Source organism: Taudactylus pleione, unplaced genomic scaffold, assembly GCF_031769625.1.
Source record: "Taudactylus pleione unplaced genomic scaffold, aTauple2 ptg000127l, whole genome shotgun sequence".
Taxonomy (NCBI): Eukaryota; Metazoa; Chordata; class Amphibia; order Anura; family Myobatrachidae; genus Taudactylus; species Taudactylus pleione.
This window is the reverse complement of record NW_028284529.1, coordinates 1,619,198-1,894,999: the sequence shown is the minus strand read 5'-3', so window position 1 is coordinate 1,894,999 and position 275,802 is coordinate 1,619,198. Positions and strand designations below refer to the sequence as shown.

The window sequence follows — 275,802 nt, the reverse complement described above, 5'->3', positions numbered from 1 at the left end:
ATAGATAGATAGATAGATAGATAGATAGATAGATAGATAGATATAGAAACTTTGCCCCATGGCGCAAGAGATTAGGCAAATTAACACAAAATAGTGACTGTAGGGTTCAAGAAAAGGTAAAATATCTTTAACTATAGAGAAATAAAACTATATGCCTGCACTTGCTATGAAGTATTAAATGCTCAAATGTACCAATGATAATGAGAATTTATAATTATGATTAATTTTCATTGTTACATTTGAGAATCTAACACTTAATTGCAAGTGCAGGTTCATAATTTTATCTAACAAAGAGTTCTTGTCAACCTACAAGTACATATTTATTATAAAACAATATTACTGTTAGCATGGTCACTAGCTGCTGCCAATATGATTTATACTCAGCCTTTGCTTGTATACTAATTCTAAAATCAACTTGCAAATTTATTTTAGATACACCAAAACATGTTATTCAGATGTATTAACTTCCCAAATTTATTACGTAGGTCTTTCTGGGTTTTTATTTTTTGTTTATACAAAGGCTTAATGAAGATGTCCACATTTTACACTATAGTGATGTTATGTCAATACTTTACATTATACATAGCAAATCAATATCCTTATCAGTTGTTAGACTATTTAATTAATTCCTCAAAAATACATCCAGTCAAACTATTAGAATGTTAACAACAGCAGAGAGTATTTCAGCTCAAATAACTCATGCATATACAGTAATTAGTTTATTTTACTAACTGCTGTGTGTTGAGGAATTTTGGATGTTATTTTTTCTAGATAACCTCTTTGTTTCAAGCGCCTGACATTACTTATAAATCTATTGAGCAACTTCTATTTTTGTTTGATACATGTAGCCAATCCAAGCATTTAAGGGACCATACTCACAGGGCTTTCATTTACTGTAATTTAGGCCAGCACACATCAGAACGACGTGTATCCCAGGCGACCCGACACCCCATGGAAGGATATATTGGGCGGCAGTACACACTGCACTACCTCGTGTACGACCGTGCAATATACCCTTCCATCCTACATTCACCTGCATGCAGTCATCAGCGACATCATTCCATCTGATGTGCAGAACATTAGATGGGTCGACATCGCTGATGAGGCACGTGAACGCGGAATTGAGGGTACACACTAAGCAATATGGACAACATATCATTCCGATCCTCGTCGGAACGATATATCGCCTTATGTGTACCCGACCTTACTAAGTCTGTAGCATGGGGTTAGGGTTGGACTGGCCCTCAGGTGTTCAGGGGATATCCCCGGTGGGCCTCACTGCCTGTGGGCCCACCCCCTCCTATCAGTGTCAGAATCCAGACCTCAAATTATATATTGTTACTCTATTACATAGTTACCTGGTGGAGCAGGACCAATGATCAGCATCAGGGCTTAGTTCCCTTCTATAGAAACTACACCAAGATTTGCCTAATATTTAGCCAAGCATCTTTGGTGGCTGGCCACACCCCATCTGGTGGATGACCCCACCCCATAAGAATGGGCACTACCACTGCATTCCCCCAGTGGGCTCTTCATGTCCCAATCCGCCACTGCATGGGGTCTACTTGTTATAGTGATAACCAGATACCAGGCTGTTCGATTGAGAACTATATCATTCTCTTAGATGATGGGAGCCAAAACTAACGGTATGGAATCCCTGTTAGAGGTTATTAGCCCTGTACTGGAAAGTGCTGGGACTCTACTTAACCACGTGGGAAGAACCCTGTATAACAGTAGCAGTGCATACCTCCCAATGTTTACAAATGTAAAATTAGGACATAATAAGCCCCACCCCATGTCTGGGGATTGGGACTGTCACAGTAAAATTGGGATATTTGGGAGGTGTGGCATGTGCATCCTATAATGTTATTTCTTTTAAGTACTTTACACAGTGCATTTAGGCAACACTTTGCAAAAAGGTTACATAAAAATACAAAACATAAACCTTCAGACCAAGACATACACATTATACAGTCAGATTTTTTTATAACTTTAAAGGCATACAGATAAATTGATGTTAGATTATAGAGTCTAATCAATAGAAAACATAACTACTTACAGCTTTAACAAGGCGACGCTTAATAAACCCCAACTGTGTGACACTAACTGTCAACCCGTTTCAGTGACTTGTACAGAAGGACTGGCACCCTGAATCAGAAGGGCTACCACAGCATGTTGCAGCGCCATGCAATACCCTCGGGTCTACACCTAGTTACCCCAGAGTTCACCGACAGAAAGATAATGGGGTAGATGTACCAAGCCATGGAAATAGATAAAGTGGAGAGAGATAAAGTACCAACCAATCAGCTCCTAACTGCCATGTTATAGGCTGTGTTTGAAAATGGCAGTTAGGAGCTGATTGGTTGGTACTTTATCTATCTCCGCTTTATCACTCTTCAAGGCTTAGTGCATCTCCCCCAATGACACAAAACAAACCTCCAGGCTATGTCAGAACTACCTTCAAGAAAAAGAACAAGACGGTAGGCTTCAAATCATGGATTGTCCAGAACAGTCGCCAGATTTAAACCTCACTGAGCTGATTCTAAAACTTTTGACCGGTAGTGTATATGTACTAATTATCAATACATCAGCATACCTCCCAACTGTCCTGATTTTTGTGGGAACTTCCCAATTCAGAATTGGTATGGATTGAGGCAGGTTGGGCTGGATTAGGGATGGGTTTGCTTTGTCCAAAGCTAGCGCCTGGGCCAGTGGGAATTTCTGTACGAATCCCATCAACTGTACCATTAGCATAAAGCCCCATAGGTGCACACTAATGCAGCCGTCACTGCATCTTTTGCGCCAGAGCGACTGCATCTTTATGCTAATACCGCATCTGATGGGATTCATACAGAGACGTCCACCTACTGCGGTGCTAGTACGCAGCTGTGCATATTAAGATGCACCATCGGCTGCACATTGGTTGCCCCATTTAACATTGCACCAGCCCTATGGAGGTGAAGAACATCGCCGCAGAGTTGGTGACCGCAACACGTGCCCATGCCAGTCTAGCCATCCCTCTGTTATCACCTAGGCACACCCACTGAAATTGCCTCTTCTCGCATCTGAATTCATTCTGTGACTACTGGCGATACCATCAGGACACATACCACAGGCTGACAACATCAGCTGCTACCATGTGGCATCAGCACTGCGTGCACCCCTGAATCAGGCCCATACTTTGCTGTGGTTATATAATGGAACTGTACTGGCAGCATGCATAGAAGATGTGTTCCCTATTGAACAGATACCTATTAGAATTTTGTTGAATTGTATGGTGCCTCACAGTGGTAAAAACAATGTAGACAAAATAAATGGTGGTAGACCACTGCTTTCCCTCACGGCCATTAGACTGAGCCTCATATCAGTCATACTGTCCAATATCAGTTGGTGGGGCTGGCGGGAACATGGTCACACGTTGAGGTGAGTAGTGTGATCATATTTCTGTTTCTAAAGGGCACATCAGCAGCTGAAATTCATCGTCAACTTGTCAAGGTGTACAGTAACAACATGTCATGTAAACAGGTTTGGGTTTGGTGCAGTGACGGAACTAGAGAGTGGTGGGCCCAGGTTCAAAAATATGCTTTGCCCCCGCCCACTCCTGGCACTCTGCACGCCAACATTTTTTCACCACCCCTCACTGCCCCCCCCAGTCAGTAAATTTGTCCAGCCCCACTGTGTCAGCCTCATTTTCTCCCCCAGCGTGTGTCCCCCCCAGCGTGTGTGTCAGCCTCTCTCCCCCCCAGTGTGTGTGTCAGCCTCTTACCCCCCCAGTGTGTGTGTCAGCCTCTCCCCCTCCAGTGTGTGTGTCAGCCTCTCCCCCCCCCAGTGTGTGTCAGCCTCTTTCCCCCCAGTGTGTGTGTCAGCCTCTTTCCCCCCCCAGTGTGTGTGTCAGCCTCTCCCCCCCAGTGTGTGTGTCAGCCTCTTTCCCCCCCCAGTGTGTGTGTCAGCCTCTCCCCCCCAAGTGTGTGTGTCAGTCTCTTCCTCCCCCCCAGCATGTGTGTCAGACTCTCTCCCTCCCCAGTGTATGTGTCAGCCTCTCTCCCCCCCCAGTGTGTGTGTCAGCCTCTTCCCCCACCCAGCCTGTGTGTCAGCCTCTTTCCCCCCCCAGCGTGTGTCAGCCTCTTCCCCCCCCAGCGTATGTGTGTCAGCCTCTTCCCCCCCCAGCGCGTGTGTGTCAGCCCCAGCGTGTGTGTCAGCCTCTTACCCCCCCCATACCACCGCCACTTACCTTATTTCCTTCTTCCTCTTCTGCTCCTCTCGATCCGTGGCTCCTCTCCATCCTGCCCTCTTACTCCAGCAGCCCGGCCCCTTGTTATGACACGGCACGCGTGACGTCATGACGTCACGCGCGCCGTGTCATAACAAGGGGTCGGGCCGCGATGGGTGTCTGTCATAGTGGAGCCGGAGCGGCCGAAGCAGGCCCGCTCCGGCTCCAACTATTTACTTAATGGGGACGAGGTCGGCGGGCAGCGGCGCTGGCGGATGCAGGCGGCCATGGGCCCCTGCACCACAGCGGACCCCGGTGCAAGCACCTGCTGCACCGCTGCTAGTTCCGCCCCTGGTTTGGTGCACTGCCTTTATTAACGGCAGGACAGACATTCAAGATGAGCAGCGATCCAGCCGGCCAAGCACGTCCACCACAGATGTGGACAATTTGTGCCGCATTGAAGGTCTGATTCAGGAGGACAGATGCATTTGAGTTAGTGATATTGCTGACGAATTGGACATCTAAGTGGGTACTGTGCACAACATCGTTCATGTGCACAATGAATGCAAAAATAAAGTAGTTCACCTTCCTTCTGTTGTTACAGGTCCCTGTCATGGTCCTTAGTGGCAGCAGTTCCCACAGGTGTACATTTGTGGGAACTGTTGCCACTAAGGACCATGAAAGGGACCTGTAATAACAGAAGGAAGGTGAAGTGCTTTTAGGGTAGCAATATCTCCCCTGATGCTCATTACTATGCCTTTCTGCAAAGGATTTTTGCGGTACGCAGCCACTTTTTCCTATGATTAATTAATCAAATATTCACTAATTTGGCTTTTCTTTTTATAAAAGTGACATTACTATACTATAGGATATTCCCTGTTATGATTTCTTTGAGGTGCTGAAGGGGTTCTCATTTGTTGAAACACAATTTGAAGGATTCAGGATATTAAATTGTTTGATGAGGATCTACAGTATATCTACACAAATAACTGTCACGATCCAGACACTTAAAACCACTTTATTACCTCTCCGGTGCCTGTCCAGTCTAGTGCTGAGGTCCGGTCATTGCTGTGCATCACTCCCAGATAGTACAGAGGTCCATTCATGCTGCACGTCGCACCGACTGGTGCTGAGGTCTACTCCTGCCCGTCTGCTCAGTGTCCTGTCTCTGAGAATGGAGATGGCTCTCTGCTGTCACTTGCTCACAGCATATTTCCCCAGCATGATGGTATACAAACTGCACGCCAGAGTTCCCTCCAGAACAACAGTAAGGGCGCAGCCATGTTGAACTCTCTCTCCTGATGCTCTTCCTCCACTCAGAGCACTGTTCCCAGACCAGCTAATCGCAGCATCCAATCCCTGGGGATCCACCCCTATTAATTCCATTTCCTGACTGGCCCTCATTGCCAGTACAAAGTTGCTTCTTGGTGAAGTTACAGCTCAGTACTGAGCTCCAAGGTACTCTGTATCTGAACGGTCCCAGTCGGTTATATCCAGTTCCTAGATCTGGCAAATAAGACTCCTATACCATCTTACACACCAGTCTGGTTTTACCACTGAGACTTGTTCTTACAGCAACTATTAGTTCCAGCCAATACCTCCAACTATCGGTCTCATCCAATGCTTCCAACATCGGACTCTTAGCAATTAAGTTCTTCAATTCATCAACATCGGTCCCGATCGATTAAGTTCATCAATTCATTAATATTAGATGCATAGTTAAGGTCTTCAATTTATCAACATCGGTCTCAAACCGATCCAGCTCTCAATCCGATTCTGCTCATTAAATCAGTATTATATATTCAATTCCATTCCAACCTGCTGTTCAATAAAGACTTTCTAATCCTGTTCTCACCTTCAGGCCCATCATCCACTGACATATCTCTACCTCCTCACATCTATACATGAGGAGGTCCTGGCTCATACCACCTAAGTTCATCCACACCTCTCAAATCTTCTCTTCAGGATCCCATGCCTGATCCAACCCTCAGGCGTGACAATAACTATTAATGAATTTACATTTTACCTCTGTGAAGGAACATTTCATATATTTATTTTGCATGCATTGTTCTGTATTAGTATATATCACTTTTTATTGAGCTGCACTTTCCTGTGTGGAGTGCAGGAGATACTTTTTTTTGTTTATTGTTCGTGAGCAACTGGGGTACAGGATAAAAAAAATGTTCACACTGGGTACCAAAGCAACTCACAGTTTACAAAACCAATAAATGAAATGTGGGTGCATCATCAAAGACGAAGCAAGCTTCCATGACATGGCAGCACGCATCGTCTCCACCTTCAAAGAGACACAAAACAACTCCATCAGCAAAGAAGGTCTTGGCATCTTTGTTTTGGGTCTACAAGGCCATGCTTCTTTTTGATTTCCTCATCAAGAGAGCTACTGTGAATGCTGGCCACTATTGTGACACATTGAGCCGGTAGCGGAGGGTAATTAATCAAAACAAAAACGACCTGGGCTGCTGTGAATTGGCGATGTATTGCTGCACAATAACCCCAGGCCACACTCAGCCAACTGCACCTGTGAGTTATAACAGCGCTACCATTGGGAGGTACTGGACCACCATTTCTACAGCCCTGACCTGGCACAAAGTGATTTCCATCTCTTTGGACTATTGAAGAAGCACCTGGGGGGAAGGCAATACGCAGTCGATGGTGAAGTTTAGCAAGCCGTCATATCCTTGCTTCAGGCGCTTGACACTGATTTCTTCTATGGTGGGATAGATTCCTTAGTGTATCGTTGGATCCAATGCTTATACAAGTGTGGAAAAATAATCTGTACCGAGGCCATACTTTTTATTATACATAAATTATATGTATGAGTTGCATAAATTTACGCAATGAGAGGTCTTGTTACCTTATTTATTGAACCACCCTTGTATAACTGATTATAGAGCTATACTGTTAGACCATGGGAGTTACAGTGTAAACTCTGACCCACAGCTGACAGCTGTATTGTAGGAGTTGGTTAATTATAGTGAGGGGTCATCAGAAGGTGATAGATACCTGAAGTTTATTTTGTGCATTCTATGATATTATCTTTTGTTCATAAAGACTGTATTCTGTGGTACTGTATGTCTGGATGCATACTTTGCTACTATGCTTAACAATTTATCAAGCATGTACATAAATGGTCACACTAGGAGAACCCCTTTTGGCACTCTTAGATTTTCAAGAAGTTACACAGCAACATGGTAACAGCAATGTCACAATATCATGTGTTAAAGTATCAAGTAGCATGTCAAGTGGCTTTTTTCCAAGAGCTCTACAGATGACCATTCTATGTATAGCATATATTTATATCTAAGTATTGGTTTATAGTACTATGTTGAGTATTTCAACAGTGGCATTACATTGTTTGATTGGTGAAGACATCATCAACATTATAATACATATTATTTTAGAAATAAACTACAAATTCCATAAATGTTATGCAGAAAAAAGGAATAAGGAGTGATATACACTTGCCCATTAAAATCCCATATTGCTATTGTACCAGTTCTTGTCATATGGTGACCAAAACTAAGAACAGAATAAACTTAGGTAATTGGTAAAAAAAATAAAAATAAAAATGTAGCTTCATATAAATAGAGCTAATTATTAAACTGCAATCAGCAGGCTATCGAAGCACTTGCTGTAGTCTTTCAGTAACTGATTACTAAAATAATAATAAAATAGAAAAAAATATTAGTTTAATATAATTTGCTAATAAAAAATGTTTTATCTTACGTGATAACAGCACAGGAAAATATGTAAATAGGATATATGTGTGCCCTAGATTCCTTGCTTCTGTCTGGTGGACAGAAGCTAATTGGCAACATTGATTGTCAGACCAACTATGAGAGGCTGATATAAGGTGTGTCAGTTGCTAATCTCAGTCTCTCACTACTTAGGGAGCAGGCAGCAGACCTGTTGGGAGGCACTGTGTTTACCTACTGTAAAGGCACACATCCACTAGACGATTAAATTGAGCGATTGAACGATAACGATATCATTATCATTCGATAATCATTTGAAAATCTATCATCGTACAAATATGTTGTACAACCTGACAATATAGTCAGGTTCAACATGTTTGCAGATGATTGATGTGCCTTCACTGAACCTGTTGTCTAGTGGATGTGTGCCTTAGCACTGTGCTAATACTGTTATTTTGGGAGACAGATGCTGGCTCCCTCCACTCTGAAAGAGGGAATAATTTGTTTAGTAAGCACCAGATAGCTAGGCCCTTCTTCTATGTTTTATTTATCTTTATGCTGCAAATAAAACTAGTTGCAGTTACTTGTACCAAGGCCCTGGACTGGTGTAATATTAATTGGTTGCTATGTGAAAGTGCACCCATCTACAAAAGGAGACGGCGTCCTTACCCTGATTTGACACATTTATTTAAATAAAAGTATACGAAAACCATAGCTACTTAAATTGCTTCTTTAGTACCAGGAAAAATATTTGGGGCTTTTCTCACTATGATAAATAGAACCCTTGTCCGTGCACATTAGTTCCGCACTAAGGAAAACACTCTACTTGTGTGTTTTTTTTTTTTTTTTTCTAATGGAATATGTTCTAAATATGCTTTCTTGCTTTTTCCAAAGCATTTGGCTTCCTACCATGTTTGTATAATTTAATATGTCTAATTAGATTTCCTAAAACAGACATCTGGTGTACTTGAGTTTATATACTCTATTTTACACCAAAATTTTCCTCATCAATCACATTAATCCAGTGGTTCACAAACTGGGTGCCTCTGGACACTCTGGGTGCCAAAGATTGGTGGTCCAAGACCAAATCAAATTATTTATGGTCCATGTGATTGGGAAAACCAATGCAGGTGGCTGTCAAAAACATGCCAGGTAGAGTAGAGTTGTTAAGTGAGGTTTGGGTATCTTACCAGAAGGAATATATGCTTGGTCATACTCTTTTGAGACTTATCTTCACAGTAGAGGAGGAGGAGGAGTTCAATTCTTCACACAATGAATTTTGCCAATTAGTGTCAAACAAATTTCTATTTATTGACAGTACTAATTCATTAACACAGCTGAAATAATGTTAGGGATATAGCTTCAATACATATAAAAAAAAAATACATGCAAAGGTATTTCCCAGTAAGTAACATATACTGTATATAACAATGTAGCAAAGTTTCTTGTACTGGAACTATACTCTTGTTCCCAGTTTGGGCTATGGAACCCTGTGACCATAAGGCTGTTTTGACAGCTCCAAGGCAGGTAATCTTAACCCAACTTTTCCACATTATCAAATACCATTAAGTAATAATGTAATTTAAGCAGTCTCCATAGACTGAACCATTACAAGGTAACAGGTATAACCTAAAAGGCATTTGCATATAACACTTTCAGATTACTATAAATTTTAAATTGAATCATTGCTTTCTTTAATACAATTACCCTGCTGACTCTGTAGAGGTGGTGCACATATGTTGCAGAACTGATTAAGGGGCAATGGCAACGTTTAATGTTTGAGGAGTTTTGGCAAGACTGTAATAGGGGTCTTCCTAGGTACCCCCAAAGCACAACACTATAGAGTGTCTATGAGATCCTGCTTGGCTGCACTGCAGATGTAGAGGGATTCTCCTACTGATTTTAGTCTCAACAGTTAAGTATCCTGAGGTTAATAATTTAGCTCAATGTTTCCTTTGTTCTCCTCTGCTTATTTACTGCATTTGCTACAATTATTCTCTCCTGCAGCTGGTGACTACCTTCTCATACTTTTGCACTGTTACGGCGCATACACACCGGACAAGATTTATGAACGATTTGAATGATAACGACATCTTTGAGTGATATATCGTTCAAATCGTCCAGTGTGTATGCACTAAACGATAAATGATGCGCACTCCCATAGGTCGTTAATGATATACCCAGTCATCTGTACATACAGCTCAACCTGGAGATATCGTTAATGATGCCCCCCCCCCGCCATAGTTTGAAGTTGCCGACATCAGCAAGTGTGTATGCACTTACCGATACCGGGTCCCGCCGTTACCGATATCTCTGAATACACACATCGTCCAGTGTGTATGTGGCTTTAGATCTCCTTTATACCTTATTAAGTTCATATAATGAGAGTCACTTTCAATACTATGGGCGCAGTCAGGCAGGATAAGTTGATCCGTATTAGATGTCCCTGCGGTAGGAGGGCTAAAAGTTATACTGAGGCGTGAGTGATTCCCTTAGCACAGTATTTCAGCCAGTTTTATTCCTTTTGGCTGCACTGGGAAGGTAGCAACTATCCCCTTTTATTACTGGAGCACTACAAGCTTGGGCATGAGGTATTCACTGTGGTAAAACTATTTGTCACTGTGCAACCTGTTAGCTGGGGAAGGGTGCGTTCATGCAGGGCTGAGCACAGTGTTTTTATGAACCCCTCTGATGTTTTCCCTGATGTACTGAAGTGGGGGTTGGCCTCCGGCTGTCAGCACTGTCAACCATCAGGTCCCAGATGCACAGACAGGGAGCTCCGGGGAACAGCACTCCCATTGTGCAGCGCCTGTCTCTGGTCGCGGCAGAGCTTCAGGAGAGCATCGCAGTGCAGGTCCTCTCCTCAGCACATTTACCTCAGGACTCCCTGTAATACCCCTTTTCACACTTCCAGCTACAGTCTGAGTTTTTGCATGTGAATGTGCAGCAGCCTGGGTTACTGGGCAGTGTGAAAGGGACAGGTTGAAATAACCCAGTTTGCGGTGCAGTGTGAATGGGTAACCCGGGTCGATGTATAGGAAGAGCCGGCGCTTGAAGATTAGACCATCTCCAAAGGCTGGCTTATCACTTGATGCAGATGATGTAATCGACCTGGCATTAGTGCCGGTCAGGCCACCAATCTAAAAGGGGACTCAGACATGTCGCACCTGGGAGGGGCGCGTGAACACATACCCCCCAACATGACCCTCTCCAAGAGGGACACAATGCTTTGGTCCTGCACATCCCTGGTAAGAGGTGAGGCTGCAGCGCAGTTCAAAATTCAAATAGAGGAGCCACACCAACTGTCATTTCACACACTGCCCAACATCACTGGCTGGGACTCACTGGCAGTTGGTGTGACTCCCCTATTTGAATTTTGGACTGTACTGCAGCCCAAACTCTGGAGCCTCCACCAATCATAAATTACCAGGGAAGTCCAGGACCAGAGCATTGTGGACCTCATTCATTGTCGGTCGTTGCGGCCGCTCGGTCGTACGCCACCGATGTTCGCTAAACTTCGCATGCGTAAAATTCGCAATGCGCATGCGCAAACTAGCTATTACGATCAGAAATTGCTCTCTCCTTGAACACAGCCAGGTCGTTAGTTTGAGTGACAGGATGAGGCATTTGTGGGAGGTAACAGGGGAAGGCGCTTGTGAACGGGGGAGTGGAGATCCGAACGCAGGTGTGCCTGACTATGCAAACTGCGTTTTATGGAAGTGCATAATTAACTAAGTAGTGTCATGGCACATGTGACATGGGAGGTTTTTACACTGACTTGATCGTAGTGCTTAACAGAGGGTATGGTCAACCTTAAGCTCTACGAGCAGCTCTGATGGTTCCCAATGGTCTCGATTAATCCTTATATGCCCGGAGATAACGTGTAATGCGAACGAGAAGGGGGCGTATTTTTAGTCTTACGGCTGCATCCTCCCCTCACTCATCCAGCTAACGATCACATCTTAACGACGCAACTTGTGAGCGCTTCATTTGCATATCCGGCCCCTTTTACCTTACTGCCGTGCGGCCGCAACGACCAACTCTGAATGAGGTCCTGTGTCCCTCCTGGAGAGGGTCATTTTGGGAGGGGTGCGTGAACATAATCCCTGGTGCAACCTGGCATTCAGATGTAAAAGTGGTATAACTGACATAATTGCCAACTGCAGCTGGTTCCAGCAGCTCCTGAGTCATGTGATCTGCTGTCTCACCACATACTACCTGCACCAGTACATATATGTATAAGGGTAACTGTCTCCAGACTCTGATGAGGCATCAAGTTATCAGTCAGTTACAATATGGTTCCATATTAACCATTCTGTGCCACACAGTGCCGTAAATAGACCTTTTGGTGCCTGTGCCAGAAAGAGCATTGGCGCCCCCCCATTTTTCTAATAGGGACATAATGCACCCAAAAAAGGGGAATGGCCTCACAGGGAAGGGCCAGGAAAGAGATAGGAGAAGCCAGGAGATGCTGGGGATAAAAGAAGAGGAAGCTACAAGTGAGAATGATAATAAACAGAAATAAACATGCCTGAACAGCGCCCCTTCTCCTGTGGTGCCCTATGCCATGGCACAGGCCGCACTACCCTAGTTAAGGCCCTGGTGCCACATACACAGTGCACACTGTATTTTAATGTTATATATACAGTATTTACATATATACATTTTATATAGGACCCACCATGAGTGAGTACACCCAGGACTGGAGTACCACATGTCCACCACCATATAACTGAACCTAAAGCCACATAACAGAAATGTACTTAATTTTCTAATTTTTGCAGAATTTCTCAATAAGAAACTTTTGGCCAAGGGGTGCTGTGAAATAAAATGCTGATACTCTAAGGCACCATGATTCAAGAAAGTCTGGGAACCACTGCTTTAATCAATGCATATTTAATATAGATTTTTGACAGCAATTAAATGTTTCAATTCAATCTGCTTTTTCACAGATTAAACTCTTTTTTTTTTTAGTTTGATTTGTCGTACATTAATAAGTAAATGGTTAGTGTGTCAGATATAGGTGACTTGAGGGGTAACCCCCTTTTCTCTTGCTGACAGTAGGAGCTAGATGATTGGGCATTCCTTGCTGAATGTAGCCTGGCCACAGTATTGTGCATCATACTACAGTCAAATGCAAAAATGAGATTTGCCATTGTGGAACGTGTTATTTATAAATAAGCTTCAAGAGGTGACTTTTGCACAATTAGAATGGTGTCCCCAATTTAGCAGTTGTGCACATATTTATTTTATCTTTGCAAACCATTAGTTTTTATAGATTCACAGAGGTAGTTACTTGAAATCAGGTGGTGGCCATTCCTTACAGCAGGATTCCCTTTGGGGCTATACAACAAAGAGCATAAAGTTAAATTTTACAAGTTTAATACAGGAAGAAAATGTTCTTTGTTCTTAATCCCATGACATATTTATTATATAGATGAACAAGGAATGAGCAGTATTTTAGCAGTCAAAAAAGGAAAAAAAAGAAACATATTTAAGGACATGTGGGTCCATGGCTCACTTTCCTTTCAATTTAGTTGCCATTCCTTCCAAATTTGCATATATTGCAGTCATATCCCTTTAATAAATTGGTCAATTCATCAATTGATTGTAATTACTACCACAATGGTAGGAATGAATAGTGTGACTTTAGTTGATAATAACTCTCCCTATATAAATATCTAACACTACAAGATCCGGTCAGCATGTCAACATTTAAAATGTTGGCAACAAGTCCATGTCGACAGGTTCTGAATGTCAGCATGGACTGTAGGTCAACAAACAATATGTTGTCATTAAAAAAAATGTCAACAAAATGTCAACATGTTCATAATGTCAATATTTAACATGGCGACACCAGAATATCAAAATACAGTTTTTTTTCTTATTTTTAGGATTAGGCTAAAATAAGTAAAAAACTCTGTATGTCGGCATTCTGGTGTGGACATGTTAAATGTTGACATTTTAACTATGTCAACTTTTTTGATGGTCAACATATTGGTTGTCGACCTAAGGTCAGGGTGATTTATAATTAGGTTGTTGTATGAAAACTCAACATTCTGGTGTCAACATTCTGAATTTTTACTTCTCATACCGCACCCTAGTTATAACTGCCTTGAGTAACGCTCTCAAATCCCTACTGCTACCATAACATACTGTAAATCAATCACAACTTGACATTTTTTTAAAAGACATGCACTATACCTTATTGGATTAGTTCCTGTTGTCATCTTTGGACAATATACAGTATATAATCTTTCAGTTCATATAAAGTAGGAGCTTTCTTTGTAGGTCCAGAGAGAGGGTTAAATATTGATGCTATATCACTCCTCATTGCCATAACAGCAGACTCCAATAGGGAAAAACTTTGGAAAATTAATGTTAGCTAAGGTTGAAGCGCAAAGACAGTTCATCATGGGATGTGTCAGGGACCTGTACCTGGTATCCCTGATGTGGGGGTGCACCTCTGCTACAGACAGAGCGCCGTAATACAAACCTTACTTACCACACCAAACTGCCACCACCGATGGAAGCGATTTAAAGAGGCCACCGGTCCTCTATTACCCCAATAATTGCACTGACTCAGCAACAAGATTCCCATGCAGTTAATCTGTTGCTTCCTGCTTCTAACAATTATCACAGTTATTACATAACCTCTCCCCAAATGAGCAGACTTGGCGTCCCAGACGACCACACAGTTCGCTGAGACCAACCCTCTGCTTCATGTACTTACAATAGATGTAGCGTCACCCTAGCGGACTAATAATCTCTTCAAAGACTAGGTTTCGGAGCACATACGAAATAAACTAATAAAGAATACTTTATTTACAAAAAGGAGTACAATTCTTAAAAAGAATGTTACAAAGAAAAGTATGGTTACAAAGGTACATACATGTATAGCAATATAAAATAAAAATGAATACTTACAAATTAACTCAGCTAATTTTCCTGGAAGGAAACAGTAGGAAATGCAAGAACTGCAGGTTAAACTCCCATGTGATATGGATCCCTTAGTTTGAACCCAGAACCCAGGACTTCAATCCTTTTATCAGAAGATCATCACACCTTATATGATGTTCATCGCCGTCGTCTCTGATTGGTGGATTAGATAATTGGGGGACAGGAACCCCCCAGCTAGCTTCTAAATCCCTTTAAACTTAAAACAGAATAAGCCTAATAACTTCCCTTCAGATGGATTACCTAAAATATGGGGTGTTCATCTTACTGGTCATTATTTTATCTATTAAAGGAGTGTAGAGATGATGTGTTTGTGATGGTGCATTCTTGAGATATCTCATATCTTTAAAACTGTATGTTTCAGTGACTTGTGAATCGCACACAATCTGGATGTTGATTCCAGTTGTGCATATGATTTTCCAACCTTCCAGCTATCACTGATACATCACTTTTATCTCATAAACCATCTGAAATATGACTAATCCTTGATCCAGCCATATCTCATCACACCTGAATGTCAGCCTGTTAACTCTTTGTTTTACACCCCCTATGGTGCTTGCTTCCTATAGCCACAAACACAAAGGGCTGAGCAATCTACATGTCCTGGTGACAACGTTATCATAATTGAATGAACCAGCAGATGGGCTCTAAGCTAGACAAATCTGTTTAGTATTTCCTGACTTCGTTACCTGAGCTATTCCGACTAACGTTAACCAAAGTGCCTTCCTGCCCTGTAAACTTCAAAACAATAATTATCATGTGACAGTTATATGTTACACTTAACAATTCTTAAAATTAAGCTGTGGCTCCGTAATGTGAAAATAGGCCCTTTCAGGAACATAGAGAGCTAGGTTCCATTTGCATGTCAAATGGTTAGCTTTCCATCTTTCCAGCCTTTCATTAACTTGTAACGGGACTCAAAGGATACATGACCTAATAAGGACAGTCGGGTCTCCTGCCCTCTCATTTAGAAAACCAGTTATTCTATGGCTTTTAATTACCAATCTGTTATGACATGAAAACTATAATTTGCACTATGTGCCATATCATTATATTCCTCACAGGATGCAGTCAGGAAGCCGACGGTCGAAATGCCGACCGCTGGCTTCCCAGCTGTCTAATCCTGGCAGGGGTCTAATGATAGGCGTCGAAATTCCTACGCCTATTATTATCCCTACGTCGTGAGCCAGAAGCCCGGCATACCGACATCACTGCTGCCGGTCTTCCGGCGTCGGGATTTGAACCGCATGGCCATGCGGCCGGTGGTCATACATACTGATTCCTTCATTATACAAGGTAACTGTGAGTGGTTCTAGAGTTCTATTGTCACATATATGTGTGAGAACCATAGTCATTATGAGGTCATCAATATAGCAGTTATAGAAACAGAACAATTTATAACAAACTTATTTTCAAGTTGATTGTTAAAATATCATCTGAGACAAAGAATATATTCATATAACAACAACAAAAGAATTGGATGAAATATAAAATGACATAATTATATATTTCTCAAGAGATGATGGCACCTGAGACATAATTCCCTAGGGCAGTCGGAAATAGCAGTGGTCAAAGTGAGCTTGTATACAATGGTATAATAGGTTCCAGCCAATCAGCTCCTAACTGCCATCTCACAGGCTGTGTTTGAAAGATGACAGTTGGGAGCTGATTGGCTGGCACCTTATCACTTTTCACTCTGTCTCCTAATACTGCTTAGTAAATAGACCCCACAGTCTCTATTCTTCTGTAACTCACCACTTGTGGGCAGATCTCTAACACGTGGTTTGTCAAAGCAATGAAATAAAACAATATAAAAAATAGACTTATACAATTATTTAGCTATGTGAGAGTAATACACTGTATATTTTAATATGTACTGCTAATGCTGGGCATACACGGCCAGATAAAATGTCTGTCAGACCGACAGACATTTTATCTGGCAGCCTGCCAGCCGCAGATGTCGCCGGCATACACTGTGAGATTTCTCTCACAGTGCATCAGCCCAACATCCGCGCTCCGCCTCCGTAGGAAGGAACACAGGAAATGTCTGTCTGTCGGCCGCGGCTGGGCATACACTGCCCGATGCGACCGACAGTTTACCGGTAAATATCGCAACGGACGGGCATGCTGGACAATCCGGCATGCCCGACCGAGCAATATTTAACACTCGGTCGCCCCCCCACACGCTACAATTATCGGGGCGATTCGCCGATAACAGGCGGATCGCCCGATAATTGTAGCGTGTATGGCCAGCTTAAGTGGTACAACTAATTAAAAACAAAGATGTGTTATAATAATAATAATAATAATAAATAAAGAAAAAACCACACACAAATCACGCATAAGACCAATATCTATCGCAAGATGCAATCTATAAGTGTGGGCTTGAGGAGCACAGGCAATTGTCCCCTAAATAAACACATAAATTGTGTATTCCAATAAGGAAAGATGATAGTATATGTTGACACGTTACTCAGAAGATAGTTGGATGGTCGCTATAGTCCTTAGGATTTGAAGTGGTCTATGACCAAGGCTTGGCTCCAGAAATACATGTGTGACTGTGAGTGGTGCTCACACGCAGGGCTGCCATCAGAAATTGCAGGGCCCAGTACTGACAAGATAGGCAGCCCCCCCCCCCCCACCCGGAGGTGGAGTAGGGCAGAGGTGGGCAGAGCTACACTGGGGGGTGGTACATCAATTGGTGCCTTTAAGAATTCACAAACTCTGCGCTGTGGTTGTTGTTAGATTGACATGCTATAAAATATTATATATATATATATATATATTATATATATATATATATATTCATTACACTGAAAAAGCTGGATCCACAGAAAAAGCTAGAAGGGTAAGTGCAGAACACAGGGCAGGGAAGGCTGGCTGGACGGGGGGGCAGGGAAGGCTGTCTGGACTAGGGAGGGAGGCACACGGCATGAAAGGCTGGCTGACTAGGGGGGACTGGGCAGAGAAGGCTGGCTGACTAGGGAGGGCATGGAACACTGGCTGAACTAGGGGGGGAGGCAAAGGGCAGGAAAGGTTGGCTGATTATGGGGGAGACAGAAGGATGGCTGGACTAGGGGGCAGACAGGGAAAGCTGTCTGACTGGGGGGGACAGGGAAGGCTGGCTTAACTAGGGGGTAGGCACAGGGCAGGGAAGGCTGACTAGGAGGGGACAAGGAAGGCTTGCTGGGCTTGGGGGTAAGCACAGGGCAGCAAAGCTGTAACAGAGGGGGGGCAAGGCAGGGAAGACGGGTGAACAGGGAAGGCTGGCTGGAACAGGGGGGAGAGCACATGGCAAGGTCAGAGAGTACCTTATTTTCATGGTCTTTTCAGCTAGCTGCGCTGGTGCAGCCAGCCAGGTAGAGTTAGCGCTGACTGCTTTTCAGAGATGGGGGCCCGGGTGGCAGCGATGCTGCAAAGGCAGCCAGGAGAATTCCTGAACAACTCTGACGGCACTTCAAAAGCCAGCCGCGAGCCAATCACAGCTCCCGGACCACTAGAGCTCTATTCTTTCTGTCATACTCATTGTGAGGTCATCAATACAGCAGTTATGAAAACAGAAAAAAATTATCATAAACTGTATTAATCTTCAAGTTGATTGTAAATATAGTCACAACTTGTTGGTATATTTACTAACCTGCAGTTTGTGAAAGCAATTGGAAATGCAAAGCAATCAAAGAGTATAAAAAAATGTATATATAACATTATATAACTACGTGAGAGTAATAAACTGTATAGTTTAATATGTACTGCTAAGTGGTACAACAATTTAAAAACAAGGATGTTATAATAAGAATATAAACACACATAAATCACGCATTGTATGTGAGTTTATACATCTAAATATCATTAATATTATATCTTGCCTCATTCATGTAACCCAGCATATTGTTATAGTTCACGGATCAGGCAGGCAAGACAACAGGAAGATACAACTATAATATGTATTATATTTTAAGGTGGCAATACAATATAATATATGACACTAAATGGTACAGTATTTAAACAATTGCCTAATTAATCAGCAGTCCAGTAGCTCATATCTTACCCACACAGTGTTCGTGAGAGGAGGCTGCACTCCACACGCAAGTCCTGACCGATGTCAGTCACAGCAATCACCCCCAGTATGCCCATGCAGAGATAGGACTCCCAGACACAATGTTCTGCATCAGTGTGAGGGAGCTCCCTAGTCCAGCAGCAGGGCCGTAACTAGGGTGGTGCAACCTGTGCCAGGGCACCGCAGGGCAGGGGGCGCTGTTTGGGCCTGTAAATTTTGCTGTTTATTATCATTCTCACTTGTAGCTTCCTCTTTTATTCCCAGCATCTCCTGGCCTCCCCTGTCTCTTACCTGACCCTTCCCCATGAAGTCATGGCCCGATCTTATGTCCCTGTTTAAATAACAGGGGGGGTGGGGGTTTGGGGGGCGGCGCCAATGCTCTCTCTGACACAGGGCAACAAAAAGTCTAGTTACGGCTCTGTCCAGCAGCCTAACAACTCCAAGGCCTGGACTGTTTCCCATCTGTAGACACTGTAACACAATACATTCTGGTAGGGACCCATTCCATGCCCCACACACACAGAGCTGCTCTGTTCTTTTACTACAAACGGGTATCTTTATTCCTATGCTACCTGTGCCTACCCTGTGCTGATACCATATTATCATACATTCTGTTATTGGCTAAGTGCCCCTGAGGACAGTAAGATGTGTGTGGAAACCTTCTCTCATTTTGCTAAGGGTCACTTGCCATTTTGGAGTTACTAAGTCTATGTGCTTACCTGCTGGTACAATAAAGACTGATCAATGTTAATGAGACTGGTATTTATGGAAATGATGAGTCCCTTCTTATTAGGTATATTTTTTAAAAAACTTTAGTATAATTCTTTATAGTGTAGTTTGTGATGTCACAACCGCTTCAGCTGTTTAGAGCTTCCTGTCTCAGAGAGAAACAGAGGCCCTGATTCAAAGGTGACCGCAGTGTTGCAGAGACTGCTGTTGCAAACTGAGTGGCTTGTAATAGAGCTGGCGGTGGACACTCATGGGCGTTCCTGGGAGGTGGGTGAACGCAAAAGAAGGTTCTATCATGGTCGTATTATGGGAGTGGCAAGGGGCGTGTCAGTGAGCGTGGCTGCGTTCTCAAACGCAAAGCCGCAACTACAGAGTCCATAATTAGAGAAAGTTCTGAAGAAGACACTGCACCAGCTATAGGGTGTCATAAGTGTCGATGGTCAAAGCAATGTTGCGCCGATGGTGGAGTGTTTGAGTACACCAGTGGATTTCCACTGTGTGCACATACATTAGCGCCCTCCTCGGAATCAGGCCCAGGGTACACAGCCATATATAGACTTCATGCTAAATTAACCTGGCAACTTCAGAAACAAAACATGACACCCTAACTTACACACTGTACAATACAGTTATACTGTACACTCTATTACATGCTGTCTATAAGCCTTCACCCACACTATACCCACTACAAAAGTAATGTCTGAAGAGCATTGTCACAGTAATACAAACTTTTAAACAAACAAATTTACCTGATGCTCTACTGTCCTTATTCATTTAAAACATAAATTAAGCTAAACCTCAACATCACTGTAGGAGAAGAGTGTGTGTCTAAATCAACTAAAGACTTGGGGAAAATTTACGAAGCAGCAGCTTCTGTAAGCTGCTGCTTCCCGGCGGGTTGTGGGTCCATATTTAAAACGGCACCTGCAGTCAGTGTAAAGCCCAGCGCGTCTAACAATGACTCCGGGTGCCATTTTAAATACTCACTTGCAACCCGCCAGGAAGCTGCGGCTTCATAAATTCTCCCCTTGGTCTTAAAGTTTAAATAATTCCAAATTTTATTCAAATTTAAATAAATGGAAACAGCTCTCCAACCTTTAGATTTCAGGAGGGCTACTTCTGCATGGGATTCTTTATTTTGAGGTCAGACGGACGTCGAATTATGGCCGGCACCAGCATTCCAATCAATTTTTGCAGTCTGCAGCCCCTTTATGAACTGTGAGCCCGGCAGTTAGCAGTGTGGGCTACCCGCTGGAAGCTCTAGTGACAGCCTTGCCTGAGATTAGCACTATGAGCTTCCAATAGGAATCCACTACATGTACACACCTTCTATGGGACGGGACGGTCTGCTGCAGGGTCCGGGACCATCTCCACGCCAGTGGCAAATGCAGAATTTCTAGAGGGGGGTTCCAAATGCTTGATTTTAGAGCGAGTGTAGCAGGTCCATGAAGAGGGCATAGGGCCTGATTCACTACGAATTGCAATATGCTAATTCACAGCAAACGCAATGCCGCAGCAGCACTACGTAAATACGCCCACTTCACATACGTGCACATCCATAATGTTTAGCAAGACTGCAAAAACATTGGTGCAATCAAGTATCATCGAAGCCTCACGCACAGGTAAGTCAGGTCAGACCTTACTCAGGAATTGCTTACTTCAGCGCATGCTATGAGGCTTCAGGCTCCGTATGTACCATAGTGGCTAATTTATGCATGCCCCTGCAACACCGTTGAAACGCAGTGGCACGCCAGCCTTCGGCTACCACCCTGTCACCACCCACAAATGGCACTTCCTGTCAATCACTCTGCGATGGGTTTGCGTAGTCACTGTGATTACTGGTTTGCACACTGCGATGCATATGCATGCGCAGAACGCAACAATCGTCCGATTGCGTGCATGTAAGCAACTGCATTCCTTGCTGAATGAGGCCCATAGTTAGAATTCACAGGCTTTCACTGTAGTAGTAGATGGCTCCATTGGTTAGGTGACTGACTGCAAAGCATGAAGGTGCGAAGTTCGAATCCTAGGTACTGTATGACTATTTTAAATTAAGGAGAATGTGAAATAGCTTGATATAGTTAGAATTCACAGCAGAGGCAGAACTATGGGAGACAATGGAGGCGCCTGCCGCCGGGCTCCAGCTATGAAGGGGGCACCTCCTCCATTGTCCACAACATATTCACCCCACCTAGGACTGTAACTATGTACCCGGAATGTACCGTCATGGCCCTTCACGGCACCTGAGAAGCCACCATACACTAGTGGAGAGCTCCATGTCAGACCATCAGCTGCTGCCTTCCTCTATCTATAACCTGTCTGCATGAGAATTGCTACATTACAGTGTCAGCGGCTGTGACGGGGGGCACCTAATTATAACTTGCCTCCGAGCATCTGGGATGAACTTACGCCACTGATTCACAGGTTTTCATTGTAGTAGCAGGTAGCTCCAATGATAAGCTGACTGACTGCACAGCGTGAGGTGCTAAGCTCAAATATTACATGACTGTATTTTAGATCAATAAGACTGTGAAGTAGCTTAACATAGTTAGAATTCATAGTCTTCCTTTATAATGACAGATGGCTCATTGGTAAGCTGTCTCCACTCAGACTTTATTTTGAATTGTGAATATGACTGAAGGGGAGGAGATGTGATCAGACACAGAAAGGAGATGCCGGGACTCACAGAGCAGGAAGCTACATTGCAACTTCTGGATACGCTGCCCTGGCCGGCGTCGTCCCCTCTGCTGTGCCTGCCACGGAACCCAGAGCACATGCCTTGCTCGACCCCCCCCCCTAGTTACACCATGGGGTCTGAGAGAGGGGGGCCTGTGGCATTTGCCCCCTGTGCCCCCCTTAATCCGACTCTATTCATAGGGGTTAAAGGATACAGAGAGAGACACACAAACTCTGAATACTTGGAGATAAGGGAATAAACTTACCTTAAACTGTGATGTGTGGGAAAGAGCAGAGATCCAGATCTATTGGAGAAAGCAGAGCACTGGGTCAGGTGATGCAGTATGTGAAGATGAAGAGCTGTGCCACCTATGGGAATACAGTATCTGTATGCTGGCAATAGGTTAAATGCGGCTGTTCACTGGGCTTTTTCATTGGTGGTCATCTTTATACCCACCTGGTTCTGCCGCTGTTAACTAGGTGGGTACTCCCAGAGATCAATCACTAGAAATGTGGAATATAATCATGAGCAGTCTGCCACCTGGAACACACGCTCTACCAGTGGCGTAACTAGGGTATTTGGAGCCGAAGGCGCGCATGCCAAAAAAATGGGTGTGGTCACATGTCACAAGGGCCACAACATGACACACACCCCTTTCTTGTCACTCTGGAGACATTCCTTTCCACACCTTAATGCCCCCAGTAGTAGTGCCTCTCTTGCAATGCCCACTGTAGTAATGCCCCTTATGCAATGTCCCCATGTAGTAGTGCCCTTTATACAGTGCCCCAGTAGTGCACCATTATACAGTGCCCTTTATGAAGTGCCCCCTTATACAATCCCCCCTATGCAGTACCCCCAGTTTGCAATGCCCCCAGTAGTGGTCCCCCTTATGCAGGCCTTCTGCTCCATGGAAGGTTTCTGTCCTCCCTGAGCTCGCCTTAGGACACCTGCATTATGGTTTGACAGGTGTACCGCCCCAGTCCCTGTAGTGATACAATGCCAGTAATGCCCCTTACATACACACACAAAACACCTTACCTGAATCCCGGCTCCTGCCATGCCCGCCGGTGTCTGCTCCTCTGTCCTCCCGCTCAGTACTATGGGAGAGACGTCATGACTTCTCTCCCATCACTCACTGCAGGAGCCGGAAGGCGAAGCTCATGTGTGAGCTCCAGCCCAGCTCTGGCAGTAGGTGCAGCAGCGAATGAGAGTCTGTCTGACTCTCAATGACTTCTGAAACACACGCATCGCCGCCGGGTAGTACAAGTGTGTGTAAATGTGTAGTGTGGACCTCACTCACTGCGGTCAGCACTACACTAACTGACTAGGGCGGACCTCCGGGACCTGTACCGTGGCTGACTTTGCTCTCCTGTGCCACCGGTCCCATGGCGCCCAGGGCACGAGCCCCGGTAGCCCTGCCCTAGTTACGCCACCAGTTATATGCAAGACACACCCCTGCGTGTAAGGAGGTGAGGAGCGGGTTGGTATGGGGGTTGGATGCAAAAAAGATTGATTGATATTGTAACTTGTGTTTATCTGAACTGATGAATTTAATATAAAGACTAGTTCAAAAATAAGATCAGCAAAGATGGTGTTTAATGTTTATGTCTCTTAACTAATGCAAACGCGAAATGAAGATCTTATTACAATTATTTCTGACTGAAATGGGCTTTATCAGTTATGTTTATTAATCTTTTGAGGCTTTGGCAGTAGGTGACTGTGTTGGATATAATGGTCCATTCTGGGGGAGTGAAGTGCGAGGCGATGACATGCAGTTGAAGCAGAGACAAAAAGCAACTGTATTTAGATTCCTTGGTCAGTTAAGTATTTGTGTGGATGATATGTAAACCACTCTGAGGTAGCTGCCCTCTATATTGAACAATAGATACTAGGATGCCCTCTGTATTGTATGAAGGTCACTAAGATGCTTTCTATATTACTTAAGTCACTCTATTGTAATATGGTCACTAATATGCACTTTGTATTCTAAGGTGATCACTATGATGCTCTGTATATTGTTTGGAAGGCACTAGGATGCTCTCTATATTGTAGGGTGGTGAACTAGGATGTTCTATGTATTGTAAAATCAAATTCCTCTCACTCACCTTCTATGCTCTCAACCACTCCTCTCTTTCCTACACCACCAGCTTTATTCACAGACACTCCCTCCCGTCCCCTTTCACTTTTCCAATGACTGTTGCCTCTCCTTCTGCTGGATTACCTACTTCCACACCCAACTCCTGTGCTGCTTCTATCCTCTTGAATATCCTACCATGCTTTATCAGACACTTATTCAGAATCCCAGCCTTCCAGTGTGCCCTCTCAGCAAATTTATTCACCCAAACCCAACACCACTCCATATAAATCTCCAGTCTTTGCAGTACTAAACTCTACTCCCCTCTCCATTGATGTGTTCACCCATAGCCCCTCTAGAATATAAGCTCTTGCAGGTAGGGCCTTTTGTCATTACTATGGAATTAACTAGTCTGCAAATATAATTATGTATATTTGTCAAGTTAGAAACTCATATGTAATTGTCCTATATGATCACCCATGTATTGTGTACATTTTCTGTATGTTCTATGCACTATGTATGGGGCTATGAAACCCTAGTGGCACCATATAAATAAATTATATTAATAAAATAATATTCTGCCCCCAAGAAGAGCTATAGAGGAAATTGGGAGAATGGAACCTCTTCTAGAGAACAAGGGCATGCCCACCATCATGGCTGTTGCACTGAATTTTAAGAACAGGTACAGCAAGATAATGAGTTTTTTATATATACTATTAGCAAGAATTTAAAGCCAGTGAGAGAATGACAGTGGATGAGATCTCAAGAAAAACACTTTCATATGGAGAACAGGTTTCTCACAGTGATTTTCCCAATGTAATTAGTATTACTGCAGTGCTGACCCTGGGAACTCACTGCCTCTGGGGTAAGGTACACCACTCGCATAACAAATGCATGTACTCCAGCAAGTGTGCTAACTCTCCTTGCATTTGCTCCACCTACCAGTGCAATCTTATCTGTTGGCTCTGCTTACTACAGATTGAGTCTCCCATATCCAAATATTCCGAAATACGGAATAATTTTGGCTTGACTGAGATAATGAAACCTTTGATTTTTGATGGTTCAATGTACACAAACTTTGTCTAAGGCACAAATTATTACAAATATTATATAAAATTACCTTCAGGCTGTGTGTATAAGGTGTATATGAAACATAACTGAATTTCATGTATGAACACAAACTTTGTTTGAGCCACAAAATTATTGAAAATATTGGATAAAATGACCTGCAGGCTGTGTGTATCAGGTGTATATAACACATAAATGCATTCTGTGTGTATAATGGGGTCCTATTCCCAAGATATGTCATTATGATATGCAAATATTCAGAAATACGGAATATTCTGTTATCCAAAATACCCCTGGTCCCACTTTTTCTCAATGACAAGTAGAATCTAAAATGCGACATGGACAATGGAGGAATGGATATGAGTTGTATATAGTTGTGTCAAATGTAAGCAGTGTCTTTTGAGAGCTTAAACATATGTAGTTTATGTCAGTTTCTTTCACCATGGTTTTCTGAATAGAGGAGGTTTTATCATATTTATAACTAAAAAGCCGTTAATTTAGTGAAATATGCACATTTCTCAGTTGAAGCAGGGGCGGAAATACCGCCGATGCACTGCACCGGGGCCCATCGCAATGTAGGGGTCCATACTTCCTGTATGACAGGTGCAGTGCAGCTTCTTACCGGGCAGTCATCAAGGCTGTGACTGACCCGGCCGGCAGCTACAAGCAGGGGACCAGAGCACAGTGCAGTCAGGGCTCAGCACTGCAGTGCACTACTGGGTAATAAATCCCAGTAGTCTCGGCAGCGTGGTCAGAGGAGCATGTGCTGAGCTCTGATTAAATATGTGTGCTCTGACCCTGGGTTTCTAGTCTATTCTGCTGATTGCTGATTGACGGAGGTCTCTTGCTGATGCCAGAATCTGGTCCCAGAGCGCTTGCGTATGTATGACTGTATCTTGGGTCTGTATAATTCTTTGGGCTAAATTGTACTTAGATCACAGCGTGTAACTGACTGTACTTTACTTGAATAATACTTTGTGCTTTGGAACCACATGTTCGAAGTCTAAAGTCTTTATTTTACTGTATGACTGCATACGCAAATAGCGTCAATTTTAGAGGTTTATAGGCAGGGTTTAGAAGGTATAGGTAGGTGCTTATAGAGGTTGAAATTCAATATCCTTACCCTCTAACCCACTGCTTTTCCCTGTCACCTCTACATATCACTCACTCCGTCACCCACTGCCAATCCCCTCTCCCTTTCACCCATTGCCCGTCAACTATCCCTGTCACCTCTCACCCTCTCCCGTCACCCACTGCCTATCCCCTCTCCCTTTCACCCATTGCCCATCAAGTATCCCTGTCACCTCTCACCCTGCCCTCTCCCTTTCAACCATTGCCCGTCAACTATCCCTGTTACCCTCCCTGTCACCTCTCACCCTGTCACCCACTGCTTCTCCCTGTAACCCACGGCCTGTCACCTCTCCCTTTCAACCACTGCCTCTTCCCTCTCCCTGCCACCCACTGGCTGTTATCTCTCCCTGACACCCTCTCCTTGTCACCTTCTTGCCTCTCTTTGTCTACCTCTTGCCTCTCCCTGTCATCCTCTACCTCTCTCTGTCACCCACTGCACTTTGAAGTTGGAGTAGGGGGGCTCAAAGCAAATGTTTGCACCTGGGCCCACCACTCACAAGTTCCGCCACTGAGTTGAAGTATGTGCAAATGTGGGCAATCATGTATGCAGCATTTTCAGTGTTAGGAGGATTTGGTTCTCATTCTGCCTTATGAAACATTCTACTTTGTGTACACTAGAGAGCACTATAGATTGCAGAGTTGTACTATTCTAATATGTGAGACCGAAAACAAAGCAAACATTTTTCATATATAATTATTACCCAGCTGTGTCACAAACTTCTCAGCTAGGGTTATATGAATTCACCACAAAGGTAGGAATAGAATAAAGTCAAAGTGCTTTATAATAAAGTCAAATATAATTACAGTATAACACACAACCGCTTTTGTAATGGCACATTTGCTTAACATCAGACATATTCTCTGCACAAAAGTATTGATATTTATTCGATTACAGGTCACCTTGTTTATATGGTCATTCTTGCTGTGATACCAGTTTTGTCTGTGTTGTAAGCTGGTGTTATACAGCATTTTATGCTTGTAAATTAACTAACCATATGTGACATGAACAATTACATACTATAGAATAGACAACTAGGTTTTACATTATGATCTGTAAAATTATAAAAATAATCTTAGTTCTTTTAAATGTGGCACTAAAAAGTATGTGAACCCTATGGAATTACCTTGATCTCTGTATAAATTGGTCATAAAATGTCACAAAGATAGACAAACAGTCTGCTTATACCAACAACACACAGATTACATTGTTTTCTTGTCCGGATTGAATACAGCTTCTTAATATTCAAAGTATAGGTTGGAAAAAGTATGTGAACCCCACAGCACGTCGGGACATTTCCTACTGGGCCTGAACACCCCCCCCTTCCTTGCCACCCCGCAGGCTGATTCATAGCTGCCATGATTGGAGCACAGCTCCTATTAGGCAGCTTTCAGAGCATCTGTGCAGAAGCTCATTGCAGGGGCGGAATAATCAGCGGTGCACAGTGGCAAACGCAGGATTTCTAGAAGGGGTTTTCCAAATGCTTGATTTTAGAGCATACTTGCCTACTTTTGAAAGAGCATTTCAGGGAGATTGTGAAAGCGTGATCGGTACAAATCCTGACGCTGCAAGCCCGGCACCAGTGAAGATCCTGACTCACTAAAGGTAAGTACTAACTAACCTAACCCCCCCCCCGCCCTAACCCTCCTTTAGGGGTGGCTAACCCTTACCTCTCTCCCTACTGCCTAATACTAACCCCCCTCTAAGAGCTTAAACCTAACCCCCTCTTCCCTGCTGCCTAACCCTAACTCTCCCAGGGGGGTGCCTAACCCTAAGTCCCCACCCAGAGCCCCTAACCTAACCCTCCCCCCCCAGGCTGTTCGCGCCTGGCACCCGACTTACCTTCGATCGGTATGCCGGGCGTCAGGCTCCCGCCATAGGTAAAATGACAGGCGTCAGGATTTCGACGCCTGTCATTAGACCCCTGCCGGGATTAGACAGTCGGGAAACCGGTGGTTGGCATTGTGGCCGTCGGCTTCCTGACTGCATCCCGTGAAAGCAACTGGACGTGTACTGCTACATCTGAGAGGCGTGTCATAAACTTGCCTTATATCCAAATGGTAATGAGCCACATAACAGTTAGTAAGATCTACATGTATTGTGTTTTACAAGTGGTTCCATATAAGTGGACAAACCTTATACGAAAATGCTTGTAGCTTTTGGGATCGCTGTGCCTTATAACCAATGCAAGGAAATGGTACTAATTATACCATTTGAATGTGTATATCTCTTTATTTCCAAGCATATAACAACTACATAATGGGGGTAAGGTGCAATCAGGGAGATTGCTAGACTCTTCAGGGAGTTTGCTACTATTTCAGGGAGTCTCCCTGACAATGAGGAAGAGTTGGCAAGTATGTTTTAGAGTGAGTGTGACTAGTCCATGAAGAGGGCATAATTATCACTATCCAGCTTTAATATGCGTCATACAAAGTGTATTGTATGTCATAATCCCAGCATATACAGGACCAGCAATCACAGTAAGCAATTAGATGTGGCAGTAGGGCCATCCTGCTTGAGCTGAATGTTTTTATTTTAGATGTGAGCAACATTACAGGGCATGGGAGCAAGTCCGGGAGTCTGGGGGAGCAGCAGCAGAAGAACCTAACACTGCCCTGGACATATATGTAAATATTCCAGGCAGACGGAAACCCCCCTGCGTTTGCCTATGGTGCAGCTGGCTGACAGCTATGTCGCCGGTAAACTTTAACTAAAGCAGATGACCCAGGCCAGAAGCCAGGACAGCACACATATCGGCTGTCTGACATTGCCTTGCCACACAGTGGCTACCGCTTGCCCCTCCCCAGGGACCAACTAACCTACCACAGGGCTCAGAGTAGACTGTGCGTATCAGCCCTCCACTTCAGTCACTGCTGTGCGGTGTTCACTGGACTACTTGTGCCGCCTCCCGGGTCCACACCACTATCTCCTGGCTCCCTGCTCTCTACAGAAAGCCAGATACTGTAACATGAAGTAATATGGAGGTGCTATGTGTACTGAAGGGGAGGGGGGCTGTGTATACAGGAATGGAATATGGGGTGCTGTATGGGGAGGGCTATGTATAATGGAATGTAATATGGGTTGCTGTATAGGGGAGGGGTGGGCTGTGTATACTAGAATATAATATGGGGTGCTGAATGCGGGAGTGGAGGGCTGTGTATCCTGGAATGGAATATGAGAGCAGTGGCGGAACTCCCGGAGACAATGGAGTCATTTGCCGCTGGGCTCCAGCCCTTAAGGAGGAGCGGGCGCCGGGGACGGAAGGCAGCAGCACTGGAGCGGGGATTCAGGTATTTTTTTTTTTGTGTGTGTGCACACCAGGGGGGGGGGGGGGGCTCACTACAGGGGGCATTACTGGGTGCCCACTACAGGGGCATTACCAGGGGCTCACTACAGGGGGCATTACTGGGAGCATTACAGGGGTCATTAAGGGGTCTTACTACAGGGGGCTCTACAGGGAGTTTACTACTAGGAGCACTACAGGGGCCCTTACTACTGGGGTACTGCAAAGGCGGACCACTACTGGGGGGCACTACATAGGTGGCACTGCATAGGGGGACCTCTAAAGAGGGAACTGCATGGGGGGCAGCAGCTGGGGCTGGCATAGGTGCTGGGGGGCACCAACATTTATCTTGTCTCCAGGCACCTGGGATGAAGTTACGCCACCTGGGATGAAGGTAGCATGGGGTGGGGTGGGCTGTGTTTAATGGAGTGTAATATGGGGTGCTGTAAGGGGGGGGGTGGGTTGTGTATACTGGAATGGAATGAGAGGTAGCATGGGGGAGGGGTGGGTTGTGTATACTGGAATGGAATGAGAGGTAGCATGGGGGAGGGGTGGGATGTGTATACTGGAATGGAATATGAGAGGTAGCATGGGGGAGGGGTGGGATGTGTATACTGGAATGGAATATGAGAGGTAGCATGGGGGAGGGGTGGGCCATGTGTAGTCACTCTCTCACAGATCCAGCAGTAACACAGGAGGTAAGGGGCGGCTGACACTGCTGTTCTAACTGCATCACACAGAAGTGACCCGGGGCCTGATCCAGAGAAGGACGCAGTGCTGATGTTTACACAGTTGAGTGATTACTGTCGATCTGCGCATGCATTAGTTGTTCTGCACACACGTGGTCATTCATTAGCAATGATAGTTGTAGTGAGGACTTAATCGCAAAGTGATTCACAGGCAGATGGGAGAGAGAGGTTACCTCTACCATTTGGGGGGTGGTAACGGGGAGTGGCGGTATGAATGCAGGTGTGACGCGACTGTTTTGGGGGCATGTCTCAGCCTGCGGTTCCCTACACAATGAACATGGGATCTGCGTCTTAGACCCAGTGGCCACGCTGTGTGACCATAAGGCTCCTCAGAACTTCGAAAAGTAACTGATCTGCGACCGATGCTGTATCTTCGTTCGAAGCTGCTGGGATTAGCAAAGCCGCCAGTGTGCATCTCAATAAAAATCCAGTTATTAGTGGAACATTATCTGAGTACACAATCACAGCTGCATTAGTGTACATCTGAGTCAGGGCCACAGGCAGGAAACATTATATAATCTAGTATAGATAAATAATATTTAACATACAGTGCATCCGGAAAGTATTCACAGCGCTTCACTTTTCCCACATTTTGTTATGTTACAGCCTTATTCCAAAATGGAATTAATTTTTGTCCTCAAAATTCTACACACACTACTAATGACAACGTGTAAAAAGTATTTTTTAGATTTTTGCAAATTTAATTTAAAAAAAAACCTAAGAAATCACATGTACATAAATATTCACAGCCTTTGCCATGAAGCTCAAACTTGAGCTCAGGTGCATCCTGTTTCCAATGATCATCCTTGAGATGTTCCTACAGCTTAATTGGAGTCTGCCTGTGGTAAATTCAGTTGTTTGGACATGATTTTGAAAGGCATACACCTGTCTATATAAGGTTTCACACTTGACAGTGATTGTCAGAGCACAAACCAAGCATGAAGTCCAAGGAATTGTCTGTAGACCTCCAAGACAGGATTGTCTCGAGGCACAAATCTGGGGAAGGGTACAGAAAAATATCTGCTGCTTTGAAGGTCCCAATGAGCACATTGGCCATTGGCCTCCATCAACCATAAATGGAATAAGTTTGAAACCACCAGGACTCTTCCTAGAGTTGGCCGGCCGTCTAAACTGAGCGATCATGGGAGAAGGGCCCTAGTCAGGGAGGTGACCAAGAACCCGATGGTCACTCTGTCAGAGCTACATCATTCCTCTGTGGAGAGAGGAGAACCTTCCAGAAGGACAACCATCTCTGCAGCAATCCACCAATCAGGCGTGTATGGAAGAGTGGTCAGACGGAAGCCACTCCTTAGTAAATAGCACATGGCAGTCAGCCTGGAGTTTGCCAAAATGCACCTGAAGGACTCTCAGACCATGAGAAAAAAAATTCTCTGGTCTGATGAGACAAAGATTTAACTTTTTGGCTTCAATGCCAGGCATTATGTTTGGCAGAAACCAGGCACCGCTCATCACCAGGCCAATACCATCCCCTACAGTGAAGCATGGTGGTGGCAGCATCATGCTGTGGGGATGTTTTTCAGCGGCAGGAAGTGGGAGACTAGTCAGGACAGAGGGAAAGATGAATGCCTCAATGTACAGGCATCCTGGATGAAAACCTGCCAGACTGCTCTTGAACACAGACTGGGGCGATTGTTCATCTTTCAGCAGGACAACGACCCTAAGCACACAGCCAAGGTATCAAAGGAGTGGCTTCAGGACAACTCTGTGAATGTCCTTGAGTGGCCCAGCCAGAGGCCAGACTTGAATCCGATTGAACATCTCTGGAGAGATCTGAAAATGGTTGTGCACCGACGCTTCCCATTCAATCTGATGGAGCTTGAGAGGTGCTGCAAAGAGGAATGGGTGAAACTGCCCAAAGATAGGTGTGCCAAGCTTGTGGCATCATATTCAAAAAGACTTGAGGCTGTAATTGCTGCCAAAGGTGCATCAACAAAGTATTGAGCAAAGGCTGTGAGAATACTTATGTACATGTGATTTAAAAAAAAACTTTTTACACGTCATTATGGGGTATTATGTGGAGAATTTTGAGGACAAAAATTAATTTATTCTAGTTTGGAATAAGGCTGTAACATAACAAAATGTGGAAAAAGTGAAGCGTTGTGAATACTTTCCGGATGCACTGTATATGTCCAGTATATCTCTAGGGTAGCTTGCACACTCACGTAAATGAATCCAACATACGGGAGCTTTTTATCCTCCAAGGTAAATGCGCAGCACATGTGAAATATATATGAAAAATATTAAAAATGAAAGGCAAAAAGAACAAGGAGGTTCAGATAGTGTAGTAAGCTAAATGCACAATTGTTTACTTGGGATATATCACACGTGCATCAGAAAAGTTAAATAGTGGCATATCAGGGGGTAAAAAATCCTGTTGGTAGAAAGCTCTGTGGCTCTTTTTTCAAACCAGGAACCAGTTTCTGATATCCTCTGGACACGCTTTCTACTAACAGGCTTGTTTGCCCCTGATATGCCAGTTTTTAACTTTTCTAGCATAGGGCTTGTGCTAGTTTCAATGGTTCAACCGATGGTGGAATGTAAAGACGCACAAGGCATGATTGCAGCGTCTGTAGAGTGGGCATCTGAGTCCTTGCACATTCAAATGCATGGATGTACACCAGGGAAGGGCTTTGTAATGACATTAGCATAACATCGCAGACGCGACTTCAGCAAATGACACAAGGAACTGCCTCCCTGAGGATATTACTCTGTGAGGAGGGAGTATCCCACCCCCTCAACAGGGCTGCTTCCAGAAATGTCCCGCACTGGTTTTCCATCCCGATCCACCCCTGGACACAAGTTGGATTCACACACAGGTGTATACAAATTGATGGGGGTGGGAGTGGTATTTAATGGACCCACTTTCCCCATTTTGATCATACCTCCAATGAAGCCAGCATCCCTTTTGACAGAAATGTGTTCGGTTAAGAAAACAGCACTGTGCTCTAGTTATATGTTTTACAGTCGCTATGCCTGAATACTACAATAGATGGTTCTGAGGCCAACATCCTGCAACTGGACAGGTCAGCAACCTAATAAAGTCACACACAGACGGATTGGGAAGAAGCAGTAGTTCATCGGAAGCTACAATATTGATCTCTGTACAACCACCACTGTATGTCTGACAGATCATCTGCACCCTGGACCCCTCATGACTGAACCCACATTGTCTAATGTCTGGTTAGAGAAATTATTTTGTTTATTGAGCAAATTGATTTTTGTAAGGCCATGCATAATTAGAGGTTCAGACACCATCCTGAACTTGCACTGAGGACTATCTATACCAGGGATGGGGTACCTCAGTCCCAGGGACTGTATAAGGCCAGCGGAATCATTGGTCTGGCCCTCAAGAGCTTTTTTTCTGCTAGCCATTCTAGGCACCCTGCAGCCAGGATCTATGCAGCAGTGCCGCCTGGAGCGCCCTTAGGACGCTTCAGACGGTCACCCCACTGCTCTTACAGCTCCCCGGTTGCTCCGGGCATTGCTGTAATCACCGGCGATTGTGACCCCACCCCTGTGTGACATCACACAGATGGGGTGTGGCCTGCACAAGGTCCGCGAATAGGTTATATATATCAAAATGGCCCTCGGCTGAAAAAAGGGTCCCCACCCCTTATATATACCCATATGTACAACTTGCTGGCTCTGCTTATCAAATTATTCCATCTGACTTTGAATTTTGATACAGGGTCTTATTCTAGCATCTTATTCAGAGTCCTCTGAAGGGTATTAGATGACTAGTAACAGGGGCCATATATTTGTTTAATACATGTTTACATATTCATATAATTGAATGGGTTATTAAACTCCTGTCAAGATTGTCAGACCTCCGTATATTCATTAACATGTGCCAGAACAGTGTTTCCTAAACCCTCATAGCTACTCACGTTCTAGGTACTAATGCTATCAAAGTATGAGCAAAGGAGCTTATTACCTCAGTCAGTTTGATTTACCCATCTCTGCTGTAGTAGGGATATCCCTAATCTCTGGACGGTGAGTGGTCCATGAGGGCCAGGTTTATGAAACACTATGCCTTGATGACCTAACAGCCACAATGATGATGTGTGCCAATGGTCTTAACATATTCTAGTCATAAAATTTCTTATTCTTACTACACTGACAAATCTTATAACCATACATGTAAATATACATTTTAATAAGTGATTTTTATTTTTTTTAAGTTGACCACTTACCTGGCGAATATAGTACTGAAATTTTTTTTTTTTCATTATCAAGTTATGTAAATAGCCATTTAAAGCTGTCTAATTTTTTTTAACAAATATACAGATTTGTTAATACAATTATATTGAATCAAGTTTCAACAGTTATTGTTCCCGCATTTTGATAAAAAAAAAAATTGCGGGTATATTTTTAGGAAAAATGTAAAAAAAAACATGCAAGCATCGAAACCAGCAACAAGGGTGCACATTCCATCTCGCTGTGCTGTTGCCCTGGAGATGGAGGAGAGACTATCACTGGGTGGAGACACAGGTGCAGCTTAGAGCTCAGACAATAGGTGATCTTGTTAGCTGTTGGGCTCAGCTCGCCATAGCCTGCTGGAAGATTAGCTTCCAGCAGCCGCTAGTAGGCATTTCAGACATGGTTGCATCAGATGCGACCATGTCAAGGAAAGCACAGCTTTCCGTGGTCCAGATGCAACCACACCGGCAAGTGGTTATTGTTATCCTACAACAATGAAGATGAGTCCGCAGAGGACACGAGTACACTGGCCTCCATGCTCTGCAATGGCTACCATGAGACTCTGTACTGTATACTACTCACCAGGCTCTATTATATATAGCAGCAACCAAAGGTTAGGGTCTATATTATCATACATTGGTTAAATGTTGAGCTGTACAGTGCCACGGTGCAGTTATATAATGTAGGGATGACTTCTAGAATCATGTATAGGTTCACTGATTTAGTAGGTGAAATCACAACTGTAGGATATAAGATGTGAATAGTCATTTGTTGTACAATTGAAGGGGGGGGGGGTGGCATATTTTGTCACATCGGCCTTGGGTGCTGTAAGAGTTTGTCCATAATAAAGTTTTAGCATGAAATTTAAATGTTGTGAAAAGAAGAAAATAACTGAATAAAAATGAAGATGGAGAACACCCTCACCAACACACACATTTTAAAATTGGTGTCTCGTTTAAAAAGGAAGCAGTAAAGATTCAACAAATGTCATCATATAACATTACTGTACAATATCTTAATTCTGTAAACTAATGTTTACTTACTACATCTGAACAAGAAAAGTAGACATAAATGAAACTTCAGCACTTTTTTACTGCAAAAATGTTTTTATTTAATTCTTTTGTACATAAAAAAATCTATACATCTGTTAGACTAAAATACAGTTGCATCGATACTCTGACAAACAGTTAATCTGCAATATTGAGCAAGGTCATTCTCGTTATGCTACCTTCCACATTTTTATTTTTTTTATTAGAAAACAGTTCAGTTTCTGAAACAACAAATTACTGCTTTACCTAGTATTAAACAAAATTTTACAAGTCAGCTGCATTGATGGAAATTTAGTGAACATACCATTTTGGCAGTAGGTAGAGGCATTAAAAAGGTCACTAGATATACACAAAGCAATTAGACATACTGTTAGCTCGACTAATAAAACTATAACATGTTAACATTAATATCTTTATGCAGTTAATTTTCAAGATAGACATTATATTCCAGAATGTATCCATTCACATCATATCTGTGATTTTAGCAAGCATAATGAACATATACTTTCACAAATACATCTACCAATGTATATCTCCAATGGAAACTTTTGAAAAAAAAAAAAAAAGGGGAGGGGTGGGGAAAATATTAACTTCTGAGTATTATTACAGGTGCACTGGCATGTATCTATACTTTAAGTAAATAAACTTCAATCCGTTGTTTTTTTATATATATCTAAACATTTCTGATTTTTATAGACTTTAGATGAGCGTGTAATTTTTACATATTTAGCAGAAGATATTATAGTTGGGATTTCAGGTTATTATCACATACTCTGGCAACAGTGTATTTTATTTTATTGAAAAGCATAGGATGACGTTAAGCTTACTAGTAAAAAATATGTAAAGTACATTTGAGTGAGGAAATAAATAATTTTTTAACTTTTCTGAAAATAAAGCAATGCTATAGTTTTAATTACTTACCACTGATTCCAATGTAATTTGTATTATTATGTCTACCATAACGATCAATTTAACAAAACAATTCACCATATGAATAATAAGGGTAAAATACAATGTTGAGTCTACATTTTTAACCGCAGTGAAAATAAAGGGCAAGTATGAAGCACTGCATGTCTAATTTTCCTACCTTGCAGTGACATAATTGGCCATGCCTGTGTGAGAATAGACTAAATGGTATGCAGTCAGGAAGCCGGCGGTCGAAATGCCGATCGCCGGCTTCCCGACTGTGAAATCCCGGCACTGGACTAATGATATGTGTCGAAAATCCAGACGCCCATTATCACCACGCCTAAATCCCGGCATACAGAACAAAGGTAAACCAGGCATCGGGAACAGATAGTCGTGGGGGGGGATTGGGTTAGGCCTAGGGGCTCCCATGGGGACTTAGGGTTAGGCACACCCCAAGTAGTTAGGCTAGGGGAAGGGGTGGTTATGGTTAGGCACTCCCGGGAGGGGGGGGAGGTTAGTGTTAGGCACCCCCCCTGGGAGGGTTAGGTTCAGGGTGCGGGGAGGGGGGGAGGTTAGGCACCCCTAAGGGAGGGTTAGGGGGGGAAAGGGTTAGGAATAGCTTAAATACTTACCCTGTCAGGATTTTCATTCTTCTGCCTTCCGGCGTTGGTTTTACATCTGCCGGGCTTTAGTCCGACGGTATGTCATACCGATTCTGACTAAACTGCACACAGAAAAACTTCAAACAACTAGGAGGATGTACGTGTGACTCAGCAAAGAATAGTATGTTGGTTATGTCACTTCACCCTTGCACCAAGATCATTGACCAACCTCCCAATGCAAGGATATAAATAAATGTTCAACATGCAGGTCTCATTCTTTAGAATATAGATCTACATTAGTGACAGCCAAGCCAACAGGTACAGGTTAATTAAAAAAAAATAATGTTTTAGTAAAATCATTATACTGAGTAATAAAACATATTGGAATAACATATCATACTTGAAATTGCCTTTGGCAAAGTCAGAAAAGCACAGTTGCTGCCATTTGAAAGGTTGTGAACAACTAACCCTCCTAAGCAACATCTGTAACCATGGAAACAATCAGTGAAAGCTACAGTTTGCTCACACATACAAATGTGGGCAATTAGTTTGAAATTTATTTTGGGGTTCTCCGCATATGTATGCTTTTTACACCCCATAAAATGATGGGGTTTTTTGGATGGTGTAGCCAGGTTTACTCCCCTTATGGTATGTACAGAGATCAGTTACTCATGACCTATCAGGATATATAGCATATAAAGCAGTCTATTGTGTGTACACACTGCCAGAAGGACTAAATGATAGATTGTTTGTCGACTGCACATATATATCGCCTAGTGTGTACCCAGCATAAGAGAGTGTTAAAGTTATAATAAATTATATAAAAGCAAAATATACAGGTATGGGATCTCTAATTTGGAAGCTAGTTATGTAGAAACTTTAAAACTATGAAAAGGGGCTAAAAAAAAAAAAAAAAAAAAAGGAAAACTACAGTTGCATTTTGGTGAATTAGTAGTATACAAAAATATATTAAACAAGTGTCTCTTGTTTAATATAGAGAAGAATGCCACGGACAGTGTGTGGAAATAATTTTTTCTAATTAAAAAAACCCCCTCATTTTTGGAAAATTGGAAGCTTTAAGCATTCCAGATAACAGCACATCCATCCAAATATATATCATGCACAAAATAATGTCAGCACTCTCAAAAGAGCTAGAAATCCACAGAGAATGCCAGGAACAATTACAGTATATCCACCCTGAGCAAAGCAAGTTTCAAACTGTATATTTAAAACGAGATACTGTAGCCTAGACCATTCACCAGCAGAGGGCAGTAAAAGGCAAGTTCAAGGTGACAATTAGCAGGTCACGCATGTTTATTAGCTAGCTAGTACCATTCAATTAATGCAAACTAGATCTACTAAAAGCAGATGTACTTATTTTTGCACTGAATCTACAAAGGAAATCTAAGAGATAATATAACGGGTGTATGTTAAAAAAAAATAAGATTTGTTTTGGTAAAAAAAAAATATTTCCAACTAAAATTGATGCATTATTAAATAGTGAAATTAGGATTGGTCATGTAGGCAATAAATCCACTTCTAATTGTACATAAAGTGGAGCCTAAGAAATTGAATGCAATAATATCTGAACATTCATTATTATATAAATGCTATTCTAATCATGATATCCTATTCTCCCACATGTAATGTGCATTTGGCTGTGTAAAGTGAAAATTAAGCTTCATAAAGCAGATGTATATTTGAAAGGATAACCAATAAATAATTTTATAGTTATTATAGCCTAAATTAAATAAGATTTTTAAAGTAAGCCAACTGCTTTCTTTAAAGAGGTATAGTCTGTTAAATTGTATAAATAATAAACCTCTTATTGTAAATATGTATTTATCTATTTAAATTCCATTTTAGTCAGTGAACATTTCTCTGATTAACTACATAGTGGAGCACTATAATGGATTTGAGGCTGCTGAGATTATAGGTTTCTAGCTTGCTTACTCTTTATTAGGTGATACAGCTGAAATACCACAACATTCCACTGCTTCTGAGCCTGACTTTAAATGGGATGGTCTGGTTTTTTATTTAACATACAATACACCGTTATTAATTTAGCTACTTGTTTTTAAATTTGAATGTATTTACATTTTTGTAAAATCAAATAACTACTATTACTGCTTAACATTTATACAATTTGCAAATGTATCGCATTTAGAATATGGAACTGCTGTAGTAAACTCTTTAAAATTCACAATCAAACACTGATCCTTTATTTTGTGATCAGAGTGAATTTTGTACCAAACTTTTCTTATAATTAAGACACTTCCAGTAAGCTGTGGTCACCCACAGGTTCATCATTTATGTTGTAGCTTGAATGTGCCAAAGCAGACTTGACTTATAGTACATTGAACAATGCATAGTAAAGGGGCTACATTGATTGTTAAAATAAATAATGTCATTATGAATGAATTGACAACTAAACGTTGTCACATATTAAACTTTTCTAAGAAATTACATTTGGTGTACCAGATTATAATGGGACATGTTGTATAAAGAAAGTAAGGGGTAGATGTACTATGCCTTGGAAAGAGATAAAGTACCAACCAATCAGCTCCTAATTGTCATTTTTCAAATACAGCCTGTAAGATGGCAGTTAGAGCTGATTGGTTGGTACTTTATCTCTCTCCGAGGCTTAGTACATCACACCCTAAGTCTTAGATACAGTAGATTCAAATTACAAAATGGTAAACTTTGTTTAAGCAAGTTAAATATTTGAATTAAATATTGAGTGCAAAAAAAAAAGGGAATGTTTATTACCATTGATTTCAGGTAGAATACTAAAGGCACATACATGCAATTATATGTTACTGTATCTTATAATTCATATGCACCATGAATGTTTATTCTGTGTTTAACCACTTTGGGGGACCTGGCTGGTACTAGAATCTTTACGAGACTCCATGGGAGTGAGCGATATATAATATTTCTGCAGCAGGTTCGGTTTTTATCATTTCTCATTTGCATAGCTGTAATGCGCAAAGTATTTAGTGCCAATGTCACAAAGATTATCTAAATTCCCACAGGTGATTTTACTGAATTAATATGATTTGTCAATTGAAATAAGCATTTTATTGCATCAAATATTACCCCTAACATATATTGCAGTTTTCTTAGACAAGTACAATGATTATGACATATAGTTGCTATGATAAGTCTACCCTTCAGAGGTCAAGATACTTAAGCTGTAAGACTAAAATAACATTACATGAAGCTAAACTGTAATGTCCTTTTTTGCAAACTTGAAATCCAATCGTTTTTTAGTGCATTAAAATATTACTTGCTGTGTGGGCCTCTGAACAAGCTGTAACCACCAAACTAGGAATTCATATAGCCTAGAAGAGGCATTTTACCACACACCATCAAAATGAAAAAAATAAAATAAAACAAAAATGAAAACTTATGTCACAATGTGGGTGCAAATCAAAGATTCAACATTACTTTTTCTGAATAAGTCTATGCTTAAATTGTTTCTGGATTATGAGTGTTAAATTGTGCAATTTAGTGTTTTTTTTAATGTTTAACATTTTTAGTTTACACAAATACATACATTTTTATTTCATACCACACTCATACGGCAATGTCAACCTCAATGAACACATTCACGCTAATGACTTAAAATATTTGTGATTTTTTTAATTCAAAATAATAAAATTTCTGGCTGACCCACTTTTATTTTTCATTTTGAACATTGCAACTGCATTGCCCATCCTCCATGACTAGTACATAAAAAAAACCACACAAAATTTATGGGAAAAAAAAAAAAAAATGTTCTACGGGAAACTGTATAGAACAGATGCTAATTGCTCATAGTAACTCTAGAGGTTCAGCTTCATTTTCTCAACTTTACTAGAAATATGACAATTTAAACGGATTGCTTTAGTATGGACAATATGGCCTTATTATAGTTATCTGTAGAAAGTGTTTTTTTTTTTTTAAATTATAAATATCCTGCTTTGGAGATGTTTAGCATGTAATTCAATTTTAGTATATGTTAGATTACTTTTATTTTCTCTGCTGATATTTCTAAAATGTTACAAAAGCCTTCTTGTGACAAGGTACGGACATTAGCTAATTTAGACCAACCACGCTTACCCCACTGAAAAAACAAGTCCAAAAACAGGTTTTGTGGTGTGTAGACAACTCACTGCATGCAACTGTACGTCTCACAGTATAAGCAGGTTAGGAGGAGATTAAGCAGCCTCCACAATAAATAATGCTGCGAGAGCACCTTCTTGTAAGAGAAAGCAATCCAATATCTAGTTTATAACAACTATCTTTATCCATCTCACAGAACCACAGAATTGCTGTGTCAAGGTTTAATCCTTCACACTCAGGTTCTGTGGGATAAAGCCAGTTGCTATAAACCAGCGGTGAAAACCTTTTGTTATAAGAAGGCTCTTACTGCATCTATATTTATATTGGTGGCTAGAATATATTTTAGCACTGTCATCAGTAGAAAAGTCCATTGAGACTGGTAAAATTAAATTCCCTTTGGCCAGTGGACAGAACCAAACATCCACTACTACCCTAATGAAATTGGTCTCTTATATGCCCACATATCACCAAGGCTATCATCATGTAATCAAGACATTGGTAAAATCAATCTTAATATCAACATGATTTTGACAAAAGTTACATTCTTATCTGCATTAAAAGTAAATGAGGACCACAATGGTAATTTTTTTTCATACTTTTATGTTTTCCTACAAAAGTGGTTAAAAAAAAATATAAACATAGAAGACATATGCAAAAGTATATTTTCCTAAATAAATGCATTAGTCAAAGGTGAAGCATCATTAACAAGCACAGAAAAAAAAAAGGAGAACAAATTCACTGCTGTTGGGCTATTGATTTACTGTCTCGCTTCAGAGAGAGCGAAAATAATTGCATCAAGTTCAGTATATCATGATATTTCTCCTTTTAAGGAAACTTCAATAAATCTGCAAAAATAAGATATACAGACTTTTCAAACATCATAAATAAGGCTGTTTCTTCTAAAGCTTTTGCAGACCACTCAGAAACATGCCATTGACCAATAGACAAAATATGCCAAGCAGTGTTTGGCAATCTAGACTCCATTTGAAGTTTAATTGTAAAGAGACTGCAACTAGGAAGTATTGCTAAATAAGCCCTGTCAATAGGAGTATTCATCCAAAACTAAACCTTCCCCTTCTAGACACCAAGTTATGAAGATTTTCTCAGCCCTATTAGAAATATTATTACTCAAATGCCGCATATAGTGCATGCTAGCTATTTTACACCTCTTGTGATGGCATACCTATGTTCTGCATAGACACTCACCAGCAAACCAGTTGTCTGGTAAGGTTACAACTACAATTAAAACTAGAAAATAACCTGAGCTCTGCTGTGAATAGCAGTACTAAAATACAACAAAAAGGAAAAAAAAAATTAACATTGCCAATAAATGTAAGATGTAATACAGAAAAAAGCAGGCAAATCACTTTTAGAGTTGGAGAAATTGGAGTTGATCTTTTGTAAATAGTCAAGGTTAGTATATCTCTTGCTGCAACACACTGAACAATTTGAATTACAGTGTCTATAACTTTTGTAAACATCCTTCATTTTTCAATCTGTATCATACTTAACAAGATTGCATTTACATTTAGTGCAAAATACAGGAGTTTATAGAAATATGTCTAGGCTGGAAAGGGAACTAATTTGTTGCATGATATAAACATGAAAAATATATATGCATCTAATTCCCTCATTATTTCCAATTAGTGACACGTTATTTAAACCAAGCACTTTTATATAATACAAAACCAATAAAAGAAAACACCCTCCTGTATATATATTTTCTTGTAACAAAAAAACACAGAAGCACAGATGAGAGTGTAAAGAATGCTTCTTATGTATTAAAGCATCAAACCTGACTCAAAATAAGAGGGAAAAATACCCACTTTCACTTGGAAAGTTTATTTCCCTTACGTTAAGTAGCTTGACCTTTTGAAATGCTGCACACCTAGTAACCATGCTGCTGGCAGCAACCCATAGGATACATCAACCAAAAATATATATATGTATATATAAACAGGAAGATTATTAACCCTGCTTTTATTTTGGCTGCTTGTGTTTATTTTGGAATGTCAATGGGGTCCGATATTGCTGGGCTAGATTCAAGCTGTACTTGTTCCCGAAGCCTAGAAAACAAAGTCATATAGGGTGATCTTAGATTGAATTCAGCATTGGAGAACACAACACACAAAGGAGAGGACAGAGATGAAAGCAGAGTGTGTGCGGAGGGGCGCTTCCGTTGGACACCGCATTTAGGGCTGCGGAATAAATATTGGAAGCACATTAAATTGTTACATACCCTTGGTGGGATAGACATATCACATGATTACATTGTGCTACCGTAATTTCTTCTTTTTTTTTTTTTAAATTAAAAAAAGGTTGAAAACTAAATGTATCTACAAATTATTTCAGACATGAATAAACTTGCTTTGCTTTCAATAAAAGATAAATGGATATAAGGATTATTTTACCAAAGTTTTGAACGATTTGAAGGATTGAACGATTTTTGACTGCATTAAAACGAATGGAATCGTCCAAGTCTGACTGCAAACCCATCAGATGTCAGATATCGTTATCTGACAAACGGGAACGCGCATCGTTGATCGTCCATCGTTCAGGCATGTCAGATATGAACGATTTTCCTTCAGATATGAACGACTGAACGATTTTTAAATCGTTATCGTTCATATCTGAAGGAAAAATCTGATCGTGTGTATGCACCATAAGGCTCAACCTTAATAGGTCCCAATTTGGCGAAAGTGTTGATTTTTTTAGCTGATTATGCTGCGGTGTTTCTTTTAAAAACAAAACCAGGATGGGTCATGTCTTTCAAAAATAAACGACGAAAAAATCTTCACTTTTGTGAAATCTATTACATTCTGGCCCAAGTGGATTCCCATAAAAACATACATATGTAACTAAGCACCACAGGATCAGATGATAAAAGATATTAAAGGTCATCAGTTAGTTGTGTGTTTAGTGTAGAAAACATGCTGATAAAACAAGACTGAGAAATCATGCGTGATGTCACACCATATTATCCTGTTAGCAATTTCATGTATGTAACTTTTTGATTAAAAATAGAACAATTTGTGTCCCTTTAAATGCTCTGAAGCTACCTAAAATTGTGTAAATCAGAGAAGCCTTTGGTTCCCAGTCATACTGCAAATACATTAGATGGATCAGTTGATTTGCAGTTCAGAGGGAATTACAATATGCCCTCCGGATATAGAGCCTTCCTAGCCACACCCTGCCATGATGAAAACATTGCTGTCTACCTTGCACACTAATCTTCCATACATCCTCCATACTTACTCGCTATTGGTCACATCACAGTAGCTTGCAGAAGTGTTTTTTTATATTTGTAAATACGCGCCAAGTAGTCGCAAGAAAGCTTTCTAACTTCTAACTATATAAATTATGCCTTAAGTTTAATTTGATGGCAAAACAAAAAGTTTTAGCTTGTTATTTTATTAGGAATTTTAGGAAAAAGGAAGGCATAATTCAAGGTTGTTACAGTATAATGTTATAAAATCCTAAACAGGTAAGTAGAACACTGTCCAGCTTAAAGGCCTTAAAAAATACCAGATATGGTCAGGATTATTTGATTACTGTACCAGATACAACATGTGATTTTACCATGATTAGGAGCAGTGTTAATAAAAGTTACTCATCATACGTTCTAATCAGACAGTAATGTCACACTATACTTACTGTTCAGAATCAAAACTAGCTTTTATGTGACTTCACAATATGGAAATAGAGGACCATATAAGTGAATAGAAACAGAGCATTCTTATCTATTATGTAACATACGTGACATTTAGCATGGATTGGGGCCCCTAAAGCAATTTCTGCATAATGTTCTATACAAAGAAAGAAAACATACAAATACAGTGAAAACAAGCCAATTTGTACGAATGGTATGTTCTGGACAAGCTGAAAGGAACTTCTGGAATTTATTGCCCATGTGAAGAAAACTCAATGATGCTCTGTGGACTGCTGTACTCAGTGCTCAGTGGGTTGTTAAAAACAGTGACATTGATGTACCGTATCAAGCAGAAAAAAGAGTGGAGAAGTGGGCCAGTGAAGTTGTTGCCCAAGCAACCAGTCAGCATCTACCCATCATTTTATAGAATGTACATGATAAATGCTATCACAAAGGACGCTGCTAATTGGTTGCTATGGGCAACTGCTCCACTAGTCCACTTCACCACTCGCTTTTTCTCAAGATACAGTTTAGACAACGTTGTATATTCTCTATACTTTGTCATGCAATAACTTAAAGAATAAAGTTTTCTTTGATTCTACCCATTTCCCTGGGAAGAATTTTAATTTCTAAAGTCTGCTATGTCTCGCACTGGTATTCCCTCTTCAGTACTTACACCAAAGTTTTGTAGTCTAGCTGCCCGAGAAGATGATTAGCTGGATTGTTATAGCATTCAATATGCTATTAATCTGTGTGCCTGGCTAGATAATGGTTGGCTCCCACTGGGCCACAATTTCAAGAGTGGGTTTCTTTAGTTTATATTTGTTTTTTTGTCAAATATATACAGAGTTTGGCATATGTTAGTTTTTTTTTCTTATTTTTGTTTCTTTCTTCTCTGTATTCTATTTATTTTATATATTCTATGCTGTATTTTCTATATGTTATATATCTAGTAGCAGTGGTTTTCTTTTCTTTTCTTTATCTGAACTATATGTAAAACATTGTTTGTGTATTTCTTATTTTTGGAAGGGCAACTAATGCTGGGATTCTTATATTTGCTGACGATTTATGTATCCCAGATATAAGAAATAACATGCCCAATATCTTGACCTTGTATGGTTGAGTTGTTCCTATTATCTTTTTATAGGTGTATTGTATATGATGTTTGACAAATGTTTTCCCTTTTCTTTTCTCTGTTTACACTCTGTTTATTATATATAAAAAGTTATTAAAAATTACTTTATTTAAAAAAAAAAAATTTTTAATACATAGTGAAGAAAAAATAAACACTCTACTTTTTGCAATATTTTGCATAAATATTTTCCATTAACTTAATGAACATGTTCCCTCTACAAGAGGATATTCAGCAAATCTCAAATATAGAGCAGTGTGAAAAATCTAGTTCTCTTCCCACAAGAGGAAGGAGGACACAATTCCTTTCAGCTTGTTTTAACAGATGATGGTCTCAGCTGTGATAAGGACTCTGCTAGCCAGCTGATGGGCAAGCAGACAAGCAGGAAAAGAAGAACATCTTGAGTGACGCAGACAACAAATAAGTCACTAGAAGAAGCCCAGTCAGTGAAGAGAGATAGGGGCAGGAAGTAAAAGTGAAAGTCTTGGAGCATGGTCATCTCCTTGGCTGCACCTACCATCGGCTTCAGCTCCCTGCCCTCTGCTCCACTGCCCGTCTCTTTCATGGCTTTTCTACTGTTCTCCACAAATTCCTGTAACGACATATCACAAATTATCACAATAGAAATATAACTGAAGTGTTTTCAAGCAAAGCTGTAAAACTCTCTCACTAAAGGGGAGATGTACTAAGCCTTGGAGAGAGAGAAAGTACTAACCAATCAGCCCCTGCCACTTTACAGACTGGGGTTGAAAAATGTCAAGAGCTGATTGCATGGTACTTTATCTCCGTCCACTTTCTCTCTCTCCAAGGATTGATACATCTACCCCTATATGTTCAATATATAATTTTGTTAGTGCGTAAGAGCACAAATCATAAAGCTATATTATCAATGTAAAGAGAGGGAAAAGAATGTGCTGTAAAGTCTGCTAAACACATACGAGGGGTGTGCAATAAGTTTCTGGATGTGCAGTGCATAGGTAGACACAATCTGACTGTCCAGTTGTAAGCTGTAATCTCTGATTACACAGAACCATATATAAGCAGCATTGCACATCGAAGAAATCAGCTTATTCACTTCCTGCAAGAAACTTGTTATGGAACTCTCCAGTGGCCTCTGTTGAGTTCATCTTCTATGACTGCAAGAAAGGTGTGCAACAGCAGGTGAGTTTTGACCGACTGCGAGCTGCTTTTGGGGAGATAGCACTGTCCTGAACCACCGTGTTTAAGTGGTTTGCAGAACTTTGGCACGGGAGACAGTCCCTGGAAGAAGAAGGGCACTGCAGCCGACCAGTGTCAGCCATCATCCAGGACAATGTTGTTGCCGCCAGGGTAACCGTGGCCCAGTCAGAGAAGATATCTCATTGGGGTTCATCTGCTTGATATTCCACGAAAAGCTTGGTCTCTCAATGTTTCTGCATGCTGGATGCCCCATCAGCTTACTTGAGAGCAGGAGGCGGCTCAGGCGATGTGGAGCCGGATAATGCAGGCCAGGTTTGATGGCAGTCGCTCAAACTCTGTCTGGGAGATAATCAATGGAGATTAATCCTGGATCTACAATTTCGACCTCGAGACCAAACAGTCTGCCCAGTGGACCTCAGTTGGAGGTGCGCCACTACAGAAGTTCCGTCGTGAGCGCAGCGTAGCCAAGCAAATGGTGGCTGTTTTTGTGGCCAAGACTGGTCATGTAGCTACCATACAACTTGTGCAGCAGTGCACCGTCACTGTGGATTGGTACTTCACCCAATGCCTGCCACAAGTGCTGGAAGCCATTTCCAGGTGCCATCCAGGAACTTGTGCTCGTGGTGCCTTCTCTATCATGACAATGCACCTGCCCACAAGTCCAGGAAAGTGGTGGATTTTCTAGCCCATGAAAGCATCCAGGAGTCCAGTCCAGACCTGGCCCCCTGTGACTTCTTCATGTTGCCACAAATCAAGCGCAAGATACAGTATGTGGGATTCATTTTGAGTCACCGGAAGCTGCAGTGGAGTCCTTCATCCAGCATGTAGAAGACATACCTGCTTCGGACTAGTTCAGTTGCTTCACCAAGTGGTTTGAGAGCATGTAACTTTGCATAAACTCCTTTTTTGAACTTTGAAAAAATGTAATGTTCAATTTGTTTGTAAACAGAATACTTTTTGTGCATCCGGAAACTTATTGTACACTCCTCATATGGCTATAAAGTACATTTTAAGTGGCATCAAAATCTTGCCTAAGCAGTATGGTACTTATTAGTCATATGTGGGCATAAACATAGCATTCTGAACATAAAATGTGACAATTCCGATGTAAGTAAATCAAAACAAACACTGAAAAAAATGAACAACTCTACAACATGGCCTTATAAGATGACCTTGAACACATCAGGACACTGTGGGGGTATTTCTATTGTATGACGCGGTGGCCGTCAGTGATGGGGGCTCGACAAAGCAATTTAATTGTTGCTCTGTTTGGGCACGATAGCTGGCACCGGCATTTCTATTTGTCGTCTCCTGAGGTGTGGTTTGGGTGTCCTTTATGCTGTTAAACCAATTCTAATTATGCTCAACAAGCACTATAATTAATGGCCGCCCGTAAACAAATTGAAATTGTGCACCCATTAATTATTGCGACTAAAAAAATACAATTGAATCACCCCCTTAATGTGATGTATATAGACCAGAACAAGCACTCACCATTAGAACTTTGTCCATGTAGAATTCCTTCCCAGGACTCCCATCATTATATTTTGTATCAATAGCAAAACATAGGAACAGGACATCCACCACCATTTCGTAGATCGAAAGGAAGCAGTGAGCAACCAGAAAGGCAAATAGACAAACAATAATGAGTGGCAGCACCCATACTGTGTAATCCCTCTGGTAGTTAAGCAGCATAATGCCCGCCAAACCAGTTGTGCTCACAATCAAAATCTAAAGCAAAAAAAAGAGAAGAGAAACAGGTCATATTGTGGACATGGAGTTGGTACTTTAGTACTCTAGGTGACTTCACACAATTTCATGAATCTATCCTGAAGTACGTTTCCAACTGCACTGCACTCTATACCACCATATTGCAAAACTCAAGGTCTTGAATGATGGACACAGATAACATATTTAGCATATTTCTATCTAAAGAACACCTGAACCGTGATATACGGACCAAAAAAAAGAAGTTACTCTTCCTCGATTTTCAAAGTTGTGGAGCCCAGGTGAAAGTAATGCAGGTTCTGTGATGGCACCAATATTACACTAATTATTCTGTTAGACTGAACCTTTATGTCACGTTTGCTATAATTGCATTGTATGCCACAGTTACATTCATTGCCCATCTCTTTCTGTAAATTCAAATTTTAGGAAAAACCAAGGACATGGGTAACGGCTTTTAAAAATGGCACAGTGACAGTGACACACACACTCTAATGTAAAAACATTAGGCAAAGAACACAAACAGGACATAATACAAAGAGATGTAATACTAATTTATTTTATTTAAAGCGTAATACTCAAGAGATTTACTGCAAACATTGGAATTTAAAACTAGAATGCTCTGAAATGTGAAGCTGTAAGAACACTAGGAAAAAGGAATATATATATATATATATATATATATATTATAAGCTTGCATCATATTGATTTACTACTGTGGCTATAGCATTTGTCACCGAGCTCCTTAAGAAGGGAATGCTGGACCATTTGACAAATGTCAGTGTTAGTTCATGGCAGACTGGTTTACTGATCATTTGTGATTCATGCGCCATGGAAAGAAAAACAATATAAAATGCCTTTCCGCAGCTTTAGTCTAGAAACACAACATCATTTGTTACAGAAGCAGCTTTTGTGATAACGGCATTTCAAGGGGTTGCGCCCATGTCTAACGGCTTTCTTTTAAAACTATAGTCTTTTAGATTATAGATAAAATGTTTTGGTAGCTCATTTGCATACAAAGGTATGGTACAACTTTTGCTAAACCCTAGATTGGAATCTCAAGACAAGTATTAATGCAACAAAGTTAATTAAGAAAAATACTCAGTAGGAGATGTGCTGCCTTGGAGAGAGATAAAGTGGAGAGAGATATAGTACCAACCAATCAGCTCTTAACTGCCATGTTACAGGCTGTGTTTGAAAAATGACAGTTAGGAGCAGATTGGTTGGTAATTTCTCTCTCTCCAGGGCTTAGTACATCTCCCCCTCAAACAACTCTAACTTTGGCATAAAAATAAAAAAGAAATACATATATTTTATCATCAGTTAATTTTAAAAGCCACACAAATAGTAGTGACAAGCAGATTTAGCCCTGAATTTAAAACTTTCATAAAAATCACAGTCCAAATATTTCAGTTGTACAGTATATTTAATGGAAGCTGGAACTATGACATGTTCAGCACCTTTATTACTTTGTAATTGTATTGCTAGCAGACAGTGACAAAAGGACTGTCCTTTTCAGCATGAGTCTGAAGAATGCATGCAACCATCTTGAGGTCATTCCCAACACTCAAGATAAGTACAGGGAATTATCTGTCCTCGGATGTACACAGAAGAACTACTAATGGCATCACTGTTCGACAGGAAGCTTTGATTGTGATTGCAGAACTTCACAGCTGGAAATGACCTTTGTATCTTTAATTATGTGATTGCTCAAAGAAAATATAAATTTTATACACATAAAATGAGGTTGTTTCAGTAAATGGCATGTCTTGAAATGATCTGGGCTTAATAATTATTTTGGCTTCATTGAATGGTGTATAAAAATAATTTTGTTGATATATGTTTGTCCAGAAGTCTAAGGGCAGTATCCAATTAGCCCAGATCATTGTTCGGGCACTAATGGATCCCCCGGGGCTATCCAATTAGCCCTGAAGTGTTTTTTTTTTTTCGGGACGTGATGTGTCCCGAGAAAAAAAATCCACGAAAAGTGCAGTTTTTTTAGCCGCCGCAAAGTCCGTAAACTTATCACAGATCCTGTGTGTTTTTGTCCGAAATATCCTATTGGGATGTAGTTAAAATACCAACAATCGGGACACCGTCTGTTGAAATCCCGGCGTCGGAATCCCAAACCAGAACTAAACATAGGCGGCTAAATCCCGAAGCCAGCCTACACACCGATGCCAGAATCCGGACAGACGCCACCCCGAGGGGCGCCCTTTGCTGTTAGCCGTAAGGGGGGGGGGAGGGAGGGTTAGCAGTAGGCACCACTGGGGGGGGGAGGGAGGGTTAGCAGTAGGCACCACTGGGGGGGGGGGAGCTAGGCACCACTGGGGGGTGGGTTTAGGGTCAGACACTAAGGGGGGACGGTTAGTTTAGGCACCAAGGGGGGAGGGTTAAGGTTAGGCACTAACGTGGAGGGTTAGGGTGCGGGGTGGGGAGGGTTAGGAAGAGGAGGAGGGAGGGTTAGTATACTTCCCCGACCCCTGTCGGGATCCCATGCATCAGGATACCGCTGTCGGCATTTTGACAGCAGGTATCCCGACTGGCGGGATATCATACCCAACCCATCCTATTAATTTGTCTGAAGTAATTGGATAAAGGTGAAAAGCAGGGATGATAGTCTAAAAAAACCTTGTTTTTCACCATTCGCAGCTAATTGGATAACCCCCTAATTCCTGCATGTCTTAACAGTCATAAACTAAAATAAAGTGTAGATATGATAGAATATAGAATACAGAATGAAGTGTGTATACTGCACTCTCCTTGTTTTCAGGAATGTTTAACTTTGTTTTTCTTCTATATGCATCTAAAGAAATGCTATGTGTTAAATCCAGGGGTGATGGGACCCTATTTTGCCTTGAAATGATCTTCAGCTGGATTACTTACATTTTAAATGGTTTTCCAGTGAAAGATGGTGCTAAGGCATTGGAAGCTACAATTGGGGTGCATTAAAACTGCATATTTGGGATTACAGGAAGAGGTGTACATGTTTGCATAATTCACATTGGGCCTGGTACCTAAGCTATTACATAACACAAGTAAACATTTAATTTTTTTTTTTTTTTAAATTAACTAGTATGAGTGGAGGAGTTAATTCAGAGCTACAAAAGAGGTTGGTGTGCATCAGTAAAATACAAGTTGTTTGTCTCTAAGAAAGTCAGCATGATACCTCTATCATACCTTCTAACCTTCTAACAGGTACTGAGAGGCTGCATATAGCAACCATTAAGCTTCTACCTATTATTTTATAGAATATACTTGTTTAAACGATTGAAGCCGATTTGTTGCTATGGGCAACTTTTCCACCTGTCCTCTTTGGAAGGTTTGATACATCTCTCCTCTAGAGAGGAATTGTGCCGTCTCATTCCTGGAGGAAATTCAGGTTAACATGTATGGAAGTACTGAGAAACTTGTACAGAACCGGTAACAGAGTTATGACTGGTGTGTTGTACTAAAAAGACAAACCATTCAACCTGTTACTATGGCTACTTTAAGAACCATGGGTGGAGAGGGCAATTAAATAATCTAACTAAAGGTACTATCAATTAATGGAGGGCATGATTGCTGGCCGGGATACATGTGACCAATTAACATTTACCAGAACTACTGTATAATCTCTGTTCTAAGGTGGAAAACCTAGCACAAGTGATTTCTATGGAGCTCCAATATATTGTACTGTGTGTTGATGTCACCGACAATAATAAAACTGATGCAAACCAAGCAAACACCCGGCAGAAAGAATGTATGCATAGGTGCATTCACGTAAATAATTTTTTCACTAAGAACATTAAATTGTGGTTACCAGCACATTGAATATTAAAACATGTGTATGAGCCCTCCATCAGTTATTTGGAGATTACCTAAAATATGCAGACAAAACCAACTCTACCAGCTCGGAGAAATAAAAAACAAATTCAGACAGAAGTCTTTCTTAATACACTAACGAAAAGTATGAACATATGTGCGCTCCAGTTAGGCTGCATTACATGAATTACAATAGTTAATGTGTCAGAAAGAAACCCAATTCCTGGTTTCGTTACCAGATGAAGCCTTACCTTTCCAAGGAATAGTACAAAATCTCCCACTGTGTTGATGGTAGCAACCCTTAGAGCATTCTCCACTAAAATAACAAGGGCATCTTTTGCAGAAGTGCAGAAGTTAGTGCTGTTGATAGCAGTGGCTGTATAGGCATTCTAGAGCAAGAGGGAACAGAAGAGAATGTATACCTGGCATCACATAACATTTACACAAACAAATAAAACAATAGAGTACTTGTGCACTACATAAATAACAATCTATTTGTGTGCTCTCTGATCAGGAGAGAGCAAGGGAAAAAGTGTGGGGGAGCTTGTATGTAGCACCACTGCAGCCATGGGCTTAATTTCAACCGAGGCACTGCATGTTCTCCCCATGTATTCAAGGCTTTCCACCAGGTACTCCCAAACGGAATGGGTATGAAATACCGCCAGCCGCATGGCCGGCGGTTTGATTCCCGTCAGCGGCGGCCCGACATGAGCAGAGTTCGAAGCAGCGGAAGCCGGACAGCGCTGGAATTCCCGATCGTGGATAGGTGAGTATTTACTAACCTAACCCCCCTAACCCTCCTTAGGGGTGCCTAACCCTAACTTCCCCCCCAAGTGCCTAACCATAATCCCCCCTCTGTGCCTAACCCTAACCACCCCCTTCCCCGCTGCCTAAACCTAAGTCCCCCCGGGGGTGCCGAACCCTGACCCTCCCTCCCTCCCCCTAGCCCAGTGTTTCCCAACCTCGGTCCTCAAGGCACACTAACAGTCCAGGTTTTAGTGATATCCATGCCTGAGCACAGGTGGTAAAATCCAAATAACTGCGGTACTAATTAACACACTTGTGCTCAAGTATGGCTATCCTTAAAACCTGCACTGTTAGTGTGCCTTGAGGACCGTGGTTGGGAACCCCTGCCCTAGCCTAACCCTCCCGGGGGGTGCCTAACCCTAAGTCCCCCCGGGAGCCCTAAACCTAACCCCCCTGCGGCTGTCCGCTCGCGGCGCCCGGCATCACTACGATCGGGATGCCGGGTGCCGGTCTCCCGGCGTCGGGGAAATGCGGGCATCTACATCTAGACGCCCGGCATTTCACCCTTGCCAGGAAATGACAGTCGGGAAGCCGGCTGCCGGTATTTAGGCAGTCGGCTTCCCGATTGCATACCCTCCCAAACTCCTCCCACAAGCGAAAAAAAAAACAAACTTGACTCTTAACTGGCTTCTAACAAAAGTAGCGGTAGAGAATTTAGGGCCTGATTCAGACCCGCTCGCATGCGGGTCGATGGTGGCCCATTGCGCACGTGCGGAATGCGCAACGCGCGTGCCCCGTAGCGAGTGAGACTTTCACTCGCTCCGGCGCTCGCAACAAAATGGGGCGATGTCGATGTTGATCGACAGCTCGCCCCGTTTTGCAGGCGTGTAGGGGGGGTGGCTGAACAAACTGAGGCGTTCCCGAAGGAACGCCTGCCGTTTGTGGGCGTCCCTACTGACATCATGTGGACTTCAGGCTCTATTAGAGTTGGAAGTCCACTCAGCATTACGAGTGCTGAGACCCTACCTTAGGGTCTCCTCGCAATGCAGATGGTCGCGATAATCGCGACCATCTCCTCCCCACTCACACTAGCTGTGGGTGGGCACCCACAGCTTAGCGAGCGGACAGGAAAAAAAAAAATAAATACTCCCCGACCTGATTCAGAGCGTGCGCTCGCAAATTGCGAGTGGCTCTGAATCAGGCCCTTAGACTGTAAGGTTTGATCTATAAAGCTTGTCTGTCATGTGTTGGTGTCAGATAAAGGATTACACTAAATATTATAGCTCCTTTGCCTCGTAAGCACTCTCAAGGCAAGGAGTCCGAATGAATGCCCCCACTGTAACTCAGAATGTGTTAACTGGGTGCAGCTTTTTTCTCTCTAAAGTGACCACCAAATATATCTATATATTATCTTTAAATAAAAACTCCCGCCTAACACAGCATACAGACAGAAAGGCGGCACTGAGGGACAAGAATTTGATGGTGTTACCTACTATACGCCACCTCACAGTGGCGTATGGTAACGCTTACATGTTGTCAGCTGGGCATGTCCCCCGGTGTCTTCCTCCATCGCTCTGGACTCTCCTCTGGCTCCGTCTGCTATGCTGTCATGTGTTCTCCCCAGCAGAACACAGAGTTTAGAAAAAAAAATAATAATTTTTTTTTCTCTTCTAAACTGCTGAGTTCTGCTGGGGAGAACACATGACAGCATAGCAGACGGAGCCTGAGGTTGCTACGCGAGCAGGTAAGTGCGGGGACGCGGGGGAGGTGAGCGGAGGGGACACACACACACAAAATTACCGCAGTTGTAGGTAGTGCTGCGCATGCGCTGGGTTAATGAATGTAACAGCGCATGCGCAGCACGGATTCCAGGTGCGGTAAGTTAGAGTAAGTTAGAGTAGATAGAGATAACTACCTATTTCCTGAAAAGCAGTCATCGCAAAGATGACAGCTTTTTGGAATAGATACTTATGGAGAGGAGGAATGATGATTCCTCCGGTAAGTAGGTAGAACTCCATGCGAGTTCTAAACCTAATTACCTTCAGAGAAAGTTTAGGTATGATGAATAGGCCCCAATGTCTTTAATTCCTTATTTTTTATATAAACAAATTATGCAAATTACAGTCAGTGGCTAATGGAAATATGGTGAACAGAAAACACATTCTCAAAATGATCTAATTTGATAAAGATCTCCAGGACATGTTACTTATTCCACAACTGTCATTAAAGGATGAAAAAGACAATAATATAAATCAGTGGTTCTTAACTCCCGTTATCAAGTGCCACCAACAGGTGATGTCTGTAATCATGTTGCTGGGTCAGTATTTATCCCACTTGCTTCCATAGAGAAAAAATCCTCAAAACATGACCTGTTGGGGATACTTGAGGGTTGGAGTTGAGAACAACTGATTAAAAATTACAACTCTTTTACCAACTTTACATTTATGTGTAAAATTTGCTATGGACCACAGCAACCAATCAGCATTTATCTGAATGGTGAACATTAGAGAGGTAATGAAAGCAAATGTGTGATTCGGTGCCGTGGTTTAGTACAAATGTTGCACCTAATTGCAATGTGTCAAAGTGATTATCAAGTGCACTACCCTTTCATAATGTCAACTCAGGTCGAAATGGTTCAAGCTGTTGCAGAGGTTGCCAAACTCTGCCATTACAGTCCACATTTTAAGGATATGCATGCTTGAGCACAGACTAGCTTCGTCTAGTTTTACTTTTGGATATGTGATTTAATGCAAAGTTTGTGTATAGGAAACAAAAAACACATTAGGTAACTGTACAAAAACAACACTGCATACATTTACTTCTATTACTTTAAATATGTAATTTAAAAAATAATTTTTTTTTCTTGGTATGGATTTAGGGAAATAGAAAGGGTACATCTGTGTAAACAGGTCCCCTGTAAGCACTTGGTTGCTAGTTTATAAAATCAGTATTTTATCACAGACAGTTTAAATTATGTTTCTTTATTGTTTTTCTGCTTTACATTCGTAATTGTGAAAGGTTTTATTATTATACACGTCATTTATACACATTTTTTGCTTCCAGGCAGAATTGCGGAAAGTGTCTAGTTGTGGTTTCAGCATAACTTTCTTTTATTAATTTGAATTTATTTTAAATTAAATATAAACCAGCATATTTTGTTTGATGGAATTTCTTTAATATTACTCTGTCCTAAGGATATATCTAGTTAATATATGTTATTAATGCTTATGTTGAATCTGCTTATTTTATAAGGCCAAGTAAACATATTACTGCACATTAATATATAATGACTCTTTCTGAATAATTTAGTTAAATACATACCTAAGTAACAGAAGTGATTGCTCCTAACCATATGTGACTTGCAACCTATCAATCTCATTCCTGTACTCAAAACAGACATAATTAATGGTGGAAATATGCCATGTTACTTCACGGTGAAGGGATGGGTAATGCACAGAATCTTGAATAATTATGGGCCTTCGTTATGAACCACAATTTATTATTTAACAGATTAGTGCATTCAAGTATGGAATAGTGCAAGTGTGGTAGAAATTCTGAGCAACAAGATCACTAGTTTTAAAGTTTGCTTTAAATCTGAATCGATACAAAGTGTGCCCTGCTGCAGTTTGGGCAGTAGATGAATGGTCAAAGAAAAGTCTACTCAAAACGGAGTTTCCCATTCCACGCCACACATGTGCTAAAGAGGCAATGATACTGGTAAAATGAAAAATATTTTCAATGGGGCAGTGTTTCCCCGAAAGTAGCATGTGATTACTGTTATGCCTATTCCATTAATAGACACTTTTTAGGGCACACCGTCTTCAGTACATTACCCTGGAGCTCCACTCAGGAGGTAGCGATTGTGTCAAAGAGTAGGGAGATTTATGGGCTGGTTGTTGGTAATAGGCAAACTCAGTTTTTTAGTTTAGTTATTCTCTTACACATTTACAGTTGAAAGTCATGATAAGACAGTTTAACTTTTGACACAGTTTGCTTAGCTGACATGTGAAGACTATTTAAGTGATGTAATAGCCTACCACAGACCCGTTACACAAGTATATGTTATTTTGGGCAGTGTTAGCCAAGACTTCTATGGGTTGGATAACAATAAAAAAAAAGCATGCCCGAGGCAGCTAATAGTGTGGTGATGGCTACAATGGATTTGAAAGAGACTTGTTTTTCCATATGATAACCAATAGGTTAAGATTTGAATTACTGCATTATAGAACCTAGCACTTTCCATAAAAATAAAACAGATTACACAATACTGGACAATGCTACATTTAGGAGTTAATAAAAATGTTGCACAGAGTCAAACACAGTGAGAAGAATCACATTTTGAAAAATTACAAAAATAAAATAAATTTTTCTTTTGTTAGTAAAAAAAAAATGTCTGATGAAATGAAATCAGGTTATTACATTGAATTGGAAGTACTTAAGACAATCATTTTCTCACCTGATTCAAATATGTGAGGCACTTTTCTAGACACCAGAGGCAGCAGATGCAGGATTTCAGCATACAGCGAGCACAGGCATTTTCCTATAGATGAAGATTAAAAGGAGGTGAACACACACATTTCAAAGTAGAAATTGTATATAATTTATCTGGTGTCAGTACAGACACCAACCTGCATTGGGTCTGAAACAGAAGGTTTTATCAAAAATGCAACAAAAGAACAAAAATTTTTTATCACTGAGCAGAACTTCAGTTGTTGAATGCAGTTATGAAATTGCCCATCACTTCTTTGGTACACTGGTAATTGTGTAACGCATTCTAGCTGAGACAAGGTACAAATGCCCAAATTCACTTTTTAGTGTAAGGGCTTACTCATTAGATCAGAGGTTGCCATACTCGGTCCTCAGGGCACCCTAACAGTCCAGGTTTTAAGGAGTTACATGCTTGTACACAGGTAAATTAATTAGTACCTCAGTCAAATTGATTTAACCACCTGTGCTCAACAATGGATCTCTCTAAAATCTGAACTGTTAGGGTAGCCTTGAGAACCACGTTTGAGAACCTCTGCATTAGATCTTCCAGCCACTTCATTTGTGTCAGCTCGCTGTTCTGGCTTCATTTGATAAAATGCATACGGCACCGCAGAAGATACAAATATGCTTGTTTAAATCATTATCAGCTTACGTTTCATTCTGCTTCATGAAATGGGTTGGACAGAATCCCAACACCGGCATCCTGACAGGGTTAGGATCCCGAGACCTGTTGGTAACCCTACCTCTAACCCACCCCACATCCTAAACCTAACCGCCCCCTCTGGTGCCTAACCCTAACCCTCTCCTTAGTGCCTAACCCTAACCACCCTCCTAGTGCAGTGATTCCCAACCACGGTCCTCAAGGCACACTAACAGTCCTGGTTTTAGTGATATCCATTCTTACGCACAGATGGTTAAATCAAAACAACTGAGGTACTAATTTAGTCACGTGTGTTCAAGTATGGCTATACTTAAAACCTGGACTGTTAGTGTGCCTTGAGGACCGTGGTTGGGAAACCCTGTCCTAGTGCCTAACCCAAACCCTCCCTCTAATCCCACTACTCACCGTCCGCATGCCGGCGCTGGTATTCTGACTGGTGTCGGAATTCCGGCGCCAGCATTCTGAGAAACGACATCCCGACAGCCAGGATTTCAACTACCTCCCCATGGAATAATGACAGTTTAACTAAGTAGAATGCAGATAAATGAAAACATATATATATTTTTTGTTGTACATCATATACAATACTGTGTATGTAACAACACAGTTTAGCAAAACATACTTGTTACAGAAATAGTTTCTTACCATTCCCGCCTCAGATCACCACGTGAGATGGTAAGTAGATAACAATAAGTTGGGAACTGAATTAGAGGTGATGTTCTGACACAGGTGTGCTCTCGCAGGTTAAGCCCTAAATGCTATTCAATTAATACCAATTTTGGACAATAACCGCAACCTAAAACAGGTCTTCTCCAGTGTCGTTAGGACAATAGGAGGTGCAAGCAGGAATCAGAGAAGATTGGTCAACTGTATTCCCCCTAAGGAGGAGGAAGTTATCTGGCTTTGTTCTCAGTAATGTGGATACATTGCTTTACAGTCCCAACATATTATAGGATCCATCTTACAGCAGCAGAGTAATAACACGCAAAGCCTTACCTTTTCATGGCTCCCTCCTCCCCAATACACAAACACAATTGGATTGAAAAGAAAAAAAAAAAAAGATTTCCCTCAGACATTACATTTTTTTACAAATGACTTTTTCAGCTCTTGTCAATGTGCCAGCATGGTTTAGTACGTTGGCGGGTGACAAGCCGAAACTGTTATGTGACTCCAAGATTTGTTTTTATTTTGTTAAAATGGAAAGCAGGCTTTAGGGAAACTATGACAGAGATAGAAGTAGTATATATACGATTGTACCCTTTAAAATCACAAGACTTTATAAAACTAAACAAGCATGATTATATAATTAGCACATGTAATGAGACTCCAACAGAAAAACATTCATCATAGTTAAATCAGGACCAAAGTCATTTATATCCCCATTTGTGGGATGCTGATAAGCCTCATGATAATGTAAAAACACTTTTATGGCTAATTAACTTAATCTTTGGGCATTGTAAATAGGGAAAACATTGCCTAGACCCTAATGGAACTCACTATAGTCTGGTACTTCACAAAGAATGGCTTGTCATTAATCATATATACATTCCAAAGGCAGTACTCAGTCATTTGTGCAGCAAAGGTGTCAGGAAGCAAAAGCAGCTTTTAGCAGGATTACTACTAACATTAAACCAGGGCTTAGATACTTATGGAGGTTTTTAATGGATAACTAAATATACGTACACATATAGGGACATGTATTTATGACACATATAGGGTCATGTATTTATGACAGATACACATATAAAATTACTTAATAACAGAAATAATTCATATTGTTTTAACACGGATTACAGAACACTCCCTAATATAGGGGTACTGTTTTAAAAGTGTTTTAACTGACTGCTGACTGTAAATGCATATGTTTGCTCACCTTCCCCGTGAGCTGACTTTGAATGTACATGAGAATCATTCGTGGTATTTTCACAAGAGTAATAATAAATGCTCCTTTCGCCACTGTCCCAAGATGATAACATACGAGTCTATTTACAGAAGCCAGGATGGGGGTAAATGGGAGGTCTCTCTTGTTCCTGTACAAAGGACGGAGTTAGGATACATATGTCTCAATTAACTCTCAGAACATTAATGACACGTTAAACATACATGTAATGTACAATATGGACCAATGTTAGCATTCTGACACAAAAATAAGCTCAAATGTAGATACTGTCTCAGATTTATGAAAATGTTAAAATCACAGGATTGAATAACTAGCTACAGCAATGGGCATGGTGAATAGACTGTTCGTATAAAAGGGTGTGTGCAGACGAAAATTACAAACACAGAAAACATTCAAGTTGTTAGCAGAGAAGCCATTCTGTCCAGTTTAAAAATGCCATAAATGTGCACATTTAAATAAGCCATATGTTTTTGCTCAAAATTATAGGTCATCCAAAATGTTGGGCAGAAAAATAGCATAGTGGTTAGCATTACTGTCTCTCAGCACTAAGGTCACGAGTTCCCGAACAGGGCCGCTATCTGTGTGGAGACAGTTTGTTCTCCCAGTGTTTGCTCCGAGTGCTAAGGTTCCCTCCCACACTCCAAAAAACATACTGGCTCCAATGTGGCATGGACTGTTATGAGTGATAAATGTTCTCTGTACAATGCTGTGTAAGTTGTTGGCGCTATATAAATAAAAGATAATAATCGTAATAAGATACACAGGGCCTAATTCAGTAGTGCACGCTGGTGCGTCTGTTGTTGGAGTCACAGCTGCAAATATATGCAAATGCTAGTATCAACCTTCCCCTTGTGTGGCAGCCTGCATCTGATGTCCAAGCACTGAAATGTCCACTTTTAGCATCTCTGCACGTTGTAACACCACTGGTGATTCTTGACACACCACCATCGGCGCACCATCAACACTTGCACTAGCCCTTTGGCAGTTACGGTTTTCTCCGTATGCTCTTTGGGCTTGATTCAAACGCGCTCGCAAGCGGGTCGATGGTCCCCCACTGCGCATGGGCGCACCGGAGCCGGCTCCGGCGTGCACATGCGCGAGACCCGGCCAGCGACGGACGCTCCGTCGCTACGGGTCTCGCACCAAAACAGGGAGGCTGTCGATTGTGATTGACAGCTCGCCCCATTTTGGAGGCGGGCAGGGGCTGTGGCAACACAAACGGAGGCGGCCTCAGTAGTGAGCTTCCGGCTCACTGGGGCTCAGTAGGAAGCTCACTGGGGCTTGCGATGGACGAGACCATCACCTGGCCGCTCGCAAAAGCTGTGGGTGGTCACCCACAGCTTAGCGAGGAGCCAGGAGGCCGGTTCAAAAAAAAAAAAAAAAAGCCGCCCTGATTCAGAGCGAGCGCTCTGAAAGAGCGTCCGGCTCTGAATCAGGCCCTGTGTCTGCGGTCTGAGAAAACAGCTACTTTCACTGACACAGCCATAACAGGCCAATGAGACATTTTGTTTTGCGTTGACTCCCAATCACCGCCCAGGAGCGCCCATCAATTTGCCAACCCATTTCTGATACGTACTCTGTGTAACACAATAGTCCTAGGGGCTTTCAAAACTTTTTGTGCATGTCCCAGGCAAATAATTTGCCCAACTATGTGAACATGGGCATTGAGTTTGAACCACGTGCATCTCTGAATCATGTGGAAAGGGGGCCCTAGACTGCACACCCTGGAAATATATATAATGGGAGGTGATACTGTAGTGCAGCTATGGGTTGATTTTTGGGGCGTGGGTCCCCTGGATTGCTTTGGTTGGGCTGCTTCAGGGCATAGCATTATATACACACTTTTCCTTTCTTGCACTTTTAGCACTTCCATTGTTTGTTTAATATATATGTATTATTTTCACATCTTTCATTTTCACTTTACTATATGCAGCAGTAGCTTCTCTTATCTACAGTATCCTACACCTTTTTACACTTCACCTTTCCTTATTGGAGTGATGTCCTGGGGTGGCTCAGCTGGGCTGGTTTGGGGGTGTCCTGCGCTCTGGATTGCAATCCCAGTATGTTAGGGACCTACCCTCAGAGGTTACCTGGGCGAAGTGGGTAGGCCCACATAACCATGGCCATCATTATGCCAAAACCTCTTATTATTTGCAAAATTCTATAGCAAAATGTATTATATATAATGAGTAATGTTGGAGTTGTGCATCTGTAATTCTTTTTTGTGTGTTTGCAACAATAATCTCTGAATCATGCAAACAAAGAAGAAATAATAACTTTTTAAAATTAAAAACTACAATGAATGGAAACTGAATACAATTAGGGCATTTTCCAATGCAGTTGGAGTCTGCAGGGTCTTTATAGTAGAGATGAGCAGTTTTGATTCTCTTGGTTATGTTCGGATCTCAAAAACAGCATCTTATTGGCTATCCAGCGCTCACGTTTGTATAGCCAATAAATCCGAACTTGTGCTAATTTGGCAAAAAGAGACAATACCGAACCGCTCATCTCTACTTTATAGCTCCACATAACCATCATATTATATTAATAATTCCTAGCTGACTGTAACAACAGACTTACGTAAAGTGTGGTTCAAAAGTGATAATACACAACACCTTGAGGTGAGATTTTTCTCCTAGGGAGAAATACTGATGTACTAAAGAGCCTTTAAATAAATTAAATCAAGCAAAGTGAAGGGAAAAATTATATTGTGGTACAGTAAATGTGGTAAATCAATCACCCATGGATTTGGAGATGATGTATGTACTATTTGGTATTTTTGCCTGTTTGAATTCCCCTACACTTATCCAACACACTATTGATTAAACATCCCATCTACTTTCTATGTACTGTATATGAAACCGGTATCTCACCTGGTGAAATAATAGGTAACTACAGCTCCTGCAATGGTCATCTGCTGACAGGCTAATATGAATTCACTGATCCAGATGAGCCCTACTAGATGATACCACCACATGTACTGCAGGGGGCCACTGATCTTGAACTCCACAAACCCTTGCTCGTTAGTAAATGGATCACCTGAAAAGAGAATATGAGAAAGATAGGACTTTTTGAAGACACAGTGAATTTCAGGAATCAAAATATCTGACTAATAAGAAATGATTCTCTAATGTACAATCCACTATAAATAAAGGAAACCTTTATTTGAAAACACAAACATATAAAATGACGATATTGAATACTACTTAAAACCAATGCATTTTATTTGACTCTTGCTACAAAAATAGCAAAAAATGTAAAAACACTTTCAATCCATACCTGTAGTTCCCAGAAAAAGCAGGACCATGACCCAGTACACCCAGAACAGGAGAAGAGCGAAGAAGGTCCAGAAGGGCTGGAAGACTAGCAGCGGGAGATGGATGAAAACCTTTCCAGCCACATTAAACAAGGCAATAGTGAGGGCAACCCGCTTCCTCATTATCAGCATGATGAGTAACAGGATCACCTGCCGAGGATGAAAGAGCTCAGTCACAGAACATAAAGGAAAAATAGAAGAAATGACAAAGCTGTCTGCTACTGTGAATATACAGCAGCTCAGAAGGGTAAGATTTACTAATGTGCATCCCAGGTTTCCATATCAGACTCTCAGCAATGTATTAACCATAAGCTAAAACACATTGGTAACTACTGTATAATGAGAATACTGTAACACTGTATTATGCTGCATGTTTTTATTTATACAGAAATATACTTTATACTGCAGGAAGAGTTTTCTAGATTATAACATTACCTCTCCACTTATTTTCAATTATGTAAATTTACATGCAATGAAAACATTTCTCACAATGGCAAAAAAGAGGTTTAAAAAGCATTCTGTGGTTAATTCTGATTAAACAGATGCTAAAAGGCATACTATACAGGAGACCAAAATAGTACTTTATGGTCCCTTTATAATCACAACAAATCCATGCACAGCTGGAAATCAGCATCAGTGATGACATTAAACAATAATGACTCCATCAATGATGCCGGAGCTGGCATCTCTGCATTATATGTTCATATGGCAGTGCCAGGATACTTCAAGGACGAGGAAAGGTTTGTATGAAGCAGGTCTCAGTCAGAAGCATCTAGTAGTATGCTGGGATAGATATCAGTGAAGACAAGCCAGTCTTGTATGGCAGCAATTTAAAAAGCACTTGGATCATGTACACTATGCTTCTGTCTCTTTTAAAATGAAGACATAGTAAAATATATTGCTAAGTACTGCTAAAGAGAAGAAAGAAATAAGGTCCTTGGTTTATTTTATTTTTTGTAGGACTTTACAGACTTAATCTTTTTATACATTCTCCCTTGAGCAACTAATCCGAACTAACTAGTACTATATAAAGGGCAGGACCGGATTAAGGTTTGTGGCAGCCCCAGGGCAACTAAGTTGTGGGGACCCCCAACCCAGCCACAGTGAAACTAAGTTGTGGGGGCTGGGGCCCCCCCACCCCACACAAAGTCTACAAGCCACATGGAGATACTGTCTCCGTCCCTGATTACTCACCTCACAATTCTGGCAGAGCCGGTCCCTAGTTCTCTCATCAGCGTCACTGAAGTGATGATACACGTGACGCCGATGAGGGGACTCTGGAGCCGCTCTGCGCTGTATGCAGCAGCACTGCCTTAGAACATAGATGCGACAGATGAGCCTCCATCCGGGAACAGGTGCTACTGGAGACCTGTTCTCGGCAGGGTCACACCAACCCGGTGTGGAGACTCTTCTGTATGTGGGGGCCCCAGGGCAACTGCCCCGTCACCCCCCCTTAAACTGGCCCTGATACAAGGTGACAACCTAATAAACTCTTAGTTAGCTTCAACAATCCTGACATGCCCCGCCAAATGGTAGACACGATCACCAGGTGCATGAATAATAATGAAAAACCTTTTGTATCTGTTACAACATTGTAGTGAGAGACAAGAAAGAAAAATGTAAATAAATATGAAGGCGACAGGTTCTCTTAAGGAAGCTCTGGTTAAAGCCAGGAAAAAATACCAATGCAATGCAACTTATCAGTGAGCTGGATAATAGCACTACCAAGTTGGACGTTTATGATACAATGCTATATGTAATGTCCATACTTTTCCGTTTCATACAGGAAGCAAAAAGTCCAATATTAGATAGTAAATTATTTCAAAGCTTAATAAAAAAAAACAAAAACAAAAAACTTGTAGTAATGGAATCCCTACCACAAGACATTATGGTAAGGCGGCTAAAATGTAATCTAAACATCCCACACAGTAGGCTAGTAAAGGAATATCTTGCCAGATTTATTTTATCTGCACAAAAATACTGTTAACCCTATGTGAGGTTCCATCAGTCATCTGTAAGCTGCCATCTTTACCGCTCACAGACGGCTGCTAAAAACAACATGTGCGAGAGAGGACAGAGTTTTATGCATAGTCAGCAATAGCAACACAAAGCTGAAGCCTTACGGTGAAGACAGTAGCAGCAATGGCATAGATGAGCAAGGCTTGTTGGTTGTCTTTGGAAATTTGAAGCTGATCTGGTGGAAGATTTTCATTGAAAGACTTCCGGTGATCAGCATACATCCACCAGAGAACACCTGTACCTCCTGTATAACAGTGGGTCAAACACAAAAAAGCATGTCAAAAATAAATGCCACTAAATATCATTGCATGTGTGTACCTATGAAAACTACCTCCAAAACTGAACAATGATTCATTCTGATTTACACTTCACAATGTGAACAGTCAAGTTTTATATTTTGCCAAGACCATAAGTCTCTAAAATTAAATTTAAATATATTGAACGAGCCAAGTAAATGACAAAATAACAGCAACAATAATTGAAAAACAAAAGGGTGGACACATCAGCTATTACTAAGATCTGAGGACAGGGCTGAAGTTAAAGTATAATACTTTCCATCTAGTATTACGGAGCAACAGGGCCACTGAAAATGATCAGTCTGTGTTCTGTAACAAGTTTTTTATTATGAGGGAGCTTGTCTGCTTTGGTGTTGTACTTGTCCATGGTTTTATAACTGTATGTGACAAAAAGACATTCAGATTTTTTTCCATCTGCGCAAGGACCCCAATTATCCATGCTAGTAAAGCTAATGAATATGCCCCATGCTAAAATCAGACATTGTCTAATTCTCATGAAAAATTGCCTAGCTTGATATCATAAATAGACTCTTGGAATTCATATGAACATAAAGAACTTTGCCAAAATGATTTATTAAATCAATGAAATGTAGGTGTAGCCAGGGACACATTATTTGAGACTGGAAACTGCCTGCTAATGATATTCTCTCTCATCCATTCCACATTGTGAGCTTATAACATCACACTAGGACAAGTACAAATCACGTCATGTCTCAGAAATAGATTAGGTTCTCAAGTTTAGGAATAGCTCAATCATAATGTATCTATGTCCTTGAAACCATGGAGTTGAATTTTCTCCTCTAGTGACACTGGTGAGTTTGACAACCACATGTAAGATGACTTTCATAAAAGAGCTACAGGCACCATTTACACACAAAGCTGCTATTGCTTGGGGAGAACTTGGCTGGAAAAGCTTTGTGCAAATGAAACTCAACCTATTTAAAAAAAAAAACCAAAAACATAGCAATAATGGTTTTGAAATTCTGATTGAATCGATGTTTAGTTGGTCAACAGGGTAAGAATTTGATGCAAGTCAGCTAGCTTAACAAGTTTTGAAATATATACAATTAACACATCTGTTTATTTATACAGAGTGCCTCTTGAAGTAACTAAATAGCATCAAAAATGTCTTTAGGTGAGTATAGAAGCTCAATTCCTTCTTGTTTGTAACACGTAGTCTCACCCTTATTGTACCCTAGTTTTCAATAATTGTGCCAAGCATGGGGAGATGACTGTAAAAAAATTATAGACGGCCCGCCAAAATAACTTCTAGTATATTTAGCCATGATAGCATCTTCTAGATGCTTTCATACCTCATGTTTCTAATGGATTTCTGGACAAGGGGAGCTGCTTAATTTAGCACATATATTCAAACTAGGCGCCATATCATATACAGAGACTAAATATTCACTGTGTAATAAAGTAGGTGCTATATAATGAATGGTTTATAAATAAATAACAAAACCAGGGCAAAGTTTGCAGATAAACTTACATTTGAAGAGGCCTTCTGGCGTCCCCTTTGCCCACCACCTCCTGCAGGCACTTGCACAAGGGAACCAGTGAAACGCATCAGTGAATTAACTACCAAATACAGAAATGTCCTCACACATCTTTGCTGCACTTGCACCAAACAGCCCGTCGGTGCGCCAGGTCCCATGAGACTCTGCTAACATTGGGAGTCTTTTTTTTTTTTGCTGAAAAGGTGTCTGTCACAATGCGATGCGACTAGGACGCACCAGCACACTGTGCTAATTTGATGTGTGACACTTGTATATCTGTGTGCGACTAAGTCACTGGATTAGTATACAAAGTGCTACGATGCACCAGCCGCAGCTTTTTCCATAGCAAGTTCCTTTTTAAAAGCTTGCACACAGATATGTATATATAATTAATCAGTGCAGTCTCCAGGTGCGTCCTAGTCGCATTGCATGGGACCTGGTGGCTTACTCACGCCAGGCATCTCACACTGCACGGTGTATTGAGGCTAGATGTACGAGGACATGTCTGTAAGTATGTCCATCGTCTCACATGTAAGTATATAGGTTGGAAACATATTATAACACAAATTAGTGCATCTTATAGTCCCTAACACTACTTAACTGACCAAATATCATGAGTACATCACTTTATTGTTGCTGCACTACTATTAAGACTACTTTCTCTAGGAAGTGCCTTAGTTTAGCATTTATTACACTTTCATAGTATTTGTACAAGTAGCATCATATTTGGTGAAAAGAGTTAATCGATCCGTAAAACTTACCGAGTGATCCCAATGTGACCAAGATGGTTAAGATCCAAACAAGTACTCTAGAGATGTACCGGATTATAACCATCAAAATCATTGAAAGCACTGCAAAGAAGAAAGAAAATATTGACTATATTCTACATGATACATTTATAATTTATACTGCATTAAACTTTAGCTTCAAAGATTGGAGAATAACCATTTAAGATTTAAAATTAATATTTGTTATTTATACAAACTATAGACTGCATTACTGAGCTGGATAAGAAAACCGAACCCCAGGTAGATAACCATTTTACTTTATATTTTTTAATGTAGAATTCAACCCACTAATGAAAAATATAAATACAGTATGTCCACCATAGTTACAGACCAACAGAGCAGACAATAAGTGAATGACAGTTTGGCAACTTTGCACAAATGGACTACATAGGCCAGCCAATTCTTGCATGGTGTTAGGACCAATAATGTCACAGTAGCCTAGATGACTGAAGCTTCAGACCAGCATCAGTTCCCATTGTGATACAGTCCAAAAGATGTGTGAAGGGCTTCCGCTGTCTGTAATGCACGGATGTGATAAAAAGTTTATTTTTTAAAAAGATCTGCAGTTAAAATGTTATGGTTGAACGGAATCCATATGAATACAGGCACTGGAAGGCAGATGAAGCCATATCCCGGTCAGGGGCACGTAAGTACCCTAACCCCCCCTTAGTGGTGTCTAACCATAACCTCCCTGAAGAATGCCTAACCCTAACTACGCCCCTCCGGTGGTGCCTAACCCTAACTACCCCTTCCAGCACCCTAAACCTAACCCTCCCGTAGGGTGCCTATCCCTAAACTCCCCCCGGGCCTGCCTAACCCCCCATCCCCCTACCCTAACCCTCCCTGGGGGGTGCCTAACCCTAAGTCCCCCCAGGGATGCTTAAACCTAACCCGCCCTACCCCCCTTCCGCTCCACGGGAGGTTTCTGTCCTCCCTGAGCTCGCTAAGAGCTAGCTATCCCTGCTTCCCTTCTTTCGGGATGCCAGCCGTCAGGATTTCAACATCTGGCTAAAGATAGGCGTCGGGATTTCGACGCCCATCGTTAGTCCCGGGTCGGCCTTCCACTGAAGGGATTCAGACAGCCGGCATTCCGGGCGGCGGTAATGTAACTACATCCCGGTTGGACTGATCATATTTTGCCTTTATGGATCACATCTAAAAAAGTCTATTTTCAGATTTAATTGTACTTAAATTTTCAATGTAAACACAAAATAATTACAGGTAAAAAAAAAACAACATAATCATTAGTTTACACTGTTAATATATATTTTTTTTAGTAAAATTACAGAATTAGATGCCCCCAAAGAGTTTCATGACCAAAAGACAGAAGGATGCTCTAAAGAAGAACCGTCCTCATCAACTTATTTAAATTACATATAGCACACAGCCATGGGTCTATCTGACATGTGAGAGCATCAACAGCAGCTATATCTTGCTAAAACTTGCACAGGCTAGCTTTGTTGGCTTGATCTGATCTGCGGGTACTGCAAGTGATTGCTTATCAGTATACAGAGATGACAATGTGTCTGTAGGGTGTTATAGGTGGCCTCTTGCATCAGACATTACTACGGGCTGCCAACTATGGTATTGATTTTACCTCATGGCTTTGCCTGCAAATAATATTCAAATGCTCAATGCCGAGAGTATACAAGCACAGACATAAAAGTCAATATGTGGGAAGATGCAATCAAGCAAAAACGACTCTGTAATTGAGAAATGCACAAATACTATTTTATTCGACAAAGACAACCTTACTCAAGCTAGTAATGACCTTCTGACTCTCCTTGTTCTACCCAACTTAAAATAGCTTTTAATAAAAAGCAGTGTAGTGTAACTTAGCCTTTAACTTACAGATGCAGCTGAAAGAACAGTGCAAACAATTCTAAATCATCAAGGAGTTTAACGCTCAGTAATAACCATAGCAGTATAAATGTAATAAACGTATACAAAAATCAAAAGAATCCTTTTAAAATACATATACAGCATATTTTACGTTAATCTGAAATGATTTTAGACACCAGTAACAAAGGATATGGTGAAGAGTTCCACCTTATGTAAAAATAGTGGCCTTATAAAGAAAATTGGTGGATCTATGGTCAAAGGTTGGGAATTATATTATTGTACTAATAGGAGTTTTCCATTGTAATTAACAAATTTACTAAGTGCCATCCCTTCCCTATAATAGTACCCAAGTAATTAGCTGAGACCCACCACAATTTGATATAATTAGCACCCAGCAGCAGACATCTTCTGCCTCTCAACCTATGCCGCTCCTTCTTGTCAGCAGCCAGCCCAAGTGTAGGCATGCGTGACTCATGTTTATCATTCATCCAGTCAGTGTTGGATTAACTGTGGGAGGCAGCAATGGTGGTCGCCCCAGGGCCTCCACACACGGTTGGTTTGACCCACCAATTGTCGAGAGCAGGAGCCCAGTGGCACCTGTTATTGGATGGGGCTGGCCCTGCTGCTGAATGCATACTGCATACAGAGCAGTTCCCGTCCCCTAAGTGTGACGTTACTTCCTTGACACTTAAGGTACTCGGAAGCCGCTGTGTAAGTACTATGCATCCAGAAGCAGCCCCATCTGTTCTGCACAAAGTATATGTGCATACACACTTACCAATCAGCTACCCGATGTCGTCTGGCCACAGGAACCACTGGGGACATCATTGTCACTGGTTCCTGCAGCCAGCATATGGGTCGGTCGCTTGCACAAACAGGCAGATGTGCACAATATATTTTTCATATAGATCACATTTGGATACCGCACTTAGTATTGTTAAGTGGTTTGTCACATCCATTTGTGACTGTCATATGTGTGACACTTTTATATCTGTGTGCAACTGAGAGCTAGTGCACTGCTGAATGCAGATTCCCTATGGTCGGGAATATGCGCAGGCACCTGACCCGCACTGCGCATGAGCAGTACGGGTCCTGTGTGAATGCACGCAGAGCGGCAGCACTGTCAGTGACTGACAGTCTGCTACCGTTTGGGGGCGGGAGGCGACAGCTTCCGTTTCCCAAAACGGAGACGTGTCGCCGCCGTTGGAGGAGGTGGGAAGAGGCCAGAATCTCCGTCGGCTGACAGATATTTCCTGGCCTCTCTCATCTGCGGCGGCCGGCTTGCGCGACCCCATGGTGCGTTGGACAACGCAGCTCGGATAAGTAATGCATGCAGGAGACGTGATGCCTCCTGCTGCATTAACATAATTGCAAGGACAGAATTGCAAAGCTGGTTGCGTGCTGAATCAGGTCCTGAATCTGTATACGAAGCACAACTGACCATGGCATGGGAATGATCCGTGGCATCGTAGCACTGCGTATACAGATTCAGACTTGGATGATATACAAGTGTTGCATATCAAATGAATCAGTGCAGTCTCGTAAAGCAGTTTGTCACATCAGTTTGCAACTAGGATGGATTTTCAGGTGAAGGGCACAAGAAAGGTGCTCTACGTAAGTCAAGTCAGACAGGACCTGGTGCACCGAGAAGGGCTGTTTGGCGCAACTGCAGCAATAGTATATGAGGACCAGTGGCAGCTCTAGAGGGTGGGCTGAAGCGCAGTCCAAAATTCAAATATGGGAGCCACACCAACTGCCTTTTCAAATGCTGCCAAACATCACCGGCCGTGACTCACAGGCAGTTGGTGTAGCTCCCCCATTTGAATCTTGGACTATGCTGCAGCCTCACCCCTGGAGCCGCTACTGATGAGGACACCTCTGTATGAACGATTTATCATCCAGTGTGTACCCAGTATAAGTCTAGAAAAGTAGTATTTAAGCCTAATAAAATTAAATTACAACCAAGTTCACTAAGCATGTCATAATAAGTACTGCATGTGACAAGCTTAGAAGCTCCCGCCCTAAAAGCAAAGAATCCCTTAATATGGTCTTTTCGTTCCTCAAAATATTTTTATTTAAGAACTGTATGCAGTAATCGGTAACAGCGTGGCAATACAAGATAATATCAAAGAAGGAAAATACCCTTCATATTGTTTCACAATATTGAAAATAATATACTTATATTCCAGATACGGTAATGTTGAGTCGACTTTGCTCTACAGAACTCCATGTTGTGATTCCACTGCACATGCCATATTTTTGTATTAATAATAAATCTGAATATACCAAATAATATATACAATGGGGAAAACCCTGTCCCAGGACTAGCTCTGGAAAGCAGCCAAGCAGTTCTGAAGTTTATGGCGTCTTTTTTGTCTAATGATATAGGTGCCTGCAGGAAATCACTCAGATCTAATGTCCCATTTACACTGCAAGAGGGATTTTCTTTGCTAGCAGACAACAGAACAGTCTGACTATTTCATACAGTTTTTTATTTTTTATTTTATTTTAGAGTCACAGACATATTTTAAAATATCTTCAAAACAAGCATTGTATTTATCATACTTAACACTAATTTTAATTGGCCTATGAAGTCATACATTCTGAAGACTCACAGTGAGATAGGTACTGAGAAACCTCTAGACAAAGTATGAATAATATATAAGGCCATCTGGTAAATTTTCACTTTGGAAATTAGATAATGGGCCTGATTCAGAGTCTTTCTGCGTAGCAGCGGTGGCAATAATATACAAATGCTAGTTTTAGCTTTCCCTTTGTGTAATAGTGTGCGCCGAATTGTGCAAGCTCTGAGATCCCACTTTCAGTGTCTGTGCACGCTGCAACACTGCCCATGGCTCTTGACACGCCACCATCCGTACACCATCAACACTTGCACCCAGGGCCAGATTAAGGTCCAAATGCGCCTGGAACTGAAATTTGTGAAGGGCCTATAGTGTACTGCCATAGGGGGTTTGACCAGTACAGCAGGGGTGTGACTACTGTTGTGGGGGGTTTGGTCTGTACAGGGGATGTGGTCTATGCCGTGGGGTGTGGCTAGGACCATGAAGGGCAAAGCTACCAGCTATCGTCACCACCTCAAGCTCTCATTTTTTATTAATGTAATATGCAATATATATTATAATATACATATATATATATATATATACACATATATATATATATACATACACATACATACACATACACACAGTCAGGTGCATAAATATTGGGACATTGACAGAATTTTCATATTTTGGCCTCTATTCACCACCACAATGGCTTTGAAATGAAACAAACAAGATGTGCTTTAACTGCAGACTTTCAGATTTCATTTGAGGGTAATTACATCCAAATCAGGTGAATGGTGTAGGAATTACAACGGTTTCTATATGTGCCTACCACTTTTTAAAGGGCCAAAAGTAATGGGACAAACTAAACAATCCTAAATCTAACTTTCACTTTTTAATACTTTGTTGCAAATCCTTTGCAGGCAATTACAGCCTGAAGTCTGGAACGTATAGACATCACCAGATGCTGTGTTTCATCCCTGGTGATGCTCTGCCAGGCCACTACTGCAAATGTCTTCAGTTCCTGCTTGTTCTTGGGGCATTTTCCCTTCAGTTTTATCTTCATCAAGTGAAATGCATGCTCAATCGGATTCAGGTCAGGGGATTGACTTGGCCATTGCATAACATTCCACTTTTTAGCCTTAAAAAACTCTTTGGTTGCTTTTGCAGTATGCTTCGGGTCATTGTCCATCTGCACTGTGAAGCACCGTCCAATGAGTTCTGAAGCTTTTGACTGAATATGAGCATATAATATTGCCCAAACCACTTCAGAATTCATTCTGCTGCTTTTGTCAGCAGTCACATCAATAAATACAAGGGAAACATTTCCATTGGCAGCCATACATGCCCACGCCATGACACTACCACCACCATGCTTCACTGATGAGGTGGTATGTTTTGGATCATGAGCAGTTCCTTTCCTTCTCCATACTCTTCTCTTCCCATCACTCTGGTACAAATTGATCTTTGTCTCATCTGTCCATAGGATGTTGTTCCAGAACTGTAATGGCTTTTTTAGATGTTGTTTGGCAAACTCTAATCTGGTCTTCCTGTTTTTGAGGTTCACCAATGGTTTACATCTTGTGTGAACCCTCTATATCCACTCTTGTGAAGTCTTCTCTAGATTGTTGACTTTGACACATATACACCTACCTCCTGGAGAGTGTTCTTGATTTGGCCAACTGTTGTGAAGGGGTTTTTCTTCACCAGGGAAATAATTATTCTGTCATCCACCACAGTTGTTTTACGTGGTCTTCCGGGTCTTTTGGTGTTGCTGAGCTCTCCGATGCGTTCTTTCTTTTTGAGAATGTTCCAAACAGTTGATTTGGCCACACCTAATGTTTTTGCTATCTGGGTTTGGGTTTGTTGGTTTGTTTTGATTTTTCAGCCTAATGATGGCTTACTTCACTGATAGTGACAGCTCTTTGGATCTCATATTGAGAGTCGACAGCAACTGATTCCAAATGCAAATGTCACACCTAGAATCAACTCCAGACCTTTTACCTGCTTAATTGATAATGAAATAACGAAGGCATAGCCCACACCTGTCCATGAAATAGCTTCTGAGTTGATAGTCCCATTACTTTTGGCCCCTTAAAAAGTGGGAGGCACATATAGAAACCGTTGTAATTCCTACACCGTTCACCTGATTTGGATGTAATTACCCTCAAATGAAATCTGAAAGTCTGCAGTTAAAGCACATCTTGTTTGTTTCATCTCAAAGCCATTGTGGTGGTGAATAGAGGCCAAAATATGAAAATTATGTCAATGTCCCAAGTCATCAATGCGTGAGCCCAGCCGGGTACCACAATGAGGGATATGGCTCAGATGGGACAGCCTTAGGAGAGAACTGCCCGCTGGGGTAAGTATGGCAGCAGAGTTGTGACAGAATGGGTATGGGGTCAGGACGGAGCTGTGATGGGAAGGAGGAGGAGGAGAACAGCAGGGAGAATGGGCAGAGCCAATGGAAACTTGGCTGGCCCAGTGGTTAAAACAGTAACAGTACATATATATATATATATATATATATATATATATAATAATGCACAAATCCACGGCACTCATAATAATAATAATAATAATAATAAACAGTGGGGTTTTGGTTCATGAATTGACAGGGGATGCAAGCTTACATGCTTTGATCAATTCATGAACCAAAACCCCACTGTTTATTATTATTATTGTTGTTATTATGGTGAGCGCAGAGTCCCTGAGATTTCTATTTAAACACATACCATGTTGCACACCAAATTTAGGAATGATGAGTGCTGTGGATTAGTGCTTTTTGTTTATTTTATTAGCTTTTTAATTAATCTTTTTGTGATCACATTTTCTCATGCACCCATTTTAATCTGTTTAATCTGGCTTGTTTCAGCTGTTTTCCTAGGTGCTTTGCAACAGGTGTGCATTGTGTCTGTCTCAACTTTAAAAGCAAAGTTGCTGTTAGCTTTAAACCAGATAGTATACCTTGAGTTTATCACTAATGTGATAACTATTTCAATGTTATAATTCTGAGCAATAGAGGAGGGACTTGCAGTAAAGTGGGGTCCCTTGAAGGCAGCTGCAAGCTTAAATGCATTGATCAATTCAAGAACCAAAACCCCTGTTTATTATTATCGTGAGTGCAGAGCGCCTGTGAGATAGATATATATATATATATATATATATACATATATATACACACACACACACACACTGTGTTTGTGGGTCTCTCTCTCTCTATATATATATGTTTATTATACACACACACACACACACATACTGTATACACACACACATATGAATGTGTATATGTATAGGATCTGAGCTCCGAGTGGGGGTCAGCAGCTATGTGACATCATCACGCGCGCCAAGGCGCCAAGACATTTTTCGATGCAGGAAAATGGTTAGTGAAGAAGCCTTTCACTGTGTCCACCACAGCCCGCCATGTTTTGTGTTTGAACTGCAGGTGGTCGGGAGGGGAGGTGAGCAGCCTCCGGGGGGGGGGTTTGATTCAGTAGGAGGGGCCTCGGACAGCGGCCAATGTCAATGAGGCTCTAGCAGGAATAAAAACATTCCTATTTACAGCAGATGCTTTGGGCCTATTTTGATGGGGGCCCTGGAGCTGCAGCTCCACCCACCCCCTTACTAATCCGGCCCTGGTTGCACTAGCCGTATGGTAGGTGTAGTGTCTCCATCTGAACATGGCCTCTATAACGGCAGCTCTACGTCTAAGTAAGCAGCAGCTTTTACTGACACACCCGTCACACTCCCATTACACAACATCGGTATGTATTTTTCTTCTGTGTTTTCTTCAGGCCATCTTCCAGTCACCACTTAGGAAAGCCCATGGTTTTCCATTCCAGTTCTAATACCAGAAGTCCTGTAAGCAACAGCGCATTTGTGCGTACACTCAGCATATGCGCCGTAGTGGTTTTCAGAATATTTTGCGCAGTAGCAAATCTCTTAAGTACGTGAATATCAGCATGGCGTGCAAGTCTGAATCAGGCCCAATGTCATATTACACAAATGAAAATTTTCAAAGTTTTTTTTAATCCCACTAGATCAGGCTGAGGAATATCTAATAGGAAGCCAGCATTTAAACACTTAAGGCCAATTTTAATGTTTTCACACTATAGATTTCGAACAGGATGTAAAAAGTAGTCTTCACACTCTTCCCTGCAAACTCATAGGTGGACAATCCCACAAAAAAGCTCATCATTTTGCACTATTGCTAGCGTGCCTGACTATCACTGACCTTACTCTCAAAACATGCAATGTGATGTATAGAACACAAAATGCCATATATGTACAACTACAACAACTGGCTCCAGTATATTTAAAAACTGGAAAAAGGCAAAGACTTACAGAAAGAAATACAATATAACACGTTTACATGAGCATGTTTATTTTATGTGGTATAGAAAAGGGCACTGTTGGTAAAAAGAAAGCTCACTATATAAGACTGCTGATGAAAGTTGATGTGCACAGATTTACATTTTTCTTAAAACAAATAGTATATATATGAAATAGTTACAAAACTATATACGAAAAGTGTGCAAATAAAACATTAAAAGCATAAAATCTGGGAGAATTGCAGTGATTTTGAAATGAATTGAGAGCACACTTACAAATGCCACAAAGTGCTTAGTGAAAAAAACAAAATAAAACAATGCACATTTTCACAGATCCCACTTTAGTATAGCCCATAACGTACCATATAAATTTGTTAAAAGTCTCCTAAAACAGAGCTACACAATTAAGTCTAATAATTAGAAAAACCGTTACCTAGTGACAAAAAGCAAAGTCCAATTATAATTTCTTTGCTGGTCATTACTCCACTAATCAGCCTGTGTAGGACACTATTGTCACTGACAAAAGTGATCAGGGCTTCTGCAAACTTGGCATAGCAGGAAATGTTCACAGGAGCACAGCGATGGAAGAATGGAATAGGTGCACTGGTGACACAAGGAGAAAAAAAAAACAAAAAAGAAAAAAAAATTACTCCTACCGAAATATAAAATGAAAAAAATGTCACATCAACACACAAATGGAAAAGGTGAATGGAAGCCACATTCCTGACTGTAATAATATCAAGATATTGTGGTCAATAGTCTAGATTGCTTTTAAAATCAATAATGAAGGAATTTGGGGGAGGAAAATGGTGGGTGGTAATGTCGTCAATGGGACCGAATGGATGTGAAAGCCAAGGCTAAAACAGTCACAAAAAGGGGAGGAGGAGTGCAATTTGAAGGAATTAGTGTTTGACCAATATTAAATGGTTTGAATCATATAAAAGGAATTATACAATAAGAAATGAGACTTGCTTCCCAGTATCTTCCATGCATCAATTTGTTCTTCAACAAATATTTCACCAAAGTTATAAAGCTCATGCTTGTTGCTTTCTTTTTACATTGTCTACTTACCTTTATTGTGCATGGCAATATAGCTCATGTATTATTGCAGTAAATCCTCCTGTACAAATAATACTATGTTTAGATAGAATTATTTAACGAATAATAGATAAGTGTGTTGTCTACTACTATTGCTTAACAACAACTGGTTCCTTAACACACGGTAAATTATAATTATTAATGGGAAATGATTGGTGGTTAATATAAGAAACTATCACAAAACTCTATAATACATAGTGGCTGAAAGCCCATTTTATTATCATATAGAATAAAACGGACTTCTCTTAAAAAATTCTTATACAACTGATGAAACAATCAAACAAATCCATTACAATTTAAAAATAAGCGAATTCAGACTTCTTTGAAGGTCCATGCACCGCTGAGTGCTCATAAACTCAGCAGGTGCACAGATGATTTTCCATATAATATATACAAATACATCCAAAAATTTCAAGTGGCTATTTAGCTATTTTCTTTTAGCGGGACTGAAAGCACATGCTCTCTGGGAACTAATCATGCAATATCTACTCTTCAGCTGACATAAAGAGAAGTTAAAACTTAACCAAGCACCCTGCCAAACAGCAACTGTATTCACAGGCAAGACAACAGCTCTAGGTTACTAGCCTGTACTCGCTATAAATGTCCTGACCCAAGAGAGGAGAAATGTTACAATAAAAAATAATGAATAAAAATACCTTTTTTGTATACAAATAATTCAATGTGTCAGTATTAAGTAAAACCATCACTGTGATTGCTGTGCATCTGTAGTTCCTTTAAAATATTTTTCAGGGCGTTTCATTCACTTTTGGCCTCAAAGTTTTTCTTATAACTTTTATAACAATGGACGGAATTTGGTGAAACACAGACATACCTTGGTCTATGAGAAACATGAGGAAGTCATAGCAAGTGTTGAAAGGGGTCGCCATTAATATCTAGGCCAGCTGTTCATGCATGCGCGTAGTGAGGGCCAACTGTTCCTCACCCTAGTCAGTAGCGCAGTCCAAAATTCAAATAGGGGAGTCACACCAACTGCCAGTGAGGATATAACCAGTGAGGATGGCAGTTGGTGTGGTTCCCCTATTTAAATTTTGGACTGTGCTGCAGCCCCACCTCTGGAGCCGCTACTGCCAGTCAGTAGGTACTCCTGCTTCTGATAGTGGTGCTGTATACGGAGGTGACCACATACATTGTGTCTGTGTGTTATGTGCCTATATGATTTATCAACTCAGTTTTCCAGTATGTCTGGACAATACACCATTGTTCAGCTGTGCACCGGTTCATATCGATAAGTAACACAGACACGTGGTGCGGTATATCAAATTTCACTAAATTACGTCAATTACTTTTAAAAAGTTATAAGGAAAACTTTGGGGCCAATAGCGAGTGAAACACCTTGTAGTAAAACAATGCTATGTTTCACCAGAAATAATCTCCTTGTTAGTGTCAGCAGAACAACATCATTCCATAGTTGTCTGTATGGACAGGTCCCCATATTTCAATGGTTGAATTTTTGTGCTAGTCAAGAAAGTTCAAACATTGTATAAGGTAAACTTATACTTTACACTCCAAGTGGTCTAGAGAATAGGGAAGGCATGGATCAAGATTAAAATGATATGACTAAGTACCAACTGATTGAACAGGTGCATCACAACTGTACCTGCAATAGCTGGAAATGATGAACACTTGCTAATCCCATAGTGATTGAAAAAGAGAAAAAACATTTGAAGGACCTACCTAGAATATCATACAGGGCTTCTCATTTACACCAACCCCTCTGTACATTAATGGTCCTTTACCACAAGGCTGCTTTTCCTCATTACAGTGTATTAAACCTAATTCTGAGTCGGACGAAGTGTTGATGCCGCACGTAGTTGGCTAATCTCTTAATTCTGCGCAGGCGTCCCGAGTGTTAGCGCTCAGAGACACAGAACGGGTTTGGAGGCAGGATCTGTGGAATTCAGTGTGCGTTCCTGGGAGGTAACAAGGGGGAGGCTAAGCAGATGCAGGCGTGTGGCTGTAAGTGGCTGCATTCCAAGGACACACCGATGCTCACATAGGAGGTCATACTCAGACAAAGAAAATGCACCTGCCATAGGGTTGGTTCAAGCCGCACAGAGACGGAAATGGACTGTCGCAGGACGCTGGCAGCAAGCACTTAAGTATCACGACAAACGACTGCAGCATTAGCATAAGACGCAGACATAGAAAAAGATGCAGCTGCGTCTTTGTGTTACTCAGAATAAGCCCCACTGTTCATAACACCACTATGATGTCAGTATTGGCCTGTGCTTTAGGCCTCATACCACATGGTGCCAATTAATTACATACGTATCACCAGTGCTATTTTTCAGCAGGAACTTGCTCCTTAACCTCTCATTAACTGTGACGTCATGTAATGGGCCAAAATGTATTTTCTTCAAGATAAGTTTTATTTTAAAGGCCCTTGAGTGCCTTCTTTTCTAAATATTATTTAGATATATATATATATATGTAGATAGATAGATAGATTTTCTATAGCTCCACCCTCTTTAACTCCAGAAAAAAAGCCTTGCATATCACTGACTTTTTTATTGATCCATTGGCACATTTAGTAGCATTAGGTTCTATTCACTTGTAGGGGGACATAATTAACCCCACCCCTCCCTGAAAAAAATAAAAGCCTGAAAAAATGCTAAAATTTAAATCACTTGTGGTTTAGATTACGTTCCAAAAAAAAAAAAAAAAGAGCATGAGACCTTATTATTGTCTCACATGTTCACATTTATTCACTATTGCTCACCTAATCACTTCATTAAAAGCTTATAACAATGGAGGCAATACAGTTTTTGGAGACATGAGCATGTAATCTTAACTCATATGTATTTATCACAACCATTTCCATTTTCAGCCCAGGTCATTTCAAGGCAAGTTAGTGACTTTCTGGCAATGCATTACTGCATGATTTAGTAACAGACATACCTATTTTAGTTTCATTTTAAAGTTTCAAAAGGAATTAATTTACAAACTTTATAAATAAAAAAATTGGTTAATGTCAGCTTTCATGTTCATATTGAATGACTGTCCAAATGCTCAGAGTGCCTTTATCCAGCTCATCCTCTAATATCCATTTGTCTTGCTTGCATAATGATGAAATTACAGTTCCTTTCACTGCGTGCGTGTAAACTATTACACTGATCAACACATTTTATTCATATTACATTCGCATCACTGTGTGAATAAGACACATTTGAAGGTAAAAAGTCGCATGAAAGAAGCTCGGCACTACTGAGGCACACGGAGCTGCCGCAATGTGTGGGGCGCGAATTGTAGCACATGGAGGATAGATGTATGTGGACACAGCTGTATACGGAGGGGGAATATTCTAGAATGATCGCGGAATGAACAACTATAATATTTGCATGTCTCACCTTCTAAAATGTTCCAATAGATTCCCATATGGCTAAGTTCCCTTTTACTTGGGAGTATCCATTACTAGAGCAAATTCGAAAAAAACTACTTTCATTTTTGAATTCAGCAACCCCAAAATGCCTAAATTAGTTTAAAGATCCTTGGCAACTAAGCAACATTTATTTATTTTTTGTTATGTGTATTACTTCAGTATTTAGATTTCAGATCCTAATAAATATTTTTTCTTACTTGCTCCTCTTCTCATTCAGTAAAAATAATTAAAAACAAACACAAAGGGCTCCATTTACTAACGAGTTTTAGCTGTTTAAACTCGTTAGTGATGAAAAATAAGAGTTGCTTACATTCAGTAATGCATTTTTTAGCTTAATCTAGATTAGCGCTATTTCCTAGCGCATCGTCCATGATATCAGATGGCACCCTTTATTTAATAACGAACGGTAACTTACCATTTGTATATGTAAAATGAATTCCCCAGGCAGTGGCGTCTGTTAAACAGCGATCACAAGCGCTACTCACAGCTCCACTACACTGTAATGACAGGCTGCCTGTCACAAATTTCTTCTCCATGCTGCCGAGTTAGCAAAGACAGGCACCCGTCCCCACTTGTACAAGCATCCATCCCCTAGTGAAGCCATAAGCTGGACACCCTTACCCTCATACCGCCGCTGGATACTGGTCCCATGGACATCCACACAGCGCTCAGCCACCCTACCTCAAGCCGGATCAGAGCACCAGACACTGGCTCGCATTTAGGCCCTCACCCGCTTACACTTACCTTTGCTGTCCTTTGCTGGATTCTAATCCTCTTATGCGCATGTGCAGGACAACAGATTATTAATTTTTTTGTATCATTTACGTTCTCTATAAATGAAAAAAAAGCAATAGGAAGGACTGTCTTCATTAGCGCTCGCCCCACTCATATGTTTTAATAAATACTGAATAAAAAGTGAAAAATAACACAGTGAAACAAACAAAAATATCACTCCTACTGAAACTCGTTACTAAATGGAGCCCAACATGTCAATACTGTCACCAATATTTTCTTATAAATGCTTTATTTTTTTTTTAACTTTCCACTTCTACAGATTCATCCCTCTCTTTTGCATTTAGCGGTCTGCTAGTTTCTTTATGTGGCTGCCTATAAACAATTATCTAAAATATATACATGGCCTATGCCACTTTATCTTTCAGGAGCAGAAACTTAAAAATATTTGTTTTTGTTCCTTTTAATTCTTAGGAAACCGTTAACTTGATAAATCCTTACATTAAGCTTAAAACACTGTAATATGATTGTTTGGATGACAGACCTAGGTTATCAAATGACACCCGATTATCACAACACGTTTTAGTGCAACGACAACCAGTGGTTCTTCAGTTATTGCTGTATACTGGGAGTTCTGGTCCAGCAACACCTGAAAAGCCACAAGTCTGCTATTTCAGTTTGTCATACCCTATAATTAGTATAATTATACATGACAGCTGTACACAGAGAAAATATAGTAACATATGTTATCACTTGTATTTCAGAGGCACAAAGTATGTATTAAAAGTAGTCATTGAGACCAGGAGCAGAGCTTGAAAATTTATTTTACTAAGATGAAACGCGTCACTATGGTCTCTGAAAGCACTGCACACCTTACGCTCATTCGGGTATACACGGACCAGATCAAGTTTCCCGCTTCATGAACATTTACAGGTGCCCCCCCCCCCCCCAGAAGGGAACCTCTAGGAGCAGAAAGGAAGTGAATTCCCTGTTCTATGTTAATAAACATTGATTGGGCTACAGCTGTGTTGCAGATCGGCAGAGTTTTGCTAACTGAACATGACTAATCAGCAGGACATGTATCACAATACAACGTGATGTATTAAACTGTCGGCTTGTGACAGGATTATCTTACCAATATATACTCGTGTATGGTTCTAGACATGTTATTAATGGGACATTTACACTGGGACTTTGGTTTGTCTCTACTGTCAAGCAACATGCTTATTGGTGACAGAAGTGGGAAAGCTCATTTTCAATTGAATTAGCAACAGTGTGTAACACAGTTCTCCTGAAAACTGAAAACACCATACAGATTGCCTATGCCTAGGGCACTAAGGGCCTGATTCTGAGTCGCACGCAAAAGCAAATGTAGCAGCGTCTATTGGTGAGCGCAGCCACTTGCATTTACATGCCTGCAACACTCCCATAGTACGCCCACTCAGCAGACCAATTTTGCGTGCACTACTAGCCACCTCCCAGTCACCACCCAGGAATGCCCATCAGTTTCCAGTCACACATCTGACACTTGGAGTAACATATGCGCAGTAGAAGAGTTCAGAATTTTACACATTTTGCACTTTTTTTTCGACAGCTTTCATAGGCAAATCTTTTTCGCCTATTCCAATGCATTGACTTTCCGCACCGGTGAAAAGAATTTGGAATTGAATAAGGGGATAAGTTTTCGTCTGGCGAAATGACGTCACCGGCGAAACATTTCCGCAGAAACAGGGCCATATTCAATTGGGTGCGAAAAGCCAGTGTTATGATTTGCTAGTAATATGATCTAAAAAGGAGCCCTAACTTAATTGGTCAACCAATTAGCTCCTAACGGTCCTTTATCAAACACAGCGGTCTATGTACTAAGCCCGGGAGAGAGATAAAGGTGATGGAGATAAAGTACCATCCAATCAGCACCTGTCACTTTACAGCTGGAGTGAGCAATAAGCAGCCCTCCAGCTGTTGCTGAACTGCACATCCCAGCAAGGCCAAATAGCAAAACTGTGACAGGACATGCTGGTGGCTGCTTATTGCCCACCCCTACTTTACAGGCTGTGTTTGAAAAGTGACAGTTAAGAGCTGATTGGCTGGTACTTTATCTTCATCCTCTTTATCTCTCTTTAAGGCTTAGTACATAGACCCCACAGCCTATAAATTTATATTTAGAAGCTGATTGGTTGGTACTTTATCGTTCTCCAAGGTTTGATACATATACCCCTGAGTCTGTTGACTAATTCTGTTATGTAAGCTAGGGTTAGAACTCCTAATAAAAGATTTCTCAGCAACAGAATAGAAATATGTATTTTATTTTAATCTTGGAAAAAATTAATATTGAGTCTAGAGTGCACATGTATGGAAACTCGTATTAGCGGGTAAAAAAAAAATGCACTTTCTATTGCATTAATGCAGTGAATTTAGGTGTTTCAGTCTTCCAACCTATTTCAATAAATTCACCCCTCAGGACTTGGTGCCATAGATGTCTGTTATAGCATATATTACCTTATAATACAGAAAAGTCAATATATTGTTAGAGTAGCGGTCATTTTTGCCTATCATATCATAGTTTAATGTAATCTGAAGACAAAGATTTCCATGGCTATGTATGCTCTCTACAATGTAATCCACTGAAAGACCAAACAAGAAACATATCGGTCTATTTCTTATGCAGCATAATGGAGCGTACACACGGTCAGATTTGTCAGACTTGTCAGATTTGTCAGATGAACGATTGAACGATTAAACGATTTGAATGATTTGAACGATTTTACCAAAGTTTTGAACGATTTGAACGATTGAACGATTTTTGACTGCATTAAAATGAATGGAATCGTCCAAGTCTGACTGCAAACACATCAGATATCAGAAATCGTTATCTGACCATCGGGAACGCGCATCGTTGATCGTCCATCGTTCAGGCATGTCAGATATGAACGATTTTCCATCAGATATGAACGACTGAACGATTTTTAAATCGTTATCGTCCATATCTGAAGAAAAAATCTGATCGTGTGTATGCACCATTAGACTACTTGATAGTTGATACACACATAGATTGCAGAAACAATGACTGAAAATCAGCTCCCCAAAATAAAATGATCATAAACCTTCCCATACATATTGCCAAACAGATGGCCAGCTTTTCACACATACATTTTGTTATAATTCCTCAACTGATAGAATGAGGTTTCAGTACAGGATGGTAACAAATGCACTGGCATCAAACAAATTACTTAAGTGATGCCTGCAAGAATGGTACACAGGGAGGCTTGCATTCGTCCTACACAGAGAAGGAGATGCCTTGGTTACCTACCTTTCTGGCACTGGAAGCCGTGGGCACAAAAACGACGCTCTGTTATCCGTAGTGTACTGGTAAGGGGATAGTGCATAATCACAGAGTTGTGATCCTGTGGGGGCAAAAAAAAAAAAAAAAAGTAGATCCTGTTTATTGTGTCATTACGTTCAAATTGTATTTTTTTATTAACTGGGTAGTAAGCATAAATGGTGCGATTCTAAATTACATAATGGTGATATATTGTAGGCATCAATTACACAACAGTAATGAGCATTACCAAGTATAGTCCCTGAATAGTTATGCTGTCTAACATGGTATCTGTCCCACCTTTACAAAGCAATGAGCATCTTGCCATGTGCGATGTAACTGGGAAGATGTACTCCCACCACACTTTTTAATGTGGCTGCAACTGATCACCGGCAATCTTGAGAACTTGACACATCTGCTTCTTGAAAAAGCGGTCACATGCAGAGAAAGGCATTGAAGATACAGGTGTATGCTGCTGAGTTATGGCCGGGACTTTACTACTGGTATTGCAATTTGGATAGCACCACAATCCCTGCACACAGGACCACCGCGTCTATTGGGACCTCTATTGCCAGTGATCAGCTGGTTTGCTACAGCTATTAAAGGGAGACCCTAATACGTGCAACAGAGTTTACTCCAGCTGCTATCATTGGTACCGTTTGGCAGCCTGCAGCTGCATAATCCATCTTTGCCGCCAGAACATCACTGCGGGTATTCCCCGTTTACAGTTAGTGAGTACCTGAACTCTCTACTACATCAGAAAAGACTGAAACCAGGGGACCCTGTATAGTGAGTAAAACTATTAAGGATGAGGTGCTAATATAGCAACCACAATTGTATGTTCATATACTATTACAGCGGTTTTATCTAGCTGGACATAAATGTTTTATTTTTGATACTGCTAATGGACTATCAATTTTCCAACTATGAGCCGTATTCAATTTGAGCCGAGGCGCGATACTTTTTCGCGTCCCGGACTTTTCGCCTACTTCGCCTGTTTTGTAGGCGGAAAAGTATTGCGCGCGTGCCTGCTTTACCCCGTATTCAATTTCAAAGTATGCGAAAACGGGACCCGGCGAAACTTGAACAGGCAGAAAGTACTGTCAGTTTTGGGGAAATCAGCCTGACACCCCCCAAAAGATGCACTGACATGGGGGTTCCCTATTGTACCCCCTGATTTGGCTTGCTGAAGGTATTTGGTGTTTTTAAATGGGCTGAATAGCTGCTAAATAGTGTTTTTCTATACGTGATGCAGAATAGTATTCAGGAGTATTTTTTGCAGCAAATTTGGGGTACTTGAAAATGGGCGTCAGCATATTTAAAAGTTGCTAAAGTGAAGTTGAAAAAATCGTGAAAAATACACCTTCCGCAAGCACCTGCAATAAAAAAAAACACTTGGGGCATACTTGGGGACCCCCCCAGAGTCAAGTTCGCTAGTTTTTAACTTTGTCCTCCAACATTTTTTTTTTAGCCCCCAAAATTAAAAAAAAATGTGCCTTATCATTGGTCCTCCTGCTGGCGGCATTTAACATTGGTTAACAGGATTACAGTTCTGTATTACAAAAGGGCTGCATATAACAGCTACCAGAGAATAGGCAGAGGCCACCATAGAAAAAGTATTTTCCTAGATGGTAATGCAGCTTTAGGTCACCTTATTTGATCCACAACACAATTTTTAGTTGTGTGTGGAAATAGCCTTTATGTTATTACAGTACACAACTTAATAGGTTACTGCAAATCTGCTGTAACTCACAGCTTAGACTAATTCAGTTTACAGTAATGAAACAATAATTGGACTGGCTGTAAAAGGTTACTATAATTCTGTTTGTTCTGAGTTATTAAAGAAGCCCTGAAAGGATACTCAACTGTCCTAGCGTAAAGCCCATTAACTGTTTTGACAGAACTGTGGAAGACCTAAAAGTGGAAAGAGGATAATAGTAGAGAGAAGTAACTGGACCAAAACCATCGCTGACAAATCACAAGGAATGACACACTTCTGCTTTAGTAATGTCTCACTGTGGGAAAGCCCTATTTATCTACTGTACAACAAATATTTGTACAATATGCAATTTTAAGTGTAGCTAAATCAAATATGCTAGAGACAAGGACAAACCTACAGTGCCTTGCTAAAGTATTCACCCCTCCTTTGCATTTTTCATGTATTGTTGCCTCACAACCTGGAATTAAAATGGATAGTTTGAAGGTGTGCATTATTTCATTCACAGAACATGATAACAATTGTGCAGTTGTGTTTTTTTTTTTTATATTGTGAATCAAACAACATTTAGGACAACATAACAGAAAACTTCAGCGTGCATAACTATTCATCCCTCTAAAGTCAGTAGTACTATGTTGAGCCACCTTTTGCGACAATTACAGCTGCAAGTCGCTTTGGATAAGTCTCTATGAGCTTGCCACATCTTGCCCCTGGGATTTTTGCCCATTCCTCAAGGCAAAACTGCTCCAGCTCCTTCATGTTGGATGGTTTCCGCTTGTGAACAGCAATCTTCAAGTCTGACCACAGATTCTCAATTGGATTGAGATCTGGGCTTTGACTAGGCCGTTCCAACACATTTAAATGTTTCCCCTTAAACCACTCGAGTGTTGCTTTAGCAGTATGCTTCAGGTCATTGTCCTGCTGGAAGGTGAACCTCCATCCCAGTCTCAAAACACAGGCAGACAAACAGGGTTTGCTCAAGAATATCCCTGTATTTAGCACCATCCATCTTTCCCTCGACTCGAATCAGTTTCCCAGTCCCTGCTGCTGAAAAATATCCCCACAGCATGATGCTGCCACCACCATGTTTCACTGTGGGGATGGTGTTCTTGGGGTGATAGGATGTGTTGGGTTTGCGCCAGACATAGCGATTTGCTTGGTGGCCGAAAAGTTAAATTTTAGTCTCATCTGACCAGAGCACCTTCCTCCATACATTGGGGGAGTCGCCCACATGCCTTTTGGCAAACTGAAATAGTGTCTTCTTAACTAAGTAATGGCTTTTTTTCTGGCCACTCTTCCATAAAGCCCAGCTCTATGAAGTGTACGGCTTATTGTGGTCACATGCACAGATATACCAGTCTCTGCTGTGGAACTCTGCAGCTCCTTCAGGGTTACCTTTGGTCTCTATGCTGCCTCTCTGATTAATGCCCTCCTTGCCCGGTCTGTGAGTTTTGGTGGGCGGCCCTCTCTTGGCAGGTTTGTTGTGGTACCATGTTCTTTCCATTTGATGATGATGGATTTGATGGTGCTCCGGGGGATCAGCAAAGATTTGGATATTTTTATTTTTATAACCCAACCCAGAATTGTACTTCTCAAGAACTTTGCCCCTGACTTGTTTGGAGAGCTCCTTGGTCTTCATGGTGTGATGCCTCTTAGTGGTGTTGCAGCCTCTGAGGCCTTTCAGAAAAGGTGTGTTTATACTGACAGATCATGTGACACTTAGATTTTACACAGGTGGACTTCATTTCACTAATTATGTGACTTCTGAAGGTAAATGGTTGCACCAGAACTTTTGAGGGGCTTCATAGCAAAGGGGGTGATTACATATGCACATGCCAATTTTCAGAATTTTATAAAGATTTTTTTATATATATATATATATATATATATATATATATATATTATTTTTTTTTTCTCATTTCACTTCACCAAATTAGACTATTTTGTGCAGATCCATCACATAAAGCTCAGATAAAATAAAAAAAATTACAGGTTGTAATGTAACAAAAAAGGTAAAAAGCCAAGGGGGTGAATACTTTTGCAAGGCACTGTATATATGCTAACAACACTACTATAAATATCCTCTTTTTTTCCTTGAATTACATTTTACCCCATATTATCAAAGAATATCTAAAGCTACAAACAGCCCAAGGAGATGTTCTGTGAACATGTAAAGCACTGCAAGAATGCTTATGATCCACTGCCAAGAGAGATACACATAAGACTCATCATTACTTTAACCACTTGTCTGGCATGGTCCTATTTTTGCGACCACACCAAGCAGTGCTTTATCTGATTTGGTCGCAATATTTTGACCAGTCAGATAAACTGTGGCGGCTGCAGGAAGAGAATCTTCCCACAGCTGTTGCTTGCCTGCACCCTCTCCCAGTGTCTGCTGTGCTGCCGATCACTTCTGATCGGTCAGCACAACAGGACCCCCCACTCAGCGGCTGCAGAGATTAGCAGCCGCTGGGAAAAGGTAAATTAACCCCTCACCCCTTAAAGTGTACCTGGTGCCTGAAGCCACTGTGAAATAGAAAGTCACGATGGTCGCAGTGATTCCGATGGTGGTGATCAGATGTTTCAAAAAACGATTTTACTTTTTTACAAATATTTTTTTAAAAAATTATTTTTTTTTAATGAAATCATTTTGGATAAATTGAAATAGATACCACAAAAAGATTTTCCCAAGCGCTCCTAATGGGAATGATATTAATCACTGAAAAAGTAATATACAGGTGTCCAGAAACAATGTATTCAAAGTCCTGTATCTAATCGCAATCTGTGCTTCTAAATAGTCATTCAGGAATCTGTAACCATACTGTTCCCCCACAAATGTGGATATATTAATAAATGTGTAGAAAATATAAGAGCTTATTTAAAAGACTTAGAAAACTTAAAAAATGTAGTTCACCGCAGCTTTTAAATGTAAAAATCGTCACTCCAAATACTTTCAATTCTATTCCTTCATCCAAGGTGAATCCTCATGTATGCAGACACCTCAAGATGTGCGTGCATGCAAAACAAAAAAGAGGGTTGCCACCATACTGTAAAATCCTCACAATTTATTTGGAATATAAAACAGACAAATGAATGCGTACCAAAAATTACCTTTTGAGAAAGGTACACTATTACACATATAGGGGTATTAATAAACTCCCAATACACATTTTATTAATATATCCACATTTGTGGGGGAACAGTATGGTTACCGATTCCTGAATGACTATTTAGAAGCACACATAGTGTGATTAGATACAGGACTTTGAATACACTTTTTCTGGACACTTGTATATTACTTTTTCAGTGATTAATATCATTCTCATTAGGAGCGCTTGGGAACATCTTTTTGTGGTTTCTGTATATTAGTAGTGTGATCATCACCATTGTTCCATTTGCTGCCCTATTTAACGTGGATCGCTATTGTTTAACATATTTCTTTACCAAATTGAAATAGATGTTCTTCACTTAATCCACTCATGAAAAAACCCCCGACAATTTCTATGCAGTTTTTAGATACATTTTTAGTCAGTTAAGTGGTTAAATCCTGACTTACAGATATGTATGATAGAACCCCTCAGGGGAACAGCTAACCAGAGGAATTTGTGAGCGCTAATATTCATCTTTCTTCAGCGCTGCTAATTCTTCTATTATTGATTAATTACAAACAAGGACAAAACGTTATTTTACTTCAACAAACTATATATTATACAGTGCATCCGGAAAGTATTCTTCACTTTTTCCACATTTTGTTATGTTACAGCCTTATTCCAAAACGGAATAAATAAATTTTTGTCCTCAAACGTCTACACACAATACCCCATAATGACAACATGTAAAAAGTTTTTTTTCTTTAGATTTTTGCAAATTTAGTAAAAAAAAAAATATATATATAAGAAATCACATGTACATACCTCTAAGTATTCACAGCCTTTGCTCAATACTTTGTTGATGCACCTTTGGCAGCAATTACAGCCTGAAGTCTTTTTGAATATGATGCCACAAGCTTGGCACACTATCTTTTGCAGTTTCGCCCATTCCTCTCAAGCTCCATCAGGTTGGATGGGAAGCGTCAGTGCACAGCCATGTTCAAATCAAATTCAAGTCTGGGCCACTCAAGGACATTCAGAGTTGTCCTGAAGCCACTCCTTTGATATCTTGGCTGTGTGCTTAGGGTCGTTGTCCTGCTGAAAGATGAACAGTCGCCCCAGTCTGAGGTCAAGAGTGCCCTGGAGCAGGTTTTCATCCAGGATGTCTCTGTACACTGCTGCATTCATCTTTCCCTCTATCCTGACTACTCTCCCAGTTCCTGCCACTGAAAATCATTCCCACAGCATGATGCTGCCACCACCATGCTTCACTGTAGGGATGGTATTGGCCTGGTGATGAGCGATGCCTGGTTTCCCCAAACATAATGCCTGGCATTCACGCCAAAGAGTTCAATCTTTGTCTCATCAGACCAGGGAATTTTGTTTCTCATGGTCTGAGAGTCCTTCAGGTGCATTTTGGCAAACTCCAGGTGGGCTGCCATGTGCTTTTTACTAAGGAGTGGCTTCCGTCTGGCCACTCTACCATACAGGCGATTGGTGGATTGGTGCAGAGATGGTTGTCCTTCTGGAAGGTTCTCCTCTCTCCACAGAGGAATGCTGTAGCTCTGACAGAGTGACCATGGGGTTCTTGATCAACTCCCTGACTAGGGCCCTTCTCCCCCGATCGCTCAGTTTAGAGGGCCGGCCAACTCTAGGAAGAGTCCTGGTGGTTCCGAACTTCTTCCATTTACAGATGATGGAGGCCACTGTGCTCATTGGGACCTTCAAAGCAGCAAAATATTTTTCTGTACCCTTCCCCATATTTGTGCCTCGAGACAATCCTGTCTTGGAGGTCTACAGACAATTCCTTGGACTTCATGCTTGGTTTGTGCTCTGACATGCACTGTCAAGTGTGGGACCTTATATAATCCCAAAATCATGTCCAAACAACTGAATTTACCACAGGTAGACTCAAATTAAGCTGTAGGAGCATGGAAACAGGATGCACCTGAGCTCAATTTTGAGCTTCATGGCAAAGGCTGTGAATACTTATATACATGTGATTTCTTAAGTTTTTTTTATTAAATGTACAAAATTCTCAAAAAAACTTTTTATACACGTTGTCATTATGGGGTATTGTGTGTAGAATTTTGAGGACAAAAATGAATTTATTCTATTTTGGAAAAAGGCTGTAACATAATAAAAAGTGGAAAAAGTGAAGCGCTGGGAATACTTTCCGGATGCACTGTATGTATGTGTATATATATATATATATATATCGCTCTGATCGGGCCCTAAATCGCAACACAATTTATTTTAAAATTTGTAAAACACAATGCAATCTCTCCAAAGGCTTATACGTCTTCTTTTTCTTTTGAAGAGACAACTTCACCGTTACTCCTACTCGTTTTCAATTTTGATCAATTAGTCCAAACTATGAGTTCGCATTAAGTCCTCCTCGAGGTTCTAAAAAAAGATACCCTCGTACCAAGACACCCAAACACAGGCCCAAGGCCAACGTTAGTAAGATTTAGAAAAATAGAAAGTAAAATAATTCTTTATTAAAATTTAACAGTATGCTAGATGGACAATCTTACACAATTTGGTAATGCACAGCCTTCCAATCTTAGGAAAGGGAAATCATACACCTTTCGATCAGCAGATGTTTAAATGTAGTGTCCACCTTTCATTAAAACCCTACGCGTTTCGTCTCTTTATGAGACTTCTTCAGGGGTAGATCTCAATATTGATGTATACACATGTACTTAATGTATACCCAAAATTAGGCAATTCTTTGGATCAAACTGTAAGACCTCATACTTGATGTCTAAAAACTGCTACGCAGTGTAGCAGTTGGATTCAGAAGCATAAGCATCTACCCAGTTGCACGGTTTTGGTTCAATAAATTGACCACCAGATGGTCTGATAAACTACGGGTACCGTTTTTTAGACATCAAGAATGAGGTCTTACAGTTTCTGATCCAAAGAATTGGCTAATTTTGGGTATACATTAAGTACATGTGTATACATCAATATTGAGATCTACCCCTGAAGAAGTCTCATAAAGAGACGAAACGCGTAGGGTTTTAATGAAAGGTGGACACTACATTTAAACATCTGCTGATCGAAAGGTGTATGATATCCCTTTCCTAAGATTGGAAGGCTATGCATTACCAAATTGTGTAAGATTGTCCATCTAGCATACTGTTAAATTTTAATAAAGAATTATTTTACTTTCTATTTTTCTAATTCTTATTAACGTTGGCCATGGGCCTGTGTTTGGGTGTCTTGGTACGAGGGTATCTTTTTTAGAACCTCGAGGAGGACTTAATGCGAACTCATAGTTTGGACTAATTGATCAAAATTGAGAACCAGTAGGAATAACGGTGAAGTTGTCTCTTCAAAAGAAAAAGAAGACGTATAAGCCTTTGGAGAGATTGCATTGTGTTTTACAAATTTTAAAATAAATTGTGTTGCGATTTAGCGCCCCATCAGTAATCCATTTGTATATCTTTGAATTAGTCCTTCTAACAGGGGACTTACTGAAGGGTGCTGCTGTATGTGAATTGATCAGCGCAGTTTGGGATTTTTTGTGATATATATATATATATATATATATATAGCAAACAGGCAACGGTGGCACTCCAGATAAAGTACTGTTAAAGCCGTGTCAATAGACCACCGGCATGTTTATTGAAAATTCAACGTTTCGGTCCTATCGGACCTTCGTCATATTTTATTCCTGACGAAGGTCTATTGACCCGGCTTTAACAGTACTTTATCTGGAGTGCCACCGTTGCCTGTCTGCTATTTCCCCACTTTGCGGGGCCACCCACCCTACATTTCCTGGAGGAAGAGTGCCAAGCCCGTGGCAGCCTTATTATATAATATATATATATATATATATATATATATATATATATAGTCCTTTGTTTATATATCTATATTTAGCAAATGTTTGTAGCTGGGGTAAAGTAAACGGACACCCTTAGTTGAACTAATGATATAACTACATGGGATGACACAGAGGTTCCCAGACTCAATCCTCTATGCACCTTAACAATACAGGCTTTAAGGATATGTATGTTTGAGCACAGGTGATTTAACTAGTACCTCATTCATTTTGATATAACCATCTGTGCTCAGCTATTAATATTCTTAAAATAAGGACTGTGAGCGTGCCTTGAGGAGTTTGGAACCCACTGGTATAACGAATACATTGCTGCAAAATCTAAAATTAAACAGTGGGTGGCTGCATAAGTTAGGTTGTTAGGCAAATCTGCTAATTGATACAGTGGCTCTTGGAATTTGTCCAGCCTTGACATATAAATCCTAATATTAAACAGTTGTCTATTTCTAGTTATTCCATATGGAATACAAATGTTCACAGTAACTGTAACAACAGTCAAGTGTCCCAGTATTTGGATTAAGAAGTAACTGTTGCTGTTGTGTTTAAAAAATAACCGTTAGGAGCTGCTTGGTTAGAGCACCAAGAGAAGTAACAAATGATAACAGGAATATCACTAATTATTTAATATGCACCTAGATTTTTACTGAAAGCCACCAAGTTTTATCATCACTAAAATAACTTATGGTTGACGAGATTCACAAAATGGATACTTTGAGATATCTATAGGTGCTGTACGATAACAATATACTGGGCATGATAAGTTATATGGTCTTGCAAACTTACCATTAATTTCAGCAAATTTTTTCACATCTGCAAGAGTCTTCAGCTCTTCCCGTGGACACTCCGAAACACACAAAGCAACAGACTTTATCTTTCGGTTTATCAAGTCCAGCTTGCAAGGGTCCAGGAAAAAAACATACCTAAGTTACACGTAAGAAAAAAAAAAAAGTGAGCCTCACATTTAACAGTGTTAAAGAATGATTACATTACTTTTTGATTCTTGAATTATAGCAGAGGTTCCCAAACTCTGCCATAACAATCCACGTTTTAAGGATATACATGCTTGAGCACAGGTGACTTAATTAATACTTAAGTCAATATGATTTGACCATCTGGACTCAAGCATGGAATCCTTAAAAACTGGAATGTAGTGGCAGAGTTTGGGAACCTCTGGATTATACAGTTCCGGGCTGGATACCCACAGTGGACCCATTCTGGTAGCTGAATTAATATTCATAAAAAACAGTCTATCAATTCAGTATGAACCAAAACGATCACTGGAGGCATGAGGTTCAAAGAAAGTACTCATGGGAAGGAGCACAGCAGTGTGACGCTCCACTTGCCTTCCTGTCAGCATACAGCACACACTAAACTACAAACTCTTCCCCTGAAGCACTGGGAGAGAATGGGAGGTAGTTTATTTTCTTGTAATGGCATAGTGCTGAAGAGACTACATAAATAAATGAAAAATAAAAACACCACAACTCCTGTGGGAAGGAGGAGGGACACAGGAATTTAACCCAATCAGTAAAAGACAACTAGATTAGAGGAAAATCTTAGCAATTGTGAAATTAATTTAGATTTTTGTTAAAGAAAACTTCTAAATCACATTATTCTTATATTAATATTATTTATTATTATTATTAAGTATTTCACAACACTCCACATAAACAATCTTAAATACTGTACATAGTTATGCTGCCCATCCACTAGGCGATTATACCTAGCGATGGAGCGATAACGATGGTCGATATCGCTCCATGGCTTGGTAATCGCCCGCAAATCGGGCAGTAAAAGGTTAAAAACGACCAGCGATGCGCGCGCCTGCAGGTCGTTTTTAACATCAATCATCACCCGAACATGAAGGTCAACCTGACGACCGCCGTCAGATTGCCATGTTCAGGGATGATTGATCTGCATACACTGAACATCTGAACGTTGAGTGAATGCAGTTCACCCCGCGGGAGACGACGGCATCGTAATCGTGCCGTCATCCCCTGCATCGTTAAATGGATGGGCAGCATTACAGATATAGACTATTTCTGCATACCTGCAGTAAGCATTAAAAGAACCTTCTAACTACAATATTAAATATATATATATATGTAAAAGTTTCAGGAGTTTAGCAGAGTTTATAACACGTTGAGACCATGATGGCAGATGTTTTCATACATAACCGGCATGGTATGGTATGTCAACATGGTCATAATGTCAACATGAGAATGTGGACATGGTCGTAATGTCAATATTGACCAGGTCGGCATTCATCATGTAGGCACTAATGAAATGTCAAAAGAAGAAAAAGGAAAAAGCAGAGCTATTGTTGCAGTGCACTATACTGTCAGTTCATATTAATCTGTCCATTATTAAAACATATTAATCTTTTTTCAAATTAAAATATTAACATATAAGGGTTATCACAACTGGCGAAATATTTTAAAATGAATTTAACATTCAATAGAATAGAAAGATGTGCATAAAAGTATGAAATTAAGTGTAACGGGACTCGGCAACCAAACCCGCAATAGAGGGGAATAGGAGACACTGGAACCAATGGAAATTCAGGCGGCAACAACATATTTGAATGAACCAATTGTCATCTGACCTGGGGAATAAATGAGGGAGAACACGATCGCTTGGGCTGATGCCTTGAAAAAGCAGCCGGGCGAAACGCGCATTGGCGTTTCTTTTCACATGCCGACTGGCCGCATTCTACTATAATTATTAATATGTTTTGATGCAACAAATGTTTATATCTGCAGCAGTTTGAGGGAATACCACACGTAACATTCCTTCATTAGACAAATGGCAATGTCATTTACAGAACCCGATTAGCTGAATACTATTATATGGAGCTAGCTAGCCCAAACGCAATAACAGCATTAATGTGGTGTGAATAGACTACTGCCATATATTTATGTGAAGTGTTACATAAGTAGCTAAACTGAGATTGCTACTTTTGAATAGTTGCATTGGGAGTTTATTATAACAGCAACTGTTACATTTTAGCTGCTGCAGATAAACATTTCTCTCCCTAATATCACTGATAAAGGATAATGGATGTAGATTATTAAATCCATATATATCCACATATTACTATATTATAACAGTGATACCGGGAGAATAACATCAATTCTATTATACAAGAATATAAATACATACAACCAGCGGCATATATGATTTTCTTTTAAACAATATATATACATAGAGCTTGTAGTAGCACATCAGTAATAAGGACCAATAAAACTAGAATAATTCCAATTGGATATCACATTCTTTATTTACTGTGTCAGTGTTGTATATTATAATATAAATTCTAAGTATTATGAAACTAGTGCGGGATCACAAACCCTTTTTTGTATTACTAATGAAATGTCGACATATTAGAATGCCAACATATCATCCCTGGTGGCCCAGTGATGACTTACCTGCTTCCGATGGCTGCAGCGGCGGGTCCCGGCAGTCATGACTTCCGGGGGAAACATCTGATGGAGCAGTGATTCCAGTGTGTATTTCCCCCCTCTCTCTAACCCCTCCCCTAGTGCCTAACCGTAACACCCCTTCCTTAGTGCCTAACACTAATCCTCCAGTCCCGCAGCCTAGGTCTAATGTCAACATTTCACATAATATTTTACATAAGAATGTTGACATGTTACCTGTCAACATCGTGGTGTTAACATTATGAATGTTGACCGAATGACTACATCCCTAAAAGCAGATATCAGTAACCCCATGGAAAACGAACTTGAATTCAATTGTAAATAGAGTCTTATTTACATTTGGAAGTAAATAAATGTGTACCATGTAAAACTGAGCTTTGATGTACTGCACCATGCACCCAAAGTTACAGGTAACTTTCAACACAGCGCTTTGTTCATGTACTGTATATGCAGAGCAGAAGCATTCACATCAAGGATGCATATCCATAAGCAGGGAGCAAATTTATGTGGTGGTGATGGTGATGAGGACTGTGGCACCTTAAATGTATTGTTTTAAATGTGCGGCTCCCCACCACAATCCATAACCATAACCAGCTCTATAGACACTTGGCTGGCTAGAGCAGCAGAACCTGCAATCATTTACTTTCAAAAACAACACAAAATGCAATAGTCAATATTAAAGACCAAAGCTGCATTACAGAGGACAAATCTGTACACAAGGCATGCTGATAATGGTGACTGTCATATCTTTGTAGGCACATCTTTGCACTCGATTTTAGGTTGCATCATAAGCTACACATTATCTGAAAATATAGAAAGTGTGCATTCTCATCTTTATGTACAACTCTAACTGAAGCCAGGAGTGTCAAACATATGAAGGGAATCAGTATGACATGCCGATGCAATACCGATGCCGGAAAACAGAAGAGTGAAGATCCTGACAGGGTGAGTATTTTAACTATTCCTAACCCTTCCCCCCCCCTAACCCTAAACCTCCTTTAGGAGTGCCTAACCTCCCCCCTTAGTACCTAAACCTAACCTCCCCCCAGGGGTGCTTAAACCTAACCCCCCCCTTCCCGCACCCTAAACCTAACCTCCCCCTAGTGCCTAACCCTAACCCGCCCTTTCCCTAGCTTACCCCTCCCTGGGGGGGGGTGCCTAACCCTAAATCCCCCTGGGGGACCCTAAACCTAACCCCCCCCATCCCCGGTCTAAGTGTTCTATTAACCCGTCACAGACAGACAATCGGGATGGCGGAGGTCGGAGTTCCGGCATCAGGATTAACACAGGCGTTAGTATTTTGATGCCTACATTAAATCCCTTGCCATGATTACGCTGTTGAAATGCCGACCGCCGGCTTCCTGACCACATACCATTTGAAAAATCACAGTATAATATTTTTTATGTAAATATCTGTGAACATTATTAATAGGGCTTTCATTTGAGTAATAGTGGACATTCAAACAAGGTGCTGACAATCATTCAATCTAGCAAATACCCAAACAGAATTCACTGACCTGTTTATAAATGTACTTCAATAGACATTTCACTTACTTGCGGTTAATGTGATCTAGGCCACTGTTTTCAAAGCCCTCTATCTTAGTATTCTTCTGCCCACAAATATTTCCATAGCTGTCATAGCCATAAATCAAACGAGAGGCAGCTCCAGTGGCAATTGAGAAGCCACAAATAAACCCCTATTAAAAAAGCACAAAACAATAACATATTGACATGTAAAACATGTTTTTCTATAAGAGATTAAAGGGATTATTTATGAACTAACACATCTGAGGACCCTCAAAGTCTGTAAATGTAAATTTGCCTACATGATCGCTATAAAGCATTAGGATGCCCAGGAGAAAAATGTAACAGTGTTTCATATATCTGTGATAGCCTATGTAATGCGGCCCATACATCAACGCTGCAATTACCAGATACCCCAACGCCGATTAAAATCGCCGATTTGCAGGCATCAATGATCAGTGAGCCTTCGGGGAATCAGAGAAATTCTGCAACTCACTAATCACAATCATTTTTTGGTCAGGATTGGCAAATCAGGGAAATCCAGGCGTCAGGGGATCGGGGAATTGTGCCAATCAGTCGCAGATGTATGGGCCCCATTTGGCACAGAAGAGAGACATCACCACGTTCATCAGGCAACATTTCTATAGCCGATCCTAATAGGGCTGCATGAATAGTTATATAGACATCAATCAGCAAGGGGTTAAATTAAAAAGTAATAAACATATGTAAGGTGATGGTACTAGTATATAACCTGCTAAAAATGTTAACACCAACATAAAGACCAAGTGTGGCCTGTAAGCAACATAGTATTTAGTCTACCAATGCATAGAACTGTGCAGCGCCATTTTTCCACAAGCAAGTCACTCAAATGAACCCTAGTTTAAAACCAATTAAGCAGTCATTCTATAGCAGTCCATAAATGCTGAACTTGATTCAAAACTAGTGATTGAGTAGTCCATGACATATACTGTAGGTAACATAATGGTGCGTACACACAGTACGATATTTATAAACGATAACTATTTTGTGCAACGATAAGTCATTCATATCTTTCATTTTTATGCTGCGACTGACCAACAATCCCAAAATCGTTTGTCCCGCACTACAGAAAAGTTCAAGGGAAATCGTTCAGCGATATCGTTTGTAGTGCAGATAGTACCGTGTGTACCCAGCTTAAGGGCCGTATTCAATTGCAGGCAAAAAGACGTTCCCGGTGAAAAGTTTTCGCCAATGACGTCATTTTGCCTGCATTTGAATACGGCCCTTAAACTTTCTGCCCAATTCAATGGCAATGACTCCATTGCAATTGACTCCAGGGGGGTCCCCAAGTATGCCCCAGGTGTTTTTTTTTCTTTGCAGGTGTTTGCGGCAGGTGGTTTTTCCTTGATTTTTAAAACTTCACTTTAGCAACTTTTAAATATGCTAGCACCCATTTTCAGATGCCCCAAATTTGCTGGGACTAGTTATTTTGATGAAAATATATTGCTAAATGTTATTCTTCACCCCATATGCAAATACGCTAAATAGCACCTATTGAGGACATTTAACTACCCCAAATACCTTCAGCAGGGCTATTCGGGCTATTCATAGTGATCCCCCATGTCAGTGCATCTTTTGGGGGGTGTCAGGCTGATTTCCCCAAATCTGGCACGACTTTTCGACAACCTAAGTTTCTCCGGGACGCGTTCTCGCGTCCTTTGCAATTGAATAGGGCGAATTGCGGGGACAAGCGCAATACTTTTCCAGAGGCAAAACTGGTGATGACGGCAAAAAGTCCGGCATGCGAAAAGTCCGGGACTTCTCGCTGGCAATTGAATATGGGCCTCAGTATCACATGTGGATGGGTGCACTGCCATTCAGGAAAACACCCTTCCCATCAAGAAATGACTGCACCTAAACCATACCAGAAATATACATTCCTCAACAATACAACACCACCTGAACACTTTAATGTTGGAAACCAGTAATCAGATACTATGCTCTAGAGCAGGGGTCTTCAACCTTTAAGGCAGTGTGGGCCACGTTAAAAAAGTCAACGAAGCCAAGGGCCACTAAGCTATACTGCGGTATTTAAACTCTGGCCCCCTCCTCACACAATTATGACCCATAACTGTCCTCTCCTACAATAGTGGTCCTCCCTATTTAGTGCCCCCAGTAGTGGTCCCCCCTATGCAGTGCCGATTATATAGTGCCCCCAGTAGTAGTCCCCCAACCCTATGCAGTGCCCCCAGTAGTAGTCCCCCATCCCTATGCAGTGCCCGTATATATAGTGCCCCCAGTAATAGCCCCCCCATGCAGTGCCCCCAGTAGTGGTCCCCCTCTATACAGTGCCCCCAGTTGTGGTCCCCCCTGATGCAGTGCCCCCAGTAGTAATCCCCCACAGTAGTGGTCCCCCCTGATGCAGTGCCCCAGTAGTGGTCCCCCAAAGCAGTGCCCCCTGTAGTGGACCCCAAGTAGTAGTCCTTTCCCCCCTGATGCAGTGGTTCCCCCCCAACAGTGCAGACAAAGACACACACGTACCAAAATAAAAAACCCGTGAATCCCTGCTCCAGCCACCGTCCGCTCCTCCATCCTCCCGGGCCGACCTGCTCTGATTTATGGGAGTGACGTCATGACATCTCTCCCATCACCCATTACGGAAGCCGAAAGATGGAGCTAATGAGTGAGCTCTAGCCCGGCTCCTGCAGTGGGCGCAGCGGACAATGAGAGTCTGTCTGACTCTCATTGGCTGGCTGTCAAAACAAACACACTGCTGTCGGTGAGTATTGTTTCTGTGTATGGTGCAGACTGCATTTACTGTGGTCTACACTACAGTAACCATCGGCGGGCCACGGGGAAGGCCCGCGGGCTGAAGACCCCTGCTCTAGAGTATGTACTTCTGCCAACTGTTGCCCTTCACCTATAATGTTTTTCCATGCTGGAGTTACTTAGCAAACAGTTTCCCATGAAACATTAACAAGCTGAGCCATTATGGTCACTGAATCTGTTGCCAAACACATGCCCAACAATCACCCCTCTTTCAAAGTAAGTGAGGCCTCCTCTTGCCACCAAGCTGGAAATAAGTTTAAGCAATAAGCTCCAGCATTTTTATATATGACCTTCATCATGCTAGGATGTTATTTACCTAATTAATTCATGAGTTACACCTGCATGGAAGTCCTTAATTTCAATATACTTAACGTCCCCCATACAAACACGGGATTTCATTATTTGTGTATTATTTTCCACTACTTTAGATTAGTGAAAAAATGGTTTATAATATAGGTCAATGGCCTGATCTACTACACAGGGAGTGATTTGCATGTAAACACAAATCGCTCCAATTTTAATTTTTTTTTGCCCCAAACTGAATTTTATTTCTATGATATTTTCACAGTAAAATTGTTACACATCCATTATGCAACTGAGATGAATTTTGCACACATTATGCTTTGAGGGTCTAAATAGGCTGGAGTGGACAAAGTACAGTAAGGATGTGTTTGTGCAAAATGCATCCTATGCTGACCATAGGAAAGATGTATTTCTGCCTGTTAGGATATGGATCACTTGAAAGTGCCAATTGCATGGCTTTCTGGGGTACAAAATGAGCATGCTATGCCGACGGTCAGAGAACGCTGCATCACTGGTTGGACCAATAGGAAGAAATCAGTTCTGCACATGAGTAAAAAAGTTTTCTGACCACCCAACACCTCCCATCAGTTGCCCAATTTTCCATCAAGCATAAAGTGTAAAAAAAACCTCTAATTGCATTTAAAAGGAAATACCAACATTGCCTTCATTTACCTTGTGACTTCATCTCTGCATTATGATGTAAGCAGTCAGTATTCTATTGATTGCGGATAAACAAATATAATACAGTTTGATTTAGCAAATAGATTAAGGCTGGTTTTGACAGTGAATCATTGACATATAAGGGATCTTTCACCCAATAAGCAATTACTTTGTTTGCTATTATAACTACATGGCAGCAGTTACAAACAAGTAACCATAAATATTCAGCACTTTCAAGCAGAATAGCAGTGGGCTTGGTACACTTGAAATGTGAAATTTTATTGAGTAACTGAAAAGCAAAGTGATTGTGGCAGGGAGTACAAATAACATATGACCCCCACAGGACCTGTAGACAATGGAACCTAATCACTGCTTATTCACCCGCTATATCACTGAAAGTGTTATATGTAATCATGGGCTCCACCATAAAAGTGGTACATTCAAAGAAATTAACATATTGCCCATACAACAAGACTTGAGGGTCCTCAATTTACCTAGGGTCTGCGATTTTATGGGCAAAACTCTCTATCACTGTGGCAGAAGGTTCTGAATGAGGTATTCTTCAAAAAGACCATGGCATCCTTTACAGTATACCCAGAACAAGTCCAATATTCATATTAGTTACAGAGCTCCTTTATTCCGTTTAGGTACACAATATAGCCAGATGTATTAGTTGTATGTTCCTCAGGCTGGACATGTGTTCGCCAGGGAGAGAAAGGCTCTGCCTACTTCCCTCCAACGTTTTGCAAGCTTGGTCTGAGATTTATAGGGGTATTCAATATGGGTGCGATAACATCGTTTTTTGCATTTATATCGCACTTTTTAACTTTTTTGCATTAATATCACTGGTTTTAGTTTTACACCGTATTCAATTTCAAAGACTTATCACAGTTTTGAAAAGTCTATGATAAAAAACGGTGATAACTTTTCATCATTGAATAGGTGTCGAAAAAAAGTGCAGAATTGGGGTTTAGGGGTGTAGGCTTAAAAAAAATAGCCTGCACCCCTGAGATTGACATTTAAAAAAGAACTGTGTCAAAAAAAGTAAAAAAAAAAAATAGGGACACCCCAAAAAATGAATTTAAAACTTGGGGTGCAAAAAAAAAAAAAAATGGGATAAAATTGTTAAACAATAGGGTAATAGGTTCAGGGCTATTCTGCAAGGATGCGGCAGATGTTTTCTAGAATAGAATTATAGCGACAGGTACACAAATGCAGAATTTTTAAAAACTTTATTTAGGGACACCAAAATATGCTAGTACCCATTTTCATGTACCACAAATTTGATGGGACCACTTAAAAAAATGAAAATAATAACCTAAGTGCTCTTCTGCATCACTTCTTCAATGTCGGAAAAAAAACACCTGCTGCGGCTATTTAAATCCCCGACTTTCAATTAAAGGCTAAAACGGGGGTACCCATAGTGTTCCCCCATGTTTTTACAACTTTAGGGGGGTCTTACAATTATTTTAAGGAAAAATTCGTAACTTTACGCAAATCCAACTTCGGAGTTTCCTGTTTTCGTTAATTTTATTTTGAATACGGGGATAAGCGGGAGCACGCACCATATCTTTACGCAGAACAAAACTCCGCTATGAAACGTTAACTTCGCCAGGGAAGTTAACCTTTCATATTGAATACTCCTCTTAATCTTCTAAATTCCTCATCTAAAACACCCTCAGGAAGCTCTATGCCAGGACCTGGATCTCTCTTCTAGCCAAATGGGCTTCCAGAGTGAGACTGGCCATTCTACTGGGCTCCAATGTGGCAACTAGCCGGCTGGTACTCCCAGCCTGCTCTGCCATAGTAAGACCCTCCAGCAGATGATCATTTGTAGCTGCTACTTAGGGTCACTATGGGGTGGCTACAGAAATACCAGGAATATGGGGACCCCTTACAGGATCACTAGAGCTTCCTTTCCTGTGAATGGAGACCAGAGCACCAAACCCCGAGGCTTGCATCTCTCTACTAGGTGGAGTGTACATTTTAGAAATGTATTTATATATATTTAAATACAGCAGCCCAGTCGTTATGCTGGTACTTAAACCTTTCACTACCACAGTTGATGTACAGAGTCTAGTGTTGTGGCGCAATACATGCAAAAATTGCTGTGGCAGCCATCTTAACCTTTCCTAACAGGACAAAGAAGCTCTCATAAGGGAAAGTGGACTAGAACTAGAGTGTAACTTCTCTCAGTAGAGTTCAACATAAACATGCCAGAAGTCGTCAGGGCTGGAGCCAACCATTCCAGAAGGACAGAAACACAACCTACATATACAACAATAAACATCCTTTTTATTTTTTGTACAATAAATGCAAATCTGCATGACTATTGTAACAGTACAGTAATAGTCAGTAGCAAAATATTTTACTTCCTTGGCCTGTTTAATTGTTCAATTAATTTAAATTACTGAAGCAAAATGAAACAGTGCGAAAAGAATAATCTATACTAATATAATAAGAACGTTGTGTCTGTCGAAGTTGGCGCAAAAAAGTACTGAACAGAAGGTTTGTGAAAATTTATAGTGGACACCCCTAGAAATAATCTGCACTTTGTTTCATCTCGATCCGTCAAGTTAAAGCTGCACAATCACAAAAAACTAAAATTTATTGACATCATCAATGCAAGAGATAGGTGTGGCACCATGCGCGTGGCTGGTAAGGGGTGGGGGGGGGGAGAGGTGCTTTGGGACCGCATTCACTTGAATAGTATAGGATATAGTCTGTGCACAGGGCACACAGTGACATTGGTGTGAGTGGTGGGTGGAGGCGCTGCTGATACCAGTCTGTATATTACTGCTGGTACCATGTGCCACTCCACGCGACAGGGCCCCTATGCAAAGCAATACAAATATAACACCTTAAATTAAAAAAATGTTGGCAGTAGCGATTTCATTGTGGGTGAAGCCGCGGGCAACAGCTAGTTTACTTTAAAATCCAGCATTAAAAAGATTGCTGAGAGAGAACAAGAAATCCATTCTGAATCTATAAATTGTATTTATTGACCCATGAAAAAGCCTTGAAAATGGGTCAATAGCAAGACATATAGTTCTATTTATACACAATGTTCTTTCGACAAAGCACTGATGCTTACAGAAATCTCCCAATTACATAGCAATCAATGACTTCATTGATTCTACAAAAGCACAGGGCTCCTGCCAATGGGCTGCTATTACTTCAATCCAGAGATGTAGGAGAAAACGCTGACTATATATAGCTATCATAAAGAATTCCCACTGCATACTGATGAGACGTTTCTATGTCATAGGGAGTAACTGGTATTCCCCCAGGAGCAATCAATAATATCTGGACAAAAAATTACTTCTGACAAGCGCTCCAGAGTTACTTACACTAAAGGCCATCATGGGAAGACGGAGAGCGTGGAATTTATTCTGCCTAATCTGAGTTACTGAAAGTGCAATAACCCAATCATTATAACATAGGACTCCTTACTCCTAAATCTAGATCTGAAAATGTAAAAACAAAGACCCAGCAAAGCTGGCACTCTGCTCACTCATGCAGTTACATGAGCTGGCCATGCAGTGTGCATGGTTCGAAATGGTATTGAAATCCCGACAGCGGATGCCCGACAGGATGAAGATCCCGACTGTCCCCTGTCTGCCCCCTACCCCTAACCCTCCCTTAGTGATGCCTAACCCTAACCTCCCCTCCTAGTGCCTAAACCCTACCCCCCCCCGGGGGTGCTTAACCCTAACCCCCACTTACCGCTCCCTAAACATAACCCTCCCGGGGGGGTGCCTAGCCCTAATCTCTCCCTGGGGGTACCTACCCCCCCCCAACCTAATCCAGCTAGGCTCCCAAATCCTAACCCCCCCCGCGACTAATGCTAAGAGCGCCCCGGACTTACCTTCATTCAGGCTGGCGTCGAGATTAAGATAGGCATTGGTATTTCGCACGCCTATCTTAAATCCCTTGCTGGGATTCCGATGTCGGGAGTGAGACCGGCGGTAACTACATCCCCATAGATCTAAATGGGATAATTGGCCCGATGAATCCATCTATGGGATCACACTGCCCCTATCCATAAGCTTGTGGAAATAGCTATCACCACTATTGCGCCAACCGCATACGCACAACTAAGCATAGTCCACAATTCTGCCTAAAAGCCCTGGCTCAATTTACCCCACGTGTGAATGCACTGTTACCAGTTGTGCCCCTTTAGCTGCAAGTTGATATGAGATGGAGTTGCGTACCACCCTGAATCACACATGGATGCTCATAGTCACATGCACTTAGCTACATAGTATGCAGAGTGCTGGAAAGCACAAGACCGGGCCAGAAAATGGACTTGTGTGCAACTCTTCATCAGTCCATTGGTTTCTTTTTATTCTACACATGAAAATGTATTATGTACATATAATATACATAACCATGGGACCAATTAAGGCTGAAGCAATGAAAGCACTGTGAAATATGTATGCAGTATATAAATAACGGGTAATAAATAAATAAGCACTTTGATTATTTTTTTTTACATAGATTGAAAGGGGAGTGATGGCACATGGATGCATTTGGCAGCGCACAAAAAAAATGGGCATAATGCAAAATACATAAGTCCAGGTCTGCACAAGTCTCATAGAAAGTCAACAAGCACAATTCTACATTTAAAAAAATATGGCTACTATGCAAAGAGAAGTTTTCCTCAATCTACTTCTCAATAACACCCTGACATGTAGTCAAAATAAACCACAGTGACAGGCTTTTCTTGGTCCTAACTGGGGACACAACATAAGACTTGGCGTCTGACAGTTTGTAGAGTTTTGAACTCAAGCTTAACACAGAGGTTCCCTAAATGACACTGGCGGTACAGTAAAAAAGAAATGCTGTGTTACTTGATGTATGCTATTTAACAAATTGAACAGGCTGGAGCTGCGTCACATCATGACAGGGTGACCCCCAAGCTACGGGTTTCCTTGTAATATGTGACCACCGTAACCTGGCATAGCCTGGTACCAGTTGCTGCTTTAGCAGTTTTATTACTTATTTATTTAATTTTTTCTTTTCACTCTGCAAAGGGCTGTGTTGATGATCTAAATGACTCTCAATGGGGTAGATTAAATTGGCTGCAAACTAGGTCACACTACCTTTTTTCTTCGCCTTGGCACATTTTCGTAGCCTTTTAGAAAATCTCTTAACACACCTTTGAAGGTAGAAATCACTTTTAGTTTTTGAAAATGACAGAATATAGTCCAGTACTTTTGGTCCACCCCTCCTAATGAATAATAACGTATTTAAAAGGTGTTCAGTAAAATATGTCCATTTTTTTTTTTTTACTTGCACATAGTAGTCGCGACTATTTTTATGCACTCTTACAAAAGACAATATAGGGATTTACCCCAAAACACTTACTTACGCTCTAAAAATTATTAATTTCTGATGTCCCACCATGCATGCAACACAAGGATTGGGTATGGGATTCCAGCGGATGAGATGCCGACCGTCAGAATACCGACAGCGGCATCCAGTCAGTCAGAATCCCAACGCATGCAGGCAAGTACCCTAACCCTCTCTCTCCCCCTTATCCGAACGCACCTTTCCGGCAGCCTAGACCTAACCCTCCCGAAGCCTAAAGCTCCCCTACCGCAGCATAACCCCCCCAGTCTATCCCTAACCCTCCCCCTAGTACCTAATGTTAACTCGTACTTGCCAAAAAAATTTTCACTGCTGCGAGATGGGACTTTCAAGTGGGCAGTTATGGGGGCAGGTCCAGATTATTCACATCATTAGACCACGCCATCTCACAGAGGAAATCCCGCGATTCGTGCATATTTAAATAGGGGCGTGGCCAAATGACTATCATAAAACCGCACAATTAGGCTCCGCCTCCTATGCAAGGACCTCGGATTGCCGGTAAAATTCTCCCCATTCCTGCCCACTTCACTAGGAAGTGGGCAGGATGCGGGAGAAGTGCCTACTGACCAGAGGGGGCGGGGGGTAACCCGGAAAATTGGGAGCCTCCTGCAGGTCCTAAGACAGTAGGACAAGTATGCGTTAATGCCTACCCTAACCCCACACCTAATACTTACCCTCGGGGTGCCAGCGGTTGGGATTCTGAAGACTGAATTCTGACTGCTGTCGGTATTCCAGCGCCGGGATTCTGACCGTCGGGATGCCGACAACATCCTCAACACAACAACCTGCAGATGGACAGCATTTACAGCATCTGACATGTGGGAGATCATTCTATGTAGTTTGGTTGAAACATACAAACATACTGTTAATGAAATAGAAGCTTATTATCTTTTTCTCTTACAAATTGAGGTTACCTGAATTCTCTGTTCATTATTCCTTAAAGTCCACTTGGTAGAACCAGGACCGGTTTAATGTGGGGGGTGTGGGGGGGGGGGGGTGACAAGGGCAGTTGTTCCAGGTCCCCACACATACTGGGCCCCCACACCCACCAGGGGTTAAAGTGGGCCGGAATGGGAGACGGAACCAGTTCCGCCTCCTCCAGCCCACCTAACCCCGGTGCCGCAGGGAGACTCTGTATGTTGGACGCACACTGATATTTTGTTACTAGTGGTCGCCTGGCTCCCTCCCAGCAACTCCTGAGCTCCGGCTTCCGGCTCCCGCAGTGTGCAGTGCACTATGGGGGAGACGTCATGACGTCTCTCCCAGAGCTCCGAGGAGCGGCCAGCCGGGCGGAATCGGGAGCGAGGCTTAAGGTAAGTATTGGGTTTTTTTTCCATATAAGCGGCTTCACTACAGAGTGCATTACTACTGGGGGCACTACTACAGGGAGCATTACTGCTAAGCACTACTACAGGAGGCATTACAATTGGGGGCACTACTACAGGGAGCAATAATATTGGGGGCACTTCTACGGGGGGCATTACTACTGGGGCATGACTAATGGGGCATTGCATAGGGGGCACCACTCCTGGGGGCACTGCATAAAGGGCACCACTACTGTGGGTTCTGCATAAGGGGCACAACCACGACTAGGGACACTGCATAAGGGGCACTGCATAATGGGAACCACTACTGGGGGCACTGCATAAGGGGCACTACCACTACTTTGGGCACTGCATACATTGCATAAGGGGCACTACTGGTGTGAGTATAAGAGGCACTACTACTGTGGACATATTGTGTATTAGGGGCACTACTACTGTGGGCATTATGTAAAAGGGGCACTGCTGTGTGTCATAACAAGAATAAGGGACACTACTATGTGGTGTAATGTGAATCAGGGGCACTATGTGCGGTGTAATGTGGATAAGATTGCACAACTGGTGAGTACCGTAATATGTAATCTGGGTGCCTATATGTGTTTTTTTTCCCTGTGAGTGTATATTGTGTGAGTTTTTCGTGTGTGTGCCTGTGTTTTTTTTATTTTTATGTGGAGCCCATAGGCCCCATTTCACAATGAGACAAAACCTCTTTAGCACTCACTAAAGGGATTATGTCCTCCTTTCAGTATTTAACAGACAGCGCTGAGCTTAGCTTATCGCTGTTTGTCAATGTACCGCTTACGAGTGATACGGTCCTCACTGCACATACCCCCATTTCGTCCAGATTTAATAGGGGCCCAGGGGCCCCCACAGACCTTAATCCGGCCCTGACTAGGACTAAAATATTTAGAGGAAATGAAGCTCCAGGAGAAAGCTCGTCCCCAACACAAGGCCTCAAACGTTATAGCTTGGAACAATAAAAATAACTTGGCTGGGTCTTAAAATGTTTACATTTTAGAGGGAAAGTCATACAACGCATGAATAGATATTTCAAATCAAATTCTGACTTTCTCTGATCTTTTATGCCTTCCAATTAATGGTTTTGGAGTTCACTCTAGTAAACATGCCTCCCACATCTTTAATACCGCTAAATATTGAAAGGATCCAGCTCTGCATCCCCACTATCAATTAAAAAATAAAATGTGGTTTATTGCTTCGAAAATTATATTACAGATGTTAGGAAAAGTAGACAAAATGAACCCCTAATTCTGTTTCAGGAGGTTTGTATACATGTATTTCTCCCATTGATCCTACAGTGTTTCTTTTTATGGATAACTTTAATAGGCAAATACATTTTATTGTACAGTTGTATATTTATGTAAAATTGAAGCTCAATTAAATTTTAAAATTTTTAATTACTGGTTAAGGTGTGTAAATTATTTCTTATTGAAATTTGAGAATGGCAACCCTCACCCCTTCATCCCCTCTCTTTACATTGCCATCCTTCCACTTAGTACAGTACCCATATATGCAATTTAAAAAATCTGCCAAAATGATTTAGACATTAGTCTTTGATTAATACAGAAGTTCTAGTAAAAGTGACCCAGCCTATGTTGGGTCACCTCACTTTCAGTTTTTTCCACCACACACTATTCTGGCTGCCCCACTCTGCCTGCTGCTTCGCCCCCATTCTACTGTGCCGTCATCTGGTAAGTACGGTTTTGCCCCCTCTAGTCCTGCCCCCCTGCTCTGTATCGCCAGGCTTGCGTTGGCGCCGAGGCCCAAGACCGATGACTGGCGGCAATTGGGATGGCCAATGGTGGGCCGCTCATTGATGGTTCCATCGGTGATTACCATCAATGGCACAAAACCGTCAATTGATGGTTTTCACCCCTCGATGGCCACCAGTGCTGGGGTGGCTCGGCACGCCACGGGCCAATCAGCAGGAAAGAGGGGATTACCGGGCCATCGGGGGCAGGGCTAAGCATTGTGACACTGGGAATAAAAAAAATAAAAAATCAGGTCCTGATCTGCAATTGATGACAGAGAACCATTGGATTGCCATCTGAGAGTAACTTGCTAGGGAGGGAGCTACTGCAAGACGTGCCAGATGGGACATCTCCAGTTAGTGACTGCTGAATCCCTACTGGAACAAGCTGCAACACATCCACAACTGCTGCAGTAGGATTGATTCTGGGAATAGACATCAGTTTTCCTTTCGATGGTAGTGACCTCACCATTCGATGGCGCTTTTCGATGGTAGCTGCCATTGAATGGTGTGGAAGTGTCAGAGGACGATCGGGGTGGTGGGGGTCGGTTTTCCGGCGTCGGGATTAAGATAGGCGTCAGTATTTCGTCGCCTAACTTAAGTCCCTTGTCGGGCAGGAAGATTTAGACCGGCGGCATCGCGTCCACCGGTCTATTACCTGACTGCACTATTTATTTAATATACACATAGGTTAACTCATACAGACCCATACCCTAAACATACCACTGAAAAGTGGATCTCCTTTTTGCTATCCTTTTGTGAGGAAGGTGACCTCACCCCCATAGAGGCTCCTAAACACAGCCATTCGTGACTGTGCTCATATGAGTGCACCCATTCAGGTCAGTCTTCTGCATTTTCTTACAGTGGGGGCAATGAATGCATGTGTTTTTCCTGTGGGTGGGCGAGGAGGGGGCTGGGGAGGGGAGAGAGAGAGCACGAGAGAGAGGGAGCTGCAGTTTTTACTTATGCACTCTGAGCACATAAAAGATTACTTTAAAAAAAAAAATTGGCTATGTATATTTCAGTTAGTCTACATTAGTAGTTAGTTTTAAACATCATTACATCCATAGAATTCCATTTACAGGATTTTATCTATCCTGGTTTTATTACTTGGACGTTTGAGAGCTGAACTACATTTAGTGCCTAATTTACCATAATGCAATGAAACAGGAAAATCTTTTTTACATCCAATTTCATTATTTTCCTCTGTTTACATGCTATAGAACTTATTAAAGTTGAGCAAAAATACATACTGTGCGTGTGTTCTGTAAAATGCAACCTATACTGACCATCACTATTTTATACAGCATTGGTCGAGGAATGTTTAGGTGTATGACCCATTCATCTGTGACAAAAGAGCCTAGCAGTGACGGTTTTAGCAAAGCAAAGTCACAGAAAAAAGAATCTTGTGCCGGGCCCAGCAGCAGGGGGTGTGTGGTGACACTGGTGAGATGCAGGGAGCAGGAGTGAAGAGAAGGGCTGTGGTGAGATGCAGGGGACTGCTAGCTCTAATTGGCTCAGCTTCGGATGCTCTCTTGCTATTTCAGCACAATGACCTGCTCCTATACAAACTGAACGTGCCGAGGCAAAACCATATACGAAATCTCGCGGCTCGCGAGCTTTCGTCTCTATGATCTATGTAGTATATAGGGGCCACGCGGCGGACGGCATTTCACTCAGGCTGTGGAGACTGAACAGGGAGGGTGGGTAGTGTAGGGCTAGGAGAGGTGCTGTCTGCTGTGCTGATCCATTCTGGGCTGGTGCTGTGCTGTCTGCTGCATCCATCTGGGCTGGTGCTGTGCTGTCTCCTGCATCCATCTGGGCTGGTGCTGTGCTGTCTGCTGCGTCCATCTGGGCTGGTGCTGTGCTGTCTGCTGCGTCCATCTGGGCTGGTGCTGTGCTGTCTGCTGCGTCCATCTGGGATGGTGCTGTGCTGTCTGCTGCGTCCATCTGGGATGGTGCTGTGCTGTCTGCTGCGTCCATCTGGGATGGTGCTGTGCTGTCTGCTGCGTCCATCTGGGATGGTGCTGTGCTGTCTGCTGCGTCCATCTGGGATGGTGCTGTGCTGTCTGCTGCGTCCATCTGGGATGGTGCTGTGCTGTCTGCTGCGTCCATCTGGGATGGTGCTGTGCTGTCTGCTGCGTCCATCTGGGATGGTGCTGTGCTGTCTGCTGCGTCCATCTGGGATGGTGCTGTGCTGTCTGCTGCGTCCATCTGGGATGGTGCTGTGCTGTCTGCTGCGTCCATCTGGGCCCAAGTTGTGGACCCCCCCCCAAAAAAAATATTGTCAATTTATTTTGTGTGTGTGTGTGTGTGTGTGTATATGTGTGTTAGGCTTAGCTGCACAAGATACAGCAAGTTGCAACTTAGTGCTGCCCAGTCGTCATCAATTTGTGCTCTGGGCCCGAAAAAAAAATTGTCTTTTTTTGTCTAATATTTGTCTGTGTGCGCACGACTGCACGTGTGTGAATTTTGTAACCACACCTTGGCTACACTATTGGTGCTTGTGACACTGCTTCAAGACCGCAGAAAGCATGGAGGGCTGTCACATGACAGAAGAGCAAGGCCAAGAACCACATGTTGTAGTTGCCGCCAGCACTGCAAGACCATCAACTTCCTTGTCCTCTATGAAGGCCCATGCCCCAGGGCTTAACTCACGCCATCAATATGATAAAGCTTTAGATAAGCAAAAAATTAATATGCCATTCACTACACGAAGTGACAAGGAAAGGATAAGGCGTTGGCCTTTCTTTAGGAAGACTGCTGGTTCCGATTCTGATAGCCCTTCTGCTTGTAGTAGTAGTGGTATGACCATTAAAAAATTGAAAGTTGTTAAGATGAGTAAGACACCTCCGGAAAAACAAACTGTGTGCCCTGAGAAATCGAAATCCCAATCCCCGAGGAGAGTGCAAGTGTGTCCACGGTTGCCATGTGTGAGCCAGACCTAAATACTAGTGTACTGGAAGATGCTCCAAGTTCCAACATTTGTGTGCCCTCGGTAAATGTGGGGAAGGGCAGTCAACATCTTGCAGACAGTCATCGAGGATGCTTCTGTGGAATTGCACATTGAGGAGGAGGATATGTTGGTTGAAGGTGCCAAGGATGATGAGGATGTTGATGATGAAGATGTTGGTGATGAGGATGCCGAGGATGTCCTTTGTGTAAGTAAGGCAACAGCTGCTGCCCATGGATTGAAAAAGCCAAAGCCCATTGTTGTCATGCCGGGGCAAAAGACAAAAAAATCCACTTCTCACGTGTGGAATTATTTCCACCCCAATCCGGACAACAGTTGTCAAGCCATATATGACCGTTGCAAAGCAAAAGTGAGTAGAGGGAAGGACCTAAACCACCTAGGAACCTCCTCCTTGTTATGTCACTTGGAGCACATTCATCAAATTTCAAAGTGTATGTCGCCAAGTTCCAAAATGTAACAAGTCAAGTGTCACCTACCTGCTCCCTCTCTGTGGGATCCAAGCGCCTTCGAACTCCAATACCAACACCATCAACATCCTCATCGGGAGTAGTCCTGCTGCATCCAATGTTGTTATTCGAAGCATGATTGACTCCTCTCCTATCCGTGATTCCTCAGAAGGATCCTTGATGACTACGCCTATTGCTGCTGCTGTGAGTGGATCTTCATCCCAGAAGGGGACCAGGAGGAAGACTACTTGTAGCGTACCTCCAAAAGACAATTAACTGTCAAACAATCATTTGCATGGGCAAACAAGTATGACAGCAATCACCCAGTTGCACAGCGGATTACTAACGCCATAACAGCTATGCTGGTATTAGATGTACCCGCCATTACTGCAGTGGGTTTTCAACAGTTAATTGAAGTCCTGTGTCCTCGCTACCAGATCCCTTCTAGATTCCACTTTGCTAGAACAGCAATACCAAGTCTGTACAAGGACATTAAAAAAACCTTATTAATGTCCTCAGAAATGCCATTGTACCCACTGTCCACTTGACCACTGATATGTGGACAAGTGGGACAGGGCAAACTAAGAATTACATGACTGACAGCCCACTGAGTAGGTGTATTGCCTACAACAGCAACAGCAGCAGCATCTACCAAAAGACAGTTGATACAGAGACAGGCTACTCTTTGTATAACCGGTTTCACTAAGGCATACCGCTGAGAACCTCTTAGAAAAACTCAGGGAAATCATTGCTAAATGGCTTTCCCCACTTGGACTCTCCTCGGGATTTGTGATTTTGGACAATGCCACCAATATTGTGAGACCATTACATGTGGGCGAATTCCAGCAAGTCCCATGTTTTGCTCACACAATTAATTTGGAGGTGCAACATTTTTTAAAAATGACAGGGGCATGCAGGAGATGCTCTTAGTGGCCCGCAAAATATCCGGACATTTTAGACATTCGGCAAATGATTGTCGAAGATTGCATGACCAGCAGGCACTGTTAAATTTGCCCTGCCATCAGTTTAAGCAAGAGGTAGTAACTCGGTGGAATTCTACCCTCTATATGCTTCAGCGGATGGAGGAACAGCAAAAGGCCATCCAGGGCTATACAACGGACTATAACATAGGCCGTGGAGGGGGAATGCACCTTACTCAAGCGCAGTGGAGAATAATTTCCGTGTTGTGCAAGGTCCTCAAACCCTTTGAACTTGCCACACGTGAAGTTAGGTCAGACACTGCCAGCTTGAGTCAGGTCATTCCCCTCATCAGACTTTTGCAAAAACAGCTGGAGAAACTGAAGGAGGAGCTGAAATGGAGTGATTGTGCAAAGTATGTCGGACTGGTGGATCAAGCCCTGGATTACCTTCACCAGGATCCAAGAGTGGTCAATCTATTGAAATCTGAAAAATATATTTTGGCGACCATTCCTGAATCCTAGGTTTAAGTCCTACCTTGTGAGTTTTTTTCCAACAGACCGAAATCTAAAACTATGCAAACCAACTATGTTGGTAAAAAAATTGTCAGCTGCAGCCGCACGTGAAACACCATCATCTCCTCCTTCAGTTTCTGCAGCTGCCAGCAAAAAAACTCAATTTTCCCTACAGAATGCCTGCTGGTCATGCAGATAGTTCACCAAAAAATTACATCTGGTCGGGCCTGAGAGAACTGCCTACTAGTGACATGTCTTCTACCGTAACTATGTGTGATGCGGTCTCCATTCACAGAATGGTGGAGGACTATTTCAAAGATAACATCCTAATAGGCATGTCAGACAGTCCCTTTCAGTACTGGCAGGAAAAAGAGGCAATTTGGAGTCCCATACACAAACTGACTTTGCATTACTTAAGTTGCCCACCCTCCAGTGTGTACTCCGAAAGAGTTTTCAGTGCAGCTGGCAACCTTGTCAGTGATCGGCGTAGGAGGCTACTTCCTCAAAATGTGGAAAAGATGATGTTCATTTAAATGAATTACAAATTCCACGAGGAAGACCTCAACCAACAATTACATCAAAAAATTACAGAGGCGCCTATGGCGGATTCCAGCGGAGACAAATTAATATTGTGTGAAGAAGAGGATGTACACACTGATGGGGATGACTAATACGACGACAACTTTTAATGTAAAGCCAGTTTGTGTATGGGATCATTTTCATTTTCATGTCCATTGCACATTGGCAGCTTGTTTTATGGGGGTCCAAACAAACCAATCATTTCAGCGACAATTGGCAGTCCTTGTCACTGAAATGATTGGTTTGTTAAACTGTGAATGTCCTGTTTCGTATACAACATAAGGGTGGGTGGGAGGGCCCAAGGACTAATCCATCTTGCACCTTTTTCCTTTCCATTACGTGCTGGTTGGGGCATTGCTGCCTGATTTTAAATTAATGTTATGGTTGGTTTAGGAACCAATGATTCATTTTTAAATTAATTTATTATCATCAATTTTACAGCCAGGGGCTGTACCAATGAATTGCTTTTTATTAATTATTCAGCCAGGGTGCACCCAATGAATTGATTTTTAATTAATTTATTATCAATTTTACAGCCAGGGGCTACACCAATGAGTTTCTTTTTATTAATTATTCAGCCAGGGGCTGCAACCAATTTTTTTTTATTTTTTCAATTAAATTATTATTATTCAGCCCGGGGCTGCACCAATAAATTGTTTTTTAATTAATTTATTATCAATTTTACAGCCAGGGGCTGCACCAACTATCAATTCTTCAATCCTCAAGGGTATCCCAACCATCATCTTTGCAGAGTCCTCAACTATATTAATAATATATCAATCAGTTTTGAGCCAGCAAGCTGGATGCAACCTTTTGGCCTTTTAACTAGATGAAAGAATCAATATTATGAGCTGTGAGGTGGTCAAAATTGACGAAACCAAGTGGAAATAAATGTTATTGAGGTTAGTAATACTGTAGGAACAAAAAAAGGCCCATTTTATATGTGATTTTAGCTGTTTTTATTTTTTAAGAAAAAAAATCTAGATCCAAAACCAAAACACGAAAACAAAAACACGGAGGTGAGGTTTTGGCAAAACCAATCTAGATCCAAAACCAGGGGAGATCCAGATCCAAAACACGGGGGTCGGCGCACATCTCTACTTTGTATTAGGACAAATATTTCAATTGCCTTTTTATGATTTTAGGATGCACAAACACCAGTAAACACTGACACACTCACTGGAGTTATTGACCGTAATCACTTAAAGGACAGATTCAAAAGCATTATAATGTGATTTCCCCCACTAACCTTTAGAGTTATAGAAAAACAGCAGGGAGAAAGCTTTTCTGCCTTTATAACTTATCAGAAACTGCCAGCTTTACAGATGCTATGCTACATCAATAACTTCCTGATCTTGTCTTCAAATGAGGCAGGCAGAGTTTATTGGGAATTTGATGCCAAATCTAGTCTAATAGTAACAGACTCAAGTCACTCTACTTTCTTCCATTTCACACCCATTAATACTCAAAAGTTAGCAATCACCTTGCATACCATTAAGATACGTTTCAGACTAAAATGCATTTTCCTGTTGTGCCTGGTCATCATTTTTTATAAATTCTATGAGCATTTTTTTGCAATTGTGATTACGACACAAAACAAAAAATAAGCACAATAATTGATATCTATTTCATGAAATGTTTGCTTTAACCACTATTATAAGGAAAAATATTCAATTAATTGCTCTAGAAAAATTAGTAGATACAGACAAATATATTGATTATCACATTTATGCCTCCTCCCTCCCACTCTGTCCATTGCAGCAGGACTTGAAAGCAGGGGTTGTGCGTTATAGCAATAGGCTGTGCAAGGAGGAAGTGTAATGTGCAATGTTTTAACTTAAATACCGCACATTACACCTCCGTGCAGTATAGGGGCCGCCACTCTCGCAAATGTTTGGGGTGGGGCGAGCTGTACCCCCACCCCATCCAGACGCCTATGCCCTTAGGGCTAGTGCTTGCACAGAATTAATGAATAAAAGGCAAGCTACAGACCAATACAGTGGTCTGTTAAAGAGGTCACCTACAAGTCAATTACTGTATGTGGCCCTCATCAGATTTCCATTTTTTTATGCTAGATACCTAAACACACTATAAGTAACACGCTGTATGGATTAAACAGCCTTCTATTTCTCATAGTAGCTTCATAATTGGTACCTTTATTATTTATACTGTATGATCGTTGTATTTACTATAACTGTCTAATGAGCTTACCAGATAAGCTATGCGATTGTACTACCGGCCTAGTAACCTTGTGGAGTGTTTATTCATTTCACTACAGAAACATTTAAAAAAAAAAAAACAGAATTCTTTAAAACCAAAACAATCAAAATTAGTGTTGACAGCAAAAGCTTTAAGTAATATACATAGTTTGGTGTGTACAAACCTGAGGAAGAAATGTATATCTGTATACAAATATTTGCTTGTATATGCAGATCAGTACAGGAGATAAAAAGTAATGAGAGATTCTTCTAAATGTTGGAGCACATGTAACTGTTAAAAAGGAGCTGTAACCTGTTATTTTCTTTCTCTACCATCGTAATAAGCAACAAAAGGTACACACAACTCTTCAACTCAGTAATGCATTAAATCAATACATTTAATCACAGTAAGAGTCACTCATTTGTAATAACATATCAACAGGCATTTTAAGCAAGTCTAACAAAATACAGAGTCGTAACTTGACTTTTTGCTGAGCCAGAAAGAGCATTGGTGCCCCCCCATTTTTCAAATAGGAACATAAGGTGCTTGGCAAATCTGATTTGTCCCAGTGTTGGTGCCAAATAGTGTGTAAATCCAATGGCTGCATTGATGATACACAATAATTATGCAGTATAACTCACCAGCTCTAGATGAGTTATGGTGAAGCTGCACCCACAGCAGGAATTGTCCATCAGAAGAGCTGTGCACAAGCCTGGAGCCAGCAGTGCAGATCACCAGCTGAAGGTATATAAAGAGTGTTGCTTGTAGTGTATATGCAGCAAATATCAGCGACGGTTTTGAGTCCCGTGTATGACAGTATTTTAGAATGTGTGCGTTAAAGAAAGGATGATGTGACTGAAGGTGCTTGGGGAGGTGGTCACATGGAGGAGGAGTCAGCCACAGAGGAGATAAGGGCTGTCAGGAGATGCTGAGAATCAAAGAAGAGGAAGCTAAAGCGAGAATGAATATAAACAGAAAATTGACAGGCACTGCCAAATAGCACCCCCTGCCATCCGGTGCCATGGGCACATGTTGCACCACCCTAGTTACGGCCCTGACAAAATATGACAAAGCAGTAAGGAGCCCACTGCTGTAATATGTCATACACTATCAAAATAAGAAAATCTTAATGGTGGCTGTAGTTTTTATAGTACCTAGCGCAATAGAAATATCTTCTTTCTATTGGAATAATTATTTTTTTCCTGTGCACAATAGCATTCCAGTATTATAGAGTTACATTAAGCCCTGAGCAAGGATATTGAAGTGCACATAAGAAATCCCACTCGTGTAGGTGAAAATAATACTACAACTTATCTTGCTAAGAACAGTAGGTATTATGTCCATGTCTACATCACCGTCTCTGTATGAATTACTTCAGATGCTACAATAGCATAAAGATGCAGTCGCACTGCGTAAAAAGTCACAGACACATTAACGTCCACCTCTGAATCATGACAGATCCACTGTGAAAACATTTAGAGATATACAAAAGAAAAGAATAAATATATTACACCCATCAGCCATAACATTAAAAACACTGACAGGTGAAGTTAATAACACTGATTATCTCATTACAGTGGCACCTGTTAAAAGGTGGGATATATTAGGCAGCAAGTGTACAATCAGTTCTTGAAGTTGATGTGTTTGAAGCCGGAAAAATGGTCAAGTGTAGGGATCTGAGCGACTTGGACAAGAGCCAAATTGTGATAGCTAGACGACTGGGTCAGAGCACCTTCAAAACAGCAGGACTTGTGGGGTGTGACCAGTGGTTAGTTATTTAGTACCTACAAAAAGTTGTCCATGGAAAGACAACCGGTGAATCGGCAACAGGGTCATGGCTGCACAATGATCATTGATGCGTGTGGGAAGCAAAGGCTAGCCCATCTAGTCCTAACCTACAGAAGAGCTACTGTAGCACAAACTGATGAAAAAGGTAATGTTTGCAATGACAGAAAGGTGTCAGAAAACCCCTTTACATCGCAGATTGCTGCGTATGGGGCTGCGAAACTGCAGACCAGTCAGAGTACCCTTGCTGATCTCTGTTCACCACTGAGAGCACCTACAATGGACACGTGAGTGTCAGAACTGGACCATGGAGCAACAGAAGAAGGTGGCAGTGTGATGCTCTGGGCAATGTTCTGCTGGGAAACCTTGGGTCCTGTCATTCATGTGGATATTAATTTGACATGTACCACCTACAAAAACATTGTTGCAGATCAAGTACCCTCCCTTCATGGCAACGATAATCCCTGATGGCAGTGGCCACTTTCAGAAGGATAATGCACCCTGCCACAGTACAAAAATTTTACAAGTTTAGGAATTGGAGCTGTAGACTTGGCCTCCGAATTCCTCAGATTTCAATGCAATCGAGCATCTGTGGGATGTGCTGGAAAAACAAGTCTTAGCCATGGAGGCCCCACCTTGCAATTTACAGGGCTTAAAGGATCTGCTGCTAACGTCTTGGTGCAAGATATCACGGGACACCTTCAGAGGTCTTCGGCAGGTCAGAGCAGTTTAGGTGGCATGAGAGGTCCTACACAACATTGGGCAGGTGTTATAGCTGATAGGTGTGTGTGTATATTGATAGCTATACACACACACACACACACACACACACACACACGCACATCCCAAATTTAAACTCCTATGTCACATTGACATGTACTTGTGACATCTTTGGATGCTTACAAAACTGTTTTTATTCAAATGTACATAAGCTGTTCTAAAAATTTGTATTAATAGAATATATGTTGCACAATGATTGGCGTTTGGTGGAAGGGTGGCTAGCAAACTTCAAGCCTGGATTTCATTTGGTTTTAACCAGCCACAGACTCTGTGTAAATCATGGTGTCCGGGATTAAAAGAATATTGGGCCTGAGTCAGACGTGGACGGAGTTCCTATTGCTGCTGTGTACATGGAAGCAGCAGCGGTAACTCTAATATGGTAAGGCCTCCTGCTTGCATTAGTGATCCAAGCTGCATCCTAGGATGCAGCATCGGCTCATCTGCGACACCATCGGCTGTGTGCGTGAACTAAGGGGTCACGCAAGCCGGCTGCCACAGATACAGAAAAAAAAAAAAAGAAGGAGGCCAGGAAATCTCAGTCCTCCTACTGAGATCCAGACCTTGTTCTTACCACACAACTGTTGCGACAAACCTTAGTTTTGAGAAATGGAGGCCATCACCACCCCTAAACGGCATCAAACGGTCAATCACTGACAGTTCGATGCCACACTGCGTCTTACATCGGAGGCCCGTACTGCACAAATTACCAGGCACTATGCACAGCACAACCATCCACATCTGAATAAGGTTCTCAACTTAAATATATGTATGTATGTGCGGTTATCGTGTGGCACAGAAGTATGCAATTATGACCCAGAGTGGGTGCTAATAATATGTAGTGTTAGGGACGCCGGTACAGAGGAGCCTGGACGCGGCCCGCCACTTAACCATGTATTTGAAAATATATGCAACAAAGATCTCTGGATTTCTATTATCATGTAGTATTCAAGCCTTTTTGCTGTGTGCTGGAGGGATTTTTTTTTCTGTAGTGCAGAGTAATCCCCTCCCTTTACAAGCACCTGTGAAAAACCATTAGGTTGAAATGAGCAACCCCTATTTTGTATTAAGGCCTATTATGGCAAGTCTTTTTCACACACACACAATTAGAGGTGAATTTTAATTTCTCAACGATTTACCCACGGGATTTCATTCTGCTGATTTACTAAAGCCCAGGCTTCAGAATACAGAAGTATTGAAGCACCATACAAGTATATAAACCCCAGATTTACCAAGCGGATGATTTTAGAACACAACTAAACAATTAATATTGCTTCTTTGATATACTGTATTAATAAATAATATTGTTTAAAAAAAAAAGTGTAGTATTTTCCCCATAAGAGAACTATAAATATTAAGGTGGGTATCCACTTGCCGATTAAAAAGAGCGATTGAATGATGAATCGTGCACAAATCGTTCAGGGATAAGGGGGAGTGCTTACACTGAATGACATATTGTTCAGTGTAGGCACTGCAGGGGAAGAGGAATGACTGTACGATTACAATGTTGTAATCGTACTGTTGTTCCACTATCTGCTAGTGGATACGCACCTTTACAGTATCTGCCTTCTAATTCAATACATAATGATTTCCCTCATTATAAGTGGATGGCGATTCCTCTCATTCTGCTTGGCCAAATAGATGCATTGATTTTATGGTGGTTTGGTCAAAATACCTTTAGAAAAACCACCACAAAACATTTAAAAAAAAAGATGGACTTTGAAGACAGATTACAAAACCTCATCAAAACCGCTGTATAGTAAATCAGTGGATTGATACTTCAATTTGCCAGAGATGTGCAGCACTTTCAAAGCCCCAGCTATGGAAATCTACCCCTTGGACTGTATACATATAGCGCCAATAAAGCCCCTCCTCAGCTATGCAACATAGCAATTTGTGCAATCGTGCAGCAGGTGGTGGGCCACAACTGTTCAGGCAATACTCCTTGATATAACGAGATCCCTAGAATTGCTTCACAAGGTCTTCATCTACAGCAAGCCCCTTTCCCATAGAGCTCTATATGTTCACATGTACTTGAATAGCCCCAGATCTTTAAGCTCTAGGTAGTAAGCAGTAGCGTAAGGATTCTGTCTTTGAACCTCTATATACCCCCTCTGTCCCCTATACCTTCTAATATCCTGCCTATAAACCTCTAAGGATGACGCTAATTTGCGTACGCAGTCATACAGTAAATAAAGACTCCAGACCTAGAGCCTGTGGTTCCAAAGCACAAAGTATTATTCAAGTAAAAGTACAGCAGTTAAACACTATGATCCTCATATAATCTTAGCGCAAAGAGATTATACAGACCCAAGTACAATTATACATACGCAGCGCTCTCTGGTCCAGATGTTAGGCATCAGCAAGAAACCCCTCGTCAATCAGCATTCAGCACGAAGACTAGGAACCCAGGGTCAGAGCACACATATTTATAACCCCCAGAAATAAACAACACAATAGAGAAGTTTGTTGCTAATACCATTGGTCCTAAAGGAAAGGGCATATGTTACAAGGTATTTAACAGGTTGGTTCAAATAGACACGATCCAGCCTCTAACAACTGGTGGTCTCTGGTTTCCCGCCCCATGCAAATCCTAACAGTTGTTCATATAATGTACATTTTGTTGCTTGAAGTCGCTGCGGTCCATAAGTTGAGAATGCATGTTGCGATCTCTCCATCGATATTACCGGAATACTGTAAAATGAGTCCGCATCAGTACAATACCAAACATGGCTTACTTATCACGTATAATACCTTAGTTACGAAATAATCTTTATTTCATAGCAATTATAGTAAATGTGCATACTTGAATCTTATACCATAAAGCTTATGGAACCTTGTATGTGAATATGTAATGTGAGAGTATGTGGGGTTTGATGTAAAGACGCTAGTTAACTTGGGGCAGATGCGTGTGCGTGAAGCTAATATTCAGCGGTTTCATATAGGGTCTTATGCATTCGCTAATATGCGACTAGTTAACAGCACAATTGTGCGTATTAATGTGTGTATGAGAACACCTAGCAGTGTGGAATGCTGAGCATTATCGTTCCATGACTTGCTCATGCCCCAGCAGCCCCCCACCCTTTTCAGGCTCCAAAATACTGGTCTTTGTTCTCCCAGGGCCTGTGTGGATGCAAATTAGCACAGCTACAAGACCTCAGATAACACTCTTGGCTTTGAAGGTATTTTATTGTAGGAAGCCTGCTAATGTAAGGTGCTACAAACGACCCTCTTGCTGTATTCGAGCAGGGCCACCTGGAGTGAGAGCAGACGTTATGTCCATGAAGCTTGTCTTCACAGGCTAATTGTCACATGGCCATTTGCTCTGTTTAGCTAGTGCAATCCAATTTTGACATACTGTACAGCCATTTCTGAAATATATCCTTTAGGGAAATTATAATAATACACACACTTTATCCAGAGCACCCAAACTACGTAAAGTCATGAAATGGTTTTTTTCATGAATCGCCGTAACTTATGGCGATGGTCACAGATGCAATCGCATGATGCTAATAGTAATATCGCCACATGTACTAAAGTGTGAGTTTATCTAAAATGGCGCTTAGGCGGCCATTCGCAAAATGGCGTCTTGCGATCTCATTTTAAACTGATCTTGTCTCAGTCAATAATCCAGCTTCGACAAACGTAACTAGGTCACGAGCCCCGACCGACACCCCCCCCCCTAGTTACGCCACTGGTAGTAAGGCATTATTATGTATGGGCATTGCAGACTGAAAGTGTCACCTCAAGTGGCTATCTGTCACCAGAGGAGGTAAACAGATTGTAATGCTGGGTACACACCTGCAGATCCAATAAACGCTCTGACTCGATAAAGTGATTATGTTTTCGGTGTGCTCCCAAGGACACTGAGCAGAGAGTGATGTCTGTAGATGTCTTCAACGGGATCGGGAAGTTGGGAACAAAATAGTATTTGCAGCACGTCAGATCCTGACCTTTGATCTGACAGTTGCAGGAGCGTTTGAAGCCGTTTATCATCTAATGCTCTGCATACACACAATACATTTTTTGGGGCCAATCGGCTTATCGACTTGATAACAAGCTTTTGCCCTTCTGCTCCACGGGAGGTTTCTGTCCTCCATGAGCTCGCCTTAGGACACCTGCGTTATGGTTTGACAGGTGTACCGCCCCAGTCAAACTCCGCACCTGCCACTTTCCATGGAGTGGGTGTGTGTCCAGCTTAAGGTAGCTCTTATGGCTTATTGTAATTCTAGTGATGTGCCATAGCAACAATGTGTGAGTACTGGTAATGGTGACACACAGCAGGCACAATATTGCACATTTTACCTCACACCCCCATAATGGTATGCAGTAAAATGAGCGATGTTGGTCTCCTGTAATTATCTCCTGTAATGTTAGCAGCCACCACAAATTGCGGATAATTGAATTGCCCCATAGATATTTACTATTCCCGTTTAGGTCTATTTTAGAATATTTATAAACCACAGTAACAAAGTGTTCAGTCTGGGTTCTTCACCATTTTCGACCAGGCTTCACCATCAGCAATGCCCATAGACTACTGATATATATTTTATACACGTTATTACGAGGTGTATATTTTAGGATCAAAGGAGCTGCAGCTATTAACTTCTATTGCTATATTTTAAACAGTGAGATGCCAGTACCGTAGTACATTTGTAAATATCATAGCTACATAGTTTTAGAAATTCATCCAGCTGTCCAAATATGTTTTGTATGACCATGTATTACCCCATTATATATGAATCACAGAAGCTCTCTGTGTATAGACCATATCATGACATTCCTGCCTCATGTAACAATCTTACCTCAAAAACATTTCAGCAATCAGAGTAATAATTTACAAAACCAGAGATTAGCTAGATTATAAAATGCTGTCAAATTTAACAGTTAAATATAGAAAGGTCTTTCAGAGTGTAAAAGTGTAATATTTGTTCTTTTAGAACAGACATTGGGCTCACTATTCATCTTGTATAAAATCTAGGTTGCAGCTTTCTGAAAATGTGTTTTTTGGTATTGTCAAAACACGTTAACACGCCAACTTCTAAATGAAAGGAATATTTTAGTGAAAGCTAATTGCTTGTCTTCTGAGCAGCAAACAAACAAAATCTGAAAGCTCTGCATGCTGCCCTAAAGTAATTGGCATCATAATTATAACTTCACAATCACCACAATAAAAAACATATAAATACACGTAGCAAGAACTGTTTTTTTTCATCCTATTTACTGGTAACACAGAGACATTAAATGCACTAAGGTGAACATTAGCAGCTTATAATTTGGACCTGCAGTCAGAAATTTATATTTAACAGATCATACTAATAACGGCAAATTGCAAGTATTTATTTTAAAGTTTACAATAAGTACATTTAATGGTGAGGAAAATGTGTGATCATTTTGATTCTGCATCTAGGCCATTCAACATTTCACTGTGAGGGGGATATTTTCTAAAGGTGCCCACACACATGGCGATCTGCACATGATCAGCCGATGTGTACGATTTGTGTACAATTTCCCTTGAAACTCTCCCCGGCAGCTCTTCACACGATCTGCACACAATTTGGTGTCCAATCTTCATAAGATCTCTCCTGCAGTCAAACTTTCACAGGGCATGGCCTCCTAGATAGTCAAATCTGCACAGCAGATCTGACGATGCGATATGCGACCAGTGGGGACGCGCATCGCGATCGTGAGTGGGGACTCACGATTTACTCTCAATTTGGCCATATTTTACACGATCTGTTGTTCCAATGTGTCGGAATCGGCCAGATCGGGTAAAATATCGCTGTGTGTGTGGCCAGCATAAGCCTCAGAGCCTCAGAGAGAGATAAAGTAAAAACCAATCAGCTCCTGTCACTTTACAGGCTGTATTTGAAAAATGACAGGAGCTGATTGCTTGGTACTTTATCACCAAGTCTTAGGGGTCTATTTACTAAGCCTTGGATGGAGATAAAGTGAACAGAGATAAGGTACCAGCCAATCAGCTCCTAACTGTCACTTTTCAAACACAGCCTGTGACATGGGAATTAGGAGCTCATTGGCTGGTACCTTATCTGCATTCAAGGCTTAGTAAATAGACCCCTCAGTACACCTACCCTATATATGTGGTAAGTGTACATGCGAATGGCAGTTGGTGACCTCTATGCCCAAGCAAATATAAACAATTGAAAATCACAACACAGACACTTTATGTGGATATGAGGAACAAGTGTTCTGGCTCTGTGTCCTGCAGTGAGCATCATGCCAAATTCAATTACCAGGCAGAAAGCTACTTTGAACTGGCAAATGACCACAAAAGTACCCAAGCAGGACAAGCGCAAAAGCCTTTCCCAGTACCATAAGATCTAGGAGAAACATTAGAATCTAGAATTAGAATCTACTTGAAAAACATGGTAATGGACAGATATAGTTGGCAGCAGCTGACTGTCCTGATATTTCTACAGCGACTGGTTCACGTTTCACGTTTACACTTTCCACTGTCTCTCCTCATTCCAACGTACCCTGGTAGCTGCACATAAATGGCAGTCACCTATGGCTGCTTTCATCTTGGTTGCTGATCATGCTTCTGCGTAAGAGTAGCCAGACACATTCTCCAGCACAAGATACAATTTGTTACTCCACTACTTTGTGTACCAACTGTACTCCACACTTTAGGTGGGGCCAACTTCAGCTTCTATTTCATGTCCTTATATGTACACTGGAAAACTCCTCTAATTAGTATTTTTTCTCAAATTCCTTTAACAAAAAATATTAATCCGAAGTACAACACTTTAGTCATGATTCTAATGTGGACGGAGATAGCATCGCTGTTGCGTCTTTGGATGCAGTTGCGATGCTACCACATGCAAAGGCAGTAGGAGGCGTCTGTAGTAGAAAGACGCCTCCTGCGTGCTTCAGTGATCGGCAGCCGCATCAGAGGGCGCAGCTATCGCATCACTTGCATGAACATTGGTTGAGTCTGAGTAACCCTCAGGTTCCGCAGGATGGCTGGTGGTTTCCCGCTGCCGGGGCCAGGAAATCTGCGGCAGAAGAACCTGGCCTCTGCACTCCCACAACCTGGGACAGCACGCCTCCGTTTTGTGATAAGGACCCAGTCACCATCCTCTCTCCGCCCCCAAGTGGCCGCAACCTGTCAGGCTGCGGTTCAAGGGGCACTGCGAGCGATTACGTAGGACCTGCTCTGCACATGCGCAGACCCATCATCTGATTTGTATGTAAACCATTGGGTTGCGTACAAATATGAATCAGGCCCTTAGTACACCATGTACTTAGTATTTCTGTCACAAAGGAATTGGTATAAAGTAGCAGAGTAAGCGTAGCAATGCATGGCGTGAGTCACTCACATAGGACCTCTGCCATTTTCCCCAGATTACAGACTTTTCCTGAATTTTGCATCTTAATTCACTAATAGTGTACTAAGGATTTAGGATTAGTATATTTAGCCACAAAGGAAATGGTATAAAGAAGCACATTACGCTGCATAGTTTAAGAAAAAGTCGCATACTGCAGCTAAATGCCATACTGAACCTCCTAGATCTTATGCAATAGGGCTATTTGGTGCAGTTTGTGGATAGGCGTATGTGGACACATCCGTGTTTAGCTCTAAGTATCCTGTCTGTTCAGTATACAAGACAGATCTTTGTTGCTTAATTCCAAATTTGATGATCACTGTGTTTAGGAAAATGGTCTTCATCCTATAGATTCTCTCTGAAGAGAAAAATTCATGTGTCTGAATGAAAATAGCAAGGAGGGAGAAAGTATGGAAGGGGATGAAGCAGCAGAGGACATGTGAAATCTCTAGGTACGTATAATAGAGATACTGTACTCACCATCCCAACACAGAAGAGGATAAACAGCAGCAGCCATGGGATATCAGTACAACTGTGTGCTTCCAATGGCCTCCAGTCCCGCTTAGTGTTCTGAAAAATGAGAGACAACATTATAAATATACCATTCTATATAACATTTTAATCATATAGGGGGAAATTTATCAAAACTTGGACAGAGAGAAAGTTGATGGAGATAAAGTACCAACCAATCAGCTCCTGTCACTTTACAGGCTGTGTTTGAAAAATGACAGTTAGGAGTACCTTATCTTCATGCAGTTTATCTCTCTCCAAAGCTTAGTACATAGACCCAACAGTCTGTAAAACGACAATTAGGAGCGGATTGGTTGGTACTTTTTCTCTCTCCAAGCTTTAATACATCTCCCCCGATGATGGTAGCAGTAGAAAAGGGGTTCAAATGTTGTTTTTCTACCATCTGAAGGGAGTAGTGGGGGCTGATCCGGGTGGTCCTTTCCGAGTGCTGATCAGGCAAAAGTATACCTACTTATGTACTCAAGTGGTTAAATAAGATTCTAGTTTTCAGGATGTAATTATTTAAATGAGATAATGAAGGTAGATGAGTCAGTTTGGGGGTTGTCCCTATGTTACGGGCAGCGGCTCTGGTTTTTGCTTCCTGCAAAAAGCTCATGGAGTTCCAGAAAGCCAGCCTCATTCTTATGTTTTGAATGTAAAATGTTTAGCATCTTGTAGTTGACTTTTCGCAATTAAACACATTTCTAGAAAAACCATATAATAAAAACAATCAAAACACACAATTGCAACAAATATAATAAAAGACACTCTGGATGTAGTGTCATGCCAATTAATTATTTTAGAAATAAGGTTAAACCAAGCAATATTTAGGGAAATAAACTACAGTATAACTATAAATTTTATATTTATGAAGCACGTGGTCCAAAACTGAAGGTTGATTGCACCATGTAGTCATATTTCTACAGTTTTCCTGACACACATCTGCAAATATACCTGTGTAGTAGACATTGAAATAGGCTAGAATTTTTGAAGTTTGCTTATGATGGTTTGAGTACATAGTTTCAATAAATTTCTACTATGCTTTTGAAGGGATATTTAACATTTTCATGTGGCCGATAAACATACATAAACATACATATGTATATATATGTATATATATATATATATATATATATAACACAGTCAGGTCCATAAATATTGGGACATTGACAGAATTTTCTGATTTTGTCCTCTATTCACCACCACAATGGTTTTGAAATGAAACAAACAAGATGTGATTTAACTGCAGACTTTCAGATTTAATTTGAGGGTAATTACATCCAAATCGGGTGAACGGTGTAGGAATTACAATGGTTTCAATATGTGCCTCCCACTTTTTAATGGGCCAAAAGTAATGGGACTATCAACTCATGGACAGGTGTGGGCTATTCCCTCGTTATTTCATTATCAATTAAGCAGGTAAAAGGTCTGGAGTTGATTCTAAGTGTGACATTTGCATTTGGAATCCGTTGATGTCGACTCTCAATATGAGATCCAAAGAGCTGTCACTATCAGTGAAGCAAGCCATCATTAGGCTGAAAAATCAAAACAAACCCATCAGAGAGATAGCAAAAACATTAGGTGTGGCCAAATCAACTGTTTGCAACATTCTTAAAAAGAATGAACACACCGGAGAGCTCAGCAACACCAAAAGACCCGGAAGACCACGGAAAACAACTGTGGTGGATGACAGAAGAATTATTTCCCTGGTGAAGAAAAACCCCTTCACAACAGTTGGCCAAATCAAGAACACTCTCCAGGAGGTAGATGTATATGTGTCAAAGTCAACAATCAAGAGAAGACTTCACAAGAGTGAATATAGAGGGTTCACCACAAGATGCAAACCATTGGTGAGCCACAAAAACAGGAAGACCAGATTAGAGTTTGCCAAACAACATCTAAAAAAGCCATTACAGTTCTGGAACAACATCCTATGGACAGATGAGACAAAGATCAACTTGTACCAGAGTGATGGGAAGAGAACAGTACGGAGAAGGAAAGGAACTGCTCATGATCCATAACATACCACCTCATCAGTGAAGCATGGTGGTGGTAGTGTCATGGCGTGGGCATTTATGGCTGCCAATGGAACTGGTTCCCTTGTATTTATTGATGATGTGACTGCTGACAAAAGCAGCAGAATGAATTCTGAAGTGTTTCGGGCAATATTATATGCTTATATTCAGTCAAATGCTTCAGAACTCATTGGACGGCGGTTCACAGTGCAAATGGACAACGACCCGAAGCATACTGCAAAAGTAACCAAAGAGTTTGTTAAGGCTAAAAAGTGGAATGTTATGCAATGGCCAAGTGAATTCCTTGACCCGAATCCATTTGAGCATGCATTTCACTTGATGAAGGCAAAACTGAAGGAAAACTGCCCCAAGAACAAGCAGGAACTGAAGACATTTGCAGTAGAGGCCTGGCAGAGCATCACCAGGGATGAAACCCAGCGTCTGGTGATGTCTATGCGTTCCAGACTTCAGGCTGTAATTGCCTGCAAAGGATTTGCAACAAAGTATTAAAAAGTGAAAGTTAGATTTAGGATTGTTTAGTTTGTCCCATTACTTTTGGCCCTTTAAAAAGTGGGAGGCACATATAGAAAGTTAGAAACCGTTGTAATTCCTACACCGTTCACCTGATTTGGATGTAATTACCCACAAATTAAATCTGAAAGTCTGCAGTTAAATCACATCTTGTTTGTTTCATTTCAAAGCCATTGTGGTGGTGAATAGAGGCCAAAATATGAAAATTCTGTCAATGTCCCAATATTTACGGACCTGACTGTGTGTGTGTGTGTGTGTGTGTGTGTGTGTATATATATATATATATATATATATATATATATATATATATATATATATATACACATACATACATACATACACACACACCATATGAACTGGTATTGTGCTACTTCACACCCTCCCTTTAAATTATGTTATCTTCAATTGCTTTTTCTTACATTAGTTTTTTTTTTATATTTATTCAACCAGGGAAGTTTTCCTCTTTTTAAGGCACTTTACTTGTGTCTTTAGAGATATGTATGCAACTGTTACTAACACATATAGAAATAATTATATTTAATAAACCATGATCAGAGATAACACATAAGAGTACTGCTGAATTCAACCAACACTGAACACAATCCTGTGGTGCCAGGACAGAGTCTCAGGGATGCCACAGGTAGTCTGGTTTCAAAATGATTTGGGCCAGCACCTTTGGCAACGTGCAGTCATTTACACAGACTGCACTACAGGTGTGCATACTGTCCTGTTCTTCCAACTTACCCTAGAATCTCCCCTCCACTGTGCAGCAAAGTGAGAACAGGTTAATGAGCAACGATAATTTACTGCCAAGACATTCTAAGCTTTTATCTCTGCTGACAACCAAGTGTAATACACCAAGGGGTCAAAATTATGAGGTGCGAGGGAGGGAAGTTGCTGTAACGCCAGCACCAGCAGCGCAATTCCCCCCACCCGACTTGATATCACAGATTTTTTTACACAGCCTTGTGGGGCTGCTAATTAAATCAATGAGTCTGGAGGAGGTACCGTTAGAGTGATATATAGCCGCACTTACTCGCGCTTAATTGGACCGATCCCTGGTGTGAACGAGATTCTGGCACGGAATCCTGGGCTCCTGGCAAAATTTGATGTAAGTAGTGTCCGCTCTCATCCCTGCCCACCTTTGACTCCCGTCCTGCCTTGCCATGTTTGTCACATCCTGTGTGTGAGTCCTTGCCACCCTCTCTGTGCTTGTCACCCCCTTTTTGGGGAAGATTTCATTAACTGCAAAGTTCTATCTACACACAACTGGTTATTACGGTAAGAAAACCTGGCTAGTTTTTATGGGGTTAGTGAGCTTTACCTGCCAGATGACACCAAGGGAACCTCACCTCTAGTTAAATCTCCCCCTTGGCCTGGGTAGCCATAAATAAATTGCTAAGGGCATTGTGGTTTAAGAAAGTATGGAAACCACTGGTATATGGAACTGTTAAATAAGTGGGAAATTTGGAGTTAGAAGGACAAGGGGTATGAGAGGCTGGGTGGGATTCAGGGCTTGAGGCTGAAGCTGGGGACCCTGGTATTCTATCACAAGAAAACAAAAGGTTACAACATTTGATCAATTGTAGACTTCTATGGGGTAAAATCGATTAAAGTATTACATAAGCTTTCAAGAGCAGGGACCTCTTCCCTCATGTGCTTCTCTTTACATTTTCTTATACTCCTTACTCCCCACAAGGGCACCTAACACCCTGCTTCTTATTGCGAGTGCTTTAATCGCTGTTGCAGCAATGTATATATGTCATGTCCTTACCCTGCACTGTAATGTACTGTAAATTACTTGTTTCTTGTTCACTTACTAGTTTTATGTACTATGTAAGATGCTGCAGAACACTTGTGGCGCCGTATAAATAAAGGATAATAATAATAAGTAGACATGAAAGTCCATCTGAGGAAATGTTATTAAAATAAAGTGACCTATCTGTAACGGGTGCAGGGTGTGTAGTGCAAATGGGGGGCCCACACTGCACACCCTGTACTCATCATGTTTAATACTCAGGCACCATGTTCCTAGAGACCTGCGCTTGCACAGTAAAGTCTGGCAAGTGCCAGGGTGTACAGCCACTGGAGAGAAAGGGGCCCGCACGGGCCCCTTCACCTCTTAATATGCCCCTGCCATAGTCAATAACTATCAGATCTTGTTATAGTTTCTGGACGATAAATTTGCACAGCTAATTTATCATCATAGTGTATAATCTAATCATTCTATGGAGGGCCCAGGAGATAAGCCCAAGGGTTCTTGGCAATGTGAACTTAGTTATTATGTAGCTCCAAATACCAGCGATGATGTCCCAGAAACCTTTCCCTTATCAATGGACCAGGAATCATTCTCTGGAGGACTAAACCAACTCTGCCTCCCAGTTATGCTCGTGTTTCAGGGTAGCAGATTATTCAGGTTTAGCAGTAAATTGTAGAGATTTGAAATGATATCCTTTCAGATTTAAATATTATAACACAGAGAATAAAATGTCTGGATTCGGGTAAAAACTGTTCTTATTTATTAACATTATGGTCTTTCATTTATATGGCACCATCAAGTGTATGTAGCCAGGCCAGCTGAGAGCTGTGGCGGGCCCGGGTAATAGGGGGCGTGGCCTAATCGTGGGAGGTGTGGCCACGCCCCCTGCCCCCCCCCAAAAAAAGATATTCGCGGCGCTGCGCGCTGGGGAGGGGGGAGCTCTGAGCCCCCTCAGCCCGGCGTAAAGCCAGGGGGGCGCGATCAGTGTGATCGCTCCCCCCACAGGCTTAGGAGACTGCTGTGGCTGCTGCTCAGCAGCCACGAGCAGTCTCCACTGCAGCTCAGCACACCCTGTGTGCTGGGCTGCTGTGAGGGAGGGGGAGCGGCGCCGGACCCGGGCCCCCGCCTGGCCCCTCAGGAAGCCCGGGCAATCTGTACCCGCTCCCCCCCCCTCTCTGCACCCCTGTATGTAGCACTTTAATTAGAAAAATTACAATGAAAGACAAAAAGTTCAATATAAATAGGTACAGACAGTACAAAAGGGGAAAAAAATCAACCAGTGAAATATTTAGACAAAAGGGAGTGACAGCTCAAGACAGTTATAAACAGCTCAATGACCCAGTGTCATGGGAAGGGCACGCGCTAAGGATCATAGACGTTGACTGAGTGGTAGAACATATAAGCCGAGGTACCTAATTTTACCCCAAAAAACTGGGAAAACTTATTGACTCGAGTATAAGCCTAGGGTGGGAAATGCAGCAGCTGCTAGTGCCCCCAGTAGTAATCCCCCCCTGGTAGTGCCCCCAGAAGTAATCCCCCCCTGGTAGTGCCCACAGAAGTAATCCCACCATGGTAGTGCCCCCAGAAGTAATCCCCCCTGGTAGTGCCCCCATAAGTAATCCCCCCCTGGTAGTGCCCCCAGAAGTAATCCCCCCTGGTAGTGCTCCCAGAAATAATCCCCCCTGGTAGTGCCCCCAGTAGTCCTAATAAAAATTAAAAAAAGCACTTACCTGAAACCCCACTCCTGGTCCCGCCGCTGCTATCAGCTCCTCCGGCCGCTTTGCATTATGGGAGAGACGTCGTCATGACATCTCTCCCATTACCCACTGCGGGAGCCGGAAGATGGCTCCCGCAGTGGGAGCAGCAGCAGCCGATGAGAGTCTGACAGACTCTCATCGGCAGCTGATTACAACAAACACACAGCTGCCGGCTCCGGCGGCTGTGTGTTTGGCAGTGTGTAGTGCTGACCGAACTCCGTCCGGTCAGTGCTACACACGCGGTGCAGCTGTGTCACAGAGACACAGTCTGCACTGCGGCCCGCATGGTACGCTACTCAGCTGCGTACCATGCGGGCATGACTCGAGTATAAGCCGTGGGGGTGCTTTTTCAGCACAAAAAATGTGCTGAAAAACTCGGCTTCTACTCGAGTATATACGGTACCTTTAGATATAGCAGTGAATAGGTCATTAGTCACCTTAAGAAGTTCAATTGTTTTTTAAGTTGTGATAATGAGCGCCAAGTGTTGCAATTCAATTGTTCTAGGCGCTCATTAATTATCGGCCTCTTCACCCCGGATTTAGCCGTGTAAAACGGCTAAACCAGTCTAAAGTTCTGGTTAGGGCTCAGTAATGTTGCCAGCTATTGCGCCCTGGCGGAGCAATAATTTGAATGCTCCGTCAGGCGTCTTAAAAAAAATTAGCCGGCAAAACATTTGAATCGCCCCCAGAGGAGTGAAAGCCTGATTGAAGCAAGCTGGGGAGGGGTGGGTGGGAGTTGAGGACATTCTTAAAAATGGAGTTAATGAAGTGTCTCATTTGGAAGGGGCACACATACTCTTTTTCAATAATGTTTATCACCAATATGACAATCTGATTAAACCATAGGAGGAAGTGTGACCCGAGTTGCCCGAGGAAAAACTCTGGATTTTACAAAATGAGATTGGAATATACAGAGGTGAGGACATTTTATAGATGAAATTAGCAGTATCTCAGATCTGGCAAGAATAGCTGATAACAAGACGTGATAGGTAGTATACACTTGAGCTGGGTACACACTGGGTGATATAACGTCCGTTAAATCGAACAGCCGATGTATCGCGAGCTCGTTCGCGGGTGTGTACTCCAATATGTCTGAACATCCCAATTTATTTTTTTCCAGACAAACTAAGGACCATTTTCAACTAGCGTTGAAAACGGACGTTTGTTTTCGCCATTTGCAAAAACGTCAGTTTTTGGCCAAAACAAAAACACCGACATTGTCGCCAAAAAACAGGCGAAAATGGAGGAAAAAACTGGAGAAAAGTTTTCTCCATCCCAGACCAGGAGAAAAAGAATGCAAAATCTCTATTTTTGGCTAAAAATGTGGGGATTTCTTTCAGAACCCTTTGGACACCCCTCTAATGATGAATTACCCCCTCAAAAATTTGTAAGTTGCGTACTTTGATGAATAACGACTGCGCAAATTGTGGGTGAAAATAAATTTTAAAAATTGTTGAAAATGGTTTTAACGTATTGGATCTGATTTTTCGGAGGGCGGTATGGATGTGTCAACTGTTTTAAACATCGCACACGGTTGCAGCAGGCGTTTTTTAAACGGTTTTTAAAATTGCGTTTTTACAACACAAAAATATACTTTCACCCATTCTGACGTACCCCCAATATATGTGGAACAGTAATTTCCTGGGAAAAAAACTAGCTTTGTATCATTTTCAACAAATTGTTTTTTTCTGTCCAAGATTTGCGCGGTCGTTTTTCACCAAAGTACTCTATTTACAATATATATATTTTTTTTGGTCATTTATTATTAGGGGGATGTCCAAGGGGTTCTGAAAGAAATTCTCAAATTTTTAGCCAAAAAGATGGATTTTGCTTTTTTTTTTTCTCCTGGTCTGTGATGGAGAAAACTTCTCTCCAATTTATTTTCTCCATTTTCGGCTGTTTGCCGTTTTTGGTGAAAATTTTACAGTTTTTTTTCGACGAAAAACGGCAGTTTTAGCCAATGGCGGAAAAATTGTGCATTTGGATTAGTACTGAACACTTTGGGGCTGATTCTAAGTCAAAGGCAATGCCAATAACCACGCAAATGGTCCATGTTTTTCACCTGCGCATATGTCTAAAGGCCCCCCCATATACCAGGCGACGTATCGTCTGATCATGCGATGGGATCGGAAACGCAGACCAGCGGCCATTGATGTTCTCTGAGCCGTCGGAGGATTGGGGATGTCATACATGTAAAATTTCACAGATTTGCAAATCACAATCTTATTTTGATCATGATCGGTAAATTTGTGAAATCAAACAAGTTGGATTTCACCGATTGAGCACATCGGCATCTCTGGATCGCAGGAACGCGGCAATTAGTCGCTGGTGTATGGGGGCCATTAGTCACAAAGTCATCGCACACAAAGCAGAGTGTTCATTCTAGCACCCTGCACCTGTCACAACCTGAGCACTTCCTCTTTCCTGTCTGGGGTGTCACTCTCTGCTCTGGTGCTTCTAGCACACGCTGGTCTGTATCTTAGCAGTTTGTTGCATCAACTGAGTGTGCTAGAGAAGCACCAGAGCAGAGAGCTCCCCAGGCAGGAAAGAGGAGCTGCATGGGTTATGACAGGTGCAGGGTGCTAGAATAAACACTAAACATGTGTCCCAGAGTGTGCGCACAGAGGCGCAGTGGAGCTCGAGGTGCATGGATTCGGAAATGCAAGCTTCTACACCAGGGGAAGGGCGGATACTATCATTAGCATAAAGTCGCAGATTCGACTACAGAAACAGACGCTACTAGAGTGGTCGCAGCAGCGTACAACTCAGAAACAGCCCCTTTGACTAGCAAGGTTTGAAAAAGGTAGAGTAGCCTTTTGAAGTTGAAGGAAGTTCTTCTTCTAAAGAGAATCATATTTGTGTGTACTATACACCCTAGGTACTTTATATCATATTATTTCCAGAAAAAAGGGATTTCTAATTCTCATTTAGTAATTTAAGTTTAAGTTTAGAGGGCAAGCCTCTGTTCTAGAGTAGTTGATGTTAGAACATGAGCAGACCCCATATGAAGAAAGCATTTATACAGTTTTGAAAACGATCTGTGAAGTTAATCTAAGGAGAACGCCACCGGCAGACCAGCATATTTTGAAATCCTCTGAGCCAGCTGATACAGTATTAATGTCTGCAGAGCAGTGGTCGGAAAACTTTTTTTCTATTCAGCGGAGAAAAGAAAAAAAACACTCATTCACATTTTTAAGGAGTATTTTTATCCAAAGAAAATAATTATTGGTAATGAATGGTAAATTGCAATATCATGCTGAAAATGCACCATGTGAGCAGGGGAGCATTGTTGCAGCCTAAACTTCATTCAGACAAGGCTGAGTAACTAACAGACCCCATGGGGACAGGAGAACTACAGATGCTCTTACTGCTGCTACTACAGATATTCTCATCACAAGTCAAAGCAGCTGATTCTTCAAGTTCTGGCTCAAATACAACATTATCCTCTAATCTAGTACCAGTGCCACCCTGTACAGTCTCCTTCATATTTCCACTTGTGTATGCCGTGGCGCTTTTATTAAAATACTTCCACAAGCTCATATTGTTTTATTTTTAACAGACAAGCCTAGACATAAAAAACTCCCAAAACAACATTTTATACTAATGGCACACATACATCAGCAATCACAAAAAAAGATTCAGATTCTGCATTATTTTGAAAGAGTTAACAGATTTAGAGACCATATATTGTTATGTAGCATACACATGGTCAGATGTGTCAGATGAACGATTGAACGATCTGAACAATCTGAACAATTTGACCAACGATTTGAACTATGAACGATTTTTGACTGCATTAAAAAGAATGGAATCGTCCAAATTTGACTGCAAACACATCAGATGTCAGATATCGTTATTTGACCATCGGGAACACGCATCGTTCAGACATGTCAGATATATCAGATTTTCCTTTCGATATGAATGATTTTTTTTAAATACCGTAGTTAACGTTGAGATCTGAAGAAAAATCTGACCGTGTGTATGCACCATAAGTGTTCCCGCTAGGGTGTTTTAGCGGGAACGGTGTCTCTCCAGACGCACCCCCAACTACAGAGCCGGGAGAAACTTTTTCTTTCTTTTTTTGGTCCACCTTTGACCTTTTTAGACAATGCCTGTATCTTTACAGGCATCTATAATGTATAAACAGGAATTATTGCGATCTCTGCTGGGGAGTATAGAATTATTGCCAGCAAGAGCTCAATAAGGAGCACAAATATTAGGAATGTCTTGTCCTTTTTGTGATATCTAGGGCTTCTGAGAAAATTCCATTAACCAACACTTTTACAGAGGTGCTAGAATATCCTGGAGAAAAATCATTCTATCAACTACCTTTTCAGCATCATGAGAAACACTAGGGTCAGGGATTAATAAGGTGCATAAGGTTAGTTACCCATCTGATATTCTCACATACCCATCTCTTATAAATGAAATGAGAGGTCTCTCTTCCTTGTGCCACTACTTGATATTAACTAATGTAACAAATTTTCCGTCAAAAAATTAAAAAATACAGTACATACAGAATAATTAAACAATCTAACCATTTTTCATTCATATTTAAGACAAACAGAAAATCACCATACAATTTTGACAACACATATTAAAAATCACTGTATTGCTATTCATAAATTGAACAGCTACAAAGAATACACATTTATGTATTCATGTACAGATAAAAAAAATAAAAACAATTCAACATGACCAATCAAAGGGGGTGATTCAATTCAGTGTGATTTGAATAGTGCCAGGAAGGAGTTCCCGGAGCTATTTAATTGACCATGCTGTTCCCTGCACTTAGTCGGGAGGTGCTGGTTACGCGCCTTGAGCTGGGTGTTAAGTCGCGGTAACTGGCATTCTCCAACTTAAGTGCTGGCAGCGATACTGTTAGCGCATGCACAAAGTCAGAAAACAGCATTGCAGCACTAGTTATGTCTGATTTCTGCTCGCAACTCAGGAGGGTGAAAGAAGAAATCCTCTAGTCGTGAGTTTAGAGCGCAGTAAAATGAATAGCTCCAGGAAGTCCTTCCCGGAGCTATTCAACATCGGACTGAATTAAATTGCCACCCAAAGACTACAAAACCAGAACTCATTAAGGCCTACTGTATTACAGAGAAGCTGAGTGCCAATCAAGCAATCCAAAAGTTAGGCTGGGATTCCAAAATTTTATTTTTAAGATTTTTCATTGGAATATATAAATCCAAATAGAATCTGCTCGTCACTTCAGGAGGGTACGAGCAGAAACTTTAGATTGGAACTGCGGGTAGCACAAAACAATTGAATTCCCCCCAAAATGATTTGACAGTTTGAATTGTTAGTGCTGGGCGTCTAAAGCTGGGTACACAGAGACGATGTCGGCACAATATGTAGTTTCCAGCCGAATCGAAAGGACATATCTGCCGCATCGTTCAGTGTGTGTGGCCAATATGCGCGCTCACATGAGCTATCATCCGGTCAGCTGTGCTGCACGTCCAACCGGACGATATCGCATGTGGCCACGATGCAGGTAATGAAGGACGGACATATCGGCTGGGTACACATCACTCAGTGTTCACCCAGCTTAACTAATAGGCATTTTTCAATTGTTGCTCTGATCAGATGCCCATTAGTATTTTCAACACCCAAAAGGATGGGGTTTAGCTGTGTAAAGCTAATAACACCATCTAAATCCTGCTTTGGGCGTCTAAAGTCCTGGTTTGGGCTCCTAAACTAAGGACTTTCACAAATTTTTTCTCACACCTTCCGGAGGCTGCAAAAAAAATGTGACTGGCGCAGCTAATGGACATCTGGTTGGAGCAACAATTCAGTTGTTCCGATCGTCGGCCATTAGTTAGACGCCCAATGCTAACGACTGAATTACCCCATTAAGTGCATTATATTTATCCACATTTTAGTTTTATTAGTTTATAGATGGTACACACTATTCTAATCTTTCTCCGTTTTGGACTATCTCCCATATTGAAATCATCTAGAGACTTGGGGGTCTATGTACTAAGCAGTGATAGGAGACAGAGTGGAAAGTGATAAGGTGCCAGCCAATCAGCTCCCAACTGCCATCTCACAGGCTGTGTTTGAAAAATGACAGTTGGGAGCTGATTGGCTGGCACCTTATCACTTTCCACTCTGTCTCCTAACACTGCTTAGTAAATAGACTCCTAAATTTGGTAGCTTTATCTGTCCTGGTAGCCTAGAACCTTGTGACTTTTATCATTTGGCACCAAGATAGGTTTTCTACAGATACATTTGTAGTCTTCTGCATAGAGATTATACTGAAATTTAATAGGACTTCCACTTCCAAGGTAGCTATATCAAGCTTTATTAGCAAATTTAACAAAAATTGCTGCAAGCGAAATCTAAAATTATAATCTGTATCAATAAATGGATTAATTATCTGTGTGGTAATCGATTGACCACAGTAACTTTATGGAATCCAGACATTTAACCTGACCATCAATCAGCCATATTGGTATACAGTCAATATGTCGACATCCAGAATGTTGACACCATAACATTGACATTCTGAATGACGACATGGTTATGATGTCGACAGTTACAACGCAACTACATTCTAGTGCTACATTTAGGTTTAGGGCTTATATAGCGAAAACCGCTATGTTGACACGCTATGTGTCAACATTCTAGCTGTCGACATAGCATACCACAACCACCATAAAATTCTTACATATGAGCCATGGAGTGAACCTAGCTCTGCTTAAAAATATAATCTTTCCACTGTACTATGGATGGCTGAAGCTCCTCTCCCATCTTTAGGAAAGTACCACGATGGCATCCCAGGACAAAGCGGATTTTGCAGGCATTTGAGTTAATGTGACATCATTGGTCCTATTATTTTGTATTAATCAATTCACAAAGTATGAAAGCTGTTTTCAGTCATTCAGGTCAGTAATGCACAAACTTTGATACAGATTAAAGGCAAACAGAGGCTTTACTTGCTTGTTAAAACCCTGTTGTCAGCAAATGTTTATCCAAGGAATATGGGGCTACAGAAGGAGGGGACAGAAGATGAGGTAAAGGTGGAGCACCAAGTAAGGACCACTGATTGGTCACAGCTGTGACCACTAAATACTCACAAGATAGACCGTTCCATTAGATGACTTTTTAAACGATCCAACCAAAACCAGGAAGTTTTGGATGCATCATCCAGAAAGCCGTCTAATGGATAGCAGACAAGGACCAGCGATGCACGTGCACGCTGGGTCCTTTACCCAGACTATCTGTCGAACATGCTGGTCAACCTGACGGCGCTCGTCAGGTTCCACATGTTCCCAGATAGGGAGGTCGGTCTCCTGCACTGATTGATATTCAGGGAACGCCGTTCAGTGCGGGCACCGCACCCTGGTGACCTGAAGGACTGAACACTAGACATTCAGTTTTTCAGGTCGCAAAATGGATAGGCCCCTTTAGACTTGCCTATCATGCAGATGAGCCTAATGCTGGTCACACACACAGCGATATTTTACCCGGATCTGGCCGATTCCGACACATTGGAATAACAGATCGTGTAAAATATGGGCAAATCCTCAGTAAATCGTGAGTCCCCACTCACGATCACGATGCGATGCGCGTCCCCGCTGGTCGCACATCGCATCTTCAGATCTGCCGTGCAGTAGGGCAGATCTGACAATCTAGGAGGCGATGCACTGTGAAAGTCTGGATGCAGGAGAGATTGTATGAAGATTGGGCACCAAATTGTGTGCAGATAAGGTACCAGCCAATGAGCTCCTAATTCCCATGTCACAGGCTGTGTTTGAAAAGTGACAGTTAGGAGCTGATTGGCTGATACCTTATCTCCGTTCACTTTATCTCCATCCAAGGCTTAGTAAATAGACCCCTAAGACTTGGTGATAAAGTACCAAGCAATCAGCTCCTGTCATTTTTCAAATACAGCCTGTAAAGTGATTGGTTTTTACTTTATCTCTCTCTGAGGCTCTGAGGCTTATGCTGGCCACACACATAGCGATATTTTACCCGATCTGGCCGATTCCGACACATTGGAACAACAGATCGTGTAAAATATGGCCAAATTGAGAGTAAATCGTGAGTCCCCACTCACGATCGCGATGCGCGTCCCCACTGGTCGCATATCGCATCGTCAGATCTGCAGTGCAGATCTGACTATCTAGGAGGCCATGCCCTGTAAAAGTTTGACTGCAGGAGAGATCTTATGAAGATTGGGCACCAAATTGTGTGCAGATCGTGTGCAGATCTGCCGGGGAGAGTTTCAAGGGAAATCGTACAAAAACCGTACACATCGGCTGATCGTGTGCAGATAGCCATGTGTGTGGCCAGCATCACATACGTGTGGATGGATCTAAAGTAGCAACATTTTTGCCATGACAAAGTTAGTTGATGACCATATACACAGTGAATACTGCACAGTGTCCTAAAACCATATTTATGGTTATACACGCTGTAATTTTAGCTTTAAAACAGCTTACTGGCTGACCAAATAGCAAAATGTCAGGGTATCTTTAGAGCGCCTTTAATGTTGGCATTTTACCTTCTAAGATCACAACACGTGGCAGCCAATATTCTACCGTATTTTGTTAAGTCACATTTTCAATAAGCCAACACTGACTATGTAGATTATGTAGGGGGTAATGCATCTTTCATCATTAGCTATCCCACACTGCATATTACATTAAAAATATAAATATTACTCAGCATGGAGCTGAATGAAAGCAAACTAAAACTACAGAACCAGCTTGCTGACACCTTGCACTGTGCATTCACACCACTGATATATGATGTCAATAGGGAGTAAACTGAATACTGGCTACAGTCAATATTGAAACAACTAATCTGCTCAATTGGGTCCAATTACAGTTCTGTAACACAGACTGGCAAGGAAAGCAGCTATTTGCTTCATTGGCTCTGACAACATTAATACAGTGGAGAAAAAGGCTCTAAAGAGGCACATCCACTAGCAGGCATTGAAACGACTGCACGATTACAACATTATAATCATGCAGTCTTTTGACAGTCTGTGCTGTGCCTACACTGACCGATCAGTCGGTCAGTGTAGGCACATCAATCATCCCCTAAACATGCTCAACCTGACGTTATCGTCACGTTGACGAGCAGGTTCTGGCAATGATTGATGTCGGAAATGCATGGCTGGTCGTTTCCGACATTAATGTGCCCTATTCATGAGCGATTGAACGATAACGATATCGTTCAATTGCTCATAGAAATCGACAAGTGAATGTGCTCCTTTAGGCTATCATTCTGACTTATCAAGCAAGACATGACTTGAAATGGTGAAATTGTAAGTAATGCTGGTAGTGTAGTCTTAAACTGGGTATACACTGAGCGATGTGTACCCAGCTGATATGTCGACCCAACATATCGGATCCTGGGTACACATTAGAACAAGGTAATGGACGGAACGATCCCTCGTTCCGTCTTTTATTAACATGAATGGGGCCGCACGGGATATCGTCAGGTTTGATGGGCAGCACATCAAACCTGGCTACATCGCATGTGACCACAGGAGCGCGCATATTGTGCATACACACTGCAAGATATGCAAAATATTTTGTTACGATTTGGCATTTACACACAACATTAGTGAGATTTGAGCATAATAATCATATATATATATATATATATATATATACACACATTGCTGCTGAATATGTTTTGATTCAACATTACAATGGGCAGCATCCACAACCATCTGCAATTTTCTTTATATTCTATATACACCACTGCATTCTAAAATGCGTTTAAAATATGTTCCATCAACATAGAAACATAGAATTTGACGACAGATAAGAACCACTTGGCCCATCTAGTTTGCCCCATTTTTAAACATATTATTACCTCAACCCTTATTGATCCTTACTTCTTCTGAAGGATATCCTTATGTCTATCCCATGCATGTTTAAATTGCTCTACTGTCTTAGCCTCTACCACCTCTGATGGGAGGCTATTCCACTTGTCCACTACCCTTTCTGTGAAGTAATTTTTCCTCAAATTTCCCTTGAACCTACCACTCTCCAGTTTTAGAACATGTCCTCTTGTTCTAATACTTCTCTTTCTTTGAAGAATGTCTCCTTCCTTTACCTTGTTAAAACCTTTTATACTGTATATTTGAACGTTTCTATCATGTCCCCCCCTTTCCCTTCTCTGCTCCAAACTATACATATTAAGATCTCTTAGTCTTTCTTGGTACGTTTTGTGGTGTAGACCTTGCACCATTTTAGTTGCCCTTCTTTGTACAGTCTCTAATGTATTAATATCCTTCTGGAGATATGGCCTCCAGAACTGAACACCGTATTCGAGATGAGGACGTACCAATGACCTATACAGTGGTATTATCACTTCTTTCTTTCTGCTACGGATTCCTCTCCCTATGCTACCAAGCATCTGACTTGCCTTCCTCGTTGCTTTGTTACAATGTTTGCTTGCCTTTAAGTCACCTGAAATAGTGACTCCTAGATCCCTTTCCTCTTCGATACTTTCCAGTATAGTGCCATTAATACTATATTTAGTCTTTGGATTTTTGAGACCCAAGTGCATGATCTTGCTTTTTTTGGCATTAAACTGTAGTTGCCACATTCTTGACCATTCCTCTAGTCTACCTAGATCATCAATCATTTGTTTTAGCCCTCCTGGTGTGTCTATCCTGTTGCATACCTTTGTGTCATCTGCAATAAGGCATAGTTTCCCTTCAATACCATTTGCAATGTCACAAATAAAGATATTAAAAAGCACTGGTCCAAGTACAGATCCCTGAGGTACTCCACTGGTAACATTTCCCTCTTGAGACTGCACTCAGTTTACTACAACTCTTTGTTTCCTATCCTGCAGCCATGATCTTATCCATTCAGCTAACTTTGTATCCAATCCCATGCTTTCCAGTTTATTTAACAGTCTGTGATGTGGAACAGTGTCAAAAGCCTTACTAAAGTCTAGATAAGCTATATCTATGGCTTCCCCTTTATCTATTTCCTTAGTCACCCAGTCAAAAAAGTCAATAAGATTTGTTTGACATGATCTCCCCCCAGTAAATCCATGCTGTTTGGGATCCTGCAAATTGTTGGATTTGAGATAATGTACGACTCTTTCATTTAAGAGTGTTTCCATCAATTTCCCTACTACTGATGTAAGGCTCACTGGTCGGTAGTTGTTGCTTCTTCCTTGCTTCCACTTTTGTGCAGTGGGACAACATTTGCTCTTTTCCAGTCCTCTGGAATTACTCCAGTAGCTAGTGACTGGGTAAATAATTCAGTTAATGGTGTTACCAGCACCCCTTTAAGCTCTTTTAGTATCCTTGGATGTATCCCATCTGGCCCCATTGATTTATCCACTTTCAGTTTTTAGAGTTCTGATAGGATCTTCTCCTCTGTAAATGTGCTTGTTCCTACCTCATTTTTCTGATTACACCTGCAACTTAACTGTGGCCCCTTTCCCTCTCTCTCAGTAGTGAATACTGAACAAAAATAATTATTAAGATGATCAGCTATTACATTGTCTCCCTCAACAAGATTCCCTATTTCTGTCTTTAGTCTTTTTATTCCACCTTTTGTTTTTCTCATTTCGCTTATATACTTAAAAAAAAGTTTTGCCCCCTTTACCCACTGACTGTGCCATTTTCTCCTCAGCTTTTACCTTTGCACATCTGATTACTTTCTTAGCCTCCTTCTGCTTTACAAGAAACACCTCTTTGTTCTCATTATTTTGCGTCTGCTTGTATTTCCTAAAGGTCATCTTTTTTGCTTACACAATACTTGCTACCTCTTTACCAAACCACACTGGCTTCCTTTTCCTTACATTTTTGATACAAAGGTCTGTTGCCTTTAATATTGCACTTTTTAAAATTTCCCACCTCACCTGCACTCCTTTCAAGTTCCTCCACTCTGCCAAAGATTCGCTTAAACATCTTCCCATCCCTGCAAAATCAGCCTTCCTAAAATCTAACACCTTTGTTTTTGTATGGGGTGAGTCAGTATCTGTCTTTATTCTGAACCATACTGCTTGATGATCACTGGATCCCAGGTTTTCACCCACTTTTACATCAGATATTCTGTCTCCATTTGTAAGTATTATGTATAACATTGCGTCATTCCGAGTGGGCTCCCTCACCAATTGCTGGAGGGAGGCTCCCTGCAATGAATTCAGGATGTCCCTACTTCTAGTGGAACTTGCCACAGACAACACCCAGTTTATATCGGATAGATTAAAATCTCCCATGATTATAACCTCTCCTTTTAATGCCATTTTAGTGATGTCCTGCAGTAGTTTATTGTCCAGTTCCTCTTCCTGACCTGGTGGTTTGTAGATCACCCCAATATGAAGAATAACTATCTCCCCTGTTTCTATAGTCACCCAAAGGGACTCGGTTTTTTCTTTAATACTATGTAATAACGTAGTATTTATGCTTTCCTTGACATACATTGCTACTCCTCCGCCTATTCTTCCCATAAAGTACCGTATATACTCGAGTATAAGCTGAGTTTTTCAGCACATTTTTTGTGCTGAAAAAGCACCCCCTCGGCTTATACTCGAGTCATGCCCGCATGGTACGCACCTGAGTAGCGTACCATGCGGGTCATGGTGCAGACTGTGTCTCTGTGACACAGCTGCACCGCGTGTGTAGCGCTGACCGGACGGAGTTCGGTCAGCACTACACACTGCCAAACACACAGCCGCCGGCAACGGCAGCTGTGTGTTTGTTGTAATCAGCAGTTGATGAGAGTCTGTCAGACTCTCATCGGCTGCTGCTGCTCCAACTGCGGGAGCCATCTTCCGGCTCCCGCAGTTGGTAATGGGAGAGACGTCGTCATGCAAAGCGGCCGAAGGAGCCAGTAGCAGCGTCGGGACCAGGAGCGGGGATTCAGGTAAGTTTTTTTTTTTACTACATCTCTCTCTACTGGGGGGGCTACTACTGTGGGCACTACCGGGGGGGGGATTACTACTGTGGGCACTACCAGGGGGGGATTAATGCCGTGGGCACTACCAGGGGGGGGATTAATACTGGGGGCACTACCAGGGGGGGATTACTACTGGGGGCACTACCAGGGGGGGGGATTACTACTGGGGGCACTACCAGGGGGGGATTACTACTGGGGGCACTACCAGGGGGGGATTACTACTGGGGGCACTACCGGGGGGGGAATATTGCTACTGGGGGCAGTACCAGGGGGGGGAATATTACTGGGGGCACTACCAGGGGGGGGATCACTACTGGGGGCACTACCAGGGGGGGGATATTACTACTGGGGGCACTACCAGGGGAGGGATTACTACTGGGGGCACTACCAGGGGGGGAATATTACTACTGGGGCAGTACCAGGGGAGGGATTGCTACCAGTAGCTGCTGCATTTCCCACCCTAGGCTTATACTCGAGTCAATAAGTTTTCCCAGTTTTTTGTGGTAAAATTAGGTACCTCGGCTTATATTCGGGTCGACTTGTACTCGAGTATATACGGTATATCCTGGTATAGCTATGTCCCAGTCATGATTTTCATTGCACCTTGACTCCGTAATAGCCACAATATCCAGATAATCCCTGGTCATTATTGCAATTAGTTCAGGGATTTTATTTCCTGAGCTCCTAGCATTTGCACACATTGCTCTTATAGTTTTATTTGTTTGCTTATTTCTCCTGTTCCTAGGTATGTTCATCTCTCTGCCTATGTTTATTTGGTTTTGTTCTGAATCATCTTCTGTTGTTGTGGATATGCTTACTGTTCCATTTGCCAGCAGAAATAATACCTCTTTATTGGGGGAGCAGATTTCTTTTTTCATGTTTGGTTCACACATGATATGATCTAGATTTTCCATAAATATCTAATTTACTGTAATGTCATTCATATATTACAACTTAGTGCCTCCTTAGCCATACTTTATAGTAGCCTCCTATAAGGGCGTAACTACCATAGGTGCAACGGGTGGCAGTTACTATGAAACCCACAGCTGAGATGGGGTCTGTCTTCCTTGTCTGTCCCAGGTTTCTAAGCCAGTTTTTTTGGTACTTGTGTACTTTAAGGACTCATTGCAGAGAGAACCCAAGTGTCCTACACTCATTATTATTATCAATCACGGTAATATCCAAATCCCCTTCACGGAGAGGACCCTGACATCAGTAGCCAGTGTCCAGCATCATTCCCTACCATCCAAGTGGGCATAGAGGAGGAATATAACCTTGTGGAGAGCGTAGCAAGACACCGAGCCCAAAGCGTGGCGAGCGCAGCGAGTAAAGTACACAAGTACCATTTAAAACATTCATTGGGTTCTCTCTGCAGTGAGTCCGTAAAGTACACAAGTACTGTTTTTTTATTGCTATTTGTCATGACACAGGGTCCTTACAAATGTTGCTATGGGGCCCACAAATGATTAGTTACACCCCCGGCCTCCTATATTACATACATCATACTTGCAGACTTTGCAAATCTCCTCTCCAAGAGCAGCCAGGAGCGGAGATGCTGCTGACAGGCTCGGGGTGCAGGGCCGGACTGTAGATGTAATTAGGCCATGTCCCTTCATGGGAAAAGTGCTGCAATTTGCGGGCCCACGACATGGGGCTGGGGCTAAAAGACACGATTCACGTAATTTAGCCCTGTCCCCTGCCTAAGGACCCGCAAATTCCCTGAAAAATATCCCCATCTGCCCACTTCACTAGGAAGTGGGTGGGATGCAGGAGATCTGCCTTCTCTTTCGGTGATGCGGGGGACTACCCGAGAAATCTGGAGCCCCCAACAACTTCTGGGGGAGTAGGCAATTATGAAATACGTTTTTGTGCTCCTTTTAGGTCATCATATAATGTATGTTCATGGCCGCATTAACAGGGCTGCAGCTCCAGGTCTCCCATTGAAGACAAGCCCACAGGATACACAGTCATCACCAAAGCCTCGCCTACCTCCATCGTGCCAAAGCCCCCTGTACTGTTCTACTCCAAAGCTGTGTCTACCATTTGCCTAGCTAAGGAAGAAGGCAGATCAACCACCACCGAGAATGAGGAGAAACCAGCATGTCCAGAGTAACTTTCCACAAGTCAGTGTAATGTCTGGTCCCGGTGATTTATGTATGTTATTGTGTAAATATGTGTGTGTATATATTAGAGATGTGCGGTTCGGTTTTACTCGGATATGTTCGGATCTCAAAAATCGCATCATATTGGCTATCCAGCTGTTATGGATAGCTAATGAGAAAAATCCGAACTTGGTGATAAGAACCGAATAAAACCGAACACACACATATCATAATAAATAAATATATATATATATATATATATATATATATATATATATATATATATGTGTGTGTGTTCACTCTATCTCCGGCGGCAGGCAGGGCGCCGGAGCTAGAGAAGGCATTTCCATGCGCGCCGAAAGCGCACGCGCGCACCCGAAAAGGGGGCATGGCCATTGAAAAGGGGGCATGTCTATAAGACGCATCACCTTTTCGTCACTCTTCAGGCCTGCCCGGCACATACGGATACGCCAGGCAGCCTCCAAGCGCTGCTGACAGGGAGAATAGATGCCGGGCGCATTCACCAGCGGAATCCAATATAACCTGCACTCACTGCAGCAGACGTCAGCCTGGAGGGGTGCAACCTCAATGAAACCACATGGAACATCCAGGGTCCATATGTATGTAGAAAAATAGAAGTAGCGAGGGCACTCACCAATATTAGCAAAAATAAAACACCTGTTATTCACATACCACCAGCTTCATATTATAGTTAAGTCCGACATTTCGGTCCCCATATGAAACCTTTGTCAAGGTATATCCATAGCCATATGCAATTCAAGGCATAAGAGAGATGTGACAACATTCACCAACAAAAGCCAAATATATTACACACATAATGCTTACCAGGTGGGAGGCCAGTCGATCAGTGAGAGACTGCACACGCCGCTCTGACACGCACGCCCGCGTGGCCACGCTCACTAACGCATAGCCAGCACCAAGCCTTGTGTTAGAGAGCCAATGGTGCGGCAGTAAACAGGTGACATTATGCAACATAGTCACATGGGGCAGCGCTCAACCATACAACATCCGCGCACCCACATCAATATTAAAACGTGTTAAACCACAACATTTCGTTGCCAAGCAACACCACGCATCCAACCGGATATGTGCACGGGGTATAGCATCAACAATGCATATCATATACATGAATAAGGCCATAATAGTGCCACTCTAATGTGCAGTGTAATAAGTCTCACATGATTAGTATGGCACTCCCTATAGTTAAGCAAAAAAATACAACATACATAATAATATACAAAAAAAATACAAAAATATAAGATATCAGCAATCCCTACAAAAAAAATTTTCTTTATAAAAACACATTAAGTAGGATTTGTTCGTTCAGGCCACGAGGCGCAACTGTATCCAGATCATAGATCCATTTCGCTTCGCACCATTTAAGTGCCAGTTCCCTATCGCCGCCTCTTCCCAACGGAGGCTGCCAATCAATGACCATACAGCGTAAACTAGCTAATGCATGTCCTTGTGTCAAAAAATGTTTTGCTACAGGCTTGTTAGTAGTTCCTGTGGTCAGTGCTTGTCGGACTGAACTTCTGTGGTTGGCCATCCGTTCACAGAAAGATCTCGTCGTGAGGCCAATATATACCAAGGAACATGGACAAATAAGCATGTAAATAACAAACTCACTAGTACATGTGAGTCGATGTTTAATTTTTATCGTCCCGCCTGTATGCGGATGCCTGAATGAGTTTCCAGTATTCGTGCTACGGCACGTAATGCAATTAATGCAACAAAAACAGCCTGTGCGCATATCTTTTGTGTTAGAAGGCACATTCCATAAAGTGGGTCTCATCAGGAGTAGTCTAAGACTTGCACCCTTGCGTAGTGATAACAGGGGAGTCTTATCTTTAAATGGCAATGTAGTGTCTGTTCTTATGATTGGCCAACGTTTATGAATTGCCTTCTGTACGCTGGTGGCATGTGTGTCATACAGACTAGAGAAAATAATAAGATTCCTCAATTTCTCACAGTTAGTACACTTGCCAGACAACTGTCGAAATTTTTTCTTTGCTTTGGCTAGACAGGATTAGACAGTTTTATGTGAGTACCCTCATTGTAAGAACCGTAGTTCCATCTCATGCAACTGAGATTCGGCCATATCAACTTCACTATTATTACACAACATCCTCAAAAATTGAGAAATGGGAAGACTGGATTTTAGATGCTCAGGATGGAAACTTGTCGCCAACAATAATGTGTTGCGGTCCGTGGGTTTGCAAAACAGGGTTGTGGCAATTTTGTTACCCATCCTAAACACAGTCAAATCTAAAAAATCCACATGATCATTGTGCGCCGTAAACGTGAACTTAATAGTAGTAGGTAAATCATTAAGTTCACTCATCATAGCTGCAACACCCTCATGGTCTCCAGACCAAATTATAAACAGGTCATCAATAAATCGCTTAAAATATTAGATCTTATTACCATACTTGTGGAGGATATATGTCTGTTCGAAAAAATGCATATATATGTTTGCATACATCGGGGCCACACTGGACCCAATTGCAGTCCCGGATGACTGCATAAAAAAAAAATAATCTTTGTATTGGAAATAATTGTACTAAAGAACACATCTAAGTAGTTCCAATAGAAATTCTACTGGAGGCATTACAATATCTTCCTTAAAAAGTACAAGGGCCTTACGTACCGCCTCCACACCGTCATCATGGGGAATGACGGTGAAGAGTGATCCAACATCGATGGTGACAAACATCATAGAAGAAGAAATCTTGCCCACATCTTTCAATTTAAAATCACCCGTGTCTTTGATATATGTGGGAATTGTTTGGCAAATTCTCTAGCCATCGATGCAGGATCGCGTCATCAATAACATCATCCACTTTCTTTTTGATTTCAGTAGTAGGATTATATGTTAATCTCTTATAGGTGATATCAGATAATTGTCTACATATTTCAGCATCATAATCAACAAAATCCTGTAACACAATGGCTCCGCCTTTATTGTCGGGCCGTATGACAAGATCACGATTGTTCTGTACATTTTTTAACGCCTTGCGTTCATCAACCGTCAGGTTGTCAAAATATTTTATACAATTAGTTTTATGATCAACATACGTTAATCGTTGGAAGGCCTTTATACTTGAATTTGTGGAATTCGGGTCAAATGAACTAGATTGTCTAAGAATAGGCAATATATCATTATAAGGGAGTTGTATATCACAAAAAAATTCTCAGTCTAAGCTTTCTCCCCATTTTATAATGATCAACCGCCCACTGAAAGTCACTATGTTTTTGAAGTGGCACAAAGGATAAACCTTTATTTAACAAAGAGGTTTCACTATCTGATAAAGGGTATGATGACAAATTAAATATAAGATCAGTAGCTATTTCTTCCGCCCTTTTCTTTTTGTGTCCACCTCTTCTCGGATGGGGTCTGACCCTCTGCAGCGTCCACTGATGGGCTGGTGCCTGACCCCCCCCTAAAAAAGATTGTTTAGGGGGTAGGCTATCTTGGGAGTCAGACTCAGAGGCTGATTGAGATGAGTAAAACTCTGGTTTTACTCATCTCAATCGAACGTGTGAATTTTGGTCTATGTGATTTAGATATGTTAGAGTCACCAATTAACCATCTATATACAGAATGCTGCTTATAGTCGGTATTGACAGTTTCCAATTTACGTCTTTTAAATGCAAGCAATTCACTGTTATAATTATCAAGATTAGTCTGTAACCTATCAAATAATTTCTCAGTCTTATCATCCTATAAACATTTATAGTGATTGTCAGAGAAAGTTTTAATTTCAGGCTTTAATATAGTGAGTTCATGCCCCACCTCCTCAATCACCAAAAGTAACAAATCCAAAGAGCATTTATTTAACACCCCACACCAACGGCTACAAAAAGCCGATGGTGGGGATGTTAGCAATGCGAAATCCCCTGGGTATCCTTTTGGATCGAAAGTACTCTGAAAGAAACTGCCCGTGTAAATTGAGATCAATTTCTCGTTTCTTCAATCTTAAGTAATTTATGGTAAATATCCACCGTGGTTTCAGCAGGTAGTTCAGAGAATTCTATTTGACCAAACAGAACCCTCTCAGCATCATCATCAGTTAGAGTAATAAAGCGATTTTCAGCATCATTTAGGGTCTCTTCATCAAACACCCTAGAGGAGGTATGGGACATGATATATAACAGATATATTCTAAATCACCCACTAACATAAGCAACAGACACAAAATCCTCCCACAAGTAACACACAAAAAAATACAAAAATCTAATAGGGATTGCTGATCTATAAAAATGGCTGAAAAACATCAGATGGAACTAATGTCAATTGTATCCAAAATGAATATCTTCTTGTTGGTATCAATTATCAACGACTGTGATTTCAAATGTATTCCATCTGTCCCACACTGATCGACTGGCCTCCCACTTAGTAAGCATTATGTGTGTTCTATATTTGGCTTTTGTTGGTGATTGTTGTCACATCTCTCTTATGGCTTGAATTGCATATGGCTATGGATATACCTTGACAAAAGGTCTCATATGGGGCCTGAAACGTAACTATAATATGAAGCTGGTGGTATGTGAATAAACAGGTGGTTTTTTTTGCCAATATTGATGAGTGCCCTCGCTACTTCTATTTATATATATATATATATATATATATATATATATATATATATATATATATACACACATATATACACACACACATATACACATACAAAATCAGAAATCCACTTCACTCGCCACCCCCACTGCCCTTGGTAGTATGATAGAAGCTATGTTTGGTGACTGTCTTGCCTTTAAAAGCCATTAGTTAGTTGGCAGGTGAGCTTTAAACCAGTTTACATTTTTTCAGTTTATTCTCTGTGATAGCAGCTACCAAAACCCCATTATCCATGTATTATTGTGAATGATTTAACGATAATTAGTACTGAGTTTTGTGTGTATACATATATATATATATATATATATATATATATATATATATGTATATATAACAAAGATAAGGGGGCACTCCTTAGCGCATAAATGTATTTATTCAGTCACATGATAGCTAAAAAAAAAAAAAAAAAAGTTATAAGCCAGTAAGGTGGACTCGTACCAGACAGCAAACTGCTGTTGGCTGGTTACCACATGGTGTATTGCAATCAAATCCAGGCAAACTCCATCAGGCCGCTCCGGGCACAAAACCCACAAACCTTGCTAATGCTGGGTTTCAGTGATCTGGCAATAAAATGGCAGCACTCACTGTTGATTTCACCATAAATGTTTGAGACAACTAAGATCTATAATCAACATTCTAGTCCTCCGAGGACTTTTTAGATTTATCATCTTAAATATTTTTATTTCATTTCTATTTTTTTATTAGCAATTAAAACTCAAAGCACAGAGCAGGTCATGCATGCACATCTGGGAAGGTAACCCTTACTGCCGTAGTCCAGTATTGCCTTTGCAGCCATTTGTTTTTTTTTTTTTTTTTTAAAAAGATACATTACACCTAATCCTTGCAGTGCAGGGGCCTTGCAGCCTATTGCTATAAAGCACAGCCCCGACCGTCCAAGGCCGTCGCTCCTCTGGTGCCTTTCAAATGCTGGTGGTGGGGGGCGAGCAACCCCATTGCCCCCCTACCCCCTAGTTCTGGTCACAAACCCACATAAACAGTCACACTGCTGCAGCGCTCGTCACATCCCCTGCAGTGGAACACAATAGATCCTTCTTAAATTTCAGATCCAGTCCCTAGTGGACATTAATCTGGCACTGGGTATCTTCACTCTACTGGAGTGGTTGAGAACAAGCTGCCAACCATCCTGTAGCCTCACTAGCATCAGGGCCATGCCTGTTTTAAAGTGCTCCAAGGGTCCCCAAAGCCTTCAACGAGCACATATTACACTGTGACTGGTGACCCTATAAAAAAAAAAAGAAAAGTACAGTGACTACTGCTCAACACAATATTCCACCAGCCAAACATCATGTCATTCACAAATAGATTTTATAGCCAACTGGAATTCATGACAGGTAAGCCCTGGCCACTTAGCACCATAACTTCAATGAAACATTGCAGGTCGCACAGTTTCTTAGCCTACAGTAGACTGGCTATCCTTCGTATAATGATTTTGTTGCTACAGCTCTCATATATTTCCCGGTCTGACAGGCTACACAGTGCCATAATTAAACTGGCCTTGCATCACTGAAAGGGCTTTGTGATTTATCTGTTCGGCTGCAGGCATGGAGGAATTGTTTTTTGAAGGCGTAATGCCTTGTTGTCATTATGGAACAATCAGAAATTTAGCATCATATTATACAATGCACAATATAAACATTCTGATACTTGCCAATTTGGAAAAAAAAGAAAAGAACAGTGGTCTTCCAAGGAAACACTGCCACTTGTAATATTTGTAAAAGCTTCCATTTTAACAAAGATCAGTACTGTATAAGCCTCACCCACCATCTTTGTGCACAGCAAATAGGTTAAAAAACATCCTGAAATATCCCATATATTTTGAACAACAATATATGTGTTTTATATTGCTAATCTTTATAACATAAAAATGGACCCTTCTATCTCTCATAAGCTTAATTCAAAATAATGATCTGTTAGTGATGATAGGTGGATAACTACTGAGTTAGTTTATGAAAATGAATTGCTTCTTAGTAGAACAAAGAATGAACACACACTGTGGTTCCCAAATGGGATACTGCATTGGTTTGTGGTCCAGTAACCAACTCAAATTATTTAGAATAAATGTAATTGGCAGCTACTATCACTAGTTTTGCCCACAGAAACATAGAATTTGATGGCAGATAAGAACCACTGCAAAGCAAGTGTCTGATGCAGGCTTATTGTAGAATATTGTTTTTTGGGGTTTATTCTAAAACCCTATGTTTGACTTTGAAAAAAAAATACTACTATCACGCTTTACTACATATTTAGTATATAGATTATGAGCATTTTAAAAATTTATTTCCAGTAACACATAAATGCATCCAAGCAAGGGACAGTCTAGGTGGCATTTCTCTAGTACATTCCTCATCTAGATATTTTTTTACTGAACTGGGTTATAATTGCATTTATTTTACTCTGAATTCTCTATTGTACATTTATTAATTTTGGTATTTGAATATATTGTGACATTATTAATGGTAAACTCTGCATTTATTCAAATTATAAAGCTATGCATATATATATATATATATATATATATATATATATATATATATTTATTTTTTTATATATTTTTTGCTTCATAATAAGTTCCAGAGCAAGTGCTGCTGCATGGCCCTACTCTGTACGGCCATAATTTTAGTGTACTTGAACCAGCCCCTATAACAACTCTGGGGCAGTTGCCAGATGGGTATGTAAAAAACAAATAATTAGCAACAGCGGAGCCAGAACTGATCAAACAAATCCGTTAACAAACGCAAAATACAGATGGAGAGAAAACGCAGAACACAAAGGGAAATCTATCTAGGATTCAATATTTAAAAGGTAGGCAACCAATTTAACAAAGCATGGGGAAGGCCATCTGGACACATAGGAAGAGCAAATAGTAGCAGAAACCGAGAGGTAGTGATACCACTATCGAAGTCATTGTTGAGACCACAAGTAGAATGCGGCTGAGGAAGTCAACTGTAAAATGAGCGCAATCTATAAATTAAAAAAGTGCAGAACTTGACATGCGTACCGGTTGGCAACAATATTATGCCTGCCTTATTTACACCAGACACTTACATCCCACAAACACATTTGCTTTATAGCCGTCAATTAACCTACAAAAATGTCTCTAACACAGAAGAATCAACTCCTCTTCTTGCATTTGCAAAAAAAAAACAAAAAACAATTAGTTTAAACCGTCACAATAGCATAAACTGTGCCCAAGCAACAAAGTAAACACCAATCAGCATCAGCAGAATGTCTAAAAGCAGCCAATCACAAGCAGTTGTGACCATCATCATTAGGTATTTGCTCCTGCACTGATACTGCTAAGATAGGGGTGATTCAATTCAGCGGAAATTGAACAGCGCCAGGAGGGAGCTCCCGGAGCTATTCAATTCAGCATGCTATTAGTCCGACTAATTATTTCTTCTCAAACCCTCCTGAGTTTGCTAGGAGAAATCTGACCAGAATGCCGGCCGCAAGGCAGTTTTCCAGCTTACCGTGGCGCTAACAGCCGGCACTTTAGTCGGAGAATGCCGGTTCTCGCAACTAAACACCTAGGTTGAGGCGCAAGAACCAGCATTCTCCGACTTAACTGCGTCCCATCGGAGTAAACATTGCAGTGAATTGAATAGCTCCGGGAGCTCCCTCCCAGCGCTATTCAACTCCAGTTGAATTGCATCACCCCCATAGAAGCTTTAAAATATATAAATATTTTTCAAAAAAGGTACACAAGGAAGGCTTATTTCAGAAAAAAAATGGTATTAAAATAATAAACATGTAATAAGAATTGAGGGAGGTGGTTTAGGGGAAATTACTTCACCAAAATGGTAGTGGATAGATGGAAAAGAGGTAGCAGATGCTACCACAGTAGATGAATTTAAATGTGTGCGATATAAATAATGCTATCCTAGATCTAAAAAAAATAAATAGAAAATCTAAGGATCAAACAGGGTCTAAGATTATCAGGGGGTCATTCTGTGTTAAATCAACACATTGATTTTACCTCATCATCTTAGATGTTGTTAACTTTGGTATATGGAGAGTATATATGTAGTCTAAGAAAAAATACAACATTTTGCAAAATATTATTTAAATATATCATGCCGTTTCCAAAATATGTAAAGTTTGAAAAAAATCTGTCAAAAACGCACAACCAGCATATTTTCAAAATCGCCATAGCAGCTCTCCTAATTAAGCTAGAGAGGTGAAAGTGATGTCATTTTACTATGTTTTTTATGCCTTTTCCTATGATATACAATACAATAGGCTTTGTGAGGAAAACATTTTTCAAAATTCTAACTGAAATTTTTTATCATGATTATCTCAAAAAGTGCGTCGACAAAAAAGTAGAAAAAAATTCTGGAAATAGTCTATACTTGATATTAAATGTTTGTCAAAATTTAAAAGTGGGAGGATAATTGGTTCATAGTTAAAAATTATTTTAAAGCAAGGTAATACAAGTAGTATTCAATTTTAAAGCAAGGTAATAAAAGTAGTAATAGGTAATAATAGATTGGAAGGCTTCATTAGTTTAATTATATAAATCAAGTTGAATAGAAATACTTGACATCATATTAGTCAGTCAACAATGTTAGCTGAAGATAGTTTGACAATGCCTCAGTGGATTTTAAAGTGTCATCAGGAGACATGACAAATTCTTCCAGTTGGAGTTATAGGGTCGATTTTGCATAAGACATCTATTAGAGGTATCCACAGTACATCAGGCTTCCTTAGATAGAAGAATGATGGTGAAGGTCCAGCTAGATGAAGGAAGGTCACTTTTAATTAGTCTTCATCTCCATTCTTTTCCATCACATAAGCAACCATTTCTTGTTATACACAATGGATATATAGCCATTTATTTGTGTCAACTGGAGTTTGTCTAGAGATTTTGTAATGAATACTGTAGATGATGTTGCAGCCTTAGAAAAGGTTTTCACAGATATTTTTGATGTACTTGAATCAACAGGTATAAAAGCATGATACTGTTGTGTTCCTTGAATAGTTACTGACTGGCTGAAACGATCATTCAAAATTGTTTCAGACTCAATATAAGTCTTCTTGCGTTGTGAACATCATATTCCAGATATATTTTCTACCGCCCCTTCATAAAGTTAGGAGAGGTGTGAGGACTTGGTTCTCATATGGAAGTTGTAGGATGGCTCTAGCTGCCAGTCTCTTGACTGAGCCGCCAATACCATCACAGGGGCCTTTCCCATGCGCTGTGGCCGAAAAATGCCACTCGGCCTTGACATCGAAGTCTAGCTTGTGACAACACAAGTTTGTGAAGTTTTTCTTGCACAGACAAGCTACAAACTGTCCTGCAAGACTGAGCATGATTCCTGACCATTGATTCATGAGAACAATGATTTATGAGCATGATTCATAAACAATGCATTAACATTATTGAAGATCATTATTTATTTTCTTGCAAGCATTATTCATTGTTTTTAATAAAGTCATATAGGAACTTTTATAATTAGGCCTACAATATTTTAATTTTTGTAAATTCTCTTAATTACTTTTTGACTATCTCTACATGTGAGAATATATAATATCTATATTATATATTCTCACATGTAGATATTGACAAAAAGTAATTAAGAGAATTTACATTTAATTCAAATATTGAGTGTTGGGCTAATTTTAGTTGTTCCGTCATATAATTGGATTTAAAAGTAGGCCCTGATACTTTCAAACGTAGTGCTAACTCCTGTTTAAAATTATTTTTAACTATGAACCCATTATCCTTCCTACTTTTACATTTTGAAAAACATTTAACATTAGTATAGACTAATTCCAGTAATTTTTTGTCAATGCACTTTTGAGATAATCATGATAAAAAAATTTCAGTTTCAATTTGGAAAAAGTTTTTCCTCACAAAGCCTATTAGCCTATAGTTGTATATCACAGGAAAGGGCATAAAAAACACAATAAAATTATACCACTCCCACCTCTCTAGCTTAATTAGGAGAGCTGCTAGGTGATTTGAAAATATGCTGGTTGTGCGTTTTTGACAGATTTTTGAAAACTTTACATATTCTGGAAACGATATGAGATATTTAAATAAAATGTTGTATTTTTTCTTAGACTGCATATATATTCTCCACATACCAAATTTGAACAGAATCTGAGCTGGTGAGGTAAAATTTTAACAAAAAGTGTGTTGATTTGACACGGAATGGCGCCAGGGCATTACTTGCCTTCAAAGCCAAATTGCAGTAGAAATAGAGGAGTTCTGCACAAATAGCCTGTCCTGCAAATACAAATATTTCTACAGACACAAATTTCCGATGACAATTCATTAAAACTTGGTAATGACCCTGGAAATTAGGCCGAGTTGGTAAGTAATGAATAGAAAATTAAACCTATTGATACATCAGTTAGCTAGTCAGTAATATAACAAAACATTAGTATTGTAATTATATGACTAAAATACCTATGGTCTATGACAGAAAAAAAAATTGTAATTGTAATAACATAGAACGCCTCAAAAATATATAATAGCATAAAATAAAGATTTCAACCCGAAAATATATATAGAAAAAGGCCACATTGTAATGAATCCAGATGCATAGAAACATGCAGAGGGTGTACAATAAATTGCTGATATTCTTATATGGCAAACATAAGAACAGATAAAAGTGACAATTTCTGTAAGAAATAGTCAAAACACATTTCTAACTTTATATTAAAAGCATAAACAAATGCAGCAATGTGTATTTACATGTTTTCAGGAAAAAAGTAACCAACCTGATTTAACAAGAAACCATTCTAAAGCCTCTATTTTTCCAAGAGATTGTATAAGGACAGTAGAAGCCATATAGAAACACAGACTTCAATAAATTTGCCGCAATCTTTTTAAATGATAAACCACTGTGAAAAATAATGATCTGTCATAAGCTTTGGAGTCTTCTAGAGACGGTCAGCTGAGATTTATCCCACAGCAGCAATTCTTAGGAAGTTGTGTGTAGACATGCTGCTGAGGCTTTGAACAGATTTCATTTGTAAAGGTACCATGAACATCATAAGCTCCTGCAACCCTTGTTTGTAATGAAAAAAGGATCACTGTTACTCTTTCCTACTACCAGAGCAGTGCAGTCAAGTTAGTATGGAAAGTGAACCCATGCATTTTGGATAATTCTCTGAATAATTCAGACAATTTAAAAGGCCCATACTAGTTTGAAAATATTTTAGAAAGACATATTACAGGGCTTGACAAATGTTTCTAAAATCTAGGAGCCAGGATGAAATCGTAGGATTATAGGAGTAAGGAGCACAGCTCTGTGTGTTATACACACTATACTAGTCCACAGAATGGATACAGTAAAATGGAGGCCCCCTCACTGCTCTACACAGCTCCCCTGCTCCAGCCTCCAGTAATAACGGACCACATTTCACATAAAACAATGGTGCCAGGAAGTACAACAAAACTCCCCTCCCCTTGTGGTCACACCACTATCTCTCTGAAGCTGCTCCGCAATTCCTGGCCACGCATAGACCATACTACCGGAGAGCTCTATGCAGCCGAAGATGGGAGACAGTAGGCAGTTGGGACGTACAGGAGGATCAGCGTATACTGGGACAGACAACAGGGATCAGAGCAGGCCAGGATGGAAAGGAGTCATCAGCGCAGACCGGGATGGACACAGGCACAGCAGTCACCGCAGGAGACTCTCAGCACATGCACTTCCGTGCATATGAACACCGCAATACTATAGAAATGAAACTGCACCAGAGCTGATGAGGATCTGCCTCCTCACTCCCTGCAAAATCTTGTAGCCATTGCGACCTGGCCCCCGGGATTTGTCGAGCCCTGACATGCATACATAATATATATATATATATATATATACACATACATACACCCACACACATACACACATACAACTGCTCGTACCCCAGGCCCTGGCCATTGTGTTTCTGGATTAGCGATGCACAGCTTTTTGTGCTGAACCCCCAGCCAAATTAGGCAAGGCCAGGTTTCCATCACATCATGCAAGGCAGCACTTACGCTGAACAGTCACGGGCAGCTGAGATAAAGAAGATTCCACTCCACTGCCATGACCCTCCAAAGCAATGTTTATTAGGCTGTGATGTTGGCATACATTTAGATGTTTAACACCTCTGTAAGATTATTGTATATGTTTCAGGCATAGAATTTCATGGGTAAAAAGATCTTTTTGGCACAAGTTCTGCCAAGTGAAACTCAGTAATACTTATTTTGAAATGGCTTCAAATTTATTAAAAATTTATCATTAGTACAGACGAATGGTTCTGATATCACAATAGTGTATGGGAATACATCAACTTGTATTTGGCATGTCAAAAGATTACATAAACCTGTTACGCGTTTTGCATATGCAGTGCCCACTTCATCAGAATTTGTTATGCTTGTATCTATATTTAAATCCAAAATATCCAAGTAAAACAGGTTTATGAAATCTTGTTATGTGCCGCTAACGCAATGGCCCCATGGCAGTAATAACTAGCATAGGGGCTTTGAACTTGGAAGTCCTGAAAAGGAATGTTGACAAAGGTTGCAGACGGGGCTAACTCTTTTCAGGATCCAACATTGCAGTGAAAGAGGCTTTGCCATGTAGAAGGAACCACATTTCGGTCATGAGGACCAAAATCAGAGGGATGCCTTTTAACTTTTTGCATCAAAAATTGACTTCTCCTTTATGTCGAAAACTTTAACTCTATTTTCTTGGAAATCACACCAAGAATGTGCACATTTTTAGGGGTCTATGTATCAATAATCGCGGTAGTGCCGCGATTATTGTCTGTCCAACTCGCAGCGGATATTTAAATTTTTTATGAAAATATCCCCGCTATGTACAAAGTGGAACTCGCAGGGACAGCGATTTCAGTAACCGCTGTCCCCACGAGTTATAACCCCGACAAATTGTGGAAGTCTGTCACTGAAGTGAAAGACTTCCCCGGGGGAAGTTGACACTGTGCAGGTGGACAGTGGAACAATAACTGAGTTACTTGCGCTTTCTTACCCAAAACTGAATCAGGCCCAATGTACAAAAAAAGTTTAATGTCTGGTGCACAGACATAACAGAATGTAAAAAAAAAAAAAGAAATTGCGTTAGTTAAATTTGCCAAAATGCAGCCTTTAGAAGAAAATGTCATTGATTTCAGCACTGAAAGCTGAGCATGCCACATGCCTAGCAACAACTGAAAAAAAAAATTAAAACCTTTCATATGGGGGACAGTTAAAAAATACCATGGAGAGAAGGTTGTTGGTTTACTTAAAAAGGCATATGTGCAGATGTACAACATGAAGCTGCAGATGGAAAAGTCATTAAGAAAGCCATGGCAGAGGTTAAGCTATGCACACATTATATTACTGAGGCTTGTGTGGATTATTGCCAGATTATCTTCCAGATCTGGGGCAGTTTATGAAGGATCTGGTAGGGTTTTGTGGCTGATGCCTCATCTAAGTAAAATCTGTACAATTTACATTTGGAGAATCTGTTGGTGAAACGTAAGGCTGGGTATAGTGGACGATATATCGTACTGATGAGAATCAGAAAGATACATATTGTTCTGATCGCAGAGTGTGTACGCCCAATTGCGCGTTCACGTTGGTCATTTATCGCATCTTCCCATCCGATGTACTGAATGTCAGATGGGACAAAGTAATGAACAACACCATTGCGCCATTGTACACAACATCATGCAGTGAGTACGGACAGCAGGATGTATCGTTCCATCGCGCCGTCCCGCCGAACATCGTACACACATTGACTGAGTAAATGTGTAATTGTCTACAAATGGCAAACACATAGTGGGGAAATCAATTCAGCAAGGAGGTGGTGTGCCGTTCCATAACAGCACATTGGCCCGCCAGCATCGCAAGTTTTAAAACTTGCAATGTTGGCCCTACCGTATATGGCCAATATGTGTGCAGTCATGGCACATCATTTAATTGAATTCCCCCCCCCAATAGTTTCAAGGTCTAGATTAAGATAGGAGACCATGCATGCTTGAACAAATCCATAACAATTTTGTGGGGAAAATTGTGCCTCCAGAATAGCTTTGCAAAGAAACTACTTGGTCCTTGTTCAATGCCCCTGTGAAACATCGCTTTAGATGTCAAAGCTAGTGTTTGCTCTCAGTAATGGTTATAAATTCAAGAAAAGGCAATACATTGGGCACGATTCTATTCAACGCGATGTAAATAGTTCCGGGAGATAGCTCCCGAGGCTATTCAATTCATCGCGATGTTAGGTCGGGGAAGGCTCGTTCTCGCGCCTTAAATAGGGTTTTTAGGGGCGATAGCGGGCATTCCCCGACCTAACTTCCCGGCGCGAGGCTGTTTTCCAGGCGCGAAGGGCAGAAAACAGCCTCGCGCCGGGACTTTTGTCAGATTTCTTCTCTCATCCCCGGAGGGATGAGAGAAGAAATCATTAGTCGGACTTGGCAGCGCGGTGTATTGAATAGCTCCGGGAGCTCACTCCCGGAGCTATTTACATCGCGTTGAATAGAATCGTGCCCATTTTGTTATTAATAAAATCCTCATTCACAGTTTACAGAAAAAGGAAAATGACAACTTATACACGATATCCTACTTTATTATTCAACCAACTTAGGAGAGGGTTGGGTATTGTTTAAAATTAACAATTTTACAGATAGACCCTAAGTCACCTATGCACAGATGTGTCCTTACTTACTGGTTGTCCGTACGCCATGCACGCAAGATGCCTGGCATGACAGGAGTAGCATACTGTATGTTTCTTTGCATTTTGCATCTTAGTCTTATTGCAGATGCAGTGAAAAGCCTCTTACAGTGTGCTAGAGATGCTGGACTGTGACTTTAATGGCAAAGGAATTGGTTTTACACATGTACAAAGATTCAGACTCTGTCGCACACAGATGTACAAATGTCGCACATCAAATTGATCAGTGTAAGCTAGCATAGTAGTTTTGTCACGCCCAGTTTTATTTATTATAACTTTTAATTTTTGCAGCAGAAAAATAATACAGGTCATATAAACTCTAATACACATGCGAATAATACATACATTTTTAGTAAGAAATATGCTTGGTGCGGCCGAGTCGCCCAGGACCTTATGCGCCGAGAAGGGCTATTTGGCGCGACTGTAGCAACAGTAAGAAAGGACACGTCTGTATTACAAGAAAACCCAATTAGTATCTGCAGTTTGTATGAAGAAACTTTTTCCTTCTAAAAGGTAACTTTCCTTTTTCTGTGACAGACACAGAATGAAAGAAATATCCCCTAAAATTACAGCAGGTGGGACGATAAAATGAAAGATACCATACCGCTAAATGCAGCAATGAGCTATATATTGCACAGCTGTACAATAGATCGTGTAGTGCCGTTAGCTGAGTACACATTGTCTACAAATTAGTTTAATGTGTACCCAGCTTAAATCATGGAAACCGCAACAACTACAACCATTATTATACGTTTTTACTGCATTTTTACGTAAAAAAAAATAAAAAAAACTACCACCATGCGTAAATACCCGCTATATAAAATTCAGTCTTCAAAAGTTTAACAATGAATACAGCAAAGTCTAAAATAATGGAGAAAAAAAAAAAAGAGGAGGTGCATCTGTAATATTTACCAGTGAATGAAATAAAACAAATGCGTCTCATATGAAATCACTCACTCTGAGACCAATAGATCCTACAAGTATCTATATTCCAGGCTAATTGAACGCATTTCTATTTTATGTTGGTATACTAGTATATTACTAGAGTAATGAGCACAGGATCACTGGTAACATAACTAGCTGCAATGTAAATGAAAGCTGGATTAATGTGTAACCAATAAGAACTTGAGCTATGCCTGAAAATATTGTTTTAAATCAAAACTTCAACTAGCTATCATACATTCCCTCATATTTATAGCCAACCACTTTTCAAACACCCAACTCTGACAATGAGGAGTGTAGATCCTGAATTACTTTAATGCGCCAAATTTAAAATTGTTACAAAAATCCTTTTGGTTCCACAAGCTAGTAGTAACATCATGGGGCATATCCAATTAGGTGCAAGTTTTACTGTGCGAGTAAGCTCCAGGTTAAACGCCCAAAGCAATTTAATTATTTTGGCTTTTTTCCTGTACGGTAAAACCTCTGGTAAAGACTGGTAACCCACTGATTCCGCCTAAAACGCGGAATCTGATGGGATTCCCTGTGCGTTAATTAACAGAGGTGCATTTTTACGCTTTCTTTTCCACGCAGCTCCTGATGCTGTGAGGAAAAGTGTACCCTCTGAAAGTTAACGCAAGGGCTATCGGACGCTAATTGAATTGGTCAGCGCCGCTAATGTATCTTTATTACTCCAGTAATGTTCCCTCCTTTAAAACAGAATCTTGTTTATTAGTATTGCCCATATACACAATGGCTACATTATTAGGTACACCTGCCCATTAAGGCAAATATTATTTAGTCAGCCAATCATGGAACACAAACTCAATGCATAAAATCATGTAGACATGGTCAATAGAATCAGTTGTTGTTCAGACCAAACATCATAATAGAGGAGAAAATGATTTTGACTAGTGCCAGACATGGTGGTTTGAGTATCTCAGAAACTGCTGATCTTATGGGATTTTCACACTCAACAGTCTTTAGTGTTGTACAAAAAAAACAGGATCCAGTTAGTAATTCTTCGCAGTGGCGTATCTATCATGGGTGCAGCGTGTGCGGGGCACACGGGCCCCCGGGTCCAGGGGGGCCCCACACTGTACCCATATTTTTTTTAAGCTTACCTGTCCGAGGTCCAGCATCGGGTGTCACTGCTGCTCAGAACACCGTAAAAATGGCTGCAGCGGCCATTTTCCGGCGTTCTGCACATGAGTCTACTAATGGTCCGGTGGATGCCCAGCCGCATCAGTCGGCTGCCAGCCACCAGGGAAGAGAGGAGGGGGCCCCGCACGAGGGGTGCACACGGGCCCCCTACTCTCTTAAAACGCCCCTGATTCTTCGATGTGTAAAAATGCCTTGTTAATAAAAGAGAGATGTGATAATGTTCAGACTGGTTCAAACTGACAGAGACGCAACACAAACAGCCCTGCACTACAACACTGGTATGCAAAAGAGCATATCTGAACACACAGAACATCAAGCCTTGAAATTGATGGGCTACAGCAGTAGACCATACCAGTGAGCAATGACAAAGCACTGGTCTGTCAAATCTTAACTTCTGCTACGACATGAAGATAGGAGAGTCAGAATTTGGCATAAACAACACAAATCCATTCTGCCTTGTGTCAATGGTTCAGACTGGTGGTAGTAGTGTAATGGTGTGGGAAATGTTTTTGTCACACATGAGGGTCTTAGCCTTACTTACCATGTTCATCAGTGATCATTGTTCACAGTTCTCCTTGTGATCAGTGTATCCCTTGGTTGTCTAACATGCCAGAGCACTGCATTATCAGATGTAAACAAACAGTCTGGCTACATGGGTGCTGCCATATTGGATTCTGTCATGTGATCTCTCAAACTACCTACACACTATACAATTATATATAATAATCGGATGATTGGCCTGATTTATTGTATAGTGTATATGAATGATTGTTTCAGCGTTTCACCGATAAAATGGTTAGAAAACATCCACAAACGCATTCCTTTGATTATCTGATCTATCGGTCACGAACGAAAATCTCTGCCTCAAATTCCCGATATCGAGCAGTGTGTGCGCGCATTCTCAATAATCCACCCATAATCCTGTCACTTTGTCATCAACCTTGTAGGTGGACATATGCAAAAATCAGTGTGGTGGAAAATCGGTAGTTTCTATGTAAAAATTACACAATGTGTAGCACATATATTGGGGTTTTCAATTTTCTGAAAAATCATCCGATTCCTCGTCCCGATCAAAAAAATCTGATCATGTGTAGCTACCTTCAGTCCTACCACATCAGTCATGCTCACATGACCAGCTCTGCCTATGGTCTCTGACAGCACCCTATTTAAACCTGCCTTTGTCACTTCCTCATGGCCAGAACAACTCACTTCTTATGAAGAGGATTCTCCCTGGCTCTCGGCTTCAGCTGTTTATGCTCTGTACCTGTTTAAACTATAAGCACTTATGTGTTCATTTGGAAATGCTCCAGCAGGAACTCCTGCAAGCGCTCCTGCTATCCACATACACTACTGTCATTGATACACACTCCTGTGAATCTACTGTGTTCCAGCAAGTCTCACCTTCACTGCTGCTGTTTGTAGTAAAGATTCCACACTAACATTCTGTGGTTCTCCTCTAGCAAGGGCTTTGCATAACCTACCTGCATCAGTCCCATTCAGTGCTCTGTTTCTATCTAGCACTTGTCTTGTTACTTACATTATGATACTGGTCCACCTGCCAGCATACCATTGGTGTAGGAGTTTTATCTCCGTGTGCTGGTTATTTGGTAGCTGGGGCTAGTGCCAGTTCTCGGGTTCCATTTCCAGGTCTGTGCTCTGGGGTATGGGTATAGGTATCTGTGTCGGATGCGCAGACTTCGGTTCCCATCTCTGGTTTCAGGTCTGAATTCTTGATACCAGACAAATGTTTTTTGATGCCTGCCCCAAGCTCCTAGATTCAGGTGCAGGGGCTGAGTTCATCACGACCAGTTCCAGGATCTCATTCCAGTGGACTCAAGTTCCTATTCCAGTCCAGTCTCTGGTCTATAAAGTACTTCCCTACTCCCAATGCTGCTCTGGTCCTGATAAACATAGAGAGCAGAGTTTTCATTAAAGTACCTGGTTTTAGCTTTTGGTCCAACTAAACCCAAGAGTCCAGATACAAATGGCCAAATTCAGACAGCCGTGACAAATTTTGGTATACCTTAGGCTCTTTAATACCAAATGAAATTTTTATATGCCACAGCTACCTGAGCATTGTTGCCAGTCACATGCATCCTACTCATCTTCTAATGAATACAGCCAGCAGAACAATAAGCTATGTCCCAAAACATACAATACGTTGGATCTACAAACAGGACAATGAGTTCAGTGTACTCTGATGGCCTCCAGATAACCATTTCGCAATCCAATAGAGTAGAGGTTCTCAAACTCGGTCCTCAGGACCCCAAACAGTGCATATTTTCCAGGTCTCCTTAAAGAATCACAAGTGAAATAATTAGCTCCACCTGTGGATCTTTTAAAATGTGTCAGTGAGTAATGATTACACCTGTGCTTCTGCTGAGTGACCTGGAAAATGTGCACTGTGTGGGATCCTGAGGACCAAGTTTGAGAACCACTGCAATAGAGCACCTTTGGTATCTCAATGCATACTGGATCTGTGTGAATGTCTGTTTACCTCTCTAATAATGTATCTTTACCTCGGCTCTTTTGCCTAGTCTTACATTATCTAGCTACTGCCACTGTCTACTTTAAAAATCATTTTCTGCTCCCATCAAATCTCCACTTCTATTATACTCAATAATAACTTTTGTTGTGCAGACACTTTGTCCCACACTGTACTTTTACTTCCATTTGTGGAAATCTGCACTCTCTCTTACATTCTTTCTTCATTCCTACTTTCAACCCTTCCTTCCCATATTTACCTCAACCTTACCATGACCATGTTTTCTTCAACGCCCCCCTTCACTATGTGTCGACCTAATCTTTTGTTCTACCCCCTGCTTCTACATTTATCCTTTCCTCCTGGCCTCCTCCACTACCTTCTCCCATTATATCCCCCTCCTCTGTCTACCTTCCACCCCCTCTTCCCACATTACTCCACTTTTAGACTAACACCCTACCGGGGTCCTACTACCTAAATGCTATTGTCTCCTCCCACCCCCTACAGGTTCCCCTTCTAGAACTGGAGCCCGCACGATTCCTACACTTTATTCATCTTGGTCCCCCAAATTAATCTCACCTCCACGCTACAGCAACCCTGATAATCTCATTCACAACTCACCCACAAACTCTGTCCCTTTATCTTGTGCCCTCTGGAATGCCAGATCAGTCTGTAATAAACTAGTCCCCACCCATTACCTTTTCATCTCCAACTCCCTGAATCTCCTAGACATTACTGTAACCTGGATTTCACCATGACACCACTTCTGCTGCAGCTTTCTCCACTAGGGGCCTCACCTTCTGCAACACCCCCAGACCTGGGGGTCGCCATGGTGGTGGTGTTGGGGTCCTTCTATCCCCTGGTTAATCATACCCTCAGAACCATCACTTACAATCTCTACATTTGAAGTTCATGCTATACGCCTCTTGCAACCAGTACACCTTCGAGTAGCTATAATTTACCGCCCCCCTAGCCCTTCTTTTAAGGTCCTTGACAACTTTGCTTCCTGGCTCCCTCACTTTCTCTCCTCAGACTTTCCCTCGATTATCCTAGGTGATTTCAATATTCCATTTGATATCCCCACAGAATCCTCTGCCTCCAAACTCCTCATATCTTCAATTGGCCTCTCCCAATGGACCTTCTCACCCTCCCAAGTGATTGAAGACCAGATCAAGCAAATGCTCAATCACCAATGTGAAATTTCTGATTACTCCAATTCCCCATACCCCTCTCTGACCATCACCTACTCTCATTTAAACTATCCCTCTCTCCTTCCCCTCCTCTACCTCCTAAAGCTACCATCACGAAATGTAACATTGAGGCTATCGACACCATTTCCTTTTCTTCCCTGCTTGCCTCACTTCTCTCCCCTGCCCTGAACAAGCTGCTTCCCTATACAATGCCTCCCTTACTTCTGCTCTTGACTCTGTTGCTCCGGCGATCACTACTCACCCTCGCAGATCCACACCTCAACCTTGACAATCCAAATGCACCAGATACCTGTAAAAGTGTTCACAAACCGCCAGGCGACAGTGGAGAAGATCAAGCTCTAATGCAGATTTTCTCCATTTCAAATTTATGCTCTCATCTTACAGAGCTGCCCTTTCTCTCGCTAAACAGTCATATTTCAAGAACCTCATCTCCTCCCAGTACTCAAATCCCCAGCATCTCTTCACCACCTTCAACTCCCTCCTCTGCCCTTGACTTTGCTACCTACTTTACATGTATTTTACCAACTCTGACATCCTTCTCCCCTGTATCTGGAGAAGTCATGGCCCTCATCCAGTTCACCCCCTTCAGCCTCCCCCTTGACCCTATCCCCTCCCGTCTCCTCCGCTACCTCTCTCCTTCTGCCTGCTCCCATCTTGCCCACCTCCTTAATCTCTCCATCTCATCAGGCACTGTTCCTTCTGCATTTAAGTATGCACTTGTCTCCCCCAGTTTTAAAAAACCTACCCTTGATCCTAACATTCTCTCTAACTACCGACCCATCTCTCTCCTCCCTTTTGCCTCCAAACTCCTTGAGCGTATTGTTTACAACTGCTTTACCGCTTTTCTTTCCTCCTATTCTCTCCTTGACCCTTTTCAGTCTGGCTTCCGTTTTCTCCACACCACTGAAATTGCCCTCATGAAAGTCAGCAATTACCTCCTTGCTACCAAACCCAAGGGCCACTACTCTCTGCTCGTTATCCTTGACCTCTCTTCTGCTTTTGACATTGTAGACCACCCTCTCCTGCTGCAAATCCTTCACTCCCTTGGTCTACGTGATACTGCCCCCTTCTGGATGTCCTCCTACCTCTCTGACCAATGCTTCTCTGTTTTCTCTCATGACTCTTCTCCCCCCCCCCCACAGTCTCTTACAGTAGGTGTTCCTCAAGGTTCTGTTCTTGGACCTCTCCTATTTTCCCTCTATACGTCCTCTCTAAGTGACCTCATCCGCTCTTTTGATCTCCATTATCATCTCTATGCTGAAGATACTCAGATCTACTTTTCCTCACCTGATCTCTCCCCCTCTCTACAGAGTCGTATCTCCAACTGTCTCTGTGTTATCTCTTCCTGGATGCCCCAGCAATTTCTTAAACTTAACATGTCTAAGACTGAGCTGATAGTCTTCCCACCCTCCCACATAACCTCACTTCCCACTATTTATTTATCAATTGATGGCATCACTATCTCATCTAGCCCCATAGTGCGCTGTCTTGGAGTTATCCTGGGCTCTTCCCTCTCCTTCAAGCCAGATATCCAGAACCTCTCGCAGTCCGGTCGTTTCCATCTCAAAAATATTTCCTAGATCAGACCCTATCTCACCCAAGATGCCATTAAAACCCTCATACACTCACTGGTCATCTCCAGACTGGACTACTGTAACCTGCTCCTATCTGGCCTCCCCAAATTCCATCTCTCTCCTCTCCAGTGTGTTCTCAATGCTGCTGCTCGGCTCATCTTCCTCTCCAAACGCTCTACATCTACAGGTTCTCACACTCGCTTTCAAAGCCCTCATCCAATCTTCTCCCATTTATATCTCTGATCTCATCTCCCTTCATTCTCCTGTCCGCTCTCTTTGCTCAACTAATGCACGCCTCCTTTCATGCCTACTTCCTCCCACTCATGTCTCAAAGATTTTGCCTGTGCTGCTTCCCTCCTTTGGAACTCTCTCCCCATCATACTCTCCACCTCTCTACAATCATTCAAACAGGTTCTCAAGACCCACTACTTCATTATAGCCTTCCAGCTCTCATCCTAACTTGTTGCTACATGTTAAGAATAAGAGTTAAAGCAAGAACCTGCAACTTACAAATCTACAGCAACTGCATGTACTACACTTTTGAAGCATGGAAAGCACCATGCTTGTCACATGGATTGTTAAATCCATGCCACAAACAATTGTTGATGTCCTGGGGGCAAAGGGCATGTCCTAATCAGGATTTGGGTACAGGATGCCAACGGTCAGAATACAGACAGCGGCATCCGGACGGTCAAAATTCTGACAGATTTAAGTATTATTATAACCCTCCCGTCCTGCAGCCTAACCCTAACCCTCCCCTTTCACAGCCTAACCCTCTCCCTAGTTCCCAGCCCTAACCCACCCCCTAACCCTAATACTTACCTCCGGAACCTGCCGGTTTTCTAACAGTCGGGATGCCGCTGTCGGTATTGTGACTGTCGGCATTCTGTCGGGATTCCGACTACATTGCATAACCAAAAGGTACATCATAAGTTAAGTAGCTCACAGTAGTAATGCGATGATCAGCTATTCTTTATAGCTCTAGAATATAAATGCAGTATTATTTTTGTTACATCAAAGCTTAATCCTCCTCAGCTATTTGTGTGGCTACTTTGAAAGAGTGCATTAAATTAATTCAAATTAGGGGTGCCCGGGATGGGAAATAAACAGCATGATGTCAAGTAATGCAGCTGTCTGCCCGTGGAGCAGGGCATCCAGTATGGCAACATTTTGCTCCGTGGTGCAAGCTGTTCTTATAGATTGCTTAAATTCTCCTTATGCTTAATCTTAGCCGTGAATGGTATTACTAATTTCAGCAAGCCCCAGGATCAATTTACATCCCTCTGGGAGATATCTACAGAGCCACATTCTTCTACACCAGAGTCTGACCCTACTTTTGTGTCTTGTGGCAACGTCTATCAAGATTCATCAGCCTGGATTCCAATAAATCTCATTGGACACAGGATTTGGTATTGACAAGTATGGTGTCATTGGTTATATTTTAAAGAGGAAGAGGGAGGCTAATGTTTGCTACAGTGAGTTGGGACAATCTATGGTCACAGTGTTTAGGGACTATGTCCTTGAACACCCCATGGGAGGACTGCTTAGTAATTATCAGCAGCACTGAGGACATGGAAACTATTGTTTTAAGCCAGACAAATTAAGGACCCCCATTCTTTTCACATTTTCTTAGGATCTTCTAGAACGCTTCAATTCCTTCTTCTCTATATTTTATGAGAATCATCCTATCAATGGCACTGTTCATGTACATCTTCTGGACAAATCTCACCTTCCCATAGTATCCCATTCCCAAATAAATCTTGCAGAGGTTGATATTATAATCGAGAACGGTTATTACTTTAAAATGCTGCTCTGTTGGAACTTTATCTCACCATCCGTAATCAGAGACTTTGCTTTTCCTCCTTTACTAAACACTATCCAACTGTTAAAGCCAGATAAATATTCCCAAATTATGTCCTCTTACAGCCCTGTTTCCGTTTTTAATACGGACAAGAAATATTAATTAATATCATGTCAAAATGGCTACAATATATGTTACACTCTCTGATGACAAATAATCAAACATGCCATATTGGCAGTATTAGCATCTTCCTACCAATCTAGTTCGCAGTACATGTTGCAGTCTGGATGCAAATAAAGCATTCAATGTCCTTGAAATAAGGGACTTTGATTATGCATGTTCCAGTTTGTTATATCTACATGGATCAAAGCACTTCTGTTACTGAATGTTATTAAAGGTGGTAGATTGCCTATGCTTAGGGGGATGAGACAGGTTTGTCTCTACTACTGTTTATTCTAGCCTTTGATCAGATATTGTGTATTCTTCAAAATTGGACACTTGAGGGAAGGGCTGGCTCCAGGGGTCGGAGCACCCTGTGCCGGCTCCTCAGACTGCGCCCAAAATGGGGGCATGGCTTAATTATCATAGGTCACGCACCCTATGTGACGTTGTTTGGAGGCGTATAACGTCAGGCTGGGGGGAGCCTCACTAGCTGGGCTTCTCCCAGCCCTATCCCGCCACTGAATGGATGCCGCGCGCATGCGCGCAGCATCCATTCAGACTCTGGGGTCCGGCACCCCAACCTCTCGATTTGACCACCCATGGGCCACTTAGGTACATCAACTTTTATGTTTGTTTTTTATTCATGTAATTCTTTCACATATATTTTAACCTCTTTTTCAACACTTATTAACTAATCGCACACGTCTATACTTTACACTGCACTGTCATTCTTTTTCCACTTTCGTGTGATGCCCTGGGGGGGGTGCTGGGCTGGACGTTCTTTGGGGTGCTCTGCGCCCCAGACGTGAACACCTTAGTGTTAGTGACTGCTAGTGACAGAGAAGCCGTGACGTGGCAAAGCAGCTTCCCATGTATTTGCAAATGCATGCAACCAATATCTCTGAAGTTCTATTACCATATAGTGTTCATATATTGTTGCAAGTATAATTCAGTGTGCTGAGGAACAATAGGGGGTTAAACCCCATCCCTTTTCTACTTGGTATGACCCCTCCCTTTCGTGCACCTGAAAAGTACTACCAGATTGTTTGAGCAGCTGCCATTTTTGTTTTTTTTTGTTAATGTTTGCTATTGCCAAGAGTGTTTTTGTCTTAATATTGTGCTTTATACAGAACTTGCCTTGTTTCATTTGTATCCCCCAGATTTTCCTTCCTATAATAGCTATGTGTTTGGCCTCATTTGTTTCCCAGCCAAAGATGTCCTTACCCAAAATTGGAAGAACCCCTTCCATGATAGCTAACGTAACGGCTAAGGTACAATTTCATTATTACATGGGAATGGCTGGTGTTCCATATTTCACATCCCCTACACGTCATCTGATGAAATGATTCAGCTGGCACAAATATACTACTGATGGCCCATGTGCCTCTCCCTTTTCTCATAGTGCGGCTGTGTAATCTTAATGAAACACCTGATGGATAATATGTTCTCAGTTTTGTGCATTTGTCTTGCTGTATGTTTATGGGTTTTGGTTACCTCCTAGCTCTCTCTGTCTTCCCTTGCTTCTCTCTTTGGGCTCGATTCTATTCTGCGCGAAGTGAATAGCACCAGGAATCATCTCTCAGAGCTATTCAATACACCACGCTGCTAAGCCAGACTAAGGATTTCTTCTCGCACCCCTCGGGGATGAGAGCAGAAATCCGACAAAAGTCCGGGCACGAGGCTGTTTTCTGCCCTTCGAGCCTGGAATACAGCATCGCGCCGGGAAGTTAGGTCGGGGAATGCCCGTTCTCGCGCCTTAAACAGGGTGTTTAGTCGCGAGAACGGGCATTCCCTGACTAAACTCCATGCAGAATAGAATAGCTCCAGGGGCTGTCTCCCGGCGCTATTTACATCACGGGCAATTTAACTTTATTTCCTTTCTGTATCCCACAATTTCATTTTTTTTTATTTTTTTTTAAATGCACGCACCATAATGGCTATTATTAACAGCTACTACTTGGTTATAAAACCCTGCTTACCTCTTTTTTTTCCCACTTTCAAAAATACATCATGCATTAATTAATTATTGCTGTAGCGATTGGTTACAAACATCACTAAACCTAAAAAGAAAAGTGCATGTGTGCTATGTATGCAAAATATTTCAACATATAACATTTGTACTGTTTTGATGTAGAGTAGATATGCTGAGAATGTTGGCCCAGTAATCACAAGATCATTTTAGACAATTACATCTGATTGGTCACTACAGCTCTGGTAATCAAGCACGCATAGAATCTATCAGTGCATCAGTTACCAAAATGCCTGCAACATATTATGGTCAGTACAACATTACTGTAATGTTTATAAATCTAATGATAAATGCATGATATGAACCAGTGTGTGTGGAATACAGCAAACTGTAAAGAGTGTGTCTGACACCTTTTTAAATAAAGTGGTGTAGTCACCAACAGTAGTTGTAGTAATTAATGCTATGGTACTCTCTCCACATACATTATATCACTCATGATAGAACCACAACTGTGCAGGAACAGCACTGCACTACTGTAGCTGACAGACCAGAATAAGCAAGAGGAGCAGTATGTGCAAGGAACTTCCACTGGGAAATAAGCTGGGAATGTGTATTCTGCCTTTAAAGGCTCGGTAGGCTTACATTAAATCCTACATGACCTGATTTCAGAGGAGTGACCTTACAGACAGATTCACACATCAGCTGGTTCATACTTATAGACCTATCCACACAATCTGTAGAAACAAATGAATATACTGTATCTCTGCTGTTCAATACTGACACTGTGCCCAAATTAGCCTCTAGTGGCACTTTCAAATAAAAAAGAAAAACAGTACAAATAATTAGATCACTGCACAACATTAACAGGTTTGTAACTTTAACATAAGCAAGCTGACTGAGTGACAGTTGACTTCTGTTAAATATATTACCAATTAAGTGAATTTAATGTACACTTAAGGCCCCCATACATCTACAATTGATTGGGGCAATGCGCCGATCCCCAGGTGTCAGGATCAGGGCATCGGTGAAATCCAACATGTTAGGTTGCACCGATTTGCCGATAACAATCAAAATATGATCGTGATCAGCAAATCAGGCTCTTTTTAATGTAGAATCTGGCAATTTTAATATAGAATGTAACTGATTCCCCGACGGATCAACAACCATCGATGGCTGCCGGTTGGCATTTCCAACCTGGGGATCTATAGTTCTGTTCCGATCTAGGGATCGGCAGATTGCCCTATAGATGTATGGGGCCCTTTAGTAATAGTGCTGAGCCAGGTTTAGGTGCTACACAGACTTGACACATAACTGAAAGCAATCCAAATTCTACTGATTATCTATTCTAGGCATATGTAGAACTAGACCCAACAGACTGATCAAGGCTGTTATTATAACACAGCATTGTACAACAATGAGTAGCCCACTCTCGAAAAATAATAATAGCAAAACACAAAGATATTTTGGGACTCCTGCTGCTGCAGCACCAAGGAGATACATTGTGGCAACTAGACACATGCAGTAGTTGTGTATTCCAAATAACATTGCAACTATGCGTTTTCAAATGAAGTTTAAATACACAATACCGTATAGTTACCTGAAATGCACTTCACATTTAATTGTATCATAACCATGTATTTGTATACTCATTCTGCCATTTTATCCAACGTAAACATGTAATGATAAGGGGTAACTTTAGAAGCCGACATTGCTTGCTAACTGCTTGGAGGTGAGAAAGACCATTCACACTGATAAATAAGTAGGTTACAGCGAGTTACCTGTGTGCTCCCACAGCATCCCATGGTGGGGTGATAGCCTGCAGCTTCCAACCAGATCCTATGAGCGTATCCTTAGGGGTATTCTCGGGGGGTGAGGTAACAAGCACAAGGAGAATCTACTACTCTAGGGCAGGGAAGGATAGGAGCAGGATGTGGGTTACAGGGAGGGAGGGAGGAGAAGCAATGCATACAATGTAATGTCACACACACTGACCAGCAAATACCGGAATAACAGGAAACAACAACAACAACAAAGTGAAAGGGGACACCCAGGTGTGAGATGTGAGAGGGGGCAGCCGGGGCAACACCGTGCAGCGCTCACACCCGGAGAGACCCGCAATACATACAGCCAGCAGCAGCCCTGTGCTGTCTCCCTGCTAAGGGGAAGACGAGTCCCATCTGCTGCGCCTGTCACAGGCTGGCATGGTGCTGCTACAAACCATAGCACGGTGCGGGGAGCTGAGGAGGTAGGGAAGGGGGCGGTGGAAAGAGAGGAAGCGGGGAATATAGCTCTTCTCCTGCTTCCTGCACTGTCTGAGAGCAGCTGTTGGTGGTGGCTGATGTGTTTCTGTAACTGCTGCTGTTTCCAGCCGGCTGGCCTTGTCTGTGGGGACCGCAAACAAAGAAGGTGGGGCAATCGCCTACGGGCATGCACTGCAGGGATAGACAGCTTTCAGGTCTGTGTCCCACTCAAACAGGCACTGACTGCTTCCGGCTGCACGGAGGGGGGCGCTCCTCTGTCTGGCGGCGGCGGCAGCAGCAGATCCTCATCCTTCCCAGCAACAGACGCTACTTGCATAACTTATCTTCCACTGAAGCTTATGTATGTTTTGTTTTGTTTTTTGCATTAAGGAAGAATAACCACAGAGGAGTATGTGTGATTGTTTTGCCGTGATTATTTGGAATTTGTCCATTGGATTACAAGTAATGTTTATTACAGATTGCTTTGTAATGTGTGTGGGTTGTAGGTTAATACTTTGTGGCTGGTTTGCTTGCTTGTGAGTACCTGTGTGTCTTTATTGTGAATACCATCCAGTAGTGTGCTATGCCTTATATTTTTATGTGAAAATCTAAATAAATGCAGCCTCAGCTCTGTTTGTTTTATATACATGATACAGATTACCTACCCTTCAGAAAATGTAAATTCTGCTTTATCTCAGTATATCATGCCTGCTAGAGACCTCCCCCATAGAGATAAACAAGGCCGTGGACCTCATTTGGATGCATGCTTCCAAGCATCTTGTTTTTGCACCAGTGCGCACAGCACACATCAAGGTCATGCATACTTTATACTTTTGCAAGACACCTTCATAACCTGGGTGTGTGTAAAGAAATCTGAAGAGGCAGAGGGAAAATATATTGCCAAAACCGCAAATATGCAAGGTTTGTATTTAATAAAACTGCTCCTATAAATTCTGTGTAAAAACAGTAATTTGACAAAACGCAATTTTTTACATCACCACCACAGTGCAAAAGCCCAATGTCCTCCCACCTTACAACCACAGGCAGGTTTTCTCCTAGAATACTGCTTGGTTTAACCTTATCTATGGCACCAACTAATCGTAATGGCCAGGATACATCAGGACTATTTTTATTATGTGCCACTCTTTTGTATGCAGTTTTAAGGGCCTGATTCAGCAGCAGATGCAATGCCGATTTTTTACCTGTACGCATGTGTTTAAATCACGGTGCTCACACATCGTGATTGCGTATGCACAGAGGATCCATTTGCAAAGTGAGTACATGTGGTCAGCGTATGTGGGTGGTCACGGGGGTTAAGTAAACACAGGCGCTTCTGACCGTATCAACGCCGTTTCATGGGCTTTCATAAATTAGCCATAGCAATTGCATTCGTAGCATGAGACCTCTCTGCGCGTGAGAAGAGTTGAGGTGTTTGCGGCTGGTCAGACCTGCCGTACATACTGCGTGACTGCTTGATGTGCATCGATAGTACCGATTTTTACACAGGAGCGCAACATTACCTACAGTAAATCATCCTGAGACCATGTGTGGGGTTGCTTCTCAGCCAAGGGAGTGGGCTCAACACAGCCATGAATAAAGATTTGTACCAAAACATCCTCCAAGAGCAACTTTTCCCAACCATACAAGAACAGTTTGCTGACGAACTGATAAATCTGATACGAAGCTATCCACATGTAGACTCTATTTTGTTACAAAATGGTGTGTGCCTTTAAGGTTATCCATAACTTTTAATGCAGAATATTACAGAGAAAGATTTTTGCTAACCTTAGAGTTTTGGAAACCTTGGAATGTGCAGATGTTTTTCAGACAAGATAGTAGCATGAATAGACTGTGTATTCTAACCTCCCTTCCTGAGATAGATGAGGAATAAGTGATTTATGTACTCCCAACACTAACCTTGGAGAACAATTAATGTTTGTACTTACTGATAGTGCAATATGTACAATTATGAGATAATTTTGCTTGTAAATCTGCCTATGAAGATCTGTGTACTTTTGAAATACACTCAGAGGAATCTGAATACAGACTTGCGTGGTTCCAGTCTTTTTTTCCTCTCAAGCAATTGCTTTACAAGGGATATCCTGAATGAGAGTCTTGACACATAATTACGGAATGTAGTTAATATCCCGATGATTGGGATGCTGGCTACTGAAATCCTGGCGCTGGAATCCTGATCACTGAGAATACACTGGTGCCAGAACACCGACGTGACTTGGATTTATAGGACAGGGGAATATTACTTACCATTCCCCTGTCGGGATTCGAACAATGGGGATACCGCTGTCAGTGTCATTTCATATCTATTTAGCTATTACTGCTCTGTCTGGGATCATAGGTAAGTATTGGGTGACTGGTTGTGTGGGATGTGGCGGTTATGGCAGTAAGTGCTGCAGGAGGGAGTGACGTCTCTGCCTTCACTGGTCTGTCCCTCATTCACTGCATATAGTCAGGAGGCTGTGTGTTAGTCAATATTGCCCACAGCAGGCAGAGCTGTGAGCGGGTGGGGCCTCTGTTTGGCCTCACCACTATCCCTAGTGTGCAACTTAGACAGAAGTTACACTTATATAATAGATTTGTAAATGTCTGTCATGGGCTGTGCCGTGCCTTGGATACTGCGGTTGCCGTCATGGACGCAGCCATGACATTCTTCATCACCTGACTACCCTTTATCCAATGGTAGAATGGTGGTGGTCAGCTGTCGGGATATAACTGGCCTCCGGAAAGCAGGAAGTTGCCTGTGCAGTGTTGTCGCTACCTTGTGTATACTTGTGCCTATCTCCTTGTGCAACAGTGCGTCCGAACATCTTGCCTGTGTGCCATACAAGTGCCACCCCTTGGTGCATCAGTGCGTCAAAAACACAGTGCCTGTGTGCAGTTAAAACTCTTACCTGTGTACAATTACAAATTCCAACTCCTTGTACAGCTGTACTTCTTCCTGAAGTATCTCTCTTGGGCCATTGTATTATCTCTATTCCCATGGGTATCGGATACCTGACAAAAGGTCCACGACCTGCCTTCTGGGTGCAGCTTAAACCCATTTCCCACTTGGAGGGGTCACTGGTGAACACTTCCCAGCAGGTTAGACTCCGCGCCTATGGTCAGGTCTCACCAACATCCGATATTCGTGGATGAGATCGTATATACAGGCCCCATGCCTCCAATTTCTCCCTCAACCCGGGACCTCGGCTTTCACCCCCTCCCCGAGTAGGGGATTTCCCAAAGTCAAACATGATAGTTTGCACAGGCCCAATGGAAGCTAATGGTTCCCAGGTGGCGGGGGCATTACAAGACCTTGCATCGTGCATGGATAATCAGGAGGTGGCTCAATATCAGGTGGGCCACTACCTGCAAGAACTCTCTGGACATTTACTGTCTATCCAGGCGACAGTGACTACGCCCCTTTCTCCTCCTGCTGTGGTTGCACCGTCTAATCCTCCAGCTCAACCTCTGGTTTCTGGAAGCTCAAAGTCTCGTCTTCAGCTGGCATCTCCTGAATACTTTGATGGGAATCCTCGATGATGCCGGGGGTTCAACAACCAGTGTGAAATATAATTTGAATGTCTGTCGCAGAACTTTCCTATGCCTAGATCAAAGGTGATGTACATTATTTCCCTGTTAACTGGAACCCCTTTGGACTGGGTTTCCCTACTGTAGGAATGAGCAGATCCGCTAGTATCCAACTATGAATCTTTCATTTCTACCTTCAAAAGAATTTTTTATGAGCCTGGTTGTACCACCTCAGCTTCTTCTGATCTCCTTCGAGTCCGTCAAGGAACCTGTACTGTAGGGCAGTACGTGGTTCAATTCCAAACCATTTCTTCTGAATTAAAGTGGAACGAGGAGGCCCTTAAGGCAGTTTTTCTTCATGGGCTCTCCGAAAAGATGAACTAGCCTCTTGGGACCTCCCAGAGTCCTTCGCTGAGGTAGTCTCCTATGCATTAAAATTGACCTACGGCACAGGGAGCGTTTAGCCAGCAGGGGTCGAGGGGACCATTTTAAAGATCAACTATCCCTGGATGTTCGTCCTGCCACTACCAGTAGAGAAGAACCTATGCAGGTAAATAGATCTTGATTAACCACTGCTGAACAAACCCATCGGTTCCAAAACAGGCTTTGCCTCTAATGTGCCTCCCCAGATCACATCCTTAAGAATTGTCCTCTCCTTTTGGGAAACGCAAGACCCTAACTGGTTCTGGGAGCATACAGTTAGGGGTACTGATCAAGCCATCCCATTTAATGGATAGTCTATTAACAGTGTCTCTTTCCTACAAGACAAAAGAACTGAAGGCCTTAGTTGATTCTGGCGCATTTGGTTATTTTATTTCAGAGTCCTTGGCACATTCTCTGGGTATACCGGTCAATCCTCTTCCCAGCAAACTAGCTCTCTCAGGAGGTGGACAGCAGTGTCATTTTGGAAAATCCAATTTCGTTTATTGCACACTTAGTGTCTCTTCAGATTGGCTGCCTTCATCAAGAGAAGCTGGAATTCCTAGTCCTTCCCAGATCCTCTTATGAATTGGTCCTTGGTTTAGCCTGGCTTAAAAAACACAATCCTGCGTTGAACTGGTTTACTATGCAAGTACTCGATTGGGGTCAAAACGGTTTCCACCAGTGTCTATCTCATGTAGTACCTGTACAAACATCAAATTTCTACTAAATCTTTTCCAGTCTTCAATCTATTGGAAGTTCTTCCTAATCCTCATTTGCCGGAAGCATACCTGGACTGCTGATGTGTTTAATGAGCATTCTGTTGATAAATTGCCTCCCCATCTCTCTTTGGATTGTGGCATTTACCTCATGCTGGGAAAGATGCCTCCTCGAGGTCGAATCTACCCCCTTTCTGTGCCAGAGACGGCAGCCATGTCTGAGTACATTAAGGAAAATCTCTCCAAGGGATTCATCAGACCATCTTCTCCGGCAGGAGACGTTTTTTTCTTTGTTGAAAAGAAGGACGGTGGGCTCAGACCCTGCATAGATTACTGAGGACTCAATGCTATTACCATTAAGAATCGGTATCCATTTCCGCTCATCTCAGAACTTTTTGATAAAGTTCATGGAGCCTGCATATTCACTAAGTTGGATCTCCGTGGGGCTTATAATTTGATCCGCATTTAACCTGGAGATGAGTGGAAAACCGCGTTCAATACACGTGATGGCCATTTTGAATATTTGGTGATGCCATTTGGCTTGTGTAATGCTCCAGGGATATGTAAATGAAATTTTTAGAGACGTCCTCTACAAATTCGTGGTAGTCTATCTCGACCTATTAATTTTTTCTAAGGACTTACAGTGTCAACGACGTCATGTCAAAGAAGTTCTGTCTCGCCTTCATGACCACAGTCTTTACGGGAAAATTTCCATGTTTCTATTCGAGCAGTCATCTATGCCATTCCTGGGTCACATTATTTCTGGGAGTGCTTTACAAATGGACCCAGACAAGCTAAAAGCTATTCAAGAATGACCCCAGCCGACCTCTTTAAAAGCCATTCAATGTTTCTTGGGCTTCTCCAATTACTACAGAAGATTTATTTTGAACTTCTCTACAGTAGTTGCACCTATCACAGCTCTCACTAAAAAAGGTTTGAATCCATCCCATTGGTCACCTACAGCTATAGCAGCTTTTCAAAACCTTAAATCAGCATTTTCCACAGCTCTGATTCTGTGCCAGCCACAACTGGATAAACCTTTTATTTTGGAGGTCGACGCCTCTTCGGTAGGAGTTGGAGCATTTTCCTCACAAGCTGCTGAGGAACGGTAAGGATCATCCATGTGGGTTCTTCTCTCGCAAATTCTCTCCGGAAGAAAAAAATTATGCCATTGGAGACTAGGTGCTGTATTTTGAAGAATGGAGGTGCCTAGCCTTTGAAGAATGGAGACACCTTTTGGACGGTGCAAAATTTCCATTTACTATTATCACGGATCACAAAAATCTAGTATATCTTCAGACTGCTCATTGCCTACATGCCAGACAGGATCGTTGGTCTCTTTTTCTCTTGATTTGATTTCAAGCTTCAATTTTGTCCTGGGATCTTGAATAAAATGGCTGATGCTCTTTCACGATCCTTTCTGTCTCCTTTGGAAGAGGATGACCAACCACTAGTCCAAACGATATTGGATCCTCCTGTCTTTGCTCCCACTCAAGTTCTGTCTCCTCCTCCTGGCAAAATTTTCATGGTTCCTCATCTACGGCAGAAATTATTGACTTGGGCCCATGCCTCTCTTTTTGCTGGTCACTTGGGTATTCTCAAGACATTTAAATTCTTACAGCGATCTTATTGGTGGCCTACTATGAGAGAGGATGTTCAAAGTTTTGTTGTGTCTTGTGCCAAATGTGCCCAACATAAATCCAACCGTAACAAAGTCGTTGGTTCTCTGCGACCTCTACCTGTGCCAGACGCCCCTTGGACCCACATTTCAATGGATTTTATTTCTGAGTTATCACCTCCAAAAGGACACAATACCATTTGGGTGGTAGTTGACCGGTTAGCAAAAATGTCCCACTTCATTCTGTTAACCGGCCTTCCTTCTGCTCCGCAACTGGCAAAAGTGTTAATTCAAGAAATCTTCTGGCTTCATGGCTTGCGTAAGGAGATTGTATCTGATCATGGAGTACAATCTGTAGCAAAATTTTGGAAGGCTCTCTGTGTGTCTTGCGGAATTAAGCTGAAATTCTCGTCCGCCTATCACCCTCAAACCAATGGCCAAATGGAAAAGGTGAATCAAGAGCTGGAGACATTAATCATTATTATTTATTTACATGGCACCACAAGTGTTCTGCAGCGCCTTACAAAGTACATAAACAAAAAGTAACCAGTGACTTACAATACAATGCAGGACACGGACATGTAAAATAAACATTGTTATATTAGCGACCTTTACACCCACATAAGCAGCCAAGTGTTAGTTGCCCTAGTGGAGAGTAAGAAGTAGATGAAAGAATAGTAGGGAGAAGCACAAGAGGGTAGAGGACCCTGCTTGAAAGAGCTTACATTTTTTTTAAGGGAGGGGTAGACAAACAGGAGTGACACAGATAGGGTAGGTGGAGATTAAGGAAGATGTAGCGGCAAGTTAGGATGACAGCTGGAAGGCTTTAATGAAGTGGGTCTTAAGAGCTTATTTGAATGATTGTAGAGAGGTGCAGAGTCTGATGGGGAGAGGGAGGGAGTTCCAAAGGTGGGAAGCAGCATGGGCAAAATCTTGGAGGTGGGAGGAAGCAATCAATTGGCATGAAAGGTGTTATGTATTTTGTGAACAGAAGAGTGAAGGGAGATGAGATCAGAGATGTAAATGGGAGCGGAATGGGTGAGGGCTTTGTAAGTGAGTGTGAAAACCTTTAATTGGATTCTGAAAGGGAAGGGGAGCCAGTGGAGGGCTTGTAAGAGAGGGGAGGCAGGTGTAGAGCATTTGGAGAGAAAGATGAGCCGAGCAGCAGCATTGGGCATAGACTGGAGAGGAGAGAGATGGGATTTGGGGAAGCCAGATAGGAGGAGTCCAATCTGGAGATGACCAGTAAATGTATGAGGGTTTTGGTGGCATCCTGGTGAGATATGGTCTGATCTTGGAAATATTCTTGAGATGGAAATGAGAGGACTGCGAGAGGTTCTGAATATGTGGTCTGAAGGAGAGGGAAAAGTCCAGGATGACTCCAAGACAACGCACTTTGGGACTAGATGAGATAGTTATGCCATCTATTGATAAAGAAATAGTGGGAAATAATGTTATGTGGGAGGGTGGGAAGACGATCAGCTCAGTCTTAGACATATTAAATTTGTGAAATCGCTGGGGCATTCAGGAAGAGATAGCAGAGAGACAGTTGGAGATACGAGTCAGTAGAGAGGGGGAAAGATCAGGTGAGGGAAGGTAGATCGGAGTATCATAATGGAGGTTAAAAGAGCGGATGAGTTTACCTATAGAGGACGTATAGAGAGGATAGGAGAGGTCCAAGAACAGAACCTTGGAGAACACCTACTGTAAGAGGCTGTGGGGGGAGGAGTCATCGTAAGAGGAAACAGAAGGAATGGTCAGAGAGGTAGGACAACCAGGAGAGAGCGTCACGTAGACCAAGGGAGTGAAGGATATGCAGCAGTAGAGGGTGATCCATGGTGTCAAAAGCAGCAGAGAGGACAAGAAGAATGAGCAGGGAATAGTGGCCTTTGGATTTGGCAGAAAGGAGATTGTTGCTGACTTTCAAGAGGGCAGTTTCAGTGGAGTGAAGAGAACGGAAGCCAGACTGAAAAGGGTCAAGGAGGGAGTGAGAGGAAAGAAAAGTGGTGAGGCGGTTGTAAACAATACGCTCAAGGCGTTTGGAGGCAAAAGGGAGGAGAGAGATTGGTCGGTAGTTAGAAAGAATGTTAGGATAAAGGGTAGGCTTTTTAAGAATGGGGGAGACAGTGCCTGAATGCAGAAGGGACAGTGCCAGAATAGAGGAAGAGATTAAGGAGGTGGGCAAGATGGGAGCAGGCAGAAGGAGAGAGGTAGCGGAGGAGGGGAGAGGTGGTAGGGGGAGGACTGGATAAGGCCCTTAACTTCCTCTCCAGTTACAGGGGAGAAGGATGTCAGAGTCAGTAAAATGGATGTGGAGGGGTGATCCAGGAAAGAAGGAGGTGGAGAGCTGGGGGACTGGTTGGATATGATGTCCTGACATATGGAATCAATTTTAGATGTAAAATAGGTAGCAAAGTCAATGGAAGAGAGCAAGGAGGGGAGACAAGGGGGTGGGCAGAGGAGGGGTTGACGGTGGAAAAGAGACGTTGGGGATTTGAGGACTGGGAGGAGATGATATTCTTAAAATATGACTGTTTAGAGAGGAAAAGGGCAGCACTGTAGATTGACAGCAGGAATTTGAAATGGAGAAAATCTGCCTGAGGGCGTGATCTTCTCCACTGTCGCTCGGTGGTTTGTGAATGTTTTTGCAGGTATCTGGTGCATTTAGAATGCCAGGATTGAGATGTGGATTTGCGAGGGTGAGTAGTGATCGCCGGAGCAACAGAGTCAAGAGCAGAAGTAAGGGAGGCATTGTATAGGGAATCACCTTGTTCAGGGCAGGAGAAAGAGAGGATAAGGGAGAGAAGTGAGTCAAGAATGGAAGAAAAGAAAGCAGTGTTGATAGCTTCAATGTTACGCTTAGTGATGGTGGCTTTAGGATGTAGAGGAGGGGAAGGAGAGAGGGATAGGTTAAAAGAGAGAAGGTGATAATCAGAGAGGGGGAAATGGAGTAGGCAAAAATATCACAACGGTGAGTGAATACCAGATCAAGCAAATGCATGGGAGGGTGAGAAGGTCCATTGGGAGAGGCCAAATGAGGAAGTGAGGGTGAGTAGTTTGGAGGCAGAGGATTCTGTACAGCTATCAATTGGAATATTGAAGTCACCTAGGATAATAGAGGGAAGGTCTAAGGAGAGAAAGGGAGTGAGCCAGGAGGAAAAGTTGTCAAGGAACTTGGAGAGAGGGCCGGTAGATGACAGCTACTCTGAGGTATATTGGTTGGAAGAGGCATATAACCTGAACTTCAAATGTAGAGAATGTAAGGGATGGTTCTGAGGGTATGATTAACCAGAGTATAGAAGGACCCCAACACTGTGCCCATGGTAACTCCCGGGCCAGGGGGTGTGGGAGAAGGCGAGGCCCCCATAGGAGAGAGCTGCAGGAGAAGTGGTCAGAGGGTAAAATCTAGGTTTCAGTAATGGCAAGGAGATTCAGGGAGTTGGAGATGAATAGGTCATTGATGGGGCGCAGTTTGTTACAGACTGATCTGGCATTCGAGGGGCACAGGATAGAGTGACAGAGTTGATAGGAGAAATGTGAATGAGATTATCAGGGTTGCTGTAGCATGGAGATGAGATTACTTTGGGAGACCGAGATGAATAGAGTGTAGGGATCATGCGGGAACCTGTAGGAAGTGGGCAGGGAGGGAAATTAAGGAGACTTGGATGGAGGTAGCGTGAAGTGACAGGGAGAGAACTGAGGGAGGAGAGATTAGCAGTGGGGTAGTAGGATTCTGGGAGGGTATAAGAGGAAGAAAAAGGAGTAATGGGAGAAGAGGGGCAGTTAGGCAGAGAGGGAAGGGGAGATAGGAGGTGGAGGAGACCAAGGGAAAAGGATAGAGGTAGAATTGGGGCAGAACAAAAGATTAGGTAATGACTGAGTGAAGGGAGGTGTTGAAGACAACATGGTCATGGTAAGGATGAGGTAAAGGGTCAGCAGAACAAAAATATATTGAGTATAGAAAAAGTTTAGATTAGATAGGAGCAGAAATTGAATATTAGAGTAGAGAGTAGACAGTGGTAGTAGCTAGATGCTGTAAGACTAGTCAAAAGAGCTAAGGTAAAAAGATATTATTAGAGAGGTAAACTGACATTAACAGTATTAATTAAGATTATCTGTTAAGCACAGAGGCAGCACAAATAGTAGCAAGTGATGCAAAGAGTGTTTGTAGCAACCAAACAGAAGCCCTGATTCAGGGCCGGGCTTATTTTTTTTTTTAGAACGGCCTCCTGGCTGCTCACATAGCTGTGGGTGACCACCCACAGCTACAGCGAGCGGCCATGATGATGGTCGCAATGGTCAAGACCATCGGGCTTGCGACGAGACCCTTGTGGTAGGGTCTCATGGCTGCAAGCCCCAGAGAGCTTTCGGCTCTAACAGAGCCGGAAGCTCTCCACTGACATCACTTGTGATGTCAGTGGGGCCGCCCCCAAACGACAGGCGTTCTCATGGGAACACCTCTGTTTGGGCAGCCATCCCCCCGGCCCTCCCACCAAAGGGGGCAAGCTGTCACTCAACATTGACAGCTTGCCCCCTTTGTTGCGAGACCCAGAGCGACGGAGTGCCCGTAGCTATCCAGGTCTCGCGAATGCACACGATGGAGCAGGCTCCATCGTGCGCATGCGCTCTGGGCCACCATCGACCCGGTTGCGAGTGCTCAGCACTTGTGACCGGGTCTGAATCAGGCCCAGAGTCCAGTGACGAAAGTCAAGGTTATGCAGTCAGCAGGATCTTGTAGCAGTGAAAATGTGGAATCACCTTTGTGGATGTTATTTACTCCAAATCTAGATGAGGTTGTTGGTAGTGTAGATAGGTTGTTTCACTTCGGTTCAACGCCAGTCTAATGCCAGTATTAATATTAAAAAGCACTTTTGATTTGTGCACTTATGATATAGGGCATTTCTAGCCAGGCTTTCCAGCCTACTAATGACCCATACATAGGAGACCTGGCATGTGAAAGTACTGATTGCTAACAAGCCCAGCACCCTCCCACTAATATGGCTAGCAGTAAATTGAGTTAAACAAACAAACAGTACATACCACTAGGCAAATATCAGACTCAATGAGCTAACTAACAAAGAAACAAAAAAAAATGAATCAGACTTTTTGTGTCCTCTTCGCAAGATGATTGGATCAATTTTTTACCCTGGGCAGAATTTGCTCACAACTTCAGGTACCATTCTTCTTCTAATACCACTCCATTCTTTGCAGTATACGTTAAACACCCACGAGTACCTGACTTCCAAGAATTACCACCAATGGAAGTTCCTGCAGTTACAAGTCTTGTTGATTCTTTTTCAACGTTATGGAAGAAAATTCTGATCGAAAAAATCTCGCTGTTCCCTTTCTGAAGGTCGGAGATGGGGTGGCTTTCTTTGAAGAACATTTGTCTAAAGGTTCCAAGTATGAAGTTTGCTCCCTCCGCAGTTGAGAATCTCCAACACTTTTCATGTTTCATTGTTACGTCCACTGGTTCTTAATAGATTTCAACGTTCTCCTCCCAAGACTCCTCAAGTTTCAAACTCTTGGAGGAGTTGAGTTCAAAGTTCAAAAAGATCCTTGACTCCCGGCATCGGTCTAGTTGTCTGCAGTTTCTTATTGATTAGGAAAGGGTATGGACTTGAAGAACAGACTTGGATTAAGGCTTCTGACGTTCATGCTCCTCTATTGATTGGAGCTTTCCACAGAACATTTCCTGAGAAGCCTTGGAGGTGTCCGGAGTTCACCCTGAAAGGGGGGGTTACAGTCAGGTTGTGGCCTAGGATCAGCCGTTACTCACCCCAGTGCCAGCTTCCCCTGATTCCTTGGGTGGTCAGACGTCAGGTGTGGCGGCGAGTGATGCGCTGAGCATTATACCTAAGAGCCATCTGGACATCCACGAGCTATGCCTCAGTTACTGCGGTTGCCATCATGGATGCAGCCTTGACAGTCTTCATCACCTGACTACCCTTTACCCAATGTTAGCATAGTGGTGGCCAGCTAACGCTGTCCACCAATGATCTGCTACCTCAGGGGATATAACCAGCCTCCGGACAGCAGGCAGTTGCCTGTGCAACGTTGTCGCTACCTTGTGTATACTTGCTATCACCTCGTTCCAGGTTCCCTTATTGTGACACCCTCGAGTCTCTACGAGCCTATCTCCTTGTGCAAGGGTGCATTCGAAAATCTTGTCTGTGGGCCATACAAGTACCACCCTCCTTGTGCAGCAGTGCATCAAAACACCTTGCCTGTGTGCAGTTACAAGATCCACCCCTTGGTGCAGCAGTGCATCAAAAACACAGTGCCTGCGTGCAGTTACAAGTGCCACCTCTTGGTGCAGCAGTACATCTAAAACAGAAAAATGGGGTCCCTTGATGCTGGGCTGCAGACTTAAATGCTTTGATCAAATCATGACAAAATCCCCTTTGTTTTATTTGCTGCACACACAAAAATTTGCAGATTACTATTGTTAGCGCCGATAGCAAAAGTTTGTCTGTGTGCGCGCGTTAGCCACACTTATCAGCAATGTAGCTGTGCAAGGGTGTTGCCTGTGTCATTGATCATGGGGCTGCTGCCTCGTTCAGGTGTGCTCTCCCCCCCCAGTGTAAAAAAACCCAACAAATTAATAAGTGTTTTTTTTGTGTGTGCGCGTTAGCCACACTTATCAGCAACTTAGCTGCGCAGGAGTGCTGCCTGTGTCGTTTATCAAGGGGCTGCTTTGTCCATCCAGGGGCAGTGGGTGCTGTGTCCATCCACGGGTTGTTGTGTCCATCCAGTGGCAGGGGCTGGAGGGGTGTAACAGTATTACTATTCGGAAAAATTGTCAAACTAATAGGGGTATTCAATATGGGTGCGATAACATCGTTTTTTGCGTTAATATCGCACTTTTTTGCGTTAATATCACTGGTTTTAGTTTTACACCATATTCAATTTCAAAGACTTATCGCAGTTTTGAAAAGTCTTTGATAAAAAATGGTGATAAGTTTTCAACATTGAATAGGTGTCGAAAAAAAGTGCAGAATTGGGGTTTAGGGGTGCAGGCTTAAAAAAAAATAGCCTGCACCCCTGAGATTGACATTTAAAAAAGAACTGTGTCAAAAAAGTAAAAAAAAAAAAATTAGGGACACCCCAAAAAATGAATTTAAAAATTGGGGTGCAAAAAAAAAAAAGGGAAAAAATTGTTAAACAATAGGGAAATAGGTTCAGGGCTATTCTGCAAGGATGCGGCAGGTGTTTTCTAGAATAGAATTATAGCGGCAGGTGCACAAATGCAGAATTTTTAAAAACTGACTTTAGGGACTTAAAAATATGCTAGTACCCATTTTCATGTACCCCAAATTTGATGGGACCACTTAAAAAAACGAAAAAAACAACCTAAGTGCTCTTCTGCATCAATTCTTCAATGTCGGGAAAAAAGCACCTGCTGCGGCTATTTAAATCCCCGACTTTCAATTAAAGGCTAAAACGGGGGTATCCATAGTGTTCCCCCATGTTTTTACAACTTTAGGGGGGTCTTACAATTATTTTAAGGAAAAATTCGTAACTTTACGCAAATCCAACTTCGGAGTTTCCCGTTTTCGTTAATTTTATTTTGAATACGGGGATAAGCGGGAGTGCGCACCATACCTTTACGCAGAAAAAAACTCTGATATGAAACGTTAACTTCGCCAGGGAAGTTAACCTTTCATATTGACTAACCCTCTAAGTGCAATACGCAGTGTATTCATAAAAAAATATTGTCACACTGTAAGTGCAAACTGCAGTGTATTCATAAAAAATATTGTCACACTGTAAGTGCAAAGTGCAGTGTATTCATAAAAAATATTGACACTGTACGTGGATACGCAGTGTATTCATAAAAACATTGTCACACTAAGTGGAAAAGGCTGTGTATTCATAAAAAAATTGTCATACTGTAAGTGATAGCGCAGTGTGTTATTCTTTTCTTATTCATAAAAAAATCTTGTGACACTGTAAGTGGAAACTTCAAAATTTTACAATTTAATAACACAAAGTTAGCAATAAAAAAATGCAACTTTTCACTTCTTTCCTCAATCATGAATAAATTATTAGTCTACTCTACACGCATACTACAAGACCACAACAAAGTGCTAAATAACGTGCATTATATATTAAACAATATCACAAACGCATCAGCTGAGATTCACATAAACATTTTCGAAAGGTGAAAATAGAGGATATGGATTAAAAAATGGAATAAAGCATCTAAATCTGCATTCTCTGATTATAGTGTCCCTACTCCCTACCCATGACCCCTCTACCTGAATTTCAGCGAGTCAGAGGGGCAACTCCATGCAACTGTATTCCAGAGAGCAGCTGCTCCTCCTGTAGCCCAGGTTAGAAGATGTGTAGGGGGTGTGGTGATATGGACTAAAACGGAGCTCACATCCACTAAAGTGGACAATGAATCCCCAATCTAACAGGGAGCGCAGCTGTAATTTATACACAACACAGGATGGGATGATCTGGGGTGATGTATACATCATCTTCTTCACACAATATTAATTTGTCCCTGCTGGAATCCACGATTACAGGTGCCTCTGTAATTTTTGCACAAAATTAATGGTAAAGGTCTTTCTCATAGAATTTGTAGTTCATTTTGATGGACATCATCTTTTCCACATTTTGGGGAAGTAGTCTCAGGCAGATCACTGATAAGGTTCCCGGCTGTGCTAAAAACTCTTTCTGAGTACACACTGGAAGGTGAGCAGCTCAAGTAAAGCAAAGGCAGTTTGTGTAAATTGCCTCTTTTTCCTGCCAGTAGTTCTTTACATCTCTTCAGATTTGTGTCCATTGGGAAGATGAATCCTTCTGGGATGAAAATCTACTCCCAGCAGCAGGCATGGTGCTCAAGAATTCTCAAGAAAGACACAACGTAAGACTTTAACCTTAAATCTGAAATTTTGCATTTGCTGCTCTGTTCTGCTTGTCCACATATCTGCTCTGGTTAAGTGGACAGTTGGTACAACGGCAGTTGGAAGGCCACTAACTAACACTTTTTTTTATATTCCTGTACAGATTGGAAAATGTCTTTACAGAAGGTTTGCAAAGGATTATTTAACAGTCAATTGTTTTGGAAAGCAGTAGCACTCTTCCTGGTCCCCTTCTGGGTTGAAAATCCACTACTAGCAGCAGAAGCAGGTGCAGGATTCTCAAGAAAGACACAACGGAAGACCTTAAATATTAAATCTTGCGCTTGTCCACATATCTGTGCTGGTTAAGTAGCAGTTTGGAGGCCACTAACTAACTATGGACCTCATTCAGACCCGCTCGCAAGCACTGAGCGCTCACAAGCGGGTTGATATTTAGGCCCTGGAGCTCACTACAAAAGGGGCGGCTGTCGATGTTGATCGACAGCTCGCTCCGTTTTGTAGGCGTGGCGGTGGGTGGTTTCACAAACGGAGGCATTCCTTAACGACCGCCTGCCGTTTTGTGGGCGGCCGCACTGACATCAGCAGTGATGTCAGTGGGGAGCTTCCTGCTTGATCAGAGCAGGAAGCTCCCTGGGGCTTGCGGTTGCCAAGGCCCAACCTTAGGGTCTTGTCACAAGCCCCGATGGTCGCGATAGTCTTGACCATCGTGACCATCAACCTGATCAGTTGCTAAAACTGTGGGTGGTAACCCACAGCTTTGTTAGCGACCAGGAGGCCGCACTTCAAAACCCAAGAGGCCGCCCTCATTCAGAGCGACCGCTTGCATTTTGCGAGCGCCTCTGAATGAGGGCCTATGTTTTGTTTTATGTCCCTGTACAGGTTGGGAAATGCTTTTTCATGTGGAAGCTTTGCAAAGGATTATTTAACAGTCAATTGTTTTGAAAAGCACTACTAGAAGTCTTCCTGGTCCCTTTCTGGGATGAAAAAAAATCCACTCCCAGCAGCAGGCATTGCACTCAAAAATTCTTCTGGGGCAAGAACTGATGTGAATGTGAATGAATACATTTTTTTTTGTAAATGCCTCCCCTCCTCCCCCATAAATTTACTTCGGAATCAATAAATTAAATTAAATTTACTACCAATCAACTCTTCCTGTTCCTGCCTTCAACTACATACATACTCCAACTCCCTCAAACCTCTCTTGAATAATAAAAACATTTGTTTCCTGATGTGACATTTTGGAAGTTGAACTGCCACGTGTTTGTGCCACCCACTGCTGCTGCTTCGCTTAGTCAACCAGCTAGCTTGGTGCAAATTTTGGGCCTATACTGGATGAAAACAATATAGTGAGCTGTGTGGTCAAAATTGACTGGAAACGAGTGGAAATAAAAGTTATTGAGGTTAATAAAACTGTAGAAACAAAAACAGGCCCACATTATGTGAATTTAGCTGTTTTTATGATTTTTTTTTTTAGACAAAAATACAGATCCAAAACCAAAACTCCAAAACAAAACACGGAAGGGCGGTTTTGGCAGAACCAAAACCAAAACACGGGGGTTGGCGCACATCTCTAATTTTTACTAAGTTTACGCACTGTGATGAGATACTGTCTTCATGCGAACAGTGGAGTTGTGACTTGGACCTCATTCATGATGTGTGTGATGTGCAGTTAGTTCATACAGTACTGTAGATCACAGTTAACTGAAAAACAAAAAATACAATTTACAGCTGCTAAATAAAATAGTGAAATTAATATATTCTACATAAGCAGCGGCTATGCTCATAAGGCAGATAGTTTCAACTTTTTCCAACTCATGACCTCACTAACTAAAATGCTACTCTTAAGTTGTCATTCACACATCACTCACACCTGCAGCCTGAAGGATTGTTCAGAAGAGGGTAGTTATAGGCAAAGCAGCAGATGGGGCCAGTCTGGCAGTGACACGTTCAAAGTGATGTAGCTGGAACTTCACCCACTGCAGTTCCCATACAGCACTCATCGAGGATTAAGCAGGCTCCAGACAAAGCTGCTGAATTCAGGTAGTATGCCAGATTTTAGCAGGAGGCTGTAGTGTGGCCGTCCATGTTCTACAGTATCTATATCTACCCATTCAATATTATTTTCATATAACATTTAAGTTAACATAAGCTTACCTTACACTGTAAGATGTCACAGCAGAACATGCAGCTGGTCATTGACTGCTCTCTAACAACTAATGTTAATATGATATTTTTATCGCAGTTAATGTTTTTTAACTGTCATTCAGTTCAATATTAGTGTTTTCTTTCTGGTATCATCCATCCCTTCTCCTTCCCACACTCTATCCCTAAATCCCTCCTACCCACTCTTTTCTACACTTCTTCCCTCAATCCCTAAAACCCCAACCCTCCCTCCTCCTTCCTACCTTTCACCCTCTCTCCCACACTCCCTACCTCCCACATTCACTCCCTCATCCCTAAATCCCTCCCACCCTGTCATCCCACACCTTAACCCCCATCGTCCCTCTCACCCTCTTCCCACCCATCCTCCCACATTCCCTCCCACCCACTTTCCCTCCCACCATCTGCCCCACCCTACCTCCTACATTCCCTCCCTCCCACACTCTCCCTAAATCCCTCCCACTCCCAAACCCACAACCTCCCTATATCCCTCCCACCCCAGCTCCCTCATCCCCACCCTCCCTTCCTCCATCCCTATATCCCTACCATCCCTACTCCCTAACCCTCACCCTCCATCAATCCCACCATCCTCCACTCCCAAACCCACACCCTCCCTAAATCCCTCCCACTCCCAAACCCACACCATCCCTAAATCCCTCCCAACCTCACTCCCAAACCCTCCCTCCCAAAATCCCTCCCACTCCCACTCTCTGAACCCCACCCTCCCTCCCTAAGTCTCTTTCACCCCCACCCCCTAACCCCTACCCTACCTCCTCCCTCCCACTCCCATCCTCCCTCTCCCTTTATCCCTCCCTCCCTAAATCCCTCCTCACTCCCCAAATCCCACCCACATCCACTCCCAAACCCTCACCCTCCCTAAACCCCTCCCACCCCCACTTCCTAACCCCACCCTTCATCCCTAAATCCCCCAGCCCCTAACCCCCACCCATCCTCACTCTCCCCCCCAACTGACTGCTTTTTCCAAAGCAGTGACATTTATACCAAATCACATTAATCATAATAAATCAAATAATCAATAAGTGTTTTTTTTCTGTTTGTGTGCCGCACTTATCAGCAATGGAGCAACACAGGGGTGCTGCCTGTGTAGTTTATCAAGGGGCTGCTGCCTCATTCAGGGGTGCTCCCCCCCCAAGAGGCAAAAACATTTTTATAAATCAATCAATAAGTGTTTTTTCTTCTGTGTGTGTCTGCGCGTTAGCCACACTTATCAGCAACATAGTTGCGCAGGGGTGCTGCCTGTGTCATTTATCAAGCGGCTGCTGCCTCATTTAGGGGTGCTCTCCCCCAATTTTAAAAATATATATTTTTTTGTGTGTGTGGTTGTGTGCGTTAACCGTAACTTAGCTGCGCTATAATTGCTTGGTGGCACTGCTGTATGACCACAGTGAGTATGGAGGACAGTCACATGACAGAAGAGCAGGATCCACATACCAGTCTTGTAGCGGCCAGCAGGAGTCATGATGACAATGCAAGACCGTCAACGTCAACCACGAAGGCCGATGCACCAGGGCTTAAGTCAGGCCATGTAAAATCAACTTTTACCCTGTTAAAGAAAAACAAAAAACTGGCAATATGCCATTTACTACACGAAGTGGCAAGGAAAGGATAAGGCATTTTCCTTTATTTATGACTGGTGGTTATAGTTGTGATGATTTAAGCCCTTTTGCTTGTAGGAGCGGTACAAAAAAAATGTAAAATTTTTAAGACTAGTAAGACACCGGAACCAACTGTGTGCTCTGAAAAGTCACAGATCCCCGAGGAGAGTCCAAGTGTGTCCGCAGTTGCCATGTGTGAGCCTGACCTTTCTAATACTGTACTTGAAGAGGATCCTCCTTACACCATTTGTGTGACCTCTGCAAATGTGGGGATGAGCAGCGCAAGTCAACATGCTGACTTAGAAATCGAGGATGCTTCTATGGAATTGCACCAGGAGGATGAGGAGGATATTTACGTAGTTGGTAATAACAACATTGATGGTGAAGATGTTGAAGATAATGAGCATGTTGATGGTGAGGATGTTTGTGTAAAAACTGTAAATCAGGCAACAGTTGTTGCCCATGGTGGAAAAAATCCTATTGTTGCCATGCCTGGGCAAAGGACCAAAAAATCCACTTCACATGTGTGGAATTATTTCCACCAAAATCCGGACAACCTTTGCCAAGCCATCTGTAACCGTTGCCAAGTAACAGTGAGTAGAGGTAAGGAAGTTAACCATCTAGGAACCTCCTCCCTGTTACATAACTTGCAGTGCATTCATCAAATTGAAAAGTGCTTTTCAAATTTAGAAACTTGGCTAAAAAAAAATAACAACATTCAGTCCAGTGTCAACTAGTTGCTCCCTTTTCTCTGGATCCAAGCGCCTGCAATCTCCACCACCAACACCTGGATCATAATCAACATCCTCAATCACCTCAATCATGATCGGAAGTAGTCCTGCATCCAATTTCATAAGCATGACTGACTCCTCTCCTATCCGTGATTCCTCAGAAGGATCCTTGAGTGCTACGCCTGTTTCTGCTGCTGGGGGTGGATCTTCATCCCAGAAAGGGACCAAGAAGACTACTGCTAGTAGTAATTTAAAAAACAATTGACTATTAAACAGTCCTTTGATAGAGGAAGTAAGTATAACAGCTGTCACCCAGTTTCACAGCGGATCACTGACGCCATGACGGCTATGCAACTATTAGATGGTGAAAAAATAGAAAATGAGGTTGATAGTGCACTTGAGGAAGTGCAAAAGGAGGATGATGGGGAAATTTTGGTTAGTTTAGGAAGCCGGTGGCCGCAATCCCGACCGCCGGCTTCCCGACTCCTCTATCCCGCCTAGGGTTAAATGACAGGCATCTAAAACCTAGACGCCTGTCATTTTCCCAATGCCGGGAGACAGGCGCCCGGCATCCCGATCGAAGGGATGCTGGGTGCCGCGAGTGGACAGCTGCGGGGGGGGAGGGTTAGGTTTAGGGCACCCGGGGGGCAATTGGGGTTAGGCACCCCCCCGGGAGGGTTAGGGTTAGGCTAGTGGGAGGGAGGGTTAGGGTTAGGCACCCCTGGGGGGGACTTAGGGTTAGGCACCTCCCTGGGGGACTTAGGTTTAGGCAGCGGGGAAGGGGGGGTTAGGGTTAGGCACTTAGAGGGGGGAGGTTAGGGTTAGGCACTTGGGGGGAGGTTAGGGTTAAGGAGGGTTAGGGGGATTGGTTAGGTTAGTCTATACTTACCTTAGGGATGATCGGGATTTCCAGCGCTGTCGGGCTTCCGCTGCCGGGCTCTGCTATTTTGTCAGGCTGCCGCAGCCGGGATTCAAACTGCCGGTCATGCGGCAGCCGAGATCCCATACCGAATGCCTCTCTGACACTAATGAGGATGTTGATGATGAGGATGTTGTTTGCGTAAATCAGCCAGCAGTGGCAGCAGTTCTTGCTCATGATAAAAAGAAAGTCAGAAAAGCCACGTCTTGGGTGTTGAATTATTATCTAAATTCTGACAACAGTTGTGAAGGCATCTGTTCCATTTGTAAAGCCAAAGTTAGCAGAGGAAGAGACGTTAACCATCTTCCTCCTGTTTCGTAATTTGCAGCGAGTTCATGCAATTTGTTTAACAAAATTATAATAATTTGTAAATGAATAACAAGCAGTTCAGTATCAGCTACCAGCAGTTTGGACCAGCACATGCAATCTCCACCACCAACATCCTCATCATCGACCTCCTACTTAATAATTGAAGGTAGTCCTTCCAAAAAATGTGTTGTGGGGGCCCAAACACACAAAGGACTTCAGCCACAAAAGTGTTAGTCCTTGTCGCTAAAGTGCTTGGTTTGTTAAACTGTGCATGTCCTTTTTAATATGCCACATAAGAGTGGGTGGGAGGGACAATTCCATCTTTCACCTCTTTTCTTTACATTTTGTACAATTTGAGGCATTGCCGACTGACATTATTGTAGTTTATTAAACTGCCATCCTGTCTGCTACTGCTGTGTGGCAATGTTTCATAGATGTCCTATCTTTTTTTAAACTGCTGTGCGTTTGTGCTGCTGCTTTGATGCTTACTTTAGCCAGCCAGCTCGCTGCAGCCTTTGGCCTATATTGGTGAAAAATAGTGAAATCAATATTGTGCGCTGTGAGGTGGTTACAAATGCATGGAAGTGCCTGAAAATAATTGTTTTTAAGGTTAATAATACTGTAGGAAGAAAAATAGACCCAAATTTTGAGGTTTAGCTGTTTATATAATTTTTGGTTAAAAATCCAGATCCTAAACCAAAAAACAAAACACCAAGGATAAAGATCCAAAACCAGATCCAGATCTAAAACAGAAGGAGATACAGATCCAAAACCAAAACATGGGGGTTGGAGAACATCTCTAGTGAAAATTTCAATTTTTGCATGCTTTTGTGAAAAATAAATGATGATAAATAGGCCCCTAAATGATTTCTACTTAAAAACATCAGCCAGACTCACTGAGAATGTTTTTTTTTTTTTTTAAAAGAAACATTTAAAATTAGAGATGAGCGGGTTCGGATATCAGAGATCCGAACCCACCCTAATTTCGGGTATCCGGGGCAATCCGAGCGAAGCTCGGGTCTCCCTATCTGCCCCGGATCCCTCACCCGAGGCAAAACCTCGTGACCCCACTGTCGGGTCGTGAGGTTTGTTTTGAGCGGGTTTAACGCTGATTGGCTGAGAGAGCCGTCTGTAATGGCTCTCAGCCAATCAGCATTAAGCCCATTGAAGATGCACAGAGAGAGAAAAAGAAGATGGTGCCCGCCGCCTGACACCGCGGCACTCCCTGCTGCCGACACTGCCGGCACCCCCACTGGCAGCATCCCCGCTGCCGACACCACAGCTGCCGACACACCTGCACTGCTGCCCAACGTACTGAGGACACCATCAGCGACCCCCACACTGCCGAAACTCCCACACTGAGGACACCACCAGCACCCCTGCACTGCCGACACAGTCAGCAAACCTGCACTGAGGACACCGCTGGCACCCCCGCTATGCTGACACCACCAGCACCCTGCACTGAGAACACCCCTGCACTGCCCGCACAGTCAGCAAACCTGCACTGAGGACACCGCTGGCACCCCCGCTCTGCCGACACAGCCAGCAAACCTGCACTAAAGGCACTGCTGGCACCCCCACACTGCCATTCCATGTACTGAGGATACCGCCAGCAACCCCACCCCCCCGCACTGCTGACACAGCCAGCAATTCTGCACTAAAGACACCTCTGGCACCACTGCACTGCCGACACAGCCAGCAAACCTGCACTAAAGACACTGCTGGCACCCCTACACTGCCATTCCATGTGCTGAGGATACCGCCAGCAACCCCCGCACTGCTGACACAGCCAGCAAACCTGCATTAAAGACACTGCTGGCACCCCCACACTGCCGATACAGCCAGCAAACCTGCACTAATGATACGGCTCTCACCCCGCAGTGCCGACACAGCCAACAAACCTGCACTAAAGACACCGCTGGCACCCCCTCACTGCTGACATCACCGGTAACCTTCACTGAGGACACTGCCAGCACCGCAGCACTGCCATTACATGTACTGAGGACACCGTCAGCAACCCCGCTCTGCTGTCACAGTAAGTGCACTATTGGTGTATCCAACCTACACTGTATAACACACTGTATCCATGTTGGAAATTAGAAGTTGAACTGCCACATGTAAGTGCCGCCCACTGTGTCACTTTGCTTAGTCAGCCAGCTAGCTGGATGCAACCTTTTGGCCTTAACTAGATGAAGCAAATAATATTGTGAGGTGGTCAAAATTGATTGGAAAGTACTAGAAATAAATGTTATTGAGGTTAATTATAGTGTAGGAACAAAAACAGGCCAATTTTATGTGATTTTAGCTGTTTTTATGTTTTTTTAAGAAAAAAATCCAGATCCAAAACCAAAAAACGAAAACAAAACATGGAGGTGAGGTTTTGGCAAAACCAATCCAGATCCAAAACCAGGGGGGATCCAGATCCAAAACCAAAACACGAGGGTTGGCGCACATCTCTATTTAAAATACATTTGCCCTTGCATTAAAAGCCCAAGTCAGACATAAGGGGAACAAATTGTTGTTTTTTGGGGATAATTTTAGATTGCAAAAAATTGCAATTTTGAAACACAACTCACCACAAATTGCCACTCTGAAAAGAAATACAAGACACCAGATATATTAGCTTCTAATTACACGTACCACAGGTAAACCCGCTGGAAAAAGAGGTAGTTTTGACAAGTGAATTTTCGAAGACCACAGCGACCTTACCTGTCGTCCTGTAAATAAAATAGAACAAAGCCCCCCTGCTACCTGAATGGGTCTTACCTAGCATAGGTATGAAATGTAACATTTCAGCAACCTGGGTTAATTACATTTATCTTAAAAACTTCCTTCTCATCAATTCATTTATATAGCTCAGATATCTCTAATAAGAAACTCTAATAAGAAATAAGTGGGACACTTGGGAACATACTCAGTATTTACCCCAGATTGAATTAATCTATAATATTATTTTGGATTTGCACAAACTAGTCCTATTATTAATTTATATTTAGTGTTCCCTAATTCCAGCAGTACCAGAACTATAGCTGACAAAGCCAAAACCCGTTATTAAAAGAGAGTGTTATTACTGTAATTATAAGTGGGTTGATTACACTGCAGTGTAAATGTTTGTTTAAGAGACCGTATTATATGAAATAAACTCTTAACAATGCAAAGCAAATTGAATGTATGTCAGGGAAAGTCCATTCTGGTGTGGTTGCATCAGAAGTGTCTATTGCAGGGAAAGCCCATTCTGGTGTGGTTGCATCAGAAGTGACTGTCAGGGAAAGCCCAGTCTTGTGTGCTCGCATCTGATGCTGTCACGCCAGCAAGTTGTTAAAAATGAAGCATGAATCTACTAGCATAAAACATGATGTCCAAAAAATTATCATTTAAGTTTGCCAGGTGGGTGTAACCTTATACTGGTGTAAAAAATAAAGTATATTATGCTCTAGGCTATTTTATATGGTGTCACCATAGGGTTAAAAATGGTAAATGTGATTTAACAGCAATAAGATTTCAATTAAGTACTTACTACTACATCACTACTAAGGATTTAATGGCACTATGTAGCAGGATTTTTCTGTCTGGATAGCTTTACACCAATCACTAGATATGGGAATGAGGCAGTTTGGGCATTATTTAGTAATAAGGGAGAAAAAGTAAGGTGGGTTAGTTTTGGAAATGGCTTAGTTAGCTAGTCTCAGAGATTTTTACCATTCAACAGTATTAAAATAATTTTTTAACAGTTCTATTTTGGCCCTAAATTCTATCAAATTTAAATAATCTAAATCCCCTTAAAATACAATACATTACATTATGTTACATTTTTGGGGGTAGATTTATCAAACCTTTGAGAGAGATAAAGTGGTGAAGTTGCCCATAGCAACTACTCCTTTTTTTTGCTGTTATTTTACAAACTGTGCTAGATAAATGACAGTTAGAAGCTGATCGGTTGCTATGGGCAACTTCTCCACTCTATCTATCTCCAAGGTTTGATACAGCCCCCCCTTGGTCTCTTGGGGCTCGTATACACTTTAATAATATTACACATTCAACACACATTCTGCTGCACCCACGGGCGAAGCTGGGCTCGAGGTCACTCATGAGCTCCTCCTTCCGGCTCCCGCAGTGTGTGATGGGAGAGACGTCTCTTCCATAGTGCCAAACGGGAGGACGGAGGAGTGGGCGGCGGCGGACGCAGGAGCGGGGATTGAGGTAAGTGTTGGGATTTTTTTCTGTGTCTGTTCTATATATGTAAGGGGCATTGCATAGGGGACCACTACTGGGGACACTGTATAAGGGGCACTGCATATGGGAGGCTACTACTGGTTGCACTGTATAAGGGGCACTGCATAGGGGGGACCACTACTGGGGGCACTGTGTAAGGGGCACTGCATAGGGGAGACCACTACTGGGGGCACTGTATAAGGGGCACTGCACAGGGGTGACCACTACTGGGGGCACAGTATAAGGGGCACTACTGGGGTCACTGCATATGGGGGGGCACTACTGGGGGCACTGTATAAGAGGCACTACTGGGGGCACTGCATAGGGGGACCACTACTAGGGCACTGTATAAGGGGCACTACTAGGGGCACTGTATAACTGGCTTTATTGGGGGCACTGCATAGGGGGACTGCATAAGGGGCACTACTGGGGACTCCTCTGCATAAGGGACACTACTGGGGCACTGCATAAAGGGCACTACTGTGGCACTGAATAAAAGGCACTACTGGGAGCACTGTATAAGGGGCACTACTGGGGGCACTGCATAAGGGGCACTGCATAGGGGGGACCACTACTGGGGGCACTGTATAAAGGGCACTACTGGGGTCACTGCATAGGGGGGACCATTACTGGGGGCACTGTATAAGGGGCACTGCATAGGGGGGACCACTACTTGGGCCCTGTATAAGGGGCACTGCATAGGGGGGACCACAACTGGGGGCCCTGTATAAGGGGCACTACTGGGGGCTCTGTATAAGGGGCATTGCATAGGGGGGACCACTACTGGGGGCACTGTATAAGGGGCACTACTGTGGGCACTGTATAAGGGACACTACTGGGGGCACTGAATAAGGGGGACTAATGGGAGCACTGTATAAGGGGCACTACTGGGGCACTACTACAAGGGGGACTGCATAAGGGGCACTACTACAGTTGACATTGCAAGAGGGGCACTACAGCTGGGGGCACACCTCCATTTTTAAGTGGCCATGCCCACCTTTTTGGCAAAAGCACATACTTGGGCGGGGGGCTCCATTTTTTAACCTGCCCTGGGCTCCAAATACCCTAGTTACGCCACTCCTGGGCTGCTACTCAAAACATGTAATGTATACTTTGTGACAAGTATTTTCTTTGCTTTACTTGTTAACAATTCGAAAATTTTCTGTAGTATTCACAGTTGGTACCACTCAAAAATATAATAAGTGAGTTCCATGGAGCACTTGTTAAATACATCATGCACTGGTACAATATACAGCATTGAGGCTGAGAGAACATGCTTTAGAGTGAGGACAATGGGTAAGGTTTTATTTTCAATTTTAACAGACAAATGTCCCAAATTTATATAAATGTAATTATCCATTGTGATCCACTGGGATTTATTTTTGGCTGATATGCAGGAACAAGTTTGTTAAAGGGTGGAGATCACCTTCTAATGTTGGGCATACACGGCCATATAAAATGCATGTCAGCCCGCAGATGTCGGCAGCATACAATGTGAGATATCTCACAGTGTATTAGCCCAGACATCTGCGCTCCGCCCACAGGGGGAGGAGACATTTCCTTGTTTCTTCCATGGGAAGGAACACAGGAAATGTCTGCATGTCGGCCGAGGCTGGGCATACACTGCCCGATACGGCCGATATATCGCATCGGACGGGCATGCTGGTCGATCCGGCATGCCCAACCGAGCGATATTTGACCCTCGGTCACCCGCACACATGCTAGAATTATCGGGGCGATCCACGGATATCGGGCGTATCGCCCCAATGATTGTAGCGTGAATGCCCTGCTTTACAAAAACACTGAAACAGATTTTTCTTTATATTTTCAGGTCTTACTTGGTGTAAAAAATCAAATGAACTTAAAGGTTTTGTAGTTGACTTAGCTATACGAGTTATATATATTAGATTATATTGCACTAATTGAAAGCTGCTAATAAATAACTATTGTTTAACTTACAATTTCAAACACTTTTAATGGCTTTTAACCATGCATGAAGAAACAAACCATCTAAAAAAAAACACATTCCAAAGTCCTTTTCACCATCATTGCGGCATTCTTGCATGAATGCATTGCTTTGTATAGCATTCCTTGGGGTGTCACAAACTGTGGATCTGTGTTTCAAAAATAAATAAATATGAATGGAATGCAACCAGACTGGTTGGCAACACTTCTACTCATGTATATGTCTACATGTGTGCTCTGGAAGTGTTCATTTCACTGTTGCCCAAGCATAACTGAATACATACCCTAACTTTCCTTGTGATACCCAGTCAGAATGCCGACATGTTCTGCATGTTGATATTCAGAATGTTGACATTGATGTTATGTCGAATTGTAGAATATCGACATCCACTATTGTCGCTATTTTATATGTTGACACCAAAATGTCGACAGTCTTAGATTTAAGGTTAGGCTAAGATATGAAACAAATGTTGATATTCTGGTGTTGACATGTTAAATCTCGGCATTATGTATATGTCATATTGAATGATATATCCGTGCTTGGCTTGAAAAGCAGCTTATTATAGAAAATTAAGATATTAGAGGGGTTAAAATAAGTGCTATTAATATGTGTGGTTATTTTTCCACTTTTTAACTCTATAATTTTTTGTTTATTATTATTTTTATTTTTATATTTTTATATATTTTACTATTTTTATCCTTCATTTATAACCTTTTTAATCTTATTTTTAATTTTTATTCTGATGGGACATTTTTAAAATATATTTTATTATTTTTGTCAATTTAAAATTTTTCAATAAAGGGAAATCCAGTAGACATGTGGATCCCGCTATATTATTCACTTCCGGTCCCCAATTCCATTTTTTTTTCTAAAGGACAATAAAGTTTACAACCTATTTAAAGGCTTAATCACCAGCACAAAGGCCATCCTTGAAAAAGTGCTGTAACAGCACGAAAAGCGTTGGAGGCATAGAAGAGAACCCGGAGGTTCAACCCACTTTGCAGCCGCTAAAGACCACTTACCCCCGCTGACTACTAGCCCATTCCGGTGACGTCATCATCGGCCGCCCGGCCAGACATGCCGGTGATGCAGCACACCGAGAGGCACCTACGGAGGAATCTTGCAAGTTACTCCCCAGCCTGCCACTCGAAAGACCATACAGCGGTAAGGTAGGGACAGTTAATCTAGACACCTATCGGCACCCCGGGACACCTTCTTTTTCACTCAGAAGAGCTATAAACATAATGCTTTCTAACTCCATTTTTTTCCCCAGGTACCATCAGAATTGAGTTTCTATTGTTTTTTTTATTGTGTATCTTTCATCTTCCCCATTTAATTCATATTTTAAAACCACCCTCCTTTTATTTAATTTTCTTTTAAATCACCCTTCTTTTTATTATTATTATTATTATTATTTTTATTTTATTTCTACTACCTATCACCACACATATTAATAACACTTATTTTAACCTCTCCATTATATATATGTCAACATTTTTCCTTTCACCTTAACTACCATATTGACTTTTCATACCACAGCCTTTGCTTGCAATGGTCATATGAACGTGAAGTTTCCAGTCCCAAATTCTCCATACAGGTACAGCTCACCAATATGTTTCCTTTGAAAAGCATCAATGCTGTAAAGTAAACATACTTAAAATAAACCCAAGGAAAACAATCACACGTGTCAATAGTTTTTCCTTAGCAACACAAAAAATAGCAAGCACAGCTGGGATAGTGTCATTAAGAATGACTCTAAAATAAGTGAAAAGATTAGCAGTCTGTTCTCCCTGCAACTCAATGTTTGTTTTAAAGCTTCTCTTTCTGACTGACTGACTGACTGACTGACTGATCTGTTTAGGGCCAAACACAAATAAAATGAAACACACAGATGTATATTTAACACATACAGTAAACCAGTTTATATCAATAGCTGAAACCCAATTCTTGGCAGGCAAGCTACATATTATAATAACCTGGGCGGTTACAGGAGTAAAAGTATGTGCTCATGGACTTAGATATAGCTACTTCCCCAGTAACATTTTCAAAAGGTGAGTAAAGGATAAATTGGAATGTCACATAGAGTAATTGTATCTATTCTGGCATTATCCTTAAATGGTTTACAATATTTTCCCTTCAAAGTATATGCATATTTGCCTACTCTCCCAGCACAGGCAGGAGACTCCTGAATCTCGAGTGGTGCTCCTGGCAGCATGGAGGAGTATTCAAGTCTCCCGGGCCATAGCTGCTGCTGGCTACGTCCGCCCAGTGCCGCCCACTTCCTGAGTGAAGTGAGTGAGTGGTCCAGGTGGCCAATGACGCGATTCGCATTGATTTGCATCATCGTAGCCCTGCCCCCCACTTTTTAATGGCAGTAATGTTGGCATTGTATAGCAGGATGATGAGATTGTGCTGCCATGCCCCGGCACCACCTACCAATGCCACGCCACACCCCCTGCTTTGCCGACTTAGAGGGGGCAGTCAGACAGTAGGCAAGTATGAGTATATTATGCTTTAGCCTTATAATATAGTGTATCTCTAGACTAACAACATGTTGGCAGCTATGTGCCACTAGCAACTTACTCTGAACATGCAGTGTGTATGTGAGAAGAGAAAGTTAATTAGTAAAGTAATTTCTGATTAGGACAAGACTAAACATATACACTATGTAATGTGGTGAAAGTGATATTAAGATCACATATGTAACCAAAACCTTAATAAATTATTAATGATTTCCTTAATAAGTGCAGTTATAATTATGATGAAAGCTTTGAAGCACACATATCTATTCAAATATATTCACTTGTTAATCAATTTATTTATTCTAACTATATGAATTCATGAAGATACTTTGACTCCGGCATAAAGAGGTAAGATAAGTGAATGTTTGCACATTCCTAAATATATAGATTGCAGTACTATATACAAGTTAATAGAAGGTATCTCCGGTGCTGAGAGGGGAATGATAAGTAACATTAGAGTGTCAAGGATGTGACTTAACAATAATTTTGATGTGTAATATGCCATTTAATTTAAACAAAATATTTTAAATTATAGATGTATCAAGGTCTTTCCTGTATTTTTTAAAGCTAACTTTGCTCCAGTAGTAAATAAATATATATGAGGTTGTGATGGTTTTCTAAACAATTTCCCAATATTACTACTAAGGTCTTTTACATAAGGAGTAATGGATTGTTTTTTCACATCCTATAGTGTCATTGACACTCATATAGGGCCCCATTCCCCATTTACAAACGAAGGGAAATACCAGTGGGAATATTCGTTTAGTATCACTGTGATACAAACGAAAATTCCACTGGTATTTAGTAATACTTACCCCTCCCGCGAGGTCCCGCGAAGTCCAGCAGAATCCTCGTCCTCGGCGAGGTCCTCAGCTGGGCTGCTGGCAGCCTAACTCTGCCAGCGACGGGGCTCCAGGGTCATGTGCATGCGCGATGGTCCGTCTGCGCATGTGCATGACAGGGAGACCCGGCAGTGCCTGGAAGGCTTCGTTGAAGCCGGAAAGGCACCGCAGGGTCTCCATTGCCGGCAATGGGGCCCGCATCGCTCTCGCCATCTTTTAGATGGCGAGAGCGATGCTGTACAAACAGCGGTAATCTAAGATTACCGCTGTTTACTAAATACAGCAAATGGGGCCAATAGTTTCTTACCATTCCTTTCTCTGCACCGGAGATATTATCTATTTTCTTAGCTCCATATCCTGGGGTTCAGTTGGGAAAGCCCTACCTCTCCTTAGGCTGCAGAGAGAGTATTCCGTCTTTGCACCACAGATATTTATATGTTTTGCATACTTAGTAATACAGTAGACCCTCCATCCTTCTTCAATCTGGATTTTGGTCTCCTCAGTCCACCAAAACTGCCCTCACCAAGGTCACCAATTACCTACCCATTGCCAAATTCAATAACCGTTTCTCTATTCTTATGCTCCTTGACCTCACAATGGAATTTGATACCATTAACCACCCCCTTGTCCTCTAAATTAGATCCAGTCAAAATCTCGACAGTCGGGATGCTAGTGCTTAGAATGCCAGCGCCGGAATCCAGACACCTGTCAGAATCCTATCTGCAGCCTGACTACTGGGGTTAGGGGGAGGGTTAGGAGTTAGAGTTAGGCACTAGTGGGAGGGTTAGGGATAGGCACTAGGCGGAGAGGGTTAGGTTTAGGGTGCGGGGGGAGGTTAGGGTTAGGCACTAGGGGGGAGTTTAGGTTTAGGCACCAGGGAGGGAGGGGTAGGGAGAGGAGGAGGAGGGTTAAGATACTGATCGACAAGTGTCGGTATCCTAACTCTGTCTGGATGCTGGCGTCAGGATTCTGACCTCCGGGATCCCGAGCACTGGCATCCTGTACCCAACCCCTCCAAACCATCCACTAAATTTATGCTTCACAATTCATTTCTCTTCTGGTTTGCCTCCTTCTTGTCCAACCAGTTTTTCTTTGTATCTACATGTACCACCACCTATCCTTCCTTCCCATTGGGGTCCCCCAAGGTTTTGTTCTTGGCCCTATCTGTACACATTTTTCCTCTGTGAGCTTTTCAGGTCCTTTGGACTTTACTAGCATCTCTATGCTGACGATACTCAAATTAACCTCTCTTTTGTCACCTCCTGTCTGTCAGCAATCTCATCCTGGGTTGCACAACACTACCAGAAATGCTTTATTTCTAAAACTCATCATCTTTCCTACAGTCAAGGCCCCCTCCATCCCCACCCTCTCCACTTCTGTCTCAATTTCTCACTTCCCTCCAATGCCCGTCCTATGTCTAGATGTCAATCTTGACTCTGCCCTTCCTCATCCTGAAAGCTATTTAAAAGCTAATTCTTGTCCATAGGGAAAACGCAGGGGGGTTTCTGGTTGCCTGGAAACCCCCCTCCCTAGCCCACACCATGATGACCACAATAGAAATGTCATATAATGCTAAACTTTTTTTTTTTTTTAAATACCCTCAGTGTCACAAATGAAATAATTAGCACCACTGTTGATCTTTTAAAATGTGTCTGCCAATAATTAATTTGTGCACCAACTAGGAGAACTGGAAAACATGTATGGTTAGGGGTGCACTGATATAGATAATCCATAGGGTCATTTATTAATACTGTATAATAATACACAATCCAGTGTACAAGGAAACCAATATGTACATACATGTTCAGGGCAGTGCAAGGTTCTTTATCTGTTCCCCAGATTCCCAAACTTGCTCAAATGATCTGGAATGGAGCTGGCATCTGAAATAAAAACATTCAGCTCAGACAAAATGCACTGGCGTCACAAGGGAGGTGCGGGGGGTGCGGGCTGTACCGGGTGTCACCAGCTGAGGGGTGACACCAAAGTGCTAGCTCCCCCTCAGTGACAGGAGCCGGGTGCTGCATTACATACAGCACTCGGCTCCTAGCACAGTGAGAGAGCCGGCACTCAAACAAGCTGATCCTTGGGGGCATCCTTCACCAGCACTCCCAGGCTCCAGCACCCCGGTTTAACAAAAAATGGGGGTTCAGCCCATGAGGCCATGCCCCCACCCGCAAGGCCATTCCACCTAATTATTCGGTGCGCAACCCAGCCGCGCGCAGTGAAGGATGCCTGTTCCGGCCCACACCAGGTGCAATGTCAGGTAAGGACGCCACTGACAAGATGGCCCTACTTCTGTATATAATGGCATGTGATTGCTGGTCCTGTATATGTCAGAATTATACTACTGTATTCTGTACTTCATCTTACATGTATTATAGCTCTTCGTGGACTCTTCAATGCTTTAAAATCAAGCATTTGGAAATCCCTCTCTAGAAATCTTGTGTTTGCCACTGTTGTCCTCATTATTACACACCTTGATCACTGTAATCTGCTCCGTTCTGGTCTCTCCAACTCCCAACTCACCCCTCTCCAGTATGTCCTCTACTCTGCTACACACCTCACTTTCCTCTCATTACTCTTCCTCTGCTGCCTTTCTCTACCACTCACACCCTTCATCTCCAGCTTCTTTTTCTCACACACTCCCCTCCTGTCCTGCTTTGCTTATGATTGCTGCCTCGCCTCCTACCTGATCACCACTTCTCATTCTAGTTTTCCCGGGCCACGCCTAACCTATGGAATACTTTAGTTCATTCCATTATCCATAATTCTGCCTTCAAGCATGCTCTTAAAACTATTTTTTTCATTCTAACTTCACCTAACTCTGCAGTCTCTATGCGCTTCTCCCATTCTGTCCACCCATATCGCCTATAGATAGGGCTTTCTCCCCTTGGTCTTCTCTACATAATTATACTAACTGCACACTGTAATTATGTATGTAAATGTGTATACTGTCTGTATTAGTCTGTACTCTATATGTATACTATGGTCAATTTTATCCACTTGTATGGCACTACGGAACCCTTGTGCTGCCTTAAGGTGCCATGCCCATAAACATAGCGATGTGCATATGATCAGACGATGTGAACAGTTTCCCTTTAAACTCTCCTCGGCAGCTCTGCACATGATCTGCTCACGATTCGGTGTCCAATCTTCATATGATGTCTCCTGCATCCATACTTTTTACAGTGCATCGCGTCCTAGATTGTCAGATCTGCGCTACTGCACGGCAGATATGACGATGCGATGTGCGACCAGCGGGGATGCGCATCATATCGTGATCGTGAGTGGGGACTCACGAGTTACTCACGATGTGGCCATATTTTACATGAGCTGTCGTTCCAATGTGGCGGAATCGGCCAGATCGGGTAAAATGTGTGTGGGCAGCTTTAGGATTAAAAATCCAGTTGTACATGCAGATTTATATGTACATACAATTACAATCCACCAATCTGTGATCATCATCTCTCAAAAACATCTGCTGAAAAGATTGTGACTAGAGGAGCATCAGGATAAGTTTTTGACAGAATGGTTGTACGTACCATCCTGTCTCAGAAATTTTTGGACTTCATAAAACCATATAAACAGGTGAGATCAGGTTTCTTGAGATAAAACATGATTTTGGAGTGTAGTCTACTCTTACGATATCTAACCAAGAGGTTGTGCGGTATATTATTAACTAAAGTGCGGGTTTTCAGAAGTGATTATGTTGCCTATAGCAATCAGATTCTGCTTAACATTTATCTAACACCTTATAGAAGATAATAGCAAGAATCTGATTGGTTGCTATGGGCAACATCTCCACTTCTAAAAACCTGCACTTATAAATATACCCCTGTGAATTTTATAATCTGTGAGATGATTGCATAGATGTGCACCCAGGTTTATAAAAAAAGATAATAAAAATGTAGAAATAGACTAACGTTCTTTCATTTTTTATGTAAGCAATATTGAATCGATATGATTTACCGCCGGACCTAAGCCTGGCGGATGAAATCCTGATGCCGGAAGGTCGACAGATGAAGATCCCGACTAAGGTAAGTACCCTAACCCTCCCTAACACTCCCTTAGGGATGCCTAACCCTAATCTCCCCCCTAGTGGCTAACCCTAACCTCCCTCCAGGGGTGCCTAAACCTAATCCCCCCTTCCCGCACACCCTAAACCTAACCCTCCCAGGGGGGTGACTAACCCTAACCTCCTCCCGGTGGTACCTGACCCTAACCCCCTCTTTCCCTAGCCTAACCCTCCCAGGTGTCACGAACAGGGTTTCCCGCATAGGGCACGATGGGTATTACCTGTGAGGGCGCTGTGGCGTGGTCCTTCCAGCGGAGGGACTGGTGTCTGGCAGCAGGCGTTGGCTGTGCGAGGTGTTCCGCAGGCACTGTGTCATTCAGGCTGGGGTAAGCCTGGTGGTGTTTCCATTCCGTTCTGATATGGGCACCACCATCTTGCTTCTGGTCATGTGACTTAGATGCTACAATCCTGGCATGTCACATGCTCTCTATAACCATTCATGATCCTGCACTGAGTACTTAAGGGAGTTCAGAGCTCTCCATAGTTGCAGTGCAACGTGTTTCACAGTGCATGCTGTGAGAGAGTTCCTGTGCTTCTGAGACCTGTCTGTTCCCGTGCTCGCCTGTGCTCTTGCTGGATCCCAGCTACCAAGCAGCCTGCATCGCTCTGCCTGCTCCAAGCCTCCTGCTGGAACCACCCTGCACCTTCTATTAACTCTCTTCCTGCCAAAAGACCTGAGTGTGCAGTTAACCATGTACATACACTGCCTCCATTTACCTGGCTCTCTGTTGGCTCATATCATAGCTGATCCAGTTTCTACACTGAGCCATCTCAGTACAACTCTCCACTTAAGTGATCTGCTACCACTAATCAAATTACTCCATAACCTCTCTGGATTTCATCTCAGTGTCAATCAGTAAACTGTCATCCTGTCTGCAGCCTTGCAGAGACCATTTGGATTACAAAGACTTTTTAGTTCTGCCACTACCTGGACATTACCCATCCATACTTCACTACAGTTCTAGTCATCACTTCCCTCTCTATATTTTGGACTTCATATTATCCGTGTACATGTCTGCAAGTTCAAACCCACTTTTCAGTTTAAGTCTGTTCAGGTGTCTGCTCCTATTACCTCCCCGGGTCCACAACAAACCCAGATCCTAACACTGTGGGGGTGCCTAACCCTAAGTCCCCCCGGGAGTCCCTAAACCTAACCCTAAAAATTAGCAAAATGCTATTCTTCACCACTTGCTGAAAGACGCTAAATAGCGCCTATTGTGACCATTTAAAAACCCCAAATACCTTTAGCAGGGCTATTCGGGGGTACCCATAGTGATTCCCCCATGTCAGTGCATCTTTTGGGGGGGTCTCCCCAAAACCGACAGAACTTTTCGCCAATTTCAGTTTTGCCGGGTCCCGTTTTCGCCGATTTGGAATTGAATACGGGGATATGCGGGGACGAGCGCGATACATTTTCACACTCAAAACCAGCGATGATGGCAAAAAGTCCGGCAACAGACTTCTCGCTTCTAACTGAGTATGCCCCACAGATTTCAATGGTGTGAAATCTCCATTTAAGCCTATGGTGAGAACCGCTACATTGTAACCGCAACGTTCACCTCAAGTAACATCATTTTTCTATTACACAGTTTGTGTTAGCTTGTTATTCTTTCTTTGTGCTAGTATTTCATCATTTTAATCTTGATAACCTGTCGCAGTGTGTCTACTAGTCTCCTTTATTTATTCTATCTATTTTGTTGTAAATCCACATTACAAGTTCTAGTATGTACATACTCACCATAAGACAAGAAGTGCTTATTTGTATTTTTAGGGCCTGATTCATTATGGATCGCATCTGCAACAGCGCACACAGATCGGCTGGAGGAACGCAGGCGTGCCAATCTGTTTGAACGCCGTTACTTGGGCGTGCATAAATTAGCCACTGCGACGACATACGCAGCTTGAGTACTCACTGCACGCGACGAGAGGGGCAGATGTCACTCGATGGTTCCGATATATATGCAGGTCTGCGAGGTCACACGGATGTGAGATAGCAGTAGTGGGCGTCTCTATGCTGGCTCAGCAGTTGCAGACATTAGCATATTTTCGTAGCAGAACTGCGTGCGTAATCACAGCTGCGATCACAATAGTGATCTGTAGTGAATCAGGCCCTTAGACTGTATTAGAAACCATGGACTTTAACACACAGGACTTGATAAATTTAATGTCCAATGCATGCTAATGAAACCAAGTAGCCACATTAGAAACCCTGGTGGTTTTGTGAATACATTTCAGGGTCTCTTAAACATGCCGCAATATCAAAAGGAAAGGAGTTTTACATGTAATTCAAATACTGCAGCATGGAAATAAGCTTATAAAATATCACCAAAATCACAGCAGAATGTTTAAATATGGTCTTAATATATACTTTTTATTGTGATGTTGGTGATATTTTATGCCACAACAGTCTTCTGTGATCTGGGTTATAACTAGTAGATTTATTTTCCCTATCATCATGTGACAATATTGATCTAGACCTGGACTAAATTATATTTATTACTATTGTCAGCATGTCATAACATTAAAGCAAACAGTACAGTACATATTGTAGTTCACTGGGCCATTTTAAGGTTTCTGTATGCTTAATATATTTTTCTCATTCATTTATGCCTTGTCAGAGCAATGACCTACAAAACATTGTTGTGGCACCCTGAATATTATTTTTCCGTGATATGTTTTGTTCACAGCTTGCTAGTAGGATGTTGTTTGATATAATAAACACACCTAATCACTGCCAAGATGTCTCAGAAGAGACATTTCCTTACCTATGAAACAGGAGTTAATTAAGGCATCAGGGACAAGAGATACTCAATACATACCACAAAGAGGCATAATTATTATGTAAGGAACACACAAAAAAATATACAGTACAATAAAAATACAGCTTTGCTCACAAAGTGATCATAATTCATTTATATAGTTTTTTTCCTTTATTTTTTTATATTATAACTGTAACTTATGAATTTCTAATGCATCAATCTTGTGCCTATTAAAACAAACCCTGATAAGCCTCTTATAACAATTGCAGCATCAGCAGTGATGAAAATAAGGCGGAACTTGTGGTTCTCCAAGTACCAGTATGCGGAGGAGGCTTGCTGGAACCTATAGTCCTCATGTAAAGGACAATATTACTTGAAACAAAACTGCTATCAACCCTGCACCCACCACCCAGGGGGTGTGGGGGAAAGCCCTGGACTTCAGCCCTGGCATGGGGTTACTTGGAGATGACGGATTTCTTTATTAAGGGGGGTCCCCACTTTCCCAGAATCCCAGCCTGGGCTGACTAGTTATGGCGGTAATGCTTTGGCTGGGTGATTTCGTCAAGTGTGTCCCCTGCCTGGGGCTTTACCCTCTGCTAGTAAGAGCCTGGTGCTGGTTGAAGAAAATACAGGGGAACCCTCTGCATTTTTTCCCCCATATTTCCTCAACCAGGACCGGCTCAGAAGCCTGGTGTTGGTTTCCTCAACCAGGACCAGCTCAGAAGCCCGGTGCTGGTTTGTTGAAATACAGGGGACCCACATGCCATTTTCCCCACGTATTTCCTGAACATCAGGGCCATCTGTGGTATTTAGTCTTCATGTTTGGGAGTGTTTGGCCGTGGTCAGACAGAGAAAACACAGGGGAGAAAACACGATTAAATATGATTGCATACACCACGATTCTGTCAAACACGATTCTTAGTAAATTTGAGTGTTTGATCTTGAAAAACCCTCACGAATTCCAGTGATGCCAATCATGTGTAAACTGGGCCAAAACACGATTCTTAGTAAATGTACCCCTAAGAGTTATAAAGGTTACAAACAGGTGACATCCTTAAGCCCTAATTTATTTGACATTTAGCAAAATGCTGATTTCATTAAGTGATATAGGGGGATGACTACTAATGCGCAATTTTGCAAACCACTTTTTTGGGGCACTTTTATGTGCATTATGGAAAATTGCATGTTTTTAGACATGGTTCTGACAAGTGAGATAGTTGACACATGAAAAACAAAATGAAATAAAAAAAATATGTCCCTCCCTTTCAGGGCTGTAACTATTGTGGTGCGACCGGTGCCGCCACACAGGACACTGATGCACTGGGGGCGGAACCGGATGCCACCGCAATCTACATTTGCCAGGCACCCGGTGCGCTGTTGTTACGAGCAGTGTGCCTGGCGTCTTTCCTAGCTCTCCTCCTCCCCCATCCTACGCCCTGCCGACACTGCACCGATTCTTCCTGGCTGGTGGTGGCCGAGATATGCGTTCCACTGTGGTACGTAAAACGGAAGCGCCTCCTCTCCACCATTCTGCTACTTCTCCTCTTTCCTTCCCCTGCTGCATTGCGCTCATGCACTGTATATATGTGCTGAGCCTGGGAGTGACTGACTGCTGTGCTGTATCACATTCATGCACTGTATATATATGTGCTGAGCCTGGGAGCCAAAAGCACTCCAGGGCTTGCGGCAATGAGACCCTACCACAAGGGTCTCATCGCAAGCCCGATGGTCGCGATGGTCTTGACCATCGTGACCATCTTCCTGGCCGCTCGCTATAGCTGTGGGTGGTCACCCACAGCTATGCGAGCAGGTAGGAGGCCGTTCAAAAAAAAAATAGCCTGGCCCTGATTCAGAGCGAGCGCTTTGTCAGAGCGTCCGGCTCTGAATCAGGGCCTGAGTGCGAGCAGGGGGATATGATAATTGAGGCTACGGGGGGCATGTGCCCTGATCCCCCTCCCCCTCCCCTTCTTCCTCCCCTCTGGATCAGGTCACGGTGTGTGCTGCTTCTTGCCTGGCACTGGCAGGCATCTCAGCACACTTCCCTATCTAGATCCCCGCCACCCACCTCTACTTCCCCTTTCTTCTTCTCACCAGCGGGAGATGTTACTGTTATAGCCGGAACTACAGAGATCTGAAAGAAAAAGCAGCAAGGTGAGTACTGAACAACACAGCCACCTGTGTGTCTGCAACCCCTTCATCCCCACCTGGAAACTGATGCCTAGTACAGGTGGTCGCAAAGTTAGAAGCACTTTGCAAAGCGATCTTCCAGGTTTTTTTTTACTTTTGATCATAGTATTAATTCAGTAAGATGTAGTGAAAGAATTAGGTGTAACCTTACTAAACCCTAGTGAGGTTGCTAATACTCCTTTAATGTGATATTATGCCTCCACCTAAGCTCTAATAAAATGAACAGCTTAGGACAACCTGATAAAATACTATTGTCAGTATTAATCCAGGTTACTTTAAATGTGATGAATGCTGCACATATAAAGTTGCGTTGTGATGTACATAAAATAACATACAATAACTGACCACCTGTTATTTCTCTCCACAGGTCTCCGACGGTGACGCTCCTCCTGTTCCAAATGGTAAGTACTACACACCAATTATGATATGGTAACACTTTTTATCAATAAATTATATATTCACGTTTAACGTTCTTAGGTGATTATACATTTATAAGAACATATAGTTATTTCCATGTGCAAATGGAACATTCATTTACCATATAAGTACCCTAATATTAAATATCTTGCTATGCAATTAGTCTCTGCTTTTAAGTCTGTATTTATGGCAGATAAGAGTCTTTAAATGTCCAGAACCTTAAGGGTTGACTCTTGTAGCACTTAGCAAAGCTTAAAAGGAAGTCTATATATTATTAAAGTTCAATGCTATCCTCCATAAGTGCTAAAGTTACCCTTTTCCATATATATTTACAAAGTTCATAATATTTACAAGTAGGTTTATAGAGATGAAGCCAGTGCTATATACAGCTAAATATGCTGTTCTCTGGAAGTCTACAAGATCGGATTTGTAATCCAATAACATTAGTCTATGTGGTCATCCCACTGTTATGAATGTAATATGTTGCAATAGGTATCCTTTCCTTTCTTCTGTTACACTGCTTTCTACCTCCCCAGCTTGGGATTTAATACTTCACAAGGATTTCCTGTATTATGATTTGAAACTACTAAGTTCAGCATATGGCATAAACTTCCATGCAGTAGTTGCTGTTGAATAATATCCTATTAACTAAGATGCGCTGAAACTCTCTCTGTCCCTTATGTGGGGATCTGCATTATTGATAATTAATGTGCTCCTGGATGCAGATAATTAAAGATAATACTGCTGATGCATAAGTGCTGCTTGCTGTGCAGTGCGTATATCTTTGTTTACTCACTCACGCTTTATCTGCACTGTATCTTCCTCCTTCTCCTACGGAGGGCTGGCTCTGCTGTCTGTGACAGGCAGGACAGGCAGTGAGTTAGCTTGAGCTGCAATGCAGGGTGCCGAGTGATGGCCATGCCCCCTTCCTACTCAGCTGTCAATGTGGCCAGCTTCCCTGCCTCCAGCTCTGACAGGATGGCTGCTGCCCGCCCCTATGACACGTTTCCTGTGTCTTACTCAGCAACGATGCCAAAGCCCAGCTAGCGCTGTCCTCTCCCTCAGCTGATGCAGGTAAGCCTTCTCTGGTTCCAGTGTCAACAGGCTCCCCCGTCACTGCCACTAATAGCTCCAGTGGCTAGGCAGCACCGGAGAGACAGTGTCCTAAGTGCTCGAGGGGGAACAGCAGACTGCCTCTCAGCACTCCAACGGCTCCCTAACTCCCTTTCCTCCACATGCCTCCACTACTCTCCCACCCACAGAATGAGCCCCTCTCTAACTGCCCTATTCTAGTCGCATGCCATTTCTAGCACCTTCCAAAGCTCATGCTGCTGCCACTGACTTCATCCCTGTCCCACATGTGTACAAATAAAATATATACATTACAAATCATACCCTATTCTCTCTCTTCTAACTAATACAACATACTTGAGTCCTGCATCTATATTTAACTAAGTTAACCCTCTATTTACAACACCTCATTCCCCATATAAATACATATGAGCATTCCATATTTTACTTAAAATTATAAATAATTGTGTGGTAATTTAGACATGTTTTTGTTTTAGCCAAAATTAATATGGCTACATTCTCCCCCTGGTGATCTAATATCATATAGATCACCATTTACAGTGTGGCTTTCATATACATTTGGTGTACTTATTATTTCCCGGTCACTATAGCCAAAATAAGGCCATGTGAATACAATATTAGGGTTTATCACTCTAGGGATATTCTTGGGATTCCCCAATTGATCATATGTAAGCACAAGTGGGGGCCTTAACTGTCTTTTAGGCCTGCCAGCAACTTCTTCCTTGTCACTACAAGAAACACTTTCCTCTAAATCCTCCTCATAATTTCTATCAGAGACTTCAATGGGTGTGACACACCCTTCATCAGGGTAAACAGGGTCAATATGATCATTTATTCTGAATTTTTCAATTTCAGGGGGAAATGAACCCTCATCCACACTTTCTTTGTAATAATAACCAAGTACCTCTTCATTCTCATCACTGTCCCCCTCCAGTGTGTTATTATTTATGTTTCCTTCTGCTGACATCTTCTTATCTTTTTGCAATTTATTACTGAAAGGTTGGTCCTCTTTAACAAATTTGTCCATACGTACATCTCGCCCTATAGGAAGCAAGTGCTGTCGATGGTAGGTAAGTATAACATTAGATCCATCTTCAGGTTTTAATCGGTAGACTGGCAAACCAAGGAACTTTTCAATAATTACATATGGATTTTCTCTCCAACGATTTGCTATTTTGAATTTCTTTGGTAGCCCCAAATGTCTAATGAGTACTCTATCCCCTGGGGCTAACTCCTGATCTCTGACGTTCCTGTTATAGTATGTTTTATTTTTCTCTCCACGCTTTCTAGCAGTCTCGCTAGCTAAGTCGTAACCTTTCTTCAATTCCTCCCTTAACTCTTGAACATACTGAGTGTGGGAAGTAGGAGTTCTTCTGCCAGGAGAGATTCCCATACAAACATCTATTGGCAATTTTGCCTCTCTCCTAAACATTAAGAAATAAGGCGTTATTCCGGTAGCTTCATTCTTGGTACAGTTGTACGCATGCACCAATCTGCTTATAAATTGTTTCCATTTATACTTATCCAAAGGATTTAAAGTCCCGAACATGTTTAACAAGGTACGGTTAAATCGCTCTGGCTGGGGATCGCCTTGAGGGTGGTACGGAGTAGTCCTAGATTTGGAAATTCCACAGACATAACACAGTTCCTTTATCAGATAGCTCTCAAAGTCCCTGCCTTGATCCGAATGTAATCTGTTAGGTAGCCCATAATGTACAATGAACTTATCCCAAAGGGTCTTGGCTACTGTGGAAGCCCTTTGATTAGGAGTTACATATGCCTGCGCGTATCTAGTAAAATGGTCGGTAACAATTAAAACATTAATTTTTTTTCCTTTTTCTACTTCCAAGGTTAGGTAATCAATGCACACAAGATCCATTGGTCCACTGCTTTGAATAGTGACCAAAGGAGCTGCTCGAGTAGGCAAGGATTTACGTACTACACTATTTCCACAGGTTTTACAGTATTCTTCGATTTCACTTCTCATCACAGGCCAATAAAACTGGCCTGAGATTAGACCTAAGGTCTTTTCAAACCCAAGGTGTCCATGATTGTCGTGCAGTGCCTGCAGGACAACAAGGCGTAATTTCTGTGGTAACACTATCTGATGATGTTCTCCCTCCATTGTAGTTTTAGCCTTCCTGCATAATAATTTATTCTTGAAAACTAAATTTTTGCGTTGCTTCACTAGTAATTGTATTTCCTGTGTCCATGGTTGGCAATGTGGAAGGTGAGCATTCTGAGTCATCTGTGCTATGATACATCCAATACTGGGATCATGTTGTTGCTCCGCAATTAATTGATGACGTTTCATTGTAGGGATTCCTTCCAATTCCACCAAGCTAAGCCAGCAATACGAAAGAGGTATAGCTCCCTCTGTTGCACCTAGACTACTTATTAGTTCTTGCCCTCCGGTTTCTACTTTCATTATCCGACACATCCCCTTTACATCTCCAGCAGGAACTTCTATCCACTCCTCCTCACTGACACTTGCTGACTGATCAGGGATCCTAGACAGCGAGTCGGCATCTATATTGTTTATGCCAGGTCTGTATTTTAGTTTGAAGTCGTACAAGGCCAGTGCAGATAACCACCGATGTCCCGTGGCATCCAGTCAAACAGTGGTTTGGATATAAGTCAGTGGATTGTTTTCCGGATGTACTTAAAAAAAACTCCATATATGTAGTCATGAAATTTTTCTATTATACACCACTTTAATGCCAGAAACTCCAGCTCATGTGTAGGATATCTTCTTTCACTTTTTGAAAGTCCCCGACTCACAAATCAAATAGGCCTTAATTCTTCTTGTTGCCTCTGGTACAGTACCCCACCAATTCCTTCCAAAGAGGCATCTGTATGAAGGGTATTCAGTAAGTTGGGGTCGGCATAAGCTAGAACAGGTGCATTAGTAAGACAGTTTTTTAATTTAAAAATGCCTCCTCACATTCGATTGTCCAACGATCTCCAAAAGGTTCATTAGGCCGGTAGTATAATTTAGAGTTAATCTTTTCTGTTCCCGACTCTTTCATCTTATCACTTTTTACCGGAGGGTATCCTTTTGTTAAGTCAGTCAAGGGTTCTGCAATAGTGGAGTATTGTGGCACAAATCTGCGATAATATCCGCAGAAACCCATAAACGATCGTAACTCTTTCAGTTTTGTAGGATGAGGCCAGTTATTCACTGCCTCCACTTTTGATGGATCGGTGGCTATTCCATTCCAGCTAACTATATGCCCTAAGTACTTTACTGAGGATTGACACAGATGACACTTATCAATAGACAGTTTTAGTCCTCCTTCTATCAGTCGATCTAGCACTTTTAGCAAACGGGTGTTATGTTCCTCCAGGGTATTACCAAATACGATGATATTGATAGTTCATATCACCAACAATTTTATCCATTGTCCTTTGAAAGGTTGCTGGGGCTCCCTTTATTCCCTGAGGCATCATGAGAAACTGAAAGAACCCCAGCGGGCAAATAAAAGCCGTCTTCTCTCTATCATTTGGGTTCATAGGTATCTGGTAAAACCCACTTCTTAAGTCCAAAACTGAGAACCAGTCACTTCCCAGAAAGCAATCAAGTGCCTCATCTATCCTAGGTACTGTGTACTGGTCAGGAATGGTGCGCCGATTTAAAGTCCTATAGTTTATACACATCCTTACGTCTTCATTTTTTTTTCTAGCTACCACAATTGGGGATGCATAGGGACTACGAGACTCTATGATTACCTGATTCTCCAATAATCCCTTTAAATGATGCCAGACATCATCAAAATCAGCAGGCGCTATACGGCGAGAGCGCTCTCTAAATGGGGTCTCGTTGGTTAGTCGGATACTATGCTCGACTCCACTTGCTCTACCTAAATCCCATTCTCCGGCTGAAAAAGCTTGGGTCCTTTTTTGTATTTCACTTATCAATTCCTCTTGTTGAAGGGCAGGTATATCACTTCCCTGAAAACAGATAGTATATTGATTAACTTCCTCTCCTTTCTTTAAAGCTGACTCAACCCCTCCTACTTGTAAAGTCCATACATTAGATATAGACCGTTCTTCTTCCTTTTTGCACCATTCTGAGAGGCAATGATATAATTGGTATTAGTACCAACGATTATGGGTAAATTATCCCTCCTTTCTGAGATTTCAGGACAAATTAATGCAACAAATGGTATATATAATTTCCCATCATCTACGGGGTCAGTAATTTCCAGGGTCACTTGTACATATCCCAGATATGGGTACTTTTCTGCACTCAGTCCCCAAATGATTAATCCGTTCAATGGCTGTATTTGAACCTCAGACAAGTTTTCATTATACCAAGACTCAAAAATTATGGAGACCTGCGAGCCACTGTCCAAAAGAATTTCACATGGACATCCATTTATTCTGGCTGTCATCATGGGGGTGGGTCCCATTAAACCATCCGGTAGGATTTCACTCCACCATGTACTCCCCATGGCACTCAAGCTAATTTCTAGGGGGCCTGTGAGGGGGTCACAGACCTCCCCCAACCATTTCCCGTCCCGGTTCTCTCCCTACTACGGTCACTATTACCAGGGGTGTTATTGCCGGTTCCAGGGTTCTGATTGCATTGGTATGCTCGATGCCCCATCTGTCCACATCTAAAACATCCTCTGGTCACAGGTCTAACCCCTCTACCTATACCTCTACTAATCATCGAGGGGGATATTCCTCTGGGAGGGGGCACTGAAGTTTGTGAGTTTATTAATTGATAATTTTTTTTATTCTGTTCCTCCATTAGTTTAATTATTTTTTCTTCAAATGACTGTTGTTCAAGAGCAGGTACTACTACCTTGACTTTCTTAACTGTACGTTCTCGCATATCTATGAGCATTTCATCCTGTTTTATCTCCTTCATAAGCTCATTAAAAGAGGGTGGGGGTTTCTTCACTTCTGAGCATCTAATTTTCTGTGCCACTGGGTGAGTTGTCAAAGCACCCCTCAAAAGTTGTTTCATTCAACTTTCATCGATATCTTCTTTTTTTAGTCCCTCTTTCTCTACTATTTTATACAGCAATTTGTCTAGCCTAAATAGATATATACTTAATTTTTCTCCAGGCTCCTGAAAAGTATGGTGCAACATGGAAATCAGATCTCCTACATCCTCCAGGGTTCCATAGGCATAGTCTAATGCCTCAAAATAAGTGTCAATAGTAGCATCTGGGTTACTACGCCTGGTGGCCTGAATGACTCCCATTGCTGGTCCCCTAAGACTTTCCACCACCCTTTGTTTCTTAATGTGGTCGGGACATTTCCACTCCTCGGTTTGTTGTATGGCTGCCTCCTTCCAGGCCTCAAAAGTTTCCTCCCCTATTGGAACTGGTTGAATACCTGAAAATATTCGTAATCTACGATAGCTTCCTTCATAGTGCCACCTTTCTAGCTGAGTTACGACCCTATCTACTATAGTCTCAAATTGACTTCCTAATTTCTCATTATTTATGTTACTATCTCCTTCTCCATCTTTCCCTTGTTCAGCATTATCTCCATGAGAATTTGGGTTGATTAACAAAGGAGATGATTCAGCCTCTTCATCCTCTCCATTACTAGGCCAAATAATATTCCATCTCCTTCCTGAACTACTGTCAGCCACCATCCTCATTGGGATTACATTTGGGTCTAAATCCCTTTCTGTCTCTATTAACATGGCACACACAAATCCCAAATCTCCCCTCCATTTGTCTACAATATTTGGCTGAATGACACCATAGAACGATCTTACTTGTTTGATAATATAATCGTCTGTAAATTCCAAGAAATTTCCCCCTACCCCAAAGCATCGTTTAGGGTCTACTCCTTTTCTGTGGCACCAGACCCTTAAATCATTTGCACTAAAATGCTCCATTATACTATCCCTGAGTGTATCTCAGCAGTGCCTCCAAAATGTAACCTTACTAAACCCTAGTGAGGTTGCTAATACTCCTTTAATGTGATATTATACCTCCACCTAAGCTCTAATAAAATGAACAGCTTAGGACAACCTGATAAAATACTATTGTCAGTATTAACCCAGGTTACTTTGAATGTGATGAATGCTGCACATATAAAGTTGCATTGTGATGTACATAAAATAACATACAATAACTGACCACCTGTTATTTCTCTCCACAGGTCTCCGACGGTGACGCTCCTCCTGTTCCAAATGGTAAGTACTACACACCAATTATGATATGGTAACACTTTTTATCAATAAATTATATATTCACGTTTAACGTTCTTAGGTGATTATACATTTATAAGAACATATAGTTATTTCCATGTGCAAATGGAACATTCATTTACCATATAAGTACCCTAATATTAAATATCTTGCTATGCAATTAGTCTCTGCTTTTAAGTCTGTATTTATGGCAGATAAGAGTCTTTAAATGTCCAGAACCTTAAGGGTTGACTCTTGTAGCACTTAGCAAAGCTTAAAAGGAAGTCTATATATTATTAAAGTTCAATGCTATCCTCCATAAGTGCTAAAGTTACCCTTTTCCATATATATTTACAAAGTTCATAATATTTACAAGTAGGTTTATAGAGATGAAGCCAGTGCTACATACCATACAGCTAAATATGCTGTTCTCTGGAAGTCTACAAGATCGGATTTGTAATCCAATAACATTAGTCTATGTGGTCATCCCACTGTTATGAATGTAATATGTTGCAATAGGTATTCTTTCCTTTCTTCTGTTACACTGCTTTCTACCTCCCCAGCTTGGGATTTAATACTTCACAAGGATTTCCTGTATTATGATTTGAAACTACTAAGTTCAGCATATGGCATAAACTTCCATGCAGTAGTTGCTGTTGAATAATATCCTATTAACTAAGATGCGCTGAAACTCTCTCTGTCCCTTATGTGGGGATCTGCATTATTGATAATTAATGTGCTCCTGGATGCAGATAATTAAAGATAATACTGCTGATGCATAAGTGCTGCATGCTGTGCAGTGCGTATATCTTTGTTTACTCACTCACGCTTTATCTGCACTGTATCTTCCTCCTTCTCCTACTGAGGGCTGGCTCTGCTGTCTGTGACAGGCAGGACAGGCAGTGAGTTAGCTTGAGCTGCAATGCAGGGTGCCGAGTGATGGCCATGCCCCCTTCCTACTCAGCTGTCAATGTGGCCAGCTTCCCTGCCTCCAGCTCTGACAGGATGGCTGCTGCCCGCCCCTATGACATGTTTCCTGTGTCTTACTCAGCAACGATGCCAAAGCCCAGCTAGCGCTGTCCTCTCCCTCAGCTGATGCAGGTAAGCCTTCTCTGGTTCCAGTGTCAACAGGCTCCCCCGTCACTGCCACTAATAGCTCCAGTGGCTAGGCAGCACCGGAGAGACAGTGTCCTAAGTGCTCGAGGGCGAACAGCAGACTGCCCCTCAGCACTCCAACGGCTCCCTAACTCCCTTTCCTCCACATGCCTCCACTACTCTCCCACCCACAGAATGAGCCCCTCTCTAACTGCCCTATTCTAGTCGCATGCCATTTCTAGCACCTTCCAAAGCTCGTGCTGCTGCCACTGACTTCATCCCTGTCCCACATGTGTACAAATAAAATATATACATTACAAATCATGCCCTATTCTCTCTCTTCTAACTAATACAACATACTTGAGTCCTGCATCTATATTTAACTAAGTTAACCCTCTATTTACAACACCTCATTCCCCATATAAATACATATGAGCATTCCATATTTTACTTAAAATGATAAATAATTGTGTGGTAATTTAGACATGTTTTTGTTTTAGCCAAAATTAATATGGCTACTTAGGTTTAGAGGTTTTCTGTTTGTCTCCCCATTGTCTGATTGTAGTGTTTGAAAAAAATAGAAGTCTTACAGTATTTGTTGTTATTTTTACTATTTTCTTCCCTATTTACCGCTCTCTATATGCACCCTTTGCCCACTAGTGTCTCTGCCCACTCCCTCCCTACATTTGTGCCCACCCCTCTCCACCTGTCTCTGCCCACTACCACACATTGGCCCCCCACAAAACAATGATAAAAAAACATTGCGCCCACAGGAAAAAAACACACACATTTTCCCTCACACGAAAAAAAATAAACATATTGGCTCCACAGGAAAAAAGAACACTTTGTCCCTCACAGGAAAAAAATAAAACACATAAGCCCCCGCAAGAAACAAAGCACATTGACACCCACAGGAAAAATATCAAACACATTGGCCCCCACAGGAAAAAGCACATTGGCACTGATAGGAAAAAAAAAATACATTGGCCCCCACAGCAAAAAAATGAATACAATGGTACCAATAGGAAAAAACAAACACATTTGCTCCCATAGAGAAAAAACACACACGTTGGGCCCTGGCAGGAAAAATAAACAAACACATTGGCCCCCGCAGGAAAAAAAACTAACACATTGGCCCCAGCAGAGAAAAAAAACAAACACATTGGTCCCCACAGGGAAAAAAACACATTGGCCCTGGTAATAAACAAACATATTGGCCCCCACAGAAGAAGAACACATTGGCTTCCACAGGAAAAGAATAACACAATGGCCCCTAATAGGAATATAAACAAACACATTGGCCCCACATTGGGTTTTCCCCTGGGTGCTCCGGCTTCCTTCCACACTCCAAAGATACACTAATAGGTTAACTGGCTTCTGATTAAATTAATTTTATGTGTATGTTTGTGTCTATCTATGTGACAGGGAATCTAGACTGTAAGCTCAACTGGGGGAGAAATTAGCTGAGTGATTAAATATTCTTTGTTAAGTGGCGCATATTATGTAGGTTCTATATAAATTACCGTAAATAAATATTTTTCCATTGTCAGACTGTTCACAACTGTTTGGTGCAAACACTACAAATTGTAGAGCATTACATGTTTATCATCCATTCTTCACTGAGACACTCACATGAATTAAAATACTACTTTGTAAATGTTAATTTTATTCAGCATTAGATGGCTTGGCACTGTTGGCATCTGGAACATTAAATCAGCAGGCTAGTAACTTGAGCAGAATTTTCTGATTTGTCAACATCATTCTCTTAGCAAGAACCACTCAAAATAGATACTGACAGGAGTTGTGTTTAATGTGCATTTTGCAACATAATGGATTGGAGCAGGCAGATACAACATATGTTGTTGTTTTTTTCGGTAAGCTGTCATTTACTGGTGACGGCATAAGTATTTGTTATGACAATTGTACACAATTATTTTTCTGGTGTATGTCTATAAACAATATGAGTAAATTTAAACAGCAATTTCATAAAAATATTAAGGGGTGCTTTTGACATAAATCACTTTGGCAGAGTAGAAGAATTTTGATATTTAACATTTCTCCCTGGTGTATTTCTTCAGATGGCTACAGTATTAATGATTGATATTTCTTCAAATTTAAATTATATGAAAATCATCTCATAGCAACTGTAGTTGCATGACACATGATATAGAGAGCACAGATGCTTTGGAATGCCCCTCTGAGGTCTGTTTCATTGTGAGGTATGCACTCGGGAAGCCGACGGACCTAATCCCGACAGCCGGCTTCCTGACTGCTTTATCCTGGCGAGGGTTAAATGACAGGCATCTAAATCTAGACGCCTGTCATTTTACCGACGCTGGGAGACTGGCACCCGGCATCCCGATCGAAGGGATGCCGGGCGCAGAGCATGGACAGCCGCGGGGGGGTGTTTAGGTTTAAGGCTCCCGAGGTAGACTTAGGGTTAGGCACCCCCCCGAGAGGTTAGGGTTAGGCTAGGGGGAGGGAGGGTTAGGGTTAGGCACCCCTGGGGGGGACAGGGTTAGGCACCCCCGGGGGGGACTTAGGGTGAGGCACCCCCCCGGGAGACTTAGGTTTAGGCGGTGGGGAATGGGGGTTAGGTTTAGGAACTTAGAGGGGGGATTAGGGTTAGGCACTAGGGGGGAAGGTTAGGGATAGGCACCCCTAAGGAGGGTTAGGGTTAGGGGAGGAAATTATGTTAGTGAATACTTACCTTAGGGACGATCAGGATTTTCACGCATATCGGGCAGCCGCTGTCGGGATTCCAACCGCCGGATGCCGATTCCCGTTGTGACATCCTCCTCCTCCCTCTACCTTCACATGATGTGCTGATAGCTGTGAGCCTGTGTCTGGCAGACAAAGGGGTCTATTTATCAAACAGTGAAAAGTGTGGAGAAGTGAACCAGTGGAGAAGTTGCCCATAGCAGCCAATCAGCTTCTACATATTATTCAAAGCTGATTGGTTGCTATGGGCAACTTCTCCACTGGTCCACTTCTCCACACTTTTCACTGCTTGAGAAATAGACCCCAAAGTCTTATGTGTCTGCTCTGTACTGTGATATGCCGCTCATTGTTCCATCTTCTGCAAACACATGGCATGCTGCGAGTTATGTCCCTTTGGCAGCCATATTTGGTTGCCCCTCAAACGTATTTTAAAGAAGATAATGAATTATCGCAGGATAGCTAAGAAAAATCAGTTGTATGCTTAAAACTTGTTATTTAAGAAAGGTCTTTGTTAAATTGCTGCTTAAAGTAGACAACTTATATATGATGAACATGACTACCTTCTGCTACCACTGTTTCACACCAGAGTGACAGGAGGATCACATCATCAGTCTGAACAGCTAGTGTTTAGATGCTTATACTATAAGTTGGCCAACCCCCTCCCACTAAAAACTTGCTTACACATAAAAAATTAGGACCCAAAATACTATGCCCTGCTGTTAACAAGCTAATGCTCTGATTAGCTTTTCTTGCTTTTTTTTTCCATGCCTCCATTTTTGATGAATGAATGCAAAAGGAGGGTTCTCTTCAAAGGACCCACTCAGAAGTATCATGGGGTCTATTTTTTAAGCCTAAAACTTTGTGATGTTGGTTGTTTCCTTATGGTTTAGGCCAGAAGTTCCCAAACTCGATCCTCAAGGCACCGTAACAGTCCAGGTTTTAAGGATATCCATGCTTGACCTGAACTGTTGGGGTGCCTTGAGGACCGCATTTGGGAACCTCTGATTTAGGCAGAGGCACTAAAAAAAACCTAATGCAGCTATATCAGGGATATGTTTGGCAACAGCCTTTTGTACCACTTTGTACTTTATGGACTATTTCCTGGCATTCATACCTATGGTACTATTAGCTACTGGTTCTATGCTCTGTGCACGCGGGTTAGCATTACACACAATTTGTGCGCTCCCAATTCCCTTGCAATTCAATTAGAAACAGCAAGTCATGGATGTCACATGTTAAATCTGTAGTGTGTGACCTATGTGAAGTACATGAAATATATTATTATTATCCTCTATTTAAGGGTTCCGCAGCGCCTTACAAAGTACAGAAACAAATGAGCACACAAGACAACAGTTATTAACAGTACAGACAATGAAGGACAAGTACATGATTTATAAACAATGCTGCATAACACCTAAATAAAGCGGCAGGGTGTCAGTAACCAAGTTTTAGGTGCCAATGTAAATGAAAGTAAAAGTAAGGCAAGAAGAAGCACGTGAGGGAAGAGGGCCCTGCTCACGAGAGCTTACATTCTAAGGGGAGGGCCAGACAAACAGGGGTGACACAGATGGACTAGATCAGGGGTCTTCAAACTCGGCCCTCCAGCTGCTGTGGAACTACACATGCCAGCATGCACTGCCACCTTTTTGATATAACAGCATGCTAAAACTATGTGCAGTGCATGCTGGGATGTGTAGTTCCACAGCATCTGGAGGGCCAAGTTTGAAGACCCCTGGACTAGATAGTGAGGAAGGAGCATAGAGTAGTGGGTTAGGATGAGCGCTGGAAAGCACTGAGACAGAAATGGGTCTTGAGAGCTCATTTGAAGATTAAGAGCCAGGAAGCCAAGTGATGGAGGAATTTTGAATGAAGGCCAGGGAGACAAATAAGACAGCTACTCGAAGAAGTTGGAAGTGGCAAATGTCGTTAGTGTTGAATGGAAAGAATGAGATGGAGGGTTCAGAAGGTAAGAATTGGTAGGAGTAACCCAAGGATAGCAGGACCCCAAGACCACCACCCTGGAAACCTCCAGGCCAGGGTGTGTGAGAGAATATGAGGCCCCCAAAGGAGATAGCTGCAGGAGCAGTGGTGTCAGATGGGTAAATCCAGGGTTTGGTGATGGCAACAAGAATCAAGGCGTTGCAGATGAAGTGCTCATGAACGGAAACCTGGCTTTCCAGAGGGAACAGGAGAGAGGGTGCAGAGTTAAGAGGCGAGAGGAGAATGAGTTTATTAGGGTTGATGTAGTGTGGAGGTGATATTGATCTAGAGCAAGGGGATAAGGAGTGTGGGGTTATCTGGCTGGCTTCTGAATGAGGAAGGGTGACAGCAGGTGGTTTGTAAGGTGGAGGTTTAATTCGGTGTGGGGGGGGGGAGGAGGAGGAGGATAGGGTTTAGTGGTGGTGCAGCAGGACCATGGTGGAAGAGAAGTGAATAATACTGGAGTTGTGGGAGATGCAGTGGAGAGACTTATATGTGATGAAGAGAGACAGAGGAGGGGAAGGAAGGGGAGAATGTAGAGGGGACTATGGATGGAGAAAAGAGGTGAAAACTGGTGGTAGAGGAGAAAATAATGTAGCAGCTGAGTGAGGGAGGAGTAGAAGAATATAATAGACAGTGTAGATGAGGCAGTTGGGGGGAGGGAAAAGTCAGTAGCAGTAATGAGTGTGAGATGCAGGAGCAGTACAGGTCAAATGTCAAAATCAGATAAAAGGAAGAACAGTGCTGGAAGATGTAAATGCACAACTACAATAGTATATTATAAACAAAAAAAGGAGTTTAGAGCTGTTAAAGTTGTAAGACTTTAGAATTAGTATAAAGTATGATTATAAAAAAATAAAAAAAGGTATAGGTGTGAAACAATGGTAGATACTACAGTGGAATAAAGATAAGTTGACACTGGTACTGGAATGATTTAAACAGTGTAGAGAAGAAACACAAACATACAAGAATTAAATGTTCAGTAAGCAGGTAGTTGCTTGCAATGCTGAAGCAGGGTGTTGGCAAAAGGTGTGTCCAGGTTATAATGAAAGCTGGTGGCTGAGTAGCAGGGTTTCCAGAAGCTCAGAAGATCCTTTGCATTTTTTCCAAGCTATAGAGAGTTCTTTCAAATGTTGTCCTCCTGTTTAACTCCTGACTAACTCTTTAAGTTATGCTGTACATGTAGTTTTACTTAGAAAAAACCCCACTTTGAAATGAAAACCTAAGCAGGGTTGTAACCTACTCAGTATATAGTTAAGCATAACATGTGTAGTCACTGATTGCACCCACCCCCAATAACCTGACCCACATCAAATACAAGTCATAAAATTCTAATATAAACAAGCAGAGCCAGAACAGCATCCCATGAAGCTAGGCGATAGTATTTAATTATATAGTCAGATCTTACGTTACTCTGGAGTTTACAAATGTTAGTTAAAGACAATATACCTAGAAAATCAGTGTATTCCAGACAGTATTGGTATTTCTATAATAGATGCCTGGTGCAAATAGATGCTTACCTAGAAAATCAGTGTATTCCAGACAGCATAGGTATTTCTATAATAGATGCCTGGTGCAAATTGATGTTTACCTAGAAAATCAGTGTATTCCAGACAGTATTGGTATTTCTATAATAGATGCCTGGTGCAAATAGATGTTTAGCTACAAAATAGTGGGGAAATCATGCTGAACCACAGAAAAATAGCAACTAATAGTATTTTGGGGTACATTAAGGTGTTTATAGTGATTTCTACATATATACAAGTTTGTAAAAATGTCTTTGTCATATGTTTCTCTAAATACATTAATTTTCATTGGGAGGGATGTCCCAGGGGTACCTCATTGTGGGCCCGATTCAACAAGGAACGCAGTTGCTTATATGCATGCAATTGGGCTACTAATTTGCACTGCGCATGCGTACGCATCACAAAGCACGTGTGCGAACCAGATGCTGCGATCGGGACTGCGATCACAGAGACTATGCTGACCCATCGCAGAGTGATTTACAGGAAGTGCAGTTTTTGAGTGGTGATGGGGGGGTGGTCGGGCGAACACAGGCGTGCCAGTGCATTTGAACGCTGTTACAGGGGCGTGTATAAAAAGCCAGTGTGATACCAGACGCAGCCTGGGGACTTATAGCGTGCGCAGAAGTAAGCAATTCCTGAGTGACATCTGGCCTGCCTTAACTGTGCATATGGGTCTGATGTTACTCGAAGTTACCGATTGTTTTGCTATATTGCCCTAGTTAACACATGTGAGCAAGGGGAAGTGGGCGTCACCGCTGATATTAGCAACGCAGTTGCATGCATATAAGCAGAATAGCATTCCTTGCTTAATCGGGCCCAGTGTCCTTACATTTATGCCTTAAAATAAGGATGTTTCCCTACTTTTCACCTAGTCTATTGTAGAGCTGTGAACTACAATCTGTGCTAACTTCCATTGTTAATGTGGATTTCTAATTGAATAGCAAAAAGTGGCGGCCGCTGGTTTTTAACCCAGCACATGATGTATATTGCAGGATGTCACATTGTATACAGTATACCCTATATTGTAATATAGCATAAGACAAATTTATGTTTCACGGTGTATTGTGTTTCGGCTGTGCTGCTTTCCAGTACATATGAAATGTCTTATATCTGTTTTTTGGTATACCTTATGCACATGGCCAGATTAACACTTGTGGGGGCCTCGGGGCAACTAAGTTGTGGGGGTCCCCTCCAATAAATTGGCTCCTTACCTTGTCCCCCTCCAATACAGCCACAGTGCCCCCCAGGTGGCCCCCTCACAGACCCCTTCTGTATCTCCAGCCCAGTGCTTCTCCCACCCCAGTGTCTCCCCAGCACCCAGCCACCATACTTACCTTATGTGTTTTCCGGCTGTCTGATGCAGCACAGCTCCTCGGCTTCCTGCTCTCTTTCAATGAGTGCAGGGTCACGTGTGCTGCGACGAATAAACTAAAGAAACTTTATTGCACCACTGGTTCAATAAAGTTACTGAGCGCCGTTGTTCCCCAGACTGTACCCATAAAGATATCTGCCTGCGCCCTGCTGATCATGCAGTTTACCTGTGCCCCTAGTCCTGTTGCTAGGCATGTGTGTGTGGGCCCTCCTGTGACCACCCCTGTCCAGCGGCGGATTTACTGCTAGGCAACCTAAGCGGCTGCCTAGGGCCCAGAGGGTCCCAAGGGGCCCGTGGCCGGGCCCCCCTGAAATCCGGCCCTGGAGGAGAACCTGCTGCACTGCCACCAGCTGGGGAGAGGACGCACACCACACTGGCTGCTACAAGTCTGGCACAGTATACACTGCAGCGGCATGGCCACGTGGAAGGAGGCTCAGGCAGGGGAGGAAGAGGCGGAGCTACAGGCCAGGCAGGGTCGGATTAAGGTCTGTGGGGGCCCCTGGGCAACAAACTTGTGGGGGCCCCTATATACCACAGTTTCTTGTCACCCTAGGAACATTTTTTTTTCTTTTTATTCACCTCAGTAGTAATGGCCCTCTTGCAATGCCCACTGTAGTAGTGCCCCTTATGCAATGTCCCCAGTAGCAATGCCTCTTATGCAGTGCCCCCAGTAATGGTCCCCCATATGCAGTGCCCACTGTAGTAGTCCCCCCCTATGCAGTGCCACCTGTAGTAATGCCGCTTATGCAGTGCAGCCAGTAGTGGTCCCCCTATGCAGTGTCCCTTATATAATGCCCCCCAGTAGTGGTCCTTATATAGTGCCCCAGAACTGCATAGGGGGGACCCCCAGTAGTGGTCCCCCCTATGCAGTGCCCCTTATATAATGCCCCAGTAGTGGTCCTTATATAGTGCCCCAGACCCAGTAGTGCTCCCCCACTATGCAGTGCCCCTTATATAATGCCCCCAGTATTGGTCCCCCTATACAATCCCCCAGTAGTGTCCCTTTTATAGTGCCCCCAGACCCGGTAGTGGTCCCCCCCAATGCAGTGCCCCTTATATAGTGCCCCAAGTAGTAGTCCCCCCCTATGCATTGCCACCAGTAGTAGTGCCCCCAGTAGTAGTCCCCCTATGCACTGACTCTAGTAGCGCCCCCCCCCCAGTGCCCCCATGAAGCGCACCCCCCCTCCCCATGCAGTGCCCTCTCAGTATGGGAGAGACATCAGCGTCATGACGTCTCTCCCATCACACGCTACGGTGGAGCCGGAAGGCGGAGCTAATGAATGAGCTCCAGCCGGCTCCCTCCGTTGTGCAGCAGCCAATGAGAGTCTGTCTGACTTTCATCGGCTGCTGTAACATACACACAGCTGCCGCCGGCGGATGTGTGTGTGTAACTGTGTAGTGTGGACTGTGCTCACTGCGCAGTCTACACTACACTAGCGGAGGGGACACTAGCGGCGGGTGCAGACAGCACACCGCTGCTAGTGGGGGCCCCTCCGTGTGTGGGGGCCCAGGGACGACCGCCGCTGTCGCCCACCCTTAATCCGGCCCTGAGGCCCGGGCTGGCCCTATCATTACCGAGTCTTAGAGGGTCCCGTTGAGTGACTCTTCCACACTGTCACTCACTTGCCTCATCTCCGTGGACCAGGAGGCTTTGCATCGCTAACGGCGACATCACGTCATGTCGCAACTAGTACACTGAGGAGGAGGCACTGGCAGCAGAAGAGCCACACTCTAGGAGCCATGGCCATTCTGCCTTTCAGATCCGCAGCGTCCACGGCAGGTACAGTAAGTTTGGCAGGGAGGGAAGAAAGGTGCTGTGAGAGGAGGGGAGGGTGGTCTGCACTGAGGGGGAGAGGATGTCTGTGCTGTAAGGGGAGGGGGTTCTGTGTTATGTGGGGAGGGGGTCTGTGCTGTGAGAAGATGGGGTCTGTCCTGTGAGAGGAGAGGGGGACTGTGTGGTAAGAGGGTCTATGCTGTAAAGGGAGGGGCTCTGTGCTGTAAGGGGCTCCGTGCTGTGAGAGGAGAGGGGGACTGTGCTGTATGGGGGGGGTCTATGCTGTGAGGGAGACTGTACTGTATGGGGGTCTATGCTGTGAGGGGGCTGTGCTGTAAACCAAGGGGCTCTGGGCCTGATTCAGAGCCGCTCGTAAGCGGCGGCTCGTTCGCTCCGAGCGATGTTCGCACATCTGCGCATGCGTATGGGTTGTAATGCGCATGCGCCAACCAGTCAGTGCGGTCGGAAATCGTGTGCTCGCAAAATAGCGAATGCCTGCTAATTTGAGTGACAGAATGAGGCGTTTGTGGGTGGTAACAGGGGAAGGTGCTTGAAAACGGGGAGTGGAGATCCGAACGCAGGCGTGCCAAACGGTCAAAACGGGCATTTTAAGGGTGTGCATAATTAACAAAGCAGCGTCATCGACCACGTCAGTTGGTTGTCTTTTAGCCTGAACTGCTCACATGATTGCGGTAGGAAAATGCTACCACAAGAATAGCGAGCAGTTCATACGCCTTTCGATGTACTTGATTAATCTAATAAATAGCGGAGATGATGTATGATGCGAGCGGCCAAGGGGCGTCTTTACAAAATAGCGAGCGCATTTTTCGGACGCTCGTTCAGACATAGAGGCGCCAACAGACCGCAAAGAGCGAGCGCTCAATTTAAATAGCCAGCCCCTTTTTCTGAATGAGCAAATAGCGTCCGGCTCTGAATCAGGCCCTCTGTGCTGTGAGGGAGTCTGTGCTGTGAGAGGAGAGGGGGCCTGTGCCATAAGAGGGTCTATGCTGTAAAGGGAGGGGTTCTGTGCTGTGAGGGGTGAGGGTGTCTGTGCTGTGCGGGGGTCTGTGCTGTGAGGGGAGAGGGGGTCTGTGCTGTGAGGGGAGAGGGGGTCTGTGCTGTGAGGGGAGAGGGAGTCTGTGCTGTGAGGGGAGAGGGGGACTGTGCTGTGAGGGGGTCTATGCTGTGAGGGGGCTGTGCTGTAAAGGAAAGGGCTCTGTGCTATGAGAGGAGAGGGGGCCTGTGCGGTAAGAGGGTCTATGCTGAAAAGGGAGGGGCTCTGGAATGAAAATATAGTGCTATGTATTGTTTGAGGGAGGGGCCCAAAACCGGTATCTTGCCTAGGGCCCCATGAGGTGTAAATCCGGTTCTGCCCCTGTCGCACCCCGTTATTCCGGCCCTGCTTATGCAAATAAAGTATAGATGTTTAAGTTTTCATGAAAAAAGTCACCATCTGTTCAGAGAAAAGTGCATATAGATTATATTTAAAAAATAGAGGTGATGGGCGTGCAGTCTGGACCAGCTTTTGAACAGATAGAGGTCTGTACTATTATTTTCTGACAGTACATAGGGCCTGATTCGGAGTTGTACGCTGTTAGCATCGCTAAGTGTCCTTGGATAACCCTCAGGATGCTCAAATGACCGTCTCACATGCGTATCCGAGGCCAGAAAATCTATGTCAGAAGATGCAGACTCTGGTCTCAGCACTGCCCAGCCCCAAACAGCCGTCGATCTTCTAACATAACATCGGAGTAGGACACACAACCATTAGTATTGGCTACTACTCTGAATCAGGCCTATGCTTCAGTTTATGTTTTTGCAGAAGGAGCCCTTTAATTAATTTCATGGGCTCAGCAAGTTCCATTGCTCCAATTTATTTGGCTTAAAATGCTTATGTTTTAGCAAAGCCAGTAAGGTGTCTGACAGTGTGAAATAATAATTGCTAAACTTCATTCTTTAAGGAAAAGAAAATGACTATACCATCTATGTTTCCCTTTAATGATGGAAGTCTGTGCCTCTGCCTGTGCTGTTTATATCTGTTCCCAAACATGAAACACCCTAGATTCAGATTTAATGAAGGATTATGCAGTTATCCAGCTGATCGCATGTTGTGGTTATCTCTACACGTTTCTCTTATCTTTAATAAAGCAAAATGTAAAAACATCAGCGAGATGGTAGAAACATTTGTGACCAAAAGTCATGGAACCTGTGCAAAAGAATTTGTATTACTATATGAATATATTCATAAAAGCAGATTGCTGCAACAGATTGCTGTAATAAAACCTTATGGGTCCTAATTATTCTGTTTTAAAATGGGATTCTATCTAAAATTGCTTAGCAAAAACACAATAAAGGGAAGGAAAAGATATAACATAACAACATGGTGTAATAGGGTTTGTTTCATTAAGTTTTATTTTTCTAAGTTGCCCTGAAGCCATATTATGTTTATCATTACACTCTTGTAGGAAAAAAAAAAATCACAAAGTAATTTCTATATGTCACTGTCCTGCCAACCGACCCTCCAGATATGCCAATCTGAGAATTGCCGCCCGTGACTTTTACGGGTCACCTCAGCACGTGTAGTTAAATAAACCGGGTAACCGCTACCAGCAGAAGGAAACATTATTGCTAAAGCATAAGGTAAGCTTCTGCTCCCACCTGCACACACAATTATCAATACTTAGAAAATAGGTAACATGAGCCATATGAGGCCTTGGGTCATAAAAACACAGTTCCACAACTAGAAGTAATGTTCTAATTCAAGAATATCTTCAAAGCTTAGTTACAAAAAGTTACAAGATTATAATAATGTTAAAATAAAGGAATCACACAATTACTTGCAAGTTCAGAAATAAAATAAAATGGATAAACAAACCACTTCACTTAACAATTTTTTTTTTCTAAAAACCACTCCAAAATTGTTTTTTTGTTTTTTTAGTGAATTAGTTGAGGAACATCCATTTTAACTTATTTAAAAAAGGTTTCAGAAAAAAAAAAAAAAATATTATTGTGATAGGATCACTGGTAAAGTGGTCTGTGACAGGGACATTTAGCCCAGATTCCTGTCCTATGTGTTTAAAATCCCCAGGGGGGGAAGTCTGCAGTGTAGCAGGCTTGAGTCTTGGCTTTTTGAAAAGCCGGTTTGGGTCCTGGGAGTTGTGGGTGAGAGGAAGGGCTCCACCCACGGCCTCTCCAGGTTTTGGGCCTTTCAGCTTGGTAACAGGCTCATTAGGGCTTGCAGCTGAAGATGGCCAAGATATGCTTGGTTTGTTTGGGGCTGAGTGTCTCACCTGGGTGAGCAGACAGGGAGTCTGCTCAGAGACCCTGGGAAACCTAGCTGTGAGGACTATGCTGTGCTTTTGTTGCTGGTGAGGGCATTAGGCCCTGCCAGGTTCTTGTAGTGAGGGGAATCACTTGTGAAGTTAGAGCCCAGACAGGGCTAGGATTTATGTTTATGTTTTCTTTATGTAATTTCTGACATTGTACAATAAAGACTGGCGCCGACCAGCTTGTACTCACATCCAGACTGGTGTGCTGTTTCCTGGCTGCTGTGTGTGTAAGAAAGGAGTCCTTCTACCCCAGGAGAGGGACCCCTAACCCGACTGAAGGTCACAATATATATATATTTTTAAAAGATTTAAAAAAAACAAAACGTTTTTTCAAATACCGAAACATCGCGACGTTCAATATGAGACCGGATCCAGGCACCAGGTACGTGAGGGGGGAAGTTTACTTACTTTTCCCCAGCAGCTGTTCAGTTCTGCAGGCACTGGGTAGGGGGTCCTGGTTTGCTGACTGATCAGCAGTGATCGGCAGCACAGAAGACAGAGGGGGAGAGGGTGCTGACAAGCAGAGGGACTTGAAGGTCCCTCTGAGAGCAGCAGCTGCGGGAAGATTCTCTTCCTGCAACAGCCCTCATGTTTATCTGTCTGGACAAAATTTTACATCCAGTACAGATAAAGAACTGCCTGGTGTGGACAGAAGCTTACGTCCATGCAAGGCAAGTGGTTAAGTTGTTATGGGATGAGGCAGTCCCAATGATGTACTCTGAATCATCTGTACCTTTTTGATAGCCTCTCTCAGAATGAACACTGAACTACCCGTGTGTCACATTTTTATGCCTGCTTCTCCAGGCATCCCCCCTCATCCCCTCCTTGGGGTGATTTTAACCCTTGTCAGCTCAGAGTGTATTGTCCCTCTAGCTGGAGTTCCAGGGTCTCTAGGTCATTTGGGCAGGGGTTCTTTTATTATACCTTCAGCCCTTTGTGAAGCTGAGAGGTTTGGGATCACAGACTTGTGTCAATAAACATACCCATGGACTTAGGTGCGGGAATACACACCTTTCAAGACTGTGTGTTTCTGGTATAAGCAATCCTTCTTTGATCTCTGACCCTAAATAGAACACGGGGCTCTTAAGGACTGGTTATCAAGGCTCTGGCCAGATGTCATGTAATTTCCATGAACATCTTTCTTACATGCTATATACAATTTGACATAATTATGGCCGAGCAGGAAAGCAGAACCTCCTAAACCTCTCTCACAACCTTTCTGTTCATCTTCAAAGGTTTGTAATTTCTATACACAAATAATATTACATATACATTTACAAGGGAAAGCCACGGGTTTGCTGACGTAATATCATGTGCACTTATGCCCATGCGGATGCAAAATCCACTTTTTCGCTACACTATATATTTTAATTGTATAATTTGAAAGAAAAAAATATCAACGATATCCATATTTAATTGTAATAGTTGGAAGTTATTATATTTGTTACCATACTCATCTTACTGCATGTATACTTAAACTATATAAAAATATGCTCCATTAACAGGCGGTGCACTGTTTTTTTTCAATGCAAGGTGTGTTATTAATAAAATTGCAGTGATATGTATTCGCTATTTAAGTGATAAAAAATAATGGTCTTTATTCCAATGTTTCAGTCCCAAAAGCATATGCCCTTGATGTAGGTCAAATCTGTTACCATAATATTGGATTAAACTAAAGACCTTTTAATCACTGTGATTTGAATGTTCCTTTCAGGTCCATTGCGTTGCAGGCACAAGGGTAGCAGTGTACATCTATCAGTATTGCAACATACGGATACCAGTCCATCTTTCTTGATGGAAAAAATAAAGTAGAACTGTTGTCACATGCTGGAGTCTTGGACCCCGGTACCGAGTTTGACGCTGTCACTCTGTTGCTCTCTATGACCCCATTGACCACCTGCGGCAACCCAAAGTGTTTTGGCACTTATAAGGCATTCTCCTCTCGATGGTTCATGGAATTCTGAGCCATTGGATTGGATTACATGACCCCCTAGGCCTACCAGCTTCCAGCAACTTCAGTCACATGTTTCTCCTAGACTATCAGCAAATAGAGCGCCCTATTTATACCAGGAACTGCTGGCAGTCCATTGTCTTTTGGTTCAGTACCTGTTCGTTTTGCTTCACAGCATCAGGGCCTGATTCAGATCCGCTCGCGAGCGATATGCACTCGCAAGCGGGTCGATGGTGGCCCAGTGCGCATGTGCATGACAGAGCCGGCTCCGTCGTGCGCATGCACGAGACCCGGATAGCGACGGGCAAGCCGTCGCTACGGGTCTCGTACCAAAGGGGGCATGCTGTCGATGTTGAGTGACAGCACGCCCCCTTTGGTGGGCAGGCCGGGGGCGTGGCTGGCCAGACGGAGGCGTTCCCATGGGAACGCCTACCATCTGGGGCCGGCCCCACTGACATCACAAGTGATGTCAGTGGGAGTGCTTTCGGCTCTGGATCAGGCAACGAGACCCTATCACAAGGGTCTCGATGGTCTTGACCATCGCGACCATCTTCCTGGCTGCTCGCTATAGCTGTGGGTGGTTACCCACAGCTATGCAAGCGGCCAGGAGGCCGCTCTAAAAAAAACAGAAGGCCAGCCCTGATTCAGAGCGAGCACTCTGTCAGAGCATCCGGCTCTGAATCAGGCCCTCAGTGTGTTCCAGCAAACCTGCCTCAGTGTTTGCTTCACAGCATTATGTCTCAGCATGTTCCAGCAAACCTACGTCAGTATTTGCTACAGAGCATTCTTCTCAGTGTGTTCTGGCAAGAGTGCTTCAGTATTTGCTTCACAACATTCAGCCTCAGTGTGTTCGAGCACACCTGCTCCAGTATTTGCTTCACAGCATTTCACTCCAATGTAGCCAGCAAACCTGCTCCAGTATTTGCTTCAAGCATTTTGCTCCAGTATATCAAGCAAAGCTGCTCCAGCCACAGGCTATCCTGGTAGCCTGAACCTGTTCTCAATATTTGTTCTATCCATTCTTCAGCATTAGAATTCTGCTGATGCCAGTGACCTGCATCTGGAATATTAAGGCATCCAGATACTGCTAATCCAAGGGCCCTGACCCAAATCAACAAATTCCTAGTGCCATGATACTGTATTTGTATTTAGATCTTTTGTTTATTTTGTTTAAGTCAGTGATGGGTAACCTCATGTATATAATAATGAACTTTGGGGGGATTTTACCACAGATGATCTTAGAGACAGATATATGCACACATCTTCACACAGATCAACTGAACAGGCAGCTTCTAATCCCCTGCCACTGACCCCAGATACAGAACATGTATAATTACTCTCCCTGTGAGTATCTGTTTTATAAGAGTTTATATCGTTGTCAGTGCCAGTAAGTGAGGTCCATCATAAAATCTCTTGTATTCTCTTAAGTTCCCCTTTAGATCAGAAATACTCCTGTGTCACAGAACTAGTATCTTTCCTCCTACCTTCATGTCACCAGTGTCTGCTGATGCCAATGCAGTATTTCTCTAATTCACTTTTCAGGATCTCTCCAGCTTTGCTGACGGTTTCTGAAAAAGAAATATCTAATGAAAATCAATATACTGCTAGAATGAGAATCACAGGAAAGTTGAGTACTCGCAAGCTAAAAGGGGACACGTTCAAAGCTTTGACTTGTGGCAGTTATTATTATTACATTTTATTTATAGGGCGCCACAACTGTTCCGCAGCGCCGTATAATAAGACAATACAGGGTAAAACAGTACAGTACAAATAACACTACAAATCTCAACACAGCCACTGATGCAATGTGTGCAATTGAAAAGTACAGTGTCAGCTGAAACCTGTAGCTGTCAGCATGGGCACGAATGATGGGTTTACTTTGTCTGAAAAAACAAAAACAGATGATTGGGGTCCAGGGACAGAGAGCCCAAGGAGGATGTGTAGCAGTTGTGCAAGAGAAGTAGGTGATGAGAACAGGAGGGAGGAGGGCCCTGCTCATGGAGGTTACAGGCTAAAGGGAAGGGGAATACAAACAGAAGACAGAAGGATTGAGCCACTGTAAGGGGAGTTAAGAGGTAGATTACAGTACGCCTGACATGGTTAAGTGGTGGACGGATATGGTTTTTTGAACAGGTGGCTTTTCAGGAGTGGTGGGTCCTACTTTCTAACTGAAGAGGAGCTGCCATTCAGGTTGGTGTTCAGGTTGATCCGGTGCCCGCTTCCTGGCCCAGACTCTCTCAGTGGTGTGGGTGTGTTAGTATGTGCTAGAGACCTGTCAGCCTCATCCCAACACCAGTGGTAATGAGTGTGCCCGGGCCCTTCCTCTTCCATGCATGTCCAAAAACTTGTGCATGCTCACAAAAAAAAACAAAATGGCTTCTAGGGACTGAATGGGTTGTAGACCCTAGAAAAGGGGAAGTGGGCACACACTGGAAGCACTTTCTGCCAGTCGCTGTCTGGACTGGCAGTCCTAGGGGGTGGAAACACCTCAGTCTGGGACTGCCAGTCTGGCATGCGATTAGCTAAAGAAAGTACTTCCAATTGGAAGCCACTACCAGAGCACCCACTGGTATGGGGGATTTTTACTGGGGTGTGGGGGTGAGGAATCCACCCATGGTTAGGGTACTTACCAGCCTAGGGCGATATTCAATTAGTTTCGTGTACGCGATAAAGTTTCACCTGCTGGACTTTTCGCCTACATCGTGTGTTTTAGCCACGGAAACTTATCGTGCGCGTACCCGCTATTTGCCCTATTCAATTCCAAAAGACGAGAAAACGGCGATAAAGTGTTGTCAGAATTGTGGAAATCAGCCTGAACCCCCCAGAAGGATGCAGAAACATTGGGGATCAATGTAGTAATGCCCGATTAGCCATAATAAAACTGTTTGGGGTATTTATGTTGGTACAATTGCCTCTAATTAGCGTCTTTGCACAAGTGGTGAAGAATAGCATTGAGCAGTTTTTTTTGGAGAAAATAAGTAGTCCTGTCAAATTTGGGGGTACTTGAAAATGGGTGCAAGCATATTTTAAAGTCGCTAAAGTGAAGTTTTAAAAAACATAAAAAATGCACCTGAAGCAAGCAGCTGCAATCAAAAAACACCTCACCCATACTTGCAGACCCCCAAAACGTCTATTTTGCTACTTTTTATGTCTGTACCCCCACTTTGTACTTTTTCACCCCCAAATTCAAACTACTTTTTAGGGGTGTTCCTCGCTTTTTTTTTTTTAGAGATTTTTTGACGCAGTTATCCCTTGAGGGCCTGTTCCAAGGGTTCTTAGTGGTTTCCACATCTTTGCACCCCAAAATAAAAAAAAATCACTTCTTTTCTCCTACTATTCAGAGGCAAATCTTTTTCGCCTATTACATTGCATTGCGTTTCCTGGTACGCAAAAAGTATTTGTAATTTAATATGGAGATAAGTTTCCGACTGGCGAAAAGTAGCATTCGGCGATACTTCTTCGCGGATCTCGGCTTTTCGCTTCTAATTGAATACGGCCCCTAGTCGGGCTTCTGGAGTTGGGATTTCATACCCATTCCAACTGAACCTAAGGATGACATATAAGCACAAGTTACTTAATTTAATAATTTTTCTGAATTTGCCAAAATTAAACTATTTGCCCAGGAGTGGTAAGAAGAAAATGCTGATACCCTAGGGTGCCATGATTCAAGAAAGTGTGGGAACCACTGTTCTAGGGCTTGAGTTGGTAACATGCTAATTTAATAAAAAATTTTACTTTACAATTTAGAACTACTCACCAGATACTTTCCCATCATTCTGTGCTGGCTGACAGCGTTTGGCGGTTGCCTTCTTTCTGGGTGATGCAGCTGTGGAAAAGTGGAAGGCATCAATATAGTATTAAGCTGGCCACACACATAGCGATATTTTACCCGATCTGGCCGATTCCAACACATTGGAAAGGCAGATCGTGTAAAATATGGCCAAATTGAGAGTAAATCGTGAGTCCCCACTCACGATCACGATGCGATGTGCGTCCCCGGTGGTCGCACATTGCATCGTCAGATCTGCCGTGCAGCAGGGCAGATCTAACAATCTGGGACACAATGCACTGAAAAAAAAAAAATAGTTAAAATGCAAGATGGATCTTAAGTCAGATTGGATGCTTTTTACTCCAAATCGTGTGTAGGACTGCCGGGGAGCTGCCGGGGGAGAGTTCAGGGGAAATCGCACACATCGTGGGATCGTGTGCGGATGTTTGCTCTTAAAAGTGTGGACTTTCAAGAGCAAACATACCAAAACTTACCAAACTCCAGACAGACTACACTGCTTATATTATTATGAGGATTTAAAATGAAAAACAACAACACACAAATCATCAAAATCTAGCATGATTGTGGTGGGCTTATTCTATGTTGTACAGAAGAAAATTCTTACTGTACCACAGGAAAACTATTTTATTTTTATTTTTTGGAAGCTGAGAGGGAGCCTGATGTCTGGCAGTATGAGCTGTCGCATCTCCTCCTATGAAGTGTAATCTATATACAGTGGTGGTCCCCAGCCATTCCCTCTTGCTGCATGATGCTCCTATACAAGCTTCTCTTTGAGATGCCTTTTAATATTGGAGAAATGCTAGCTACAATTGTCAGTGTTTCTCTTCATATAGCCCACTACACAAATAACACAACGCTGAAAAAGAATAAAGAAGAAAAAAACAAATGGGATCGGGACTGTGACCCTGATTCAGAGCCGGACGCTCTGACAGAGCACTCGCTCTGAATCAGGGTCGGCCTGCTGGTTTTTTAGAGCTGCCTCCTGGCCGCTCGCATAGCTGTGGGTGACCACCCACAGCTATAGCGAGCGGCCAGGAAGACGGTCGCGATGGTCAAGGCCATCGCGACCATCGGGCATGCGACGAGACCCTTGTGGTAGGGTCTCGTTGCCGCAAGCCCCAGAGAGATTTCGTCCCTCACAGAGCCGAAATCTCTCCCACTGGCATCACTCGTGATGTCAGTGGGGCCGCCCCCAAACGGAAGCGTTCACATGGGAACGCCTCCGTTTGGGCAGCCACTCTCCCGGCCCACCCACCAAAGGGGGTGTGCTGTCACTCAACATCGACAGCACGCCCCCTTTGGTACGAGACCCGGAGCGACGGTTTGCCCGTCGCTATCCGGGTCTCGCGCATGCGCACGACGGAGCTTGCGAGCGGGTCTGAATCAGGCCCTGTGATCGCAGAGGCTATGCTGTCCCATCGCAGAGGATTGACAGAGTGATTGATAGGGTGGTCTGCGAAACCCAGGCGTCCCAGTGCGTTCGGATGCCGTTCCAGGGGCGTGCATAAATTAGTCACTGCAATGTCGTGTGTGCGTGGAAGTTAGCAGTTTTTGAGTATGGTGAAAGTTTGTGCAAGTGTGCGTGAGGCTGCGATGGTGCTTGATTGTACCGATGGTTTTGCAGTCTTGCTAAACATTACGGATGTGTGCTAAGTAAAGTGGGTGTCCTTGTGTAGTGCTGTGAAGCGATAGCAATCGCAATTAATTAGCATACTATTGCAGTTGAACTGCGTGCGTAATTGCAATTGCATACGCAGTTACGATCTGTAGTAAATCAGGCCCCTAGTTCCTTCCAAATACTATGAAAGAAAAATATGCAAAATATATGCTTTTATAGGGCTACTAAGTCAAACATCCCCGTGACTTATGGACAACCACTGGTTTCAATCCTAAAGTAAAGCATTGTATATTATGAAACTTGCAGTAGGACTGGTAAGTTTTTGGCAGGCTACAACAGACACCAACTCAATAGAAGTCACTGCCGAGTTAATCACCTTTCAACTGACCATCTATAACATCCGGTGAGTTTGCATAGCAACAGAAGGTGCCTATGTAATTTGACGGTGACTTCTCCCTAAATATATGCTTCCTGTGTTTTAGGGTGTCAGGTTTCTACAAACACTTGCTCTGAAAAATGTCAGCAATGTAGCAAAAAACTATGTAACAAGCAGGGAGCGCAGACACGCTCCCTTGCAATTCTCCACTTCCTTAATTAACTGCCAAGTTATCATCCTATTTGAGCATCTGGACAGGCTGTGCAGTTCAATCATGTGGCTTCCTACATTTTATGATGTATGGAGCCAGGGGCATATATGGGGCGGGATGCATGATACATTGCATTTGGGATGCAATGCATCCCGTCACCCTATACATGCATGCCGGCGTTAGCAACGCTGGTATGCATGAAGAACACTGCAAAGGACCACTGTCTCCGTAAGAGCGGCCCTTTGCGATGGAGGGACTTCCGGGTCTATGACCCAGAAGCCCCTCTGGTGTCCTTCTGCGCATGCGCAGAAGGACGCATGCGCCGCGGGGGGAGGGGGGGGGCTGGGAGAGATCAAATTGGATCCCTCTCACAGCACTCTCCTGATAGAAGCCCATAGGATTCTATAGGCTAACGCCAATTAGGAGATGGCATTACCCAGGCTTGGTGCATATGAGAAGTACAGTCAAACCCGCATTTTCGGGGTTTGACAGCATTTCTCCCTTTGCTGCATCCCATCCTAAGAGTGGGGGAGGACCATGTGCAGTCTCTGCCCATGCCCTCTCCTCTCTAGCCAGCAGCACTAGCGTCTACTGCCCTTACGAAGGTGTCCAGGAACATGGTGCCCTCGCTTTGTGCACCTGCGTGAACCCCAGTCAGACTCCGCAGTGCTAATTTTCACCACTACTAAAGTAGCGGTTAAGACATTCATGGGTAAAGCTGCTCCTTGGATCAGAGGTCTCTGCGCAGCGAGGTAGATTGTTAATTCATACTTACCTACTCACCTGGAAGTTGCGGGAGGCTCATGAATTTTCAGGTAGCCCACCGCACTTACGGAAGAGTATTCGGTTCTCCAGCATCCCACCCACTTCCTAGTGCAGTGGGCAGGATGGGGAGATAATTGCTCCATATGGAGGATGCTGGGCTAAATTACTCAAAAAGTAAACATGTCATTTAGCCCCCCCACTCCTTGCGTAACTGCAATTCGCGGCAATTTCTGGTATTAGAGGCGTGGCATAATGACATAGAGCCTGGACCCGCCCCCTGCAGTGGGCAGCTACGTCTTCTTTCTGGGCTTCTCCCTGATAGGAGATATAAAGGTTGGCAAGTATGTTTTAATTATCAGAAGCCGATAATTAACACCCGGCCCTTATTAGCAACATAATAAATAGGCCCTTTAGTGAGCAATAGCAACATTATTTTTTTATATTTTCCATCTGTAACAATTTTAGCAGATTGTAAAACTAACTTATTTGATATTTGTACTTTGCTAATAAAGTTCTGTGTAGCAAAATTTCTGTTATCCCTGTCCGCAGAGGGTGACACCAAAGTGCAGACTCCTCCTCAGTGACAGGAGCCACGTGATGCACTGTAGCATTACATGCAGCACTCGGCTCCTGTCACAGTGAGGGAGCCGGCACTACAAGTACACTGGTCCATGGGGGCAGCCTGCACCTCCAGGAACCCCAGGAGAGACTAAAACTGGAGTTCGGGTGCGTGGCCCCGTCCCCACCCACAAGGCCACGCCCTCTTGTCACATGGCCACGCCCCCTAATTCCCATCGCACGTCGGTGACGTGCACACTGCTAAGCTACCCGCACCGGGTGCATTAAAAAGTAGGGACGCTACTGAGATCATCCGCACATTCTAAATATTTATTATACTCTTAGAACTTGGGCTTGTTTCAAAGTTGTACGCTAACCCTATGGTTAGTGGTCTGCTCTTTTGCAGGACCCGTTCTGCGCATGTGCAGAAAGGGTCTTGCGATCTCGCCCACAGACCCTCCCAAGCCACAGCATGATTGACATGCAGTGGCGCTTGGGGAGTGGGGCGTGGCTGGCCACTGTTTTTGGAGATGGAGGCTCTGTTTTCTAGCAGGGACAAGGCCATGGTCCGCATTGGTGGACGCAGATCTCCTGGCCTCGCAAGCTGCTTGGCCAAAGGGGCAGTCATTGCGACCCAGTTGTGATGGTGATACCAGCCTGCAAACTTGGTCGCAATGTTGGGATCGCAGATGCAGCAAGGAGCTGTATGTCTCCTACAGACACTTCCTTCTGCATTAGCATTTGAGATGGACGGAATTGCACAGCCAGTAGTGTGCGGCTCAGGAATTCCGTCCATCTCTGAATCAGGCCCAGTGTATTTCAAACTGGTCATGTCACTTATTAAAGCAGAGCGAAGATCCATGTTTGGTTTTCAATTATTCCTTTCAGCAATTCTGCTACATTGTATTCCATTATACATCACTAATAATATATATAATTTAATATACTATGTTAGAATATTGAAGCAATTACAGTTTTATTTGCTGTCACTATACTGTATGTACTGTACATGAGGTCACTTTTATCTGAACACAAGGTAGTAAATTGGAGGCAGCTTAACACAAATGTAATTATATACATAAAAGAGGCTCCCAAAAACAACAACAACAAAAAAAGCATACTGTTTGTCTTAATTAATGGCATTCTATAGACAAAATAGTATCTGCTGTTGTACTGCCACCTGGTGGTAGGCAGGATGCACAGGCATAAGTGCTGTTGCAGATTTATTTTCAAAGGACCTCATTTATATGAAAATGTAAACACTGCGCATTATATTAATATTTAATATCTGTAAAAGTCTCATATATTATTCAAATTAAAACATTTTGCTACAAATTCTCCTAACTTTCAGACGCATTTAAAATTGTATGTATGCAACATGTTTTGTGTTCTTACTGTCTCTACGCAAAGAATGTAAATATTCTATCAACAGAAAAATATTTAGCTATACAACAGTTTCTAAAAGTGATACAGTAGCCAGCTAATGAAGGGAGCATAGGAGCTCATTCAGACCCGCTCGCTAAGATGAAAACGCTTGCTGCTACCGATGGTATGCATTGTTTGCATGTGTATGCATCGCAGTATGTGCACGCATACCTTAGCAAAAGTTCCCAATGCGTTCGCTCGCTGCGCATAGACAATCCAGCACAGTGAGTGACAGGGGAAGCCGTTTGTAGGTGGTAACAGGGGCTGGTCATTAAAAATGGGGGAGTGGGAATGCAGCCGAGCCTGAGCATCTCAACAGTGTTTAGAGATGTGGATAATTATAAGACAGCATCATAGTACACGTCACCTGGCTTGTTTTTACACTGAAGTGCTCGCAGTGCTTGTGGCAGGGTATGGTAAACCTCAAGCGCTGTGATCGCATCCGATGTACCGATGGTTGCATACACTTCCTTGACATGACGTGCACAAGTGGGCGTCTTAAGACAGGCTGATGGGTGTCTACATACACAATGTGATCACTCTCTAAGAAATACTGGGCGTGCTAATGCATGGCTGTGTGATTTCACTGCCTACACTCTAGCGAGCGGCTCTGAATCAGCTCCATAGTACCAAGTACATTTGTAGTTTAGTCTTTCATTTAGCTGGAAAGGGATGGACCCACATATGTACATAATATATACATTTAGGAAGGATTAATTGTTATGCGGGCAAGGCAAACATTTTTTTTTTTTTTCTACATTTTGTATAACTGTTTTTTTTTTTTAGTTATACACTGACTTACCAAATCAATTCCATGTGATACATTTGATGGAGAGCTCAATGATATACTCAACATTTTAAAATCTTTTCATGTGACACTTTGCATATTGCATCTACAAGATTGTCCTTGGTGTACTGCAAACTCAAGGAGAATATGGCCCTCATACAGAGGTGCTCGCAAAATGCGAGCACTCGTTCTGAATGTGGGCGGCCGCTTCTCTTTTGAAGTGCGGCCTCCTGGTCGCTAGCTAAGCTATGGGTTATCACCCACAGCTTTAGCGACCAACCAGGTTGATGGTCGCGATGGTCAAGACCATCGCGACCATAGGGGCTTGCGACGAGACCTTGAGGTTGGGTCTTGGCAACTGCAAGCCACAGGGAGCTTCCTGCTCTGATCGAGCAGGAAGCTCCTCACTGACATCACTGCTGATGTCAGTGTGGCCGCCCACAAAATGGCATGCGTTCCTCCGTTTGTGAAGCCACCCCCCCACCATGCCTACAAAACGGGGCGAGCGGTCGATCACAAGAATGTTACTACAACCTTGGATAGTTACTGGTCAGTGTAGTTTTATTGGTATTTGTCAGAGATGAGTGGTTTGGATTGTTTGGAACCCGAACTCCTGATATTCGAGGCAATCTGAGCGGCGACTTGAGTCTTCCCATCTGATTCAGATTCCACTTCGAGGCAATACTGTATGTCATCCTAGCGGCGTTGGATTCTTGCTGATTTTGGATCCTATATAAGGTGCCGCGGATGGGGCTCTGTACCATTTCCCTGTCAGACAAGCTGCAGTATGCTGCGCTGTACTCTGCTGAATAGGCTGTGCTGTATCCAGACTCACAAGTGGCTGTGCTGCTCTTAGTCAATGTGTATAAGGGGGAATGCTACTGTATGCTGCGCTGTACTCTGCTGTATATAGGCAGTGCTGTGTCCAGACTCAAAAGTGGCTGTGCTGCTCTTAGTCAATGTGTATAGGAGGCACACTGCTGTATGCTGTGCTGTACTGTGTTGTATATAGACTGTGCTATGTCCATCAGTAAATGTGTTCACATGCATATATTAGCCCTGTGACTCCACGTAGTATAAAAATCAAGATAAAAAAGTAGATAGTTAAGTTCTATTGTTTGTACTGTTTGATGCATTTTTACCCTAGTACGCTTTATTTACATGCATATATAAGCCCTGTGACTCCACGCAGCTTGAATTGAGTTGCGACATCAAAAAATCGAAATAAACAAAATAGATAGTTAAATTCTATTGTTTGTACTGTTTGGTGCACTTTACCCTAGTGTGCTTTGTTCACATGCATGTATAAGCTATGCAGTGATCTGCAAATTGAAAAATGGATAACGTTGAGATTAGAGAAAAGCAACAAAATACTGTCGCTGCAGCTGCTGCCACCAGTCATGATGAGGACGCTAGTCCTTCAAAGTCATCTACTGAAGCCGATGCTCAAGGACATAGAGGGTCTAAGTCATGGCATCTAAAATAGAAAAAAACAAGACACAGTGCTAAAGAAAAAGATACATCTAATAAAGGGAAAGTGTGGTGCAAAAAAAAAACATAAAATGGCCAACATGCCATTCACCACATGTAGTGGCAAAGAAAGACTGAGGCCTTGGCCTTTATTTATGAGTGGTGGTTCTGCAAGTGTCAGTGAGGCATCTTCCTCTGCCTCTCATGACGATGCAAGGCCTTTTGACTCAGAGTCTAGAAGTGGTATATAAAAATTAAAACCACTAAAGCAGTAAAACAAACTGTGTGTTCAGAAACAGAAATGTCACAAATCCCTAAGAAGAGTCTTAAGTGTGTCCATGAGTGCTATGTGTGAGCCTGACCTTTCTGATACTTGCAGAGAAGCCACCTTCCACCATTTCTGCTACCTCTGCAAATGTGGGGATGAGCAGCACAAATTTAGCTGATGACATAGAAATTGTGGATACCACGGAGGAAGTGCAAGAGGATGAGGGAGATATTTGTGTAGCTGACGCCAGTGCTAATGAGGATGTTGAGGATGAGGATGTTGTTTGCGTAAGTTGGGCACCCATGGAAACAGCTCTTGGCCATGATAAGAGGAAGGCCATTGTCATGCCTGGGCATAGGACCAATAAATGTACTTCTTATGTGTGGAATTATTTTCCTTCAAATCCTGACAACAATTATCAAGCCATCTGTAGCATTTGTAAAACCATGGTAAGTAGAGGTGAGAACATTAACCATCTTTGAACCTCCTCCCTTTTACGTCATTTGCAGCGAACTCATGAAAATCTTTTGACAACATCAGAAACTAGTCCGAAAAAAACAACAACAAGCAGTCCAGCATCATCTAGCTCCCTTCTCTCAAGTTCAACTAGATCCCAGCACTTGCAATCTCTAACGCCAACACCTTCATCCTCAGTATCCACATAAATGATCGGAGGTAGTCCTGCATCCAATTTGTTAAGGCTGGGTGACTCCTCCCCTATCCAGGAGTCCTAAGAAGAATCATTCAGTGCTAGGCCTGCTGCTGCTGATAATGGATCTTCATCCCAGAAGGGGACCAAGAAAACTACTATTTTTAAAAAAACAAGTGACTGTGAAGCAATTCTTTACAAGGGGAAGCAAGTATTACAGCTCTCCTCCAGTCGTACAGCGGATCACTGATGCCATCATGGCTATGCTAGTATTAGATCTACAGTATGTCCAATATCCACCATTAATACAGTGGGTTTCACACAATTAATTGAGGTCCTGTGTCCCTGGTACCAAATGCCATCTTGGTTCCATTTTACCCGAAAAGCTATTCTTCAGTTGTACCAGGACGTTAAAAAAAAAAAAAATTATTGGCCTACAAAATGCCAATGTACCCACTGTCCACCTAACCACAGATATGTGAACAAGCAGTAGTGGGTCAACTAAAGATTACATGACTGACAGCCCACTGGGTGGGTGATTTGTCTTTAACAAACATCCCCAGCTCATTTAGAGGCAGGCTACTCTGTGTATCACTGGCTTCACTAAGAGGCATACCGCTGATAACCTCTTAGAAAAACTAAGGTATGTCATAGCAAAAAGGCTTACCCCACAATCACAATCTTCATGGTTTAGGGTTTTTTTAAAAAAAAATGACAGGGGCATGCAGGAGATGCTGTCTGTGGCCCAAAACATTTCAGGATATTTTCTACATTCAGCTACAGCATGCAGGAGATTGCAGCAGCTGCAAGAACAGTTGGAGTTTCCCAGCCACCAACTAAAGCAAGAGGTGGTAACCAGCTGGAATTTCACCCTTCATATGCTTCAGCAGATGGATGAACAGCAAAAAGCTATCCACAGCTATACAACAAGCCATGACATTGGGAGAGAAGGGGGAGTGTTCCTTAGTCCAGCACAGTGGAGAATGCTTTCCATCTTGTGCGAGGTGCTCAAACCTTTGAACTAGCCACCTGTGAAGTGAGTTCAGACACTGCTAGCTTGAGTCAGGTGATTCTCCTAATTAGACTTTTGGAAAATGAGCTCGAAGGAGGAGATTAAATAAAGCAATTCCTCTAAGTATGTTGGACTTGTATGCTAAGTATGTTGCCAACATTTTGAAATCGGATCACTACATTTTGGCGCCTGTGCTTGATCCTAGGTTTAAGTCGTACGTCCTGTCTTTCTTTCCAACTGACCCAGATCTTAAGAGATGCAAATAGCTCCTGGGGAGCAATTTGGCAGCTCAAGTGGTACATGACACGATGTACAAATTAGCAATATTGTAACAATTACAGCATCACTCATCTGACTTCATACATTCAGCAAGTAAAGAATAACAACATATTATCAACTATCCACATAAATACAGCTAAAACACTAGGGGCCTAATGTAACAGGGTGAGAGTTTAGAAAATGTGAGAGTTTAGCAGTAAACTCTCACATTGGTCGAGATTTATCTTCAAAATGGAAAAATATCTGGATTGCGAGTTTGCATGTTCTCAGACTCTATTACATTGACTGAGTTTAAAAAGTGTTAGAGTTTACTGCTAAATTCTCACATTTTCTAAACTCTCACCATATTACATTTGGCCCTATATATTTTAATATAGATATATACAGAATTAATAAAAATCTGCAGACAATCCTATAAAAAAAGCATTAAATGTGAGATGATTGTTAAGACCACAAGGCTTTACAGTATCAAGAGGAAGATACATTTTGACTCTAGCTGTAATAATCTTTTATGCCTGTACCCACCCTTGATGTTTTGGGCTACATGGTCGATAATGGTCGATAGTTACATGTTTGAAGGTGGACAGACCATGCTATATGCTTGATATATTGTGAAACTGAATAATATTTATTGTTTACTTGCTGAGTTAAACTTTATTAGAGCCAATAATTTTTACACTTATTATATACTGTGATCTTCGATTTAGTAAGCATTGCCTGATGTCTTTTAAACTTATTATAGCTAGTCTCTGTATTGCACTTTCTTTTGTGGAGGTTTTTCAACTTTCTGACAAAGGGCATCACATCACACTGGGCAGTATCTGTAAGTGTGGCGCCCGGTCACCGCCGACAGAGCCATGGGTGGCCAGCATCTTCAGAGGCAGAGTGTATAATTTATGCAGGGACAGCTGTTGTGGTAACACGCTGTCCCTGCGATGTTACAGAAGGTATTTTTATCAGTTTCCAAAAACAATACCTTCTGTTTCTGCTTCTGCGCATGCTCAGTCATACGCTCGGGAACAGTCTCCATCCCTGCTTTGCGGTGACCGCGGAGGTGTAAGTTCAATTACAGCCTGTCCAAATTGATTGACATGTGTACAAAGGCTTTATATTAGCCTGTATACATGTATATTTATGTGCTTTTATATTTATAATGTATATATATATTTTAAATATAATAGCACATAAATATACCTGTATACAGACTAATATAAAGCCTGTGTACACATGTCAATCACTTTAGGCAGCTTTGACAGGCTCTAGAGTGACTTACCTGTCAGCGATCCCCGCAAGCCAGGGACGTAGACTGGGCGGTGTTACAGGATGCTGCAGGAACTTATGGGAAAATGTTTCTCTGTCCCTGCAGTTTTCGGGTAATTTAATGCATTTCCTTCATATAACGTCATTCTGAGATGAAGTAAAGACTTAGGCCCTCATTCAGAGCCACTCGCTATCGGCAGTACGCTCATTCCGAGCGATGTTCGCACATCTGTGCATGCGTACGGTTTTTAGTACGCATGCGCGAACCAGTCAGTGCGGCCGAAAATCATTTGTACTCTATATAGCGAGTGCCTGCTCTTTTGAGTGACAGAATGAGGCGTATGTGGGTGGTAACAGGGGAAGGTGCTTGAAAACGGGGAGTGGAGATCCGAACGCAGGCGTGCTTAAAGGTCAAAACGGGCGTTTTAAGGGAGTGCATAATTAATACAGCAGCGTCATTGACCACGTCACTTGGTTTTTTTTAACTCAGAACTGCTCGCAAAATAGCGGTTGAAAAAACCAACCACAAGAATAGCGAGCAGTTCATACGCTGTACGATGTACTCGATTAATCTAATAAATAGCGGACATGACGTATGGTGCGAGCGGCCAGGGGGCGTTTTTATCAAATAAACGAGCGTATGTTTTGCTCGCTCGTTCAGACTTAGAGGTGTGAACAGACTGCAATTTGCGAACGGATCATTTGAATAGCCACCCCTTGTTTTTGAACGAACGACCGCAAATAGCGAACAGCTCTGAATCAGGCCCTTAATGAGTAAGTTAACGCTTTTTGCTTTGCTGAATAGCAAAAAGCGTTAAAGCACTGTAGAGATCAATGGCTGATCCCTACAGAGCGGTACTCTGAGATATGGGAATTAATGGAGAAGATAATTGTGTTATCAACTCCATTATCTCATTGCAGAATAGTGGATTTACATAAAAAAATGCCGAAATTATAGTTTCCGCATATTTTATGTAAAAAAATCATTGCTGAATAGGACCCCTACTCGTGGTGGACTAATGTGATTCTGATGGTTGCCTGTAGGTGTTGGAGTTTAAAATATATTTTAAGAATGCATAAAAACTTCTTAAATTATATCTTCATTGTATTTAATTGATACATGTTATTTAAGTTTTCTAATTTACCTTCTGTTTTCACCTTCTGTTATTTATGTTTGTCTTATACAAGAAAGAACAAATGGTTCCTGAGTCGTGATGTAAGTAATATATTATTAAAACTCCCCCAACACCTACCAAGCTGTTTGTGAACACAGCTACTGGTATGTCTGGATATTACAGGATTATTGCCCACAAATAAATTCTCAGCTAGTTTTTCTGTGCCAGGGTTTTACATTATGCAGAAGGTAAAATGTCTGAAGTTACTGTATATCAGTACTATTCTATCCAGGGATAAGAGAGAAAAAAACAATTGAAGAAAAGGTAGAATGAGAACAAAGAAATGTAAAACAATAGGAATAGTTATTCCTATGTATATTTTCAAGAGCCAGAATAAAACAGTTTTCAAATTGTCTTTGCACACTGGCCCTGAATCAGAGCCGGTCGCTCTGACAGAGCGCTCGCTCTGAATCAGGGCCGGTCTTTTTTTTTTTTTTAGAACGGCCACCTGGCCGTTCGCATAGCTGTGGGTGACCACCCACACCTATAGCGAGTGACCAGGAAGATGGTCGCAATGGTCAAGACCATTGCAACCATCAGACTTGCGACGAGACCCTTGTGGTAGGGTCTCGTTGCCGCAAGCCCCAGAGAGCTTTTGGCTCAAACAGAGCCGAAAGCTCTCCCACTGACATCACTTGTGATGTCAGTGGGGCCGCCCCCAGACGGTAGGCGTTCTTATGGGAACGCCTCCGTCTGGGCAGCCACCCCCCCGGCCTGCCCACTAAAGGGGGCGTGCTGTCACTCAACATCGACAGCACTCCCCCTTTGGTGCGAGACCCGGAGCGACGGCTTGCCCGTCGCTATCCGGGTCTCACGCATGTGCACGACGGAGCCGGCTCCATCGCGCGCATGCGCTCTGGGCCACCATCGACCCGGTTGCAAGTGCTCAGCGCTTGCAACCGGGTCTGAATCAGGCCCATTGTGCATGCAGTCCTTATGATTTCTGAGTTTGAGCAATAGAAATGCAGAGAGGCAGGGTAGGCAAGCTTAGGCCAAGTACTGTAAGGCATGCTCATGTGATTGTGACTAAACCAGTATGAGGTGCTCATATTCTTAAGCCGGCTACACACTGGAGCAATATTTGCCCAATATGACGTTTCCAGCCAAATCGGAACAACATATCAGCTGGATTGTTCAGTGTGTATGGTCAATCTGTGCGCTCCCAAGGTCGTTAGTGATATCTTCCTGTTGGCCGGGCTGCACGACCGGCAGGACAATATCTCATGTGGCACCGTGCAAGGTCATGAAGGATGGATGAGGGACTTTTCCATCCTTCATTACATCATTCTGATGTGTACAGCGGATACGATATGTTGGTCCGTCGACCGCCATATCGTCCGGGTGTGTGCCCAGCTTTAGATACACATGTCAGCAAGCACACGATATGTTATCCATTATCAACCACCTTTTTTCTAATTACTATTCCACAATACCCTTCTTTTTCACTTTTACAGATAATGAACTCATGATCTTGTGGATGCCCTTCAAAATAAAAAGTATAATAAGATATACTGAGACACCTTAGCTGTCTTTACTTGTAGATGTATTAGTGGTGAGATAGAGTTGGAGATAGGAGTCCATACGATTGTTTTAGGGGTCCGTATGATTCTTTCATAAATTGTAGGTAGTGTTACTAACGCATTCTACCACCAGCTTGTGGCTTCTTCAGTGAGTTTCTACTTCAAAACTGAGACATTTTTCTTGGACATTAGGGTTTGGGATGCAGCAATTTGTAACTGAAATAAATAAATCTTCAGTGCTGCAAACACTTACATTAGTGGACCCTATCTTGTTGGTAGGGCTAATAATGATTAACGGTAATATATTTGTTTATTGCAATGCAAAATAGCTATAATGCTAGGTAGTTATGTAAAATATGAGACTGGTGCCTGTTTGTATAATGACTTGACAAATCTATGTATCATGGAGTAAGCACTTCAATTTCACACATATGGATTCCTCATCTATTTCACTAATATTTGAATGCACATTTTAATTGCATTACTATACAGAGAATAATACTTTGGCTGTTAGAAAAATTATCATGCAGCAGAGTTATAGTAGTCTTATATTTTTAACAGCCCACTCTGTGGGTCTGATTCAGCAAGGAACGCAGTTGTTTATACGCACGCAATCAGCCAATTGTTGCGTACTGCGCATGTGTATGCATCGCAGTGTGCTTTGCCAGAACTAGCCACTGCACTCAGGTCTGCGAACACAAATGATACGCACACCTATGGCAGAGTGATTGACAGGAAGTGCCCTGTGTGGGTGGTGATGGGGGGTGGTCGGGCAAACGCAGGCGTGATAGTGTGTTTCAACGCCGTTACATGGGCATGCATTAGCCACTGTGATACCAGGCGCCGCCTGAGGTCTCATAGTGTGCGCTGAAGTTAGCAATTCCTGAGTAAGGTCTGGGGTTCCTTAACTGTGTGTATGGGTCCGATGTTACTCAATCTTATCGATTGTTTCTCTATGTTGGCCAAGTATATGGATTGGCGTCCTTATGTCAAGTTGTGTTCGCAATGCGAATGCACACATTTAAATAACACAGCAAATATTAGTAGCTGCGTTGTGTGTGTATAAGCAGAATAGCGGTTCGTAGTGAATCAGGCTCCGGTATTTTTAGTTTGGTGGTAGGTCTCTTGACAGCTGTAATTCCCCATGAGTCTCTTTCAATGTATGTACTTGTATCTCTTAGAGGTTTTAGGAATGCATGTAATAGTCTTGAATTTGAAAATATTTTATTTAGTTTATATCTTGTGTTCCTGCTCTGCTACAGTATGTTGTAACAAATAAGCTGTTTTCATAGCTACTATGTGGCCTTGACCTAGCATTAACTGTCTTCTCATCACAATATAGAAGAAATCTCTACAGAGTAACTGGGACTCTTGAGCAAGAAGAGAGAAATTCAAGTATTTTTGTTGACAGCATGGTCTGAATGAGTTGGTTCATTACAGTCTGGTGCTATGCAACTACCAATTGTAACATTGTGTGACATTCATTTTATAAATTCCTGGGATGTTAAGATACTCTAATGGGAGAACAGAGGAATACTGTTTAGCCGATCGGCCCTCAGAATCATTTGTTGCTGTCTTACCACTATAAGCATTGATTAGTTTTCATACAAGTAATGCCATTTTCCTCTCTGGTTAGTACTTAACATTTATAAAGATTTTATTAAAAAAAAAGTGCAGACCTAGTAACATTAAGAACTCCTATATAGAAGGTAGATCAGAGTACTAAGATAAATCAGAATACTAGACCTCAGAAGCGCAAAATTAATTTTCTAAATTACACTGTAAATGAGTAGCATTGCCAAAAGACTCAAAAATGTGGCCATTCTTTTATAGCTGTCATAAAATGAGTAGCTAAAACTCAACCTCAAGAAACAAGCAATTTACATTCTGTAATTATGTGGATTACAATGGTATATTTGCATTGTAACCACAGTAGCCCCTTTGCAAATGCATGTCCTGCCGTTTGTGGCACTGTAGTTGAAAATATGATAGAAAAAATGTTTGCACCAGTAATTTGTCAATGTTCCTGTTTTTTTTTTTTTTAAATAAATACTACTATTTATTGTTTGGACTGCGGTGAGGCTGAGAAATACAGTGGCTGGGGTGAGGCTGAGAGACCCAGGGGCTTGGGTGAGGCTGAGGGACACTGGGCTGGGGTGAGGCTGAGAGACACGTGTGATGAAGCTAAGATGCGGGTGGGGTATGAAGCTGAGAGACAAGTGGGGGTGTAATGATGCTGAGAGACATGGGAGATCAGTGGATGGCTGGAGATGGAGAGACATGGGTATGAAGCTGGAGAGACATAGAGGGGATGAGGCTGTAGAGATGAGGGTTGAGGCTGGTGCAACACAGGCGATGATGAGGCTGGAGAGACATGGGGGGATAAGGCTAAGAGACATAGTTAGGGATGAGGCAGGAGAGACATGGGGGATGAGCCAAAGACCGACCTGCATGTACCTTCTGGGAGGAGATAGGGGGCCCCAAAAACATGAATGCACTGGACCCAAGATTTCTGTTGCTGGCCCTGGTAACAGTCATTCTGTATTTTACTGAAAACCATTACGTTCTTAAAGTAAAGCTATTGCCCTAAGAAGTGGCAATCAATTAGCATCTACCTGTGATCCATTACAATAAGATCATCTTTTATGGATAACAAATACCACCAATTCAAATAACATTAGTCATACTGTGAATCTGAAGGAAATGTGCGAAAATGAAGACCAAAGAGCTTTATATGAAAAATGAAAGACAAAGTAGATATGTACAAGATAGGAAAAGACTACAAAATAATGTCCCAGTGCTTGTATATTCCAGTGAGCCCTGTTGGATCACTTGTGAGGAAATGTAAGATACTGCCTAGACAAGACCGTTATTGAAAGCTTAGCATCAGAACAAGGAGGAGACTTGTGAGGGAAGTCCCAGAGATGCCAACTATCACTTTGAAGAAGCTACTGAGTTCAGTGTCTGAGGGGTATATTTACTAAAAGTCGATTTCAGTGGCTAAATCACACATTTACTAACCAACAATTTTTTATTGTTTTTTTTTTATGTATTACTAAATGAGCGATTTAGCCCCAGAAACAACATTGAAGTTGATCGATATTTCATGGATTTTAATCGATTTTAAATAGGTCGAAATTGATTCAAATCAACCTTTAGTAAATATACCGCTGAGACTGGAGAGAAAGTGCACCTGTCACCCATATTAAGAATTCTGCACACAACTGACCTGTATGGGAGGGTGGCTAGAAATAATCTATTGCTGAAGAAAAATAGCATTAAAGCATGACTAGAGTGTGCCAGAAAACCTTAAAGCACGGGTCTTCAACCTTTAAGGCAGTGTGGGTCACATTAAAAAATTCAACGAAGCAGAGGGCCACTAAGCTATAATGCGGTAATTTAAATTCTGCCCCCTCCTACAATTTTAATTATGTCCCATAACTGCCCCCCTTTGCAGTGCCTTCAGTAGTGGTCCCCCCTATGCTGTGGCCCCAGTAGTGGTCCCCCCTGCTGTGGCCCAATTAGTAGTCCCCCCTATGCAGTGCCCCTTATATAATGCCCCCAGTAGTAGTCCCCCCTACGCAGTGCCCCCAGTAGTGGTCCCCCTTATACAGTGCCCCCAGTAGTGGTCCCCTTTATGCAGGCCCCAAGTAGTGCCTCTTATACAGTGCCCCCAGTAGTGGTCCCCCTTATGCAGGCTCCCAGTAGTGATGCCCCCTATGCAGTGATTCTTATACAGTCCCCCTGTAGTGGTCCTCCCTATTCAGTGACCCCAGTAGTGGTCCCCCCTATGCAGTGCCTCTTATATAGTGCCCCCAGTAGTAGTTCCCTCATATGCAGTTGTCCCCCCATATGCAGTGTCCCCAGTAGTGCCCTTTATATTGTTCCCCCAGTAGTAGTCCCCCCCTCTACAGTGCCCCCAGTAGTGGTCCCCTGATGCAGTGCCCCCAGTAGTAGTCCCCTCAGTAGTGGAACCCCCCCAGTAGTGGTCCCCCCTGATGCAGTGCCCCCAGTAGTGGTCCCCTGAATCAGTGCCCCCAGTACTGGTCCCCCCCAGTAGTGTCCCAAGTAGTAGTCCTCCCCGATGCAGTGCCCCCAGTAGTGATCCCCCCCAGCAGTGCAGACAAAGACACACATGTACAAAAAAAACCCACTTACCTGAAATCCCGCTCCTGCTCCCGTCTCCGTCCGCTCCTCCGTCCTCTTGGGCCGGCCCGCTCTGAATTATGGGAGAGACGTCATGACGTCTCTTCCATCACCCATTGCGAGAGCCGGTAGATGGAGCTCATGAGTGTGCTCTAGCCTGGCTCCTGCAGTGGGCGCAGCAGCCAATGAGAGTCTGTCTGACTCTCATTGGCTGGCTGTCAAAACAAACTCACTGCTGCCGGCGGTGTGTGTTTGTTTCTGTGTGTAGTGCAGACAGCACTCACTGCGGTCTGCACTAAAGTAACCATCGGCGGGCCACGGGGAATGGCTCCTGCTTTAAAGGGACCCAGCTAAAATGTGGGATACTGTATTTTGGACAGGTGAGGCAAAAATTTAACTTTTTGGTCCCAATAAAAAAAGCTGCGTGGCGTAAATCTAGTTCTGCCTATTCCACAGCACACACCATCCCATCAGTGGATTATTCGTGTGGCAGCATCAAGTTGTTGGGATACTTTTCCTCAGCAGGTATTGAGCATCTTGTTAAAATTGATGGACTGATGGATGATGAAAAATTCTTCCTGTTTTAGTCTGCTAAAAAACTAAAGTTTACCATTTAGCAGGACAATATTCCCAAGCACAGGGCCAAAGTAACAGTGGTGTGGTTTAACAACAAAAAGTTGAATATTCTTCAATGGCCAGATCTCAATTCATTTCAGAATCAGTGGCACTATTTCAATATTGTATTCCACAAGAATATAACCTGGACAATACGGGGCAAATATTATATGCAGAATGGGAACAAGAAACACAAAAAGTGTGCAAATAAATTTTAATGTTAATTTACCATGTAAATTTCATTTCGTTTTTTTAATTATTTAAAAAAGATATTTTATTGTTTTTATAGTTTTTATTTCATTTGAAAGAACAGAAAGAGTTGGACTTTGTTTTATAGCTTTATAAGAGAGTGTCTCCTCTATTTACAGTTTATTAATCTCCAATTACAGTATTTTAGCTAAGGGGGTTAAAATAACTTTGTAATACCAACCAGTTCCCAAAGAGGGCGCTAATGCGCCATGATAAATATTCGGCTTTTTAACAGTGTCATGTGAGTGTAATGTGAATAGCTCTGAAGCACCATTTTCTTGGTTTTGGTACAATATGTTTTGTGCTTTTGTACTTTTCATATACAGTATTTGTTTTCATTTAATATTGCTAAGCTATTTAATGCAGTAAACACAGTGACCACAATCACAGTTTCTTAATATTAAAAAATAAAAACACAAATGGCCTCTAAGATGTCCCATATGTTGCAATATATTCTAGATACAAATGTTTTCATTCTCATACTGAAGCACATTAAACTGATAACAAGACATTATTGATTGACTAATCAAACACATTTGAACCTTGATGGACCTCATAAAAGGGCCAATTTAACAAAAAATTTTTTTTTAAATTGCCCTTGTATCCGTGAGAGAGATAGCTATAACTATACTTCCTGGAATTACATTCTGCGCATGTGCGACCTTCCCCATGGATCATAGAACAAACTAATATTATCTGAAGATGGCAATAGCTAATGTGTGCCAGCTCCAAGAAACTAAGCTGATATCTGAGGTGGTACTCCATGTTAAATAGCCTTAAACATAGGCATGCGCATGTAGTGTGCAAGAGTGCCGAGAGGGGGGGAGCAGGTACTGATTACCAAGGCCAGGGCTTGCTGTAGGTAGGGGCCCTGGTCTGCCACTGCCCCCTTCCCATTCTGTCAGCTGCAGCAGCACATGCTGGGCTGCAGTGAGTACACGGAGACTGTTGCTGCCGCTGAGCGCAGCAGCAGTCTACTCTGCCTGCACAGGGGGGAGAGCGATCGTGCTGATCGTGCCCCTTCCCTGGATCTGCCCCTGGCTGATGAGCACAACGGCGCCACCCTGTGGAGCGCGTAGATAATAGTTTCAGTTTTATTTTTTTTGGTCAGGGGATATAGCCACGCCTCCTTAAAATAGGCCCTTCCCCTTGCAGCCTAGGCTGTCTACAGCCCTGAGGGTGAGTGCCCACATAGCCCTTATGCAGCCTTAACCCCTACCTAAAGCATCTCTTCCCTGCTGTTGACAGTTCCCTTCCTCTCTTTTAATCTAAAATGCCCTTTGAGAAACTGCTGTATTAGAATAAAGCATTTTCACATCAGTCATCTTGGATTGAAAACAAGGCTGCCTCAACCAGTGCCTGCAACAACAGTGATCCCAGCAGGGAAGGAATTTTCCCCCGGTCTGTCACTCCCGTGAAGGCCATTGCTCCGACGGCTCCCTCCTGCTGGTGACTACTGGGCGGTTGGCTGGTCCACCGCTCCGGCGACTCCTGTCTGCACACCCGCTGCTGGTGCTCTGATCCCCCTGGAGTAGCATCCGAATGAGTCTAACCTTGCGCTGGGAGCTCATCTTTAAGGTCAGTGGCCACTGGTCTCTCCGGGGACTTTGCAGCCTTCCCCGTTACCGGAAGCCCCAGCCTGGACTTCATCATTGGGCCTGTATTCAAAGTGTATTTTACATTTATTCCGCTGATGCTTAACCTGCCCTGCTAGTCTATATGATGTGATCACCCTGTCTGAACCCCGGGACCTGGTGGCCCTTTACATGTTAAAATAATAACCAACACACTGCAGCTTATCATTACATCTTCAGTTGCTCGATTGAATCGGAAAACAATTGATTACAAGCGAGTTAACGGGAACTACCAGTCGCTTCAGTTTTCTCAAGCTTGACCTACTATTTACCCATCTGCATCATGTCTCAAAAGCCCAAAAAAACAACGCAGAACTCATCTACTAACTTTTTTGTCTCGAAGAGTAAATCTACCCCGTTGTCGTCTGATCATCCGGACGCTTCCAACTTGTCACCGTCAAGAGAGGCTGAAACTGTAATTGATCCACAAATACAAGCGGTTATGGTCAATCTTTTGGAGGGCGTCAAAACTGCATTTGCTCAGGAACTTGCCAAGGCGGTCAACGACTTTAAATCAGAAACTCTCTTCTCTAGACGCCCTGGAATAAAAAATGGATGATCTCTGTCGTTCCCAAATAACTCTGGATAAGGAACTCTCCCGTCTTCATGCTGAAATGGAATCCCTTAAGACAAAACAAGAGGACGCAGATAATCGCTCCGCCGCAATAATCTGAAAACACGTAATGTATCTGAATCCCTCTCTGCCTCGGACTTGGAGTCCTTCTTAGGCGTTTTTTTTCATCACATTCTCCTTGATCTTTCAGCAGCGGACTGCCTAATGGATAGAGCTCACAGAGCACTCTGAGCCAGACCCTCTTCTTCCCAACCCCCTCGCGATATCATTGTCCGATTACATTATTACCGTACCAAAGATCAAATACTTCGGGCGACTAGAGATACGCCCGTCATTTCTTACAATGATATGGACATTCAATTATTTCAAGATCTGGCCCCATCTACTATTCAGAAACGACGAGATTTACAACCTGTTACTAAAATCCTGAGACAACATAATATTTGATATCACTAGGGCTTCCCCTTTCAGCTACAAGTATTCACAGCTAACTCTTCGTTTTCCATGAAATCCCTTGAACAAGGTCAGGATTTACTTTCAAAACTAAACATTCTCCCTGAATCAACGTCCCCTAGACCTTCGTCACCCAAGCCTCAGCGTTCTCATCCTTCGGCTCCAGAATGGTCCATGGTCACGAGACGTCAGGACCGCGTTACTGCTCCAACATGTATCTCCCATTATCTCTCTTTGACCACTTCAATTGTTTCCACCTGAGCCTCCCCTGTGACTATACATTACGGTTTCTGGCTCAACGGCTGGACTTCCATTTCACTGTTTGAAAATATTTTTTTTTAGGTCGTGACCTACTGCTACTAGCTAGGTCGCACATATTCTCATTAGCTCGTTTTCTGGTTCTCATTAATATGTCTTTGTTTTCCACAGATTTTACTTAGATTGTATGTTCTTGCGAAAGCATTTTACAGATGTAATATCGTGTATTTAATTATTTCTGCAAAGTGCTTGTTTTTTTTCTTTTTATATTTACTAAAGGCCCTGGGTCCCCTTTTGGGGTTTCCTAATCGTATATGCTTATGGCCTACCCCCTATGCTCCCTGTATTTTTTGTACTTCCTGTACATATATTCATATATTATACGTTTATTTGTTTTGAACCCCTTCTGTGTTCCTGTGTTTAAGGGTTGTCGCCCGTATGGGCTTTTCTTTCTCTTCTTCTTCTTTCCCCTTATTCTTTCTCTTTTTTTCGTGGCTTCTCTTTTCGTTTTCCTCTTCCACTTTCCATACTGCCTGTCTTTGGGAACAAAGTTCCTTAATATTTGTGGCCCTCACAATGTTTCTTTTTTTGCAGATATTTTCTTTTTGGTACCATGGCCTTGAAGTTATTGTCAATTAATGTCAATGGCCTCAACTCGCCACGTAAGCGTACTATCCCTTTAGGGCCTGCAAGAGGGAAAAGGCTGATATTGTGTTCCTTCTGGAAACCCATCTTACAGGTACTCACACTCAATTGCAGGGAAAGAAGTTCAAGATCCCTTTCCTGCACTCTTCCACATTCTCAGACCCCGAGGGTCGTTTCCTCATAGTTGTAGTACATTACGCTCCACTATAGTCACTTTGGTTTCAGTTTATGCTCCGAACCAGGGACAGGGTTCCTTTTTCTCTAGACTGTTTAGATGCATTGAGCGACGAGTTCAGGGTGATCTCATAATAGCCGGGGATTTTAATGTTACACTTGACCCAGCCCTTGATAAATCCCCATCACCAACCAATAAAGCTAATATTTCTCCTTGCAAGGACGCTCGGACTTTATCTTCCTTGCTTAAACACTATAATTTATATGATTCTTGGCGCCTTAAAAACTCGTCAGTACGTGATTATACTTATTATTCGGTACCGCACCACACATATTCGCGCATCGACATGATGTTTATATCCCACTCGCTGATTCCTGAGACTTCTCAAGCCGGGATTACCCCCCTCTCCTGGACAGACCACGCTGGAGTTTTTGTTGTCCTTGATTTTTTACAACTTTACCGTCGCCCCTGTAGATGGAGTCTCGATGATGCGCTTTTAATTAATCCATCTACTTTTACCACCATTAACCACTTGCCTGGCATGGTCGTATCAGATACAACTATACCAGACTGGGCTTTCCCTGACATGGTCGTATCTGATACGACCAGTCAGAAAAGCACTGTGGGCGGCTGCTGGAAAATCATTTTTCAGCAGCCGCCAATCACAGAGGGACCTCCTGGTCCCTCTGCACACTTTGTCCCTCCCCGTGGGCCGATCACTGCAGTGATCGGCCAGCCCAGCGCCGGCACACCCACCTCCTCTCCCGGCAGCTGCCGAGAGGACAGGGCAGAGAAGGCTACACTGATAGCGCTGTCCTTCTCTCCCTACTCCGGAGAACAGCAGCCCAGCGGCTGCTGACAGGGCAGAGAAGGCAGCGCTGATAGTGCTGTCCTTCTATCCCTCCTTGCCGGCTAGCCGCAGCCCGGCGGCTGCTGACAGGGCAAAGAAGGCAGCGCTAACAGCGCTGTTCTTCTCTCCCTCCAACTCCGGCTAGCAGCAGACGCCGGGCAGGGAAGGTAGCGCTATCAGCACTGTCCTTCCCTCACTCCACCCCTGCTATCAGCAGCCTCTCCCCCATTGTGGAAAGCCCCACCCCCATGAGTAAATCAGAGCCCTGGCCATAATGTATATATATATATATATATATATATATATATATATACACACACACACACATACATATATATATATTATATATATATATATATTGTGATAGGATCACTGGTAAAGTGGTCTGTGGCAGGGACATTTATCCCAGATTCCTGTCCTATGTGTTTAAAATCCCCAGGAGAAAGTCTGCAGTGTAGCAGGCTTGAGTTTCGGCTTTTTGAAAAGCCGGTTTGGGACCTGGGGGTTGTGGGTGAGAGGAGAGGGAGGGCTCCACCCACGGCCACTCCAGGTTTTGGTTCTCGCAGCCTGGTAACAGGTTGTTAGGGTTTCCACCTGAGAGTGGCCAATATAAGCCTAGTGTGTTTAGGGCTGAGTGTCTCACCTGGGAGAGCAGACAGGGAGTTTGCTCAGAGACACTTGAAAACCTAAACTGTAAGTGTTGTGCTGTGCTTTTGTTGCTGGTGAGGGCACTAGGCCCTGCCAGGTTCTGGTAGTGAGGGAACTACCTGTGAAGTTAGTGCCCCGACAGGGCTAGGATTTTTTGTTTATGTTTTCTTTATGTTATTTCTGACATTGTACAATAAAGACTGGCGCCGACCAGCTTGTACTTGCATCCAGACTGGTGTGCTGCTGTGTGTGTGTGTAAGGAAGGAGTCCTCTACCCAGGAGAGGGACCCCCTAACCTAACTGTGTCACAATATATATATATATATATATATATATATACACACATACATACATACATACATACACTTATATAGATGGCAGCCCAAAACCGATGTTAAGGAAACATCAGCAGCTGTGGTCACAATCGATGTTTCTATTGATGGCCATCAGTACTAGCATATACCATAAAAATTGCCATTATTATGGTATACAGCATTTTGTTTTTTACAAAATTGTGTTGGATAAGTTTTAATAAGCTGTTCCTGACCTAATTCAATCATAAACTAAACCGACAATTTCGGAGCGGTTTTTGGAGAAAGAATTAGTCAGTTAAGTGGTTAAACAGGCCATATCTGACTATTTTACGTTCAATTCATCTCCCGATATAACACCTGGGATCATATGGGAAGCCCATAAAGTGAACATTCGTGGCCAACTCATTAGCTCTGCCTCAACGGCCCGCAAACGTGCAGCTGCTGAGATATCCTCTTTAGAACAACGAATATCTACACTTCTTGACGCCCATAAGCTCAACCCCACTAGTGACTTATTACTTCAGATTGACTCTATCCGAGGCCAGCTAAATACCTTGCTCTCTCAGAAAGCTGCCTCTATCCTACAAAAACTTTAGCAACGTTTCTACGACAAAGCTGACAAGGCTGACTCATTGTTGGCTAGAAAATTACAAAAGATACGTGCGCTGAATTTAATTGATGAAATCCATTCTCTGAGCTCTGATTCTGTTACTTATGACCCCTTAGCAATTGTCGAAGAATTTAGACAGTTCTATACCACACTATATAATCTTCCGACCCCTCCTCAGGACCCCCCTCCATTGTGTGCTGACCTGAAGACGTATCTAGCCGACACCCCTCTCCCTAAACTGTCCCTGTCCCATCTTTCCTCTTTAAATGCTGACATTACGCAGGACGAAGTATGCGCAGCCATCAAATCCATCAAAGGTTCCTCTGCCCCTGGCCCCAACGGTTTCTCGGCTCAGTACTATAAAAAATTTGCCGAAAGTTTAGTTCCCAGTCTAACAGATTTCTTTAACAAGGTATTAGATGGTGCCCCATTTGACTCCACAACGACACAAGCAAATATTGTGGTGATACCAAAACCCGGGAAAGACCCCTCACTCTGCTCTAGTTATCATCCTATCTCTTTACTCAATGTAGATCTAAAACTCTACGCTAAAATACTGGCTACTAGATTGAATCCCCTTCTGCCACCCCTAATACATCCTGACCAGGTGGAGTTTGTCCTTGAACATCAGGCCCCTGACAATATTAGGATGACTATCGACTTAATACACACCATCCATGAAGGTAAAAGTCCCTCATTACTGATGTCATTGGATGCCGAGAAGGCCTTTGATCGAATCTCATGGCCTTTCATGTTTGGTGCCCTTGGGTCGATGGGCTTCTCTGGCAAATTTTTGCAGGGTCTCTCAACTCTATACTGCTCTCCCTCAGCTACCGTTTCCGCTAATGTCTCCACATCTACCCCACTCAATATATGCAATGGCACCCGCCAGGGCTGCCCCCTCTCACCACTTATTTTCACCCTTATAATATAACCCCTTGCTGCTAGAATCTGTGCTAATTCAGGTATAGCTGGAGTGTTAGTTGGATCCACGGAGCACAAACTGGCCTTATATGCGGACGACATTCTGTTGTCCATTTCGGACCCGCTTACCTCGCTCTCCCCTACTTTGACTGAAATTGAAATATACGGTTATTTTTCTGGATATAAAATTAACCTGGATAAAACGGAAGTCCTTGACTTTTATATCCCCCAAAGTGACAAAGTCTCCCTGGAACATCTCTTCCCATTTAAATGGCATTTCCAAAAAAATTAAATATTTGGGTATTTTTATAACCAAACGTTACCATCAACTTTTTCAGGCCAATTTCCCCCGCATTCTTTCCCAAATCAAATTAGACCTGGCTTTGTGGACCCATCATTTCATCTCCTGGATAGGTCGTATTAATACAGTTAAAATGAATATCTTGCCTAGACTCCTTTACTTTTTCCAGTCCCTCCCTATACATGTCCCCCATTATGTTTTCAAATTTCTCCAATCCCAGACAACAAAATTTATATGGTCGGGAAAACGTCCACGAGTACGTCTCCGAATTCTTCAGAGATAGTCTCGGGCAGGAGGTCTAGGTATCCCTAATTTTAAGCATTACTACATCTCTGCTCAACTCGCTCAGTGCATCTTATGGAATAGTTCTGATAGAATTTGGGCTCAGATTGAAGCAGAGGCCATAGGACTGCTTTCTCCTGCTTCCCTTCTTTGGCTCCCTAGAGCCCGTCGTCCTAAAAGAGTCCGTAACCACCTTATTATCTCTCATTCGCTGTCATTATGGGACACAGTCACCTGTAAATTTGGCCTCTCTCCTTCTCCCACCCCAATCATCCCACTATTTAACTCCTCAGAGTTTCCTCCTGGCATGACTCCTTTAGCTTTTCTTCCCTGGCAAATGGCTGGCATTAGATATCTCAATGATTTGACCCGTGACTCCTCCTTTCCCTCATTTGCCGAACTCCAGTCTAAATTTCATATTCCATCAAAATATTTTTTCCAATATTTGCAATTACGGAATTTTCATAACATAGTTAAACACCGCATTGTTCATCGTTCTCCGACTCCTACTGAGATGCTGTGTCTTCGCCACTCCTCCACTGCTGGCCTAATATCGGCTCTATATTTAGAACTCTCTACACCTTTAGACTCCACATGTGACCCACATGAAGCGGCCTGGGAACGGAACCTGGGTGAAACCCTGAACCCTGATGATTGGAAGGAGATTGGGGAGAGAGCCGCCTCCAGTTCCATATGCGTCAGAATAAAAGAGAACATCTATAAAATTCTTTACAGATTGTATTTGGTCCCCTCCCGACTAAAAAAGATGTTCCCTGACGCACCCGATAGGCATGGATGCTTGTCAGAAGGCACGTACTTCCACATTTGGTGGAGCTGTCCAAAACTCACAAATTTTTTGCTAAATATTAAGAATTTGATCATCTCAATTATTCATCTCCCGATCCCTCTAGACCCCAAATTCTTTCTTCTATCCCTACCTTTTCCAGGTGCCACTTATCATCAAAACAAATTAATTTGGCTGCTACCTGTCAGCTGGCAGCGGATTAGAAACAGTTAATGCCTCCCTCCCTACAATCAGTCATTAACAGGGTCTGGTCGGTTCAGCATTTGGAATACATGACCAGTATCCTTAACACCTCTTGCAAAACATTTGATAAGGTTCGGGCCCCTTGGTTGTCTTCATTCAATGCTAGTTCCCCATTCACTTAATCTTCTCTTTCTTTTTTCCCCTTTTACTCTTCATCTATGACAGTACTTAGCCACGCTGTCTCCCTTTTTCTTCTTATCTTCTGCTCTCTTTGCTGATCTCTATATTTTTATCATTATTTTTCTTTTAAAAATTTAAAATTGTATCCCACAGTTTTGTTATTAACACTGAATTATGTTCTTGTGTATTCATATTGCTATGTTCAGTGAAGCTTGTCTGTCTTTTTGTAGACATATTTCGATGCATTTTGTGTGGATCTTTAATAAATATATCTTTAACAAAAAAAAAAATCTGAAAAAAAGGCTGCCGCTACACTTGGAGCTGGCAACAGCGGGAAGGAGATGCTGAAGTGACTACTGCCTAAGCAAGATACAACAGAAGTGACCCCCTCCTGGGCAAGATGATTAGTGCTAGTGTATGCCACGGGAGGGGGGGTTGATAGGGCGGGTAGTGTATGTCCCAGGGTGGTGGGCAGGTAGGGTCAGTAGTGGGTGGTGTATGTTTTGGGGAACAGCAAGGGAATTTCCTGGGGGCCGGGGGAGTAGGGCCGGTAGAGTATGTTCCAGCGAGAAAGTGGTGGGGGAAGGGAGTCAGCCTATGTCCAGAGAAAGGAGTGGTAGGGCAGCCTAATATGCAGCGGTAGAGGGTGGTGGTGTTGTTCCACACCCCTTTCCCTAAGCCTATGCACAACCTATATCCCTGATATTAAATAATGTGACAAACCCCCCAAAACATCTGTTTTTGTAGGATTGACCCCAGCATAATAAATATATCTCGATAACTATGATTTGTTTTCTCTCTCAATCATCCTCATCGTTGTTTGTATGTAAGGCCATGATTTACGTCCTGAGACAGCAGTTACTCTGCACTAGTCAATATTTAGTATTTGCTCTGCCAGCTTTTAATTGCATAACATTTTGATATATCTTTTATTCCCTAGGCTTTAAGTTAACATTTGTTGAAAAGAGTATTTTAGATGCTCAAAGTACATTATTATACCATGCAACATAGGATTGTATTATTGTATTGCTCACTTGTTTGTAGAATCAGTATTGTGCATGCAGTAGGGGCTGATTCAGGGTTGCACACAAGTGCAATGCTGAATACAGATTCCTGATTATTGGGAATCTGTACGTGCGCAGGACCCATTCTGAGTGTGCAGAATTGGTCCTGCATAATTGCACGCAGCCCCTTCGATGCCTGATTGACAGGCTTGAATCATTTAAAGGGCGGTGCGGGGGCATGGGCGGCCGGCGTTCCCGTAAACAGAGTCGTGTCCACCCGATTTTCCGGGAGTGGTAAGGCCAACGGTTGCATTGACAGATGCAGTTTCCTGGTCTCGCAAGCCGGCCAGCCTGAGTAAACTGTCCACCATCGCGACCATCAACCACCGATGGTCGCAATGGTGATACCAACCTGCGACATCGGTCGCAGTGCTTGGATCGCAAATGCAGTAGGGGGTGTCAAAAACACCTCAAGCTGTATTTGCGTATTAGCAAGGATGGAATTGCAAAGCTGCCTGCATGCAGCTGTGCAATTCCGTCCGATGCTGAATCACCCCCATAGCACGCATACATGGCTCAGCAGCAAAGTGTACACAGAAAGTATTTTAAATGTTGCAAGCATGAGAATGATGTGATCTAGTGTAATCTACTGCACCACAGCTTCCTTCTTCATTGTGCACATGACTGTATAATACTGTGGTTGTCAGCAATGTGTCATACAGTCAGGACATGATAAAATAGATGCACATTGCATACATGAAAATTAAATTTACACAAAATCTTAATTAATATAATTGAATTACAGCATACCTGGTTTGGATCATACCTTTAGAGTAACCATCATATACTTATTCACGTACAACCAATGACTTTCCAGATAACTACCTGACATCAATTGTAGTGGTTTTGATAAGTTAGGAGGATACAAAAATATTTAAAAGGTTACTCTCCCTCTGAGCACCATTGAAAGCATTATTAAAAAGTGGAAAGCGTATGACACCATCAATACCTTGCCTAGATCGGGCCCTCCCTCCAAACTGGAT

At 42.4% G+C, this 275,802-nt stretch overlaps 2 protein-coding genes across 2 annotated transcripts; both read right to left on the bottom strand.

Annotated features, from left to right (window-relative positions):
* Positions 1-41,826: 41,826 nt before the first annotated feature.
* SLC44A1 (solute carrier family 44 member 1) lies at positions 41,827-180,155 on the bottom strand. Its single transcript, XM_088472595.1, has 16 exons — positions 179,415-180,155; positions 129,906-129,995; positions 99,683-99,825; positions 95,472-95,608; positions 86,024-86,117; positions 77,917-78,086; positions 68,714-68,803; positions 66,262-66,401; positions 64,102-64,288; positions 63,696-63,861; positions 60,796-60,952; positions 58,230-58,313; positions 53,278-53,415; positions 48,992-49,228; positions 46,836-46,910; positions 41,827-43,603 (listed from the first exon to the last, which is right to left on the bottom strand). The coding sequence occupies exons 1-16, from the start codon at positions 179,436-179,438 to the stop codon at positions 43,580-43,582; spliced, it is 1,956 nt and encodes a 651-aa protein (XP_088328721.1). The 5' UTR covers positions 179,439-180,155; the 3' UTR covers positions 41,827-43,579.
* Positions 180,156-225,816: 45,661 nt separating this feature from the next.
* LOC148523800 (paraneoplastic antigen Ma1 homolog) lies at positions 225,817-226,704 on the bottom strand. The gene has a single exon (XM_088472636.1). The coding sequence runs from the start codon at positions 226,702-226,704 to the stop codon at positions 225,817-225,819; it is 888 nt and encodes a 295-aa protein (XP_088328762.1).
* Positions 226,705-275,802: the final 49,098 nt, after the last annotated feature.

What these genes read in the sequence shown, in the direction of transcription:
- SLC44A1 (XM_088472595.1), bottom strand. Translation starts at nt 179,438, where the DNA reads ATGGGATGCTGTGGGAGCACACAG. An exon ending in TTGCTGCTACTGTCTTCACC is followed by an intron (nt 64,289 to 66,261) that starts GTAAGGCTTCAG and finishes CATCCTCGGCAG; the next exon opens with GTGATCCTGTTACTCATCAT. An exon ending in AAAGTCAGCTCACGGGGAAG is followed by an intron (nt 58,314 to 60,795) that starts GTGAGCAAACAT and finishes CTTCATCTATAG; the next exon opens with GAAAATGCCTGTGCTCGCTG.
- LOC148523800 (XM_088472636.1), bottom strand. Translation starts at nt 226,704, where the DNA reads ATGGAGCATTTTAGTGCAAATGATTTAAGGGTCTGGTGCCACAGAAAA.